This window comes from Hippichthys cyanospilos, chromosome 6 (genome assembly GCF_059441005.1).
Source record: "Hippichthys cyanospilos isolate Australia breed blue-spotted pipefish chromosome 6, RoL_Hcya_1.0, whole genome shotgun sequence".
NCBI lineage: Eukaryota > Metazoa > Chordata > Actinopteri > Syngnathiformes > Syngnathidae > Hippichthys > Hippichthys cyanospilos.
This window is the reverse complement of record NC_142374.1, coordinates 15,478,704-15,718,562: the sequence shown is the minus strand read 5'-3', so window position 1 is coordinate 15,718,562 and position 239,859 is coordinate 15,478,704. Positions and strand designations below refer to the sequence as shown.

General features: G+C 39.3%; 20 protein-coding genes and 1 long non-coding RNA gene across 30 annotated transcripts; 7 read left to right on the top strand and 14 right to left on the bottom strand.

Annotated features, from left to right (window-relative positions):
• Window positions 1–2,660: 2,660 nt before the first annotated feature.
• Window positions 2,661–47,219, top strand: ano3 (anoctamin 3). Of its 2 annotated transcripts, none has more exons than XM_088417136.1 (25): window positions 2,661–2,831; window positions 20,736–20,942; window positions 22,763–22,890; window positions 23,011–23,166; window positions 23,439–23,539; window positions 23,627–23,671; window positions 26,220–26,354; window positions 27,756–27,862; window positions 29,214–29,269; window positions 29,336–29,457; window positions 31,085–31,219; window positions 31,302–31,398; window positions 32,439–32,499; window positions 34,284–34,366; window positions 34,526–34,666; window positions 35,832–35,996; window positions 36,181–36,217; window positions 36,292–36,403; window positions 37,684–37,741; window positions 37,986–38,083; window positions 38,246–38,403; window positions 40,091–40,243; window positions 41,206–41,356; window positions 41,454–41,643; window positions 43,232–47,219. In XM_088417136.1, the coding sequence occupies exons 1-25, from the start codon at window positions 2,708–2,710 to the stop codon at window positions 43,412–43,414; spliced, it is 3,003 nt and encodes a 1,000-aa protein (XP_088273262.1). In that variant the 5' UTR covers window positions 2,661–2,707; the 3' UTR covers window positions 43,415–47,219. The 2 variants fall into 2 exon arrangements, with proteins under 2 accessions (XP_088273262.1, XP_088273264.1); XM_088417138.1 differs by lacking the exon at window positions 2,661–2,831 and adding an exon at window positions 6,032–6,210.
• A 13,091-nt stretch (window positions 47,220–60,310) lies between these two features.
• Window positions 60,311–62,056, top strand: fibina (fin bud initiation factor a). Its single transcript, XM_088417402.1, has one exon. It carries the CDS (start codon window positions 60,331–60,333, stop codon window positions 60,952–60,954), a length of 624 nt encoding a protein of 207 aa, XP_088273528.1. The 5' UTR covers window positions 60,311–60,330; the 3' UTR covers window positions 60,955–62,056.
• Window positions 62,057–66,264: 4,208 nt separating this feature from the next.
• tmem276a (transmembrane protein 276a) lies at window positions 66,265–70,438 on the bottom strand. Its single transcript, XM_088416171.1, has 4 exons — window positions 69,858–70,438; window positions 69,471–69,584; window positions 69,249–69,386; window positions 66,265–67,523 (listed from the first exon to the last, which is right to left on the bottom strand). The coding sequence occupies exons 1-4, from the start codon at window positions 70,246–70,248 to the stop codon at window positions 67,276–67,278; spliced, it is 891 nt and encodes a 296-aa protein (XP_088272297.1). The 5' UTR covers window positions 70,249–70,438; the 3' UTR covers window positions 66,265–67,275.
• Window positions 70,439–71,464: 1,026 nt separating this feature from the next.
• spi1a (Spi-1 proto-oncogene a) lies at window positions 71,465–75,314 on the top strand. Its single transcript, XM_088416745.1, has 5 exons — window positions 71,465–71,966; window positions 72,346–72,439; window positions 72,500–72,669; window positions 74,442–74,607; window positions 74,909–75,314. The coding sequence occupies exons 1-5, from the start codon at window positions 71,943–71,945 to the stop codon at window positions 75,205–75,207; spliced, it is 753 nt and encodes a 250-aa protein (XP_088272871.1). The 5' UTR covers window positions 71,465–71,942; the 3' UTR covers window positions 75,208–75,314.
• Window positions 74,960–75,670, bottom strand: LOC148422377 (uncharacterized). The gene is made up of 3 exons (XR_015865857.1): window positions 75,307–75,670; window positions 75,166–75,199; window positions 74,960–75,050 (listed from the first exon to the last, which is right to left on the bottom strand). It is a non-coding gene; the product is annotated as an uncharacterized LOC148422377 (long non-coding RNA).
• Window positions 75,671–75,712: 42 nt separating this feature from the next.
• On the top strand, window positions 75,713–83,604 carry LOC148422376 (protein regulator of cytokinesis 1-like). Of its 2 annotated transcripts, XM_088416737.1 has the most exons (14): window positions 75,713–76,297; window positions 77,601–77,733; window positions 77,816–77,938; window positions 78,257–78,487; window positions 78,556–78,726; window positions 78,810–78,959; window positions 79,049–79,196; window positions 80,263–80,399; window positions 80,823–80,918; window positions 81,827–81,973; window positions 82,043–82,153; window positions 82,665–82,766; window positions 82,845–82,970; window positions 83,212–83,604. In XM_088416737.1, exons 1-14 carry the CDS (start codon window positions 76,287–76,289, stop codon window positions 83,281–83,283), a joined length of 1,758 nt encoding a protein of 585 aa, XP_088272863.1. In that variant the 5' UTR covers window positions 75,713–76,286; the 3' UTR covers window positions 83,284–83,604. The 2 variants fall into 2 exon arrangements, with proteins under 2 accessions (XP_088272863.1, XP_088272864.1); XM_088416738.1 differs by lacking the exon at window positions 82,845–82,970.
• Window positions 83,100–87,046, bottom strand: ubap1lb (ubiquitin associated protein 1-like b). 2 transcript variants are annotated; one of them, XM_088416742.1, is made up of 6 exons: window positions 86,988–87,046; window positions 86,668–86,794; window positions 85,124–85,717; window positions 84,883–85,041; window positions 84,447–84,548; window positions 83,100–84,344 (listed from the first exon to the last, which is right to left on the bottom strand). In XM_088416742.1, the coding sequence occupies exons 2-6, from the start codon at window positions 86,791–86,793 to the stop codon at window positions 84,210–84,212; spliced, it is 1,116 nt and encodes a 371-aa protein (XP_088272868.1). In that variant the 5' UTR covers window position 86,794; window positions 86,988–87,046; the 3' UTR covers window positions 83,100–84,209. The 2 variants fall into 2 exon arrangements, with proteins under 2 accessions (XP_088272868.1, XP_088272867.1); XM_088416741.1 differs by having other exon boundaries at window positions 86,668–86,808; window positions 86,988–87,040.
• Window positions 87,047–88,204: 1,158 nt separating this feature from the next.
• Window positions 88,205–95,525, bottom strand: cyp19a1b (cytochrome P450, family 19, subfamily A, polypeptide 1b). Of its 2 annotated transcripts, none has more exons than XM_088416740.1 (10): window positions 95,342–95,525; window positions 94,692–94,835; window positions 94,014–94,164; window positions 93,794–93,948; window positions 92,080–92,256; window positions 91,896–92,010; window positions 91,698–91,812; window positions 91,157–91,205; window positions 89,843–90,084; window positions 88,205–89,773 (listed from the first exon to the last, which is right to left on the bottom strand). In XM_088416740.1, the coding sequence occupies exons 2-10, from the start codon at window positions 94,825–94,827 to the stop codon at window positions 89,471–89,473; spliced, it is 1,443 nt and encodes a 480-aa protein (XP_088272866.1). In that variant the 5' UTR covers window positions 94,828–94,835; window positions 95,342–95,525; the 3' UTR covers window positions 88,205–89,470. The 2 variants fall into 2 exon arrangements, with proteins under 2 accessions (XP_088272866.1, XP_088272865.1); XM_088416739.1 differs by having other exon boundaries at window positions 91,157–91,319; window positions 95,342–95,524.
• Window positions 95,526–98,410: 2,885 nt separating this feature from the next.
• On the top strand, window positions 98,411–108,920 carry clpxb (caseinolytic mitochondrial matrix peptidase chaperone subunit Xb). 2 transcript variants are annotated; one of them, XM_088417920.1, is made up of 15 exons: window positions 98,411–98,794; window positions 99,240–99,317; window positions 101,178–101,338; window positions 101,421–101,535; window positions 102,055–102,209; window positions 102,283–102,442; window positions 102,746–102,787; window positions 104,175–104,351; window positions 104,451–104,615; window positions 105,548–105,636; window positions 105,780–105,944; window positions 106,022–106,321; window positions 106,770–106,862; window positions 107,213–107,319; window positions 107,747–108,920. In XM_088417920.1, exons 2-15 carry the CDS (start codon window positions 99,263–99,265, stop codon window positions 107,835–107,837), a joined length of 1,875 nt encoding a protein of 624 aa, XP_088274046.1. In that variant the 5' UTR covers window positions 98,411–98,794; window positions 99,240–99,262; the 3' UTR covers window positions 107,838–108,920. The 2 variants fall into 2 exon arrangements, with proteins under 2 accessions (XP_088274046.1, XP_088274047.1); XM_088417921.1 differs by lacking the exon at window positions 102,746–102,787.
• A 1,033-nt stretch (window positions 108,921–109,953) lies between these two features.
• ap4e1 (adaptor related protein complex 4 subunit epsilon 1) lies at window positions 109,954–120,524 on the bottom strand. 3 transcript variants are annotated; one of them, XR_015866003.1, is made up of 22 exons: window positions 120,235–120,524; window positions 119,444–119,515; window positions 119,233–119,356; window positions 118,319–118,392; window positions 118,129–118,250; window positions 117,857–118,016; window positions 117,574–117,740; window positions 117,429–117,502; window positions 117,221–117,343; window positions 117,036–117,145; window positions 116,824–116,963; window positions 116,137–116,249; window positions 115,947–116,065; window positions 115,566–115,868; window positions 115,362–115,473; window positions 115,147–115,285; window positions 113,972–114,215; window positions 113,392–113,898; window positions 111,356–111,546; window positions 111,134–111,294; window positions 110,770–111,056; window positions 109,954–110,514 (listed from the first exon to the last, which is right to left on the bottom strand). XR_015866003.1 is itself a non-coding variant. In XM_088418347.1 (21 exons), exons 1-21 carry the CDS (start codon window positions 120,373–120,375, stop codon window positions 110,896–110,898), a joined length of 3,357 nt encoding a protein of 1,118 aa, XP_088274473.1. In that variant the 5' UTR covers window positions 120,376–120,524; the 3' UTR covers window positions 109,954–110,895. The 3 variants fall into 3 exon arrangements, 2 of the variants coding, with proteins under 2 accessions (XP_088274473.1, XP_088274474.1); XM_088418347.1 differs by having other exon boundaries at window positions 109,954–111,056; XM_088418348.1 differs by lacking the exons at window positions 119,444–119,515; window positions 120,235–120,524 and having other exon boundaries at window positions 109,954–111,056; window positions 119,237–119,295.
• Window positions 120,525–120,737: 213 nt separating this feature from the next.
• Window positions 120,738–128,802, bottom strand: gnb5a (guanine nucleotide binding protein (G protein), beta 5a). Its single transcript, XM_088417352.1, has 11 exons — window positions 128,534–128,802; window positions 127,929–128,065; window positions 126,485–126,526; window positions 125,643–125,719; window positions 125,289–125,421; window positions 123,408–123,551; window positions 123,200–123,291; window positions 123,033–123,081; window positions 121,780–121,876; window positions 121,536–121,702; window positions 120,738–121,446 (listed from the first exon to the last, which is right to left on the bottom strand). The coding sequence occupies exons 1-11, from the start codon at window positions 128,667–128,669 to the stop codon at window positions 121,435–121,437; spliced, it is 1,086 nt and encodes a 361-aa protein (XP_088273478.1). The 5' UTR covers window positions 128,670–128,802; the 3' UTR covers window positions 120,738–121,434.
• A 785-nt stretch (window positions 128,803–129,587) lies between these two features.
• myo5c (myosin VC) lies at window positions 129,588–146,775 on the bottom strand. The gene is made up of 40 exons (XM_088416320.1): window positions 146,675–146,775; window positions 146,320–146,430; window positions 146,066–146,237; window positions 145,834–145,978; window positions 144,596–144,752; window positions 144,375–144,518; window positions 144,224–144,305; window positions 144,031–144,138; window positions 143,839–143,945; window positions 142,682–142,947; window positions 142,516–142,597; window positions 142,301–142,441; window positions 142,111–142,233; window positions 141,847–141,930; window positions 140,278–140,409; window positions 140,102–140,199; window positions 139,934–140,020; window positions 139,748–139,859; window positions 139,433–139,644; window positions 137,745–137,910; window positions 137,513–137,659; window positions 137,275–137,439; window positions 136,326–136,419; window positions 135,462–135,525; window positions 135,116–135,390; window positions 134,974–135,037; window positions 134,818–134,898; window positions 134,559–134,739; window positions 134,385–134,478; window positions 134,246–134,309; window positions 133,994–134,162; window positions 133,836–133,920; window positions 133,662–133,754; window positions 133,354–133,508; window positions 132,393–132,482; window positions 132,164–132,314; window positions 131,811–132,096; window positions 130,904–131,078; window positions 130,758–130,838; window positions 129,588–130,670 (listed from the first exon to the last, which is right to left on the bottom strand). Exons 1-40 carry the CDS (start codon window positions 146,699–146,701, stop codon window positions 130,518–130,520), a joined length of 5,223 nt encoding a protein of 1,740 aa, XP_088272446.1. The 5' UTR covers window positions 146,702–146,775; the 3' UTR covers window positions 129,588–130,517.
• Window positions 146,776–147,661: 886 nt separating this feature from the next.
• On the bottom strand, window positions 147,662–171,976 carry LOC148422369 (unconventional myosin-Va-like). The gene is made up of 40 exons (XM_088416319.1): window positions 171,950–171,976; window positions 170,274–170,384; window positions 169,126–169,297; window positions 168,413–168,557; window positions 168,179–168,335; window positions 167,953–168,096; window positions 167,113–167,194; window positions 166,634–166,741; window positions 166,398–166,504; window positions 166,048–166,313; window positions 165,882–165,963; window positions 165,662–165,802; window positions 164,330–164,455; window positions 163,859–163,942; window positions 163,447–163,575; window positions 162,710–162,807; window positions 162,554–162,640; window positions 162,324–162,432; window positions 161,535–161,746; window positions 161,302–161,458; window positions 160,773–161,012; window positions 159,281–159,529; window positions 158,265–158,358; window positions 158,049–158,191; window positions 157,839–157,952; window positions 157,596–157,730; window positions 157,443–157,499; window positions 156,225–156,452; window positions 156,069–156,136; window positions 155,914–155,988; window positions 155,070–155,268; window positions 153,768–153,861; window positions 151,835–151,972; window positions 151,595–151,749; window positions 150,346–150,435; window positions 150,120–150,270; window positions 149,767–150,049; window positions 148,268–148,442; window positions 148,115–148,195; window positions 147,662–148,027 (listed from the first exon to the last, which is right to left on the bottom strand). The coding sequence occupies exons 1-40, from the start codon at window positions 171,974–171,976 to the stop codon at window positions 147,875–147,877; spliced, it is 5,466 nt and encodes a 1,821-aa protein (XP_088272445.1). The 3' UTR covers window positions 147,662–147,874.
• Window positions 171,977–173,271: 1,295 nt separating this feature from the next.
• LOC148422368 (cAMP-regulated phosphoprotein 19-A-like) lies at window positions 173,272–174,774 on the bottom strand. Its single transcript, XM_088417102.1, has 3 exons — window positions 174,485–174,774; window positions 173,924–174,046; window positions 173,272–173,840 (listed from the first exon to the last, which is right to left on the bottom strand). Exons 1-3 carry the CDS (start codon window positions 174,524–174,526, stop codon window positions 173,670–173,672), a joined length of 336 nt encoding a protein of 111 aa, XP_088273228.1. The 5' UTR covers window positions 174,527–174,774; the 3' UTR covers window positions 173,272–173,669.
• Window positions 174,775–175,217: 443 nt separating this feature from the next.
• rsl24d1 (ribosomal L24 domain containing 1) lies at window positions 175,218–177,844 on the bottom strand. The gene is made up of 6 exons (XM_088417098.1): window positions 177,696–177,844; window positions 176,587–176,700; window positions 176,439–176,511; window positions 176,088–176,151; window positions 175,882–175,967; window positions 175,218–175,767 (listed from the first exon to the last, which is right to left on the bottom strand). The coding sequence occupies exons 1-6, from the start codon at window positions 177,774–177,776 to the stop codon at window positions 175,691–175,693; spliced, it is 495 nt and encodes a 164-aa protein (XP_088273224.1). The 5' UTR covers window positions 177,777–177,844; the 3' UTR covers window positions 175,218–175,690.
• A 903-nt stretch (window positions 177,845–178,747) lies between these two features.
• LOC148422366 (protogenin B-like) lies at window positions 178,748–194,177 on the bottom strand. The gene is made up of 19 exons (XM_088416961.1): window positions 194,041–194,177; window positions 193,059–193,358; window positions 190,498–190,642; window positions 190,240–190,373; window positions 189,855–190,151; window positions 189,597–189,756; window positions 189,264–189,511; window positions 187,993–188,157; window positions 187,486–187,791; window positions 185,814–185,999; window positions 184,053–184,148; window positions 183,790–183,976; window positions 182,760–182,887; window positions 182,491–182,661; window positions 182,125–182,307; window positions 181,763–181,886; window positions 181,110–181,236; window positions 180,931–181,038; window positions 178,748–180,778 (listed from the first exon to the last, which is right to left on the bottom strand). The coding sequence occupies exons 1-19, from the start codon at window positions 194,096–194,098 to the stop codon at window positions 180,437–180,439; spliced, it is 3,465 nt and encodes a 1,154-aa protein (XP_088273087.1). The 5' UTR covers window positions 194,099–194,177; the 3' UTR covers window positions 178,748–180,436.
• A 1,172-nt stretch (window positions 194,178–195,349) lies between these two features.
• ighmbp2 (immunoglobulin mu DNA binding protein 2) lies at window positions 195,350–202,837 on the top strand. The gene is made up of 16 exons (XM_088416962.1): window positions 195,350–195,498; window positions 195,734–195,811; window positions 195,920–196,089; window positions 196,198–196,393; window positions 196,488–196,585; window positions 196,839–197,002; window positions 197,104–197,304; window positions 198,006–198,153; window positions 198,229–198,403; window positions 198,502–198,684; window positions 198,771–198,889; window positions 198,973–199,067; window positions 199,713–199,836; window positions 199,922–200,695; window positions 200,764–200,963; window positions 201,773–202,837. The coding sequence occupies exons 2-16, from the start codon at window positions 195,735–195,737 to the stop codon at window positions 201,968–201,970; spliced, it is 2,922 nt and encodes a 973-aa protein (XP_088273088.1). The 5' UTR covers window positions 195,350–195,498; window position 195,734; the 3' UTR covers window positions 201,971–202,837.
• A 295-nt stretch (window positions 202,838–203,132) lies between these two features.
• Window positions 203,133–210,093, bottom strand: rapsn (receptor-associated protein of the synapse, 43kD). The gene is made up of 8 exons (XM_088416964.1): window positions 209,764–210,093; window positions 208,998–209,336; window positions 206,566–206,724; window positions 205,251–205,349; window positions 205,040–205,162; window positions 204,899–204,952; window positions 204,623–204,822; window positions 203,133–204,000 (listed from the first exon to the last, which is right to left on the bottom strand). Exons 1-8 carry the CDS (start codon window positions 209,986–209,988, stop codon window positions 203,928–203,930), a joined length of 1,272 nt encoding a protein of 423 aa, XP_088273090.1. The 5' UTR covers window positions 209,989–210,093; the 3' UTR covers window positions 203,133–203,927.
• A 1,484-nt stretch (window positions 210,094–211,577) lies between these two features.
• Window positions 211,578–215,919, bottom strand: kbtbd4 (kelch repeat and BTB (POZ) domain containing 4). The gene is made up of 5 exons (XM_088416221.1): window positions 215,839–215,919; window positions 215,072–215,533; window positions 214,031–214,172; window positions 213,733–213,839; window positions 211,578–213,181 (listed from the first exon to the last, which is right to left on the bottom strand). Exons 1-5 carry the CDS (start codon window positions 215,854–215,856, stop codon window positions 212,321–212,323), a joined length of 1,590 nt encoding a protein of 529 aa, XP_088272347.1. The 5' UTR covers window positions 215,857–215,919; the 3' UTR covers window positions 211,578–212,320.
• LOC148422362 (protein FAM180A) lies at window positions 215,462–218,294 on the top strand. 2 transcript variants are annotated; one of them, XM_088416222.1, is made up of 4 exons: window positions 215,462–215,589; window positions 216,968–217,117; window positions 217,288–217,349; window positions 217,900–218,294. In XM_088416222.1, the coding sequence occupies exons 1-4, from the start codon at window positions 215,550–215,552 to the stop codon at window positions 218,239–218,241; spliced, it is 594 nt and encodes a 197-aa protein (XP_088272348.1). In that variant the 5' UTR covers window positions 215,462–215,549; the 3' UTR covers window positions 218,242–218,294. The 2 variants fall into 2 exon arrangements, with proteins under 2 accessions (XP_088272348.1, XP_088272349.1); XM_088416223.1 differs by lacking the exon at window positions 215,462–215,589 and adding an exon at window positions 215,967–216,006.
• Window positions 218,295–222,357: 4,063 nt separating this feature from the next.
• On the bottom strand, window positions 222,358–238,545 carry rfx7b (regulatory factor X7b). 2 transcript variants are annotated; one of them, XM_088417439.1, is made up of 10 exons: window positions 238,149–238,545; window positions 235,456–235,489; window positions 232,437–232,522; window positions 232,017–232,121; window positions 231,804–231,926; window positions 231,069–231,185; window positions 230,559–230,643; window positions 230,271–230,481; window positions 229,509–229,804; window positions 222,358–228,963 (listed from the first exon to the last, which is right to left on the bottom strand). In XM_088417439.1, the coding sequence occupies exons 1-10, from the start codon at window positions 238,274–238,276 to the stop codon at window positions 225,703–225,705; spliced, it is 4,446 nt and encodes a 1,481-aa protein (XP_088273565.1). In that variant the 5' UTR covers window positions 238,277–238,545; the 3' UTR covers window positions 222,358–225,702. The 2 variants fall into 2 exon arrangements, with proteins under 2 accessions (XP_088273565.1, XP_088273564.1); XM_088417438.1 differs by lacking the exon at window positions 232,017–232,121.
• Between the last annotated feature and the right edge of the window lie 1,314 nt (window positions 238,546–239,859).

Genomic DNA, 239,859 nt, shown 5'->3' with positions numbered 1-239,859 from the left:
ATTGTACTGTAGTATTTGTGTGTATATTACTACCACTAAACATTGTTTTTAAACTTTTTTTTATTTGTAATACTTTCATAAATGTTTGTGTATTACAGTTATTGTTTTGTTCTGAAAAAAATTGAGGCAAGAAAGTAGGTTTCAATCTTACTGATTAAGTATAAGACTTAGAAGGATACTTTACTTGGGGAGTTTCACAAACTATCAATACCTTTAAAAACACATTTTTGCTACTTTCAGTTGACTGGACTATCACGTGCTTAGGGCTCAGGTAACACCCAATCACAGCTCACCTCTTTTGAGCGTTTGGTCATGTGACATTCACAAGCTGAGCTGTTGTTAGCTGAGCCCTCAGCCCATGTGATGTCATATTCAGCCAACAAAAAGTGGCTAAATGTGATTTCATACATACTATCCGAACACAAAAGCTAATATAGTTTGCAAATTAATTACAGACAACAAATGAACTTTTTACTGCTGAAAATGGCTAAATAAGTAAAGTATCCCTTTCAATAAACAAACATGGGAGGGGATCTGACGTCTTTTGAAGAGCACTTATATGAGCTCTACCTTTTCCTGCTGACTTGAAAATATACCTTCTGATTTGACGGAAAATGTTTCTGGCTTTTAAGCAATCACTAATGCAGGCTGTTTAAAAGCTGTTTAGGTGCACATTGGCTCTGAGGAGTCATGTTATAATGGACATGCCGCAATTAAAATGCCCTACAGGCTCCACACACACACACACACACACACACACACACACACACACACACACACACACTAACGCACACACACATACGCAAACTTTACCTAACATTTATGTACTGTATGCAGTGATAGCTGTTGATACGCTCTTTATTTTATTATCAAGTAGTTGGTAAATGAATATTTTTGTGTGTACTTTGGCTTTGTTGTGCACATTGATGTCAATAATAGCATTTGTTTTAATGGAGCAACAATCACTTCATGTATTACATTTTTTTTAACCCATTAAAAATGGGATATGGTACATGTTTTTTTTTTTTTTTTTTGCATAGTCCTTTGTTTAAATAAATTATCAGCCAGGCAGGAAGTTGATCTCGAAAGCACCTGCTCATGTATTGATTCAATCTAATGTCTCCATGCATTTTGAAAATGTTAATGACAGTTTTTCACTCAGTGAGTGCAGTCATATTAGACCGAGACACGCTCACTCCTGCCTGACCACTTTCCAAATCATCTATCTTGTCTAGTTGTACTTTGTCAATCATCGCTGGTGCAATGGTGCAATGTGCTTCATTAATGGACTAAATATGCTTATTCAGGGGGGAAAATGCTTCAGCTTCCTTTATGAAGCTTCAGGTAATGATTGCTGCTAGTGCTGTCTTGGACAAAATTCACCGTTCTGATTCTGTGTGCACCAGCCTGTCTGGCCACTGGCACTTTTCTTATGGGGCTCCATCAAGGTGACGTGATGTAGGCAACAGTCCAACATGTGCGTGAAGATTCATCACTGAGTCATGAAGTTTGGATATTAATTTAACCAATGCTAATCAACCCTGTGTTTTTTATTTTTTCCCTGTGGTCATGTTCCTTTTTTGTTTTGTTTTGTTTTTAATAGCTACATCATACAGTATATGCTCATAAACTTGTATACATTGTCAAGGCTTTCCTAAAATATGTATGTTACTGTTACCGGCTAACCTTCCAGTTTGTAGCTCTCCTTGTATGTATTCCCATGGAAAGTTTCCAACCTTGAATTTTGTAACCCTACCTTTGAGTGAACAGCTTAACAATAACACCTTCTTTTCTGACTGTCATGCTTCGAAGGAGCTCAAAAGAATTTTAAAGCCCTTTTAAAAATACACGAGTCTTGTAACATTATAGGAGGCTGCGATCATTTGATCGTTGTGCCGGGTAGGGTTCGGTTAAAAAAAATGGACTCAATGTAAATTTCCTTTCCACAGTTTCATTAGTGATTTATAAAACCATACATGATCTGTAACCCACGTAAAACGTATAGTACAGTGATCACTAAACCTGCGTATGCCCATTTAGAGATAATACATCATTCTACCACATGATGGCGCAAATCTATAAAACAGTACATGGTCAAAGAAACTGGCGAGTTTCATTGTGATAAACGATACAATTATAAAATCCAATGTGAAAATAGGTAATCTCAGTTCAAAAACTACACAACTCCATTTTGATATGCTGCATCATATTTTTTGTAACGCTAATCACGAATAGCTAATCAGCTAACACATACATTATATGTACTCAATGTGCTAATTGGATGCTAATTGTGACGCTAGTTAAGATAAAACACGCTTATTGATGTAAGTTAGATATTGATTGTATAAAATCTATTCAAATAGTCCACTGAAAGTGATTATGTTGTGTGAATGTTGTGTCTGTCCACCTAATACTTTGTCATGGTTTATACAATATTCTATTGACTTTGGTGATTATATCGTGACGTGCATGATGAAAGAGGCTTTGAGTAATCAAAGCGATCTGATTTGAAGATATATGACACAGAATTGATTGGTAGTGATTTTTTAAAAAAAGATCTTAAATTCTGATCTTTGAGTGATTCAGTGATGAGACAAAACACAGGGTACTGCGGCCAGCCATGGCATCTGTCCCTGAAGATGTTGAACTTCTTATGTATTCTCATTGTGCTTGTGTTGCAGGAGGATCATGCCACCAAGACAGCTGTATGTGGGTGCCCCTGCTGGACAACTGGGCCTGCCGCTCATCTGCGGGCCTCAGCCAGTCAACCTCCTGGAGCTCCTCACCTGCCCACACACACTCCGGAGACACCCAAAGCGAGCAAACCTCCGGTGAGTTTGCGTCATCAATATGCACAATGTTCATCTCACAGAGGCTTGCTTTTTTTCCGCAGATGTCACTATTAATTGTGTAAGAATAGGTTCAAACATTCCAACGTTCTTTCAATACAACTTTAAATGTCAATAACGTGTCGAAGATGTTTTGATATAGACAATAATGACTGATTGAACCTCTGAAGAAGAAAATCTTAAACCTTAACTCGGATTATTATTATCTCCTAGGGCGAAGGACCTTTGATTGAATGAATTCAGCACAAAAGCAACACTAGAAATGTTGAATCGTGTCTCTTTCATTCAAATACTTTATAAATGATGTGAATGAACAACATCCTTACATTTGAATAAGTAATGATAGTATGCAAAAGATCTTTATTAATAATGACTAAGTTGTCTTTTTATTTATCGCATTGGTGGCTAGCTGACTAATCACACCATATCACAACAATATGATTTCGAGTACAGTATTTCGTAAGAAAGAAAGTTGGTGTGAATTTGTTTTGTGGACTGGATTGATTTTCGAAAGCATCATTAGTAACCGCAAGCCACACTAATAGGACAGCTATTTACACAGCATGAAATTTGTGTAGAGATGCGAAATTACAATTGAACATAACCACATTTTTGCTGCTATTTTTAACTCCACTCTCAGAAGATTTTTTTATGCAATTAAGTGGTAGAGGTTGTTGGTCAAATTAATGTAGGAAAAGTTTTAAAAATATCATTTTTAATGTCGAAAAAAACTGGTGTCTGAACAGGAGTGTGTACTGTATGTAGTGTAGATTTTTTCCCCCACTATACCGAATGGTTGCAGTTACCATACTTACCACATGATGGCAATGTTTAGTCTTGCTGAACCCTCGATCCCCCTGCATTGTTGTCATCTGACCTAAATCTGGACATGCGGGGAAGGAAGGGATGCCATTTTTAAATGGGGCTGACCCTATAAGAGTCGTTCAATTATTTACTGAGCAGCCCGGCCCAAGGAATGCTGATCACTTCAAGTTTGAAATGGCGTGTTGAAATGCTTATCATCCGCCCCACCACAAGTTGCCATCCCTTCATTTTAGCAGTGGGGGAGGAGGACAGCAGATGGTATTTGCATCCACATGGCACCTGCCCGCCTTTCCTCCAAAATGTACATGTTCTTATTATGTTTCACTGAGAAAATCATGGAGGCTGCCTCTGTGGACTCAGGGTTCAGGTCTAGATTGGAGCTCTTTGTGCTTTATGTGAGATAGGACAGTGTGACCTTGAAGTCACACAGAGATTTGGAAAAGTGGTATGATTAAGGAGAAAAAGGAGGAGGATAGTTTTTCTGTAACGCACACTTCGGTCTGAAAATAAATGATAATGTTCTGCAAACTGCAACACATTGATTAGCGCAGAAATAAAGTGCACACTTGTGTCCTCCGTCTTCCCTTTAGAGAAATTAAACAAAATTGAAGCATCGGTGTTAATATCCGGTTAGCAGCTGTACAACGGGGCATAAATAGTTGTTTTGGTGACTTATGGATACCAATTAGTCTCCAAGAAAGGCTGCCCTGCAGCAGTGTGTCTATTGATTTTTGCTTTTTTTTTTTTTTTGCTCACGCTGTGCGGTGTGCCCAAATGAGCTGAAAGCTTTTGGTGTTTATTTGTAAATGCATTGTTCCTGCAGTCCAGTCAACATTCTAACATGTGGTGCAGTCATTGTGTGTTACTCTGTTTCATATATGCCAACCACTTCAACACTTTGATGGATTGATGGATTCATATTCCACAAATGCAATATTAATCAACATACTGTGTTGACCACTGGAGCGCATGGACAATATAATTGTAAAGAAACATATTTAGTTGAATTTTTCGTTAGAAAATAATAAATATTATTTTAAAAAGGCTCGATGATTCTGTAAACATTTTTAATTCTGCAAATGAAACACATTTTATTTACCGTGATTCCCCAAATATAAGGCACACTTTTTTTCCCCAAAAAATGTTGGCCAAAAGTATGCTTGGAGTCTATAAATGGCAGCTTAAACATTTGATTTTTTTTTCCGATACCATTCAAGGAAGAGTGATCCGTCAGCCACATAGGTTGATTTTTTGATGCACATTTTTAAATCAGGCGTATTCTTACTTGTAATAATTACCGTAACAGGACGAGCAAGAGGGTATAGGTCAGTTGGCTATTAGCAGCCAGTGCCTGTTGCAGCTAAGAGCAGCTCATGTTAGCTGAGGTTATTATGGCTTTATTTTCAATAAAAGAAGCGAGCAGACTGAACCAACATCTGAGTCCACAGAAATATTACTAAAATGGAGTGGATCATGTAAAGGTTATGATGTCTGCTGCTGATTCAAAAGAGAGTGCCCCGTTTAGAAAACACGGAAATGTATTCTGTTTGACTTCTTTAATAATGGTGGTGGTCTTTTGGCATATACACACAGTCATAAACTTGACGAAACACAGATGATGCGCAACTTATGGTAAAATGAATTCAAGCTGCGGTACGAGGAAAAGGAAAAAAAAATGCTTTGAGCGCATTCAACGTTACACCGGTGCAGCATTCACTGGCTGCTCACAATGTGGGAAATCTCAAACATACTTAACCGCAACAAATGTATTACTTACGGATAGGAACACAAGAAAACATAAAAAAAGTTACAAAAATAAGATTTTTTTTTCTGTTTTGGTATAGTTTTTACATTGTTGGTGTATAGGACAAACAGTTGGTGCTTCCTATACACGGTAACTATGAAGTATCCACATTGGCTTAATGTGAAAGACTTATTCACTGTTTGTTTGTTTTTTAATTAAGTGTGGCTCCAGGTAGTTTTACTTTGCCTGCACTATTAGTTCATTAGGCTTTGAGGTGCTTGTTGGGGATCAAGCCGCCTTCACTCACCGTGGCTAAAAGTTGCCGATCGATCGATGCAAGGATGATCAGATCAGTACGCGTAATTGTCACTTCGTTTGAGAACTGCCACTCCGATGACTTTCCTGCATCTTATTCGAAGTCTCTTAATCAGGGAGTGGAGGGAGCCATGTGTCAATCCCTGCCCCCTTCACTTTACCCCCCCCCCCCCTCCCCGCACGTCACCATGACAACAGCCGTGGATGGTTCACCACGAGGAGCGGAGGAGGAGGGAGGGAGTGAGCGAGGCACGCGGAGCTTAGACAGGTGTCGCTACGCTTTGCGACTCATCCGACCAAAAGGCTCTTTAGCCAGGATGGAACCCGGGAGGACTCCTACACAGCCCTGCCCTTGTTTGACACTCAAGCGGCCAGTTTGCAGTTCGACTTGAGGAATTTCATAATAGGCGGGAAAAGACGAGCTCGCCGCAATGGTGCACCACTCAGGCTCCATCCAGTCCTTCAAGCAGCAGAAAGGTGGGTTGCAAGTATGGCCAAAGCGTGTCCTCTGCTGCCGGATCGCTCAGTTTTGGAGACTTCTCTCCTTTTGCTTAGTACTTTTTAAATAAAACACATAGTGTACTGGTGCTTGAAAGACTTCTGATAACCCTTTTCAACCACATTAGTTCTATTGATAATATATTATTGCATGATATATGAGATACTATTGGACAAGCTGTTGAGAACATTTTGCATGCTGTAGCCAGAAAACGCATGACCTTTTTGCACAATCCAATCAGTGCAAACAAAAGCCTACAGTACAGCATAATCCTGAGCTCATCGCTGGAAATCAAAGAGGCACAAATGGTTTTTTTTATTGCATAAAACAAGCATATCTATTCTATGACTATAAGATTTCAACAGGATGTTGCAGAGGGTACCAAACGATGAACTCAAAAACATCCCCACATGTTAATTTTCCTCTTTATTTTTCAATCCTAACCTAATTTAGTCTCATTTCTCATGTTTGGCTATTTTGTGATTTTAAAGTTAGACTGCAACTATGACCAGTGCATGAAGGTTTTGAAGCATTAAGTCTGACAAAATTCACCTAAAACAGTCTCAACTGAAGAGCTCAGTTCTTGGTTCGGAGTGAAAGAAGATCCTGACCTTCCAAATAAAAGAAAAGTTTAAACTGAAGTGCCCCCTAAGGCATATTGTGCTGAAAGGTCAGTCACTATTTTTGTTTATGTCATATGAAAGCAGATGTGGTCTTCCAGTCTGTGACTCGTTTTGACATTTAAAAACCTTTTACAACAGGTTGTTGAAAGTCATGCGGCTCGATGGGATCTGCATTGTTTCATTGGTCAGAGTGATTACGCTGTTTATGTTTTTATGAAGGGCAGATCCTCATTAGGATCTTTTTAAATTTTGAATCATGAGAGAAACTTAATGAAATACAGGGAAAGTCTTGCAAATAATCGTAAGCATAAACTGACGGTCACATGAGAATTTAGTTTGGTACATTTACAGTCTTTCCACACAATATATTACTGTATTAGTATGTGAATATTGTTGTTTAAAATTGTTATTTTCTGTCAGTTCACATCAGAGGTTTGAATTTCTTGACATCCCAATGTGTGTGACACAATATGAATTTCGAAGGTGTCTTCAACATTTTGAAAGCCATTATATTTCTGTCACATTTGAAAGGCATCAGACGATGCGGAAAGCTGACCTGAACTTTCCCGTCCCACTCAATACTTGAGTGAGTGCTAAGTGCTCGATTAAAATCGATGACAAAATAATTTTAGCTCACATCTAAGTAGCCATCAGCCAGCATACCGTGCTCACCTTGGGACACAAACATCATCATGCAAGGGCATTAAAAGGCTTCCAGATGGAAATTATTCTGCAGAGATGCCTCCTATTAGATCTCTATCATTAGTTTGTCATTAAAATCTGAAGCTACCCATGTTTGGAAAAGCATCCAATGAGTGAGTTAAATCTCTCTGCCTTTCTGTGGAACTGTGACCAAAACAGTCATGATGTGGAACATTTAACAAGAGTATCCTAAGTTGATTACCTTCCTGTTGCAATCATTTGTGAATGACCTTCATGTGAGCATAAACATGAAGCACAGGTGTCTGCTTTTGTTCTCACATATTTGAGTGGACTTCAGTCATTTGGCAGAGGAATCACACGCTCGGATTCAGTATCAACGCCTGCATATTCGTCTGGTATCCTCTTAATTATGATGAACATTGGCTGGCCTCTGCCATTCACAAAACCTACGCAGCACCTGCGGGTTTGGACTAAATATCCATCTTCATCAGATCACTATTCTCTGATCTCTCGTTTTTCATCAATTTGTTTGGAGAGTGCTAGCGTATTTGCAGTAACCCCTGTTCTGATGATATCCATGTTTAGCATGTTTGCTTCTTGCATCCCAGTCTTGATATATTAGGATTGAATCTAGTCCTCAAGCAATTCAAGTAACTACATAAAAAAAAAAGTTAAAAAAAAACAAAACACAAACCGTAGTAATTTTTCTTCTGGCCCCGATTACGGCTTATTAGTGTACAAGTTAGAAAAAAATATGCCGAGCCAATTGTAGCAAAGCTTGTTAATGCTCTACATGTCAGTAAAACATGACGCAAATGTGGTGAGGAGGTCAAATTCAAAATAAACCCTAGTTTATCAAATAACGTTGGACACAAATGCCTTGGTATGCTTTTAGTTCGAAGTTGACCCCGACATCTTGTCATAGCGTCGCTCATCTTTCTATTGCTACTTCTGCTGTTTCTCCTGACTCCCTAAGAAACAACACAATGTTTTTTTGAAGTCATGTTCAACTGCCAATTCAGAGTGCTAACAAACTACTGAATTAACCTGACATTAATAGACAGCACCTATTGCCAATGTTTACCGATGGATGCGCCTCCGTTATTGCTGTGTCCAACATAAATTAGAGTGCTTGATATTGACTAGCATTATAGACTATGACTCTTTCATGCTTACAGCCTGACACAGTTGCTGTTCCTACTGATCACTTTATAACAAATCAAATGGCTCAAATGTAAAAAGGAAAAACAATGTTGATCATCAGTTATAAAAGTTGGTCATAATTAAGTGGAAATGTGAAATTTGTTATTCTGTGTTTATAATTGTTTTTGTTTTTTTTACTATATATATATATATATATATATATATATCCTGTGTGACGCCTGTATGTTTTCCCCATGTTACATGGGATTTTAGATTCAGTTCAATGCTAGTGTGTGTGTGAATGGGTGTCTATCTTTGGCTGGCAACCAGTTCATGGTGTAGGCGACTCTGGCTCTCATGACCATAGTGGGAATGTGTGGTATAGAAATGTATGGATGGATATCCAGTACAAGATGACAAACTGGCTGATTTCTTGTCATATGTTCCCACAGTAAATGCAAGAACCCTGTTTAGCTTTAATACGGATCAACTATTAATCCAGTTCAGATCAAAATCCCTTAGAATGCAATTTAGAATTCCAATTTTTTCAGTCGGTTTGTAGACTGTATTTATTTAATGTTTAGATACGTTCAGGCCTAAAAGGGATTAGTTCCTTTGTTAACCCATTTCATTAGTAAAAAGTCAGTATCTTGTCTATAATGAATTTGATGACTAAATTATTTTTCATATACAGTTAACACTTTAAAAAACACGTTTCACCAGTTGCTGTCAACTGAAAATGACGTGCTGAAAACCTAAATAGCAAACATTCACACCTTAGTTTGTGAATGTCATGTGACCAACTGGTCAGCTGTGATTAGTTGCTCCTCAAACTTTGAACATAAGTGATGTCATTTTCGTTTAAAATGCCATTGTATAGGTTTTAATTGTATGTTAAAAAATATTCATTTATCAAATTAATTAGAGGCAAAATATAAACTTTTTACCAATGGCTAAATAAGTGGACTTTCCCTATAAGAAATTAATTGCTTCCTAAAAGGTAAAGTTGGAGTAAAGCCACATATTTGTATACATTAATTTAATTTTATTTACAACTCACATACTTTGTGCCACACTAGTTTGGTAGAATTAAATATTAAAGTGAGATTAACCTATAAGACTAAAACATTTATGTATAATAAATACAATGTTTAATTGTAAATGAGAGTTTTGCATTGCTTGTGTTTGTTAAACAAAAATACGTTGCAAAAGGACCCTAGAAAAATAATCACAAAGGTACTCGCAATATTGAAGGGAGGGTCTTTAAATGTAAGGATGTTTATTGCTGTTGTCTTATTTACGATGTATGCAAACGCCTTGAGATTTGCTGTCAATTTATCATCCCTTTCGTAGTTCATCCAGTAAGGGAAAAAAAAAATAAAACCTAAAAATATCAGTGCATGTGCGTTTGTGTGTGAAACTTTGTTTGCACTGTCTGAAGCAGGCAACCTGTGTAGGTTACGCAAGCAACAGATGCGTTTGTATACGTTGACATAGATTTTGTATTCACTGTTAGATGAGTGAGTCCATAGACGCTTTTTCGACATTGACAATGAGCTTCCTTTGTTCAGCGTGTGAACAAAATCATCAGTTATAGCGCTTTGCTGCTTTAAATAGCCACAACTCACAAATGCTCCCAGGAACCTCAAAGTGAATCCACTTTATTTATGTTTACAAGCCATGTGACGTCATTAAAAAACACAATCTGCATTGGTTATAAAAAGATTATATGATGCTGAAGAGATTTAGAAAGGGGGGTGATTTTTAATCAGCTCAGCAAAAGGTTGTGGCAGATTGTCTAAAAGGTTGTAGACTGCTGCTAAAAAGTGACATCTGCTCTGAAGTGCACTCACGGTCACCCTGCACGTGGACCGCAGACGACATCTGCCATCAGGGAGTCGAGCAAATTGCCTCTGTTCTTTGGGGACCCTCTTGACTATTTCCGTTGTGACCCATGAGACTTCTGACCTTTGAGTAAGCTCGCCAGTCGTTGTTAACGCCTGGGCCAATGTTAAAAGGGCAATCAAGTCAAACGGCATTCTAATTAATGTTGTATTTGTGGATAATGAATTAAGCAGCAAAATCCACTTGTTTTTAATTATCATATGGGGCGGGCCTTCTGCTAAAAATGACGTCACAGTTGCTCAGGTAACAACCAATCACGACTCTCATGCTTTCTGAGTTTGACCATGTGATTTTTGTAATCTGACTGTTTGTTCTGAGTCCTGAGCAACTGATGTTATTTTCATTTGGTAGCATGTTGCAAAATCGCTGCCCCAGAAATGGATTTAAAAAAAAAAAAGCACTCACATGGATTTTTTTTGCTTTTTAATATTTCAATACATGTGATATATATAAAGAAAACCATGTTTTGTTGTTTTGTTAAGACATTTTTTGACTTGAGTTCCCATTTAAACCGAGTTCCAAGCCTTCCTGTTACATGTCCAATTCTATTCATGGGGTATCGTATTTTCCACACTATAAGGCGCACCCTCAATTAATACATATTTGAAAACTTTTTCAATCACAATATAGTAATACTCAAAGTAATAACAATAATAACTGAAATAATAACTCTAAACTCTCAATAGCATAATAACTCAATGTCAATTGTTCAACTGTAAACACACAAAAGAAACAGGTAAAGCTTACTTTATCACTTCATTCCCCATCTATGAATCCCAATCTCAATATTGATCCATATATAAGGTGCACCTGATTATAAGGCGCACCATCAGCTTTTTTTTTTAAAAAAAAAGGCTTTTAGGCGCTCCTTATAGTGCGGAAAATATGGTAATTTTGGAGGCAAATTGTTGTTAGGGCAGCTTGGTCAGTCAGCTTTGGAAAATGCTCTCTTGTTGCTATGGCAAACTTCCTCTTCAGAGTGAAACCTTTTTTGCAAGAAAGTTTGGAACATAATATTCTGTAACAGGCACTTGAAAACACCACAAATAAGATAAGACTTTTTCTGTTATAATGCCAAGGGATTTATGTGCCTGAGTTGTTGGGAGTTTGTAAACAAAGATCTATCACACTGAAATGAATACTGATGGGTTGTCATTGTGTTTGGCATAAACTCTTGGTGTGGGTGTGAGGATACGTTCAGGAACAGAAGGAAGCCATGAAAGCGATGGAAGAGCATGTGAGATTTGTTGGTTCGATGAATGGTAATTCAACTTAAAACGCCCTATTGGCACCTTTGATAAAAGTAGAGCGATATGCATTCTGTGTCAAAAGGAGCTTGCTTAACACAGAAGCAGCTCTAGTTGAGTCTACCTAATCAATGCAAAGCACCCTGTTTTTAGGTGGGATTCAAAAGAGATCAATGAATTACAGATCTTAATTTATTGATAGTTTTTAATCTCTTGACAGGACTAGTTCTAGTACACTACTGCTGTGGAGGGTGTCAAGCCTCTGAGAAAAATGATGCTTGGTATAGTCATTTGTGTCAATCCCTCTATGAAAAGTTAATTGTTCTTGTTGTAAAATGATTTGTGCTGAATGTGCAGCGCTCGTTTGTGTTTAGGTACTGATCCTCTTGATCTTGATGAATGTGCCTTTATCTGAGTTCTTTGATATCGAACCAGACAAGAGGATGAAACCGCTTAGAAAACAGTTTTACATAAGAGCCAGGTGACCCCACTCTAGCACTCCAGCATCTCTTCCAAACACACCTCTGCAATTGCTTTGGTCCACCTTCTCTGAGAGTCTGTGTGTTTTTTATCTTTTATGGCCTGCTGTTTACAGCTGGGACCAGGTTTATTCTTGTTTGATGTATTTATGATGCCAATAAGATGGTAATCATCTTGCTTGGTAGCTCGCCTTGGGATGTTTGAGCTGATGGTTTAGTAGGAGTCCGACTGCAGCTTTAGTGTTCTGCCTCGAACTTTTAGTGTTGTTTCACTGAGGTTTGCTACTTTTAGTGTTTTTCTTTTTAAAGGCACCACATACAATGAACTTAACAATTCTACATACCCCTATTTGAATTTTTGCATTGTGAAAAAATATGATCTATAACCTCAACAGCAAATTATTTTTCTGAGAAGGATAGTAAACAGAAGCAAATGAGATGGTCTCATTTGCACAAGTGTGCACACCCCCTTACAATTGATGATGTAAAGTGCCATTGATTAAACCCATATTAACTCATGCACTGCCAATGACGGCTATAGATGTGCCGTTTGACTGGGCTGGCACATCTGTTCTAGCAGGCTTTTCCTGACATTTTTTTCTAATGAAGATCATTTCCTCCATCTTGACAAAGGCTTTTGATGGTGAGTAGTGTTTTGTTCAAACCTAATATATCCTTTGACAGTATGGCCAACAAGTGAATCCTTGCTTTCAGTGACAGCTTTTCACATCCATTTGGTAGATTTCAAGTGTTTTTCTTTTTTTTTTTGCTTTGTTTTTTTGGCATCCAATAATGGTGGAGAAATCGTTTTAAAATGATGATCTTGATTTGACAGGGTGTGTAGACTTTCAGATCCACTGCAAGTAGAAACCTTGACCAAACGCTGGACTTTAAAGTCAATTTTCATCAGGGTGGGAACAAATCCATCCCATCTAAATCCTTCAGATCACAGGTGTCAAAGTCAAGGCCCGGGGGCCAGATCCGGCCCACCACCTCCCGTTTTGTGGCCCTTGAAATGCTGATTTGACTTCAGGTTTCTGACTAAAATACCAAAATCGCAAGTTGTCTTTAACTTTTAAAAATTTTGGGGAAGAAAAACAAACATTTTCTTACTCTCCAAATCTCTTTTGAACAGAAGCCGGCAAAAGGCTTTTGAGATCAAATCTTGGTAAAAGTTTGATCAACACACTTAAAATGTATTTAAATTCAGTCATTACGGCCCTCTGACAGAAACTATCGCTACGATGCGGCCCAAAATAAAAATTTGTTTGACACCACTGCTTCAGATGATCTCACTTATTTTCAAATAAATCAAAACATGCATCCAAAATGAAACATTAAAAAAACTTAGTGCCACCATGTGATGCATCCCTCTTTGACTTTTCATGCAACCCACCACTCTGAGTCAGAAAGATTTCAAGATGGCAAATTTTGTTTAATTCTGCTGAACAACAGGCATGAGTAAAGGATCCTTTCATGGGATCTGAAATGCACTCAGGCAGGTCAAGCTGTCCATCGAATGTTATATGATGCAGGCTTAGTTGAAAGCTGAGACACTAAAAGTGCTTTGAGCTCATCACAGATGAATAATTAAAGGCGTAGAAACTGAGGCATGATGGGAAGCATCCCACTGACCTGAATTCTCCGTTTCTACTTTATCTGTGCAGATAATATCTTGCTGCTTAATGCTTAAAATGAGAACTGTAGACCAATAAGACTCAGAGTTTCAAACCCCTTGGCAACTTTATTCAATGTTTACAACATTTGTGTGCTTCTGCTTGCTTTCTGGATGCTTGCAATTTGATTTTTAAAATGGTGGAATTACTCAAATAGGGATCATGATTTTTTTTTAATGGCAGAAATAATCAACATGAGCATAAAGCAGATACAAGACACCCTTAATTTGACTTAATGCCTCCTCATAAAAATTTGTAGCATATTCACAATGCTTACTCTTACGTACATTGTCATCCCCCTGCCTAAAAAGGAATCCTTTTAATCTCACATCACAAGACTGACATGCGCAGGCTGCATAGAGAAGATCCAAATCCCGGATCACAACCTTCGTCCAGCTCCCCCTCAGATGAGTGTTAGTGGATGTTTTTTTTTTTTTTTTTTTAAATCGTAGCGCGTAGTATTTAGCCACAAGCTGAATGTAAGGTGTTTCTTCCCACAGTAACCCCCCCAATCTATTTGTTTTCATTTCATTTGAATATGACGTATTCCTGTATTTTCGGGTCCTTTTCCTTCTGGTACTGAAATCGCTAAACACATGCAGTCAAAGCATACACAGGATTAATTTATCCTGCCCACGGTGAGATTAAACACTGGATTTCACCTTTCCTGAACTTTAAAAAAAATATATTTGTGTGTACCAGTAGTAAATGTAAAAAAGATACATCTACTTATGTGTGACCCAAGGTACAAATTTTTCAAGATACAAGTCGTAGTTCTGACATATTATTTTTTTCTCAGTATAGCAAAAAAAAAAAAAACCGTCAGGTTTTTATTGCTAATTCTTTTTTAAGTTTTGTTATTAAAAAAGATATTTTTTATAGTGTATTTAACCAGAGCTCATACAGAAAAGTCTGCTAGTTTAATGCTCACACACAATAGATGTTAAGGTCGTTATAACCTGATAAACAATGACTGATTTAAACACAATTGCCGCAACGCGTGTAGACAAAGAATACAACAAAACCACAACAGAGTTGGCTGCCTCAAAAGTAGATTTTGATGCAAAAAAAAATGTTTGGGCACCCAGTTGTACAGTTTGTAACTATTTCATTTTTGTTTGTTTTAGGTGTAATTCCACTGGCAACCACTAAATGGCGATACTGATTTTGTTTAACTAGAAATTTTAAGAAAAACAATAAAAACAAAGTATTTCACTTAGATTTTTCCGAGGATTACTGAATGTTAAATCCTCTTCCACCCTTCTTTTTACCCTGACAGAAGTAGGTTCTGACAGCTGTAATTCATTTTGTAATGTTCATATTTGGGCATGATTATGAGTGTGTATGGATTGGTTTGTTTGTTGATTTCTGTATTCTTTATCTTATTTGAAAATGGGCAATGTTACTGCATGTTGCTCAGTAACTTACTTGTGAATTGTCTTCATTTATTATGAGCGTTTCTATTAGACTGTGTCTTGGTTCTCAAGTTACACATAACATAATAAAAGGAGCACAATATCAGTAAGCATTATGGAAACATGATGCCAAACTTTCTTTTTTTTTTTTTTTTACATTCTATACGAGTTTGAAGTTGTTGATAAAGGTATTAATGTTCATAGATTTAGACATTTTCATAACACCAGTAGCTGAAGATTTCTTTGTCATTTTCACAAGTTTTAGGATTTCCATGGAGTCAATTTCACACAACAACAAACCTGTCCAATTTGTGGACCTCTTTGAGGATCCTTCTGGGATAACTGAGGCTCGCCTGTGCAGGGCCATTAACTGGGCTCTGCTCTGAAGTGTGTCATCTCAGACATAGAGAGCCCTGCAGAAATTCCATCACTTAAAGCACATTTCACTGCAGTCTTGTGGGAATTTGTATGTGTTTATTGTGTGGGAGTTGCATGGAAATAAAATAAACAAAAGCCTCTATTGCAGAATTGGGTCCAACAATCGCGCTCGTAATTTTCAGGACAATACTGAGTCACAAGATGGATCTTTTTAACATCTATTCATAGTTACCAGGTGGTCATAAAGCAAGCTATTGCTGCATCTTTTTCTTTTGTACCAGGCCATTCAACATGTTTAGTAATTGCCAATATTATTGGCACTCTGTGACTTCTTTATTGAATGAGAAATTAGCAGCTCGAAGCTCAGCAGTGATTTTTATTATTAGAGATATTGAAACCAATTAAAGCATTTGGAAGTGAACTGTGTGGTGATAATAAGATGCCAGCTTTTCTAAAACAGCAATTAGTGGCATTGTGTATTTATTGGAGAATTTATTCAAATTGAAGTGTTTTTTTTTTTTTGAGAAGATGCCTTTAGTTTTTGCTTGCATTCCAAATGGATTGTGTAACCTACTTTTTCTTTTTATTCTTGCTTCCTATAATGCAATTCAGTTGGGAGCGGCATTAATTCTGAAGAGGTAGTCTTTATAGCAGCGTGCTATACTGTGCTGCTTTCTTGTCTTGATGTAACTGACAAGTGACACAATTCAGCCATGTTAAAAATGTCTTTAAGAAAAATAATTAAGGCTACTGATTTGGTTGCCATTATTTCATATGTCCATTGTCCATACCAGCATTTCTCAAATGGGGCCACAAGTACCCCGAGGGTACATGAAAGCACCTGAACGGTATGTGAGATTTTAAAAGGGTTTCTGCTGGCATTTTTTTTTTTTTTTATTTCGTGACACAAGCATTACATTTTTCTTTACAAATTTTGAGAAAATTAATTGGAACATGAGGCATCACATTGCTAAATTTTGTTATGCAAAATATTGCATGCTTTTAGTTTTATATGAATGCACATTGTCATTATTGATGCAATTTTCCAGCAGGTGTGCCAGATATTTAACACGTGATAAAACCGCTAGTTTGCCTGGTGTTGAGCAGTCGAGAGCTCATCATGTATCATTTATAACTTTTGAAGTAATTATCCTCTTTTTTTTTCTTTTTTTTATGTCCATCATGAAGCTTTTGCCAGAAGCTCACGGTTTTCCTCATTCCACACCAGAGCACTGCAGAGGAAATAATCAGTCTTATCAGTGGACCCCTATGTCTTTGTGCTCACATCCTCAAGCAACTACGTTCTTGTGCAACAGCGCTGGGGAATCCCACTGAGATCAGTGCCATGAAAAAGAGTTATCATGCAGCTAGTGGCTGCGGCAACAGCCCAGGGGATGTAGAGCGTACCGATGCAGCTGTGCAAGGTCATGGAGAAAAGTCCTCGCCGGAGGTGAAAGAACGTCGCGTTCCCATTACGCAGAGAGAACTCGGTCTCATGAATATATATGTTAGGTGCCATACTGCCTTAATATAATAAATGTTTTGGTTACAGTGAGCTGCTTCCATTGATGGACCTCCATTATGGTTATTAACCTTTGCACATTCTTGCTATTCAACGCTGCCTTTCAATCTCGTTTAACTATCTTGCCATATCACACTTAGCGGACTTTTGTAGCAACACTGACCTTGAAAATTACATCCGCTATGTTATTAGATTTTTAAGCTGGTCTCACTGGTATTAACGTAATATATGTATGGAGTTCATTTTTGTGGACCTCTTTTGTCTTGACTTATCGAGCGAAGTGATTTGATGGAAGCGCTGACGCTTTCAGTGCACCTCCTCCATGAAGGATGGAATCATCATCATCATTATTACAGTAGCTCATAAATGGATGGAGGGCATGTGTCCAGCCTCCAACCTCACCTTCACTTCCTTTCATTTTTATGATGAAAGTTCGGTTTCATTATTTTTCTCTTTTGTGCGAGCTATATTTTGAACAGCTGTATCTCAGCATGAGCCTTGTATGTTCTCGGATTTGAATGCAAAAATGCGCCAAGGATGCACCAATTTTTTGTCCACCAAAGAGTATTGTCTGAAATTGGTAAAAATATAAATTGTTAACTTTTGTCTGAAAAAAAATTAAAACTGAAAAAGTTTCCCCGAAAAAGGATGTTGTGATCACGCAAAAAACTTATCACTTGGTAGGCAACTACTGTATTGCATTTTAGCATGTCGAAAATTATATTTTCACAGCTATGTTAGCAGAGTGGCGAGCTTGAGTCCTTGTGACTCCATTTTATTGACATTGCATCACAAAGCTACCAAAATCAACTCGCCAGCATTGAAAAAAATCATATTAAATATCTGATGAAAGACTCTTAAGAAACCATTAATCAGTTATGCACTGTATGATATAAGTATGATTTAAGTTTTCAGCTACTGCTACCTGCTAAGTTCATGGTGCATTTGCTGCATTGAAATGCAGTTGGACTTTTCTAATTCAAATAGAAAGCAAAGTTCATCGCTGCATTACACATTAATACCCGCAAATGTCTAAACATCGTGGGCGAGCCATCAATCTATAAAATCTAACATGCATCAAGAAGAAGGATAGGGGTGAAATTACTTTAATATTTTAGTTAATTACAATAAATAGTCTTATTTTTGCAATGCCAAATTCAAATAACTAGGCTTCTGTCCATGCATGTTTTTGAAAATGTAGGAGGAAAGCGTAGTAGTCAGAGAAAACCCATATGGGCATGGGGAGAACATGAAAACACACAGAAAGCGAACCGCGACCTAAGAACTGTTCATCTGGAGGCGAACCAGGACCTAGGAACTGTGAGGCGGATGTGCTCTTCCACCCTGCCGCCCTTTTATTGATCGACGTATTCATGTATTTTATTGTCACCTGAGTGATTGGGTGTTGGTGGCAGTAAAGTGCCTACCTCACACCACAGATGTTTTGCATCTCCATGTCAAAAACCTATTTTTTGTGCTCCACCATGTCTGTCAGTGCATAACCAATGTTATGCATTTAAACATGATGTGCTTCTTAAATTGAAATGATTGAGCACGTCCGCCTCACAGTTCAAAGCTCCCAGTTCAAATCCACCTGGCTCCGGACTTCCTGTGTGGAGTTTGCATGTTCTCCCCAAGCCCGCGTGGGTTCTCTCCGGGCACTCAGGCTTCCTCCCACTCTCCAAAAACATACACGGCAGGTGAATTGGGCATACTAAATTGTCCTTAGGTGTGATTGGGTGCATGAATGTTTGTTGGTCTCTGTGTGCCCTGCGATAGGCTGGCAACCAGTTCAGGGTGTCCCCCGCCTACTGCACGAAGCCAGCTGAGATAGGCGCCAGCAAGCCTGTGACCCCTGTGGGCATAAACGGCTCTAGAAAATGGATGGATGGATGATTGAAGTTGTTTCCATCAGATCCGCCATACTGCGAGCTAACCTCCACTACAATAACAAAAATAGATAGTTGTGAATGTGACTGTGAACATTTGTTCATATGTACTTTTGCTGGGATAGACCCCAGCTTACCCTGAATCAACAGTAAATGAAGAAAAAAAAAGCTAAAGAAGAGGTGTGGAAAGATGGATATGCACAGCTAAACTTTACTGCAAAAGCTGCAGTAATAATATCTCCTCATCAAAAATGGATCTTTTGCAGCTTGGACCCCCACCAAGGTCAAATAATCTTAAATTAGATCTAGCAAAATGTACGCCTTCATAGCCTCTGCCTTTCTGCATTATGCATACATTGGCGCAATAATATACCGGCGTTATTCACTGAGAAAAAAAGAAAAATGTTGAACTCTATCACTTCTCTATGTAGAACTTTGTCATTTAGTTTTGACATTTCACACATATTTCACAACATTGCCTGCCATAAATTACAATCAAACTGTATTGCAAACAACTGCTTTAGTGCAAAAACATTGCAGTTTTTAATGCTGATGTTACAATTACCCAGATGAGCATGTAAATGTGTTTAATTTTATGTATATTGTCAGTATGTTTTTTATGTGGTGCAAATGCCCTGTTTTTTCTAATTAAGTCTTCATTCATTCGGTCATCACATATTTCAGCCGCAGTGGCCATTAGACATACAGCCTACGCGTAAATAATGTAACATGCCATATGTCATGCTGCAATTCTCAGATCAGCCTGCAATTCTCTTTTTATGACCCTTTAATTTTCTGTGCTTTCTTCACACTAGCAGAAAGTCACAATTCTTGTTCATGTTTACTTCTTGGGTTGTTGTAGCTCTGAAACTATATCATTAAAAAAACATTTCAAATTTTCTGTCAGCCCTGTCTGAGTTGTAATGCAGTTAAACACCATTTCAACCTGAAACTAAAACTGACATTATTTTTAAAGGAAGAGTGAGTGTTGTTTCAAAAAGGAAAGAATCAAATGTCAGCTTTTATCCAAGGCAACGAAGCACTTCAGAGTCATCAAGCCACAAATGGCTCTGCTAAGTCTTCATACTGATGCTTGAGCACTCTAGTTTTTGATTTAGCAAAGATTTACAGTCCACATTTGTTCACTGAGATGGATGAGCACTCTTTAACATAATCGCCAGCAAAATTGTTTGAGCGCTCTCAAAAAGCTTAGCCTTTTTTTTCCCAAAATAAAATACTTGACCCTTTTGCTACAGTATAAGAAGCCACATCCCACACGCTAAAAATGACTACATATCATAAACCCCTTGTTCCATTTCGGTGTGTGTGTGTGTATATATATACGTATATATATATGTGTGTATATATATATATATATATATATATATATATATATATATATATATATATATATATATATATATATATATATATATATATATATATATATATATATATATATATATATATATATATATATATATATGTATGTATGTATGTATGTATGTATGTATGTATGTGTGTGTGTGTGTACTATTTTAAATCACCTCTCCACTTCTTCAGGCATGCACACCAGCATCAGCGAAATCCTGAAGGAGAAAAGCCTGAAGCCATCGCGCCGCAGTCTGCCCTGCCTGGCCCAGAGTCAGACCCATCCCATCAACCTCAACCACTTCCTGTCTGTACCTCTGAGCCCGGAGCCCAAAGCCCAAGTGGAGGTTCTGAGTCAGAGCATCAGCACCTCCTGCAGCATCCTACCACCACAGACAGGTCAGTATCATCGCAGACAGGAGCTGCATCACTAGTCTGCATCACTGTGTGTGCGCCTCAAGGGGTGTCATATTCACACTAAAAAAATATGTTTACAGGATTATAACAAGATTATATCGCAAGCTATTTAGCAGAATTTCCACCATCTATAATAATGTTCACTAATCGCATTCCACTCACGTTTTTCCCAGCTACTTCATCCGCCTCTGATGGCCTTATCGCTATCCAAACACTTCAACCTTGAAAATGGGCCCTTGTTATAAGCATCTGTGAAATGCAATTTTACAATTGTTGACTTCTGCTACCCCGCAATTAACTGCTACTCAGCCGCATCAGGTCCGTGACAAATATAATTAAAAATGAGCTATTTTTATGTCTAAAACATTGTTGTGCCATCATAGTCATCATTCCCTCCATGTGCATACTATGCAATTGGCAGGACTGCAAAGGACAGGAGAAAAAAAAAAGAAGAGACAATGTTCCAAATGTAATGTGAGTTTGAGATAGATGAAGTAGTTTGGCATAATGTTGCTCCAATTATAGTGCACCGCTGTATGAAAATGTACCTTGCTGAAGGTGTCTTTCATTGATCGCAGTGTGCTTTGAGCCAGCACAGTGTTGTGATAGTAAAGTTAAAAAAAAAAAAAAAAAAACTTATAAGAAGTGTGCTGTGTGCTAGACTCATGAACATAAAATACCTGCACTGCGCATTGTACTGTATTTTACTAATTTAGTATTTTAGTATCAGTTGAAATCTTTTTATTCAAATATCTTGACTTACAATGGTGCTGCTGAAAATAGCATACAACAAGGCCTCATAAACATACATCCAGTAAACAAGTAACAGAACTAAAAGAGTGGCCAAAGTGCAGTATAAGCCATGGCATGAGGCCAAGACCAAGATCTTTCCTCATTTTTCAACGTAAAACCAGCTTGATGTTTTTCTGTATTGCACATTCATTTGGTTATTATTTCCAATGTTGCAAAATGAGTGCACCGTGTCAAATACTTCAAAATAGTATGCAGCATAACACGGATACCAGTATTTACAGTATGTCTCTGCTGATGAAGCATATTTGTAGCCCGTTTTTGGGAGTGCACCCCTAAAATGAATTCCAGCACCTGAAGATGAGATTTGAATTTTGTATGTCCTTTGTTTAAAAGACTAGAGAACTGAGTGCAGAATTTTGCTGAAACCTAATATTTTTAAAAACAAAATGACAGCAACGCCACCTCGCCTCAAAAGTGGTTTATCCCACCTAATCCCTCCCACTTTTCCCCACACAACGTTCACAAATGAATAGAGTTCCTTCCAATTTTGACAGCACAACAAATGTTAGAATAAATAAGTAGCTTGTTAGCATATATTGTAAATACTGTTCTTATGTTGAAAATGTCTTACTTTCCACCACTCAATAACTTATTCTGTTATTACAATTCTTCATTTTGCTGAATTAAATTTTAGCCCACTTTACATGTTAGGAGTTAGTTGACATTTTTCCTTGCTTAACAAGGTTTTACCAACATTGTCTGCCCTTTGAATGGGAATGAGAAAAGCTATCTGTTAAATACTAAACTCAAGGTGCTACTGACAAAGTAACTGACTGAGTACCAGACCAAAAAATTGTAATACTTCATTCTCTTAAATGTAAAAATGAAATAAAGTCAAAATTTACAGCATGGTCAGGTTTATGTATCTTGTCTGGCTGGGAACTGTGTGCAAGTGGAGGTAAGGCTTTTCAAGGTATAACAATTTCAACCACCAAGAAATGGTTTACTTGTACAATTTAGTGCACTTTGTGTGTGCCTGTGTCCAAAAGAGGATGTCAAGGATGACTGCACGGAGGAGTCAGAGGCAACTGCATGTGAAACAAGAATTGACAGGTCCCTTCTTCCCCGAAAACCCAGCACACGGGCAAAGCTTGAGGCCCGCACAGATTCCCTCAAGGTAACTATCACTAATCCACATTCACGGTGATAAACTTTTACAAGCGTTACATCACTGTCGCATTACTTTTAGCATTCCAAGCTCGTGTTTATTGTCTCCCCCCCATCATTGCTCCTGCAGGGTAGAAATCCGTCAGATGCATCAGGGCTCTTCTTCCGCGATGGTAAAAAGCGCATTGACTACATCCTGGTTTATAAGAAGTCGAGTCCGCTCGTGGAGAAGAGGTGCACTTTTGAGAAGAACCTACGCGCTCAGGGCTTAATGCTGGAAAAGGAGGTGACAACTCTTGTACACACACTTTATGGATATATATATATATATATATATATATATATATATATATATATATATATATATATATATATATATATATATATATATATATATATATATATATATATATATATATATATATATATATATATATATATATATATACACACACACAAATACAGATATCCCACTTGTATTCCGTGTATGTGTAAATATTTATATTTACCACAAATATTTTTGCAATAAATCCAATGTGTTTTCTGTCATTCTAAAAGCCTTCCTTGACAAACAATGACATCATGTTCGTCAAAGTCCACACTCCCTGGGATACTCTTTGCAAATATGCAGAGCAGATGAACATCCGGATGCCCTTCAGGTAACACAGCAAGGGATTTAATTGCAATGCATACTTTTTTTCACTTGCTGGAAGATTCTTTAATGTGTCTCTTTTTTCCTGCGGAAGGAAAAAATCCCACTTTACAGACTGGAAAAGCAAAACCTTGGGCAGGTAAGCCTTTTTTGGATTGTTTGTCTAACTGAATGCTGGATGGTTAAATTGCAATAAAAACAAAAGCAGGCCTTGAGGGTACCTTTTCGCCATTAGGATGTTGTCATAAAAACACAAAGTAGAGAAGTAGAACTTCTTAAGAATCGGTGGTGAAATGCATTGTTCGCATTGTTATTTTGTCTCAACGATCATTGTGAATTAACCTATTCAACCATGTCAAAAATTGCAAGAATGAACATGTCAAGGACCATTTTCAGAGAACAAAGCTGTCACTCAATGCTGCAACAATGACAAGGATTTTCCATTAAAGTATGTATAATCTTTCAGTCAATACTAATGAGTGGTGCAGGCTTATTTGCATACTATTTTTAGAAGAATGCAGCCTCGCTTTGAAGTGATGTTCAAGTGATGTCCAAGCTCCGTACGGCACTCCAAATTTCCATGTCTTATCTCTGCAAGCAGACAGAAGGATTGCAGTGACAAATCAGCAATCATCAACAAAGCAGCTTTTGTTTTGTTTCATCGGGCAAAACATACCAGTCTGAAAACTTACTTGAAAGATGGCAAAGATTTTGTGAAATTTGAAGCACTAGCCCATGTTGCTGTAAAATAGTTCCATTTGTTTTTACCCTTTCGTACGGTTTCCCAAATCGCCTCAAATGCTTATGACTTTCATGATTACCGATGAGCATTCGCTTTGGCTCACATTGTTTTCCACAGGTGTTGTACTTAAATGAAAACTCAGACGTAAATATGCTTTCTGTGTTTACTAATGGCCTGTCACTTGCTGTAAACCTGAACAAATGGACCAAGTGCAGGCGATGGCAGCTTGCCACATCCGTATCAATACTTATACCTGAGCACCTGCATTCTTCGTAGCGGACATAAATTCTATGTTCACAAAGAGTCCCCATTTTTTTTCATCTAATCAATACCAGGGTGGCAGCATCGTTAAGTCATTTTATTGCGCCTCAAGTTGAACGTGAGGCGGATCACAAGATCGCGTTACCAGTCAGGACCCAAAATGAAATCAATTTGAGTTATGGACGTATGAATTTGATAGCGGCAAGAGGATGGCCAAATGTATAGATAAAGTCTGCCATAAGCAGTGTCATGAAAACAAATGGCTGTGTTAAATATTGTCTTCATATCTTCTTTTTGTCGATAGCTATAGTAGACATATACTTGCTTTCCTGCTTATGCCTCTTGTTTGTGTGAAAAAAATAGTTGTTTTAAAGGGATAATGTATAAAATTTAGACCATTTCTCATTACGGAAAGCAGGAGTTGCTGCACTTACAGTTGTACGTCGTTATAGCAGACATGGCAGCTTCCAGAGGAGTGCCACCCCCCATGTAATATCATTTAATGGTAACTAGACCTACGATTATATTTAAAACATACTTTTGGTCGTTAAGAACACACCTATGTGCACGTTTTTGAAATTTATAATGATTTAATTCATTCCTTTTTAATGAAAAACGGTCTAGTTTTTACACATTGTCCCTTTAAGGCAGATGTTCTCAAATGGGGCTACAAGTACACCTGGAGGTACTTTAAAGCACTTCAGGGTTATCTGATACTTTGACGGGGTGTTTGCATATATCAGCCAATTTAATTCAATGTCTTTTAATGCCATGCCAATATATTTCTTTTGAAATTAAGAGAAGATAAATTGTAAATGAAGCAACGTGCAGTATTGGTGTATTGGTGAATTGTTATAGTGATGTCCATGCTATACCTTTATTTCCTTCAAATCTTCTCCGAATGCACCTTGTCATTTGTGACACAATTTTCCGGGAGAAGTGGCTGAAATAAAAGCGATGATGTTATGCAATTTATTTTCTTAAAGTGCCGAAAAAAAACGCCTAAAGATACCACTGCACTTTTTATTCTAGAGTTTAATGAATCAGACACGAATGGCAAAGCACTGGATTTATGTGTGTGTGTGTGGGTGTGTGTTTGCGTGTGTGTGTGTTTTCCATCCAGAATTGCTTTGTGCTAGTTAGAGAAAAGGCAAAAGCAAAAAATAAATAAATCAATCAATTAATTTATTAGGGGGTACATGGTTGAGCATAGACTGATAACCACCGTTTTAAGGAATGTAAATTCTGCAACACTGATGCTAGTTTCAATAGCCTGTTCATGGCATTTAGCATTGTGTTAGCATTAGGATAGAAGATTTTTTTTTAATGTAGTTCTCTTTGTTTCATGTGCACATTGCTTAATAAGATATTAAAACGTGTTTGTGGGTCGTATTAACGCACCGGTGTCAAGACATGTGTTTTGAGGTGATGTTTACTAGAGAAGAACTCAAATTATCCTGCTGTTATTGACAAATAAAAAATATATATATTCCTCAATTCAGTACTTCATTTATTTATTTTTTTGCAGCAGCAGTTTTTGCAGTGTATCTGCACTGTTGATTGAGACGTCAGAGCATGTCTGTGCTGAAGTAAAAGTTAATGATCCACTTTATAATGTCATAGTAGACAATCTTCATGTTAATCTGTGCCGTTAATCCCACCCTGCTGTGCTCCATCTGTGCAGCCGCTTTCATCTGAGATGTCGTCAGATCAAGAGCTGGCTTCCCAGAAATCCCATGAAGCTGGACAAAGAAGCGCTGCCTGACCTGGAGGAGACCGACTGTTACACTGCCCCCTTCAGTCGAGCACGCATGCATCAGTAAGAAAGCGAGTCACTTCTGTGACCAACATGCAACATAAGAACTTCTGCTTGCCTCAGCTGGTAGTAACGGATTAATGTTTCGTCAACCAGTCCAAGTTTTTAATAAAGATTTATATTGCATCAAAATAAAGTGTAAATTTGCTAACGTTCTTATAACCCCTCTTGAGGAATATCATCAACAAGTGAATCATCTCAATGTTCAATGAGTCACCGTCATTGGGGCTTTTCTAGGGTCAACGGTTGAGGGGTAGTGATTTTACGTAACTTCATTTTCACATTTATGAAAGCGAAGCATAATACTTTTTGGTTGTTGGTAATTGATCAGTTAGCTTGTCACTAGCACCTTGTTTAAGATTTACCAGTTAGCTTCTCCTATTCCTATTCAAACAGAGGACAATGTCAGCTAAAACCAACCTCACAACATGAACAGTTCAACAACAGTAGTAACTATAACAGAGTGTTGAGGTTGAAAGTAGGACATATTCCACATAAGTGAGGTTTAAGATAGGTATGTACCTCATTTTTGTGAGCTAACAAGCTATATTTTCAGTTGGTAATAATTGCTGTATATAATCGTAAAGAACCATAATCATCTGGGAAAATTACCAGTAATCGGGGAAAAGAGGGAGGTATTGGTAGAACAAATAGTTTTTGCGGTGGAGAAGCATTGCTGTTATTTTGTTTTTAAAATATTCTTCCAGCAAAATATTGTCTGTTTATATACTTATTTCTCTAGCAAATATACAGATGGAAAACATTATTTTTAATTTAGTGTGTTCTGGATTCAATTCAGGTTTGCTTGAGCTTTACTTTTTAGTACTATCACTTTACATTTTAGTACCTAAAGTAATCAAATACTTTAATACTTACAGTAGTTGCATAAAGCAATGAATTGCTTTAGTACTTAATGACCTAAAGTAATTCATTACTTTGGTACTTAGTTGAGTTCTAGTCTTTTGTCGAACGTCCTTTAGTCAAACACTAGAAAAAAAAATATATATGAATAAGTACCTGGGATTGATTGTCTGGACATTAAAAAATGTAAAAAAAAAAACAATAAAAAAATATGTGTGTTTGTGATTCAATGAGCTAAGCATATGGACTAATACTAAAGCAGTCATTACTGCTTTTTTTTAAAAAGAAAATTAGCCATTTTTATGACACATCTGGGTTACCCTGGGAATTTTGAGACCCATGACAATTGGCCTGTGTTTGCTTAATACAAAATCCACCCATGCATACAATATCAGAGTTTTTTTTCTAATTGTTGTATATAAACAAAGAGGGTGAACGAACTCAACATTTTCAGCGTGAAATTAGTTGCTGATGGACTCAACTTGGCTAATTTCTTCTCAAATGAGCAATATCTAATAGATTGTGTCTTTCATTCCTACCCAGCTTCACAATCAACAACAGGGAGACTTTTTTCTCCAATTCGACCAGAAGCAGAATTGTCCACCATGTCCTGCAGCGCACCAAGTATGAGGATGGAAAATTAAAAATGGGTATGTTGCCAGCATCAATTTTATTATTCAACAGCTTAGAATCAGCGCCAAGCATGCATCTCAGTAATAAGCGCATAAGGGGCATAAATGTTTTCGGTTTTTTATTATACCTGTGAAAGTGACCAAAACCACAAGACAGCTGCAAAGTTCTGTTAACGCTTAATGAAACCCTGATTCTGGTAAATTGGGATTGTAATTTTTGTACAGTCTTATTTATGACATCATTAAAAACAAAAGTGCGAGTGTTCCCTCCTCCGACATTTAGAGAAGATATTTTCTTATAAGCATGCTGATGTCCACTGCTCTTAAGACAGTATTGTCAGTTTTATGAGCCCAGTCCAGAACAATCGACATCAAGCTCCTCCTTGCAGTTTTTCAGGGTTACTCAGCACTTATTGGATGTATACTCACTGGGCACGTTAACTATTTAATTAACAATTCAGTTCAATATTGTGAACGTACACGTGTTTTGAAAACACTTTTTAATTGTCCAATATTGGTATTGTCTTATCACAAGCTCCTCTACTGATGAGAATGCCTTTATGACAGCCGCAGGCTTTGCTAATCAAAACCTCGCCTATGAGGAGACTCCACGGATGCCACATGACTATTTTAGTAAAGAATTGGAATTTGGAAAGTATTTTTTACCTTTTCACCAAGATAAGTTCCTGCATGTCCGTTTAATCTCCTTTAAAAGGTAATAAACATTCAAGAGGTATAAATGTAAAGTACAGTTAAGAAGACAAACATTCTTAATCTGAGCTTTATCTCCAAAGTCCAATAAGTACACAGACAGAATTCTGGGCGTTTTTCTTACACAGAGTACCGACCTGCGGACATGTCGAGAGAAAAAGGCCCTTCTAGACAATCCAGCCCAAGATTATATAGTTACAGTTTATCACTAACAATTTCCCCCTTGGGGGTGGAATACAAAAAGAAACTTCATATGCCGCAGTCTTGCTTGTTTCCACTATTCAAGGTGACTCCGTCAGGACAGTATGCTTGGAGATACATCCTGCAACATCCCTCCAATGAAACATTCAGCCCTCTTGAGTTCGCTTGCTTTCTATCAAGGGAGGGACACTCACTGCATAAATGTGATTCACACAGTACTGTGCCCTGAAATGCCGTATTCGCTTCTGGATTTTACAACGTGCATAAAAGATGGCATAGGTTAAAAAAAAAACAGTGGCATGCGCGTCGTTTTTAAATGTTAGCAGCTACTTAAGATGTATATGTTTTAATGCCTTTCATGTGTTTAAGAAGTGCATATGCTGAGAAATTGTTATACGGGAGTAGTTTGGCTTAAGTAGCGTAGGCTCAATTGACTGATTCAAACTGTAATCTGCAGGTATCAACCGGTTATTGGGCAACAACACGTACGAAGCTGCCTTTCCCCCTCACGAGGTAAGAAGTTAAGAATTTTGTGCTTTGTTACAAACTCCTGCTTACGGGTTCTGTTTATCTCATAAGGGTGGATACAAGAGCAGACATCCCATTAAGACGCATGGTGCCCAGAATCACAGGCACCTGCTTTATGAGCGCTGGGCTCGCTGGGGAATCTGGTACAAGTACCAGCCTCTGGACCTCATCAGGTACTCCGTTTTTGGTTGAGATGACTTCCCTCACATGAGCTTGCGTGTCCTAATTATGAGCCACAGCCTGGCTTGAAATACGATGAAGAAGTGAGAGACAAAGACTAACCTAGTTTTCCTGTGCAGGCTTCCTTTAATCATTTGTGTGAACATATTCATTTATCAAGCACTGCAGGTTTTCAAAGCGCCGCAGTTAACTCCTGCAAAGTGGGATGGGAAATGAGGAACATTCGGCAAAAACAGAACAGTGCATCTTTATTGTACTCTTCTTTTTTTTTTTAGTCAACCGAAACAATATAACGGTCATAATTATAATGATTATTTCGCAGATTAGAGTAGGTTACTCCAAAAAAAAAGCAATACTATTGTACCTGATTTCTATAGCAGTGGTTGTCAGCATTTTTTCAATATGCCCTGTGTAATTTTTTTCTTTTTTCAACCAAGTACTCAAGCGCAAAGCAGACTGCTATGCCATCCTTGTCAGATTTATTAAATTTTGGAACTACATTTGTAGTGTTCTCTAGGACTATTTCATTCATCAACTCCAGAAGTTTGATACTCTGGCTCATCTGCCATGAAATGGCATCACTAATGACAATTAGCAGCCATATAAAACTTAACAAAAAAAAAAGCAATACTATTGTACCTGATTTCTATAGCAGTGGTTGTCAGCATTTTTTCAATATGCCCTGTGTAATTTTTTTCTTTTTTCAACCAAGTACTCAAGCGCAAAGCAGACTGCTATGCCATCCTTGTCAGATTTATTAAATTTTGGAACTACATTTGTAGTGTTCTCTAGGACTATTTCATTCATCAACTCCAGAAGTTTGATACTCTGGCTCATCTGCCATGAAATGGCATCACTAATGACAATTAGCAGCCATATAAAACTTAACAAAAAAGAAAGGCAAGCAACCTTTTACTTCAGTTTACTAATCCGTTCCCTCAGTTTAGTAAACTGAGGGAACAAATTACTAAATTGCTGTTATGGATTAGTAAACTGAGGGTACGGATTAGTGCAAATATTTTTTTTTTTTATACCCTGGCACCAGAGGGGCTCCGTACAGCTTCCAGAGGCATTAAGAGAATATATTTTTGCAGGTCAAACAAGTGTGTATGTATGTGTGTGGAGGCAGAAAAATGCAAGAAGAAATCACCAATTTTTGCAGGGTGGAGGAGGCAGGAAGGATCTGCTTTTTTTTTTTTTTTTTTGGTCAAGCACTTTGGTGCATTTTTTTTCCTTTTTTTTAAGACTAACCTGCATAAACGCTGTAAAAATTGACAATTTTTGAAGGTGTATTTATATTGCTTTTTTTCTTTTGTTATTAATAAAAATAATACAGTTTTAGGTATACAGTACTTGTTAAACTTTTATAGATCGTAATCTTATTTATATTCAGGCGGGCACGAAAGGTTTTCTCTTTCATCTTTGCAAAATATAATTGAGAAGCACTGTTATAGGCAATCAATGTAACAGGAAGCTAATTAGCATTATTTGTTCTCATCAAAGTATTATATTGCAGAGCACAGCAATGACATCTGCATCACAGCATCACGCTCAATAAACATATTTGATGAGGCACAGTAGTAATAATAAGTGCTGTCCCGTCTCATATGTCGCCGTCAGGCGCTACTTTGGAGAGAAAATTGGTCTTTACTTTGCGTGGTTGGGCTGGTACACTGGAATGTTGATCCCCGCCGCTCTGGTTGGCGTCTTTGTCTTCCTCTATGGACTCTTCACCATGGACTCCAGCCAAGTCAGGTCAGATGACACCAGCTGAGGTTATGAGTTTGAGCATGTGTACATTATGGTTCCTAACTAATCTCATTTCTTGTCTTTTCAGCAAAGAAATTTGTGAAGCAACCACAATCACTATGTGTCCAATGTGTGAGGAAACCTGTAAGCCGTGGAGGCTGAGTGATAGTTGCGTCTATGCAAAGGTGGGATATTTTTCAAAAATAAATTCAAAATTATATCGACTAAACTATAACTTGTTTGTGTTGCAACATGAAGTTTGCAGTGAGTCTGCAAAATATTCCCATTGCTCTTCCATTTTGTTTTATTACGGTCTTAGTGTGTAAGGGGATTACAATATTTTTTTGCTCTCAAAACCCTGTAATAAGGGGTCTGCATATCCAGTCATCCATTTTACGCTGCCTTTTGTCCCAGTTATATAAACACCCATTATTATTATTAAAGATTAAATTGGAAAAAAAAACCCATCCTGAACTAGTATTAGAATAAAAGTGCCGCCCCCATCTCATAGATCTTTGTCATCATGTCAAAGTGACTCAAACTAAGTCTGACATTCACGGTGGCCTGATGGCCCAGTGAGTATCTTTATATTGTATTTCAGATGTCTTTGTAATCGTAAGCAATACTATCACTAGAGGCACAACAATTCATTGATTAGTCGTCACAAATCGATCACCAAATTAATTGCCATTTTGTACCGTCATCATCCCAAAAAAAGAAGAAAGTGGTCGAAGGAAAATGTGCAAAACGTATCACGAAATAGGGGTTGGGTAGGCCACGTCGGTATCCAAGAGTTCACTTTGTCCATCGTGCCATTGTCTATCGTGGGTCACATTTAATTGCTTTTTGCTAATGTTTTGAAATTGCAATGCCCTACAAGAACTGACCCTCTTACTTACCTAAATTGAGACAAGAGAAAGGCAAAATAAATCAATATGATGCAGTGCGGTTCCACACTACTCCAAACAATTGCGATACTGTAGTTAGATCTTTGGCAGGGCATCGCTCACCTAATTAAAGAACCTAATTAAAGCTTATACATCACTTTACCTTATTATCAATGTTGATAGTAAAACTGTGCTGCAGCATTTTGGTTGTTTCTTTATGTAGCTATTGTGTTAGATCGCATTAAATAGCACAGGATGACGTTATGTCCAGTGAGTATAAAAGTGAATATTGCTTGACAAGCCCGCGTGTTTGATTGAAATCTCTGTTGTGTTTCAAGGTGACCCATCTGTTTGACAATGGTGGCACTGTTTTCTTTGCTATCTTCATGGCTATTTGGGGTAAGTCCATGCTGTTTTTTACTTTCGGAAAATACTCATTGTAACATTCTGGAATACATGCATTCACTGTATGTCTACAGTCTACTGTGTAAATACAATACAGTATACTATTCTGGTATATTGCAGCTTTCCCAGTTATATCTTCTTTGTGTTGTGCGCTGTGAATGTTACTGCTGCTTCTGGCCCTCATCCATCTTCCTGCCAATGTGAAAAATAATAACCTGTGCCCAGCGGGAACACTTGGCACATAATGTTCTATGTTTGGGCTAAATGAAGGTAGCGGAGAGCTGGAGAGCCCAGAGAGGTTCCGCCTTGCTGACTGTGGTCTGTAGCTCTGAATTCAGCATGAAGGCTTTTGGCAGAGTAGACCAAACTAGGCAGTGCTGCGCCACTGAGTGCACTTGAGGTCTGATGTATGGGTGTATGCCTGTGTGTGTGTGTCAAACATTTGTCTTGCCCAGGGGAACCAATGTAGTGTGCATTTGTGTCTCCTAAAAAAAGTGGGTCAAATTATATTAAACTTCAACATCTTTAACAGACGTCAAAGTTGTTGCCTTGGGGCTTTTGAAGACAAAATAGTAACGACCTTAGGTACTCCTGCGCAATCTAATAAATTTCATTATCAGAATGTATCAAAACATGGACAAAAACATTACAGTGCTCCTTTTTGATTGATACAAAAAGTTGGATGGATGGATGGATGGAATTAATGGACTTAGGTAGGTAGGTCGGTAGGATATTAAGTAGACTGACATTATATTAAGCAAACCTTGTCAAGTCATGTCTAGTCATGAGAGGGTGTGCACACTTTTGCAACCATATCATAAAGACTTGAATTGATTTGTATAGGGTTATGTTAGAAGAGGAAAAACGTTTCGAAATTACGCATCACATATTTTTAATAGGCAATGTACACAATTATATTTTATACCACTTTAAAATTTACTTTTTTTTTTTTCTAATTGTGGGACAGGCCCCACTGGGAGGGTGTGAGGTGGTGCCATGAGTGGGGGAATGACCCCAAGGAAAAATCTGTTTTTGCCAAATGAAATGTCATTGCAATAAAATAAGGATTGGCTTTTTTTTTTTTTTTTTTAATCTTAGGCGCTTTTGACGCGCTTGGTTATTTTTTTCTGTTTTAGACTAACCTGTTACCTGATTTAAATTGCTTTTTTTCTTGTGTTAATGCGAAAAAGGATGCAATTTTAGGTAAACAATACTAATGCAATTTTAAAATAATGATCTTTTTTATAGTTGGTGCGGCGATTGGGATGTGTAAAAGGTTTTTTCTTTCTTGGGGAGGTTTTCCAAAAAAAACTTTAGAAACATTGCATTAGAATGTGAAAGCATGCATGATACTGTGGCTTGAGTGTGTACAGTATCATGAGATGCTTAAAGGCCTAAATCACTAATCATTTCCATCGAAAACACTTTTTTTTCCCGCTTTATCCTGACTAATCCAGAATACACGACCGAAAAATAGACATCATCACTGGCGCCTTCACAATAGAGCCTTGGAACAAAAGCAACAATGCCTCCAGATGGAATTGCATTCATTGTATGCTTGAATGTAAAAATGGATTTTTTTCCGTCAAAGGAGATTTCGGAAGAAACACTGCATCTTTTCTTTTGCCAAAGACAGAATAAGTGTGATCTGAAGGTTGTAATGAGCACCACTAATGACTTCCTTGTATTTGGGACGTTCCTTTTGATTTCACTCGTAATGAGCAATCCGACTTGTTTAGCACCTCAAAGCTGATCGATAATGTGATGGATCCCCACAGCCACCGTCTTCCTGGAGTTCTGGAAGCGGAGGAGAGCCGAGCTGACTTACGACTGGGATCTCATCGACTGGGAGGAGGAGGAGGTAGGTCAGCGAGGGCCACAAATATAGATCCCCTCGCGCCTTGCGGTCGCCTTTTATGATGTCGTCTCCATTTTTGTCGAAATATGACACCGCCATTGTGTTGCGCTGAAAGCATCTGCAGTTCAATAGTTCATAACCGGAATGTGCGTCGTTTGTCAGGAGGAGCTGCGGCCTCAGTTTGAAGCCAAATATTCCAGAGTGGAGCGAGTCAATCCCATATCTGGCAAGCCCGAACCTTTCCAGCCCCTCTCAGACAAACTCAGCCGGCTCATGGTGTCGGTGTCCGGAATATTCTTCATGGTAAACCCTTTTGATCTCTCAATAATCTGCCCATAGGGATCTTTGCAGATCCCGCAGTTGAGCGTGTTATTCTGTATGCTGCCACTGGAGTGACCTGATGTGCCAGCTGTGGCATTACATCCCCCCCTGCTGGATACATTTTAATGGCACAATAGAACGATCTCATGCCGTACTGTATAAAAATCATTTCGATCGCTGTTCCTAGAGTATTTCAACAATTCTATGTACGGCCATATTTTTTTCACTAAACACAAAACATTCTTATTTGGCGTTTCCCACAAAAACAGAACCATTCGTCTGTAGCATATCTATCTATCTATCTATCTGTCTATCTGTCTATCTATCTATCTATCTATCTATCTATCTATCTATCTATCTATCTATCTATCTATCTATCTATCTATCTGTCTGTCTGTCTGTCTGTCTGTCTGTCTGTCTGTCTGTCTGTCTGTCTGTCTGTCTATCTATCTATACTTACCTACCTACCTACCTACCTACCTACCTACCATTTTGCTTATTTTTTGACATGCTGACATGGTGTTTGGATGATTCCTGGTTTGTTTAAATTTGTCAATTTTCTGCACTGTCAATTTGAAATAACGTCTTAAAGAATGGAAATTAATACTTTTTTTTGTTTTGTTTTTCATTTTTTTTCATGCATTTGGCTAAAGGAATGTCTATAATTCTTGGTACAAAGTGAATTTAACCATTAAAGCATTAATCATTGTCGAGGGGATGCGGCTGTGAATTTGTGATGTTCACTGTGATTTATCTTCATTTGTGAAGCCCTTTGAGACACTGTTGTGATTAAGGGCTATAAAAATAAATGACTTGACTTTGACATTAAAGTAATTAATTACTTTTGGCAGTGAAGTACCAAAGTAATTCATTATTGTATGTACTTAAGCTCTAAAGTAATTGATCGCTTGTCCTTTAGTACCTATAGTAATCTCTTTGGTACTTTATTATGTAGAGCAATCCATTACTTTAGTACTTGATTACATAGAGTAATGGATTACGTTTGTACTTACCAGCCATTTTTAGACACTCCTGTAGCCAAACACTTGGTAAAAAATATAAATAAGCACCCGGGATTTAAGTTCTGGACCCTAAAAAAAAAGGGTAAAAGCAACACTAAAAGTCGATTAAAATGTGCTGTGTTTAGATTTCGCTGGTCCTGACAGCCGTGTTTGCTGTGGTAGTTTTCCGTCTGATCGCCATGGAGAAGTTTGCGTCTTTCAACTGGCATTTTGTGAAGAAGAACTGGCAGTTTGCCACCTCTGGCACTGGCGTCTGCATCAACTTCATGATCATTATGTCACTCAACGTGGTGGGTGTCCGGAAAGGCTCATCATCTGCCGTGTTTACATATCGGAGGCCAGCGAATGTTCCGTGAAATGTTTATTTTACGAGTTTATTCCAGGAAATATCACATACATGGCAAGAGAATTTCATTTTTCTCCTGTTTCTGAACATTTGTCACTGGTTCTCTCCTTGCTGATGTCTGTGCTCAGGTGTATGAAAAGGTGGCCTACCTGCTGACAAATTTAGGTAAGAACAGTACACTTGCTAAAGTTTTAGGACAAGTCTTCATCATCAATGACCTCATTCCCTCCCCCGTGCAGAGCATCCAAGGACAGAGTCCGAATGGGAGAACAGTTTCGCCCTCAAGATGTTCCTCTTCCAGTTTGTCAACTTGAACAGTTCCACGTTCTACATTGCATTCTTCCTGGGAAGGTAGGCCAGTTGCCATAAATTATATTTCCTGTTTTTACAGTAGAAAAATGTTGAATCATGCAAGAGTGTTTACTTTCCGAATCCCCGTGTCAGTATATCTGCCAGAACGCCTTTCCTTTCCCTTCCCAATGTATAGTTATACCAACACAAATATTCAATAACTCACGCTAGGTCTGCATGTAGCGGCATATTTCCAGTGGAAAATCCCAAAATGCTTCCATTAGATGGACAGTTGTGTAAATCTTCTGCATTTCACATGATTCGTAGGAATGTATGCTAATATATGGATTTCTACAAACCTTATATTATGTTATGTATGAAGCGGAGCTTTGATGGGTGGTTGGCACAATTGCAAGAGTTAGTTTTTATTCAATTTTGGCGTTTCACTCTTAAAGCCCATTATTTTTTTTATAGGTTTTTAAAGCAGGTTTATTAAGTTTTTTTTGTTTCAATATTTATTTTTGTTTTTAATTGATGGATTTAATTGATGATTGATGAATTGATTTTGTTGTAATCATAGTAAGCTTTGTTTAGTCATACTAGCCTATCATGTAGTTTTAGTTACATTTTTAAAGCATCTATTTTATTATTTTATTTCATAAAGTTTTTTTCTATTTTAGTTTTAAAAATTTTGAAAATATAGAAACGTTTTCTATAACTATAATAACATAATTTATGTGCCAGGCCACCTGTTGATTGCCTTTTACCCGGAGTATATCACCTTTATAGATAAATGAACATATTCAATTCCAAAGACATATTTTTACATTAATTTAAGAGTCCAGACATGCATTACCAGGTACTCATTTATATTTTTTTTCAATGTTTGGTGAAAGGATGTTGTAAAAATAGCTGGTACTAAATGAATTAAGTACTCAAGTAAACAATTAATTTAGTACTTAATTAACTAAAGTAGTTGATATATGTAAGTCCTTGATTTACTGAGTACCAGCCATTTTTATACTGTCCTTTAGCCAAACACTTGAAATAATCGGAAAAAAATGTTTAAATAGGTACCCGGCACATTATCAGGATTACATGCTGACTAGCGTCATACTCCACCATTCATTTCATACTATAAAATTAACATTTATACCATTCACATTATACGGAAAATGTTTTTTTTATTATAATGTCACACCTATTTACAAATGACTAGAAATGTTTAAATAACATTTTTATATTTGAGCTAATTGAGTGTTTGTCTCGCTCACTCTGAGTTCATTAGTTTCCCTCTAATTGAATTTCTCAGCTCATGTTGCCGGTCTCAATCTGTTTAGGTTTGCTGGCAGACCTGGAAAATACAATAAACTCTTTAATCGGTGGCGACTGGAGGAGGTGAGTGCAATAATGCATCAGCTTAAGTGGGTGATTATTTGAGCTGTGATTCAGCCCCCGTGACTTCTGTTTTTTAAAGATATCCTTGCAATGCCTGTCTCCTTTGCTTTGGTTAAACAAATCATCCACCCGTTAAATAAGCACCTCATTAAGCACATCATGAAAAAAAAATCCTGTGATTTTGCTTACAGGAAGGCATGTAATACAATAATATTTCTTTTAATGTTTCTTTTTTTTTTTAAAGTGTCACCCGAGTGGCTGCTTGATCGATCTGTGCCTGCAAATGGGCGTCATCATGTTTTTCAAACAAATCTGGAATAACTTCATGGAGCTTGGTTTTCCGTGAGTAATATATTATTGCAATGTTTTATTTTTTTATTCTTCCTTTTTTGATTGCGTTGATTGTATTTTTTTCTCCTTCCAAGAAACACACGCTGAGACTTTCTGCTACTGGCTTGTCAGCCCTTCTTGCTGTTGGTTTTGAGTCACTTGTCGTTATCTCAGTTTGCTGCAGAACTGGTGGTCTCGTAGGAAGATGAAAAAAGGCGGTGGCGCCGCAGGGCAGAACGTGGAGAATAAAAGCCAGCTACCTCAGTGGGACAGAGATTGGAACCTGCAGCCCATGAATGCGCACGGCCTCGTAGACGAGTACCTAGAAATGGGTGAATCATTGTACTTGTTCGCTAGTGTTGTTTTCCATATTGATCATGAAGAGCAAGGCCATCCTGGCTCAATGTGTTACACAGTCAAAAGATATAAATGTGAGATCCTCATCTTTCTTATGCTTTCGTAGAAACGCCATCTTTTTGGCACCTACTAATAAAAAACAAGAACTTCCATAATTATGTCATTCAAAGTTTGCTAAGATTTATAGCAATATCTTCATAGGAAGAAATGCCCATGGTGTTAATTTAACACCATGTCACAATTATTGACGACATCGTTATTATGTAAAAAGTAGGGCCGGACGGATTAATCGTCTGCCCAAATAAAATGACCGATGATGTCCCATGAAGCATTGGTCAGAATGACGGATATTTGAGATTATTTAGCTTTTCTTACCCATATGCACATTACCCATTTGCAGCAGTTGTATACAAGTAAGGTTGGTGTTATTTATCACACATAAATCCATACCACAAACTTTAATTCTTAGATGTACATTGTAAGATTTAAAGAAATGTAACAATTTTTAACAAGCAATGACTAAGTTAGGAATGCAAGGAAGTTGCATGAGCTTGATGTCACTACTTTATACAACCTAAAGTCATTGTATGTCTGAAAACATTGAAAAAGTAATAAAATGTATAGCACAACATGTTTTAAGCATAAATGTGTTAAATATAACACCCATTCAACTACTAGTAACACAAACACAGAGGACCGAGAAGTCCTCATTACTTCATTTTTGGCACCATGCAATGCATGAACTGAATGAACCAGTTTTTTTTTTTGGTTTTTTTTTGCTATTTTCCCTGCTATTGGCATAAGTACTAGGCCGGCCTGTGACCAATGAAACTGCATGTAATTGACTCCTGTTAATATGGATTGTGAGGAAACAAATGCGATTGTATTCATTATACATTTTTAAATTAAATCAGTAATCAGTCTTTTTTTTTTTTCCGCCAAAAAATCGGGCGCACAACAGCAACTGTTGTGTGCCACGTTTATTTTTGGGAGCAATTCAGAATCAAAATTTAGCTAATAACAAGGCACTAAACATTTTTAAAATGAAATAAATGTATCCTAATTGCTAGTCTGCCCATCACTATACTGACGTTTTCCTCGTCAAACTTAAATGGAGTAATTATGCTCTGACCAAGCAATCAAACGATGTTATTGTTGCCCAACCAGCAGGCATTCCGTGGTCATTTTGAAATCTAAATGGTTAAAGAAACAAATTATTGTGCCAGAATGATTTAAGTTACCATGGCCAACACTCCTGATGCTCAAGGATTTGAGCAGGTTAGAATGACAAGACAGCTTGACATAGGCTTTAAAATCTGAAAAAGTCTTTAAAATGTGAAAAAAACATGGGAAAAAAGTCATATATTATATCAACATATGCATACAGTGCAGCCAAGAGAAATACAACAAAACGGAAAACAGAATATACAATTTCATGGGACTTGTAAATGTGGGTCACTGCTTTTGAAAGGCTAGTAAGCCTTGACACTAACACATCATCTATTCATGCAGACAGAAGACAAATATTCATAAAAGCAGTTCATTTTCCAAGAGAATTGCTGCTCTATTAAGCGAAACACACGCAAAATCATGAACACGGCTAATGTCCTACCTGTCGGAAAACATAAAGGCATTAAAGAGAGAACTCTCATTTCCTCTCAGTCCTCCAGTTTGGCTTCACCACCATCTTTGTTGCTGCGTTCCCGCTGGCTCCGCTCCTGGCGCTGCTCAACAACATCATCGAGATCCGTCTCGACGCCTACAAGTTCGTCACCCAGTGGAGGAGACCCATGCCCGCCCGGGCCACAGACATCGGTGAGCTTGATCTTCTTCTATTTGACATTTACAACACTTTTCTAAATATAGCTCAATATGCAGCCGGCTGCACTTGGTTGGAAGAGCAATCACAAAGAACAAATATCCCAAAAACTTTGCGAAGTTCCTCGGGTGTACTGACCAAAGTTTGTAGTGCTTCTGAAATTCAAAAGTGATCATCTTGAACTGAATTTCCTGATATTGACCCTGTTCACGCTTAGTCCAGTATGTTTATATAAAAGGAAGACAAAGGCATGGATATCATTTCGAAATGTATGTGCACACATCTAAAGTGCATTTTGAACTATGTTATACACTTCAAACGCAATTTTGTCAATGTTTGCCTTATATTGTAATGCATTGTTAAAAATGATAATAATTTGGTTTAAAGTGTGAGTTAAAAAAAAACACTGTAATTGCCGCAAATATCAAAACGTGTTGAAATCAGTGACGTTATAAATTATCGACCCACCAATTGCTTTAATGTACCAGTAATCAACTAAATTATTACACTTTACAAACATTTTGGGGGAAAATAATGAATATTTTGTGTTTATGTCTTGGAAAAAGATACTATGGGTTTTTTGTTTTGGTTTTGTTTTTCCAAAAATAGCAGCTTAAAAGTATACATTTAAAAAAAAAGATCTATAGTTAGACTGCAAACAATTGAAAGTATCTGATGTGTTGGAAGTGATTTTTAAAAATTGTTGTATTTATTTGTTTCAAAACTTTCATAACACTGACTATTTATGGTCATTAAGGGTTTCCCTGAATGTTAAGGTGCCTCACTGGTTTCGCCCCAAATCACCCATAACAGGACATCAGGAATTAATGAATAAGGAACGCATGCATAACCAATATCAAAGTGACAAATTTATACTTATGGTTCATAAACCATCATGCATGGTAGCTGTTTTCCTGTTTTGTCTGGAAATTTAAAACAATTATGGGATACTTCTCAGGCATCTGGCACGGGATCCTAGAAGGTATCGGTGTGCTCGCTGTCATCACCAACGCCTTTGTCATCGCCATCACCTCAGACTACATCCCTCGCTTTGTATATGCCTTCAAATATGGCCCCTGCATGGACAGGGCGTACCGCCACGACGATGAGTAAGATTTAAAAAAAAAAAAAAAAAAGATTTGAATTATACTGTACCACCACAGTTGCTCGCTTGATGTGTGCCAAACATCTCATTTGGCTCTGCAGGTGTTTGCGAGGTTACATGAACAGCAGCTTGTCTGTGTTCGACATGAGCGTGCTGAACAACAGCAGCGAGACAGAATATTGCAGGTACAGAGACTACAGAGCCCCGCCCTGGAGCAAAGTGCCCTACGAGTTCACTCTGCAGTTCTGGCACGTCCTGGCTGCCAGACTGGCCTTCATCATTGTCTTTGAGGTATGTCGACCTTTCATTCCCCAGTATTTGTAAAGTCAAACTGAATATGTCTCATAAATTTGGAATTACGCAGAGAAAAGTAGTGCTAACACACCTCACAATGTTTTCGCTACATGTTTTAAGAGCAAGCTCTTCTCAGCTGCTCTTTTTGTCCACTGAGTGCACCGAACCCCCTCGGCCCTGCTCCACTGTTAAATGTCAAACAAATCAATATAATGAAATGGATACTTCATTGAGCATAATTGTTATGCTTACACATTCAATACCTACATGTTTGAGCAGCAAAAATACAGTATATCCACTCAAAATTCTCAGTACCTGGAATACATCCCACCAGGTTGTTGCGGGACTTTCCACGCTGTGACAATGAGGCAATCAGTCTAAAGCAGTCACACCAGAGTGAAAGCATTGTCTACTGAAAACAAAATGATCTCAATCGTCCATTTTGTTTCCATAAGTTGTGCACACTGACAGCCAACAACGAGGCGCTTTAAAGCAAGCACACCAGCCATTCCACACACTTATTGCAGAGTCTGACTTTTTTTTCTTTTAAATTCTAAAACCCTCTTCAATCTCCTGCCTATTTCTGCGTGCTCTCATAGCCAACAATCTTATCTTCGCATGGGTCACAGTGCGCTGGAGCCTATCACAGTCGAGTGAATGAAAGAGCCAAAAACAGGCGTTTTACCGACATCAAAATGAACTGGAAAACCAACAAAGCAAAAAAATGTCAAGCGACGGCAAACAGAGACACCCGATCCTCCTATCAATTCGGTCCCCTAGGGAAACCACTACCGGGGGTATCCGGCAGTAAGAGGGTCTCCCTTCTACCTGTGACGTGCAGAAGTCCTTTAATATCACCTCGGGCGGAAGCGCAGGATAAGCAATAGCTTTTTAGAAATGCATTGATGACGGAAAATTAGACTTTGGGGGTGTTACGGCTGATACATGAACTCTTTCTGTGCCAAGCAAAATTTAAAAAGACCTTGAATGCCAGCCGAATTCAAGATTTTTGTCGCATCTTCCAAGGCCGACGGAATATTTTATTGTATGACTATGTAGACATTGGCGGTAGCATATGAATGATTGGATTCCATTCCTTACTTTGAAAAAGAAAGTAAGATCCTACCTTATTCTGATCTTTAGTAATCGCAGTTTGAAAATAAGTGACTTCAAGCTATTTTGGACCACAGGAGAAAAATCCTCACACATATACATTTACTTTGACACAAATATTGTCCTTCCCTTCGATGACAAACATGACAAAAACTGGTGAAAATGTGTTTTTGATGGCAAAATAACAGTTTGCGTATGTATATACAGTAAGTACATTTCAACAGTGCTCGATTGGCATATAATTCGGTGGAGCGCTATCCATTCATTAAAAATAAAAGTATTTTACATCACACAATTCTTCTTCATGGCACCGAAAGAGTTAATATTGTAACATGGCTAAAAGCTCTAAAAAGTTTAATTTTCTTGATTTGGGCCCTTTAATAATTTAGGCCAACTTGTAGTTTTGACTGCATTTTCATTAAAAGTGGCAGCGGAATAAACGTAACCCCGTATCGGTGACTGCTTTCCTCAGCACCTGGTGTTTGGCATCAAATCCTTCATCGCGTACCTCATTCCGGACATGCCCAAGGACCTTTGTGACCGAATGCGCAGGGAGAAGTACCTCATGCAGGAGATGATGTACGAGGCGGAGCTGGAGCACCTGCAGAAGGAGCGCAAAAAGAACGGACTGCGTTATCACCACGAGTGGCCTTAACTTTTCCACCCCTCCCGTGTCCGCGCAGCCCGCCGCTCCTGCCTGTTTTAACCTCCGGCAGATTCACCAAAGACTTGACATACGATCCGCCCCTCCGTCACTCCAAAGCTGCTTCACCGTGAACACGCCCTCCCTTCGCCATCTGCTGCCGAGTTGGCGCCACCCTCGTGTTCCGACACCTTCCTGGATCCGTGGCTTCCTGGCTTTCGTCCTTCTGCCGCGCGTCATGGCCTCACTTCCACCGTAATGTTTACTATGCAGATGAAGGGCTGCAGCGGTTCACTCGGTCAGCCCTCTTGCACTCTCTTTCTGTGTGGCAGCTAGCACCTCGTCTCGCTTGGACTCGCCGCATGTTTTTCTGTTTTCTCGCCGCGGTCATTTCCAAATAGAACGGGCCGCGTTCCTACTAAGCATGCCGAAAACGTTTCGTGGCGAGATGTAAAGCGGCGTCGGAGAGGATCGTCTACAGCAGCCCGGAAAGTGCATGGTCGTGTTGTTGTCGTGTCCCTTCTTGGTGCCTGGTTTGTGTGAGCCGCGTGCGTTTGTTTGTTGCGCTACTGCTGAGCTTGACTGCCTTGAGTTCGCAGGACGTGAACTTTTCGCGATTTGATTGTGCCTACAGTTGTGCGCCCACATCACGTGTGCCTGTTTGTGCTGCACGTGCGCTTTCAAGAGCAACAAAGTCCTCTCTTCTCTTAGCTCCTTCTGTTGGAGAACCTTCTAGATGCGCCCGAGCAGCGTTTGTTTTGGACGGGAGTCACACACACTTAGGTAGCCCGCCGTGGTCTAATGGCTCTAAAACAACAACGTCTGTCGGAACGTAACTCCCATTACGAGCGACGTATGCGCGCGGGAGCCGCAAATCTGCTTTTTCCCCTTTCTGCGCTCACAGCCTGTTTTTCATTTGTTATTGGAAGAGCAGGGGCATGGTTGAAACTTGGATCGTTTGGACATACCTGTGGCTTGGATGTTCAATGCACAAAGAACATCCATCCACTGTTGCTCACTCACACACACACAAAAAAAAGCACTTACACATTTGTTCTTGAGCAAAGAATCCCAGCCAAGTGCGGTTTTTAGCTCCACAGTGTTGCTAATTGTTCTGAAATTTGCCTGCCTCAAAGGAAGGCCGCCTGTAATACGTCTTTGCCTAGCCAGCATGACTTGGAAAACAGCAGTGACACATTTTCAGGCGAAACCACAAGGACTCAAAATTACAAAGAAAAATATACTCCCTAATTTCCGGTCTGAATATGTCAATGTATTTGTACGAGTATTTATACTAGAAAATTGACCCAAAAAAATACACGGTCACTATGTTGATTGCTTTGCTGGTTCAATGTTCCCAAAAAGTTGATTTCTGAATTCAAACAAATGTCTTACGATTTGCACAAATCTCATTCGCACTGTTTTCTTCATGAACTGTGATGAAATCATGAAAATGACATGACAGACACGAGCTAAACCTGTTGAACACACTAAAGCTTAACCGGCATTTATTTATACAGTACCAGTCAAAAGTTTGGAAACAACCTCTAATTCAGTCCAAGATAAAAGGTCTTCTTGAGGTCGTTGATGATTTTTGACTGAATAAAAAGGTATATTACCAATTTATCGGCAGACCAATGAAAAACACTATAATGTAGAGAGTAAAATAAAACGTGTTTCTTACCAACGCTTTTCAATGGGCATTGGTTATATCCTGAATTTACCTGGCCTGGTTCCTATTCCCCGCAAAAAGCAGGAGTCAACTGTAAAAATATTGGTCAAGGTAAAAAAGAAAAAAAAAAAAGAACATTTCTCTTCCCACGATGCATTGTGTGGTTCAATTCCTTTAGTTAATGAAATTTAAAGTGTTACCAGTCTGAATGTGTGTCATATTTAACATTTGTATGCTCAACACGTTGATTTATTAATTTATTTATCTATTTGTTTATTTTAAACCGTGTCGTTAGATTGTGTGACAAGTAGTGACATCTTGCACACTACCTTTCATTGCTTGTTAAAGTCAACATTTTCTTTGTTTTGAATGTCAGGTCCATAGAATGACCCTACCCTTCTGTATATTTCAGCATACAAGGTTATGGTTTAGATTTATGTGTAACAAATAATTTCAGCATTATTACTTGTACTGTATACAATTGCTGGAATTGGATAGGTTACATAAAGGTAAAAGTTTAAAACAACCAGCGAATATCAGCAATTTGGCCAATTATACTTGGCTGATGTTTGAAAATCTATAATCGTCAGATTCTTGATAAACACCTTTTGCCCTGATAACAGCTTTGTACACCTTAGTATTTTCTAAGTCAGGTTTGTCATATGGATGTTTATTTTTAATGTGGAATGACTTTCATTTCTCAGCTGTGCATTTGTCAACGCTTATTAACTTAAATTTCTTGACCTCATACGATGTGTTTGAGTGTTTCCAAATATTTGACTGCTATGTGAATTACTGGTACTGAATGTCCAATGCAAGTCATGAAGCTCCAGGTTTTGTGACTTTTTTTGTTTTAATCTACCATAAAAATAAAAAATAAAAGATTTAATGTTATCACAGATGCAAGAACTAACACCAAGCCGATCAAACAATATTATTGTTGCTTTAAAGCCTTTTCTATCCTCTTGTTATTTCTTGTATTAAGGATAATCATTGTTCATTTTGACTGGAAATACATGTATACATGTTAAGGGTTTTGACTTTACCTCAAAGTGTGTCATGACAGCTGCATTTGGAACACTTAAAAACAGATGGCAACCACAATTCGTGTGGAAAAAAAAATAACCATCTACACAAAACAAAGAAAATACTTATGAATAATTTATACTCACCCTCAGATGTCCTGTCTGCATTTCTCAGGTGTCCTCTGATTGTTTGATGATCAACTTTTCAATCATATTTTCTACAATACAATCAAATGGTGCAAATGCAATGAAGCACCCACCCAAAGCATGTTTTTGTTTTCAGTAATCACAATCCTATTCTACATGACATTCAATGTCTACTATAAACAATGTCAACAAAAAAGATTGCTTTCATAATGTTCTATTGCTTTTTTTCACTATAGCGTGACTAATTGTTAGCAAGCTAGTCCAGGTTCCCTGCTATGTGAAGATTGAAAATCTATGCATGTTGTAATCCTTGTACAGTCCAGTTTGCATGATTTGGTGCCTCCTGGGCCACGCGAACATCAGTAAGCTTATCTTAAAACATATCACAAACACACATCCGGTATTTTTCTAATACTGAAGATTTTAGAAAGCCCTGACAAGATGCCTGTTTGGTGAGGGGGGGAGTGAATTTTATACAGCGCCGCTATTTTCTAGATTTAAATCAAAACAAAGAAACACATGAGTAATCGTCGTATGGTTTCAAAGTCTTGCAAATCTCGACCCAGCTTGAAATAGTTGTTAAAATTGAAGTTCTGGCACCCCCAAACTGTCATGGATGAGCTCCTTCACACAAGTATGAAGCCTGCACAGTGTAAAGTGGTGTTCCTAATGCCTCCTACTGCTGTTGGCAATAGCACAATGTCGGTATTGTAATGATTCGTAATAACAGCTTGAAATTGCACTCTGAAAAGTTTGAGTAGAATTTATTTGAGAAGTGGATGCAGAAGAGTTAGGCCATACATTTTGATGAGGGGCAGGATGTGACATGAGTGTATTAGTAACATGGTTTACTTGGTTCTTGTTTACATGTAAAAAAATATATATATTGAAATGTATAAAAACAATGTAACATAAGATCATTTGGATATCACTTTTCTGTAATAAACCATGGATTGTATCTTTTAAATCTAAATCTGCTGTGTTCATTGCTGAAACACTTTGAGTGCTGTGTGTAATCGGGAAAAAAAGTGCAGTGTGTGATAGCATTTCAGGAGTGTGTGAGGGTGTTTCACTAGTGTGTGTTATGTTTAGTTGTGGATATGAGTGAAAACTTTCATTAGTGTGTGTTTTGGTAATACATTAAATGTGAGTGTAAACTAGAAAGTGTTTCAGTTGTGCATACAACTAAAACCAAAGTAAAAAAATGTGTGAGAGCATTTCAGATTTGCATATGATTAAGTGTAAGCAACAAAAACAGTCAGTAAAGTATGTGAGAGCAATTCAACAGTGTGAACGTTTTTCTCTAGTGTGCATGAGAGTTTTTGAGTGCTGTATGAAACCATGTCCATCACGTAAATGTGAGCATTTTAGTTGTGTGTAAAAGTTTTGGGACTGTGAATAAGTTTTGTGTAAAAAACATTTGATTAGTGTGTGCAAGAGAGTTTTCAGTAGGGCATATGAGTACTCATAGAATTCAGGACAGTGTGTGATGGCATTTGAGTGATTCCATACAATAGTTGATAAAGTGTGCGAGGGCCTTTCAGTAGTGTGTATGAAAGTTTTTCACAAGTGCATGAGAGTCCTTCAGTACTGTATAAAGGAATTTCTGTCTTGTGTATGAGAGTATTTATTAGTGTGTGAGAGTGGGTGTGAGAAAAAAGTCAGTAAGGATTGAGTGATTCAGGAAAAACATGCAACCCAATGCATGAAAGCTTTTCAGTAATGTGTATGAAAATGTTTCACTCATGTGAATGAATTGTCTTGGTCTGCATGAGTAGTTTGTGAGTTTTGAGCCTGTTAAGGTCTTGGTTACTGTGAGAGGGGTTTTTGTAACAGCATTTCTTTAGTGTGTGAGAGTGTGTTTCAATAGTTCGAGTTTGTCCACCCCTCTCCCCCATAAAAAAATCAATGAAGTATGTGAGAGCATTTCAGTAAGAGTTAGTGATTCAGTCAAAAACAGGCAATACAGTGTGAAAAACCTTTCATCAGTGGGTATGAACGGGTTTCACTAGTGTGTATGAAAGTTTCTCCAATGCCCTGAGAGCGTTTTAGTTGTGTGCGAGTTTTTTAGTAATATATCTCATTGGAAAAAAATGCATTAGTATGCTTGTGAGAGCATTTCATTATTATTTGAGTGGGGAAAAAACAATCAATAAAATGAGTGAGAGAGTTTTACTAGTGTGTCTTAAAGGTTATGATATTGACAAGTCCTTGGCTGCCTCTCACACATTATTTTCCAAGGCATCAATACAACAATATCGATGTTTGGTATAAATATTGGTATATTGGTAAATATTGGTATATTGGTATAAATTGCCTGATGTCCCAGCGCATGCCTTGCAAAATCTTTCAATGTGCTGTTACTGTCTTCGATTTTCTGAGGATGCACAAGAATGAAATCATTTAATAAAAAAACTGAAGCCTATCCATGCAAAAAGCGTGCATCTATGTAGATGTAAGTGTCGATCAGAACGATTGTTGCTCGGCCTCGGCTGCGGTCGATTTTCTAGCGAGGGACGTTCTACTCAGTCTATTTATTAAGTGCTGCGTCTGCAAAAAGGTTTTGTGGATTTTGTTTATGGAGCAAAGTGATTTATTTCTTTGCTCCCTCTGCAATTACAAACCAAGATTCCACTTTCCCCCATATGTACGACCCTGTTGAAATAATGTTTGTTTTATGGCAAAACTACTGCTTGGGAAGAAATAACAGCTTTTCAGCAACGCGGGTCCGCTGACTTTAATTTCGGCTCGGAACAAGACGTATTTACTTGCAATGTTACCGCCCGCTCGAGCAGGAGCAAAGCCAGTTTACCTGCTGGCCTAAAAAGACGCATCAGAGTCCTTAATGAAATCTTATCCTCCCACTCATGCAGAGCAGCAAAAGTTGTGTGCCACGGGGAAACTTTAATACCTTAAAGCCTTTTCCATTTGGAAAATGACAGCTTGGACTAAAACAAGCAGCAAAATGAAAACCGATAATAAGAAGTTAAGTCCACAGTGATACCGTAAAATCCAAAGTAATCTCCGACATGGCCATTAGACTGTTAACAAGATTGGAAGTTGACTACTCGGCTGGAAAATAATGTATGATGTGTCTGCAAGTGTGACTGATGCCTCTTTTTGTGTAAAGCAGCAATTTTCAATGGCTAATGTGAATTTCTGTGCAAAAATAAAAAACGAAACATCTGCATATGCTTAGGGTCACCTTTTACAGTGCAGACTCTACTTTATTCATATAGCATTTTATAGTGCATTCACAGTGTGGCGTGGCAGCAGTTTTTAATTGCTTTTTTGAATTTCTGAACAATAATAAAAACAAAACCTCTGCATATGCTTGGGGTTACCTTTTACAGTGTAGACTCAACTTTGTTCATATAGCACTTTTTAACTGTAATTCACAGAGTGTGGATTAGCACAAAACATTTTCACCTTAACTTTGTGTATATTCTCATACATCTTAATAAAATATTATAACATGGTGTCAAAAGACATTTGGATGTAGGTGTGTCCCAGCTTTGACTTTGAAACATTCTTTATGGGCAATTTACAAATCTGGTTTAGTTCAGCACTTTAACAAAAGAAAAATGACAGAAACTGTGAAATATAGCATTCGTATTATGCAATATTATAATGACCTGGGCAATTAAGTCAAACATTTTCTTGATAATATGTTCTGCATGCCCCCAAATCATCTGTATTGTGACGAATTTTCCATTTGTGAAATATGACTTAAGCCGCAGAATCCACCTCCATCCAAGGAGGCGGCCATTTTGCCACTGCTGTTTAACTGAAAATGACACCCCAGTGCCTGAGGGCTCAGGTGACGACCAATCACAGCTCACCTGTTTTCTGGGTTTGGTCATGTGACTCCAAGCTGAGCTGTGATTGATTGTAAGCGAAGCAACTGTGATGTCATTTCAATACTAATCTTATTTAGTCATTTTTTGCTCTAAAAAGTTGATATTCTCCAAAAATGATTTGACATCTAATATATTTTTTTGTACAAAAAATATCTTTAAAAAACAATTTTCCTACTACCTATCAGCTGAAAATAACACAGTGTGTGCTCAAGGCTCAGATAACGTTCAATCACAGCTCCCGTTTTCTATGTTTGATCATGTGACATTCACAAGCTGAGCCATGATTGGTTGTTAGCTGAGCAACTGTAATGCTATTTTAAAGAGACGCTAAAAGTTGACGTTGTGTCTAAAATTAATTTGACACATAAGTGATTTTTCGTGTACAATTATTAACTTTTAAAGCACATTTTCCCTCTGTTGAATGAAAACATCACATGCTTAATATGTTTAGTATGCTCAACTCAAACTATAAACAAAACATCCACTTTTGAATGCTAAAATGGCTACATAAGTTTAGTGTCCCTTTAAACATTTTTTGAGCCTTTTTTTTTTTTTTTGCCTGTGAAAACAGTGTTTTTCTCTATTGGATTTTATTAGTGATGTGCACTTTCTTTTCCACCATTTACTGCAGTTTAATTTACTGCAGTGCTACAAATGTACTTCATCTGCGGACTATGTTTAACCCACCAATGCTATTGTAAATTGTCTGAATTTTTCTCACTTTTCATAGCTGTAACCTCACTGTCACACACCACTTTCCCTTTCATGCACCGACAAGTTATTAGGTCACGGTCGCTGTAAGCGAGGCTATATGATTGATGCTACTGTACGCACATGGCACACATAAAGAGAGCAGCTTAGGAAGGGAATCACGGCGCCCGAAATGGTCACGGTTATAAATCCAGCTGAATACACATGTGAACAGGCCAGGATGGTAGGAATGACCGCTATGGGAAATGCAAGAGGCTCAAGTCTAAAAATCATCAAAGGGCGATGTTCCACCGAGCGCTTTTATTTCTCTTCAATGCTGAGATATGTTTCACATTAACACACCCAATGTTGCTCACCCACAAGCGAAACTCAACGAAATGTAATTAAAAGTTTCAAATAGCATCACTCCTGGAACGCCTTCTCGAATTAGACATGGCGATTTTGTGAACACAGCACATTGACTACTTCCAAAGTTGCTCGCATGATTTTTAAAGTTACAAACTTGAGTGTTTCTGAGAAGGGAAAATTAAACCAACGAAAAAAACATGCTTGTAAATGTTGACAAAAATTTATGGAGAACTATAACTCAGGTTAATAAATGATTTTTAGCTGCATTTATTCCCAAAAGATGGACAAGCTTCCAAAATGGAAACAGAAGACTTTGCACTGGAGGCAAACTCACATTCACGGCAATGAATGTTCTAGTATTTTTCCCGTTTTATTACAACTGGATATTGGTGAGTGTTCAGTGCATACAAGGCTTTCTATGCTAGCCTCAGCACTATCAGAAGCACTGACCTACATTTACAAGGAAGTCTAATATTTGTTCTATGAAATTGTTTTCAGGGCTAGCACAATACAGACAGACAAATATTTTCTCTCAAGTATTGGAAGTGATTTTAGTAATCTGCAATAGTAGTATTTGTTTTCTTTGGAAGAGTACGCCTGAGTGTATTGGTTTTTTTTTTTGTCTCTCTACCTTTTGCTGCACCAGTTGTGTTCAAATACTCACGACTAAAGTGTTTTAACACCACCATGTAGATGCTAGTCGTTAGCTCCTCTAGATTTTTGCAATAGTATTAGTAATTTTGTTGTGGAGGATAAAGACGAAATGCACCTAAAGTATATACATTTTTTTGTTTTTGTTTTTTTCGCTTTTCAAATATTCATTGGAAGTGATTAGCACCATTTCGATGCTGGTCTGCTGGTTACAGTAGTATAAGTCATTCGTCCTCAAGCAGAAAAACTATATGGCTGTGAGTATTGTTTTTTTGTCTGTCTAAATTTTACTGCACCATTTGTTTTCAATTATTAGTTTGAAGAGTTTTATCACCACTGTTTGGATGCTGGTCATCAGCTTATAATGCTTTTTGGCCATTATCTTAGCATTAAGAACGATATTTAAAGGAAAAGTTATGTGGTTTACACAATGAGTAAATCTCTTTCTCATATGTCGTTTGATAGTAACTTGGGAGTAGAATTATATTTTTGATTATCTGATTTAACCAAACAGCTTCTTGCGTTGGAAGTCCTATTTGGATTTTGAACTCCTTTGTTGTTGTACAATGTTTTGTATACTATTGATGGCAGTCTTTGATGGTGATCTGAGTGGTGGTATAAAAAGGTGGTTTAAGGTCCAGGTGCAGTGGTCACCACTGGAACTTGGCAGTGTTTCTTCATTAGAATCCAAGCAAAGTGAGGCACTGCAGGCTTTCCGTTTTGATAGAGAGCATGCACCAAGCACTTATTAGGTCATGGTCTCGGTGAGCACCTAGGCAGGATTGATGTTGCTCACACGGCACTGAAATAAAGCGCAGCTTAGCGAGGTAATCATGGAGCCCACTCTGGTCATAGCTATAAATCTAGCTGAACTACAGAGGACGAACAAGTCACAATTCAAGTCCACAAATCATCGCAGGATTCAGCTTGTGGGGGGATGTTCCATTGTATTTGGACCAAAACTGCTTTATTTGGTCCTAAAGAACGCATGTCTGCGATTGTACTTTAAGGATGTAGAGTCTAGCCCTAGGAGCTAATTTTGATAAAAACTCAGCTTGGAAATCGTCAGTAGATGAGTGTGGATTTAAAGAAATGCAACGGCACTTTCTGTGTCTCATGTCTGGCTTCTGCGTACTTTATTTTAAAGTGCTTGACCTTTCCCCAAATAGTTTGTATTTGCCCTTTCCAGAGACATTTCTGAAGCAAGCCATCTGGCGGCTTCAGGTAAGAAAAATACTAAACACTTGGGGAAATTTGTCACACCAATGACACATAACGGCGCCAACGATAAACTACTGTACATTTTCACATCATTATTTTCGCAGAGCAACTCTGTGGTTTAGGCTTGATGGGAAAAATGCTGAGCAGAGTAAGAAAAGTAAGTTCACTTACTGGATGTTGTCAGGACCCAAGGATGAAAAAAGGTCAATTGCTGTGTGTGTGTGGTTCATTATATACTGCAAAGATAAATCATTTAGAATTCAAGTGTTTAAATGATGTGCTTTTGTAAAACTGCAATGCAGCCACATTTAAAAAAAACACACAATACATTTGTGCACTTTTTTTAAAACAGTGTAGGTAAGTAGAAAAAGGAAGGGTCTCATCATTCAGCTAAAATAATGACAGAGTGAGAAAGGTACAAAAAGATGAATGTTAAATTATGACAAGAGAGACAAGGCTTTGAGAAATGTGCATTTCCTTCACTGGCCTCCTCAGTGATTGATGGAGGCACAATAGTAAAACTGTTGTCATCAAATTTATTGCTAAAATTCAACTTAACATTTTGGATTAATCTGCACCTCTCTCCCCCCAAAATACTTCTCACTGTGAAATCTTAACATTTTAACTGGATTCAGTTGCCATAGTGTCTCACCTCATAGCTGCTAATTCTATTGCAATTTTGCTGAATTTGATTTGGGGCAATGTAGATAGATTTTTTTTAGCAGGCGTGTTGCGAATCGGCAGCACATGTTTATAGACAGTTGACAATGATCTGTCATTGAGCGTCTTCCCTCATTAAAATATAAAAAAATGAGTCGGGTTTATCCAAAAACTACACATTTAGCAAATCAAAACCATAATAAAAAATTTCGACCATAGTTACCACTAAATCTAGCAGTGGTCATCTATTTCTGTACTGGTTTTAACCTGTGATCTGCACGTAGATTTTTTTCAGATGTGCAGTTATCACAACTATAATAGTATTAAATGTGTCCAACTGAAAGCCAATAATTAGTTTCTGATATAAATTAGAATTGGCACTGAAATGTAAATCCAGCCTACTCTGTGTAAATGCAGCTTGGACAGAAAGCAGACTTTGTGTTAAAATATTGTGGATTTAGTCCAAATCAAATCTTTGTTGACATGTAACAAGCATGAGGTCATCACTGTGAGTCAGCGGCATGACTCCCACGCAGCCTGCAGCATTCTCAGCCCTTCACCTCCCACAGATCGACACGTCGAGGAAAACCCTCCGCCGCTGGCTAAAAGATATTTTTCCTGTTAAAAAAATAATAATAATAACTTACGCACAATATGAGACAATAGATGGTCAACAAAAACATCCCCCACAAGTTCACCTTTGATACATCTGTTGCTAGCTAGTGCGGAACGGCACTATATACAGTATTCAGATGACACTAATAACAGCTGAAGTCGGTGGCAGTATTTATTCATCCATACATTTGCTTTAGCGCTTAATCTAATTAGGGTGAACTGGACAAAAGCCCAGTTGTCTTTAGTAAGAGGCAGGATAAAGCCCTGGACTGGTTGCACCTACTAATTAACCTCACGTGCATATTTTGGGAGTACGAACTGAAATCAGAGTACCCTAGCCGGAGGTGAAGAAGTACTTCCACAATGTAGTGCACTTAAGTAAAGATAAGTGTTTTGTTTTCAAGCCTAGAAGTAGTGATTCAACTTCTTTACAATAGGTAAAAATAAAAAGAATAGACAGTAATGAAGTTCATTGTTGTTAGGTTCAGGCAACCCAGAACATTTAATAAACAACAAACAGGAGGAAGACAACAACTTTTCTTTCTCGCGAGGAGAGCAGACAGGAACCTGACCTTCTAACAAAACCATGCTTCCCTAAAATGTTAGACAAACAATATGACAAAGGTAACAATCAGGGAGGGAGACATGGGTGGATGTCCATCAGTCCATGCAATCACTGCTATCTTCTTTCCCCAGAACATGGTGGCAGACCCCATACTCTTCCATCCTGCGATTAGTTCATCGTGCCTGTAATTAGGTCATTAGGTCATCATGACTGTGATTCCTTACAGCTGCAAGGGACATGACAACTCCAACAGAAAATATCCAAGTCTACCAATATACATGTTCCAGAAACAAATATGGGATAACCTATATATAGAATTATTCTAACAACTGTATTGAACACTTCGCGCATAATAGTTTTCTTCTATTGAAGGGATGCTTAACTTATTTAGCCTTTTTCTTCAGTAATATGGTAATATTTTGTCTATAAGTAATTTGACATTTATTTTTCATATATGGTTAAAACCTTTAAAAACACATGTTGCCCTTGCCAACTGAAAATCACATCATGTGTTCAAGGCTCAGGTGGCAACCAATCACAGCTCCCCTGTTTTCTAGGTTTGGTCATGCTAACTGACTGAAACAATGCTAACTTGGCAATTTATGAAACTGAAAATAAAATACACCTTGAATTTGATTTTCTGCTTATTTCATGTTTATTCTTAAAGTTTGAAGAACCACTTCCAGGCGGCCATTTTCTGGGCGGTATAGCTCAGTGGTAGAGTGGTCATCTCTGTAGGTTCGATTACCCCAACCAATGTGACCAAAGTGTCCTTGAGCATGACACTGAACCCTGAGTTTCTCCTGATGCATCATGATTGGGTAAATGAGTTGTTGGTGTAAAGCGCTTTAAGAACCTACGGTAGATAAGCGTTAAGTGCCATTTACCAGATCCAAGTCCGTTTTGTGCCTCAGTTTCAACACATCTCATTACTAGCCTCATTCAATACATCTCATTACTAGCCTCATTGTTTTCACCTGTTCTGTTCTAAAATTAACCAGCTTTTGCCAGTTGCTACTTGCTGGTGTTGTAGTGTACAGATTCTGGACCTGGACTATGACCTGGATGTTGAATTTGGACCCACTTGACCCTGCCTCTTCCTCTGTACAATGAGTAAGTCCCTTTCCTGTCTTGTTTATTGACGATGGAAAGTGTTGAGGTTGGATTTTTGGCATTTGGACTACTAGATTTGGATGCTGCATGGCTTTGGAATGCCGAGTACTAGTATTCCCACCTGTTAATTCACAAAGCACTACAGACAATACACCAGACTTCCCTGTCACAATGCTATCCTCAGGGTGTTTGATCTTTTTTTCTTTTTTTTTTCCAAAATCTGAACTGGAAAAAAGGATAAAAAGGCAATAACAGTCGTGAGGTTAGCGGTTTACAAAGTTTTATCGTTAGAATACTTTAAACGCTGAATACATTACATGTAGCCAGCTGAACATTTCATACAGTCCATACAGTTTCAAAGTTATATTTCAATGCTTTGACAAGCTCAAGACCTTTTAGGCCAAAAAACTCCTCCCTGCTCGACTAAACTTTATTTTCGAGCTTATTGCTTTTGAAATTCAGCCGACAACATTGCTGTTTTTGCTGCTCACTTGGGCGCCTTCTCTGGCGGCTGTTTTCAGACCCAAAGAAAACAAGCCCCGCAGACAAAACTATCCAGTTGAAGTCTACAGTTAACGGAAGATTGTTGTCACTCTCTTGCTTTTACAACCTGAGTCTTTACACACGGTGAGTAAAGGGCAAAAAAACATGGCCATATTCCATGACGTAATTGAACACATGTGGACCGATGACTTGGCCTACTGACACGCTGACATGAAACACTCTCACTCTCCGCTTCCTCCCTTGACAAGTTCAAATGTTGTTCATAGCAACTATCTACAAGTTCATCAGCTGCGCTATGTCAAATAATTGCCTCTTTAGCCTTTGTTTCCTGGCCCCGCTCTTTCATCTCCTCCACTTCCTGTTTGAGTCTTTAATCCAGGCTTTTTTCCGCCCGCTTGACTGTTCTCATGGGTGTTTTCATGTCTTCCTTTGTAATTCAGTCATCCTCCTGTATTTTGACCTATTTATTTGTTATTGTCACGCACGGAAATAACAAGAGGAGCTGAGGTTTTATCCCTCTCTGGCTCCTCAGTTATGGGGGAGAACATTTCAAAGTTGAGACTTGGAATTTGTCCGTGAGAAATATGTTTGACATTATAGAGGCCCGGGAGGAAGTCAATGGAAGAAATTAAGTGAATTTCAGTGGGATTTTATTCTCAGGAGTAAGCAGTCTTTGAGCTCTGGAGGTCATGTCTTGAATGCTCATTTTCCTGTGGGTGGTCACCATTAATTTTTCCTTTCTTTTTTTTTGTTGTTTCTGATTTCTGTGTCTTTTCTGCTCTCATTCTTTTGCTCCTGTCAGCAGTGCCTGTGTGTGATATGAGACCAGCAAAAGGTCACAATAACTTGTACTGTAGCCATCTATTTTCATTGGGAAGTTGCTGGAGCCGGAACATTTGTCATGCATGCGCTTAGCATATAGTGTGAGACTTCAATACTGTGCGTATCAAAGAATAACCCTTCGCATGTTGTTTTTTCTTTGGTTTCTCGTTCCGCTGACAGAACTCAGTTCAATTAGCTAAAGTCCTTTTCATCTGACACCCTTCCGTCACTTCAGGTGTTCCTCAGGGCTCCATCATTGGGCCCTCCTCCCCTTTGGAATCCTTTTCTCTATAGTCAGCAAGCACAATCTTTTTTTTTTCTTTTTTTTTTTCATGTGATGTTAGGAAAAGAATGTTAGTGGAGAGGATGTCCACCTCACAGTTCTGGGATTTGTGGTTTGTATCTGCGCTTCAATGAAAGCAAAATCGCGAGACTTCAATTCAAAAGATTAACCCCGTGCATGATTTGTTTTTCTTTGGCTTCTTGTGCCACCGATGGCACTCAGTTTGTTTACCTTAAGTCTTTTTTCATCCAACGCCGCTATGATCTGTCCAGTTGTGCCCCAGGGCACCATGGGGCCCCTGCTCTTCCTCCTCCACTTCCTCACATTTGTTGTCATTTTTTTTATTCTAATTTTGGGGTTTGACTCTGTGCTTCCACCTTCCTGTGTGTTGTTATCCGACTGCCAGGGTAACTAGTTGTTCATCTACATTCACTGTGACTGGCAATTGACTGGTGCATTGGCTAAAGTTTGCTGAATTTAAAGCAATAGTATGAGTAAGAAAAAACTAAAATTGCTAACCCCCCCTCAAAAAAAAAACAAAACTATCCAACAAAACTAATCTTGGTATTTGAGTAAGAAGAAACTAAAATTGCTAAACTAAAAAGAAAAAAAACATTCCAACAAAAATAATCTTTGCATTGCTTTGTTATAAATACATATTAAAGTGAGTCAAATGTTTTTTTCACTGGTCTAGACTGACTGACCGACTTTCTTCCTTACATATTTATCTCCAAGTACGTACAATTCAGATTCACTTTAAAAGTGCCTACTTACTATTCCTATTTCTATGATTGGAATTGTTTCCTATAGGGAACCCGGTTGGAAATAGCAACCATGACCTTTTCAGGTTCGCAAATCTAATGGCGCACGCAAGACTGATAGCAGCATAAAGCCAACAACAGGGACGATTATTTCCAGCCTTGTGTTTACAGCTGACCATATGGTTCCAGTTTGCTGCTGACATGTATAGAGACCACCCTGTGATGATGTAATTATCCAGGCCAGCAGATTGGATCGTCACCCCGGGGTGTGTCTATGATATGATCACGTGACGCAGTCACTCGGGTGCTACTCTTGCTTTTGTGGCAAGCCCGTGGCGGTGAGCCGCTATAATTAAAGCCATCCTCAACACCATTCAAAAACTGCTCCTGTGTGAACGTAACCCGACTGTGAGTTTCGTATGAATGTGTTGACTCTGAATGAATGTCTGGAGAGTGAAACTAATACCTTTCAAACCCTTCTTTTCTCCACCGCATTTTAGACATTAAGTCATAAAGTTACGCGACACTGAAGAGAGGATTTTAAAAATGATTCTGCTTCATGGTTTTTTTTTAGGCCTGTGTGCTAGTCCAGAGGTTGTCAAACCTTGTGGAGTGAGCAAATTTTCCAAGGTCCTTCTTTCCAAATGTTTCCGGAAACAAAACAGAAAAAAAATCAATTTAGCCAAACATAAGTTCCTTTTTATTTACCAGTATATTCAATTTGAAAACAAGTAGATTTGTTACTTTTCAGCCACTTTTCACACACGCACACACAAGCTAATTGGTAATTTTAGAAGTTGGCTATAAAAATACATTAACTGGGTTCTGCATTGTGGACCACAACAACTTCCAGTTTCGCCTAATTGAGCCAAACATTACTTCATTATTTGGGATGAGATTAGAAAACCACTATCTTCATGATCTTTTTGGCTGTTTTTTGGCAATGGACTACACAGGAGAGTACTGTTTGTTACTGCTCTGCTTGACATGAAAACACACTGCAGGACATGGTGAGAAAGCCAGTCAACATCATAATAAACCTTACCATAGCAAATCAAACATGGACGCGAACACCTTGGTATGCTTTCATGTTGATGTTGTTACAAGGGCTGATTTGACTCTGTCCACCCCACAACTGATGCTCTCGGAGTGAGTCATGACTCCTGATATCAACAACACATCGTTGTTCAAAAATCATGTTCAATCAGTGCTCATGTGGTCCATATAGGCTGGCGAGGGCAAGACAAAGACACTTTGTAAACATTACACCACACTCTGCTGCTAACACGGGCTGTCTACTTTTTGTTTAACAATTAATCAGAAGAAAGATCTTAGCTGCAGCAAATGTAAACATAAAAAAAGAGCCTGGCTCTCTTTTTATGTTTACATTTGCAGCTGGCTCTTTCAATTTCTTGCTATCTGCTCAGTAAAAATAAAATATCTTGAAAACTAAAACATTTACATCAGACATTATTTTGATTACAAATTTTGCAAAAACCTTGTCTTGTTCTTGTGGACGAAATCTTGTGCGACATCTTGTCTTGTGGGATTTGTGTCTCCCCCTCATCCCTATTTATTATTTTGCTTGTGACATGTAATGGCCGCTGAGTAGTCTTCCTTGTCAGTTTGTGATAGTTTGTGACAGCATAAAGCCACACAAAAGCTGTGAACTAACAATTTCTGAACATTATTACCTTTTGGAAATGTACCTTATTTTGATTACATATTACGTTTTACATAAAGCAAGCGGACATAATATCGCGCCTGTGTGAGTGAGTAGCAGCTTTGTGTGGTCAGCATGATGACCAGGGTCCATGCATGAGGGGCCCCATCTCAGTTCTACCACGCTGTGCCTTTAGGGGGGAGCATGGGGGAAGCAGGGGGAGGCAGTGTAACATGACCCCGGATGAAAACCGTGCGCCTGATCCCACTCCCAGCGCACATGCTGGGTTGTGGAGAGGAGGCGCACTATGAATCCTCTCTTGCTCATCGTGCTCGCATGTCTGCCCCTCGCCTCGGCAGTCTACAGCGGGCCCCTGCAAGCCGAGATCTCCAATGGCACTTTCCATCACTTCTACGTCCCGGACGGGGACTACGAGGACACGGAAGACCCCGAAAAGTGCCAGATGGTCTTCAGGTTCTCAGACGGCTCCCCGTGTTCCGTGGCCGAAGAGGAGAGTGACGCGCTGGTGCGAGAGGATCTGATCCTCGCCCGGCTTCAGGCGGAGGACTCTGCGCGGCTCCTGGAGAGCATCGGGCGGGCCGTGGCCAACGACCTGGATGGAGAGGACACCTACGGCCGCTTCCTCCTAAGGGAGCTGTCCCAGATCTCCGAGGCTTTCTCCGGCGTGGACAAGTCTCTGGAGGAGCTGGAAGTGAAGTTCAAGCAGAGCCAAGAGAGCGAGCTGAGAGAGGAGCAGCAACTGAGCAGCTTTGTGCTCAAGCAAGTGGGGGACGTCAGAGACAGTCTTAGGGACACCAAGGACGTCTCGGTGGGGCTGAGGGACAAACAGGAGCTGCTGTCTCTAATCGTTCGCAGCCACGGGAGTAGACTGAGTCGACTTAAAACTCAATATCTCAATCCGGGATCGTAGTCTATTCGTATTATTGGGACGTGAACTTTTGGAAGATGTGTCATTAAATGAGGACCAACACATGTCAGCACATTCCTCTGAGTCAAGAGGCGGGCAAAGGAAACGTAAAGGAAATCATTTCCACAATGTTGTGAAGGCCCAGAGGGTCTTAAAATTAGGCAAAGTGCCAAGTTTTCCTATTGAAAAAGCTTCAAGTTCAAATCTAAATTGTATACCACTTTTTAATATTTATATCTGTTACATCTCAATTTTATTGTCATTGCATGTTTCTCACATGTCAACAACCGCGCATAAATTTCTTGAACGTACTTTGTTTTCGACACACCAAAAGACTTCACTGACGGGAGATCTTGCGCTGGTGGTGATGATCTCAGCCATCTATAGGATAATATAATGTATGCTTAACCCTTTCAAATTGCTTTTGCAAGCCCTGTATAGTAATTTACTTTACAAAAGCAAAAGTAATGTTAATCTAACTAAATGTAATATAAATATTGTTTTTTGCATGAACCCACAAAGCTATAAATCTTTATTTTGTGCTTTTTTTTTTGTTTTTTTTAATGCAGTGGCAGCCTTGTCCCTTTCAATGGCCTTTCCTAAGTGGCGCCTGGTTCCTGTCACTGCCTTTCGCCTCCATCTGGAAACGTTCCACTTGGACTATAAAATTCGTTTATCCAACGCTCTTTGGTGTCCATTTGTAACAATTTGGGTTTTGTTTAGTGTGTATAGTGTTGATTTTTGTTCATGTATTTTGCTAAGCCATGACGTAATATGGGAAAAAAGCTCAAATGTGTTCTATACTGTTGTGCATTAAGTCACAAAATAGGGAGATAGGAAAGTAATGTACACCTAGACTATATTTTGTGTATTAAATGCTGTATACTTGTAGACACAGATGTAGTACCTTTATTCATATGTGTGTTAATATTAAAAATATAGGTTCAAAGTAACGTTACCTTGTATTTTCTGGTAAAAATTTCCAATATATCCCTGCGCTTAAACACATCACATGCTTGCTAATTACTGTAATCGGCTGTATATTTTCTGCCCATATGTTCCTGCCCGGAACAAGCACATAGCAATAAATGTGTCATCGAGATGATGCCTGTGCATGTTTTTGGGGCCATATTTGCTGCCCGCCAATGGGCTCAACTGGGTGTGATTTCCTCTGTCTGGTTTCCCTCACAGTCCAGCTTCCCCTCTGGGACCCCTTTTTCAAAACAGCTCTGTTTAAGACAGCAGCGCACCAATGTAGGCGAGGAGTGCTGTCCGAAGAAAGCAGGAGCTCGGTGTGCGCACAAGAAACCTTATATGTCCACAAGGCTTTGGAAATTTCAGGGGGAGCAGTCGGTGGCTCTGCTTTGACTAGATTGCAGGAAAAAAATCCGCTGTGTATGGTAAACCTATAGAGTCTCACAAAAGCACTCAGCGAGACTTTGTAGGTATGTGGGGGGAGGGGAGGGGGGGTGTCATTAATTCTTCCGACAGAAGCATACCTTTTTTCATTGGGAACAACGGAGGCCTGCTGCTGGCAGAAGGCTTTCTCCTTGCAGCCATATTGAAAACACAATGGAAGGCAGGTCAAGAATGTGCTTCAGAGTTGACCTGAAACACTGAGCCCGCTCACAATGCTGACTTTTTAGATAGGTGACGCTATAATATGAAAATTGTGAAAACGCCAAAAACAGATGGATCAGAAAGACATCCAAAGTAGGTAAAAAAAAAAGGACGGAGCCAACATTTTGAGGGACTTATGCAACCCCCAAAATTTGGGTCAAATGAATAAACCACAAAACAATTAGGCTAGCAGCTACGCTCTCATAACAGTTGAGTTCAAAATAAACTGATTATGGGTCCAAAAAAGGACCAATCCAATATTTGGGTCAATTCTGACCCTACTCTGGACTGTTTTGTCTTTGACAAAACATATTTGGGATTGTTTGGTAAAAATAACCCAGAAATTTGAGTCAAATTGACCCATATATTGGGTTGTTGTTGTTTTGTTTTGTATTTTTTTAAACCCTTAATTTTTAACAACTGTCATCAGAGTGCAGTGGGACTAATTTAAAGGAAATGAAAGGAGCCACTTTGTTTGGCCACAAAAAAAAAATGTTGAGTCAAAAATAACCCAAAATGGGTAAAACAAAAACAAAAAAAGACTTTGAGTTATTCTTTAAACCCCAAAACGTTGTCTCAGATAAATAACCAGAATATTAATAAGAATGAACCACAAAATAACCTTGTTTTTTTTTTTTTTTTTTTTTTTGGGGGGGGGGGTGTAAATTCAGGAGTTTTGTAAGGGCAGAGCAAAATCTGCCAGGTTTTTTTTTTTTGTAACCATCTCAGGAGGCGGCCATTTTGTCACTGGCTGGCTGTCACCTGAAAACGACATCATAGTCTTTAAAGTAACAACCCATCAGCTCACCTCTTATTTGTGTTAGATCATGTGACATTCTCAAGTCACAATTGATTGTTACTTGAACTATGAGCAACTGTTGCTACAGCAAAAAACATTTTGTAAAAACAACGGTTTTCCATTTACTTCCCCTTTAATGGGCATCATAATAGTAGTGTGGTGGTTTGCTTAGCTGACTCCCATGCTGCTGATGTGTATGTCTGCCTTTTTCTTTTAGTCAGCAAGGATAGGTTATGGCACTTGAACAAATTCCGCATAAGGTGTGGGTAGATTAGATGAATCTGATGACTGATTAAATGTAAACATATAAAAGTGCTTCGATTTTACTATTTTTAAAGCTATTTGAATACCACCACGGTTATCTGCCAGCTGCAGTTAGTAAGCACTTTTCACTTTTATACTATAAGCAGGGAGCCAATAAAATGTTGCTCAATTTGGTGAGGTGTAAATGTGGCAATAAGATGGCAAACACAACATACAATGTGTTAAGAATCTGTCTGACAAGGATTAGCGTCTCAGATTTCTGTTTAATGTTGCAACAACTAAACACTGTAAATGGAAGTGACTCATGTGCTTAAAAGGCTTTACAAAGGTGATAAGAATAATTTGTCCATATAGAAATATAGGTGTCCTGATACAGTGATGATATCAGTCCAGTTTCAGCCAGAAAAACAGAATTGGCATACATCTGTCTATATCCAAAATCTTAAATACTCACTCTCAATCATATACAAGTAGTCCATTCCAGGCTCCGCTCCTTCTTTTTTGTCCAGCCGTGTCTTGATCCAGCATTCAGGAACCCAACGTTTGAGGTTCAATTCATGCAAACCAAATTTTTGGAATGAATGGGTCATATCTTGTCATACCTCCTGTTGCTGATTATTGTTCTTTGTTTTAGGAGTGTCACTCCAAGAAGTCTCTAGCATTTCATACTAGGAAATAAAAGCATGAATCATTCCTGCTGTCATCAAATCGATATATCATCAGACTACCCTACATTACACTGTCATTATTGTATCAGAAGATTAAAAAAAAAAAGGTGTCGGGAAAGACTTATTTCGAATGTTTTCAAATTGTGCTATATTTATCATGCAGAAGATAGTGTTGTTTAAACCCATTCTAAACAGCGGTGCCTCAATAAATCTTCTTTAGATCTGATACAGCATTGATATTGCTGCCAAGAGTACTGCCTCATACCAAGTATTAAATGTTTGAAGAATGTATCATGTGGTACTATTTAAACAAATAACAAGAGTCTGAAACAGTAACTATGACAAAATATGATGCATTTATTCCAAACATTTGGTGTGTATAATTTTGATCATATGAGTTCTGCATACGGGATCCAAACAAAATGTTTTTAATGAGTTTGGATAAATCATGCCAGCTTCCATCCACCCATTTACTCATCCACTTGTTTAATATCCTTATTAGGGTCACAGGTGAACCGGAAACAAAATGTTATATAATAAAACTGCATTGTAACAGCTAGCTAAAATTGGTGTTGCTTCATTTTCTTAGAAAATATTGGTGATTATAAAATTTGTTGTTGTTGTTGTTTTTTTAACGAGGGTTGTCTGATTAACTCATTATTTGTGATCAATTTATAGTCAGTGTTTTTTTTAAATAGTGTTAATCACCTTTTTTAATCTCTAACTTTATGTTGTGCTACTTTAATCTATTTTTAATACTCCAGGCTTCTTCTGCTTCAATTGTCAGGGGTTAGAAAATAAAGGTCAATCCCAGCCTGAAGTAGACACAGATTGGCTGTCAGTGGTGGCAAGTTGATAAGCAGAAGGAAGCACATTTGAACGTTATTGATCAGATGAATGGTAAATTAAATTTAGAAAAAACACAGTGATGGCAGATTTGATATGCATTCTTTGTAAGTGGGAGCTTCCATAGCACAAGCAGATCGAGTTTAGTCTACAACATAAATGCAAAGCACCCAGCCGCAACTGATTTCACTGATAACGATAGCAACAAAGATGCTAATGTAGCTTGCAATCTTTGTTCTGTGACGGACAGTGTAGACGATGTTTAAGTTTAATGTTATTGACTAATTATTTGGCACCATTTCTCCTGATGGCAGGAACTAAAGATTGCAGTCAGCTCTTGGGACTAGTCTCAAATACAATAGAACGTAATTAACTACAAATGCACCCGTTGAAGAAAATAAAGGGCTAACACCATTTTTGTTATTGTGTATCTCTTTTGATCTGTCACAATAACACAATGTATCTAAAAAAAAAACTGAAGGTTTTTCTCAATTTTTTATGGGGGTGGGGGGTAAGATTAAAATCATGTAAATTAGATGAATTCATTATAAATCCAAATGAATGAATCTCTCAATTTTTTAATTGCTTGGCAGCTCCAAACACGCTGGGTCAAATCATCATCTCAATGCGCTGGGTATAGATAAAGCAGCATTGGCTTTTGGGCCCAGCGCTGGGCTGGCAATTTCCTCCAATTTGTTATGATTGACTCAGCAGTTTTCAGTGTGTATAATTACTTCAAACCATGATATTGTGCAGTCGTGCACCACCAACATCCCTGAGGCCGTTTGAGGCCCCATGTGATTTGGCCCTTTGATATGCCTTGTTCTTGCACTGCCTTGGATTTATTGCTTCAAACATGAACAATTTTCTGCCAAGAGTTGTACCCTAATCTCAGAACAACACACAGCAGATAAAGTATATCATTGTAAAATATAATTTATACCAGCATCTTATTACAGCATGCCTGCGCTATTAATGCAAATATGGTTTCAATGTACACGGGGAGTCTGTTCCATGGTTGCAGCTGCAAATAATCACTTTAAGATTTGAAATCTGCTTTAAGCAACATGCTAGTTGTAAAGGGGAGCAGTTTGGGGGTAAAGAAACCTCAGCAAATGAGCAAAGTCAGCATTTGGATTTAATGTCACTTAGTTTGAACCTCTGGTAAACATTGTGGGCAAGTTGTTACAGCTTTGTACCCATTGTGCACCTTGTCAAGTATTTACATACAATTTGTGTAAATGTGTCTGGTACGTGTTGTTTTGAACTAGCCTGCCAATCGTGACTAAAAACAACAGAAGAAAAGCTGAAGTACTTTGCTTCACTTTGCTACCTCTCCACCCTGTGAGGTTATTTACATTAACATTTGTTGTTTTAGGTGAACAGAGAAAAAGTCATTGCTTTAGGGGAAAAAATGTCATCAAACATTGTAATTTCTTAAAAACTACTATCCCTTTTGTCACACAAGGCACAGACATCATTCTTTCAAACCCAATGGATTAGGGACATTTATGCAGTCACTATGGAATTCACTCACTGGACAGTCACAATAATAAACATGTTGTTCAAGGAATACATATTAAACACTACAGTATTTCAATAGATTGTGCCAGTATGTGCTAGACACAGAATGTTTTGCATGGCTGTTTTATTTTTCAAAAATATTCCCATAGGGTAGACGACCTCCAGAACAACAAAAACACTTCAGTCAAACACAGTTTGGACTTCTTGTGCCATTTTTTCCCCCCTTTGAATAAACACAAATGCATCTGCATACATACGGTTCAAAAGGTACATGTACATAACTTGTGTTGAATGATACATAATGATACACAGTTGCCCTTTCAAATGTGACAGTACACATCCATATAGTTTTATATTTAATACAGTTTCAAGGTTGTGCTATTCGCGTTCTTTAGTCAGATGGTAAGGGGTGAGTGTTTACAAATGTGCTGAACTACAGTACTCTCCTTTTGCAAGCAATAACACCGATCGGTTCAATCATGAGAGGGGTCGTCAAAAGTCAGAGATCCCATCCCTTCGTGTTCTTGTGCTTTCTGTGTCACTCCGCACTCTGCGGAATTCCCGTGAACTGTCCTCGATGGATGCAGGTCGCCGCGTTGTCTGTCACACGCAGCCGTTCTCTTGCCGCGGCTTGTGGGCCACGGGGGTCTGCGGCGGGTAGAGGGAAGGGGCAAGCGTGCACAGGAACCCGGCCAGCAGAGTCAGTCCCAGTCCACCCCACGCGCAGAACATGGACCAGCCGTAGCCGTGACTGATGTCCTCCGGTATTCCGAACATGTAGCGAGGATAACGCGACAGTTCGAAGTTGATTCCCGCCACACACGTGCAGAGAGAGATGATGCAGCACGTGCCTGTTTGGAGGAAGTGAAACATAGGATAGACTTTAAGTCAGGTTGTAAAATGTTCTATGCCCCAAACGTCATATTCTGATTACAATTGCCTTTGTGTAATATGACTTAAGCAACAAAACCATCTCAGGGGGCAGCTATGTTGGCACATGCTGTTAACTGAAAATGACACCACAGGTAACGACCAATCAAGGCTCAGCTTGCCCTATATCTACTCCACAGGTGTTTTAACTAAGGTCTGGGCGCCCTATGCGGCCTGCCACCCACATTTTGTGCAGCCGCAGAATATCCTAAAAATACATTTTCACATGGGTCTCAATGCTATTCAAAAAAGAATGAAAAGGTTTCATAGACAGCGTTATGCTACGTTCACACCGAACGCAAAAAATCGTGTCGCTACGCTCATTTAGTAGGCTTTTGGTTGCCGAGTGTTAACTACCGCCATTTAGCTTGTTCACATAGTCACGCATACGGTGGGGGTGAGGTGCACATTGCACTAGATCCTTAAAGGAGAATACTGCTGAGAACTTCTTTCCTGGGATTTACTTTCTTGTTTAATTTGAATCCTTCTTTTAGTGTCCTAATTGAAGCTTTTTTTATTTTTACTTTTGACAATTGTTGGGGTGTTGTTTTAACATGTAAAAAGGCATGTAGAAAACATTAACTCTCTGTTAAATTCCAAGAACGAAGTTGTGCCTTGATTGAACTCAAATGAGTAGCATCACTGGTTTGTCGTGTTAACATGTAATTTTAGGTCAATAGTTGTTATTTTTTTGCATGTTTTTTATGGTAACATTTACCATGTGTCGAGGGGACAGAGAAGAAAAATTGCCTTTTGGCAAAATCTGGCATAGTTGTTGAAATGTTAATTAATATGTACTGTCTTTGATAGAAATAAACAAGGAAATAAAAGAGCACGATCAAACTCTAAAAACAGGGAAGCTGTGATTAGTTGTTACCCGAGCCCTGGGCAACTGTCACATGGGAACTTCTCAGTTAAATGCCCATTATTGTACAGTATTTTATCGTGCAAAATCAAATGACATGTGCAGTTATTATTAACTGGGAGTTGTCAATGGGTATGAGAATAATGCGTGTATGTAGAAAGGCTTGAAAAATCTCTGAAAATTGGCTACAGAGTGACAAAGAGTTGCCATGGCGACTCCTGGCCACAATGTAGCTCGGACCCTGCAGGGTGTCCAATTGCTATGGTGTAAAATATAAATTAAAATATAATTGGCATTGATTGCAAGAGTCAGGAGTTTAAATCTTTTTTTTAATGACTCCTGACGACCACATAACTCTGCCATTGGTGTTGATTTGTTCAGTTTGCTGTCTATATTGTTAAATGTATCACTGGGATGCCCTGTCAAAATTGTGGAAATTGTGCTGGTGCCTTGGCGAAAAATGGAGGAAAATAACGGTAATTATAAAATAGCACCGCTCAAGCCCCAAAAGACATCAGGCCGCCGAGCATTTGCCCTAAATGCTATATGGAGAGCCATTCCATTAAAGGAATCTATGATCTGCAAAAATACATATTCAGAGAGTAAAACTTTTTTTTTTTTTTTTAACTAATAAATTGATTCCCTTTTAGGAGTAAGAACGTGACGGAGTTTTCCACCTAATTCCAGCAGTATTGGGGTGGGGGTGGTGGGGGGAGCGCATGGATCCATTTAAAGAATTATTTTACCGCCCTCATGCGGCAATTTGGCGTACTACGCTTACCTCCCATGAGGAAAAGCAGTCCAGCAACATACTGCATGAGGTCATGTGCCTTCCAACAGCCCAGCACGCCAATGGTCCAGCCGAACAGGATGATGGATATGGCCATACCGATAAAACTGACCGTCATCCTCTGGAGATCTGCGAAGAAGAAGATGGACGGGCGCAAATTATTGTCGTTTGTTGTTTACAGCGCCCAGGGTAGCAAAACAAAACAAGACTCACGCAGCGCGTGCCACTCATCCTGCCTGATCGTCTTCGTCAAGTTGATGGGCACGTTCCGGGGCAATGCCGATGAAGAGTAGTAGTATTTTATTGGCGTGCAGCGTGCAACCAATCCTGTGGAAGCGAACGTTTAGAAAGAGAGAGGGGGTGTCACGTAAATCCTGACAGGATAAGAGGATGCTCTCCCCTCCCCCGTCTCGCCGTCCCAAAAAAGCCCCATCACCCACCCAATGCATCCATCCACACACACCAAGATGGAGAAATATACAGTTAAACGTGCCAAATCCATGGATTTTTTTTATGTGCACCTGCAAATTGTATTGCATTGCGCAAGATGTTTACACGCATTTCACGCGCACGCGCAAAAATAAGACTACAGCAGCTCACCTTTAAAGATCAAATCTTCCGTCTCCAAGTCAAATCCCATTCGGTGACACTTCCTCCATAGCCCGGTGACGGTGGAGTTGAAATGCCGATTACACAGCGACTCCATGGCGGAGGATGGAGCCGCAAGGTGCCGCCGAGCCCGCAGCCTCGGCAGCATCCTCGCCTGCGACCCCCCGCTCCCCTTGGGCAGCATGCGCAACGGGAGATTGTTGTTGGAGATGTAGATGTAGCCAGGGTCGGTCCTCTTGTTGGAGTAATTCTTGCAGCGCTCTCGGTGCCTCCTGGCGTCCGTCTCGTACCAGTTGTCGGTGCCGATGGCCACCGCGATCAGGCCGAGGGCGCACAAGGCTAGGACGAGACCCGCCGCGGTTAAAGTCCTCATCGCCGCCATGTTCCTTCCATGCGAGTGCCGTGTTGAGAAATCCCCTCCGCGAGAAAGAGGGACCCCCTCAGGGAGTCGTGGTCGGGCTCGCGGCGAGCATCGGCGCACTGAGGATGGAGACACTGAGGCCTGGATGCGATGTTTTGGTTGTCTGCTTCTGCCAGGCAGCTCTCTGTCTTGCCCGGATGCTGGATCGCTCCAGCCAATAACACACAACTCCGCTAGATGACGACAAAAACAAGACGTTGAGGCTGTCACTTGCAGAACCACGGTACTGTGCAGTAAACGAGGGACCAAATTAGCCCGAATAAAAGATAACGAAATAAATGAAAGTGAAATTATAAATGAATTTTAAAAAAAAAGAAAAATTTAATACAAAACATTGCTACGTCCAAGTGGTCGTCCTAAAAAAAAGAATTAGGGAAAGTTCATTAATTTCAATCGTTTTATGTTTCAGAAATATATTGTTTCACTTTTGATGATTTTGAAATATAGACGCAAAATTTTAAAAGGATACTGACATTTTGTAAAATGATGGTGTTCGAATTTGTTATCGTTTTTCTATAGATCATGTGACATTCGCAAGCTGAGCCCTAATTTGCTGTTACCTGAGCAACCGTGATGTCATTTGCATTGAATACTAAACTATTTGAGCCATTTTAGGAAGTAAAAAGTTGATATGATATTCTGTTTGAAATCATTTGATCTCAATTATTTTAATACAAAATCAATATCGTTAAATACATGTTTTCTACTATGCCACTTAAAATTGATATCCCACATTCTCAAACCCCAGTTAACAACAACCAATCATAACCTGTCTGCATTTGTTTGGTCACTTTGGTAACTTCCGCAGGCTGAATGGTGATAGTTTGTCGCCTGAGCAATTCTTCGGTTATTTTAAAGAGATACTAATCTTATTTAGTCATTGACAGAATAGTAAAGAGTTGATATTTTGTCCATAATTAATTTGTTAACTGAATTATTTATCATGTACAATCAATAATTTCAAAGCACATTCTGCCACTTGAAATCTTTTATCCTTCTAGGACAAAAATCATTACTCGCCATCAATCAGTGTCAGTTTCTATATTTTGGCGTGTAGTAGGTTTATGACCAACATACTCATCCCCATTCCAAGTTTTTATTGATCCAGGTTGTTGACTGAGCATATGTCTCCAAGAGAGAATGGATGTCAATATGGCCACAGCTTCAAACTCAAAAGTAAAAGTGAAGATTTAATGTGTTTAATGTGTTGATACAATGGAAACTACAACCAAAGCAACCTTAACAGAGAGTTTCATTCTCATGTTCAAAACTTCCTCAACTCAAACCATTCCAAACTAAAAGAGGAACAAATCTAATTCCAAACATCGCTTTTAGTTTCAGTCTTTGCCAGTACTCAAATAATACATCACTTCGTATGCACCTTGTTAATATCGATAGAAGATGTGATATGTACAGTACTTGAACATGAAGTGGAATACAAATCACATATGAATTGGACATACATGTAAAGATGTGAGATTGTTTGTTAAATGAGTTTTCGGGGAAGTAGCGGTGGACATTTGAAGACAATTGGCTGTTGGGACAGTGAGCATGTGAGGTCACTCTCAGTTCCTGTTTGTCTGCACGCTTGTCACTAAGGCAGTTGAAGACAAAGTTATCATTTATGATCTGCTTCAATATTCTCATTTTACACAATGGAAGGCTTTGTCATACCACCTGTAAGTGTTTTTTGTCATTTTTTTTTGTCCCTATGCATACAGAGAATAGCAATTTTGGCTTTTATTTGCATTTGTAGCACACAAGGACTTTATCTTAATGTTTTGCGTGTAAGATTTGAAAATGTTCCATTATACATAATATTAAGTAAAGGTTTTAAAGTGCTTTGTGCAATGTTTTGTTTATATTTTTAATGTCAAAATGAATGTAAATTTCACATTTATTATATAGTACAAACAGAACTACTGTTTGTACAGTACACACAATGTAACATATTTAGTTTAAATGGATTTCAACACTTATGTTTGGCCATTATTGTTCTGATAAAGCTAGTAATCTAATGAAGATTTTTACACTATTGGATACTTCCTCTCACCAAAGGCCTCTGAGGAACTTATTCAAAGTGAGCCAGAGAGTTATCGAGCTTCAGCAGAGCTGTATCCATACCTTACAAACGTGGGGGAAGTTTATGAAGGTAAGATGACAATTTGATAAGATCACAGCATGACTCAGTCTAATGCGTGTCGACTCTAAGACTACAGATGGAGCTACCACTCGGAGCACGTCCAGCCTACAGACTTTGACCATTTTCCGGCGAGTCATTTAACAGAGCTTCAGTGCGTGGCTCCTCAACAAATTCAACCTTACCGTTACAGTGCTGATGGTCATCTCCACCTGGAGCCACCTCTATCGGTATTGCCACAGGTGAGGCTTTTAAATGGTGTTAAATTTGCCATTGTTCCTATTTTTCTGATATAAATATGCTGGTCCAGGATCCGTATGAACATGAGTGGGAGATTTTACTTTTTCATGGTGAAAACTTTAAATAATATTCACTTTGAAACCATTTTTAAATGGTGTTGGCCAAAACGCTTGGCAATTTAGCACCATATCATCCATATCTTGACAGCACAACCCAACTTCGATTCAGCCGCTTCATCCAAAATCTCACGGGACACTTTCAAACACAGAACACGAATACTGAAATGATTACGTCGTCTCAATTCAGTTCATTCACAAATGGACTTGATCATTGAATGAACAGCAACCGGTGAACACAACGGTTTATTGTACCAGCTGCCAGCAGAAGAGCACTAATTGTTCTGCTTGCCACCCTATATGTCATTAGCATGTCACTATATATTGTATGTATGAGGTTCACAATTAATTTAGGAATATTGTTACTTGCATGAGTGCAGGGACACTGTACACAGCAAAACCGTTTTGTAGAAAAGTCAAAATGAGGTGTGTCTATCACCTCAATACCATTGCCCCCCTAATCATTTTCAAGTGAAACAAATATTGAATGCGTTACATCCAATGAGTCTCTCACAATATCCCTAACTTATTGTGAACAGTGTACATCACTGGCATAGCAGATGGAACAGATACAATCATTTAGAAATAGGCCTACAGGGAAAAAACAAGTGAAGGTACTCCCCTTGTACTTCAACATACCCATTAGCCGCTGGCTGTCAGGCAGCTGGCTGTGTCGTATCTCAAATAATGTTTTGTTTTTTTTTTTGGTGGGGGGGGGGGGGGGGGGGGGGGGCACTCAAACTTCTGAAGGAGTCGGGTAAAATGATGGATGGATGGATGGATGGATGGATGGATGGATGGATAGATAGATAGATAGATAGATAGATAGATAGATAGATAGATAGATAGATAGATAGATAGATGCCACAGGTGTCAAACCTAAGGCTCAGGGGCTAGATATGGCCCACCACGTCATTTTATGTGGCCCGCAAATTGTTGATTTGACTTCAAGTTTCTAGCTAAAATAGCAAACTTGCAAGTTGTCTTCAACTTTTAAAAAAATTCTCAGTTCAAAAAACATTCTCAATTTTGAACAATTTTTACTGACCTCTGATTCTAAAACTTGAACATTTATGTGACTTTACAGTTATTCTGGCCCTCTATCTGAAACTACAACTACAATGTGGCCTACGATAAAAAAAAAAAAAAAAAGTTTGCCACCTTTGGATTAGCCTGTGGTTCATGTCTAAAAAGAGTTTAAACAATTAAAATTTAAACCTAAAATTTTACATTGTTTAAAGATTCATGCAATGTGGGTGAGTATAGCTGACTACAGAAGACTATCAAGATGATATTTCTGCTATATTTACTCTCTGATGCATTACCTCTATGAAATGTTTGCAAGATGAATACACTCATTCAGGGTTTTGTCTTAACAATAAAAAAAAAGACTAAAGGAAAAAGAGCAAAGTCTCCCAATTTGCTGATTGAATGAAATGTTTTCCGACGATGTTGAGGTAGTTGAGCTAGTTGAGCTCTGATGAACCCGAGAAAAACAATGTCGATCTTGGTAAAGTGACATTTGTCAAAGGTCTGAATTAGATGTCACCTTACTTACATCCTCTTTTTGCATGACTAAACAAACCATTCAATGAACACACAAACAGCCTACTGCTGGGTTATATGAACCCACAACATGTATACGTTTTGTCTTGAAGATCCCGAACTACGCCCCGTCTCTGTGCTATCAGTACCAAAGCCCAGTCTCGTCTGTCCAGTACTATTCAAAAGAGGAACAAAGAGGTGTCAGCCCTCCACTTGAGGTGTCAGAAGGCGAGGAGGCATCGGAATACCATCACCTGTCTTCCATTAAGAAAGATACAAGTGAGTCAGCATATCATACTCTTCAGTGTTTGAGCAGACTTAAAGCGGAAAATAAAACATCACACGTGATGCCTGTGTTTGGTTACTTGATGTCCGCTTTGATGGTCCATGGACACTGCTATTGACGTCAATTTTAATCGCCAGCAGTGGGCAGAGCTGCATACAATGATGAAAGCAGTTGGATTATTTTGATTCATTCTTACTCACAAAATGCAATATTGATTAGAATACTCAGTTTAGAATACACGTAGAAGATATTGTTGAGATGTTTTTTCAATGAGTGTCATTTTTTGCGATTTAGGCACCAAAAGGAAAATCCGTTTGTACCAGTTTCTCTTGGACTTGCTGAGAAGAGGCGACATGAGTGATTCCATTTGGTGGGTGGACCAGGAAAAGGGCATCTTCCAATTCTCCACTAAACATAAAGAAGCCCTAGCCAGTCACTGGGGAGTCCAAAAAGGAAATCGCAAAAAAATGACCTACCAGAAAATGGCTCGTGCACTGAGGAACTATGGTAAAACTGGTGAAATTCAAAAGGTGAAAAAGAAGCTGACCTACCAGTTCAGTGATGAGGTTCTGAGGAACTTCTATTCTAAATGAAGACAATGCATAGCATAGCATTCTTATTTATTTGCTATATCATTTCATTTTATTATGTTTTTTAAGCATTGACCATTGTAAATAGTTTTTGTTTCTTACTCAATAAAGTTTTTGGCATTCATACATCCAGGAGTCATCTGTATTGCAGGTGAAGTTATAACTTCAAAATGGATTCCAATTATTATTATCAATGCATCAGTCTCTTTTCTACAGCCTCGGTCCTCATCGCTGCAGCCAACATAACAGTCCTAAGGCACAATCTGGATTGGTTGCCACAGATCAGCAAACGAAGCAAAAGCAAACTCTTCAATGTGCACTGTAATTTAATACCAATTAAAAATGTTAATACACAATCAACACTATTTAGATGTGTACTTTTACCACTTAGATTAGGGTCACAGGCGTGTTGGAGCCTATCCTAGCTGTCTCAAAATTCATTTTGAACTTTTGCTCTAAAAATGTAGTACATCCACATTTCTATAAATCTGACACGCGACATTTTTTTTTTACAGAGTACAGTATATATAACATCACATTAAAACAACAAAAAGATCATAAATAATCTGACTTCAGGTTTCAAGCAAAATGAGTAGTAATTGATTTACATTTCTTATTTGTAGTTAACTGACCGGACTTGAAACAAATATCAATCTCAAAGTTGACTAAAATAACGACGTCACAGGGTTTAAAATTGAAACACTGACAATAGTCTACACAATAGCTTAAAAAAACAGGGACAAATATTATCCGATCCAACATAATTTTGTATTTTGCTTTATACAGTACGAATATGGTTTTGAAGATCATGGCAAAAAAACGCACTAACCCGACATTCAAAAACAAACGTCACATTCACATCTGACACGTGACGTTAAAGCGGAAGTGTCGCATCGTGACGCAATTCTCTTAGCCAATCAGGGTGCAGGCGCTCCTTCGTTGCAAATTTTAAAAGTCAGCTGGCGTCCACAAACGAACTGGTAACCGAAGGAAGTAGTTTGTGTGTCACGCTTTCCAAAAGTGCTGCTATTTGACACGAATTTGGAGGGTGGATGTTTTTTTAATAGTCTGTGTTTGGAAACATGAGATTGAGGTAGGTGTTTGAATCGATCTGCAAAAGTATTTGTTTAAAGAGTAAATACGGGTTCGTTGACTTAGCGTAGCAAAGCCTGCTGGATCCCGTTTGGGCTTTTTTGACGAACGCCTATTTTTTTTTTCTGATTTTCCGAAATTATTATTATTTCGTTAATCCTGTGCCAATGTCGAGCATTCCCCAGTGAATCCCGTAACTGCTCGTATTAATCGTTAATTTAAATCAAAATTCTTATTCCCGCTACTGTAGTCCACTGCGTCTTTAGTATGGCGTCAAAAACTAAGCGATATCAGCTTTGTTAAATATTAGCTCGTATTCGACATTCGAAACCTAAAGGCACACATAACCAGATAGAAGTGTCACTGAAAATATTGTGTACGGAGTCCATGATGACCTCGTTTGAAATGACTCACAAGTATACTGAACAGTACTGTAGTGCCGAGTTTGGGCTAGTTTATTTGAACGCAAAGACAAGTGACACGAGAGTTGTACCTTCTATCAGCTAGTGGAAGAGCATTTACACTGTACAAAAGAAGTTGGGAGTATTGTGAGAAACTCAGTGGATGTCAAATATACGGCATTTGCGCCATCACGTGGTCCAAAAGCCTAAGAAGTCAACAGTGTTGAGATTCATATGGCGTTTTTTAAACAAAATGACATGGATGTGTTTGGTACTCTGAGCAAACTATAGCAACTGCTGTAAGGATAACTTATCATTAATTTTTATTTTGAACTAATCGTTTTCCACTTTCTTTGTTTTTGCCTTAAAGGCAATCAAATCAAAATGTTCACAAATTGAAAATATTTTCACTCTGGTTTCATTGCAACAACAGACAATGCTTAAAAAGTGATTGCGGTTGCACACACGGGTGTAAGAGCAGTCCGAAATGCATAAAATGTTAGATGACAGCTGATTATCATTGCGTTTTGCATCTATTTTATATTTGCTTCCTGAAGCTGTCGCGTGGTCTAGCCAGCCAGCGAGGCTTCACACATCATTTCTGGGTTTTGCCCATATAAATGCTCTGTGGACACCCCCATTACTCAACACAAGCCTCGGGCCGGCACATTTTGTCCCATCACTAACACTGCCTTCACTCATACTAATAACAAATATCCTTAAGAAATTGTGAACCCACAGATAAAAGATAATCTAGTTAAGATTCAAGAGTTTTATTGTCTATGCATAGTAATACCACATAATGAAATTCTTATTGAAGATTAAATTCCCCTAATTGGTGAAAAAAAATAAATTGCCACTTTACTGTTATAACACTTGATGCTTTGTCTGTTTGTCTTGCAGTGAAGTCCATGCTGCAGAGTCGGTTGCCTACCTCAACAGATCTCTGGTCAAGTTGAGGGATATATGGGATGAAATGGGAGTTTTGGAGGATCAACGCCTCCTCAGAACTAATGAGGTTCACAAACACGTCAAAGTAAGGCTTCCCGCTAAACTTGCACTTTTGCTCACACTGAATCATTGTGCTGGTATGTATTGGATTGTCATGTGTTCTGCAGGGTTTGCTGGACATGATGATATTGGAGGAAGAGGAGCACAAAAGGCGACTCTTGGAAAACATTGAATCCCATCGCAAAGAACTTCAGCAACTGTGTAGTGAACTTCAGATGCCACCTTTTGAGGTATATTCAGGGAAATTAGTGCCTGCAGGCTACAAATAACTTGGCCCACATAGATAAACATAATAATTGTTTTCATGCTTCCAACGCTTGGCAGAAAAGAATTCTAATATCTCATTAACTGCTTGTTAATTTTATTGGTCACTCCAATTATCACATAAAGGAGCCAGGGCACTATCTAGTGGGAAAATGGCAACGAGGCCTCATTCTGAGTTACTCCGCATAGCGTTTACTGTTTAATGACAGTGGGAACTCAGGTATTCGGGCTGTCTGTCTGACTAAATGCTCTGTGTTTGCGTGCGTGTATTTGTGTGTGTGAAGGAGGCCGGCTGCTCCATGGTGCAGATTGAAAAGAACAGTCGCACTCATCTGGAGTTGATGAGGGAGCAGAAGAGGCAGAGAATGGATGACCTGAAGAGCCTTGTCGTCAAAGACGGAGAACTCTGTGACATCATGTGCTGTGCCCCCTTTAGAATCAACCAAGATTCAGTCCCATCCCTTCAGCAACTAGATGACTACCGTGCCCATATTGAAGTCCTCACGAAGGAAAAGGTGTCTATTATTATTATTTAACTTAAGTCAAGGTTTTTTTTTTTTTTAAACAGATGTATGTTTGTTAGGAGTGTCGTCAAGAAGTATTTGTGAGCGTGAAGAGGGAAATAATTGCATGCATGGATGATCTGGAGCGTCATGCCGAGACCGATTTTGAAAAAGATGTGATTCACGAGCATGAGGAGTCCTTCTGCCTTTCCACTGAGAACATCAAAGCGCTAAAATGCCTCCTCCGCCAGGTGACTTAACCGTGTCTTATTTGACCTCTATATCGTTCTGAAATGTTTGATGGCTTAACAACGGTGATTGTGACCCGTCCCAGTTGGAAGAATGCAAAAAGCAGAATGAGTTGCTGTGTGCTGCGCTCCGCAAAAAGATCCAGGAGCTATGGGAAAGGCTGAAGATCCCCCTAGACGAGAGGGAGAACTTGTCCGAGCACATGATCAAGTCCAAGAAGAAAAACATTGAGGCTGTAAGAAATATTAATTGCTGGGGGAAAAAAGTCACACAATGCAGCAGTGTGTTATGTGTTAATGTAATGTTCATATTCATTGGCTCTAGCTCCAGGCTGAGGTCAAGCGCCTCGAACTGCTGAAACACCAGAGTATTAAACAGGTCGTAGAGGACATCAGAGCTGAGATCTCACTTTACTGGGAAACGTGCTTCTACAGCCAAGAGCAGCGCAAGGCTTTTCTTCATTATTATGATGGTGACTAGATTTGTCTTGCTAGTGCTAACAGTGCAGTATAATGTGCTTGTCTGTTTAGGTGCGATGTATAAATTCATATGGTCCACCATATTAGGTTTTTGCTTTGCAAATTTCGCCTATAGTCAATCCACCACTGTTCAAAGGGGAATATAGACCATGCCCCACCGTGAATAATGGAAGAAAAAATGCCTCTCACTGACCCCCCCCACACACACACACACACACACACACACACACACACACAAAAGGTTGCCCATTTTTACAGTTTGAACTGTACAGAAACCGTAAAAATCTTTAATATTCTTTCAGAACCCTCTTTATGTTTTTTTTTTTTTTTTAACATAACTTCCTAAAAATAGCATCCCGAGTGACATGTACAGGCTACATGTAACTTCTTCCACCTCCTTGATTCAAGTTGATTCAAAAAGTGTTTTCAATATGTTAAAGGTATACTCGCTAGTCTAAACCCTGGTTTAGTGAAGTCGTGAATTAAGCAAAAATTCACTTGTTTTTATCTATCGCAGGATGTGGCCATTTTACTACTTGCTGTAGATCGAAAAGAGCATCACAGTTGCTTAGGGATCAGGTAAAGAGCAATCACGGTTCTGCTCAGAACACAGGTGAGCCGTGATGTTCTTTCCAAGAACCTGCAAGGGGCAAGTGGCCGTCTCTTGAGATGGGTAAAAACTGGTGGATTTTTCTGCTTAATACCACAAACATAATATTAATCAGAATGCAGTGTTTACACTAGTGGGGCCCCACATACAACATTACTGAAAGGACAAAAAAAAAAAATTGGATTGACTTCCCCTTTAACTTAGCAGCTTCTATTCTACAGCACATATCGAGGAATCGTTGGTAAAATAATTAGCCTTTTATTCTGGCTGTAGAGTTATTGTTTGAGATTTCTCTATTTTGAAACTGTTATTGAACTTAGTGTTGGCAACAAACACCAATATGACTCAACCCAATTCAAACTGCAACCACAATAACAAAATAAATGTATAGTGACAGTGTTGCTTAAAAGAGAGAGAAAGTCTCATTCCCTGTATTTTTGTTAATGCAGACAACTTCACTGAGGAGCTTCTTGACCTGCATGAGGTGGAACTCAAAACTCTGAAGGGCTACTTTGAGGACCATCAAGAGCTGTTTGAAGGCATTACAAAATGGCATAAGAACTGGGCCTTGTTTTTGGAATTAGATGTGAGTACATCAAACAGAAGTACAATGTTCCCTCGCCACTTCGTGCTTCACTTTTTGAGGTGTCAGCTTCACGTGTTATTTCAAAAGTCCGTCACTTTACAGCAGCGCCTACTCGATGTACTACTATGACGCTGTCATGCTTAAGCTTGGTTTGATGCTGCATGCGGGAACGCTCTGTGCTGAAATGAGACGCGCAGAATCTCGCTAGCACATGTCTTGCAGCACTTTATACTCTGTGAGGTTTTTCCCCACAGTCGGCCGATATTCTCTCATACAATAGGTGGCAGTAAATGGAGTCTACACAAGCTAAGTCCTACTTTGTGGAATTCTTTTACTATGGAGGTTTTCTTGTCCCCATTAAGTGCAAAAAAGGGAATATTGTACTGTAAAATGTTTTTTGTATGATGTCGTTTATCATCTCAGAGGAAAGCAAATGATCCCTCTCGGTTTCACAACCGAGGTGGGAACCTTCTGAAGGAGGAGAAGCAGCGAAGTGACCTCCAGAAAAGTTTGCCCAAGGTACTGTGGAACCTAAAGATGGCAAGAGTACTGGCACTCTGAAGTACACATACATACACATACATGGGGGAAAGTAGCAATGTTGATTCCAATCTTGCAAAGTTAAAAATTACTGTATAATAAGAAAAAAATTAACTGAACATGAAATTTCAAGCTCTCATCTGCGGTTGACTTTCTAATAATTTAGAGGTTGGAAAAAAAAATGATGCACTTGTTTTGAAAATGTAAGTAAGCATTGTTCCCCAGCAGTTGCAGTTCATTCGTAGCAGTTTCACCACACAGCTGTTTTCTTTTTCTTTAATCATCAGACTCTGACCAAAGTGCTACTATGAAAGTGTTGCTTTAGTTTCACCTTGTGGCGTCTTGGTCCCAAGCTGATTTCAAATGTAATCAACTGGTGTTAAAAGTGCTGATACCTCTATAACCTATTCAAGACCGTGGCAAAATAACTTGCCTCTTTTTGTAATTTAGTATTATTTCATGTGTTTTAACAGGAAAGGATTTTTTTAGACTGGTTATGATATTTTGCAGGTTAAAATTCAGATAACTGATTAATTTCAAAGCTACATAATAACTGCAATATGCCTTTCTGTGTTGTTGGGGACGAATGCGCTACAACCAACAGAACACTACACAAACTCAAAACAAATGCAATAAATAAAGTTACACAAAGCAGCTGCAATGACAAAATACGTGTGTTGGAAGTTGACACCACACAGTAGACCAGTGAAACCACTAAGGGATGGGAATGAAAGGCATTGACCAGTCAGTCACACCAGAGGGTCGCTAAATTTCTATTTGTAGTCATTAAAAAGGGAGCGAATTTGTATTTGGTCTCTCCTCATCTTTTTTCTGCAAACTAGTCATTTGAAGGATGGTGTCAAGTATTTCTGACTTTCTGCCACCAGCTCGAAAAGATTCTGAAGGCCCAAATAGATACATGGGAGCACGAGCACGGCAAAGAGTTCTTCGTCAATGGGCAGAAGTTTCTGGATTATGTACAGCAGCAATGGGAGCAGCACCACATTGACAAGGAGAAGGAAAAAATGGAGCGGGTATGTGAAAGTGAAACGTTTTCTCAAATCAGCACTGGCCTTGCATTAATTTTATTTCTTTCAAATTAGCAACTGAAGAAGAGCAAACAGACTCAGGAAGACATGCTGTACGGCACGACTGTGAGGACACCGCTCAAAAGGCACGTCGTTGGAACCCCCACACCAAGCAAACAAAGAAAGGTCATTCTGATTTAGGATGCTCACTAATGGCTCCTTAAAAATCGATTATTGCATTAAATATTGGAGTGCTTAAGATAATCTAAGGTCGAATTGTCAAACGTGTTGAGTAGATATTACTGGGCACGTTTTGTGCTTGAATGCTCTCTACTGGTTAAAATTTGGACACCTAAGACCGAGCCACTATAGACTGTTTGTACTGACAAGTCATATTGTTGGATAATAGAGCCCTGGTGCTTTTGTTTTTTTGTTTTTCCTTTATTTTGGAACGCTCCAGTGCAAATACTGACCGCTTACTGAGAAATCAACAAGTGCTTCAACACACAAATGGCATTAGCCCTTCAGCCAACAGCTAGTATCACTCTGGTTTGAATTGGAAATGATCTCAAACGTGTGATATCACCTGTTTGTTGGCAGGTATTTTTAATTGGCCTCCTTTGATTGAAGTCATTCTGTGGTGAGTGTTTCTGGCGGAGTGGGGGACACGATTGTCACGCTCTTGTGGTCTCTGCAGATGGGCACGACAACCTTCTCCATGCCAAACAACCTCACTTCCGGCTTCGGGGGAACCCTGTGCCACTCTTCCATCCAGCGGCCGCCTCCCTCTGCCAGTAAGGTACGACTGATTCGCTGACACTGGGTCACATGTTCTGTACTGTTTTTCTGCCCAATAGTCATTCCACCTAACTTGCAGGGTGCGCGAACCCCCGGGCGTGCACTTGAGCGCAACAAAGAAAACCACAACAGTAACGCTCAGATTGGCGCACTCAGGTCTCAGGATACCCTTAACGCTATTGCTGGCTCCTATTCGGAATTTGCGGTAAATGCAGTTTAACACTTTTAAAACGTGTTTTTCCATAGTAACAAAGGCCTGTTATATAGTGGCAATGCTGTGACCCTGCATGAAAGACACCAGCTTTGATTCCAAACGTTCGAAAAACACACGGACTCATGTCCACCAATTTATTCTGAATAGGATGTCACGGTGTTGTAACACAACATTTCAGGCATGATGCAATCCCCCTGACAGCAAACTGAACAAACTTTGCTCTTTGTCTCAGAGGGACCTGTCCGAGGCATCTAAATCGGCTGTGAAGTCTGGACTGCTCAACTCCACTGTCACTCAGCATTGACAATGTTTCCAAGCTCTACTCTTGTGCATAGCTTTTATAAACTTTTCCAAAAAATGTAAATCACTTACAAATCTATCACATTTTTTCATCCATATTTACTCAGGATCATTTCATTGGCACTCCTGAAGTGGTCGTCTTTGTATTTTTGTGGGTAGGGGAGCCTGTGTGTACATGTTGGCTTTTTATTTTCCTTTTTACGCCCCAGCATTCTTTGGAGGTTTGCCATTTCTGTCTTTTCTCCACTTTTTCTGAGTGCTTCATCAGTTAGTGTCATTTGTTTTATCGCAATGAATCAATCTGTAAATAAATGTTCTAAACTTTCCAATGTCATTTTTTATAGCAGAAGATAAGGCTAAAACTTGATCTCAAATTTGGTAATCTCTACATCAGGTAGCAACATTTTATTCTATCAGAAGAAGCCACATCATAGTTATGACAAACCATTCACGGGAGACTAAAACTATCAAAAGTTTGGAATTACCCTTTAGCTAAATACTTAAGTCCTGGACATCAAGAAATAATTACAAGATTATTTAGTCAATGGAACTAATAAATAGTATTTTCAAATGTTAATAGCTGGAATGTCTTAACATGCTTAATGTATTTCAGAGTATTTAAATTTGATGGTGTTTTCCAAACTTTGACCTAATGAACATTACTAAAAATGTATAATCACATCTTGCATACAGGTATATGCACTGCAAATGTCTGAATTGTTTTGAAAGTTGATTATGTGTTCATTTTTAGCTGTCATTTTACTTTTAAAATAACTTTGGTTACAAAAAGAAATCTTAGCTACAAGTTTTACCTCGGGGGGGGAAGGGATTCTAAATTTAAAGACAAAAAAAATGTAGTCTCAGACTATGAATTGCTGTAATGGGCCACAGAAAATGATATGGATGCCTTGCGTTTGACACATTGTCCGTTTAAGTCATGCGGGTCATCAGTTCTTCAAGAGCCCTTTCCCGATGATTTTCATGAACAAGAAGTACTTCTTTGATTGCGCTTTGCTGGAAGCCCATCTCGTTGAACTGATTCAGGAGACGTAGAAACTCAGCAGCCTGAAACAGGAATTGCCATTGTGTCAAAAGTTGGTGAGTGCTGCCTTATTCTAGTTTTATGTTCACTCGGGGGGAAAAAAAAACAAGATTGAGGTACTGTACCTTGCTCTCACAGTTCTGAAACATTTCCAAGGCCTCCTCCACTTGAGCTTCATCATAGCCCAACTCGCACAGATGATTGCAGGCTGCCAGGTACTTTAAGAGCTGTCAAAATAAATTGTTCATATTTTATTCTGGGCCACACACCAATATGGATATTTTCATCCCAAACACAATTATGACATTTGCCAGGAAAAAAAATAACATTAAATATTCTAGCTTGTGTTACTTTTCGTAGTAGTTTCTGATTGTTAAATTTATGAAGTATTTGTCAAGTGCCAAATTTGAATTAAATCACGAAGACTTGAGCAATTTTTGTAGCTAATATTCTCAAAGGACTGTTTGACCTTTATTCTACTGAAATAAATACATTTAAAATCTAAAATGAACCCCCAAAGCTCAAGTAAAACACTGACCAGCCACCGTTAACAGACATTACCTTGTCTGGACTGTTGTATCCAGTCTTTTGCAGGGCCACTATAGCAGTACGTAAAGGGTATCCTTTGTCAGTGACGGCCTCCAGCAACTCCCTCTCTTCTTGGCTGAGAGCGGATAGCAGCTCTGTGGCTGAGTCGAAAAAGCCCCCAGTCCTGAAGGCCTGGTAAGCACCCACGTGAACATCGAAAATTACTCAAACGAGCATGCACGTGCTCACATAGACATCAGGTGGGAATGCGTGCCTTTTGCCTGCGGTTTTTGATGGCGGGGCCTGCAGAGGAGGGTCGCTGCTGATGCAGGCTCCCAGAAGGGGGACCTGCTGAGGAATTGTTTTGGGGATGCAATCTGCCCACCGCACTCTGTGCACGCTGCCTCTTTTTGGTGCCTTTCTGTCCCGGAGGGAAAATGCCGCACTCGGGAGATGTTAAGCCACCTCTGTGGCTTTTCTGTGACAACTCGGTCCTATGAGAGAGAGCGGGATGACCGAGGTGCATGTCTTTGACCCTGGAGAGGGCGGCGCTGCGGGGACGACCCTGGATGGGCTCATGAAGACTGTCTTCGGTGGACGAGCCTTCGTTGTCCTCGCAATAGCCGTCTTCTTCGTCCGAGTCGGATCTGTGGAAGCCGAGAGTGCGATGGTGCAGCCGGTGGACGTCCGCGGAGTTCAAGCTGTGACTACGGCGCCGGGGTCTCGAGGCCCAAGAGTCGCCGGGCCTGTGAGGAGCCCTGCAGCACTCGTGAGGGCTGCCAAACATCAGCCAATAGGGAGGACAGGATGGAGCCTGGTAGGCAGCTTGCTGGCTTGTTAATATTAGCTTCTCCAGATTGAAGCAGTACTGTACAGGGAAAATGTTGAACCAACAATTTCACCACAATGCGGCTGCAGAGGGAAGTATAAAGTTTTAAGGTTATGATAAATCTGTCTTTTATGTTCTGTCTGAATCCCCAATCCTTTTGTTCCCCCCCTAATTAATTTTCTATGATAATTTAAAGGGAGTGTAAGTCATTCATATGTTTTTGCTGTTACTTTTTGCCCCAATAAATAATCGATAAAGTCACAGTCAACGCATATGGCAAAAACACAATGTAATACAATAATATAATACACAGAGGTGCTCAATGCAATAGAATAAAAACACCGTGTAGCGACTCTCTGGGAGCAAAAGATTATCAAGTACGTGGACTCACCACGACCATGCTTTAAAATCAGTGTGCCAAGGCCATTTGTGTCGTACATTACTTGTTATAGTACAGTTTGTTTTAAAGACTTGACTGGCCTTCTCACAACATTTGTCTGTTTTACTGTAATGGAGTAGAATGACAGACAGTCAATAGCGAATGCCTTTGATAAAATGTTCCGAAGATAAACATCAGAAATCCTGATGCAGGATTTCTACCTAAGCTTTGTCAGTCCCAATTCACAATGCATCGTGGATGCAAACAAAAGTGAGAAGTTCTCCATACTCAATGCGGCGATTCTGAAGTAAAAAAAAAAAATGCTCTGCTTTTAAGGCATTGTCACCCCAAAAAGTAACCCACCAGTTTATTTGGCATTTTCATAGTTGCGTTAACCTCTTATTTATTAAAGGTTAAGTGTTTTATGTTAAAATAAAGTTACCTAAATTCTGCCTTTTTGTCCAACTTCTTAATTTCAATAGTTAAGAAAAACAAAACATCATTATACATTAGATATTGACCATATTTGAAACACTTAAATAATTTGGAGGAGGTTAATACGGATGTACCCAAAGAAATGGCTCTAGTGTGTATGAGAGCGAGACTTGACCTGAGTTTCCTGCATTATCTGAGAGCAGTCGGGCAGCGAGATGTCAGGAGGCGTCATCAAGTACACGTCCTGCCCCAGTGAGCCCAGTGGCGTTCCAAAAGGGATGTCTTCCAGAGTGTTCATCATACTCAAAAAAAGAAACTATATTGGTTGAAAAACACAGTTTTATGTATTCAAGTTTGGGGTTTTAAACAAGGGTTAGGGCTCTAAAGCGCTGTTTTAAATTACAACTAAGTTAGCTTTTCAAAGTAGCACTAGTTTTAGGGTTCAAAGGAGGATTTAAAAGTAGGTTTAAGGTTGTTGGTTTTCTCGGCACTTACCTCTGTCAAGTGTTTGGCCTCAGGTAGTACGAAGATGAATGGGCGCGTGTGTGTGTGTGTTTGGAATGAATGGTGAACAGAACACAGGCGTGGTCACGTGGTTTAAACCTCACTAAGCCGCATTATGTCAAAGCTTGTTTCCCAATTATATCACAGAACATATGTAACCTTGATTACAAATGTTAATTAAAAACATCCAGAACAATTATGGTTCAGTAGTTCATTAATCATTCTGAGTGTAGGTAGTAAAATAAAAAAATCATAACACTCAATGTGTTCTTGGTCACAGAAAAAGATTTGTATATTTACTTTATAATTTTAACTTTTTTTCATCATGTGTACCTGTATTATTCATATTCAAAGGCATTCTCAAGTGGAATTTTTATTGCCAACGTGAGGGCGGATTAAGGTCATTTAGCCTGCGGAAGAAAAGACAAGGACATCACTTTCCACAGATTAGCAGATTACATAAAGTTGCCAACACACACACAAGAAGAACACAATCTTATGTCTGACACACTCATGTGGTAAACTGCCACAGCGTGGACAATTATAAATATAAGTACTGAAACACGGCACAGAGTGTTAACTCATACCAAAAAATGAATGAATTTAAAAAGAAAAAGATCACCCTAAATTTTCTTAACAAAATATGGAAAAGGTTTGGCTAAATGTTTGCCAGGATTCTCACCTTTATCTCATCATTTTGAGCACAAAGTCAAAATGACTTTAGTCAGTCATTCCTCATTATTGAGATTCTGACTTGAAATCAGGTGCCAAAATTCTCAATTTAGTCAGAAGTATGACTATTCTCAGAATTCTCATTTTAGTTTCCACGATTCCAAGTGTTGTGTTTGTAAACTGGGAAATTGGAGCACTATATGAGAAATTTGCCACAAGCCCTCAACGGTGTTCCATAATAAAACAACACTGAATTTAGTTTGTTATAATGTAGTAATTTATAGTGCTCCAAAAAATATGTTCCTCCTAATCTTTAAAGATTGTTCTTTAGGTGCGTATAATATTTTGATTGTTTAAACTACCTTTACATTATGCATACTTGTGAAGAAAAAACAAAACGATGTGGATAAATATAAAATTAAAAACCATTGATAGTGTTTAACTGTAGTTTTCTCAAGCATGGTGCATTAACCCAATTGTACATGTTTGATTTTACTACCTTTAACATAAAAAGGAGAAATATTTGAAGAGTCAAATATGTTTACAAGTATTTTGTTCTGTATTCATATATAGTTTTATAAAATGAGGGCAACTCTGCATCATGAATAGTTTTTGCATCTGTTCTAAAATGCACAAAAAGTCAAAGCCACAGTATCATCTTCAAAATAAGATTTGTTCATTTTGACCAATCTTTGCTTGCATTTTCGTCCTACGGTCTTTAGTCATTGTTTGCGTGTTTATGTTTATGTTCAGGACTGGGCAACGTGAGTGTGTCTTTTCTGACCCTCCTCCTTCTTCTGTGCTAACTTGAAAGTGTCTCCATTAACTTGAATGACTGAACTTTGATATGAAGGGATCAAAAATTGGCTCCTTTTCCTGAAACCAGGCAGCCATCTTTTTTGCCACTGTTGCTAGCTGCAACTTATGCTGTTTTTTTTACTGAAAACGGTTATCAATGCATGTTTCATGAGAGGATACCTGCCCCGGAATTTTTCTCAGTATCGTGAATTATGATTCATAGGAATTAGACTGTCTTGTCACTTTTTTTTTTTCCAGAATGGGTTTGTTTTCAGTTCATGTTGATGGTTCTGACAACTTGCAGCACAGTGAGGTTGTATGTTCACCTCAAGCATTCCTGTGTGGCGTTTGCATGTTCTCCCTGTGCCTATGTAGTTTTTCCTCGGGTACTCTGGTTTACTCCCACATTCCCAAATTATTATGCATGGTAGGTATACACATTAAATTGTTCCTAAGTGTGTTTGTGCGTGTGAATGTTTGTTTGTATTTGTGTGGCCTGCAATTGGCTGGCAACAGCTCAGGGTATACCCCACCTACTGGCAGGCTGCAACCCTTATGGGGGTAAGCGGTTAAGATGATAATAGCATGATGCAGACGAATCTTTGAATGGCACTCCCACTTTTACCTTATCGAGAAAACAATTTTCTTCGTGATGAAATGTACAAATAAATTAATGGTACTTTCACACTGTTTTTTTTTTTTTTTTTTTTTTTTTTACTACAGTAAATAAAGTGAATCCAGATATTTAACTTAGGTGAGCTTCGTGAGTGGCAACGAAAGATGGCTGCCTTTAGAGGGGATGAACAGATTGGAGTTCTATCTAGAGCACTGCCATTTAGTGGTGAACAGTGTTATTACAAGATGTGGTAGGTAGAGCATTTTAATATTGTTGCCCATCCTCAATCTCGACGGTTTGCAGGTAAAAGCACAAGATTCCGAATTGTGAGGGTCCCAATACGTATCTTTGTCCCCTTCGGGGTAACAAGCCCCTGGAGGGTTTAAATTTAGCATCTTTTTTCAGACAGTCCAAGTGAGTATTCTGAGGCGACGGTATCGACATGAAGGGCATGCGCGCATTGCGGCATTCTGGGAATGAAGCGCATGGCCAGGCTGTGCTCGTCTTCCACTGGTTGCTGGGACAGATCGTTTGTCTGCCTGATGCTGTTGACGGTGCAACCTTGACGTGGACACACGCTGAAACGCGTCAGGAGCGTAACCAGGATGGCCTTCATCATCACCATGGCGATGTGCTTGCCCACGCAGGAGCGAGGCCCACATCCGAACGGCTGGAAGAAACGTTTGGGGACCTGGCAAGAGAGAGATCAGGTTTAGGTTCAGCCGCAAAGTCTTTTAGAATAACGTCCTGTCGGGCTAACCGTTTTGTCAAAATTGTTGAGGTTGAACTCTTTGGGCTTGGCGAAAAATTCCGTCTTGTGCATGAGACCGATATTGAGAATGATATTTGTTCCCTTTTTGACACTGACGCCTTCAATGATGTCATCCTCCAGAGCTCGGCGCATAGTGAAGTCGACCACCGGATGATATCTCAATGACTCGTTGATGAAAATCTCCAGCACTTTCAGACGTGCATAATCCACATTTTCTGTTCCACTTTCACCTGCAACGACAATGGTAAGAAAGGATTTCACATTTACTTCTTATCCAACAATGTTTATATTTTTTATAAATACCTGTACAAATTATTAAATTATTTATAGTATTTATATATATATATGTATATATATATATATATATATATATATATATATATATATATATATATATATATATATATATATATATATATATATATATATATATATATATGTATATATATATATATGTGTTTACTTTGTAAAAGTAATTTCAATATTACAATTGTAATATTTGGTCCATAACATTTTAGTATCTGAATAAATCAGTCAGCATTGTATTAATTGAATAAATCAAGAAGATGCCAAACATGCCATGCAATACCATGCATCTATCCATGCACATTAATACATGCCCACATTGAGGGATTTCCCAATCACATTTCTTTGCATTCAGTCTCAAGACCATACCACAGCAATGCATTAATAATGATCTCAATTAAAATGTAAGTAAGTAAAATGTATTAAAATTAAAATGTAGGTAAGCGCTCTGCTCTAGCTGCTTTGCATTGATATGGTAGGCTAAACCCGAGCTGCTTATGTTGTAAGCAAGCTTCTCTTATTGAACACATGTAACTCTACCATTATCAAAGGTGCTGTCAGGATGTATTTTAAAGGTGAATTTACCATTCATGGGACTGACAACACTCATATGCGCTCCCATTTTAATGCCCTTCTTCACCTCCTGAGCTTGCCCTCCTACCCACAACAGTAGCCAATCGGGCCACGCCGAACACAATGACAGCCAATCAGTGTCCACTTCAGGGTGTGATTGTCATTTTTTTTCTAAAAAACAGATCTAATCAAATTAGAAGAACCATAAAGTTGGAGCCTAAACGTTAGGTTAACACGTTTTAACAAAGCTTGAAGCCTGTTTTTTGGAAGGCTATTCAATAGGATAAAGAAGAAATACAATATTGTCATGGAGAACTGTTCTAGAGAAGGCGAACATAGTGAGGTCTCTTTAGCACTCTTTCTGAATGAAGTCAGGTAAATCTCGAATGAAGACTGATAAATACAAAGCTCATTTCAACATACTGATAACGGCGTCCATCTCCTCCACCAGGTTCTGCTCCGTGTCTGGGTTCTGTTTGAGAAGCATCAGCATGAAAAAGAGACTGATAGAGAGAGTGTCAGGAGCAGCTATCACCATCTCCAGCACACACTGTCTCACGTCGTCGCCAGAGAGCTCTCCTTGGTTCTGTTTGGCAGTCAGGTCAGGATAGCTGTTAAAATGGCACTGCGCCAATCTTTCTTCGCTACCTTTACCGATTTTGTGCAAGATGAATTATGAAAAATGTTGTGTTTTGATGAACATCTTGGATATCTACATAATTCCATACGCATTAATATACATCCACCGTTTTCCCAAACCGCTTGTTCTCACAAGGGTTGCTGGTGCCTATCTCAGCTGTTTTTTTGGACCAGGCGGAGTACACCCTCTCCTGGTTTCTAGCCATTCACAAGGCACACAAAGAGCCAATCACACTCACAAACACACCTTAGGGTAGTTCAAGCTTTCCATATCAGGTGGACGTACTAATACTGAATCAGAGGGCTTTTCTAAGCTTTTGATCACCTGGGCGAAAATAAGCTCCGTTGCAAAGTCAAGCTCGTCATCCAACTTCTCGGATTCTTTAATTTTTTTTCTTTTTAAATCGAGAAGGATCTCCATTGCGTCTTGTAGCTCCTGGCTGGTGATAGAACAAAGCAAGATGATAAATGGGATTCACGTTTGAGTTCACAAATATGGTTTTAATATATGATGGCATCTTACGCTGCCTTTTTATGTTTATCATAGAGCCATCCAATTTTGAAGAATATATTGGGCTTAATCAGAACAGTTTGCCAAGTCTTGAAATAGTTTTGGATTTTCATCAGCAAGTCCCTCTCTGAAATGTAGGAAAGAACATTTAGCAATCAGGTGTACAAAGACAAAGCACTGTATATTCCCATCTGACCATTGAGATGCACCCGGAGAAATAATTTATTGGAAATGTCCACCACGATGGCTCTCAGCAGATTGAGAGCGTCCACATGTCCAGACGGGTCCGTCATGTCCTGAAGGTGATCCAAATGTTCTGCTGTGGAACTCACACAGATGGACGCTGTCCTCTTAAGACCGGCTCCTGTCAGGGCTGCCGATTCATAAAATGTGAAAGGCAGAAGCTTAAACAGGTTCAACTGGACTTTTTTTTATATGCTTTCATTTCATTTATAACAGTGTGAAGATATGTAGTCTTCATCAAAAATAGAAAATAAAACAAAACAATATATTCTTCATAAATAGAATTCCAGGTTTAGAATTTTTATGTAAAACAACTGCACAACTTTTTATCCTGCTAGCTTAAGGCTAATAACCATTACTGAGTTTGTACCCTATTAACTAATTGCAGTGTTTTTACCCTTTAAAGCAATGGATAGTTGAACACCTCTGGTGCAGCGACACATGTAGCCAGTTAATATAACAAAACTCACATGCATAAATTCTTTATCCTTAGAGAGAAAAAAAATACTGTAATTTACAGAGTCACAGTGTTTTGAAAGTTTTCATTTGTGTCGTTGTGACTTCATTTTATTGCCTCCTGGTGCCCAACTGCTGGTGCCCACCAGGTGGAGATGGAATAAATTAGTCATGACGCACAAACTATTTAAATTTTTCCATTTGGAGCATTTATTTTATTGTCATATGATTTATTACGAAAGAGGATTTGGCCCCTGGAAAAAAACATGTTGTCAGGATTTTTACTTTTTCTGACTTCAAAGTCAGAAATCTGATAATGTCCTCAGAATTCCCGGTTTAGAATTTCAACAGTATTCTCAGATTTCTTACTATTTAATTCTAACTGTATTCTCAAGGATTTTATCCAGAATGTTAGACAGGAGAATTCTGAGAATATTCTGAGAATATTCCTAATTCTCATTTTATCCTCAGAATTCTCAATTTAAAATCTGAATTCAGACAATTCTCAGAATTTTCATTTTAGTCTGAATTTTTGGCCTTTTGTTTACATGACACAGCAGAATAGAAAAAAATATGTACTATTTAAATGAGGATGTTTTTTTATTAGGGTTTAAGAGAACATCACATTCTTGCTATTCTCTGAATTCTGACTGTATTCTCAGAATTCTTATTTTAAAATCAGAATTCTTATTCTCTCTTTGAAATTCCAACTATTCTCAAAATTCGGAGTATTTTCAGCATTCCCTTTTTTAAAATCAGACTTCTGACTTCCGAATTGTGGTTTTAAAATGACCTTTCCGACTATACTTCCAAAATCATCCATTTATTCTCAGAATCCTCACTTTAAAGTCAGAATTTTGACTTTTTTTTTCTCAGAATTTTGAGAATAAGGTATTAAACACCAACATGAGAGTTCAGAGAATGAAGTCAGAATTCAGGCTAAGTGAGGATTTGATTTTAAAGTGTGGATTTTGAGAATAAAGTCAAAATGATTAAATGGACTCATTTTGATGTTACTGTCATAATACTGAAAATGAAGTTGAAAAACAGCGATAAAAGTGAAGATACATACATTTTTTTCCCATCGGCTCTAATCCTCTCCTGTAATTTATGTTGAGTAAATATAGAGGATTTATGAGGAATTTTAACAATGTACCTTGTTTTAGTAAAAGGCTATCACCTCACAATAATTTAAAAAATAGAATCCTCACCTTTCAAAAAATAAGTTCTGACTTTTTTCCAGAGTTCCACATCACTGTTAAAAATGATTCCCCTTCCTTCCATTCCGATACATTCCAAGCCTTTTTTACTCCCAAACCGGGCCACATAGTGGGCGCTCCTCAGAACATGATAGACAGCAGAGGATCTGCAAGAGAAGCTTGACTCATGACACCATTGTGCAAAAATCTGTTGCACTTCAAAAGGACCTGCCTGCTGATGATGAGGGTCTCCTCGCTGTTGATCCACACCCGAGCAATGCTGCCATATTTCTTGTTGTAGTAGTTGCTCGCTGTTCCAATGCCGGTCCAGATAAACCGAGCATAGGAAAGAACCGGACCAAGTCCTGCTAGAAAGGAAGGACCTGAAAGAAGAGGTAAAAGTGGATGAATGATCCATTTTCATTTTCATCATGGTCACAATGATCCCCCTTTATCATGTGTTCAGGGTTCTTTTATTTTTGGAACGATTTATCAGAATATACAGTTCTAACTTCTGTTTAATTTCTGTCATTCCACTGTTGACCACGAGATGGCAGCATACTTGTATTTGATACTGTGTAAACGTAAAAGAAGAAGAATGAAAAAGTATTTTGGCTCAGCCTAATTTTTGCTGAAGATTATTGAATCTCAAAAAGTCTTCAATTCTGCTTTTTACACCTACAAAAAGTGACAGTAAGTTAATTTCGTAATGTACATATTTGGGCATGTTGTTGATGTACATTGTGAGATGATAAGTTTGTTATTTCAGAAAACTTGCAACCCATGTGACATACGGCTATAGAACATGGATGGATGGAAAAAACATTGATTGTAAACACATCAAGGAATCGTTATGGAGTATTAGAGTATTTAAATGTTGTAGAGTTTGGGGATACTGTAATTCCATTACCTGGTATGTTTGACCAATGTGTCCATTCCCAGGCAGTGAGGAGCAGCAACAGGAGTAGAAGAAGCAGAATAGCAATGGCGTTTGACATTGAATGATCCACCATGTGGTTGATGGTGAGCCCGTCCAGCAGCGACATGATCGTACCTAAATGAATCAACAATTCATGTTTCAACTTCTAGATTCATTTTTGAAATACGGTTCAGTTGTATTTTACTTTGAAGTTCATTTTAAGTTTGTAAACATTTTGAATGAAATTGAAATTATTTGTATGCTATTATAATATGTCAGTGAATCATTTCATTCATTTATTTACGTAAATATTTGAAAGTCACTGATAGATCACACTAAATATAAAATGAGTAAGTACATAAAGTAGTAATCATACTGGGAGAAGCCTGATATTTAAATTGCGTAACCAAAATAATACCTGATTTTATTTTAGAATGCTTTATTCTTCCCTTTTAGTTCACCCATGAAATGACATTTTATGAGTTACAAACTTTTTGTTTATAATTAATATTTTTTTAAAAATGAGTTTCATATTCTTTTAACAGTTAAAAAAAAAGAGTTGGAAAAACAAGCCAATCTACTGTTTTTCTTCAACATAATGGAGTTCATAAACCAATTCCTCTTTAAATTGCCTTGCTCACCTTTGTGCTCCACTGATGCTGCTGTCAGGTTGGAGTGCCGTCTGAGGAGATGCAGAGCTTCCTCTAGTTTTATAAGATGAGCTGCTCTCTCCACCAAGAGTTTTTAAATCCTTTATTTTAAATTTTAAAGGCTTCCACTTTCTTCCTCGTTGCCTAGAAACACGAGCACTTTGGCATCCCGAGTACCACGGCGTGTTCAGAGCAGTGAGCAGAACACATTTGAGCTACAAAGCAACCTCAAAAAGACCCACCCCGCCCGCCAAAGAAATGTTTTTTATTAATAAGGATGAGAAAACAAAGTTCTTCAATTGGCCTCGCTGCACATTCAGTTTTGTTTGAAAGGAAGGAAGAAAGAAAGAAAGCCCGCTTCCCAAGTCTTTGGAGTGAGGAGGCTTTTCAAGGGGAACTTAATTAGCTGGGTCAGACCGACCCGTGTCAAAGGGAGCAAGAATTTAACTGTTCCAAAAAGAGAATAAAGGAGAATAATGAGTAATAATTTAGACCAGGCTGCTGTCACTGTGAAGGGAGGACAGAAAATAATAGTTGAAATTCTCAAGTGGAAAAACATGAGAAGAGAATTGATGTGGATCTTAGAGACATCATTCAAGCTCAGTGGCCCTGAACGCATCTTCTGTCTTGATCAACAAATTGCAATGTTTTCAACATTGCCAAGTTGGCCCAGAATCTTCCTTCACTTGTTGTGACTGACTGGATTGGAACACTTTGGAACACTGTTTTGTATGAATCAACTTAATACAAAGCTTATGAAATACTGGTGAACAAATATATCTCATTCATGAAAAGTTTGATATATTTCATCTTGCTTCTGGTGGAAATCTACTTCTAGACAGTGGAAAGGGACTACAGAATAGTGGCTATTCAGTAGCCCATCTATGGTGTTTTGCTTTGTTTTTTTAATTAATTCTGTGGTGTTTCTCAAGACACGGTTGTTGTAAAACCCATGTATGGAATCTTTATTTTGAGAAATTATGAGATGAAATCAAATGAAAAATGACATACACAATAAAACGTGTGTCTTTGTTTTATTTGACAGTAACGTTCAACTGCTAGTGAATTTTAAACAGCTTGATGTCTAGTTTTGAAGAGTTGTACCATAACATGCAGGAACACTACATCCTGGACTGATTAACATGAAAAAACAGAAAAGTTCTGTTCTGAATGTTCTGAATACAAGTTTTACAACAACTTTGCTCTCAAACAGTCACATACTCGGGTAGACAAAAACCACATGGTGTCTCTCTAAGAGCGGTGTTTGACAATGCTGGAAAATTCTTATTCACAAAAACGTTATTCCTTTACATTCTTCTGACTGAAATTTTTGCTGTCAAAATCAAGGAAATTTGACAAAATACTACTTCATTTAACAGTCAAGACGGATACGGCACATAAATCAAGTCCCAAATGGACCCATGACATTCATGTCAACAACATTTTGTACTTATAGCAATTATAAAAATGAAGTACAAGGAAAAACTCTGAACATTACGTCATTAAGATTCAATTAGGAAAATGCAACTGATAGATGTAATTATTAATGCTTAAGAGACCATCTGTGTATAGCATCTGTTGGATCTTTCACATCTAATTTAAACTTTGTTTACGGGCCCAGTTGAATAATTCTGTTTAAGTACCTTGGTGAAAGATTCCTGTGCCTTCACATATGATGAACACACACACGCACACGTTCTTCGTGTCAGCAAAGATTTATTATTACCAAATTGTTAAATGCACTATACAAGCCAAATGTTCAAAACAGAAATCTCTGGGTCATTCTGATCGTTGTGGGGAATGACGACCATCTGTGGTCTCCTCCAGTCTTTTCTAGAGGCCCGCCACACAATAAGGGTGGTCACATGTTCGATTCCTCTGCTGTCCTCTTTGGAGTGAAGCTTTGATGTCCGGCGCCACCAGATGTGTGAAAACAGTCTTGGAAAGACTCAAATTGCTCATCTAATATCAAGCACTGCTCTTTTTGGTTACATTCATATTGTTATGAGTTGTTGTTGTACGGTTGTATTGCTCTGTGAATTAGATGTCCCAACAGCCCTAGCCATTAAGGTGCCATAGCCTGCAATTTTTATTGCAGAAAGCCGGTGAAGGCCAGGGGCTCATTGTTTTTACTATTCTTTGAAGCTTCAGCCACAGGTCCTCTTTGGCTGACCAGATCACAACGCCCAACTGATCTTATCACTTATTCCCATTAAGGTCAAATGAGAACAGTTTTAAAGGGGATAGTGACTTAGCCCGTTTTGGACAGCAGGAAGTGCTGCAGGTGCTGCCACCCCCCATGTAATATCATTTAATGATAACGAAAACTATTATAACTATTATATTTAAAACATACTGTTGGTCATTAAGAACACATTCATTTGCAAGTTTTTGAAATTTACAACCATTTATTTATTTTTAATTAAAAAAACGTTCTAAATCTTACACACCGTCCCTTTAAGAGCTCAGTTATTGAAAAAAACTTTGTAATCTGCCTATGAAATAAAAACACAAATAATCATATTAAGATTCCAAATTTTGTAAATTATATAATATTGTATATACCATCCTATCAATTAGAAAACTATAAATCATCGCACACTAAAATTTCAATTGTTTAAATGACTTCCGGTTGATCACTAAACTATAAACTATGTTCTCGATTTACTGTGCCTGTCTGCTCTAAATATGAATCTCTTTGGACCCTCGAGACTTGCCATAGTTTTCGTTATTTGGTAACACAAAAGTATCGGCTTGAAAGAAGTTTTCACATCGTGTATATATTGACACCGATGGCCGTTCTATATTTACAGTGTCACAAACAGAGGTAATTCATAAACATATGTCCGAGAAGAAACAGATGACCGTGGTCTTAAATTCGAATAGAGGTCATTATTATTTTGACAATTGCAGAGACCGGTGACGTAAGAAGGCGGGGATAGGTCGCCCATTTAATGACAGGAGTTGGAGCCAATGACGGCGCTTCTTGCTGTTTCGTCAACTGACACACTGTCTCCCTCTAGCGTCCAAGTAACAAACCACCACATAAACAACATCTTGTCAAATTTCGCTTCTCTCGAAGAAGAGCGCCTCCTCCTCCTCCTCCACTGTTGAGCAACCACTGTAGATCTCAAACGTGTGGTAACGCAATCCCCCATATTACTTGGCGACGAAATCACTCCGACGCGCAAGCAAGAAGGCGAGCTTGCTCGTTAGCCATAGCCAGTCGCAGTCGGGGCACCCGACCTACTTCATCACACTTACATCACACCTGGAGCAGTGACCCCAAGCCGACGCGTTCCATTCCACGCGACCCGGCCGTCAGTGCGATAAATTAGAATGTCAACTTAGGTGGACCTGTCACACTCAACAATTGACAAGTGAAGCACTTTGTTTTGAAGCAAGGGAGCTGTCAAAAGACGGCAGCTGGTTTCGTCATTCCTCGTGAGTACAAGAAATAACTTTTTAAGTCCTGCTGCATTTTTACTCTTGTTGTTTCCCAAATGGCGTATTTTTTTTCTTTGCAAAGCTATGGCGCCACTATATTTCGTTTTCAAGCTAGTTGTTTGTAGATAGACAAATATGTGACGTCGGACAGGGCCTAGCTTATGCTAGTTACCTGCACACATAACTTAGCCTAGCCACCTTGTTCAGCCCTTTATATTTTTTATTTTTATTTTCTTGATTCACCAATAGGGCCAAATATAAAACTCTTTCTTTTTTCCCGTCAATTGAAGTGTTCCACACCGAACAACGGAGTCTTTATTAGCCGATGACCTGGCGTGCTAATGCTAACCGTGACGCTGTAGTTATGAAATGGTTTAGCTTTGCACGCCATCGTCTCCGATGACTGCTCATCTAATTTTGTGACATTTAAATGTGCTTTCAGGATTTTGACACAAGAGAGCAGTTATGTCGTGTCCATGTTCCTCGGCTGCAAGGTTGTTTTTAAATACAGCTAATCGAGGTAAGGAATGCTGAAGCTGCATGACATTGTTGTTTTGCTAAGTTGAAGCCCGAAAGTAGGTCTCAAGCTAATAACCTACTTGGCACTTTGTTTTGACATGTCAAACAGCCAAAACGCATTGCATTGTTTTTATAAGCAGAGCGTTTGACATGCGAACCGATTGTATTGACATGTCACAAGGTAATTTGATGTCATTCGTGTGTTGTGTTTTTTTATGCACATTATGACTTTGTCGACGTGTACCCCACAAACGCATAACGCGATTGCGAGACATTCGTTGCTGCACCGTCATCGTTTAATTCCGTTCACCACCCCTTCCCCCAACTTATATTTGAGCCAAGGCCGGAGATTACTTGAGTAGTCCAAAATTGTACTCAAGTGAGAGTATTTTTAACTTTGGGAATAACAATAATTCACTAAAAGTCAAAAGTAGTCCCCCAGATATTAAGTTGTTCAGTACAAAAAAACAACACTAAGAATGTGCGATGTCAGATATTAGCCAACAACTCAAACTCAATGGTGTTGGGTAAAAGCCTTGTATTTCCAAAACTACCACTTAAAATTAAACAAAACTTGTGTTTTTGGAGCCATTAATCTTGCGACTTCAACATAAGCAAGGCATTTTCTACACTTGATTAGCTATTTGTCAAAATAATTAGAAATCCCACCTGGGAATGACCATTAGTAAGGATTTGTGAAAACAATAATAAATGGACCAAAAGTAGGCAATAAAGGTTATATAAACAATCCAAAAATAACATTTAGGTCAATTCACACTCAAGCACTCTTAAGTTTAATAGGTATGGACTTGTCTGTCTTCATTTGGTTTGTGAAATAGCGTAAAAAATTGAGCCAAACATGACCAGTGGTTGCATTGTTTTTGTATAAAGCAACTAAAGGAGAATACCACCACCACCACTTAAGAGAAAGCATTTTTGTGACATCCTCCCAATATCTTTAAAAAATGTATACCTAAAATTGCATCCTGTAACATTAACAAAAGAAAATAGCAATATAAATCAACTTTCAATAAATGTATACTTTTTAGGGTTTATACAGGCTACAGGTCTGTCTAAAAAATAGAAAAACTAAGTGCATCAGAGTGCCTGAAAAAAAACAATAATTAAGAATAAATGTAGATTAATCTGGAATATTAACACAGGAGCATCAGTATCATAAAATTTTAACCTGAAGAAAACGATATGAAACATTGTGCAGATTAATCATTGTGATTTCGAAAAAAATGTTGCTGAACCACTTGTTGCTATGGATGGACAATATTCCTCACACAGCAAAGCAAAGCCTGTTTTGTTTCCTGGGGTCATCGCATGTTTCAGGAACAGATTATGGCTCATTCTAACAGAGTTGAAGTAGCTTTTTTTCAGCTATTTTTTCAATCAAGTAGCTTTTTTCACATAATTTGTCTGGTCCTTTGACTTATTCATATATGTGACGTGTATGCAATACGTTAAAATTAGAGCTTGGACTCTACCAGGAATTTACCTTTAACCACAACGTGATACAAGATTGTAGTTACGGTTGTAAGATAAGGTGAAAAATAATTCACGACATATACGGAAATAATGATCATGTTGCAGTTTAGTCACAAATAACTTCAGTGTGCAAATTGGGTCTGTTTAGTACAACGCAGCACTATTATTCTGTTAAAAGACTGGTAACAAGCAGATGAATTGTACCTTCTTGTGGATCAGCATCTGATTGTTCTGCCTGTTAATCAGGAGCATGCAGAACGCGGGGGCCTAAGGGGGCAGGAATTCACTTGCGAGAACACCACATTGCCAAATCATATTCACTTTATGTCGAAGAAACATCAAGCATCTATCGCTGTCTCCACTCCAGGATTGTCCTGCTCCCGGCTGCAGTTTTATTCTCTGAGTCGTCATGGTTGCAGGGATACTCATCTACCGCTCCGCGTGCGGGTGAGATCGTTTTCCGAGACCGCAGTCTGCTTTGCCTCCAAGGATGGCACCACAAAGGACACGGGGAGCGATGGCGGAAAGGTAAGCTTCTGAAAACCTTTCTCGTTGATGCGGCTTTGTAAATGGTTTGAGATGGTGGTTCTGTAACATCGTGTTTGTACAGAAAAGCATCAGTGATGCCAAGAGGACCTCGGGTTCCGGAGGATCCGGCAAGGGAGGGAGTCAGCTCCGTTGCCCCAAATGTGGAGATCCCTGCACACATGTGGAAACCTTTGTTTGTGAGTGAACATGACAATAGCATAAGTTGGCAAGTTTTGAGAAAGCACTCAGTAAAAGATAATCACGTAATCCATACCTGAAAACATTGACCCTTGTTTCAGTGTTTTGGAGTATTGGATTGTGTGCTTGCAGTATTTCTGCTCTGCTGTGATTGCATAACTTTTAATGCAAATGACTCACACTGCGATATGTGGCAATGACCTGTTGCTGCATTCTCAACTTCTTGGAAGTAGGATAAATATACCATGTGAATTTCCATAGCCTGACCTCAAAGCATTCCAGCCGAGAGCAAATAAAAACATGGCTTTACAACCGAGCTGACTCAAGTATGCTTTTTAGCATTCGACTTACATCATAATTCCTGTGCTCAAAAGGAACACACCATACAAACTAATAACTTTTTTTTCAATAATAAGCTCATATATTGGATCTTATTAAACTGTGCCACTGCTATAACGTGTTCCAGCATCATTTTTATTCCTAATGTGTTCAAATTTCTGTCTGGTTGCCTCTTTAAGCGTCAACACGATTCGTCAAGTGTGAAAAATGCCACCACTTTTTTGTGGTTTTGTCCGAGACCGACTCTAAGAAGGGACTAAACAAAGAGCCCGAGTCTGCTGCGGAGGCTGTAAAACTGGCTTTTGCGCAGAAGCCTCCCCCTCCCCCAAAGAAGGTGAGAAACAAACCCGATGAATGAATGAATGAGATCATACATTCATACTCATTCATTATCCCCTGCTTCTCAGATATATGCCTATCTTGACAAGTACGTCGTGGGCCAGTCCTATGCGAAGAAGGTGTTGGCCGTGGCTGTGTACAATCACTACAAACGCATCTACAACAACATCCCTGCCGGCAGCCGCCAGCAGGTGGAGGTGGAAAAACAACCCTCTCTGACACCTCGGGGTCAGTACTGTGTTTTTATTAGCTAAATACTAAGAGAACTCCAAGCCGTATCAGAAATGTAACAGGTACATTTACAGTGAACTAGTTGCCTGGCAGAACGAGTGGCGCCGAGTGCAGCCCACTTGAAAAGTGAGAAATGATAATGGAAGTTGCATAAATGGGCACCACTTGCTGGCTGTATAATTTGGCATTTGTTCAATGATGAATGTCACACAGTCTGAACTGCATTGAAAGTGCTGTGTTGCCAACGTTTGTAGTGCTAATGATATAATTGATGTGAGCCCTTTGATCCTCTCCCTGTAGAGCTAGAGATGAGAAGACGAGAGGATGAATACAGATTCACAAGTAAGTCATCGGTCCGCCATCGTTATTTTTGTACAGCACGTAGTTTTTATTGCTGTATATTGTGCAAATGCCAAAACTTTACAGACCTGATTCTTTTTCAGCATAAAACAGTGATACTGAAATATCAATAATGATTGCAACACAATTGTTCATCTGATTTTTAAAAAATAAACAAAGCCCTATATAATGCAAATAGCATTACGAATTAATAACACCATTTATTCATCATATATATTGTAATGCTATAGAAGTAGTGACCGAAAAATGTTAAGTTTCACTGATTTATTAATGGTGAGGGGTTTATCTGAGGGGATATATATATATATATATATATATATGTGTGTGTGTGTATATGTGTGTGTGTATGATGTGTGTATGATATATATATATGATATATATATATATGATATATATATATATATATATATATATATATATATATATATAGACACACACACACACATAGAGGTCACTCAAAACGTTACAGCAATTTGAATGTTTGAACATTGCCAAGTTGAAATTCCTAGCTTTGAGCAAAACAGGTTTAATTACCGGTAAAGTTTTACCACATTCATCTTTAAATGGCTTCACATCATCTACAAATCCCTTATTTTCACTCACTGTGATTAAGATTTGAACCTTTAGGCTGCTGGTAAATGAAAAACGAGACCTATGGAAGGTTGTTTTTGCAAACATCCCAAAATGGACATCTCTCTCATGAATTCTCTCATGTATTGTTTTCAATAACTCAACTACACACACACACACACACACACATACATACATACATACATGCATACATACATACATAAATAAATACACATATTTCACACATAAATCAATATATATATATATATATATATATATATATATATATATATATATATATATATATATATATATATATATATATATATAGGGCATGAAGAGTGATGCCACTGTATGACAAAACCTTCAGTTTCAGTGGTTCAGTTTCAAAATGAAATGTGCAGTCAACTTGTAACCGTCTGAAATTATAGGAGAGCTGGTATGCACTTTGTGGCTTGACCTCTCTTGGGATAAGTTGTCAAAACTGTGCCAGTTCCATGCAGACAATAAGATAAAGTATCCCACTGACCTACATTCATATCCGTACTTTGCTATTTACAATCCGGCCCTGCTCAGTTTACACATCCTCTCTGGCACCGACTATTCCCTGTTTATTTTTAGTCTTCATCTGGGTTATATGAAAGCTCACATTGAATGATCGTATTATGGACCCGATTCAGCTTTTCTAGGTTTAACTGGAAATCTTAGCGCTCGTTAATGTCGTTTGTGGAATCTCTTCTCAGACTTGGAGTAAATGGGCCATTAAATGTAAGCGGCGCGTTTTGTCTTGCCGTCGCAGAGCTGCTGCAAATTGCGGGGATCAGCCCCCATGGCAACGCTTTGGGAGCCTCCATGCAGCAGCAGAGCAGCCAGCAGGCGCCCCAAGAGAGAAGGGGCGGCGAAGTCCTGGACTCCACACATGCCGACATTAAACTGGAGAAGAGCAACATCATCCTTCTTGGTCCAACTGGCTCAGGTAGCGCAATGTTCCACTTGTGGCGTCTCGCAGATGGCAAACAAGCCTTATTAATAGAAACCAAAACCTTCCACGTGTGCCGCTCGATGTTTTTCGCAGGCAAAACGTTGCTGGCGCAGACGCTGGCCCGCTGCCTGGATGTTCCCTTTGCCATATGCGACTGCACAACCCTCACTCAAGCCGGTTACGTGGGCGAAGACATCGAGTCGGTCATTGCCAAGCTGCTGCAGGACGCCAACTACTCTGTGGAGAAAGCGCAGCAAGGTGCTCGCATTCACACACGCACACCAACTACCCTCAACGTGATGTCCTTCCAGTAACAGGGAAGCTGTAGGACTTAAAACATTTGTACTGTAAATTCATAGGTTTGTTTTGAAATGCGTCATACAATTTTAAAGAGAATTTCTGAAATTGCAAAGATGGAGAACATTTTTGCTGAATAGTAGAAGTGCACAAGTGAAATTTGGCACTTTCCTGTGTTGTAAAATTTAACAGACTTTTTTTTTTTTTTGATTAATGGGGATTTGAACAATGATGTGTAATTGCACTGAATCATCTGCTCTAGAAATATAATGTGGGTCTCATTTTCTACAAGCCATAGACAGTTATGTGTTTTGTTTTTTTGTTTTTTTTTTTCCTTTTCAGTGCCAATACCGATTATTAGCAGTCAAAGAGGCCAGTAACTATTTGGAAACATTTCGGGAAAGGAAAGGAAAATATGATTAAAAAATAATTATAATTTTGTTCAAACGTCTTCATGCAAATGCTTATTGAACAACTTTTCATATTTGCATAATGTCGTTTTATTTAATTACATTTTAAACAACACTTCAAGTTCAGGGCGTGCCCATGGAAAGCAACATATCTTAAGAAGTCAAATGAAGACTCAAGTATTCAACAATAAAGTTTTCCAAAATTTCAAAAATAACAGAATTTTTTTTTTTTTTTTACTTATCTTTGTTTTGATTTTAATAAAAAAAAAAAAAGGTGTCAGAGTTCCCAAGGTCACCAGAATCTCAAGAAAACATAACTGAAATTTTAAATAGTTTCCTGAAGTTAGCACAGTTTTAAAGTGGTCAATTGTATCAACTCAAATGCTAATTTTGGGTTGGTACATAACACGCAATGCGCACGAATGGAGGCTTGACGTGTGAGAGTCACTGGTTGACCAAAACTTGGATGTCCTGATGTTGCAGGTATTGTCTTTCTTGATGAGGTGGACAAGATTGGCAGCGTACCTGGCATCCATCAACTGAGGGACGTGGGAGGAGAGGGAGTCCAGCAGGTCAGAATTTGGAACTGGAATATAGATCAAATTTGTTTCTTCAGTAATGTGATCGTGATTTCATGTCTTTAATTCAAGTTACCTTAGTCAAACGTTGTCCTGCGCGGGTTTTTATCTGACTTGTGTTTTCGTCTCGCTGTCAGGGGTTGCTTAAACTCTTAGAGGGGACGATTGTTAACGTCCCTGAGAAAAACTCCAGGAAGCTGAGAGGAGAGACGGTTCAGGTGGACACGACAAACATCCTGTTTGTCGCCTCTGGTGCCTTCAATGGACTTGACAGGATCATAAGCAGAAGGAAGAATGAGAAGGTAGTCTCTACATGCCCGTCCACAGATGTGCGTTCTTGTTTTTGTGTGCCTTTTTTAAAAAAAAAGATGGCACCCAGTATTTAGGCTTCGGAACCCCATCCAATCTGGGAAAAGGACGGCGTGCGGCGGCCGCGGCCGACCTGGCCAACACCAGCGGCGAGACGGACACGGTGGCCGAGATCGAGGAGAAGGACAGGCTGCTGAAGCACGTGGAGGCCAGGGACCTGATTGAATTTGGAATGATCCCGGAGTTCGTGGGCCGTCTTCCCGTGGTGGTGCCGCTCCACAGCCTGGATGAAGAAACGCTGGTCCGTATTTTGACGGAGCCGCGCAATGCTGTGGTGCCTCAGTATCAAGCGCTCTTCAGCATGGATAAGGTAAGTTTGCTTCCCTGCTGATTTAACTCCGTATTATAATCTTTTATTCCTCGTGCAATTTTTTGGGACCTATTGTCCCAAAACTGGAACTTAGTCCATAAATATACACTAGGTATTTTCTCATTACAAAAATTCACAATTTTCTCCAGATTAAAAAAAAAAAAAAAAATCGCCCAAAAATTCTCCATCCATTCCCCAAAGGACCAAATTCCTCTAATTATTTACTATACAGTTCAACACCACATTCAACAGATGTGTATTGTGCCAATTTGAATTCACTTTGGAACTTCCAAATTTCAACTTCACCATATTAATTCCATCATTTCAAATTCTTTGTTTTTATTTAGCCTTCAAATGCAATTTTTCTAGAAAGTGCCCTTCCCTTGCTTTAATTTGCAAAAAAAAAAAAACACCATTACTATAGTTAATTTTTGTTTTGTTTTTTCAGTGTGACCTCAATGTGACCCAAGATGCCTTGAAGGCCATCGCTCGCATGGCTCTGGAGAGAAAAACTGGAGCTCGTGGGCTCAGATCAATCATGGTGTGTAATTTTGCATTTTGTGTTTCCTGACTTATTTTTGCTAGTCATCAGTTGATTTTTGTTTATTCGTTTTTGATGGTGTTTTGTGTCGCTTACGGTAACCACGAATAACAGCTCAATAAAAGCTATTGGAAGATGGCGACCTCAAGTGGACAAAAGGATACCTGCACCTTACTTGCACATTTTCTTGTTAAATAATGCAAAATCAGTTTTTACCCCAGTAGTCGATTAAATAACCATTAGAATGATGACTTGTTAAACTAAAACAAAAGGTAATCCTTCGCTGCAGCTCATTTAAAGATCCAAATGAATTGCAGAATTGCCCACCTCATCAAAATGTCCCACTACAGGAAAAGCTTCTCTTGGAGCCAATGTTTGAGGTGCCGCACTCGGACATCATGACTGTCGAGCTGAACAAAGACGTCGTCCAAGGGAAGACGCAGCCCAGATACATCAGGTCAGTCCACACTGCGGGGCTTAGTGTGCTCAATAAGGTTTTTTTTGTGATTTTTGGTGAGACCTGTATGTGACCTGTGTTTGAACGCCATGTTAAATTTAAGGAGGAAATTAAGGGGGGGGGGGGGGGGTGAATTGTCATGCCATTTTATGCATTGCCAGCAACGTCTCTCGCTTGCTTTGAGAGAGCTGCTCATTTGTATTTATTATTTATTATGCCTATTTTTATTGTCTACTGAGCCATCTTGGTCGACCCCCCCCCCCCCAGCCTTAGAAAAATCGCAATGGAACTCCCAATTAGCGGTGGTGGTTACACAAGCAGCTGCCTGGGCACCTTTTGTTTTTACAAAGTCGTAGTTTTATTCTTTGAAACTTAAAAAAGTCCAACTGATTTGACGCATGGCAAACAGGCTCTCCACTTGTTGCAGGACTCCAGCCAAGGAACAAGCAGAAGAGGACTACGATTCCGGCATGGAGGAGGAGAACTGGCCCCGACAGGCAGACGCCGCCAACAACTGAACCGCGTCATCCATTTCACATTCAGACAGTTTGCTACCGCCCTTTGTAATAGCGACTCCGCGTTCTCTCGGAGGCCCCTCAAACATAATATGGACGTTTTATTAAAGATAATGATGGCGGTTGTGACCAAGGACGTCGTCATCTTGAACAAGTAGTGTAACAACCTCGGGGTCCTGTTTGTCTATTTGTGTTTTGTGTGTGCGCGCGTGTGCCTAGCAGCGCACTCGCAGGTTGGACCTTTATACAATTATTTCAATCTCTGGTGATTGTTAACATTTTATCTATATCAAGATAATACATTTTTTTATTCGTGAGGAAGGATTTGTAGCAAGATGATTTCATTCTTCTCTTGTGGCGGCTGCCAATCCATGAAGAAGGGAAGCTAAACAAAAAAAAGTGACAAGCATGAAGGGGGTGGGGGGTGGGGGGGGGCACGTCAAGTAATGCCTTCTGTCAGAAGGGCACGTTATTCCGTGAGCGCATCAATATTTTGATGCTAATGGCGTCCACGCTTTTAGTACATTCGGGCCGTCAATTTGCTGGTAATGTGGAAATCCGTTTTGATGGCATGAAAAAAAATTAGTGAAGCAAAGGTGCACGTAAAAAGTGACGGGGAGCCACGATGGTTATTAGTTCAGCCCACTTTTTAGAAATATACTGTATATACATACAAGTGTTTGTCTTGGATTTTGAGGGATGTTGAGGGCTTAAGTCGATAAGATTCAAATTTTGTGCTGATTTCTCTTTGTCAACAGGATTTTCCATCAAACAAATCACCTCAAGTAAAAGTTGGAAACATCCTGAAAGGACTTTTTAGTTATTTTTATGTCTCACCTTTTCATGACGTCATATTCTGTTACTGTTTGAGCGGTCTTTCATGAAGTCGCTTTTCAACTGAACCACACTGCTTGTACTCCTAAATTATGCTATCACATTAAATTACACCTGATTTCCCTGCTTCAAGCTTTTATTTTGAAATCTTCTCTCAGTTGTCTGTTACAGAACACCTTTGTGACCCCCACCCCACATACAATTGTAATTTGTTCAAAATTTAAATAAAATGTATATCTGTATAGACTTTGACCGGTAATGTCTGATGTGTGCAGTTGGTACCTGACTAGGGCTTTTGTGAGGTCTTAATTTAGCCTGAGTTTGAAATCCTACCCCTAGTTTGAAACCCAAACATCACAGTAAGAGTCCAAACAGAAGTTTTAAGCCAAGGTTCTGATCTTAAAATAAGGTTTTAAACTATGGTCAGGTTTTGAGGTAAGGTTGGGATTTCAAAGCACCGTATTTTCCGCACTACAAGGCGCACCTAAAAGACTTAAGTTTTTTGAACAGCTGATGGCGCCCCTTATAATCAGGTGCGCCTTATATATGGATCAATATTGAGATTGGGATCAGTAGATGGGGAACGAAGTGATAAAGTAAGCTTTACCTGTTTCTTTTGTGTGTTTACAGTTGAAAAAGGTTGCTCATATTGACATTGTGTTATTATGCTATTGAGAGTTTAGAGTTATTTGAGTTATTTTTGTTATTAATTTGAGTGTTACTAATGTAGTACTATTACTAGAGTATTACTATATTGTGATTGAAAAAGTTTTAAAACGTCATTAATTGAGGGTGCGCCTGATAATCCGGTGCGCCTTATATGTGGAAAAAGTTTTAAAATAATAATTGAGGGTGCGCCTTATAATCCAGTGCGCCTTATAGTGCGTAAAATACGGTACTGTTTTAAAGTAGGGTTTGACTTTCCAACTAGGATTAGGGTTCAAGCTAGGGTTAGGGAGTCTTTTAAAAATTTACCAGTATGTAAAGAAAATCTCATGCTATAAAAGTCTTTTTATAAACACCTTTATGCATGGTCATTTTTAAAGAAAGAAAGAAAGTTGTTTTGAAAATTAGTTAACCCTAACCCTTGTCATGTCCTAACGAACTTTTTTAAATGGTATACGGTCATTTTTTTTTCTCTAAAATGTTTTTTTTTTGCCCCATTCCCTTAGTGTGTAATTACAATCTAACAGAAATACCATTTTTGTGATGACATTAAAAATCAACACATGACATGAATATGTGCATTCCTTCATGAAGAACATAAAATGATGACGGAGTCATGTTGAATTTGATAAATTTATTGAAGTTAGTGTGTTTGCGTAGGCACTCTGCATCTGAACTACAACTTTCCTTCTGTACCACAGGCACAAAACAAACACGTCAGCTTGGCTTTAAAACATAAGGCTTAGGGTGGAAGTTTTGCTTTTGACGCACAATAAGGCTTCACAAGAAACACCAAAATAAAAATCAAATTTTACCTCAGTATGCACTCAATTAAAAAGGCTGACTGAATCTTGCACAGCGCAAAATAACAGCACACTAGGTTTTCTTTTCATCCAAATTAAAACAATGTAACAAAAAATGTGAATACAAAACCAATAAATATGTCTTCAATGCTGCTTGAATACAAAAATATAAGAATTGCTATCACCAATGATAACCATCAAAGTGAGTGCATAGATCAAAACAAGACATGTATGGAAAATAATCAAGTCACAGAAAGTCTTCATCTTCATGACATTGAAGACAAAACATTTCAGCTTGGTTTCAATCCGTTCGCTTTACAAGCTCAGTAGTGATGTCCTCAATAGAATGAACTGAACAAAGTATTTTCTTCCAAATGCTGCAACACATTTCCAGAGGGGGTCCTTTTAATTACTGCTAGCAAACTACAGCAGAATTTCCCCGAACCAGCGCAAGAAATGTTATCTTTCAAGTGTTCAGCATTGTTGGGATTTATTACCGGTGTTTTAAGACATGTTTGTAAATCTTTGGATCCAGATCTCCTACGAGTGATCCATTTCACAAATGGAAAGATTTTAATTTCAAAACGAATGGACAAAAACTAAAAATAACTCGGACAATTGCGTAAACGTACCTAACATGATGTTCGGTGAATTTATGGTGGCTGTTGTAATCAGTAATGGACACAGCAGGCATTGGCGCCTCCCTTTGTGTTCTACGCCGCTTCCCTGTGGTGCAGAGCTGATGCAGCTCAAGCGCTTCAAAGTTCCTGCAAGGCTCTCTGACAGTGATAGAGCAGGCAGTCGGGCAAATCTGGCAACGGAGAGCGCAACCACACGGCCAGCGTGTCGCCGTGCACGCGGCAGTGCATCAAACACGGCTGATCCCGCAGGACCTGGCAAGCCACTATTCCTTCCATTCCTGTAAGGAAGGGTTGGCAAAAAAAAAAAAAAAAAATGTTGAAAGAAAGTACACAGGCTGAAGAAAAATGTTTTTACCTATGATGGCCACCACATGAAGGTGAAGTTTCCTTTCCAGCACATCCAGCGTCGCTCTCAGAGGATCCTCGACGTCGGTCACGAGCGCCAGGTTCTGCTTCGTATCGTGCGAGAATGCCAGCCACATTGTGCCGTATTCCTCCGTGCACAGCGCCAAAGGCCTGAGAGCAAAAACCGTGACTCAAATATGAGCACCGTTGTGCACGGCAGCAAGCACCTCACCTGATGAAGGAAGGAAGCGGCAATTTATACGAGAAGTGGCTTGTGTGAGAAGTCCTATCGGGCATGTTGAAAGACACCAGGCCGGACACTTGAAAATGGACTGAAGGCCTCTTGGCAGTCAGGGAGTACCGACACACTTCTACCTGCCGGCACTTCAACTCTTCCGCTGGACTTTCGGAAATACAGGACACCTGGAGGGACAAAAATGGTCAGACTAGGATACATATTAAGAGTGATTGATTTAAATGTGATGAAATAAATGAGAGGTAAATTCAGTTTCACTTTATGATAAAGTGCTAGCTGCTACAAACGTTTCCCTCAACTACTGTAGGTGACTGAATAATTTGCATGAGTCGTTTTTTGCTGAAGATAAAGAAGATATACAGTATCTATGAGCATTGCCACAGATACCGTATATATTAGTTTGTCTACCTATGTAGTTAAACTAATTGTGTACCAATTTCCCTTAAAACACATTAACACTGCCAACATAGATGCTAACTGTTAGCACATCTTTTGCTGTTCAAATTGTGTTAGCAAAAACTAGTGGTTTTGAGTAATATGGTAAGTTTTTATTTTTTAGTTTTTTAACACCTTACCAACGCTTAAAAAAATGCCTTAATATATACGATACATGGTTTAGGATTTTCTTTTCCCTAGGAAAAGAATTCCTTACGATACATGGTCTTTTGTATTCAAATGCCTTTTTTGTAATTAATGCCTCACTGTAAATGGCTGTTTTGTTTTGATCTTTTTTAAAGACCATGGTCAAGTTCCTACTGTACATGTTTATTTGCAAAAAACAAAATTCCCTTACCATATACACACTCATATACATATATATGATATATATGGTATATATATATATATATGGTATATATATATATGTATATACATATATATATATATATACATATATATATATATATATATATATATATATATATATATATGTGTGTGTGTGTGTGTGTGTGTGTGTGTGTGTATATAGTAAGGGAATTTTATATTCAAGCTCTAAGATGGCTATTTCATCCTTTCCAGAAGTATTGCATATACAGTCGGCCCCCGGTTTACAAACACCCTGTTTTACAAACAATTCGATTTACGAGCGTGGACTACGGAGATTTTTGTCCCCCACTTACGAGCAAACCTTTCGTCTTACGAACAATCCGACATGCCGGCCATTGTGTATGCAAATATATTTTCGTTTGGCTGCGTCAACAAAATCAGCAGTTGACGCTTGTGACAGTATCGTGAACGCTATTGCTCTTACAACGTCACACTGTCTCAGTCATGGTGTCAGTCACGGAGTCAGTCACGGAGATGCCATATGCTATTGGTCGATTAAGGTCACCCGGTCTCACTCACGGAGATGCTATTGGCCAGCGTCACGTCAATCACAGAAATGCCGATATGCTATTGGCCGAACGCCTTTATCTAGCTTGATGGCACAGCTGGTCGGGATGGAAGGAAGGAGAGAAAATGAGTGAAAAACGGAAGGAAGGAATGTTGTGAAGACTTTGCAAACTTTATCTGTTAGACATAGCTTCTAAAATTGCTAGTAGCGGTAAAGGAAGAAGTAAGAGGATGATATGTTTTAGCATCTCCGTGACTGACACCGTGACTGAAACAGTGACTGTGACATTGTAAGAGCAATAGCATATCAACGTAACTGTGTTAACTTTGCGGGTTGGTCTCTGCCCCCCTCCGCCTCCACCCAGCTCAAGTCACGTCGCTCCAAAGGTAAATATCATTTTTCCTTTGTATATGTTATTTAACTTAACTGTACAGTAGATTATGTTACTCATATTTAATATGTGTATAAAGTCGTGATGTTTTTACCTAAGGTTTTTGCACGCGTTGCACGCATTCACGAATTAACATAGGTTTGGATTGCCCGTCATACGAGCAGTTCGAGTTCGAGTTACGAGGGTAGCCGCTGAACGGATTAAGTTCGTAACCCGGGGGCCCACTGTACAGTAATAGTTCAAATATAAATGTTGTAATGTATTAAGAAGCGCAAGCTTCAAGTTTACCTCAACATCTTCCGAGAGCAACTGCACAAGTATCTGGCGCGCAACAAAGTCTGACGAGTTGGCGACGAAAACAAGCAGCAGCAAACTGTCGTCTTTGTGCACATGGCAGGCGGACAGCTCCACACTGTGCTTGGAACACAGAGGAGCGATTTGGGAGTGGGTGGCTCCGACGCAGTCGGCGGGGAGGTAAGAGGTAAGACACAAGTCTTTCATTGCTGCTGGTTCTTGCATCTCCACAGATCCAGTAGCGCGTAAATCTTCCCCGATGAGGCTTGACTCGGGTCCCTGCGTGGTTAACTCGTCCTCTCTTTCAATCATCTGCTCAGTTGGGGATACTGGCCGCTCAAGGTCCATGTTGGAGTCTAGCGGGATGCTACACAGAAGGTTATCCACGCTGCTGGCCGGAGGGATGATAGAGTTGAATGTGTCTTTGCTCAGCTCTGAGGACGGGACCTCATCTTTTGCTTTTCTCCTCCATCTCTGGCTTTTCCATTCAGATTTCCCCACCTGCATATGACAAGGTAATATGGAGATGAAAAAATAAGTAAATGAATGAAAATCAAACAACTTCTCAGCTCACCGAGGACAAAGATGTTTGTGAGCTCAGGCCGTCAAAAAGCGATGATGCCAGCTGCAGTTTTTCTTGATCGGAGGCCGGTTGCAAGGTGGCCTTCTGTGAGATGTCCATTTCACTAGTGTGGCTGGTCGAATGGACAGGACTGGGCAATTCAACCTTGGCGGCTTCTTCTGCAGACTCCTTCTGGGCCAGGTAGCCCTCCCGCCCCCACACCCGCTTCACTTTATCCAGCTTTAGGGTTGTTGTACTGAAATAGGAAGTACAGATTACATTGTTAGTTTATATCAGAGATAGATAGATCGATAGATAGATAGATACTTTATTCATCCCCGTAGGGAAATTCACATTACCAGCAGTATCCTCAAGTCGAGATATAAAATATGAGAAATAAAGTACACAAGATACACATAAGTCCAGTACAGAAGTATACTTAAGGTGCTTGTTAACAGTGTAAACAGAATAGTGTGAATAGTGTGAATAGTGTGTTTCTCAACTATATTTTGCCAGGCCGCCCCTAGAAAAGAGAAAACTTTTTGCCCCACCCCCAGTTGATGCACTGACTATAAATAAGATTATTATTGATGAAAATTGTTTAAGCATGGATTGAGCACTTCAAATGCCTCTATTAAAAAACAAATTAAAAAAAAGATTGCATAAGTATTTTTTTGGTTGCCCACACAACTTGTCTCAACAACAATCTTCCATTAACATTTAGGTCAAGTTTTTTGCGCAAGGGAACGAATTTGAAACTTGACACTAAATTGGACATTCTTCAGAATTTTGATCTGCCCCAAAATATTTTTAAAAAATTGAAACTTCCAAATAAAAGATGAGGCGGAAGAAGTGTGGAGAACGTTAAAGAATAATGTTTACTCTAACATTCTTTTTTTTTTTCAAACAGATTTTCAGTAGGCAATATAATACAAAAGCGTAACCCAAAAAGAGGCTTATTTTTTCCAGAATACTTCTGTTATACTCAGGTTGGTGGCCATTTCAAACACTCTTTGCAATTTGACAGCTTTTTACTTTTTAAAAATCTTTTATAACTCTTGTCACATCCCACTTACGACTGTTCATATGAAAGTGCCATAGAAATATATAAACATGAACTGGAAAAGGAAAGTAAATCCCTGGAGGAAGCTTAAAAAAAGGAGAATTTACAAACAAAGTTTACAAACCCTGCTTTGTGCGAGGGGTCGGCGCTGTCCCCTGAGAGACCAGAGCTCACCGAGGGAAAGGTGGGAGACTGTCTGTTGTCTAAAGTCCCCAAAGACACGCTGATAGGTAGCGACAGGCTGTACGGCTCCATGCTTAAAGCTAAGAAAGGAATAAAAAAAACAGAAAAAAAACCTCAGACGACGTGACATCATCAATATTATTTTCACATTCTAACCTTTTGCCTGAGCGAGCTCTTCTTGACGTTGATGTGGAGACTTGTAAGGAGCGGCGCCGGCGGCCAGCGCATCCGACACATATTCATCCAAAAACGACAAAGAGGAATCGACCTGGGAAGTCAGAAAACGGGGGCTTTAGTATGCAACATAACATTCAATATTGCGGGACTGGTTGCTGCTTTGATAAGCAATTCCAAAGTTACCTCCAGCGGCTCTACGACGGCATCTGGACGTAGAACCCTGGCCCACAACTCGGGATTCAAGTGGAGATTCTGCAGTTCCTGGGCCCTTTGTCTCAGCACCGTGTCCATGGAGCTACTGTATGCTTCACAAACACCCTGAAGCACAGACACATCGGCCTCGCCCTCACGAAGCTTCGTCATGGCCAAGAGGACCCAGCTCTTGGTTTCACTGCTGGCCCGCTTTAAATCCAAAATTTTGGCCATAAGTCCCACTACAGTGGCAGGCTCCAGATCTTCTCTCATGTGAGAATACTCGCCAAGAACCTGAAACGCACACACAAGATTATTAGGATTTTCCCTATTTTAACAAGAGCGACATTTCAGCATGGAATTGGCACTCACCCAACTAATGACCTGGAGGAATCGCTGAGGCAGTTTGCCTGGCTCTCCTTGCAGCAGAGACACATAGGAATCCACAGCTAAAATCCGCAACATCCTGTCTTGTTCACCGCCATCAAACCCTGGACCAGTTGAAGAAACACACATACGAAATAAGAAGAAATACCTCAAAGATCCAACAATGTGGACTCACCTTCTGAAATTAGTTTGAGAAAGTTGTTGGGTATGTCAGGCTGCATCAAGTCACCGCCCAGTGAGAAGACGCTGTTCATTGTGTCAATGAACCACTTGTTGTCAGGTGCATATGTAGAATATTTCATAGGAAAAGCAATGATATCAATTCAAGGTACGTTTTCAACCAAAGCCAGTATTCCTGCCTGTCTAGACTTGAGATTTTTGGCCTAAAATTTCAATTGGCATAAATCATTTGTAGACCCAAAGAACAAAACAAAGTCAACAAACAAGTCCTCTCTTGAATTAACCTTTGAACCGAGATTATACACATTCTATTAAAAAATAAAAATAAATAATAAAAGCACACAAATAGTGAAACACTTAAAGGGGAAGTCAACCCAAAAATTATCTTTCCAATACTATGTCCTAAAAAGCCTTTTTTTAGTCAAAACGCAATATTCTGGCTGATATTTGGCCCGTGGAATATGAATTAAACAGTAAATTGTTTATAACCAACACAGGAGTCGCTCAAGGCTCGGGTAAAGACTAATGACTGCTCAGCTTGTGAAGTTCACGTGCTCAAACTTGGTGATGTCATTTTAAGTCGACAACAAGTAGCAAAATGATCGGGTGTGCTTCAGATTCAGATGAGTGGTAATCACGAACAATAACATCTTTTGCTTTCATCCACAAGAATAAAGGATATTTTTCAGCCACTTCTGCCACCTTCCCCACCAGGTCAATGGTGGTGTAGTCATCTTTACTGGTGCGCAGAAACTCCAGCATTTTCTCCACAATGACAGTAACATTCTTAGCATTTGTGATCCTGAAGAGCAACTCCAGCGTCTAAGAGCAGACAAGAGATCATTCAGAGTGGTTAACCTGGAAAATCCACAGTCAAAGCTGTATCTGTCTCACCTCCCGCTTGATGATGAGGTCAGGATGATTGAGGCATTCTATGATGGTCATCTGATGCTGCAGTGCCAGTTTAGGATCCTGCTGGACCACGTAGGTGAGCGCTTTCAAGCCTGGATCACCACCAAAACATTTACTTTGAGCAAAAAAAAAACATAAACAAAAAAAAAACTCTGCAGGATACCTACCGATATATTTCAGATTAATCTTTGGCGACAGAATAAAGTTGCCAATGCATTTTGCAGCTTTTTCCAAGAGTTCACTTTTTGGATGAATTGTGTAAATACATTTCACGCACTCGTACAATATTGCTGGGGAAAGATAGACGAAGAGGTAAAAGTATCATTAGAAGCACGTCTAAACCAAATTGAGCATATTTCGGATGTGTTGCGCTACCATAAGTGATGTTGTGGTTCATCTCTGCTCTTCGCAAGGACTCATCAAGGACTTCATACATAATCTCACTTGTACTGCGTTGCACAAAATAACAGTCAAAGCAGAGAATTTGATCCTCAAAGCTAATATGACTGTGATTATTTACCTCTGGTCACCTTTCCCAAGTAAGGACAGAATCCTAAGGAGCTGGATTTGAAGCCAAGGAGCCGGAACGCTGTGATAGTTATAATCCATTGGCAATTTCCCACCCACTACTTGTTTTAATATGGTGACAAAACTGCCTGTCAAGTCCTTGTAACCTTCAGGGTTCTCCTACAGGAAGAAAAAATAAACAGACATTGAAGTCAATCAAATGAAAATGTATTTGGGTTTATCATGTCAAAGCTCACAGTAAAGTTGTAATGTGATGAAATACAGAAACAGGCTACCTCGATCATCTGTAAATAGATGTGCAGTGAGGCCGCCATAACACCCGGATCCTTGTCACACAAAGCTTTGCGAAACTTGCTATGGATGTGTTGAACTTGATTGGGGGCTATCAGGTAAAATTTATACAGTGCCAAAACTGCTTTACGGCGAATGATTTCTCTGTGAAAAGATCACCGGAAAGCACAAAAACCTTTACGTTTTGTCTTTGATGACAAACTGTCACACAAATGGGTTAGCAATGACATGTACATTTAAAAATAGCCTTTCTTACTTGGAGTGAGTGAGCTTTTCTTCCACTAGAGGCAGGATTGCTGGTATCATATCTTTGGGGAATAATTGACTGACGATAGTTAGAGCCATGCACACTTCAATCAGGTTTGTGCTCTGGAGATCCTAAATGCCCAAAATGGAGAGACGTTATGAATTCCATATTAAAACAATGTTATACACACACAACCCACCTTTAAGACGGTATTCACGAGGAGGAGGAGGAGCTCATGACTTTCATTCAGAAACAAGGCTACAGCAAGGTAACCTGCAAATTACAGAGAAAATGTTTTCGAAGCTAAACGAGCACAAGATGCAGTAAAAACTCTACCTTGAGTTCAGACGATTTGGAATCCAACCAATAGAGCATCAAAAGGATTACCTCCCAAGTGGGAAATTGGGACATCTCTGGAAGTAAATTTGGTGCAAAACTAACTTGTACTAGTGCAATGTAAATGTAATGCATTAGTAGTTGTAAAACATAATTTACAGCTGTAGAAAATATTGTTGTATATGTGAATAAGAAATGTATACTTGTATTAAAAATAATTTTTTAAAAATCTATGTAAAAATCTGTGGAAATAGTATCTGAGTCAACGTCATGCACCTCTGCACGCAGACGAAGATGTCATCAGTTGATGGGCATGCAAATGAACCAATGAGTGTGAACTGCAGCCTGCCCATTTCCTCACTTGATTGGTCCAAATGAATTTGTATTGGAGTGGGACAACTCCAGTGGGCATTGATTTCTTTCCCTTCTTAGGAACTCGTGATGTCGAGAGAAAACAAATAATCACCGACCAAGAAGTGGAAATGGATAATGGGAATATTTTTATACAATTTGGCTAAATCAAAACTACAACAAGAATTATTAGATTAGATTCATGTAAAACGAGTTCATGAAATACTTCAAGTGAATCAATGTGACAACATTGATGAGTGAGGAATGACTTTTTCTTTTATCCCTGTGTTGGCCCATGGGGTGTTTGGGTACCCCTTTTTTTTTTTTTTTAGATGCTCTTAATTTCTATATTAAATTGTTATTCTATGTAATTCCTTGGAAAATCCCACATGACCAATGCAAGGTTAGATAACAACACACACATACCTACTCTCTTCTCCAACGCGGTGCCTTGTTGTGCCAATTTAATGGCATGAATGTAGCAGAAGGAGGCCTCATAGCCCAACATTTCACAGTAGATAGCTCGCACCATGAGCTCCTTCATCTGCCTCTGATGATTGACACAGGACAAGAATCAACATTGCACTCCACCGGTTCTCGTGTATGAGCAAGAACAAATGTATTTAATGGAGCAAACCATGGATGTATTCGGGGATGATGCTTGATCTTTAATTGCAGTCAGTTCTTGTTGAATCAGTTTCTCTTCCTCCTGAAAAGGATTAAAATATGAAAAAAAACTCACACAATTAGTGCATACTTGGCAATTCATAAGAGTGACTTTACCTAGTGTGCTAATGAGTTCTGCTAGATAGTAGATGATAGTGTTAGACTGTTAGTTTGAGAAGTATATAAAGTCGGTTCATCTAAACTTTGTTGGCACAATAGAAGTACTCAAAGTGTGCGTGTTTTTTAAACACAGTTTTGTTTCCTCTTTTGAACTCCATCATCCATCCACCTACCTACCATGCATCCCTCTCTCCCTCTTAGTCTATTGCAGCCATCTTCAGGCAATAAGCCGGGTACACCCTGAACTGGTTGCCAGTCGCAGGACACACAAATATAAATAATTATTCAACCCTCGTGTTTTGGTTTGTTTTCTTATCTGATATCTCTATGAACTGCTCCTGTTGGGCATCCCGACTGGCCTTATCGTCTCTGTATTTTTCTTAGATGGGTCGAGCCAGTTATGCCAATCTCCTTGCCTTGTACTAATCTGCTTGCCTTACACAGTACTCTCTTATTAGATTTTCTCGGAAACAGGCAACTTTTTATCTCTTGTGGCATTTAATTGGAGTCCGGATTTTTTTTACTCAATTGAGCCTAATGATATATATAGAGAGAGATTATGCAGTTTTACAGAGAAGTACAGAACAGTAAGATGAGCATGTTTTCGTCTTGAATTTCACTTATTTAAAAAAAAAAACTCACATGCTTGGACGTTAGCTCCGTGATTCCTCTGATGAGGCTCCCCAGTTTGGAGGTGGAAGACAGTTTTGCAGCCCCCGGTTGAGAGTCGAAAGACAGAAGGCTCGGTAGAGCTGTCAGGGTTTTCTCCACTACGTCACTCATTTTGTTCCACTCGGGAGCAGACTTGCTTCCTAAAAAAGTCTCGGACTGAGTCGTCTATCCATCTCCACCACTTCCTGACACTCGGGTGGACAGTAATACGTGTTAAACGCTTTTTAAAAGCACAGACAGATAAATGCTAAGTCTGCAAGCGGCCATTGTTGTGATTCATACGTCATTTCCGCTTTATTTGACAACTTTATTAGCACCATGCAGATAACACTTGAGAGTCTTGTTCCAGCTTGATATTCAAACGCTGTTTATTACGTTGATAATATCTGATCAACAATCTGCATAGCTGTACACTAAACTATAGTAATATAATTATAGTTAATACGCAATTACAGCCATTAGACAACTGCATGGAAATGTGTACGTTCCATTTATTAGCATTTCGATATCTAGTTTGGACCACACACATGTGATTGATATGCACACTGAGTCTCAGTAGGTAACGTCTGAAAAAAATGGCAAAAACTATTGGTCATGAAAAAAAAATAAACTCCTTATCTCAATGTGCTTTTTTCCCCCAACAATATTGGCAGCTGAGATTCCTTCATGAATGAAAGATGAGTTTGTGGGAACAGGTATGGACATAAGTTTGCTTCCTTGCACATCTCTGATGCTGTACTCTATATTCATCAGAATTAGGTCTACCAATAAAATCTTTATTTTTGTGCAAAACAATAATAAATGAACAATGCCCTTATGTGGCACATACAACACAGCACTTTTATTGTGTGACTTCTATCCTAGAATGCTAATCACTACAAGTGTTATTTTTTTCTTCCACCAAATACATTTCACATCTATGTCATCTTAGGTCCTTCTGTGCAGTTTTTATCCAATCATACTGTAATAGGAACATGTCATTTGGCTTAATTGTTCTGAGTGATATGTTAATCTAACCTGGCTGTGAGACTAAAGTACAAACAATGCTTTTGATATGTACAACCACAAAGCGAGTGTCCATTTCTGTGATTGTACGTTAGCAAACAGAAAGGTCTTTGTGTCCGCGGTGCTTCTGTTCTGTCTGACTTCACTTCATCCATGCCTGAGTCCTCAAGCCCAGACCTGTAAACAAGAAAGCCACCCATAAAAAAAAAAAAAGACATTTGTGGAAACAACAACACAAACGGACACGACAAAAAACGTCATTTTACCCGAAGAGTGTGGTCCCAGGAGCCTGTGCAGAAGGCCGTCCCATCCGGGGACACCCGCAACGTACTGACACGGTTCTCATGCCCAAACAGAATAGACACCCGCGTGCCTTTGAGAACATCCCAGACGTTAATGGTGTAGTCGTTGTAGCCACCAAAAAGAAGTCGGCCTAGGGGAAGCACACACAAATTGTTTCATCTTCAACAGGTATTCGATTTATGTAACCAAAATATAATAAAGTCTTACCACTAAGGGAGAAATCCACGCTGGACACGCCAAAGATGATGCTCTCTTTGGAATAGATAGCTACTTCTCTGTCTGCTCTTAAATCATAGAGGCGGCACTGTAAAAAAAGTGTCAACGTTTAAACAAAGCAACATGGGTAATAGCAATAATCGTGCAGATAGATACGCCTCAATAAAATCAAGTGGTAGAGTGGTTAGCACATCTGCCTCACAGTACAGAGTATCAAGTTCAATCCCAGCTTGCTCTGTGTGGAGTTTGCATGCTCTCCCCGAGCCCACACGGGTTCTCTCAAGGCACTCCAGCTTCCTCCACACTCCAAATACATGCATTGTAGGTGTATTGGACTCTATAAATTGTCCTTGGGCGTGATTGTGTGGAATCTATTTCAGAGCGACCCCCCCCCTTACAGCCTGAAGACTTCTGGGATAGGCACCAGCAAGCCAGCGACCCTTTTGAGGATAAGCTGCGGTAGAAAATGGATGGATGGACTTTTTTTACACACCACAAGAGGGCGCGCAGTACCACACTTTGAGAAGGATTTAGACAGCTGGGCGATGCTAAATTGAGAAGCGTCTCTCTTTTTCTGATCAATATTGACAGAGTACTGTATGTCAACTTGGATGCGTTAAAATCCCCCTTGACAAAGAAGAGAATTCCCATCATTTCTTGCTGCTCTAACCATGATCATTTCCTGCCTTTGAATTTATATAGACCATAAATCCATCCATTCATTTTCTACAGCCACTTATCCTCATTTCTGCAAATTGTAAATTTACAGTCTTTATGTACAGTACCCTTCAAAACGGCAGAGACACCTTTACATTTAAATTGTCTCAACCACATTAAAAGGTAAAAAAAAAAAATCAAGATATAAACTTTTGAAAGGCATATCCTCCAGGCCATAAAGATGCATCTATTTCATAAAAGCTGACTGAGAAAATAGCAAGATGTCCAAAGATATTTTCAACATAGGCAAAAGGTATCTACTTTGAAGAATCCAAATTATAAAATATATGAGGTTTTGATGAACACCGTTTTGTTTACAGTTCAAATCCACCTTGCTCAGGCCTTGCTATGTGGAGTTTGCATGTACTCCTCAAGCCTGCATGGGTTCTCTCCAGTCACTCCAATATTGTAATTCAGGATGTTTTTTTTTTTTTTTTTTTTTCATAATTGAAAAACACTGAGTACCTTTGGTTGGTACTATAAATGGGATAGAGATCAAAATATCTCAGATATGTAATAATACTTACTGTGGCATCATCTGAGCCAGACGCAAATGCATCACCGCTGGGATAATAACTGTTTAGAGAGCCATTGAGATAGAGGAGCGGTATTAATAAATATGATATACAGTAGATTTAATCTAATCTAATATAACAATATAACATCATCCTCTGATAACCATCTTGTGACTTACCGCACACTATTAATGTCAGACTCATGAGTTTCAAAAGACTGGATGCACTGTCCTGAGCGCATGTCCCACACATTGGCCTTTTTATCGCAGCCCTACAAAAAAAAAAAAAAAAATGGTGTGAAGATCATGTACAAAATACTTCTCTAATTGAAAATATCCGTAACTCGTTGATTCAAAACTCTGATAAATTATAACGAGGTTCCCTCACCCCTGAAACAAAAGTGTTGCCAGTCTCGGAGGGCGCCAGATCCAGACACAGCACGTCTGCCGCGTGGCCATGGAAACTCTGCAACAACTGGCCACTCTCCACATCCCATAATGCGCATGTCCCATCCCCGCTGGAAGTCAGGATCTTCAAGACAAAAATATGATGGATGGCAACGAGAGGGGTGAAATGCTGATGTGCTATAAATGGACGGCCTGGGAAACACCAAATGACCTGGACATGAACCTCTATTGGCTGTAGTGAATTATTAAACAAGTGAGAAAGCTTGAATGCCCGGAGCATAAAAGGCATTAACAACGACACACAGATGAGTTGAATACTGCTGGCCTAATCACTATCAGAAACACAGATCTTGCTTGAAATGCTAATAATTTCTTTCCAACCGCGCTTTGTTTTCACTTCGTAGCATCTGTGTTAGCCGCGCAGCTATCACCCATTTGAGGCTCAAGTTTTATTTTTGGAGGTGGGGTCAGATTTCAGCTTTTATGTATTGTAATGTAAACGTAATCTGCACAAGGCCTTAAGAATGTCAAGTAGCTACACACTGTTGAAATGGCTTTTATTTTAAACAATTCGATTTAAGAGTCTCTGATTTTCTGAGTTTTCATGATATTAAAGTAATACAAAATGTACTTAGCTAGATTTAGCAGTAAAAATGAATCATTTTCCACCTGCTGTCGACTAAAAATGACATCACACAATGATATCAGGCTCAGGTAAAGACCAATCACAGCTCAGCATGCAAATATCACATGACCGAACCCAGAAAACAAGTGAACCGTGATTGGTCGGTACCTGAGCCCTGAGCAAGTGCGGGCATTTTCGGTCGACAGCAAGTGGAAAAGTACATTATTGTGCATCAAAAACAATTGATCAACTTCATTAAATACTAAAAAAGAATATTATACTGCTGAAAATGTCTAAATAAAATTGGTATCCTTTTAAAAATGTACTGGTAATTTAATATGGCCGTTACACTTGGCTGTTTAATGAAATGCTCAGGGCTCAGGTAACAACCAATCACAGCTCAGCAGGCAAAGATCACATGAAATCCAGACAACATGTGAATCATGATTGGTCATCACCCGAGGCCCTTAAAAACTACAATGTTAATCTCAGTCAACAGGCAAATGGGAATTGCACATGAAAACGATTGACTTCATCACTTACAAAATAATTACTTCTTACTACTAAAAATGGAGAAATATTTTTAGTTTCCCTTTAAATTTGATAAATAACTGTGAAGGGAATCATATATTAGGTTGTTATCATTATGTTCTTAGTTCATTGTTACCCATTTATGCAATCCTAGTTCATCTTGACCCTGTCCTTAGATAGAACTGTTGACGCACGAAAGTGTGAGCCGGGACCTTGGCCCAGCTGCCGGTGGCGCCCGGCTGGCTCTTTTGTTGTGTCTTGTAATCTGCTATGCTTCTATTCAATAAAAGCCGGGGGGAACGGCTGGGCAAGTGGAAAAACTGGCGTTGGAAGACCCACGAGTTACATTTGCCCAAGCTTTTTTTTCCCTACGCCGGCGTAGAAAAGTCAATCTTGGCTGGTCTGAGTTACTCTTTTTGCTGTTTAAGCAGCTAGGCTTGTCCTAGTCTTCTTTTCTGAGATTTCTCTGACAATAACATACCACAACATCAATGCTAATTCCCGTTGGCATTAGGCTAGCGGATCTTGCTAAATAAAGTTTCATAAATACAAAGCCTTCAAATCAATAATGGATGATATAAATATACATTGTAATTCTCTTGTGTTTTATATGCTGGTTTCACAGTAAACTTCAACTGGGTGACAAAATGCACTTTGCCACTTAGCTGGAGAACTACGCAAGCGAGCCATATACTCTAATCCCACCTGCATGTCCGAGTTGGTGAAGCTACAAGCAGACAAGTAGTTTGTGTGCATGGCCACCGACTTCTTCTTGGCAGCCAGGTTCTCGTTCTTGTCCAGGGACAGAGGATACACGGAACATTTGTTGTCCAGGCCACTGGAACAAAAATGAAATAAAATTAAATAAAACTCTGAATTTCACGGTTAGCATTTCCCATTCAAAATCTGATGGCACAGGTTTACTATGATTCTCTATTAGAGTTTGAATCCAGATTTATCCCAAATTTTAACAGGGTGTTGTTGTGCCAAATGCAACACAAGAATGTGTGCCTGCTCTCTAAAAACAACAACAACAAAATATAGTGGCGCAGCACTCACCCACAAGCTACAGCGCAGCCGGACGGGGCATAGGCGCAGGCCATAACCCAGGTGCAAGGCATCGTCACAGCATGCTCCTAATCCACATCGAAACAAAGAGAGACGCTTCAAAGGACCAGCTTTTGAGTGCAGCACTCAAACAAAACAAACAACATGAAAGGCTGCTTGAATCATTTTTATCAATTTTCAGAGTTGTTAGACTGTGAAACACATTTGTACTTCCATTTAAGATAATTGAGCCAATTGAGCATTAAATTATCATTCTAGTTTGATGTTTCTGCTATTAGACTAGTGGCATAACTTACCAAGATATTTTCAATTTACATTTTTTCTCTTTTTTTCTGTTCTTTTTTTGAGGTCATGGAGGACTTGTTTGTCCAAATTGCTAGTCAAATGTGCTTGTTGATTTTGTTGTGCTTTCCAAAAATAATATGGGTAGTCATGCTATTAGGCTAGTGATCCAATGCATCAATTTTACCGTTTTAGCACAAAATTGGCGACTTTAAAAGCATTCATATATTACATCTTAATTAACTAAATAATTGTGTTTAATTTCATTGTTTGCTTTATGTATGATGTATTTTCACACACACACATTACACAACATACACAGGTGTCGTATACTGTAGCACTACTCTTCAGTTAATTGCATCATCGTTCTTTAGATGAAGCAATCAATATTAATTTATGTAGCACTTTTCATACAAACATTGCATCATTGAAAAAATGTATTTTGAAGGTCCTGAGAGCCAAAGCGCCGTTAAGACCATCCATAATGTTGAGCACAGCAAAAATAGGACTTCATGTTTAATTTAGTGCGCTAAGTTAAAAAGATTAGTTACCTTGTTGGTAGTGAAGGCATCCCACACGATCACTTTTCCATCCTGCACGTTTACAAAGGCAGAGAAAAAAAACAACAACAACAAGGTTTATTTATGTCAGTTCTTATTTATATCCATTTTTTCTGCCATCTAGTGGTAGAGGATTTAATTGTTCTGGTACAGTAGTGCAGTACTGTATATTCATTTGTGTATATACAGTATAGGGATATATTTATCGCTAGCAAAAATCGATTACAATAAAAACAAAAAATTATATTTATTTTTGTTGGAAATAACGTAAGAAGTTAAAAACATAGAAATACTTTGTGACTGTTCTTAACTTAATCCAAAAGATGTATTTTTATGTATTTTAAGTAGCCAGATTTTCAATCCCAGATACATATTTACTTCTATCAGTTTTTTTCTCAAGTCTTTAGCAAAAGGTAAGGTGAGTACTCACAAAAACAAACGGAACTGCCTCACTCCAGCCACTTTGGATTTTTTTGTTGTTGTTATTAAAACCATTTTTTTTTACAACACAAGTACATTCCTAATTTATACACTTTTCACTGCAATCCTTATTCTTGTTTTGAGAGGGAAATGAAATTCTAGCCATTTTAGTGAACTCTTGGTGGAGTAAATGGATCCTAATGGACTGTTGGTACATATGCCGACCCAGCCTTTATCGTGTTGCTGGTTCATGGAGCTTCATCTCACCATCACTTGTGTCAGTGACAGCGATGCAGAAGTTTGACTTTTATTGTTAATAGTGGCTAAAATTTTTAGCAAAGTGTACCTTGGCTCAAAGAAGTTAAAAAACTGACCTGAGCAACTGGGATGTCATTTTTTTTAGCAAGTTTTGCTGTTTAATAAATAATCCACTAATGCAAGCTGGATCTGTCATTAGACTAACAGGGCCTGAAAGAATGTATTATTGTCAAGATAACGTATTTATTTGACTGAGCATACTGCTTCCATTCCAGAAAGAAAAATGTTCACCTTGTGACGTTAAAACATCAAGTTATTGTACATGTCATGCTCCAATGTGGAACTTATCACATTAAAATGTCAATACTGTACATCAGTTTTTAATGTGATAACCTATGACATCGTAACATTAAATTTATCAAGTTTCAATGTTAAAGGTTAGCACATAATATAATATTGAATTTATATTTTCCACGATTGCAGGACTACATTTTCAGAATGTTTGTGAAATAAATCTTAACTTTTGTGCTTTAGTACACAATAGACAGTGTTTTTGTACTTTTTTAGCCAAGTGTGTTTCTACTTAAGTGCAGTATTTAGTATTTTTTCCTCTAAGTGTAATCTTGAATCCATTAAGTGAACCTGGAACATAATTTGCAGCAAGTCTAATAATCTTCAAAAATGGTTGGCTATCACTGATCCGTTGTTAAAAAAAAAAGAGCAGCAGCAGTGTGTGTGTTTTGTGAGTGTGAATGACCTGCGAGGAACTGACGATCCTTCTCTTGTCCTTACACCAGTCCATGCAGAGAACTTTGTTGCCATGTCCCTTCAGAGTTCTTCGGGTTTTCATGACAAACTGGCCCAGGCCCTCCACCTTCTCCGCCACTTGATGCACTGAACACACACGGACACACATTTGTGCATTACATTAAATCTCCATCTGATTAACATCCAATGTAGGATTAAAACTCCAGAAGGCCTGCATCTCATGGGTGAATAAATTGCTTAATCTTTTATTTTTTACCAACTGCATCACACACGCAACGTGATTTAATCCAAATACATGTTTTGACAGCTTCCTCTCTAACGTTGAGCTCGTTGCTACGCTGCAGAGGGGATGTTTGGATGCTACAAGAAGTGCCATGCAGATGGAGCTCGACGAATGGGGAGGCAGCGAAAAAAAAACAAAAAAACAAACGGAGCCTGTTCAATGTCAGCACACGTTGAGGCCAAGTGAGGAGAAACGATAACGCTACCGTTTTGGGAAATGCCGCGACGTAGAAAAACAAACATTCGATGTGATTTGTCTGCACTCGGCTGAATGGCGGGCGGGCGAGCGGCCTCTCCATTTTCCGTACTCACGCTCGACGTCGTGCAGCTTGGCTCTTTCCTCCTCCAGCTTCGACTTGAGCGACTCCGACTCGGTTTTCAGATGCGCCAGAGTCTCGTTGAGCTGAACCTCCTGTGTCGCCATTTCAGGGAGCAGAGGGGATCTCATATATTTGTCCTTTATGAGGGGCCGCGATGGGCAGCGAAAAGGCTTAAAGCAGTGGCACACACGCACACACACAGCTAACAGCTGATGCTGCTCCCGTGACGTCACGGACCCAAGACGCTACACTACAGGGTTCTGTGGTCCACTCTCCGGGAGGAGGAGGAGGAGGAGGATGCTGTAGTTCAGGCAACAGGCGGTCCGCGTTCCTCGTGCGGCCCGCTTCAACACACTGAGGGTCACCTTGCTTGATTTTTACTTCTTTTTTTTTCAACAAACTCATAACGTTGAATAAAAACTCCGCTAAAACTCCAATATCCGTTTTCTACGAAATATGGGACATAAATGGCGGGGAAAGAAATCCTCTTTTTTTTTTTTTAAGAACGCTTTCAATGCTAAACATTTTTACGAGAACCTGCCAGCCAATTTGAAGCATTCTGTCTGACCGTGGTGAAGTTTTTGTCTTTTTTAGATTTTTAATGACCAAAACCCAGCCGGCCAAACCTTTTTGCCCATTCCCATCAACAAATAAACATGGGTGCTCCTCAGAAGGGTTTCCATTGACACGGTACTCAAAGTTTTAAATGTTTAATCTCAAAACGTATATATATAAACTTGTACTGAGGGGGAAACTATCACACCGTGTTGTTTTATACAAACCCTTTGTTGCTGGGTCAGGATAATGGATCTTTTATACATGCATTCAGAAATTTACCATAAAAAAAGCATGTATTTTGCGCATGCACATATTGTGCTCATATCAAAAACCACTTTTCTGTCATATGTTCGTTTCGGAAGTGCATGGTCCTTAAATTGCCCGAAATGACTGTCTACTGAACAGGGGGAGGAGAACAAAAAAGTGGGAAGGGGGAGGATGAGGCTCCTGCAGGCATGCATCCTGGACGGGCTGAACAAAATCCAGGATGAGTTCAATCTGCTCTTTATTACTTGTTAATGTTGAATGACACTTAGTGAGGTACACTGGTAGACTGGAATTGCAGCACAAGGCCCAACAGTTGGTCGTTTACATTATCAACAGGACAGTCCTGTAATATTTCTTGCATTCATTTCAACTATTTTAAATTGTAATTTGATTATATCATGACCTGGTTTATTTACTTCTTGTAAAGTACACGGGTGACTTAACATACAAGTTGTATTTGTTCTAATAAAAATTAAAAAAGAAAGTTTAACAACAACAAAAAAACACAACAATGATATACTTTATAAAACATACAGTACTAATTACATACTGTAAGTAAATGGAACGCAACGAATTAAATAGTTTTGGCACATGTTTTGCTTCAATTCAATGAACTTTGGGTGTTTGCACATCACTTGGCCACCTGGAGGTAGTATAAAACAGGCATGGACGCAAAGATGAGGTTCAGAACCTACAAATCACTTTTAGTAAAGCATAAATAAAATATAACTGTGGGTATTGTTATATTACGTGCCAACATGTGCTGCACCACCGTTTGTGTTCAAATATCTGATGCTGAGAGGATTAACATTGTTGTGATTCATAATCAATTTTGATACAACTTATTCTGATTCTGTGCACACGCTTTATGTTGCCGTCAGCGAACCATGCGCACAGCCTTATTACAAACAGAAACCACATTTTAAAAAAGAACCCCCTCAAACACCTACTGTAAACTTTGCTGTTCAATTTAAAAGATTTAAAAAAGGTCAGTAAAGGTCACCTATAAAATGAGATGCATATTTTAGGTCGATCCTTCCATTACACCATAAGCCCAATACTGCATCTCATTTTTGCATAAAGTTTCTTCAATAACAGCTTGATAATAACAGATGACAGCCTAAGAAGAGAAAGTTCAAAGTCTCCCTGGGTCAGATCATGTTTAGGAATTCCAGCTGAAGGCTATTAGGAATCTGCAGTAGCTCCAAAGCTTGCGAGGACGAGCAGAAAGGAAACGTAACCGGGAAACGATAATGTGCGTCCATCATCAGCTGCGCGGTGCCATCGTGATCTTGTCGAAGGGACTGCAACAAGGAGGACATTTTGACTTTTTCGTACCGGCGTCCGTGATGTGGCATCAGTTCTCCGGAAGTAATCGGATGTGAGCTCACCTGAACTTTGCGGACAAACGACGATGCCACCCTCTTCTCAAATGCGTCAATGGGAGTGTATGAATTGAGAATCTTGACGATCTGTGGGAAGATACCCGGTCAATCATTTAAAGTTTAAGAAAATTGTACGCGATTGGATGGTGTACCTGTACTGTGTTGAGCTCGGTGCACTTCTCGGTGATGGCCTTGGCGTCTTCATCCGTGGACTTGCTGACCTGCAGCAGCCAGGCGGCCTCACTCAACGGCTTCAGAGTGTCGATAAGATGACAAGTCTGGAGCTCTTTCTCCTGAAGCCACTCTTCCAAGTAGCTGATGTTACATCTGGAAAAGCACAATCCCCAAGAGAAGTTTTAAAACCTGCCTTCTAGCACATTTTTATTACGTAGCCTTCAATGTAGATTGGAACTCTAGCTTTACTGTCTCATTTATTTGTTACCATTGTTACTGTTTCTCAATATTTGATCTTGTTTAATTGTATGTTCATTTTGTTTTAACATACAGCACTTTGTTTCAGCAGTTTTTTTATGAGGTCAATAAATAAAATTGAGTTAGTATTAGAGATAAAGGATTCTAAATCTTTTATTTACGATTTTTATCATTGTAATGGCGATTTAATATGTAATTAGGGTATTTTTTAAGGTAATCTTTCCTTTTTTTAACAAAGCTAAGCAATAAAATAAACTACAACACAATAAACAGTATTGTATTTAATTGTGCTGCAAACAAAAAGTTTAAAATTCTTTTGTATAGAAAACAGCTCTGCAGGTCTTGGCATTTTCTCAGTTTGCAGCCCTATGATGTGGATGATGCTTTATGACCAGAAATGTCTTTCCGTTCACAGCTGTGTAAAATAACAAGCGTTTAAATTTCCTGATCTCTAGATGGTGCTGTTTCTAAAATAAATAAATACATAAAAAATAAAAACGCTTACCAACCAAACTAAACCAATTTGAAAACCGCATTCTATCAATATTACGAATGTACATTTGAATTTGATTATTTGTGCAGAATGTAAACTTACGCTTATAACTTGACACCATTTACTACACAAACCTGATCTGCATTCCTTTCCTGCAGGAACACATGTCTTTGCGCAGTAGGAGATTGTTGAGGGTGGTTGCTCCAATGTGGAAGAGAAGTTGCTTGACCACCTGTTTGATGAGGTGTGGCTCCGTGCCGTGTTGTGTCATATTGCTGTGGAAGTGAGAGAGCCGCTGAATGATGAAGGAGATGGTGTAGGTCTCCGTGTCTTGATTGTTGTTGCTTGAACGTTTAATAAAGCCCCTTGGTTTCATGCTGGAGATGCCCTGTAAGCTCTCGTGCTCCAACATACCAGGCACTATAAAAAAAAAAAACACCATTAGTAGTACTATTTAATATTTTTGATGTTTAACTTAGTTTTATACCAATAGCAGGGGTGAGCGCTCTTTCCATTGCCGCGATGAACTGGTGATAGATGCAGATGGCCAAGTCGCTGACAACCTGCTGGTGGTCTGACAAATCAAAGTTCTGCAAGCAGTTGCTCAACTGACGAGAGGTACTTTGCTTGCTGAACTCCTTTTTCAACAACAGAATACAAGACGGGTTAGCAAATCTGCTGTAATGGGCATTACAGTTAACAAAAATGTTCCCTACCTCCTCTCCGCTGTACTGCTTTAGACAGTTGAGCAGCTGGTACATGTTGGACAGCCAGAAGCAAAGTAAGGCCAAGTCATTTGGGTGATTCTGAAACGCAAATATTCTGTTAATCCTTTTAGTTAAAAACACACACACACACACACATATAGACCTTCAAATTCAAAGAAAGAAAGAAAAAAAATACAAAAAAACATCTACATATGAGACAAATTTTAAATAATGTCAAATACAGGAAAATACGAGAAAAAAAATGTACATTTAAAGGTATTAATTCTTAATGATGCACAGCTCTGAATTGAACGTTATTTCCAGTCATGAAGCTTCATCCAAATCATAATGCTAACTGAGAAAATACCAAGACGTAAAAAAAACATGTAGTATTCTGTTTCGATGATGTTGCCCACTATTATGATCAGGGATAATATCCAAAGCTTATGAGATGTGATAACGTCTTCAGGTAAACCATGTTTTAACATTAGTCACCTGAAAAGACAAATGAATCAAATATAAATGTACAGCAATGACCATTTCTATTTACTGCGGTTAATTTATAATTCAGTATCTCAAAAGTAGGTTACAAATTAACACAATTTTTTATATGAGTCTTTAATATGAGTCTTTCCACATACATCTTTCCACCTCCATATCTTGGAGGTTTTAGAAATGTCGATAGGATCATTTGGTAAACAAAAAAAAAGTGAACAAAAACTAATGTTTTGTCATTTAGAGTCTCCAAAGTAGCCTCCTTTTGTTCAGATAACACATTTGAAAAACTTGGTATGTTTTTCAGTCAGCTATCTGATGTGGATGATGCTTTATGACGCAGAATAACGTTCAGTTCAAAGCTGTGAATTTCCAAGAGTTATCTTCAATTTCTTGTCCTAAAAAAGCATCTGAGACCACGTGAAAGTTTCTTTCCAAACTTTTGACTGAATTTGAAAGGGAAGTTAATACTTACCGTGGTGACCTTTTTGACAGCAGAAATAGTCACATTCATAAAGCAGCGGAGTTTATCCTCATCGTTCATGTAGTCAGCATGGCGTATGCACATGAAGAGAATATAAGCTGGCAGAACAGGGATCATGTTGACTGCCACACCTTTGGGCTTAAGGTCTGGCAAAAAAGAATATTATATTGTGCACAAATGTTTACATGCATTGATTGGGAATAATAAAAAAAAAAAAAACATTAGTCATGAAATGAAAATGAATGAAATGAAAAATCTAACTCTTATGTCTTTAGGCATAAATACAAAAAGCAAAATACCTAAAATAAGGGTCTTAATGAGTCGAGATTCATCTTCTTTGTTGTACTCCAACATTCCAAGATAATGTTTGGGACCAGGTGATTTTTTCCGGGCTGTTTGACCGCAAAACATGAAGCCAGAAGTCACATGATTTTATTTCTTCCATATTAAACTTGCAAAAGGTACAAGGTTACCTCTTTGTGCTGTTTCAAGACTAATAATTTGAGTCTCTAATTGTTTAGTGATTCTATCCTTCTGGTCAAGTTGCTCCTCATAGTCCTATGAGAAAAGCAGCGTTTGAAATACACGGGCCGCTATTGTGAGCCTGCACACGTGACAAAACTGAAAGTACCAAATTTTTAGACGATAATTCAGCGACTTCTAATCTCAGTCGAATTTTGGCATCTCTCTCCATCTGAAGTTGCCTGCTCTGGTGATCATTCTCCTCTTGAAGATCTTTTAGTTGACCTTGAAGAGCCATCTTTACCTCCTCCAGCACCTCAGTTTGCTCTTCAAATTGCCTTGGAGTAAAAAAAAAAAAAAGAATGAAAGTCAGGATTGTGACAGGATGATCAAACATTCGATTTCAATCTGAATATTTCACCTGCACTTTGAACTCGCTTCTTCAACCTTCTTTTGAAGAGTATTTTTCATCTCGGTGGCTTTTTCTTGTAAAGAAAAAAAAGGAGGCAAAATACGTAAAAACAGAACAGCAAACAACCCCTAGGTAGAATTAAACTTACCCTCTAACTCTTTTCTCTGCTCTTCTACAAGAACCTCATACTCATTTTTCTGTCTTTGCAGCTCTGAAATCTGAACTTTCAACTCAGGTATAACCTGAAGACAAATAAGTAAAATTAAAGATGAATAATTTTACATTCAGTATATAATAATCCCTAAAGAATGCTCAAACCTACAGAGTTCTCGCTGCTAAGTCTGCAAACCTCCTGGCGAATGTTTTCATTGATGTTATCTTTCTCCGTAAAAAGAGTTTGCAAGCTGCTGTTTTCATTTTGAAGGTAATCCAATTTCAGCTTCAAACCTTCTAGTTGAGTCTCATAGCTTTCCTTCTGTTCTTTACGGTGGTTCTCCAATGTTCTGCAAACAATGATGCCAAACGTTTATCTCACAGTTAGCGACGTGGGAGGTTGACTATGATGGTTAGTAAATAAAAACCTGGTAATTTTTTCAAAACCACTAAAGGCTGCCAGAAGGTCTTCAGCTTCATATGTTTTCTCGGCATTATCTGCAGATAGTCTCCAGAAACACAAGAACAGACACCTCAATGCGTGAACAAAACAATGAGAGAAAAAGAGCAAAATGAGTAAGTACTCCAAAAGCACGTCTTCTTCAACAACGCTTCCTGCGAGTAGTTTCGAAATCTTCTGCAGGACAGCTGCAAAGGAATCACAACAAGCCTTCGGTTTAATATTGTTTTGGCGTGAATTTCAAGATTTTCAAATCTCAGGGCTACCTCTTGCTTCTTCGGACTGTTGCTTCATCTTTCGGTCTATGGCGTGCTTTTGATTCTGCAGGTTACTGAGGTCTCTGCGCAGCTCAGGGATGACCTTGACGTGCTTAGTGAGCTGGGCCACCTGCTCCTGCAGGTCGGCAGTCATCTGGTCTCTATCCTCCACCTTCACCTGCAGACCCACTCTCTCGTCCTTCAGCCTCCTCAGCTCCTCTTTAAGGATTCCCAGCTCCTTTTCGTGTTCCTGTCTCAGGACCTCCAGGTTGTTCTCTGCAATTCTGATGAGAGGAAATCCTATTGCTTCTGAATAATTGCTCCAATATGTTGATGACGATTTTCATAAACTTACTTTCGAAGCCTTGCTTGAGTTTCTTTCTCTTCCAGCAGTGTCATCTTTATTTGATCAAACTTTTCTGTCAGACAATGTCAAAAGCAAGATACATGAAGAGACAACTTTTCTAGAAGAGTTTTTCCCATTTTTTTTTTCAAAGTACCCCGTAACCTGCGCAAAGCGTTTTTGGAAGTCTTCTGGACCATCCACGCCTGAATTATTAAACTTTGAAACTACAGTACCACTCCATATTTCCTGGAGTGGTATCTCTAGGAAAACCTTATTCAGCGACTTCAGAAAATAGTAATAATGAGACAGTCTGTTTTATTTCTGGCCTGCCCGCTGGAAAATTGTGTCACAAATAACAATGCACATAAAACCTAACCAAGAAAAAGTATATAATGTTTTGCAAAGAAGTCTCTACTGCACAATGTAGTGCAAAGTTGATTCTTTTTTTTTTAAATTGATTTGCTCTTAATTTGAAAATGTATCATCCTTATGGCATTAAAAACATTCAATTAAATTTGCCTATACCTGCAGAAATCCTGTAAAAATCTCACGTATCCCTTTCCCCACTCCAGGGGTACTCGTAACCAACATTTGAGTGCCACTGGTCTGGAACAGACATGGGCAAATTACAGCCCAAATGGCTGCCTAAATAAAATGACCATTGGTGGAAATTTGTGGGAGCTCAGTGTATTATTCTGGTAAGCCACACCCAATGTTGTTCCGCTTGACAGAAATGGTATTGTTAACCTACACTCAACTGCGGCTCGGCCTGATTCAAAACGAACCGTGTAAACATATTTGTTTATGTGATGTATTCAATGTGGGCAAACAGACTAAGGAACTAAGAATTATAGACTCCAGAAGTCTTCATACCTTGTTGTTCTTTGGTGGAAGATTCAAACATATTCTCGATGGTCTGTTTCTTAACGATCAAGCCTTCAATTTCACTTTGAAGCGCAGTCATTTTCTAAAGTGCAAAAAAAAAAGATGAACGTTTTAAATGGTGGAACAGAAAATCGTTGCAGACATCATTATGTTACACACATTTTTAGCCCAGGTAGAAAGCTTCAATTAATTTGTCTGACTTTTCTTCAGTGTTTTGTGTACAATGTAGTGCTTCTAGGAGGGCTGTATGAAGTCTTAAAACATGAGCCATCTGAAATATTGTATATGGAAGGATTCAAAGACACAAAAGCTACCCCTAAAATCCGTCGATCATCTCTGACCTGAATTTGTAACACTCTTAAAAATGGACTTCTGTACACCCATAATCAGGAACTTCACAGCATGGTACTGTCACATCTTCTGGCATTTCCATTCGATTCCAAAAGTAGCAGATTTCCCGCTTTTCTGAGTGCATGAAAAACTGACGTCATGTTGCCAGCAAGCACAAGTAGGTTACTGACTGGCTGGGGTGGAAGTGCGTCGGTGTATTTATGACTGATAGACACAGAGGTGTGCTGATCAAGCTTCTGATGAAATTTGCTTGTCAGGGCTCCAGGGACAACCCCGTTCCATCAGTCCTTGCAGGCGCGATGCTAATGCATTCACATTCTGGCAGGTAGCCCTCTCAGTTTGTCCAGCACAGACCTCAAAAGGATGCTCAGATAGCAGCCTTGATTGGATCCAGTGAATCTTGATTGGACTAGTAATTCTTCATTGAAGAACCTCTTTCAAATGTAATACAATAAGTGGCAGCTGTTACTTGTCTCTTTGAAGAACGTTGAGGAATGAAGCTCTAAAAGTGTAAGGGACCTTGGACTAAGACTAATCCTAAAATCGTTGAGTCTTATTGCAGAGACCTCAATAAAAACTGACTGACCAGAGAAGCATCTTCTTTGACTTTCTTCTCTCTTGCTTCCAAAGATGCCTTCTGGTTGGCTGATTTCTCCAACTGTGCCTCCAGAGTCTGTAGCCTGTCCATGGCTTGAGAATGAGAGTTGGCCAAACTGGTGAGTCTTTCCACCAAACCTCGGTTCTCTTTACTCTGGGATTAAGGATCAGGGATTAGTTTACGTCTTCTCCGAGGACTGGACGACGGGCCGTGAGACGACATTTACCTGCTCCTCATTCTTCTTTCGGAGCTGCTGCACCCTGAAGGATAGCTGAACCTGCTGCACCAGTCGACGCATGGCATTAAAACGCCGCCGAGCTAGCCATGCTCTGGCATACTTCTGCAGCACCAATGCCTTGCGTGTTTCCACCAGCTGAGTAATGACCACGAAGCCATATGAAGCCTATGGTTGATTCCGTGGCTTCACAAATATTGCAACGTAAGCTACGGTTACAGACCTGGGAAAAGGATTTACGAGCCAGCCAACCTCGTGTGAAAGCTTGTATGGTGATGATGGCCAAGCGTACCGTTTGGTAGCTCTTCTGTATGCGGAAGCCTCTCCAGTACCTCTGAATGACCACTGCTGACCAGCCTTGCTTCAGATTTTCTGCCGTCACTGCTTTACTGCAGTTTCACAAGGCAAACGAGAACACAAATGCGTGGATTAGATTTTACATGATCAGGATTTTTGGGGGAGATCATCGTCGCCGATCAATGAGTTTAAAAATAATACATAATCAATCACTGATCCGATCACAAGATAAGGAAACATGTTTATTTAAGTAACTACTGTAGGTTATTTAATGCATTTATTGTTTGTAGGATATCAACAAAAACTTTTAATATTTATAAAATAAATGTATTTTGCCAAGGTTTAACAATCAAAACTGACATTTGATGTGCAGGTAAAAACATCAATAACCTCTAAATGGCATTGAAAGAACTGGTCAAACATAAAGTGAAAGTTCAGTCAGGTAAGACAAAAAAACTGAGACAAAAATAATGGATGCAACAATTTTCTGTAATGAAAAGACTGCAGTGCAAAATAACTACTTTACACCACGAATTAACTACTTCAAGTATGAGGTGATCAATGCGTCAATCGCAATCGACCAGTCGATTGCAAACGTAGTATTGGTAGATTGCATGACATTGCCCTAATGGCAAAAAAATAGGCACAAGCATCAGCACTACAAGCTAGCAAGTACAGTAGATGCACTTATTTGACAGTCGCAATGCCGGACAATTAAAAACACTTCTATGATTATTTTCATGATGCAAGCAAGTACGGTCACTATTTTGAGTAGTTTGAATCAGCTAAAAAACAAAAATATCATGATATCCTGATATTTTAAACTTTCCACAGGTAAATATATGCATATATATATATATATATATATTACAATTGGCATATTGATGCTTGAATTTCTTATTACATTTTTCATTTTACTGTACTGATATTTCTAACCAGAGAGAGAAATGTCTTGTTTACTGAAGCTGCACGTTTAGATTGTCTAGCTGTGTACCCCCAAAACACATTTTGGCCACTTCTGCATTTTCTACAGTAAAATTTTGTAATGAATACATGAAACATTGCTGTTTACTTGCTCGACTTAGTGCAAAATCACTCCCCAAGTAAGGAACTCAAATGAAACTAAAAGACGTTGATAATGTCAGATAATGTGTATTTACTCTTGCACGAGTGATACAAGGGCTTGCTGTCGTCATCAAGCCTCTCGCAAGTCATTTTTATCTGCTCGAGCTTGGCCAGTGCTGAGAATGTAGAATAAGCAAGGAATGCTTAGAAATGCATCAATGAAGGGAAATAACCCTTTGGGGGTGTTTAGGGTGAGAAATCAACATTGTTACATGGTAAAATCTCCAAAAACGTTATCTACTATTATACGGCCGTTTATACAGAGCAGTGCTCTCTATTCCGTTGAATACCTGTATACAATGAAAATGAAGGCATCCTCTTCTATTCCATTCACTTCTCAGCAAATTATGACATTACAGCCAATGACTAATTTGACATAAATGGCAAATATCGGCCAATCACAATAAGGCAAAGCAGATCAGATTAAAATCTAGTTTGGATGTTTGACCACTGAATGTAAAGATTTTTAATCTGGTGAATGACACTTACCGTACAATCTTCTTGCCACGAACGTAGTGTTGTATCAGGATGACTGCCTGCCTCAAGCGTTGGTACCACTTTCTTTGGATCCACCCACGGACGTGTTTCTGGATGGCAATGCAAGCCCCTCTAAGCCGGTCCAGACGAAGCTTTTCTAAATATGCTACCTGACCAGCTCGGAGGAAGATTTTTGTACGACCAAATTTGTACTGGTTAGGGTCCTGGAGAAAGAGCCATGGAGGAAACGCAGCAAAATGTGTGAGCAGTCATAATTGTAGAAGCAGGAAGCGGTACACTGAATCACAGCCGTCATGCACATGTCACCTGAATCAACCTCTCAAGCACATATTTGCATGTCTGCGTCTTGTCATTGATGCCCGCCTCCTCGTTGGTCATTAGGACACTGTAGCGGCTGTAAAACTCAAAGTAGGTCCACCTGCAAACAAAGGACAACTTCTTTTGACTTAAATGTGCAAAACATTTATATACTGATATGTAGTTAAAGATCACCTTGACGGGTAACTTTGGGCACTAATGCGAATAGTTTCAAGTACTCCACAGGCTCGCAGCTGTTGCACCACTCTTCCAGAATCATATCTAAAAACAAACAGTGGCTTGCTGAAAAAATGTCTATATACAATACTTAATATCGGTTAAAAAAACTTGAATAATATTTACTCAAATGGCAGCTTTTCATCATTTGGCTTAATGCAACGCACATAGTGAGGGGTCGTAGCATTCAGTGTCTCCATCAACAAAGAAAGAGAGCTGCGGAACTACATTTAGAATGTGTCAGTAGTACAAAAACACGACGAAAACTGCTAAACACGCAGCAAGAGAGTAAACATGTCCACCTTATCTCCAACTGAGGCCCTCAGCTGTTTATTGGCTGATTTCACACCAGGCCTGGCTGGCTTCACCTTGATACTTTTTATGTTCTGAACACTCTTCCCTTCCTCTTGGAAAAAATTGGCCAGAAAGGCAAACTGATAAGTGACAAAGGGAGAAATACGTTACTCTGGGAAAAAAAAATTGACTTTCAATTTGAAAAACAAGGCAGCACTTTAAAGGGGGAGTCAAGAGATACATTTTATTCAAGGTAAAATGTTCTAACACTGATCACAACATTCTGTTTCATGTTATACTTGTGGATTATGACTTAAGTAGCAACAGCCTGTTTGTAACTGATCTCAGGAGACGGCCATTTTGCCACATTCTGTCAACAAAAAATGACATCACAGTCGCTGAGGCCTCAAGTAATGGTCATTCTCGACAAAACTCTGACAATAGGTGAGTGTGCCTTAGGGCTGAAACGGGTTTTTGAGTGATTTGAGTAGTTTTGTTTAAAAAAATGCTAAAGGCAGAAAAAATATGTTAAGCAGATCACAGCAACAATAGTGAATGCTCTGTAAAACACGCCGGCAGCGACCCCTAGCCAAATTAACCTAGTTTAACAAATAATGTAGGGACACAAATTCTTTGGTCTGCTTTTATTTTGAAGTTGTTCCCTGCAGTGTGTCTTGAGGTGACAGCTTCACCAGTATTTCTAAAGCAACTTACTCGAATCGTTATACAAACACTGTGTTGTTCTAAAATTACACTCAAACTCTAATTCAGGGTGCTAAAACTTAATTAACATACTGCACCTCTTGGCAGTGTTTACCGGTGGCTTGAGCGTCATTATAGGTGTGCCCAGGATAAACGAGCTGCTAGATTGCAGGGCTTGGGTGCTCCATGTAGGCTGGCATGAGAGACGTAAATGACTGCACAATTTGATACTGAGAACCTGACACAGTTGCCGTTCCTACTGATCACATTTTAACAAACTATGCTGACTCAAATAAGCTTTTTCAGCAGGCCAATTTATCTCATATATTAAGAGAGATTTGGTAGAGGAGAAAAGTAGTGTGCTGCTAAGCGCAGTTTAAATTTCAGTTAAAAAAAAAAGTTTTATATATATATATATATATATATATATATATATATATATATATATATATATATATATATATATATATATATATATATATATATATATATATATATATATATATATTGAGTCAGCCATTCATAATTAAGTGGAAACATGTTATTTGTTTTTCTGTGTTAATGTTTTTTTTCTCACCAAGCAAGCAAATTGTTTTCGATTTTAATTTCTGTAGGATATCCAAACATCAATAATATTTGTTATGTGGAGCCCTAGTATTGCTTAGTCATTATCTGAGCCCTGAGCAGCTGTGATGTCATTTTCAGTTGACAGCAAGTGGCAGTACAAGGTAAAATGGATGCCCCTGAGATGATCAAGTCATTAGTACATTAGTTTGTTTTGTTGGGACTTAGCGGGGATCAAGTACATGACTTGACATCACCTTTGAGTTTTCTATTTATTTATGTTCATGAGGAATTTTTTTTGTTTTGCTTACCTGACTGACTTTCAACACCTCAACCAGCTCTTCATAAAGAGCATCTCGGTTCTTCTCAAGAAAACCTTTGCACTGATACTCCACCTGGTGAGCAGCAAGACAAAAGAAAATCAATCAGTAAAAATACATAATATCAAGACAATTGCTTTTCTTAACACAATTGTGTGGCCGTTCACAAAGCAAAGACCACAAATAAATTCTTGTTTGAATTTGGTCGTCCTAATTGAGATTGTGTGGTATAAAGGTTGTGAATGTGTTAAGCACCTTGTCTGCAAAGTGTTGAATGACAAAGGTCTCATTTGACAGCTTGGGTCTCTCAAACAAGGGATTGCTGTCTAAGTAGTTGTACAGTTTTTGGAGCCAGCTTTGATCAGTGCCTTGAGGAAACTGTAAAGCAAATAGCATTAGTTGTGTTTGAAAGCGAATAAGCCCCCCCAAATTCAAATGAAAGTACCAAACATTCTTCATCTAGCAAGACCAGGATTCCCATTTTGGCTTCAATTAAGTCAATGACTGGCTGATTGTCATAGAAATCAATTAACGTCCATGGGATGTCTTCTTTCATGTACTCCTCCTGTTCCAGTTTGAAGACATGCTGGATAGAAAAGGACAACATGAATAGGTATTCAATGAAGAGGAATGTGCAGACATACTTTGTGTGATACGTACCAAGTTAAACTGCTGCTGAAGCATTTCATTAGCATAGTTGATACAAAACTGCTCAAAGCTGTTGATGTCAAACGTCTCAAAGCTGAGGATCAAATAAAGAAAGTTAAGCCAAAGGAATAAAAAAAAAAAAAAAAAGATAAAAATCAAGTAAAGACTATTTCCTTACCCATAAATGTCCAGTACCCCAATGAAAGCATGTTGCTTCCCCGGGACCTGCAGTGCTTTGTTGATTCTGTTAATGACGCAGTCGAACAAATGAGCATAGATCCGCTTGGCGAGAGCATCTCTGGAATTGACTGCGCGGTCTTTGTGCAACGGTTTCACCACCGTCTCGGCCACCAGAACAAGCTTCCGGTTGCAAAGCCAGCGAACTAAGTCGTCCGCACGCACTCCCAACAACTCACAGGCGATGTTCAGATGTGAATCGCTGTGCTGAAAGTTACAAAAATAAATTGTTAAACAGTTCATATCAGGTAGGTACATCTGCAAAATCTAATTAGAAGATCCAATATTTTTCCCTAAGATAAGAATGATCAATTCTTCAGACTGATTATCAGAAGGTAATTGTTTTATTTGTTTAATTTTGCTCATTGGTGTCGATTAATAACTACTGAATTAATTAGTAGTGGACAATTTTAAGTTAATACTTCATAAAGCCCCTCACTGAGAGATGAACATTGGCGAGTTTAATCCCTTGAAATGGTATTTGTAGATATAATATAATATATATATATAATTAGACATGTAGCACTGAGCAGATTTTTAGATTTTAATTATCCATCCATTTTCTAGAGCCGCTTATCCTCACAAAGTTAGGAAGTGAGTGTTTAGGGAGTGTGGGAGGAAGCCAGATTGTCCGGAAACAATCCACACAGGCAAGGGGAGAACATGCAAACTCCACACAGGAAGCCCAGAGTGAGATGGATTTGCACTCGGGTCCCTGAACTGCAAGGCGGACGTGCTATTCACTGCTCCACCCAGCCGCCTAGATTTAATTTAGAGCATGTTAAATGATTTCTTAAATCAGAATAATCATACCTTATTATTTTATTGATTATGATTAATCAGTTAATTAAAAAGGCTGTGAAAATGTGGATCTATAAGAAACGTCAAAAAATAACGGTATAAAGAAGTACAATGAAGTATAGTTAGTTGTTTTATGTTCTAGTTAATTTAGTCTTAAATTGAAAAGAAAACTATACAGCCACAACATTAAAATATGTTTCCTGATAAATGCACATACACTTGAAGTGCCTTCACGTACTCCCTGGAGTACATGTACGCCATTTGAGAATCAACCGCCAAGAAAACAATAAGACTCACCGAAATGGTTGACCTATCGTCGCCAGAGCTCTTAATTTCCACATTTCCTAGATGGAGAATGGCTGCAAGAACTTTAAAGACATCAGACTGAAAGTCCTCCTTCAGTCCTAAACAAGCAGCAAAATTTCGAATGAATATTATTCGGAACTGTTGTGCAAGAATAAATTTGGCTCAATCTGAATCCTCCTTTACCCAACAATGAGAAGGTCTGCTGTGTCTCCTCCATGCCTTTCCTGTCATCCACACCTTCAATATGGATATCGCCACCCATGCCCGTGTAGCGGAACTCATCGGCACTCGCTGCAATGGGCAAAACACAACGCCTGCAAACTAAATACATGCACATACATCTGTGAGATTCTGTCTGAAACCTTCACTCACTTACTTAGTTTGAGGGACTTGAACTGTGGCAGATGAGCACAGGCACACATTTGGTAAAATATGTGATAGTTCCGCTCACAGTCGGCCTAAAAGAAACAATGTGACACGTGTGACACAGTTGAAGGATACTAAAGCTGAACGTCCCTCGGTCATACCTGGAAAACAACTCGAGATTTCTCCAACAGGTAGGTCCTCATGTTCGCGCCGATTATTCGATACCTGTTGTCGAAACTGATCTCGGTGAATTTCCCAAAACGGCTGCTGTTGTCGTTCCTGATAGTCTTCGCGTTCCCGATGGCCTGAGAGGAAGTCAAGCAAGTTTGACACTGGAGTCTTCACTCCGAAGTTGACTGAACGCAACAGAAGCATTGGTCACCTCTGTTATGGGATTGGACGCTAGGACTTTGTCTTCAACTTGGGTCTTGCTACCAGATTTGCTGACAACAGCAAAGTATCTCATAGCGTATCGAGCTGAGACCGTCTTACCAGCTCCAGACTCTCCACTGATGATGATAGATTGGTTCTTGTGGTCTCTAGTTAACGCAGCAAAGAATCGTTATTCAAGAGTCCAAAATCATTTTGGATTTGCTGTTATAAAAATGTAAAAGTGCATCGTAACTGAGTGGAGCAGTGATTCTTCAAAGTGTGGTATGGGTTTAGTAAAACTAGTGGTTGAAAAAAAATACTGACTGAAATACAACTAAAATGTACAATATGTAAAACACAATACAAGCAAATATATTAGAAAAGGTTTGTTGTTGTACATTCAGCTTGCTGAAACATTTTTTTAATCCAGTATAGTATATTTTTAATACAACAAAAAAACTATAAAGGTATTTAAAGGATTTTTCTTTAAAAATACGTGAGTTAATTTCAATTTAACTTTCATGTGTAATACATATTTAATTAAATCAATATCAGTAGTTTTTAGTGCAGTAATATTGTTTTGCTTCCTGGTTCCAGGATTTAGTTTTGGGATCGATTTTTGCTTTGCTTTTTATTATTAGTATTACTTTTTTTATGTAATTCTGCTTATTGCAGACAGCTTACAGTAGTAGGCTGTTTTTTTAATGACTGCGATGAAAAAAAAACATTAGAAAAATATTTGTGAGCAACGATTAAAATTGCTCCTTGAAATTCCATTCATTTATTTACAACTGTCATCTCTTTTATTTCAGAGCTTGTCAATCTGCTCAAGGCCTTCAGAATTGGTCAAAAATAACTATCTTAGCAAGAATATTATTTATATAACCAATCAGAATTCAAATAACATCACAATTTTTCTGTCCTCTGATTGGCTGATCTGGGCAAGCCAAACTTGACAAACAACACACATTTATCGAAGTATGTGTGCATTCGTTCAAGTAATTAGCTTATCAAGCTTGATGTATCTCATTTAAATGCCTTGTTTTTGTCACGTAATTAGATATTTTGCAATGCTATTAGATAATACATCCTGTTTCTGAATGTAGCACAGCTGTGTGCTTTTTAATGTATTCTGTATGGTATAGATGGTTTCTATAAGTGTGACATGATAATGGCGATATAAAGAGATGTCAGAATCCAAAGTGTCTCCATTGTTAAGTATCGGCAATCGTCTGTGCTCATCCTTACCTGGCCATCTGTTTGTAAGCCTCCTCTGCCACTGCAAATATATGAGGGTCCATATCGCCCATGTTCTGACCCGAGTACGCATGAATGATTGCATCTCCGTAAATATGAAGCTGTTTGTAGGGATTTAAAGCAACTAGAATGATGCCTGCAGAGAGAAGAATCCAAGCGGAGCTGAGCACAACACTTCAGCGATTCCAAGAGTGAGAGGACGAAAATTTCCCTGTTGGCTTACCACAATAGGTGTATATGATTTTAGACTCCAGAAATCTCACTTTGAGGTTGTGCAAGACTGCAGGTTCATGGAGGTAGCTGAGTGCAGTCAGGTCATTCTCCCCAACCAAGATGTCAGGGTTGCGGAGAGGAGGAAGTTCTGGTGGCAACGAGTCAATGGGGTACTTGAATTCCTTTGAGGAAGAAATGGTTATGTGACTTGTCTAGTTATGTTATTCAATTAGAGTTTTTTAGAATTTAGTCAATTTCACTTACTGTGCCATTTTCTAGAAGCAGTTGTAAACTATTATCTCCATAATGGAAATCTCGCAAAATCTCAGCTGATTTCCACACGTGTTCAGCGTCTGGTATCCACACTCTGTTGTACTACAGTGCAGGTTGCAAAATTACACTCCAAGACAACACTACTTACACGTTGATAATTCCAATTCATTTAAATTACAGGTAAACAAGCCTGAGAACAACATATTCAAAGTTCTAAATAGTTCTAAATAGTTAATGCTCCGGGGCATTCAAAATCATTTACAGTTACCATATGTCTCTCGAGTCGTATTATAAATACTGTACATAGTTTGAAGAAGTGGCAAAAAAAAAGTAGCTTGGTTCTTACCCGCGTGTATAGCTGAATCAACGCCATGTTTTGGTGTTTTGGTTGCAAACCTTAATTTCAAAATAGTTGTTCATCATATGCACTGTACTTCCTAAATTACCAACATTTTTTTCCGCCTCTGGGTTAACAATGACCAAACTCATCATTTAGGATAAGAATAAAATGGCAGATCCGGTTGGCTTTTCAAAATTATTTAACAGGTAATTTGATTTAAATCAATATTGATTTTATGGGATAAATTTACTCATTTTTGTTCATATTTATTACATTATAAATGTGTTTAAGTATCAAATTGCATGCGCAACTGTTCAGAAGAAAATTGTGGTCAGAAGTCTATCTTCTTACTTTGAAAAAGCAGTGCGCTACAAGACCAGTTTGTGCAGTCTTCTCCTTGCTAACTTGATTTTGCCGGCGAGAGCCGCTCACCTGTTGCGTTTGACAGGAGGCTCCGCCCACCTGTCTTGTGACGCGGTACTCGTTTGTACAAGGATCCAAAGCGGAAGAATCCGGATACAAAAACCATAAAGCTCTTCGGAGAGATTTAGTGAGTAACAGGAAGTATTTACATAATTCTTCTAACTCAATTCACACGTGGGGTGGTCAATATACTACGGTCAATATACTAAAGTCCCAAGTGTTCTAGTTCATTTTATGGTGTACCTCGGTTTTGTGTTTTTTTTTTTTAAATGTTACAAATAAAAGTTTTGAGAGTTTTGTTTGCAGATTCTAAGCCTTTTTGATGATTTGCAACTGACAAGCAGATGTGTTTTGGAGTGTACGAACCTGTCTGATAACATTTGTCATGTTCATTTCATGGATGAATATGAGTTGATTTGTGAATTAATGCGAGTTGCACTACTTGGAATTAAAAATAAAAACGATAGCATGAAAACCAGAATGCCAGACTGTCTTCTTAAAAAGGTATTTTTTTTATATACACAATCAGAAACCAAATATTAATCAACATTCAACACCTCAATTATTTTACAATCATCTCTTTAAAAAAATCATGTACTACAATATAATTTCAATTGCTTTTACACTAAATACTGCATGTACTGTTAACAACCCTGCACTTACTTCCTTAAATAGACTTTCTTTATTTACTTGGCATATGAATTAAAAAAAATGTAAGAAACAAACAATGAGGAAAACCAAACATGAAAAATTGTCAAGCACATTTAGACTTAAAGGTTGTTTTTAGATGCGGTTGAGGAATTCCAGCTTGAGGCTGGAAGGGATCTGGATGGTCTCCAGCGCCACAGAAGAGGGGGAAAAGGAAAGGGTTACTGAAAAGATTTTCTTGGCATCCATCAAGAGTGTGGATGATTCCTCTCTGTCTTTCAAGATGTTCTAAAGGGTCCAAAATTGAACAGGTTAATAATTTGTGGACCGTAAAAGAGCAGTGCACTCTTGCACTTTTGCGTCATAGTCACTCACTTGAATGGTTGCGATGAATGTGGTTGTCACGCGCTCTTCAAACTCAATCACTGGCGTGTAGAGCGTCAATACTTTAACAATCTGTGATGAAGAACACGTGACGATCAAAACAAAAGTGAGGCATGGCATGTAGACTACGGGCTGATGTTGAACCTGTGCTGTGGTGAGACCCGTGCACATGTTGCAAATAGCTTGAGCGTCGGCCTCAGTCTTCTTCTTGACCTGCAGCAGCTGTGCGGCCTGTATGAGAGGTTCCAACATTTCTTTGGCGCCGCAGTCGGCCAGCTCCCTCTCAACCAGCCACTCCTCCAACTGCCACACATTGTACCTGGCCACAGAGGCAGCGAGCAAATCAGATCAGCGTGTGAGCACATAAAAGGTCAGACAGGAATTGCAAACTGTTGTCTACTTGTATAATGTAACCAGAGGTAAAAATGCTACTCAAGTTAAGAGTATTTACTTATTACTAAGTTAGTCCAACAAAATAATTGCTTGAATCGGAGCATAAATGTCAAGAAAAAAATAACAAAATAAAAAGTGAATTTGCACATTCAGATTTTGCTGTATATCACTCAAAAACAATAAAAGACTCATTGAACAAATGATTACAAATCTTTGAAAAATATAAAACTTCATATTAATGCAAATTAATCCCCATTAAATGGTCTTAATACAGTTTTTTGTTCTTCCTTGTTAAACAGCGCAATGGGTTCACCAAGACAATGACATAGTGGATCTAAAAAGTCTACACACCAGTATTCAAATGCCAGATTCTTCTAATTAAAGAAAAGCTTAAAACAAGAAAAAGGCAGTGAGAGAGAGATAGAGAGACAGAGCAAGAGAGAGAGAAGGCTGAAATGTCATTTTCTCATGAAAGGTCAGCTTTTTAGAGCTTTAATCTCTGCTACAATGTTGGTTCTCACTATAAACTCTCCCAAAGTGTTATTTTCCTTACTTATTTTGTGCTTTCATACCGGCCTTGCCCAAGCAGGTAAACATGACTTGAGAAAAATTCATGGCGACAGAAGAAATTTGTACCGCCCCCGTACTGGCCGCACAAGAGTAAATACACGCCAGCCTTATCCACTTTTTAGTTTCGTTTTAGTTCCAAAGTTGAGATAGAGGTGTTTTGCACCAAGTCAGCGAAGTAAAATTTTTATTTATTAGTTACATTTATTGGAGAGAATGCCGAAGTGGCAAAAATATTTGTTTGTGGAAAACATGCAGTCAAGTCAATATCAGTCAACCACGGGCGGAACATTTGTTATGAACATGGAGCTCCCACGGGGACAGATAGGAAGTGAGTACGATCTTTAGACACTATTTTGCGATTAAATGTCACTAAAACACCTTTTTTCTGCTCCTTCATTCACTCCACAACCCTTGTGAGGATAAGTGGACAATAGGATGGCTGGATGGATATTTCCTGGCCGCAACAACATCATAAAAGGGGGCACAGTGAGAAGCACGGCCCGCCAATGAGAGGTTTTACTTCCTGATTAGAAATGTAACATAGAACCCATATTTAAGAAGGAATTAAATCGCCAATATGCCAAATGTAATTAATACACCTATATTTAACTGTGGGAAGAATAAAAATAACACGATCTTGCCTTTCAAAATGTAAGCAAAGAGAAGCAAGTGACCACTACCTGATTTGCAACCCTTTGCTCCAAGAGCACATGTCCTTCCGGAGTAGCAAGTGGTTCAGGGTGACAGCACATATGATGTAGAACTGCTGCCGGACCACCTGTTTAACCAGCCCGGTGTCCATACCATGACGAATCATGGTGGTGTGCCAGAGCCCAAGTTGCTGCAGGAGGACTTCCACAGAAACCGCGTCCTCCTGTGGGGAACTCCAACTCTTTTTTCTCAGACCTGTCGGTTTGGAGCCGAGAACCCCCTGGATCCCCTCGTGCTCCAACATGCTCGAAACTGCACACGACAAACACGGTCAGACCGTTTTGGAATGATGTATACACGCGAGGGGGATTGTTGACGCCACCTATGAGGGGCTGCAGGGTATCCTCCATGCATTTGATGAGCTGGCGGTAAATTTGCACGGCGAGGTCAGCAAAAACATTCTGGTACTCCGACAGTTCAAAGTTGGTCAAACAATGCTCGTTCTGCTTTGCGGTGTTGTGTGTCTTGAACATCTGCGGGAGTCGTTATGCAGAAATCATCAAATGCCTCTTTAGGTGAAAGGCATCGCATAATTGACTCATACTTACTTCATCTCCACTGTACTGCTTTAGACAGTATAGTAGTCGACATGTGTTGGATAACCAGAAAGACGACACGTCAAAATCTTTTCCTTTTCTCTATGGAAACGACACACACATAAGATGCAAAGATAAAGTACAATCACATAAATAGGTTGAACAGTACGCTACTCACGACAAAATTTTGACCTTCTCTAAACTTTTGAAAAGAAACTCGAAGAGTATTTACAATCCATTTCTAACTTTAGTGAAATGTATTGACTGTTTTGCTGAAACAAAAATAGTTGCCCTTTAGCTCCATATTACAGAGCAGAAAATGGCACATACTGTGCAATAGTGAGAGTTAGACATGCATTGAAAAGTGTAGTCAAGTCAATTTAAGCCATACTGAAATTTCACCCAAAAGACAAATCGTAACTTTTTCTATAAATATTACTGCAAATAAATTGTGTTTATTCTAGTCTTCAGCTGTCCTCGGCCCCAACATTTGGTAAAACTGCGCAATATTTAGAGCTTAGATTAATAACTGCATGAAAAATTCCACCTGAATGCTCAATTTTGACTGAAAAAGTAACTAATGAAACTAAATAAACAACATCTTAATTATAACGCAGAATTGAACTGAACTTCTACTTGTGTAGAATTGAACTGCATCATCTGAAGGGAAAACTCATCCACAAAATATTTTGTCTCGAGGAGACTTTCTTTGTAAAACATACATTTTTATTAGGATCCGACTGATTAATTGGCTGACCAATTTAACTGGTGAATATTAGCTATGTATTTTTCTTATAACATGTCATAAGAAAAATATAACTAACCACCCTCCCCCACGACAAAAAAGTGTGGTTAAAAAGGCTTGATTTTTGCAGCTTTTCGTCTGTCATAAATTTAAAACAAATAATAGTAGTAAAAGGAAAGAACAAAGTTTTTTCCCAATGTAATGCATTTTATCATTTTTGTAAGCATTAAGGGACCCCAGAAAAAAAGTATTTCATTTATCAGATATTTTTCAATGAATCGTCTGATTAATCTGTTATGGGAAATGTATTCTACTAAATATCAAGGTCAGAATAAGCCTACAAAATATATATATATATATATATATATATATATATATATATATATATATATATATATATATATATATATACACACACGAAGGATGAGAGCTAATTTTTAACGTGATTGCTGTGTTTGGGACTGAATGAGTAAATAAAGTGGGGATTGAGTGGCACTTGTTAACTGCAGCCCAAACCTTAATGACTCCTTTGATGCTGCTGAGCACAGAATTGAGCAGTGTGCTAGCGCGCTGATCGTCGTTAAGCCTGTCAGCATATCGAAGGCACATGAAGATGATGTAGGCAGGAAGGCCTGGAAGGAAGCTAACGGCGACACCGCGAGCCTTCAGATCTGAAACGAAGAGTTCCATGCAACGCAATCAGGCACGCTATTCTCCCATTCCGCCATTTCTACAGGTAAGCTAGATTAGTCATACCTAAAATCAGACTTTTAATGAGTCGGTTTTCTTCACCCTCTTTGTACTCCAACATTCCCTGGTACTCTCTCTCCTTGCGAGGTATATTCACTGCTTTGGCATTAGAATTTGTCACGATGGATGTTTTCCTTTGTGGAGCTTGACGGGAACATTAAGAATCAAGGTTATGTGGTAAATGCTGACAAATAAAATAGAGTAGTGAAGCACCTGACGGCTTTAACTTCATCTCACCATGTTTACAATAACTGTAAGCAAGATTACCCAAAACCCCTATGCAGATCTTCTATAGAAGGTGTCTCCAGAAAGGGGTACAAATTCGGCAAGCAATTATTGATATGACTATGTGCCATTATAAATTAAAGAAGAATCTTGCAAAGCAATGCTATCCTGGGAGGCCGCACATAGTGCACATGCCCAAAAAAAGTGTGACTCGTATAACTGAACTGAAAGCTTTCTGCAATCATATGTGCTAAATTAAACAATGAGATTTCACACTGTGTAAATTGAAATGAGATCGTTTCTATTTTGGTATTCATAGTGTCATTTGTTTCATTCGTGACATTTTTGTTTGGTGGTGGTGGTGGTGTGCAATGCAAAATGGGTGTTTTGGCCCAAAAACGTATCGGAAATACTAGTATAAAACACAGAGGTATGTAATCATGCCTGAGCCACTCCATGGTGCCTTATACACAGTGAGTTTCAATGTGTGAGTAATGGTTATCTTCTGTATAGTATATCACACAAATATATATACAGTATAATAGAACTGTTGCCCCCCCCCCCCCCCCCCCAAAAAAAAAAAAAAAAAAGTGTAAACGAACACCACACAACCCTCAAAATAAAAAGCACAAAAGAATGCACGGATGTCAATACAATAGCAGTAGAATGCTTTTATTTTCAAATTGGCCTTCGCAGCGGCGGTTGCTAGCAGGTAGCTTTACTCCTTGCAACACAACACACCACCATTTAAAAAAAAAAAAAAATCATATTTAATATTTAATCACTGATTAAGGACGCTAAGAAACCGCTGGTCAATAATGTTGTCATTGTATGATGCAACAAGTCTCCAGCACTTGTGCTAGCCGCTAACTACGCGGTGCTTTCAATGCAGTCGAATATTTCAAACTGAGTTCCATCTATGCATGCAAAATTAATAGCTAAAAATATCTAAACCATGTGGGCCCTCAATCAATCTAAAAAAGGTGACAAAAGTAGAATCATGGATGTGAAATTTTACTTAATTGCAATACCTGGTCCAGCAAGTCATTTGTGTTTTTGTTCCCAAATAAAATAACATAGTTTCAGTATTTCTAGTCGTTGCTATATGTTGCGGTCTACATGCAGTTTTGTGTGGAAAAAGGCAATTTCCTTACATTTCGAGACCTACTAAATGTAAAAAAAATATTTTTTAAAATGGCAATGTCTCAATTTGTCATTCTGTTGTGCAAAGATGACTGGAATAGATGACAATTTGCATATCTACAGATTAACGTTGAAATCATTGTCAATCAAATGACTCTAAATCGCAGATAGTTTTGAAGTGAAAATCAATTCTGGATCGGACCGTAGACCCCAAAAATCAGAATAGACTCGAAGTGTATCTCGGAACAATCAAAGATTCCCGTCCTTAACGTACAGTCACTAAATTAGAAACGCAATAGCTGTATATGGCATGATGCAAGGTGCTGATTAGTGCAAAAATATCTTTAATGTAATTGGAGCAACATCACAACATGGTCTGACAAAGTATTTAGTTTGAATTAACTTAAATAAAATACATTTTCAATATTTAGTATGGAAGGTCCAAAAGTACATTGCCATAATGTGACGGCAATAAAATGATTAAACGCACGTCTTAGTAATATTCCAAAACTGATGAGTGAACAATGTCGTCCATTATAACGGCCTGTGGGTTGCAGTTTGATGGGATTACCTTGAAACGCTTCGACTTTTTTCATATACAGCTGAAGGTCTTTTTTCAAATTGACGATAATCTTGTCCTGTTTGTCCTGTTGTTCCATGAGCTCCTGCAAATATGTCGACATACTGGATTAGAGACAGGGGAAACACCACTTCCATACACACCCTAGACAATTGTCAAACAAAAGGTGAGAAACACAAATATGTAAATAAGGTTTACTTTTTACATCTTTCTTATTTTTGGATCGCTGTTTACTCTAACTGGCCACAATATTAGGCAATCTGTCTTTCAGAAATAATGCTGTATCTTGCAATAGGCAGATTAACACAGATTTTAATTGTACTTTCTTAATATGCATGAGGAAACCCATGGTATTGCTACAATCACTTATATTTCCAGTACTGTATTTCTGAATACTATTTTGGAGCACAACTTAGTGATTTTTCCATATTTTTGTTTCCAGTTTCAGGTTTGAGTGTAGTCTTGTGCAGAGGTCCCCAAATGCCTCTCCGCAGCCGTGTACAGGTCCGTGGCTCAACTGATACCAGGCTGCACCCACAATAATGAATGTATTATCCCAGTCTGAAAGCAATTTTATTTTTGAAAAAAAAACTTATTTTGAAAGGTTATCTTGGAATTCTTTTGGTTACTTGAGCGCCCACATGTCACTCACATTAAATAAGTAAAAAAACTGATGTTTTTGGGAAGGGGGAAAAGCCCAGTCAAGTGACAGGTGACGAGCCTACAACTTCGAAGAAAAAGAAAGCTTTTAACAGGCAATAGTCCTACTTGAAATAATGACTTATCCTTTGAGCTCTACTTTGTCAGAAAAGGAGCCACAAAATGACAAGGAATGTACTCCCTACATTTGTGTTTCAAAGTATTTATTTTTTCATTCAATTTATTTGTGTATGCCATCCAAAAAAACTGTTGTATGAAGAAATATAAAAATGATAACAGAAACGTGATGTTCATTTCTCTCAATTAAAAAAAAATTAAATACCATATTGGGATATATATGTTCCTGAAAAGGAAGTCATTTTCAAAATAATTTATTTAAAGTTGACCTTTGAAATTCACAGGGAATAGTTACAAGGCTGGCCTGCAAATAGTAAAAATGTGCAGATAAGTGAGGAGCAATGGGTGACTTATTTCATGCATTTGATTTTTTTGGTTATTGTTTTTGTTAATTTATCAGCAGATTGTTTTTCTCCCTGCCAAAAATCAGCATCAGCCTAAAAAAAAAAAATCCATATTGGTTGATCCCCACTTTAAAGACATTGTAACAGTTCCAGAGTCAAAGACCAAACCCACCAGATTTTCGAGAGTGAGTCGAGTAATTTCGAGCTCCAGGCCCGCTTCAATGCGAGCATCTTCGGGAAGGAGCAAAGTCTGAGCCAACAGCTTCTGCTGCTGCTCCTTTTCTTTCTTGAGCGTGTTCACCTCCTCCTGCAGCTTTTCATACTTTTCACTGTGCTGCTTCACCAGCTTTTGCATCTGGCACTCCAGCAGCCTGGGATTGCAAGACGCAGTAAAGTTACATGCCTGGATTTAAAGAGTGTATCTCAAATGATCGTTCGGATCTTTAATTTTTTGTGAGATCACAGTTCCACCAAAATCCACTTTCATCCATCTCAGGGTTGACCATTTTACCTTTTGCGTTCTACTGAAAATGACATCATATTTGCTAAGAGCCTGGGTAACCGCCAATCACAACTCACTTGTTTTCAGGTTTTCGTCGTGCAAAGTTTTATATATTTTATATTTATATAATGAGACATGATTGGTTCCCAAAATGCATTTTTAGAGTTATTACCTCATTCACTACCAGCCAAGTTAAAATGGATCTTAGTCCTCTACATCGGTCATTTGCAGTAAAAGAGCTCATTGTACATAAAATATAATTAAGGAATATTATTGCCAGCTAAATATGCTAAATTGTTTGCATATTTTATGTGTTTAAATATGCTAAATATGAATTGAGTCATTCTTTGAATTAGCAAAATTGATAAAATGTTAAACAGTGAAGTACTGAGAACATTATTCTTCTCTTAACTTATGATGATGGTGGTGCTATGTTTTAATATCTATATTAGATCTAAATGGGACATGCAGTGTAAATCCAACCATGATTGCAAAAACAATAATAAATAAGTACCTGTTGGTCTCCTTCAAGCCCTCGTAGGCCAGCCACAGCTCTCCATCTTCATTTAATGTATGGATGGCAGTGGACCTGCCAAGTAAAGATCATACAAAACACTTGTTTGCTAACATTTAAATGAAGATTAAGATGTCTAAGATGTAGAAATTTACCTGTCAATATCTTGAAATGAGGGAACCTCACTAAGGTCTAAATTCACACCCTCTCCCAGAGCAGAGTCCTGGAGGTGACAGTTGGAAAATATTACCCCAATATGAAAACCAATAACAAAAATAACAAACATAATAATTGAAGCATTTCATTGTGACCTTGTATTTGATAGCCTCTTGGCGGACAATGTGCGACTGGAGAAGAAGCACTTCCTCTTTTCGCATTTCCAACTCCTCGTTAGAAGAGGTGAGTTGCTCCAACAGCACGTTGTACGTGGAGGAGCCCACAGCAGGCGGCATCATCTCGCTGTTCTCACTGGTTAAGGACTTGCGCAGTTCACTCAAGTCCTGCTTCAGCCTCTTGTTCTCAGACTCCAGCTCCTGACGCTAAATGAAATGATTGCAGTGACATTGAGCAACTTTTTCCGTTATACAGAAGCGGGCAGGTATGCAACAGCTGCTATGAAGGGAGAAAGTAAAGTATCTTTCATGTATTGCGTGGAGCAACAATTTCTTGTCACTGAGATTGGCAAGCATGACTGGGAGTTTAATGTTTGCGCTGCATTTCAGAGGCACAGATTCATGAAATGAAATCCATATTGTACACAATCTTGCTCAACACATTAATTGTACAGGTCTAAAGTAAAAGCAATGTTTAGAAGTGAAAATTAGGATTTTTTATTTTGCTTCTAAATTTGATTTGAAATAAGAAATAATTGAGGAGAGTGATGATCTCACTCTGATTGGCTCTTAGCCAGGAAATGCAAAATAGAAGCTTTTAAATTCCCCAATAAAAGGGATTATTATTAATGTTCTTTTATGTAACAGTCACGGTAAATGGCCTTTCAAAAAATAACGACGATGTGTTCAACAACACATAGATGCTCCCGAGTGTCCGTGATAACTTATTGCATTCTAGTCCCAGTGGAACACATTAAACCAAGATACAGCGTGCATGTTGTTGCATGCATGCAAAGCATTGGTGTGTGGGTTTAGTGTGTATAGTCATATGTCTTCCTACTTTATAAGGTTGAATGAGTCATTGAAAGATTTAGCTTAAGCTCGTTTGAGGATGACTGGAGTTTTTTTTTTTTAAGGTTGGGGGGGGGGGGGGGGGGGTGATTGAGGGGAGAAGATAGACTGGTGTTGGGTGCTGTTAACAGATGGATGACGCACCGCCGAATACAGTTTAGGTAAACTTAAAACGATGACGGACCAACGACGACAGAAGGGGTCCACGTACCAAAGGGACTATAAATGACAGACCAGCAAAAAAAATGTAAAATGCGCACCTTTACTTTTATATTAAACTGTGATATAAACATTTGTGTCTAACATTCTTTATTTCAGAATAGTATTATTCATTCAAAATAGTACCTTAAGTGTTTCCAAATCCAGTTCTGCTCTGCCAACAGTTAACTCCTCCTCCACATCCTTTGGTCAGAAATTCACCAACAATGAAAACACCAACCATGCAATTGAAAATATCAACACATGTATCAGTTAATAGTTTAAGTGTTGAAGACATACCTTGACTTCTTCCTCTTGGGCCTCCTTCTCATCCAACTGTCGCTGTAGCGATTGTTTGTCCCTCTCTAGTTCTCTCACTCTCCTCTGGAGTTTGAGAATAAGTGGCAGGTCTACAGTAGTAGGTGGGGTCTCAATCTATGAAAACACAGAAATGCGTGGCTTAAGTCCAGTTTAAAGAATTTTCATTCCGTTTATTGCCCACAATGACCATAATAGGCAACATAATGTACTGCGTGTGATTACCATTTTGTCCTCTGAGCTGTCCTGTCCATTAGTCGAGCCAATCGCTGGACTACATTCACTCAAGTCAGTGGTGTTGTTGGATTGTGACCTCTTGACAAATGACTTGCTTGGACCCTGTTAATGAAATAAAAGAAACCCAAGTTGATTGAATGTGGTTCATTGTGAGAAATAAAACACCCACAGAACATGAAGAAGAAAAAAAAGCCTCACCAGCCTAAGTTCAAACTCCTCCTTTAGGTCTTTATGCACCTCCAGTAGTTGCAGATGTTCACTCAGCAGGTTTTGGTACCGAGAGCGCTCTTCAATTAACTCTTTCTCTAGTTTTTCAACGTTAGCCACCTGTCCTTTAATCTCTGACAACATCAGATTTTTCAAAATTGTTATTGGTCATTTATAACCACACTGAAACTTGAATTAGCATTTTACCTGTTAACTGTTGTTTTTGTTCCAGGATGAGTTTGTTAAGATTCTCCTTTTCATCGTTCAGCAAGCTATTCTTCATATTTAGCTCCTCCACCACCTGGTAGCAAATTGAGTATTATTTTTAATTCATCCCGCCAACCCAGTAAAAAAAAAACGAATCTTTTACATCTATAGTCATCAATAGCGGTGAATGAGTTCAACATTATTTGCAAAAATGACAAATGGACATTGGCAATATTTTTTTTTTTTTTATTGCACATAATGCATTTTTATTCTTCAATACATGTCGGAGACGTATAATGACAGGTAGTATAATTCATTCATTCACTGCCAGCCCAGTCAATACTGATCTTTGACATTTGTAGCCGTCAATGGTAGTGAATGATTTAATATCAACTAAGAAAATCTTGAATAACGTATTAAGTGTTTGGAGACCTGGTTTAATTTTGTAGTGTCCAAATTAATTAGTTTCACCATAATAGTAAATATATTAGTTTCTGGAGTCCATCACATACAAAAATAAACTTTTTATCTTTGTGTTGAATCAAACTAAAATTTTACAAACATTTACTTAGTAATAAAATGATCCACATGTTTGCCCTATTTTTGGAAATTACGGCCCAAAAGAGGAAACAAATCTTACTTAATTGATCATTTGGATTTTGTGCACTGTCAATTTGAAATGATGTCTTATTTTTGAATAATCAAATGAGACTCAAAACTTGGTTTTCTTAATCGCATTCAGGAATTAATCAACTGGTCAAGAGAAAAAAAGTTATTTGTTTTATTTATTTGTTGTTATTTGTTATATGTTATTTATGATCTACTATTAGTGTGTTGCTGTTGTTATAGCGAGAACGCCTGGTTAAACATTAAGAAATGAATAAATGCAAATTTTCTCAAACAAAATGGCATGCAGCCCGAGCAGAAGCCCACAGCACACTCAACATTGACACAAACAACAACGTCCATGAAGACATAAAAAATATATCAAACCCTAAAAGAAATAGGAGGCTCACCTGTTGTGTCTGCTCTTTGTAAATATTGTTCTGATCTTCCAGGACTTCCTTTTCACTACGAGTGTTCTCCAGCTCTCGCTGGAGAAAGGAGAGCTGTTCCATTAGAGAGGGGAGTTTCTCCGCCTCGTTTCTAGCCTTCTGCTCAGCTCTCTGGAGGTTTTCTATCTCTTTGCGGTGTCGCTCTCTCTCCATATCTTGGGACTTGGCCTCCGCATTCAATCTCTCACTGAGCTCTCTGACGTCTTTGTGCTGTGGGGGCATGCAAACACATGGTGTGCATGTGATGCGATGACAACGCCCAGCTACGATGTCTTCTGAGGAAAGTTGTTTCTATTTTTCTCATGGATGACCGCCGTAACGCGCAAAAAAATTCAACAACGTTCAGGGTGGTAACAGGGACATAAAGAAATGTTAGGGGAAACTACCACATTACAAGCACATTCCTAAAATGATCATGCTCTTAATTATATTAGTATTGGTAATTTTTGCAAATTTCAACATTCTTGAGATGAATTAGTCTCAGAAAAAGGACATGACAGATTGAGATTACAGCTCCCTCCTAATAATTGCTAAAGCATGTGTGAGCAAAATCTGAAAACCATGATTATAAACTATATAATACATGGAAGTACCTCACAAGTTGATGAGGTTACAGCAGTTTAAATGTTGCTTAAAATTTAAAGTTTTGGCACATACATCGTTCAATGTTCAATAGCTACTTAGGAAAAAGATATTGACCTCAAACTTACAGGAGTAAGGAAATCATTAGAGATTTTAAGATGAGGAAGTGTGACCTCTCATCAAATGAAATAGGGCAAAAATGGTGATTTGGCCTCAATGTCAAAACAACTTTGAGGATCCCGAACTTACATTTCATCTTTTGAGGCATCATCTACAAAGGTTTGCTTGTGCTACGTGTCATACTCAAAGCCCAGGTGTTAGATTATTTTATACGGCCTGCAAAAGTAAATCATGTCAACTTCCAAGATCCCTCTTAAAATATTTCCCAATATTTAAAATCATGTTTAGCTAATAGCTTTGTCATGATTTTACAGTTTTTTTTAAATACTTTTTGCAGTTACTTAAACATAATTAAAAAAAAAACACATTTGCCTTGGCTTCTGATTTCATAACTCGTAAACCAACCGTTTAATGTATATGCACATAAATAATATGATGCAACAATCAACATTTATTGTAGCCTATGATAAAAATGAGTTTCACACCAGAGTTTTAAATAGATGCCCTTTGTTATTAGTGATCAATTTTCAGCAGACGAGCCAGAAATAAAACAAATGACATTATACAATATAGCTCCTGGACTTGTTGAATAAAATAAGCCAAACGTAATTGATGGCACAATGCTTTGCGCTGGTTCCATGATAATTGGCGGAAAAAATATTTCATGGGGGTCATCGCAAAAATAAATAAATAAATAAATAAAAAGGTTGCAAACCTCTGTCCCATGTATAGTAATACACAATTCTCTCACCTGCTCATCTATCTTGTGTTGCAACTGCATAATTTTGTTCTCCATGCCAACATTGAGATTCTTGAAATGCGCCACAGAGCGTGCTTCAACTTTGAGCTTCTTCAGTTCCTTTTTGGCCAATATGCGACGCACACAGCACTGCAGCAGGATGACGTTGGTCCGAGCGCGTTGATATCGCCTCCTGGCCAGCCAGCCTCTCGCCCACTTCTGGATGACCAAAGCCTTTTGCTCATATAAAATCTGTCCAGAAATGAACACAGAATTGGAATATAAAAGGAGAAATGCAAGAGATTTTTTGACAAATGAATGAGAGATTTAGTTGCCCTCCCCCTTTGCATTTAAGACAGCTTTCACTCTTTTGGGAAGGCTCAAAATATTTTGGACTATCTTTGGCAACTCTTCAGATCAGAATTGTTGGATGTGAGTTTTTGACATTATACTAACATGATCCTCAACTGCCAGCTCATATCATATTTTGAGAAAGCTGCGACAATACAACCCGGTTTAACATAATTCTTCATGACTTTACCTTATAGTACAGCTTTCTGGCGGCATACGCCCTAAAGAAGCACTGAATGACAACAGCTGCAGAGCGCAACTTTTGGTAACGTCTTCTGGTGGCCCACTTTCGGACATTACGTTGAATGACAACAGCCGCTTTTGTTCTCCGCAGAAAACGAACATAACTGAAAGAAAGAAAAGGATTCGTAATGTTTCAACTCAAATGTATTTTTTTTATAGTTTGTGAATCATTCTGCTCACCAGCGTGCCTGGTGACCGCGCACGTGTCTTTGAATTGTGATGGCAGATTGCTTCATCCTCAGGTATTTTTTACGTGCCAGCCAACAGCGGATGGTCTTCTGGATGCTAACACAAGCCCTTCGCAGCTGCTCGGAACGCAGCTTTTCTAAATAGGCCACCTGGCCAGCTCTGAAGAAGATCTTGTTTTTACCAAATTGATACAGGTTCTGGTCCTAAGAAAAAAAGTTAAGAACATTACGATTCAATTCACTTATGAATTGTGGGTCGAGGATTTAAGTCAGAATTGATTTTCGGTTTAATATTTAATATTTTCTGCTTCAATCTATGGATGTTCAAAGAATTGTCGGTCCAGTCTGCTTTTTTTCCCATTTTTTTAAGTTAAGAATTGTAAGGAAGGTGTCTTTTTTCATAAAAGCAACATTTGGACCAAACATAACAACTACAAAGTAAGACAGAAGTCTCGTTATTTAATTAGGTATTGTAATAAGTGGCTTGATGGACCATTTATTGTAATTCAGTAACTAAGGTAATTCCCCCTATCAGTTGTCTTAATATATGCTATCTTTTATAGATCAGTTGTGTGTTGATGATGAGAGCTATGTGATGTAATGGCAATAAAGTCATGAGGACAAGTCTAGCTAAGCACTCCGCCGTTGAAGCAGAGTAAAACTAACTTCTACGCAACCACCGCTGTAAAAGCCAACTTCAAAATAATTTTTTAGGGGGGCTGATGGAAGACGTCCGTGTATTATTGGGTGGCAGGCTTTTAGTCCTGGCTATAATTTATACCTGGATTAGTTTTTTCAGGAGATTTTGGCAGATCTCTTTTATATCAGGAAGCACATCCTTTTGTTTCATAAGGACCCGGTAACGACAGAAGAATTCCTGATAGGTCCATCTGCAACATTCATAAACATACTATACAGTAGGTCTATTCATTATGAAGATACTGTAATGCTGTGTGTGTGTGTATGTGTATATATATATATATATATATATATAAAATGAGATGCTGCTACCTTGATGGGAATCCAGCTGCGGAGATTCGGATGGTTTCCAAGATGCCACATGCTCGCAGCTGCTGCACTGCCCTCAACGGGTCCAAGCTTTATCAAATAGAATATGTCAATAAAACCAGGTAGTGATGTGAGAAACATCATCCCCTTCTCCTTTACCTGAATGGCACTTTATGATCATTGGGTTTAATGCACCGTACATAATGAGGAGCCGTAGCGTTTAATGTGTCCATCAGCAAATGAAGAGACTGACGAAACTGTGTAGCAGAAGTGATGAACATTAAATAAAACAATAAACATTGTAAAAACACAAGGTTTGTCTCATTGTGTAACAGAGGTGAAAGACAGTAAAAGCAGGACTGTAATTATGCTTTATCATTACTAATAAATAGGGACGGGACAAGCTCTCATCCGATGAGATCTCGCGAGATTAGAAAACCACAAGATATATCGTCCCTGCAGCTAGATAACAGCACTTGAGTGCTCCAGAGAGCAGTTGAATTATTTTCAAACGCTCTTCAAGAGATGCAAATGACTGTGCACGTGTTGACGCTAACAGTTGTTACTGATCACTTTTTACAAAGAAGGCTAACTCAAATGTGTGTTCTGTGGTTCTGACATCTCTTGGTCTCATTGACCAAAGTTTATGGAGAGTTGTCTGAAATTTTACAGTTTATATTTACATAAAAAACATATTGATTATCAAAAAAATATAAAGGTTGGTCATTCAAAATCAAGTGAAAATGGAAAATTTATATGAGGCATTATTTTAAAGTACTGATTTTGTGAAAAGCTGTTCTTATGGAGTCAATCTCGAGATGACTTGTTGCGCGATATGTGTGTCTCGCCCCTTCCCTAAAGTTACAATTGTTGCGATAACCTGTTTCTGACCTCACCTGCAGTCCCACAGTCTTCTTATTACCTCTCTGTGATCGGCCAGATCTTCCCGTAATGCTGGAAGTGGGTCTGTTGGTGGAGCTTGTCGCATTTTCCTTTCCCACAAACAGCTTCAGCAAGAAATCAAACTGAGAACAAAATTGAGAAGTCGTTTCTGCCGGTGGCCGCCAGGTGACGTTGTTGTGACTTTACAATGAACTGTGAACTTGTGGGGTATTTCCTTCAATAGTACTGACTGCAACGATTCCAGGGTGTGTGTGCTTAATGGCATGGAGTTTGAATGTCCAAATGGATTCAAAATTGAATGGGAACTAACAATGGCTTCCGTTAAAAGACCGTTGGACATCCGTTATAACTATAAAAGGAAATTCTTCTAGAATATATCAGAGCATTGTTCACAAATGATTTCACCTTGCTCTTTTGTAACACGAGTATTTGCTCCTCATTGACCGTGTCCTTGTTTTTCTCCAGGAAACCGTCACACTGGTACTCCACCTGGGCATAAAGTAATGAAGGGAAAATGAGCAAAGGTCATTATCGTCATGGTGCATGTTAGCTGACTAAACTGTTTTTGCTAATACAGTACAGCCCAATGTTTGGGTGAAAGAAGTAAATGTTGGCATTGGCATTAAAACGGAATGTAGTCATGCTTTCACACACTATTCATGAGAACATTTGAGTCATCCATGCTTCCATTTCAGCCGCATGCTCTGAAAGGGAAATGATGCAGCACATGGAACATACTTTTAATGAAGTGAGCTGCTGTTTTTCTGTTTGGGCGCCAAGCGTATGCATGGAGGAGGAAAGGCCATGAATTAAAGTGCTTTTCAAAAAAAAACTGAAATTCCCGTTTTCTTCAGATAGCAAGCAATCATTATCTACCTTGTCTGCAAAGTGGTGGATGATGAAAGCTCTGTTTGATAACCTCGGCTTATCAAAATGAGCGTTCCGCTCAAGCAGGTTGTTGTACATTTTCTGACACCATGTGCCATCTGAGCCTTGTGGCATCTACGGAAAATGGAAGAAGTGAGCCCTGAGAAACTGCCTTAAACTCAAAACAACATGAAGGCTCAGCCTGTGGAAAGAGGTGGAAAAGATTTGCCGCACTGCGATCTTAATTCGTTGAATCCCAAAGACATATTTTTACATTTTATTTTTTAGAAGTACAAACACCACCCTGGTACTTATTTAGATTTTTTTTTGCTTCAAGTGTTTGGCTAAAGGAGGTTCAAAAGATGGATGGTACTAAATTAAAACTACTAAATTAGAACTCACGTAATCAATTACTTTAATACCCAAAGCAATCATCAATAACATAAAGTATTCCTTTATTTCTTTAGTACCTAAAGTACTCAAATAATCGGTTACATAAAATAGTTCATTATACAAATTATGTAATCACATTTATACCTAAATTAATTGATTTTATAAAGTAATTGATTACTTGAAATAATCAATGTTAAATCCCTAAAGTAATATTTGTACTAAAGTAAGAAATTGATATATTATAAATTATTTTATTTTAGGTCCTAAAGAAATTAATTACTTCAGTACTTAATTACCAAAAGTAATTTTGTTTTCTTAATACTTCATTCATTTAGTATCAACCATTTTCACAACCTCCTTTAGCCAAATGCTTGAGAAAAAAAATCTAATTAAAAGCACCAAATGTTTAATGTATGTACTCATAAAACAAAATAAAATAAAAAAGATGTCTCTGGGATTGAATTTGTGAATAACTTGAATGAGGTAAAGGTTAATTCAGATCTTGTCCACAAAAAAAAATAAGAATTTAATTTGCAGAACCTAGCAACATTAGCTACTAAAGATGCTAAATTAAGATTTTAGGTTATTCACTGCCAGTCCTGTTAAAATTGATTTTGACATCTATAGCCATCAATGGCACTGAACGGATTAGTTGAAACTGATGCCAAATGTGCAAATCATATAAGCTGTAGATGAAATTTAATTTGGCATTATTAATTCAGATTTTAGATAGAGAAATTCTGACCAATTCGGAAACCAAATCTCCCATCACAAACAATGTTATTTTGTATGACAATCCACAAATGACAATTTGTGGATTCTCATCAAAGTAGTACTACCAACCAACCCCCTCCCCCCAAAAAAATAAAAAAAAACGGAACAATATTGTATCTTACATAATGTGCAAGACACCAAACTATGAAATAACCCAAAAAGGCTCATTTTTACTTTGCACTCCTCATCTAGAAGGTCCAGGATGCCCAACTTTGCCTCGATGAGATTGATGCACGGCTGGTTGTCATAGAAGTCAATCAGGGTCCATGGAATCTCCTCTTTCATGTATTCTTCTTGCTCCAGTTTGAAGACATGCTGAAGACAGAAATGTTGACAACTGCTACACAGGCGATGTTATGACAAGAAAATATGAAATGTATAGCACCAAACACACCAGGTTGAACTGCTGTTGGAGCTTCTCGTTGGCATAGTTGATGCAAAACTGTTCGAAGCTGTTGGTATCAAATGTTTCAAACCTAGAAAAAGAATACATGACATTTGTTGAGAAGTCAAAATAAAAGAAGTATTAAAGCCAACAAAAAACAAGGATGATAACACACCCATAAATGTCCAAAACTCCAATAAACGAATGTTGTTTTACTGTGGATTTGAGCACATTATTGATACGTCCAACAATCCAGCTGAAGACTTGAGCATAAATGTGCTTGGCGAGTGCGTCTCGACCATTCAGCGCATTAGTCTTGGAGACACCCTTGACGTATGTCTCTCTGGCCGTCTTGAGTTTTCTGTGGCAGAGCCAGTGGGCCATTTCTTCACAGGGAACACCCATCAACTCACAGAACGCCACCAAGTGGAAATCATCTGGCTGAGAGCGAAAAAGATAAAAACAGAAGCAAACTGAAAAACAAACCTCCATACAGCCTTTTGTGTATGTCTTCTTTTTTTTTACCGAAATGCTGCTTCTGTCCCCTGAATGATCGTTGATCTCGACATTGCTCAGATGAAGAATAGCTGCTAGAATTTGGTAAATTTCCATTTGACTGCTTTCACTGATTCCTAAAAATGGCAAATTTGCAACCATTGGATTAAATCCATGGGAACATTTTACCACAGGAGAAATTGATTTTGAAAGGATTCAAACAATTCTGTTGGGGCGAATTTTACATGCAAATGACACAGACTCACCTAATAGTAAAAAAGCTCTTTTTGTGTTGCACATATCTTTGACATCATCCACTCCATCAATAATTGGATTGTGACCCTGGTTAGTATAGTGGAAATCATCTGCATCACCTTGACACAGTCCACAAATCAGGCATGAAAATTGATATGATTGCATGCTCTTCAACTCTTTCAACTTAAAGAAATATACAGTAGTTAGTTTTTTTTTTCAAGTAAATCATTACTAAAGCAAAGGATTACTTTAGTACTTAATTACTTGCATTATAAGTTAAATACCTAAAATAATTTATCACCTCTTTTAATAAAAATTTTTGACTCTCCTTTTGGCAAACAATTGAAAATAAAAGACAAAAAATGAGTACCTGGGATTCATTGACTGGACTCTTAAAAATGTAAAGAATTTGTCATTGGGATTGAATGAGTTAAGTACCCATTATACAGTAAATTTTCATCAAGGTAAACTGTTACTGAAAACCACTTACCCAATTTGAAGGTTTTAAACTCAGGTAAATGTGAGGAGGCACACAGCTGATAAAATATATGATAGTTCCTTTCTCCATGGGCCTAAAAGCAAAACAAACTTGCATTACATTAGGGATAGTCCCATTTTTGGCGCCTACTATATTCAGCATTTTGACAAATATCGAGATCAGCCTTATTTACAAATCTGATGATGAATCTATTTAAACTGGTCTTAACTTAAGGGAGCTATTTGAATTTTTAGTTAACTTTATAAGAGATCCTGCTGAACCAGGGAAGGCTCCGCGTCTCTCTTGCATTTTTGCTTTATTTTAATGCCAATACTTTCTTTTTCACTGAAAATTAATATCAGTTTCAAATATTGGTTATTGGCTTCCTCGACTACTAATAGGCATCATTCGGTATTGGCCCTGAGGGAAAAAAAAAATCATTTTGTATTTTTGTTTTATTTTGCCGCCAACATTTTCCCTTTCACTGAAAATGAATAACAGCTTGAAATACCGATTATTGGCTAGACTGACTACTTATAAATGGTATTGCCCCAGAAAGAACAAAAGAGCAGTTTCTATTTTTGAAAGGATTTTCACAATAATATTTTCTATTAATGAAAATGAACATACATAAGCTCCAAATAATGGTAGTCAATCAGCTTGATTGACTACTTAAAATGGGTGTCAGTATCGGCCCTGAAAAATTAAAAACCTAGGTAGGAGTTTAAATGTCTTTTGTCGTCAATATTTTCCCTTTTATCAAAAAAGAATATCAGGTCCAAACAATGGTTATCAGCTTCCTTAACTACATAATTCAGACAATGCTTAAGTTATTATAACCATGGAACAAACCTGGAAAACAACTCTTGATTTTTCCAGCAAATATGTCCTCATGTGAGCCCCAATGATACGATGCTTCTTATCAAACCCGATCTCAATGTATTTCCCAAAGCGGCTGCTATTATCATTCCTCGTTGTTTTGGCGTTCCCAAGAGCCTAAAAGTAATACAATGAAGCCGTGAAGACACTCCAACACATATATATGAAAATGGGCGTATTCTGCAGAATTTAACATCACCTCCATGATGGGATTGGAGGCCAGTACCCTTTCTTCAATATCAGTCTCACCGGAGGAGCCGCTGACCGTAGCAAAGTAACGCATGGCATACTTAGCAGAGACAGTTTTGCCGGCACCAGACTCACCACTCACTATTATGGACTGGTTCTGCTGATCGCTGCATAAAGATGCATAACAAGCGATAAGAAAATTTCCCAGCTGCTCCTAAGTCCAACGGTGCTACTTGAAGAACACCTGGCCATCTGCTTATACGCTTCCTCGGCCACCGCGAATATGTGGGGGTCCATGTCGGCCATGTTCTGCCCACGATATGCATGGATGATGTCAGCTTCGTAGATGGGCAGAGTCTCATATGGGTTGACGGCAACGAGAACAATGCCTGTCGATTGCGGAAATGACAATACGGTCTTACGCGTTTGAATTAGCAGCCTCATCGTCGGGTGTTCTGATTGGTGGGCCCAATCCAATTGACATTACCGTAAACTGTGTCCATATATAAGGTGCACCGGAGTATAAGGCGCACCCTCAATTAATGACATATTTTAAAACTTTTTCAATCACAATATCGTAATACTCAAAGTAATAACAATAATAACTCAAATAATAACTCTAAACCCTCAATAGCATAATAACTCAACATCAATATGACCACCCTTGTTCAACTGCAAACACAAAAGAAACAGGTAAACCTCATTTTATCAGTTCATTCTCCATCTACAAATCCCAATCTCAATATTGATCCATATAGAAGGCGCACCTGATAAGGTGCACCATCAGCTTTTTAAAAAAATTAAGGCTTTCAGGTGCGCCTTATAGTGCGGAAAACACGGTACTTTGAAACGTGTGTGTGTTCCTTTAAGAGCAACTTGCCCCACAGTAATCGTGCTCATACAGCTAGACTCCAAAGTCTACAGATAGCGTGAGTCAAAGGAGATGACGCTCATTACCGCAGTACGTGTAAATCAGCCTGGAGTCGATGAAGCGCACTTTGATGTTGTGTAATACGGCCGGTTCGTTGAGGTAGCTGAGAGCCGTGAGGTCATTTTCCCCCACGAGGATGTTGGGGTTCCTTAGAGGTGGAAGGGTATTTGTTCGAGGGTCGACTTTGTATTCCACTTCCTATATAAAATAAAAAAAAAGACAAGAGCAAATCAAAACTGAAAACCAAATGAATATTAAACTCAACATAAGCAAGGGTGATTTAAGACTGCCTAGCAACTGTCTAAAGAAAAATAACTTTCCCTTAAGTCACTCCACCTGCATGCCCCAACTCGGTCCAAATTCCTTCAATCACCATGTTGATCCATGTCTGCACCTTTTTTTGTGAAGCTACCAAAGTGCATGAATCATTTTTGCATTTTGTTCATTAATCTCATATTTAAGTGGATATAGAAATAAACACATCAATGGCATCAAACAATTAAAAGTTTTTAAGACAGTCAGTAACATTTAGTGATTAACAAAAAACGTTTTGAATTTAAAAAATTCACTATAAATTGCATTAACTCTTTCAGTGCCACGGACAAGAATTTTCAGCATTTAAAATACTTAAGATTGTTGCCAGTTTTTTTTTTTTTTTTTTTTTTTTTAATGAATGGATAGCTCCTTTTGTCAAAAATAGTTTTGTGTCACTCAAATGACCTAGTTTCAAACAGTGATTACTAAAGATCGGAATGAGATAGAATCTTATTTTCTTTTTCTAGGACTGAAATCCAATCTTTCATAAGGTACCACGTCAAAATGTTCAGAATGCTCAAAATCGGCTGCCACCCGACTGTTTTCTGGCTTTATTTTTTCACATAACACTTTGCACTGAAAGGGTTAACAGTAAAATTAATGTGTTCAATCACATCAGCGATTTTCTGATATAATCATAAGTCCAATAATTGCTACTTATATTACGTGAGGGGCCCCACTCAGACAGGAGGTCACCATGTTTCACCACCATTTTTTAGCTACTCAAAGCCGAAGCAATAAAACTTCATGAAGAGTATGCCCTTTATTTTATCCTTGCTGTGTTAGGCAAAAGAAGTGTCCGTGCATTGATTTGAAAAGCCATATTGTTATGTACTCCATTGTATTAGCTGTGACTTACTGTGCCATCATCCAGCAGAAGAATCAACGTTTGGTCGCCAGGAGCATAATTTTTGATGATCTTTGCTGACTTCCATACTTCCGCGACATCTGGGAGCCATACACGGGCATGCTGAGTGACAATTAGAAATCAATTCAAAATACATATAAAACAGATAATATCAGCAGGATGAACCTTTTAAAGAATTTACGACAATACCGTTCCTATGGCAAATTTGTAAGTAAATCAAACCACATGCAGTCTTTCAAAACCGAGCGGTAGCAAAAGGATTCACTCTGGATGGTCTTTATCTTCTTTTTCCTGGAGTACACCAGTATACCAGGGGATGCTCCATTTATACCCTATCATGACATTCACTTGTTTCCAATTACCCTGTTTGCCAATGGAATATTCTAAAGAGGTGTTCTTTGAGCATTCATCAACTTTCCTTGTCCCAGTCGCTTTAAACATTTTTTGCTTGCACGAAAAAAACAACATTTATCATTTTAAACATTAAATGTCTTGCTATTTAAGTCCATTCAATTGAATATAGATTGGCAATACTTCGCAAATCATTGTACTTTGTTTTATTTCCAGTTTACACAAGGTCGCAACTTCATTGGAAATGGGGTTGTATGTAAAATCAGTGAAAGGCTGCAATGTTAAAATTCGCTGGTGGAGCATTAATGGAAACTGCTAATTAAATTATTAAATCAAAAACAATCTTGTTCACAATAGGGATATTCTGTGATGCCATTGTTAATAAGCCAAGGTTTGAGAGCAATGCAGTATGACTTTTTCCTCCAAATATTTTTCAATATTATTAGTAACTTTGTTTTGGAGGTTGTGGGGGTCATTTTGTCTTTCCGGGTCCTATTTTCCGGGTACTGAAATTTTATCAGCGTTTTTAAGGTAGGACTTTTGTTTTCCTAATGCCCTTCAATGGGCGTCAACTATACGCGATTTTTTTTTAATTTTTTTTTTGCTATTAGTGGGGCAGCCTGGTACAAATCTTCCGCGAAGAAGAGAGGTGAACAAGTCAACGAAAACATGATTTTTAAAAAGATAGGTGTTAATTGTCGGTTTAATTTTTTAACCAGATTATCAATCCAAAATCCTGATCGTGTAAAAAAAAAAAAATATCGAGTAAAACCTAAGATAGGATAAAAGCAGGACACTGATATAGCTCGCCAAGTCCGAAGTATAGTGAAGCACGTGTAAAACGATTTTTTACTGCAATAAACGTTTTTCCTAACAGCACAATGGGCATAAATTTTGCACAAAGTATTCATCATGTCTACGTTTGTTGCATTTGCACAAGCAGGTGAAATTGATTCACAATCGGTGGTTCCAACTGCACAGGCTGATCACTAAAGTGTGACAGCCTCTTTATTTAATTGCGTTAAGCGTAATCTTTATTAATATTTTTGGCTGTTTTAAGTTGTCGCGCGCCATTCGTTAACTTCGAAACATAAAACATAAATTATGTCAGCAACGTCTTAACCACAGGTCTTCAGTCCTTAAAATGAGAACGATCACCCGGGGTGTAACGTTGCAGAAGAGTTATTTTAAGTATCCGGCAGACAAAAATAAAAGGAAGAATAATTTAATGTCACCATATGCAAGGCGCGGAGGGGAAGTCAAGCAAAGCAGATAAGAAGTCAGATGACCGATTATTCTTATGAAAGTAATCTTACCTTGGTGTAAAGCTCAGAACTTGCCATGATACTGAGTAAAGATAAAAAGCAAACCAAGCAGGAAAGCAAGCTCCAAGGCTGACGACGGCAGCCTCCATCCACTACCTTTGCTTGAAAGTAAATGGTAGCGTTTGGGGCGGGCTAAAACCAAGATTCTGGAAGTAACAGCACTGTAGTAGAAATGCATTCATTCAAAATGAACTACAGAAAAAGTTTTTGATGAATTTGAAAATTCCGACGTTTAGCTCGAATTAGTGCCAAACAAACGGTGGCGTGAGGTCGCAGGTCAAACTAGCCTTACAAATCTTGAAATTTGAATTCCGCGTACAGTAGCTGGAAATACATAAATCCCACTATCGGAAAGGTTAAAGCTCGAAGTTGGTGAATTCTATTTGATTGCCTTCTGAACTTGACGCTAAAACGCATGTGTTGCATGTTTTAACGCGCACTTAAAAAAAAAAAAAAAAAAAAAACACTACAGGAGCGCCCCTCAGCGGTCAAAGAAGAACTCAAACACCAAAACAGACAAGATTTGCGAGTAAACTGAAACTTCGTGGGTTATGAGTTTTAGTTTTTCCAAAACGTTACCGCATAAACTATACTGTGATAAGAACTACAATTTGACAACAGTATGACTCGTTAAAATACCTCACAATTTCATGAACGTGGCTGCTAATCATGGTTGCATTGTCCTTGATTTGCCTGAAAATTATTGTTAAAAAAAAACACGTTAGAAGTTCAGTTTTTAAGTACAAAAAAAAATACCAAGTCTTCCACAATACATATTCGTTAAAATATGGAATATGCTGCCTACCGATTCCAAGAGTCTCAAGAGTATAAAATCCTTTCATATGTACAAATAAGAGTGGCAAGGTGGAAGAGTGGTTGGCACATCCTCCTCAACCGCCAGCCTTCCTGTGTGGCGTTTGCATGTTCTCCCCTTGCCTGTTTGAGTTCTCTCCAGGCACTCCAGCTTCCTTCCACACTCAAAAAGCATGGATGACAGGTGTATTGGACACTCTAAATTGTCCTTGGATGTGATTGGATGGTTGTTCGTATCTGTATGCCCAGCAATTTGCTGGGAACCAGTTCAGGGCGTTGGTCTAAATATTATATTTAAAACTGCATCCCAACACATAAACATTTGAACAAAGGCCTATTCCACGTTAGCTGGCTGCCTAAGGGGATAAATCAACATAACATAAAATAGTATTGATATTTAAACAAGTATATGGCAGTTAAACACTCAAATTGTAGTACTTGAATTGTGCGATTACTTCACAGGTATTAACTACATTACTTAACAAACCAGCCAAAGTAAATATTATGCAAAACAATTATTTTATTTACAAAACATATGGCACAGCTTGACTACACATGCATACCCCGCACACATACAGTAAATACTTTCCTTTCATAAAATCCTAAACAATTCAAGTCAAACAGCGATGTGACTCTTCTGGCAGTAGATATTGCTCACAAAAAACAGTTGACTTCAAATAAGGCCATTTTAGACGTCGGAGGTCCATGTCAAGTCAAAGGCAAGCTTCTTTAAGGGCATTTTGAACTCCAACGTGCTGAATCTACTTTCTGAATTCCCTGTTAATTTTTCTCAAGTGTTTGAACTTAAAAAAGAACAAATATTCAAAAAAAAAAGACAGCAGAAGGTAGGTGAGTTTGACTCAGTAGTGGAATGGCAAAGGCATTAATGGCAGGGCTATCAGCCAGCTAGTTTGCTTGCCGCAATGGAAGTCTTTCTTTGAGGCAAGTCCTGAGGTGTCGGGATGTGACCTCCAGTGATCTCGGACTTCTCAAACAGGGCCGATGGCGACTGCTTATTCTTCATTTTGGCTTTGGCCATGTTGTAGTCACCGGAATCAAAATACTTTGTCTGGAGGAACAAACACATGAGTTAAACTCTTTGAAACTTGAAATTAGATTAGATGAGAAAGAGACTGTAATCATGATACCCACTCCTTTCTGAAGTCTTTTTCTCAGAAAATCTGAAACTGCAGGCCTCGGTCCATGACTGCCGATAGTGGTTTTTAATTTGGCTTCTTCTGCTTTCTCAGGACTAACAACAGTGTCATCCATTTCCTGTGGTAAAACAACGAACTAAATTGTATTCTGTTACACCGTCCATTTACAATTTGGACACACGTTCAGTCTACACCAAATACAAAAGTTGGAAACAGATACTACAAGCACTGCGATTGTATCGTTATCAAAATTAAACCCATTTTACCAGTCAAACACTTTCAGAGTGCCGCGTTTACCACCACGTTAGTAACTATAACGTAAATTACTACTCATTCTAAAAAGAACTGTGTTGGATCCCAGTGGCTCAGTTCCCACTTTAACTTTAAAAAAGTTGCCATGAAAGTGAAAACACCTACATCGGCGGTCGCATCTTTGGTTGCACTAAGCGAAGAGAAGCTAAATGCTAGCTATCCTCGTGCTAAACACCAGCCCCTACTCCTAGATTTATGATGCAGAGTTAAGATTTTCCTCTTCAAAAAAAAAGGGACAATTTACCTTTTCTTCCAACGTCCACGTTCTTTTAGCCTCGTCGGACATTTTGCTTGTATTCAAAACGTGGCTCGCAGTTAAAAAAAAACTCTAAATCCAATCCGCAAGAGGATGAAAAATGCTGCTTCCTTGGCAGCAGTGTTGAATATAAAGGCTTGATGTTCTCTGAAGCATGCTGGGCTGCAAGGCTACTCAATCGATCCCAGAGACTCCAATAGCCCGAGCGGACCCTCATCGATCCCTTTTATCCCGTTTGGCGAGTTGACTGCATGATAAAAACTAGTACAATATCTCTCTAAAAAAAAAAAAAAAAAGGCAGCTTCTGCTTTTCAAAAATAGTCGTACAGCTAATATTGCAATGGCAAACGACAATAATATATAGAAAAATATTGACTGTCACAATTGTTCAATAATGTCTGAGTACTTTTGGGCTGCTGAGTCCAATGACATAACTATACTTGGATAATCATCTGATAGTTACTAAAAGTATTTGTATTGTTTTGACATCACCATTACACAAATTTCCAAAAACATCCACTTCTACCCCTTTCAGCATCTCTTCCATTTTTTTCTGTATCCCTGTCGCAAACCCTTTGACACTAAAAACCAGTTACCACTTCTCTGTTGATTTGACTCAATTTTTAGGTGTTGGCTTGGGTTCATAACTGTCAGATAAGTGAATATTATGATGAAGATGACTGCTAAATATGAATTCAAATATAAAATAAACCAGTATGTATTTAATGGTGAAAAGTGTTTATTCAATCGGTTCTTTTCTGCAAGAATGTAATACATTAAATTATGTAAAATGATAGAATGATCACACACAAGAAGCCTCCACAAAGGTCTAAGGTGAAGTGAATCCTAAAGTTTTTTTTGTTTTACCCCAAATAGTCTAAAAGCAGATTAATATTGTGTTTCTGGAATATTAACTAAGCAAAAAAATCCAACTGATTTTCCAACTCAAAAGGCATCCATTTAGTTTCTAGCAGTCGCCTGAAAATGACATCACCATATGACAACCATATTATTGAAAAGAAAACTATGGTTGGCTTACCCTTTAGATGGCTCAATCGAACCAAAAGGTGTGAAGCACTTCAAACTATATACACTGAAAAGTTAGTCATGAATCATGTGTTTTACAGAAATGCGGCTTCACAAACCAAAGAACAGTCTACGGAAGTCGGTCGAAAATAACCGTCATACAAATATTTAAATGTCCTCGTCTCCCATGTCTGCATCCTCTTGTAATTTCTGCAACATTTTTTCTTCCATTTGTTTGGGTTTTTCTGTGAAAATAAATAACAATTTGTCTCCATGTTACTATAGTAACAGTACACTAGTGAATTTAGGCTTTATCACATAAGATCAAATAGCCTTTAGAACTATATATTAAAATGTACCTGCGTGTGGAGCTTTGATGAGGTGAATATTCTTCTTCACTTCATTGATGGCTTCTTCCTTATCCAACTCTTTGCCCTTCTTTAATCTGCAGTGAGAAAAAAAAAGACCACAATGCTATCCAAATCTACCATATTTGCTCAACATAAATCTGAACTGGATAGGAAAAGTAAAAATAAGACAGCTCGATATTGAAAGAAGTGCCCACCTGTTCATGATAAATCTTGCCTGCCGTTTCAGTTTGATTTCTTCCACCTTCTTCATTGCTTCCACTACAAAAGTGACACACACTGGTTAATTTCAGCAAATTCAACATTGCGGGCAAATGAAATTATCTTGAAGACAAACATTTTAAATGCATTTTAGTTTTTCTTAATAGATGTCTGTGTGTGAAACAGCCACAACAACCATTTGAGTGATCAAACAAAAAAGCTGTCAAACTTCCAAAAATATTCCCTAAACAAAAGTAATAATAATTAATAAAGCATGGTAGAGATAAAAGGGGTCAGTTATTTATTTTTTCTCCACATATTTGTGACTGGTGCTTTAGGTGCCATACCTGTCTTATCCCACATCTCCCGGTTATATTTAACTGGTATATTTCTGCGCTTCTCAAATTCCAAAGAGTTATCCTGAAAGACACATAATGAACGATGAAACCATCATGGTACATTTGCAAGGTCTATTTTTCAATAATTTTAATTTACCACTGTCAGTTCCTTTCCAGCTGCCTTTCGGAATGCTTTGGTCCATCTGGTCTTTCTGGGGTTACGCTTCTTCTTGAAATTCTTATGGCATTTTGATCTGCAGAATCTGAATGTCTACAATTGTGCATGGGAAAAAAAGTCAGTTAAACATGATGTTGACATAACATGGTATTTCTATACTTTCCACAGTGTAATATGTGCAGTTTTATGGTATGTTGATTGTCCAACTGGTTGCTCCCAAACATACATTTTGGCCACTTGAGCATTTTCTATAGTAAAACGCTGTAGCTGATAAATGAAACTTTGCTGTTTACTTGGCTGACTCGGTGCAGAATATATACTCCTCTGCTCCAGAATCAGAAACTAAAAGACGTGGATAAGGGTGGCCAGTATTTTCCCTTGCACAGGGGGAGGTGTTGAGGAGGTACAATATGCTCCTGCCATCATTAAAACACCTCAAGTCGTTTTCAATTGCCCTGGCTGAGCTGGTGTGAGAGTGCAGAATAAGCAAAGAATGCTTAGAAATGCATAAATGAAGGAAAATAATACTTTGGGAGTGTTTAGGGTGAAAAATCAAAATTGGAACAGGGCTAAAAGATCAAAATAGTATACTTTTCATGTTACGGCCCCTTTAAATATCAATCACAGCAGAAAAAAATGCATTGCATTATATGCTTCTAATTTTTCCTTCATTAGACTTTTTTTTATTTTAATTCCTTCTGAATGATGCTCTTATGATTGTTTTTCCAAAATGTCAGTTGTTCCCATATTAACACGGATGAAATTTTATCAAAACGCAATAGCCGCCAATGTGAATTCCAAGAGTTAACCTTTAGGGGGCGCGCTACCTCTGTGAGATAAAACGACCCCGTGTCATAACTAACTGTTCATAAATAAAAACGACAAAAACACATCCATTGCACACATGTCCGAATCCATCTGCTCAGCGTAAGTCTACAATTTTTTTTAAACTCAGAACAATTTAGCGAATCTACTGCCACGCCAAACCCACGTGAACACGTAAATTCGCGTTAGCATTAGCCGACCACACAACCAGAATATTTGAACGCCAAATGACATAACAATTGAAAAATACAAATACAGCATACCTTGCAGTCGTTTCTTACAAACATAACCCCATGCCCAGGGTACACAGGCCCCGAGCAGAAATAACACTTTTCGATGCGCATCTTCACAGCACTAAGTGCTGCGTGCTACGCGTAGCAACAACAAGACCGAGCATCTCGTCTACTTCCGTTTTGATGATGACGAAAAGTGTTGAGTTCAAAACTAACTGCCCCCTGCTGGAATAAAGAATAGAATAGAATAGAATAGAATAGAATAGAATAGAATAGAATAGAATAGAATAGAATAGAATAGAATAGAATAGAATAGAATAGAACGCCTTTAATGCTATTGTGTAGCAGGTGTATAACGCTTGGTACATTTTAAATAAACAATAAATAAAATTAACAGAATACAACTCAATGGTTTCAAAGGAGTGCAATCGCAGTTTTTTGTGTGCTCTCGTTTTGTTGCTATTCAGTGCGTTAATTGCTCTGGTGAAAGCACTGGATTAACTAACAGACAAGCAAAAACTCATACAAACAAAATAAGTCGATATAAATAGCCTACTGTAAATTAGATTAGACATTTTCTTGTTTCCTGGGTGTAGATTTTTAAAAATAAATTTGCAATACACAGTATATAATATTGTATACAAATTTGGATATTAACCCTTGCTGTTTCTGTTGTATACCATGTATTATGTTTTCATGTTAAAAAAAAACAAAAACGAAACATGCGACTGTTGCATAGTAACCTTTTTGCCCAATTTTGCTATGTATAGGCTTACGTGAGTAAAATGATCATTTTTGTTTTATTAAACAAACTGACAACATAATTTTCAAATTGTGCAATGCATTTTCTTCCAAAAATTATAAATGGTCAAAATACCCAAAAGGGAGAGTGTGGAGTCTATTCCAGACGACCATGTTTAAAAGGAACGGCATACCACATGAGTTAATGTTTCCTTGCTTGCCCTTCTGAGTTGTTTAAAGTCTACAGTAACTTTGCTCTCAATTACAAACTCATTCAATCAGTGAAACCACAAGATGTATTTCCAAGAACAATTTTATTTATCATTTGTGATCATCTTGAGAGTATCAAAAAGTTGGTTGCAACATTCCAACCCATAATATACTTTGCTTTGTTGCACTCTTTGGGTTAAAAGGAGTATTTTGGTCTTCAAAAAGCATGAAAATCAGAGAAAACAATTTAAATTAACAGTCAATACTACTTTCTAAATCTACATTTGGCACCTGAGTCAAGTCAGCAAATTTATCTGTGACATCCACACCAAAATGTATAAGTATAATAATGAGCACAGAAAAAAATCTGAGAATGACATCAGCAGTATTAACTTGGGGAAATCCCAAACTTGAAACTGGGACATGTAATTACAATATACCTAAAAGATCATCTAAATGAAACATTTAGATCTAATTCATTAAAGCAGTTTTGAGACCTCAATTTAAAAATAACAACTTCGACAAATGCCTTTCTACGAATCAAAACCGAACAGAAATTATTGTACATTTAAATTTAAATTGTGTAAATGAACCCAAAGAAAATCAAAAAATTAGAATTAAAGCTTCTTTGGTTAAGATAATTTGTATTACAAAGATATAAAAATTGATTATGTTGCTCTTCACACACACACTGGGCTTCCATTTTGATAGTCAGAATCCTTCATCGTCACACCTAGACAGCAAATATCATTGGGGCATTGATACCAATTCCCCTAAGATCACATGGGGCGTGTTTAAAGTAGGCCAGTGTTAAATGACGTGTGTCCAAAAAATAAATACAATAATCTGTCACTGAGAAGACACACTGGATCAATCAATAGTGTCCATCTTGCTAAGGATCAACTGAATGAAAAGCCAAACCCAGGTGAGGAAGCAGACAACTCTTTGGATAATAGCATCGGCGTCACCGCTGCACTTAGCAATGGTCTCAAAGGCAAACGGAACACAAGCCACGGGACTTGCGCTAAAGCTTTCACCAGACTAAAGTTTACATCGAGAAAAGCATTCAAACCACCATTAGGAGAGAAATTTACATCAATGGCACATAACTATTTTTGGCAGACACCCTTCATGTACTTCGAGCATTTTTTTGGTTGCTTTTCATGATAAACTCTTTGGGTACAAATGTTCCGGTCTTTGGATCGAGTATGCAAGGCCTTTTCTGTATTAAGGCCGTGTTAAAGCTTTGAGCTCAGTGCACTGAATATGTCCCACATCTCATACAATCCAAATAGTTTGACAATATCTAATGCACTTGTTTTTTTTTTTCTATTCCACAACACAAAAGGTTGGAAAAAAAGACATGCAATGGGAAAAAAAAGCTCTTGTAACCGCAAAAATATAAATGACTCCAACAGAAGTAACAAGATGACTTCTCACACACGGTATGAGAGGGAAAAGCCATGGAGAGACACAAACTGAGGTAGACAATCAAGCTCCAGTGGAAAATCAAATTAAATATGACCAAATGTTTCACAGCACATTCTTTAAAACATTCTTCATGGGTGAGCTTTGGTTTAGGACAGACGATGCCACAAAGACCAACAGGTAGAACGTTGAAAAAAAAAAAAAGAAACAAAATGTTGCAAAACAACATTCAATCAAAAATCCTGAGGTAGATCAGAAGAAAATGCTCATTTCCTCCTTCGCAGCAGCTGACTTCCTGATCCTTCGTGCCACTGGAAATTACCACAGGGCTCTTACCAGGAAGCAAACGAGGTAGAAATGGTCATTCTTGGGGCCGGGTGATAAGTGGAGTGCTAGCTGGCGTCCGAGGCGCAGTATTGCCGAGCGGCGTCCGTCGTCGTGAGATGGTAGCAGACGCATTTCTCGTTTTGCATTTGGAAAGATAGCTTGGGCTCGGATACAGATTCGGCTCTTTGGCTGGTAGACGGCTTGCACATCTCTTCATTGCTTTCCTCGTTTGAGTAGTGTCCGGAATCTCCCGTCTCTTGGCTGCTCTCACTGCTTTGCGAGCTCTCCGTGTGAAAGGGTCCAAAGATGATCTCCCGGGATGATGGAGGTAGAGGCGCGGCGCCAAATTGCTCGTCGTACCGCAGAACGGTTTTGCCAGCCTCATACAAAGAGACCCTTCCCTCAACCTTCGGACAAGAACAAATAGACCTTGAATCAATTTTTTTGATGACAAAAACGATTAACTCATTAACTGCCATTGATGATTATCAACATCAAAGATCCATTTTAACTGGGCTGGCAGTGAATGAGTTCACGAGTGGGATGTCACATGACTTACATCAAGCTCAGTTGGTGTGCTGGCATCTCTGTTGAAAAGAAGCCACCTCTTACTTTGATTTTTGCTCATGACAGGACCTGCACTATTTATAACCATATTGGATCCACCCTGAAACACACAAAAGTAGAATTAGAATTCAGCTTTTGAAACGTCATGCTTTTTATTTTTTTTCATCTCACTTTGGTGTCTATGAAGTTGGTATTCATCATGGGTATGAGCGCCTCATTGTTCTCTACGTGGCGCTCATGTGGCAACGGCAATCCGTCCCCGGGCGGCACGGCAACAACTTTGTGGCTGGAAGATTTTCTAGAAAAATAATAAAAAAATTAGCCTGTCAGATTAAAAGATTTTTTTGTGATCAATTATTTACAGTTATGGCTAAAGCATATTATTTTTTAAAGAAGTAAATCCAATTTTTAATATCTAAATTTATGCTTTCTATATGCTCATTAGGTCCGTTGTCATGCATTGGACTTTTTCTGCTTGAGTTGTCGCAGGTTGGAAACATAAATCAATCACACTCTGAAGTGAACACGATTAGCTGTTATTGTTTGGCATTAACTGGCAAGTTCAGAGGCAGATTGAAGACGTGAAATTGCAAGCGCATGAGCGAGTCCAAAGTACCTTGACGGTACCTTTGAATGGTTGAAGGTTTTTCAAGTTTTGTTTTAGATGAGATTAAAAGGATGAATTAGATCAGTTCATAACGGATCTTAAATTCCTTAATCTATTTTTTAATCTCCTGAAAACACAATTTAAATATGATAAATATGATATGATAAAATATGATAAAGTAACCATTTTGTAAATTGATAGCAACAATGATGAATACCTTGGTCGTCCTTTACTGATGAGGATCAAGGCACACATTACAATACAGGCCAAGGCGATGCTCACTCCAACAATGATTCCGGTCATGGATCGCTGGTCTATGTGGTAGAGACCATCAGAGAAGACTGAAAAAAACCAACAAGAAAATAATTTACACATGAAGATAAAATATCGAGGCAAGTGTTAGGAATACAGTAAAATACTGCATGATACAATGTCAGGCATATTTGTAGCTATCGTCGTGCTTTATGGAGTTTTACCAGACACCCCTGCTTTAAGTGATCTACTAACATAATTTATATGGAACTTACTTGGAGATCATCTTGTTTTATGATGTACGATCACAAATCCTCCGATACTCACCTGCAGTGTGCTGAAAATGATCCGAGTGCCAGGCGTTTTTGTTGCGTTGGATATTTCCACGTTTCATAGTCAGCTCGACGACATCTGAGAAAGGCCCATCTCCCACCTGGTTGGAGGCAGAGATCTTCACCAGGTAGACATTCCCCGGTTCGAGCTTTTCCAAAAGAGCCATTGTATGGCTTCCTGTTTACGGCAAAAGAAGAGGACATTAGGGATCATAATGCAAAAAGGAAGCGCTATGGGAGGATGTTTGGGGAAATCAACAATCATAGGGACTTAAGGCAAACAAATACATGTAGAAGAGCACCCCCCACACACACACATTTTTTTTTGTATAAATAAAATGTTTTGTGGCGCACTGCTCACCCTCTCTTTGAATTATTTGCCAGTGTCCAGCCATCCATGATGTTTGGGAAGCGTAGAGTATAGTGTAGTGCGTAACCACCACGTTGGGCTCCGTGGGCTCCTTCCAGGATACCAATGCCGTGTCGTCCTCGATCAGAGTCAGTCTCACCCCTGTAGGTGGTCGTCTAGGGGCTGCGGACAAAGCCACAGTGAAAAATGACATACATGTGAAGATATGTAACAATTGAGGTAATCTATAGGTAATGCATGTCAATTGGCTGGCAAAGTACCTGCTGGTTGAGTGCGATGGTAAACCACATGGCTCCAGGGGCTTGACATCTGATCCACATGAAGGCGTACCACAAACTCATAGCGAGTATTTGGATCTAAATTTTGCACTGGCACATTCTCTTTGGTGCTGCGAAAAAGAAATAATAATCATTAAGTTTTCTGCATGGACCTTTCTTACAGACACACAAACACGGTGTAAATGGCAGCCATGGAGAATCTGCCCCCACTCCCCAAAAAAAAAAAGTTGGGAAAAAGAGTGACAAAAAAGTAAGTAATTAAGTAATACTGTATTAATTATTTTGGAAGTGGAACTGTAATTCGACAAAGTCGCAGTGCCACAAAAAAAAAAAAAGGCCACCTAGTGGCCAAATGGCTGATGTCAAATGTGTGTAAAAAAAAAAGTGATTTAGTAGGTAGTGGGCTTTTATCAAAAATAATATGAGCACAAGGAGCTTCCCAAAAGAAAGGAAAGTTGTGAATTTCCCAAACGCACGAGGGCTTTATTGTCTGAGAATAAAACTCGTTACAAACAATTTACAATTTGGTGGCTCTGTTTTAGGTGCTCAAATTTTAACCAATAGGGGGCAGTCAAGCATGAAACACACCAGGTCTACTTGTTAAGTAGACCACGAATAGGAAGTTACTGACACCTTAGCAGCTAACAGGCAGCCCCACGTGCATGTTTACTCATGAAATATTGAGGAATAGTCTGTATGTGACATTAAGGACACTTTTACAAGCCTAACATGCATATAACAATATACAGGTGTGATCTAAATGCTATTTAGTGTTTGTTAACCTTAAATGTTGATTCATTGCACGCTAATGTTAATTGCTTGCTAACCAGTTAGCATAGGCACATTTTGATGACTCTCCTCAACTCATATACATCCTTGTTGTAAAATAATAAAATCAATTGCCGTATTTTTTGGCGGGGTAGTCGATAACTCGATTAAATAATAGCTAGGATAATCGATTTGAAAAATATTCGCTATTGAGAGCCCTAAAAACATTGGAAGGCTATCTTACGTTTGGAGGTAGCGTACGGCAGAGGCATTGTGCGATCCCACAATCGAGTAGCGCACGGTGTAGCTGACAGCCTTCCCAGAAGGGAAAGTAGGACGGCTCCAACGTAAATACACTTCAGAGGAATTGCTGGCCGAGACGGTCACGTGATCTGGAGATGGAGGGGTGGCTGCCATTTGGTCCCTAGCAGCTGTATATGGCCAAAGAAATAACCTGAGTGAGTACAAATGTCAACAAGCGAGATCTCAAAGCGGATATGTACTCACAGACACATCCGGGGGTACTGATGGCTTGGTCTGTCTCATAGCCATCTCCGGATTGACTAAGAGCCAGGATCTTGATACGATATCTGCGCCTGGGATCTGGAAGACATACGATGCATCATACTGTAGTTGTTGGCATCACATATTTTAAAGAAGGCTTTCAAGAATATATAAAGAATAACACGAGGGAGCGCAGTGTGGGGGTCAAAATCGGCCATCCCCCCATACTTGGACAATGCATGGTCTCCTGTGTCCCCACAACCTCTAATTATCGTTTTTGGACATGTAACAACAGCATGAGAAAAATCAAACAGACCCTTAAGATGTTTGTATGAGCAATAATCAAACATGCCTACGATACGGATCAAAATCTGAAATTGAAAAACTAAGAATCCGTGACTCAGAATGACATAAACAAATTGGTGAAGGATGCTTTGAAATTAAAAGTGCAAACTAAAAAGTCAAAAGACCAATTTGTGTTTTAACCAAAATAGCTACCGTTGCCTAGGCTCCTAAATCAGGACATTTTAGGGAGGGTTAAGATTAGTTTTATGCCTTCCAGGGTGAAAGGTCGGCTTATGGGTATTGACCATGGAAGGCGGGTGTCCAGGTCTGTTGTGGGGGCTGGGCCGCAGGGCAGCCTTCAGCTGCTGGGAGCCGAGGCCCATGGGACCGGGGGGGTTTGACTTGGGTCAGCGGGTCAGGCCAAGATAGAACAGACGGGATCTGGGCGCAGGACTCGAGGAGAGGGGCCTCTTTTGTTACCCCTCTCACATTCTTTTTCCATCCTTTCCTTGATTATAGCTTTCAACATAGAGCCAGCATGACTCACAAGCAAAAGTTCTCAACAAAAGTTAGATTTTGTTGCCTTCTAATGGTCTCAAACACATTAAGCATTTAAGAAATTCAAACTATTAACTCTTCATCATGATTAGTTGTGATCTGAAAGTCATTCAAGGTCAGAAAGCATAATCCACATGATAAAACTGACAGAAAATTGCAAGATGTGTAAAGCTGTTAGCTGGGCAAAAGATGGTGGGTTTGTAGAAGCTAAATCATGAAATGTATTCTATTTTGATTAATATATTTTTACTACCAAATAATTCCATTATTTTTTTCATGCATTTTATGTCTTAGTTATTACTTATTTTAATAATGAAAAAACAGGGAATTAGAGGGTGTTTTAAAACTTTTGTCTGGTATTGTATAAAGTATAAAAAAAGCATTCAACTTTGCTTGGTGATTCAAAGAAAGCCGGATTATATTTTACTCATTCTGATGCCGTTCTGTTTCATATTGATTATTGGAGGGGTTTTTTTTTTTTTTCACATGGACAACTCAGACAGGCAGTGGGGGCAGGGTACTAATCCAAGACCGCTGTCTCATGGCTAAAGGTCAGTGGTCCTGTCCGGTTCTGACCAATCCCGAGGGTCTGTTGCATGTGTGTCACGGTCCAGCTAAAAGGGGGATGCGGCCAAAATCTGCAGAGGCAGGTCTGGCCCTGAACACAACACAATGGCAAGGGGGTAATTATGCAAGTCACTAGATGGGAAACGGTGGCGGGAGGGACATCTGGACACTGACCTCTAACCTGGGTGCCTGATCCGACTCAATACTACAAGCAAACTAGAGAGGTCAACTCACATTGATCTACGGTATGTCCAGGGCGCAAATGCAAATGCGGCACCCAACAGCCCACTAAGGTTGAAAAAAGCGCACAAGACATATGCTAATGTTATCATAGGCATCGCCTGCCACTCCTACCAAGACCGCTGATAGTGTAGGTGTAGATCTGAGCCTGCAGCTGGATGACGGGCTGTTCCGGTTGGCTTTCCTCGTGGTAACGCAGACGATAGCCAAGGACGGCCTCCATCTCCGGGGCGGCTTGCCAACGCGCCACAATGGAAGTGCAGTTGAGCGGTTCAAGTTGAAGAATAGGGGCTGAGGGCACTGGAAGGACACAGACGGGAGCCATGCAGCTTTAAAACTATCTCCTTTAGAAATGACTGTGGTGCTTCTCAATTAACATGAAAGGAAAATTGTTTCAAGAAGCTGATTGTTTTCATATACTTTTGCACTTTTGTCTGTTGGGCAGCTCATCAACAAACGCATGTAGGCCACAGTTGAGAAAAAAAACAAGCTCGGCAGAGGACACCAGGATGTGAAAAGAGGCTTCCCCCCTTACAGACGCCTGAGGGCCTCTCTTTATGACCCGTGACTGAGGCTGCGCTTACATCACTGACAGAAGAGGGCAAAGGTTCCTGGGTAACCAACACAAAAACTACAGGACAATGCTGCAAGAACAAACTTGAGACGAGTGGTTCTCAATCTTTTTTTTCAATGATGTAGCCCCGGTGAAATAGTTCTTTCAGCCAAGTCAGTGCGAATCGTGTTTGATTAATTAATGTTTGTCACCAACCACAATGCACATCAGTATGAAACTTAACAAAATAAAGGCATACAAAGGAGATTTGCAAAGGAGTCCCTGTAACACAATTTTGCAGAATGATGTCTCATGTTTCAAATAATTTGCTCTTAATTTGAAAATAATCTTTTTTTTTTTTTTTAATGGAAAAAAGGTTAAAACAAAGTGCTGTGCCATCTGTGTATAATTTTTTTTGTTTGGAACTCATTTTTTAGTTGTTTCTCTAGTCTTATTTTAATCAACAACTCCAAGGTAGATCAGGTAACATCCATCGATTTAATTTCTGGCTCGTTTGATGGAAAATGGTGTCACACAACAATGTAGAATTTACTTTAATTGAAGAACCTTGACAACTTCTGAATAAAAACTCATTTTAAACCTATTTAATCAAAGTGTTTGTGACTTGGGTGGGATGAGTCCCTTAAGATGTTTTTTTTGCCATGTGTGCATCTGTATAATACATCAAAATGAGGAGCTACTATAACACAATTTTACAAAATGTTGCTCCGTGTTCGAATTAATTTACTCTTAATTTGAAAAGAAAAAATGCAATGCTCCTCTAAAAAGCTTAACGTTAGATTTGATGATACCTACAGAAATCCTTATGAAAATCTCATGTACACTCTGAGGTCCCTTCATGTACCCCCAGGCCATACTCCAATCCTATCCCCATTGGAGAGCCACTGCTCTAGACATGATAGCCATGAAGGACCTCCAACAACCAGGCATGATTTGTTTGTTTTTTCTCATTCAGTGCGGCATTACAAGAAAACCTTTACGAGATGAAAAAAATCTCATATTGACATAGAACTTTTGACTGAATTTATAATACAATCAGGAAGTCTCGAAGACCTTATGGATTAACTGGAAATTAAATAGTGAGTTTCTCTAAAATAGGTAACCTCCAGCTTCAGAAATGCTCATCTGACTGAAAGTGCCAGCTGTTTCCAACAGATACAAAACTAAAACATGCTTTCTAAGCATTTCTCTCTCCATCTCCTGCATATTTACCTTTGCGACTGGATGTCTTCGGTGTGCGGTGGGACGTCCACGCTGAGGGCTCACACCAACCCATGCGGGTGGCTGCAGCCATGCGAAGCAAGTAAATGGTGTCAGGCTGCAGACCCTCCAAGACATACTCGGTGCTGTTCTGAGGCAGCTCCACAGAGATGACGGTGTTGTCGGCAGCGGTGCGGTAGGACAGCCTGTACGCTGACACCCGTCCGCGGCTCACTTTCGAGGGAAGCTGCTGCCAGCTCACCTGGATGTCTGTTGAGTTGTGGCTGATCAAACGGAGTTCTGGTGTACGCAGAGGCACTGAAAAACAGCAAGTGAAAGTATGAACACCCCGGCCTAACTCGTTTACTTAAGAAGAGTAAAACTAGCAATAATAAATGACAAAATCCCTTCCCCCAAATCCTCCTATGAAGGTACTGTGTACGCACAGGATTTACATTCACTTTAACTAAAGTGTCAGAGTGATTTATTGCTAGGAATGCTGGGAGTCTCAAAGCTTACCATCCTCCAGGGTGTGTTGACTGACTTGATCAGACATACGACTGGCTCCCATTGGCATGTAAGCCACAATGTAGAAGCTGTAATTCCTTGCCGGCTCCAGGTCATCGATAATGTAACTGGTTGTGTCGTTGCCGATCACAACTTGGTATTCCTCGTTGTTCAGACCTGACATGTCGTGGATTATAGAGCGGGTTAGGTTTGGCAATTACAAGAAATGCAAGGACTTCACATTTAATGTTTTTTTTACAAATAATTATCAAAATACATAATTAAATATAAATTAATTATCATACTTTATTGCAGGCGCCTCAAATAACAATTAGTTGTTTGATTCAATTAATCGATTAATGTGTCGATTAAACAATTAAACAGATTAAAAAATTGTCATTTTAATGCGCTAATTCAAAAACAGGACATTTCAAACTGACATAAACTTTTGTTTGTAACATGTCATAAATAGGAGATTTTGACAAGTTTAAGATAAACCAAGTCAAATGATTAATAGATTCTCAAAAATGATTATTGATCAATTTGATAGTTGATTAGTTGCCAATTAATCGATGGTTGTAGCCCTTGTTTGTAACATTCATATTAATATCGTAATATTTTTATTTATCATGCTATGACAACAGTAACTTGTTCTGCTATACTGACACGGTAGAGACATGTCGTGTGGTCACTTTGTGCTACCTTAACATGGTAGCAAAACGTTTTAGTCATTACCTGATATAGTGATGTGGAAGCTTTGTGAATTTTTGTCAAAATATGGTATGCGTTCTGTATCATTGTTAATGTTTTTATCTTTTATGCAGAAAAAAACACTTTGTTTTTGGTGTAGTTGTTGTGAAAGCACAGTATAAATATGTACTTTATGAACATAATAATTTTACATCATGTTTATTATTTTCTGATTCAGTTTGATGTAATCACATATGATAACTGCTATATTAGTCAATTACGATTATTGAGTTGCTCTTGTATTATAACTAATCATTGTGCCAGCATATCCAATAGATTGACGTGTCAGGGACTGTTTACTGCATAAAAAAAAGTGTAACTAGCGTGCAGTTATATAAGATTTTAAAAGATTACTTTACACTTCGTTTCAATGCTTGTTATGTAAAGGTGCCATTTCAATAGAATGTTCTCATGGCGTCTTTTCTGAACAAGAACACACTGACTTGCCAAGGACAGCGGCTCACATAAAACATTAATTAACTTGAAACACTTTCCTCACTCGGGAAAATACATCTTCACAATCTTAGTCTCACCTTCCGCTTTCATATAATGAATAGAGTAGGCTATGACTCTGTCTGCATTGTAGAGCGGTCTCTCCCACGCCAACAAAATGGCCGAACTGGAAATAGTCTCAGCATGAATGTTCCTGGGAGCGCTGGGCCTGTCTTCTGACATGACGACAATGAGGCGAGCCAAAGACAGCACAGAACCCTGTTCACTCTCTGCAACGCACTGATAGATGGCATCGTCCTCTGGGATGATCTGGGTAATCACCAATTTACTGTGGAAAAAAAACAACAAAAAAAACCCGCACATCAATACAAATCCCCTTCAGCCAATTTGTGTAATAAATCTGTCTTTACTACCTGTTGTACATCTTAATTCGTCCATTTAAATGAACATCTTCACCGTTCTTTAGCCAGCTAATGCGGGGCGGGGGGACTCCTTCGGCTTGGCAAATAAACCGGGCGGTTCCGGCTCTTGGACGGGTCTGGCTCTCAGGCCTCTCGACAATAGATGGTGGCACTGAAATAGTGATTTACAAATAAAGAAATAAAAGGCTTACGTTTCACAACACAGCAATTAAAATCACAAGACTGTAATATACAGTCATTGAGGGGTACCTTGGACAGTGAGGTTGGCAGCAGCTATGGTGTAATTGCGGGTTCCAGGGGTGGTGGCTCTGCAGAGGTAGACTCCACTGTGCTTTGAATTGACATCCGTAATAACCAAGTTCCCATTGCCCAACACTTTGGCTTTGTAAACATCAATGGGTTTGCTATCAGCACGACTCCATGAAATGATGGGCCAGGGGTTCCCAGTGGCTAAGCACTCGAGCACCACAGTTTGGTGGAGAGAAACTGTCATGTTCTGAGGTCCGGCGATGATTTTGGGTCTTTGACGGGCTTTAGGGGCCATCCCTTAAGTGAAAGAAGGAACATGTTTAAACACATCCCCATCAAAGTTCATCAGTGAATGATCAAACCGAGTCCGTGTATATCGATTCACCTTGACTGACTGTCAGCTTTGCCTCTCGACTCTTCTGTCGACTTCCGATGTTCGTTGCAACACATCGATACTGCCCGGCATCCTTCAGTTGTACATTGTGGATCTGAAGAACTCCATTGGGCAAAACTGTGATTCTGCACGCAAACAAAGTAACACTTGAGTCGAATTGGGGAGACAGAACTGTTATGCATGGCGAATAGTCAAGTGCTTGAATACTTTGCTATGAAGCATGACTGCGAGTGAAATGACTCAAGGTACCTGTCTGTCTGTAGCGGTAGTGTGCTTTGGTTAAACTCCCAGGTGATAGCGGCAGGAGGTTTGGATGTAACTGCACATGAGAATCGGGCCACCGAGCCCACACTCACCTCCGTAGGCAATGGGTGGAACAAAAATTCTGAAATGCCTGCGTCGAAACAGAAAACACAAGTCAATGCAAGAAATCCACAATATGCAAAGTGCTGACTTTGATCGATATGTGCTTCTTGTAAGTCAAGAATCTACCCAAAAAATACTTGGAGAGGACTAATTTTTTTTTTTTTTTTACAACTATATGTTCTATGTGGTACCAGTAGTCTGATGATTGATATTGCATCACAGGAAGCAGCCCTTTTCCCACTTCCGCCAATCTACCAAATTGGAGCCCCAAGTATTTCAGGTAACAACCAGTAATAGCTCATCTTGTGAATGTCAAATGACCAAAACCAGAAAACAGGGGAGCTGTTGGTCATTACCTAAGCCTTGAGGATTTTCCTGCTTGATTCATATTCCACAAATGTGAATACCTGTATTGTGTTTAGACTAGTGATGCCGTATAGAACATACAATATGATTGAAACAAACTATTTGTCAGGAATTCCCTTGAAACACAGACATTTTGTACAAATATAGTTGCTTGAGTGAGGCCTATTCATAATCTCTGACAAACACAAAACTCCTAATCTGCATTTATGTGAAGGGCCCTCTTTAAAAAATTACCAATGACCTTCACTCATTAACCCCCCCCCCCCCCCCCCCACACACACACACACACACACACAAGAAACAAGTCAATACCATGTTAAACAAAATCAATACCCTATTCTTTCCACTGCAAATGCCACATTTAAATCCCGAATTTAGGGAACACCAAATTAAAGAGTAACCTTAATTTACAACCTAATCGCATCTATGATATGCAAAGGACCTCAGGCCTGTTATAAGACATAAATATGGCAGACATAAATATGGCACCTCAACTGGGCCTGAGATGATGTATCTTTACAGTGTGTGATTATTACTTATTCTTAAGAACTACTAGATTACACCACTTTGGAATTAAAACAACTACCAGCAGTACTTCGATCCAGATGAAAAGTTGTGTTACCAAAAATCTATATGCAAAAAGTAGAAACTGGGTGGGGCCTATCCATGGTGATCTGCTAATATGGTCTAATGTAAGGAGCTAATCAATGTCTAGGTCAAACAGCACAAAGGTTTCTCTCAAGAGGTCAAAGCTAAATTCAATCTCATGTCTGATGAATTTTATCCAAGCCTAAAGCCAGGACTCTAGCCTATTATGTATCAAAGGGGTTCATTTGTATTTTTTTTATGTTGCCAGCATCTTATATGCAGCATGCACTTTATTTTCAGTGGACATTTTAACAATCTGACAGCTTGTGTTCTATCAGGAATTATGATGAAAGTGCGCTCAAAAGACCAGGAGCAAAAAGCCTCCCTCGATGGTTTAAGAAGGCCATAATCACTCACTGTGGAGTACTGGGCATATTCATTCACAAGAGAAAGTGTCCCACATTCAACAAAAGGCCTCTGCCTGACACGGCAACACAGGGGTCGCTCCAGTGAAAGGGATCGTGTCCTGGGAGCCAACACAGCAGGCCGCCCCAGTCACAGCAGCCCCGTGACGTCACAAAGCCCTTCTCTGCTGACCCCTGAACCCCGGGACCTCTGGACAGAAGGCAAGCTGCGAAAGGGGCCCATCCTCCAACTCCACGCCCACCGATGACCAAAACCTTTCACCCCTTCTCTCACAAAAGACTGGACACTAGACTCAACTTGGACATTTGGGGGGTTTCGTGTGGTGTTTTCTTAATAGTAATATGATACTAATTATCTTAAACTGACACTAACCATAAACAGATCTGCACAGCAAACACCATAGGGGAATTTTCCTTTAAAATTGAACTTGTAACTTGTGTTGGTAAACATGACAAAATATTGAAATAGAAGGTTACCCTAAACTTCCTCTCCTCAATGTCAACATCAATATATTTCTGAAATCTAAGCAGTTTTCCATGACACTCGTTAGGGATATACCCACTCAGATCAATGAACAACATGCACGCTAGATCAGGCCCATTGAACAGACACAGCTGTCCTGTCCACTGATATGTGGGCAAACAAATGTGCTCAAAACCTAGTCTTTTCTTCTGGGGTGGTCAGGGGTACTCCAAACAAAGCCTAAAAGGCAAACGGCCTTTCAGGGATTCCTCTGTGTAGCGGACCATTCAGTGATTACACAGAGCCAAAGGCTGTAGGGACAATGCTATGACACTGACCAAACGAAAACTAAGTGTATTTTTTCATTTGTTTTTGCTTTTGCTCAAACGGGAATATTTAGACTTTGGACTGCGTTTAAAACAGTATTTAAAAAAAGCTGGCACCTATAACCTGAATAAAGCTTATTCTTATTCTTCAGGTTAGTAACTCATGAACTTGCCAATGTGTGCCATAAACACCATAAACTGAATATTAGCTACAATAAAGCAAACTTTGACTTTGACTTTTAAACTTGGTACAAATTTTAAGAGGCCGTTACTTACTTGCGATAGTCAGGTGTGATCTTTGGCTAAGTATGGCTCCAAATTTGTTCTTAGAGAGGCACTGGTAGAATCCTTCATCCGACTCCTCCTTGGTATGCTTTATCTTTGGTATGTACAAGGAGCCATTTGGTAAAAGCTGGATGTGCTCACTTTCGGCCAAGTGAACACCATTTTTCAGCCACTTGATGGTGACTGGAGGCTGCCCATGAGCCTGGCAGTCCAAGACTGCTGAGTCCTTTGGTAGAACAGTCACATCACTGGGCTCTGTGATGAACGACAACTCACTGAAACATAAAACACCTGGAGGAGGAGAGTGCAGGGATAAATCAACATTGCCTCAGGGTTACACGCTTTATCGAGCTTTTTGGGGTCCATTTATTGTGAAAATCCCAAAATATATTGCATGAATAAAAGATGTATTGATGTTTGTATATTCATCAATTTAACTACGCTGCAATGAAGTGCAATAGGTCTACAAACAGTACAATAAAAGTAATCAGTGTACCTTTTGTTTCTCACATAAAAGATAATACAAAACATAGACTTCTCCGGTGTGAGAACATTAGTCATCACCTAGCAGCAAGATATCAAACAACGAACCAAATCCAAGTGGCTTTCATGTAACATGGCCAAAAAGGCTAAAACAGGATCAAATTACATTAAATAAATGCAGATAACATCACGAGTACCAATTTTACTTCAAAGAAATTCCCAATAATACAACTAATTACCATGTGAAAAGATTGCTCTCAATATGAATGCCTTGGTATATAATTAACAAATGCACTTTTGCATTAGAACTGCAGTGGATGAAAATCTTAGGACCTTTTATTACACCAGAAAATCAAGTCAAAATATAGTCATAACCAACAGCAAGTTCTTCCAGCTAGCTCGCATACAAAAGCACATGTCGTCAACTCCAGTCAACAAGGATGGACACAACATTGTCTTTGCATGTGCACAGTAGCCACAAAACACTTACTTGGTGAATGTAGAAAGATCACCCAAAACAGGAAAACTTTCTTCTTAAATTTCGCCATTTATCCGGTGAGCAGTCGCATTTTCCCTCGAAAGCGAACCTCCGCGCTACAGCGTGCAGCTTGGAGGTCCCCAAATCGCGAATGCTGGCTGCAGAGCAATTCTTGCAGCACAGGGGTGCAGAGGGGCGCCCCCTCCCTCTCGCTTCTTGTCACGCATGCGCAGACGAGCTGGGTTAGAAAAACTCATACAAATCGCGATTTTAGCATTGAATGAATGCATTAAATTAGTAACAGCTAACCGTAGACCGTTATTTTATATAAGACAAGGATAATGGGAGTTTTCGATCATCGTTATTTGTGGGCTATGTTGAAAATCAAGAATGGGAGACCGGTTTGTTCATTTTTGTGTGTTTTTCTGTGTTGCTGATCATTTTAATATAATTTGTGTTAAAAATGTTCGAATATTATGGTGAGCTAAATACAGGGAACCTGTAGAGAAACTTTGACTACAGTGGCAAAAGCAATATGTCAACAAAGACGACCCCACAAAATTTAAGTTACTGATCAACTGAATGTTAAACCAAGAAAAAATAAAAATAATATTTCATTTGACCCGGAATAGTTGATAGTGTGACTTACTTAATTCTCGTGAGGTATTTTGTCTAGTCCGTTGATATTTACATCAATGGCCTTTTCACATCAAAGGGAAAGCAAAAAAAAGAAAACTAGGGAGCTGAAATTTCACCCACATGGTGACATGTTCAATATGGCACAACCACCTCGTTAACACATTACCAGGAGTGTGCCATCCCATGGCTAAAATACTTCGAGAATGATGTGAAAGCATAAGCATTTGCACTGTGTGTTCTCTAAAGTTGCTAAGCAATAATTTGATGCCAGTAAACACGAGACTTCACCCCTCGAGTTTTTAATGTTGCAACAAACTTAGATCAGAAATTCACACTTTGCCTATGAAATTTACCTATTCAAATGATAAGAAATGAAACAAAATAATTTGTCAACCTTCAACATGATTCCAATGAGCATAGCTTTTAATCTCAATTAGGTTGTGGAAAATCACACAAACAACACGCACCTAATATTGTTTAAGGCTGTTTCAGGATGAAAGTCCCTCAAATCCATACCACATCATCAAATTAGAGTGAAGGCGCTGACATATTTGCTATAAGACATGATTATAATACTACTCGATTTAATGTATAATAAGTGGTAGTTTTTGGACGTTCTCGCTCAAATGGTCAAAATTTGATTGGTCTGTGCAGCGACAGGAAGCTACATAAGCCTAGGAACGGAAGTTTGACAGGTGCTAGCATGACACAAGTTAATAGCCGGCTGCATTATCAACAAGCAAATGTAGTTTTATAACTCAAGTCGAGAGTATACTATATTTCATCGAATGTTTAACTTTAGTCACTGATATTAATATTGAACTGTATCGGGTGAGTGTTTATTATAATCGCGTACGAAAAGTTGCGAACGTGGTGTTAGCACCGTGGCTAGGCTAACTTGTCAACATTGCACACTGATTCAAATGAATACACCGCTAAGCTATATAGCTGATTATTATGAACGGAATTTACCAGAATCACCAGCACAATCATGTTTAGTTCATAGCTCATTCGAAGTCCGATTCATTACGTTGTTGACACTTGTCTTCTTTTTATATTAACCAAGGATGGCAGTCGAAAATTTTGTTTCGAAGACATTGGAACTTCTCCAAGAAGAGAGAGAAGCTGAAATAGAGGAAACCAGGTTTGTGAAGAATATTTAATGGAACCTACGTTTTACCCTACGTTTTCTTCCTCTCACATCCCCAAAAGTATTAAAGAGTGTGAACGTTGTTGTTTTTTCTACCCCAAGGGCGTTGAAAGAGAATGTTTCTCTCAAAGAGCTTCAAAACAAAGGAGTATGCCTGCTAAAACTTCACGTTGCAAGTCATTCCACAGGCCTGTATGGTCGAACAGTTGCTGTCCTCGAGCCAAGAAAGCATCTTGGTTTCTCATCCCTTCCGAGCAATAGCTTTGGACCTGGTAAGGTGAAAGGAAATAAATTCCTTCACTTGCATGTTTATTCTTCACATGTCTACAATGGCTTTCCAATTTTCAACTCTGGTTGGCTTCATGTACCGTTTGCCACAGGTGATATAGTTGGTTTATATGACTCTGGTGATTGCACTGCAACAACGCTGATCAGTACAGGCATTGTGACGCGGGTCAGCCAGACCTCAATAAGTGTGGCTTTTGACGATTCAAATGATGGGGTCAATTTTGATACAGATGCTCTCTACAGTCTCTTAAAGTTAGCAAATGATGTAACCTATAAAAGAATGAAAAGGTAAGTAGTGCGACTTTAATGTATATTTAAATTGACAACAGTGTAGTTGTCAGATATGAACATTTTCTTTGTTTTTATGTGTTTATGTTGGCAGGGCTTTAAATGTGTTAAATGGATACAATAATGGACCGTCTGCAAATCTGATCAATGTTCTTTTTGGAGAAGCCAAACCTTCTTCTCATTCTCAGCCCCGTAAGCGACTTCAGACTTACTTTAATATCCAATGCAAGAGTTGTATCAAATAATGGTAGTTTATACTGCTGTGCCTAATGTTTAGATCCACTACAGTAGCTATTTCAAATTATTTTCCGGTTAATTATTTGAAACGTAAAGGCAAAATTTGTGATACACATGTTATATTGTCTGTCTCAACAATGTATCTTTTTTTTTTTTTTGCGTGTTCTTTAAAGAAAGCGTTTAAGTTTTGTTTTGTTGTTTCCTTTAGATGATATCAAATTTTTGAACCCCAACCTGGATGATTCCCAGAAAGAGGCAGTGACTTTTGCTTTGTCTCAGAGGGAACTAGCAGTGATTCATGGACCTCCAGGCACTGGGAAAACCACCACAGTAGTGGAGATTGTTCTACAAGCTATCAAACAAGGCCAAAAGGTGCAACAAAATGCTTTTTAAGATGCATCCAACTGTATTGACAGTAGTGTCATTAGGCTGCCGATGGTAGAGTATTGAGTCGGTATATATTCTTTGTGCAGGTCTTATGCTGTGCACCTTCAAATGTGGCAGTAGATAATTTAGTGGAGCGATTAGCCCGGTCCAAGGCCAAAGTTCTGAGACTGGGTCACCCTGCCAGACTGTTGGAGTCTATACAAAAGCATTCGCTGGATGCCATCCTGGCCAAGAGTGACAATGCCAACATCATCGCTGACATCCGCAGAGACATTGACAAAGCTTTTGTAAGTATGTCTGCGACCAGGTAATGACCGTCACAGCTGACCCGTTTTCTGGGTTTGGGCATGTGACGTTTGCAGGCTTTGGAGTCTTTTCGCACTGTGATGTCATTTTTAGTTTATAGCAGTAGTTCTACTTTTTTCAATGTACTCTTGTGAAATATTTTTTTTCAGCCAAGTACCACCAAATAAGCACAAAGGGTTTGGCCCCACCCTGACTACGTCTGCACCCCGCCAATCGATAGACCTGCACCGGCGCACCAAAATAGACCCCTTAATGTCTTATTTATATAATGCTGGATCCGCATTTGTAGTGGTATCTCTAGGCATATTTTATCAGCAACTAACGTCACAAGATGGACCGTGTAACAACATCTGTTGTTATCTCTCTTATCCCTCAGAAAATTTTGTCAAGTGACACTTTCCATCCGTATAAACGTTTTTTGATACTTTAATAATACTGTAATATCTCACGTACTAACCTGAAATGAATTTTTGACTTCCCTTTAAGGGTGCACATATAACACTGAAATGACTTTACGCTTATCTCAATATATCGTAATTACAATTTACGAAACCAGTTCATCCCTTTATATTCTCTTTAGTTATTTATTCAAATTACAATGCTATTTTTATTTATTACAAACCTATGACCAAAAAAGCATAACTGTTAATTCAAGGTACTTTTCTTTGTGTCATCATCTCAGCTGGGAATGAAGAAGAAAAATGAGAAAGGAGATCGGGGGAACTACAGGAGGGAAATAGGCGAGCTGAGAAAAGAGCTGAAAACTAGGGAAGCGACAGCCATCGGCCAGATACTTAAAAATGCTGACGTTGTGTTATCAACTAACACAGGTTAGTAAAGGTGGTACATACCAGAGGTCACCCGGGTGCAATAATAGACAATAACCAAAGGTCACTCATCCGCAGGTGCTTGTGACGATGGGCCTCTGAAGTTCCTGCCAGCCGAACATTTTGATTGGGTGGTGATTGATGAGTGCGCCCAGTCGCTGGAGAGCAGCTGCTGGATCGGTCTGCTCCGAGCACGCAAGTGCATTCTGTCAGGAGACTACAAGCAGTTACCACCCACCATCAAATCACATGTGTAACAAAGTTCTTTCAGTATTGCACATTTGGTCTATCATTTGCTTTGATTTTTTTTATTTTATTTTTTTCAATTCCGATCTTGTGTGGTTCCTTCAGGGCAGCTTCAAAAGGCTTGTCGCTCAGTCTGATGGAGAGACTCATCCAGATGTATGGAGACACAGTTGTGCGCATGCTAACAGTCCAGTACCGAATGAACAGTGCCATTATGGAATGGGCCTCCAAAGAGATGTACCAAGGAAAATTGACGGCGCACAGCTCTGTGGAGGCACACTTGTTAAAGTTAAATTCGGCTCAGTAATCAAATAATAATGAAAAAACAAAAACAATTGAACAAACAACTGTTCTTCAATAAATGTCACACGCAGAGATCTGCCTGGGGTCAGCAGTGTCGAAGAAACCAATACGCCTCTTTTTCTCATCGACACAGCCGGCTGTGGCCTGACTGAAATGGAGGTGGCAGATGAGCAATCCAAAGGCAACCAAGGTTAGGCTTTTTTTTCTACATTTTACTTTAAAAAACACAATTAGGTCATTATCTTCATCTTAACATTATCTTCTGTTTCTCAGGTGAGGTTGATATTGTTGCGCTACACATCAAAACTTTGACTGAAGCTGGGGTGAATGCCAAAGACATAGCCGTTATTGCGCCATACAATTTGCAAGTAAGTAACATTACAAAGATACTGATGTTTTTTTTACTTACTTTTAAAAATGAGCATCAGTCTTGTTCAAGGCCATTGATGGCAGTAGACATCAAAGATCCAGTTTGGCCTGGTAGTGAATGAGTTTAAAATTCGTTTTTCCCACTTGGTAGACTGATAATGGTATCACATGTGACCAATCATGACTCACCTGTTTCCCGGGTTTGGTCATGTGAGCCCTGTTCAGCTGAGCCCTGATTGGTTGTTACCTGAGCTCATGGTCTGTGATTGTCAGTCGACTTCTAGTGGCAAAATATGTTTTTAAATGTATTAATTGTACATGATAAAATAGTTATCAAATTATCAGTGCAAAATATACACTTTTTAGAGCTGAAAATGACTAAGTAAAATTAATACCCCTTTAACGATGATGATGCTTTCAGTTTACAGCTGTGCATTTTCAGTTGAATTTCGCAACCTTCTGATTTGTGTGCGACAGTTTTAATCTGAAGGCGTTTCCAAACTTTTGACTGGTACTGTAATGTCCGAATATTACAACTCTTATATCGGCTCACATTTAGAAGATTGTAAAGATTTATGGATGTTTTGTGAAGTGGATTGACTACTTAAAACCTGATATTGATTTTAATGTGTACATCTGTGAAGGTGGACCTCCTGCGGCAGAAACTTTCTGCAAAGCACCCAGATCTAGAAATCAAGTCAGTGGATGGCTTTCAAGGCAGAGAAAAAGAAGCTGTAGTGTTGTCTTTAGTGCGGTCCAATCGTAAAGGTGTGTTTTTTGAATGTCAGCATATCTGCTACACAAAACCGCAACGGAATTAGATTTTGACAATGTTTCTACTTCCCAAATGCAGGTGAAGTCGGATTTCTAGCAGAAGACAGAAGGATAAACGTGGCCGTCACACGTGCGAGACGTCACGTCGCCATCGTGTGTGACACGCAGACTGTCCAAAATCACGCTTTCCTCAAAACACTGATCCAGCATGTCACAGAGTACGGGGAGGTCCGAACAGCATTTGAGTACCTACAGGACATTGTCCCGCAGAATTACATCCGTGACCACAAAGACACAAAGCCTGACAGATCAACAACACACAAAGCTGAGGGACAGAAAACCAAAGCGGTTCAGAAAAAATCCAGCGCAATAAGCACGAATGCTAATATACACAACAATCCCAAAAAGCCGCATGTCTCCACGCTCGCTGATGAAGAACAGAAGATGAACCGACAAAGTGAAATCAGAGAAATGTTGGAGAACTTTCTGAAGAACCCCAATCAGAGCGAACTGGAGTTCCCGTCGTCGTTCAACTCCCGCGACCGGCTGCTGGTGCACCAGACGGCAGAAGAGCTGGGCCTCACACACCAGAGTAAAGGCGAGGGCAAAGACAGGTGTATCACCGTCTCGCGGCCAACAGCACAAAACGAGGAGAAACGACAAGAAAGTGTGGCAACAGCAGCTTCCCAGAAGATGAACACTTCCCAATGTCCTCCAAAAGAATCACCAAGTGAACCTCAGTTAGATTTAAAAAGTTTACATTTGGAGCGGATGAAGAGGGAGCAGCAGAAAAGGGAAGAAAACGCTCAACAAAAGAAGCAGCAAAAAATGTCCAAGTCCACTACCATGAAAGGTGAGCATTGAAAACATCTGCATTTGTACCTCACCCAACTTGCGTCGGCTGTGTTTTTCCCCTTCCAGGAAAGAAGGTAACCAAAGCAGGCGCCCGGGAAATTGCGGCAGCCGCTTCGCCGGACGACGACTTTGACGCCTTGATCAGCGCCGTGGTGAAGGCAGACAGCGTGTGCGCTTTTGTCAAGTGTAAAGCCTCCGTGCTAACTCTTGGGCAGCTTTGTCTTTTCTGCAACAGGCAATATTGTCTCAGTCACCACATACCAGAGGTAGGACTCAAACATTGATGAGCAGACTTTGCATGGTTTTAAATGTGAAGGTGTCTGAAAAGCAAGTGTGACACATCATTCCTATTTCATCAGTCTGATTCATTTTTGGGGCCACCACATCGTTTTTGATTAGGTAGATTCTGATAATTCAGCCGAAAAAAGTTCAGATAACCATTAAAAAAAAAGTTTGATTAACCCATGCCCTGCAACATTAAATCACTTTTCTTCTTTATTTATTGTACATAAGCATTATTAAAACATATGTACTTGCAGCCATTGCATATTAATGGTATCTATGTAGGACAAGACTGATGTTATTCACACAGGGTAACGTCCCGCCAGCCCATTCCATTTACTTCCTGCCAAAACACGCAAAACAGTATTCCTTCTTATGAGAAAGTATTGATCATAAGTTACATACACTTGACGGCACGGTGGCTGAGCAAGTTCAGAGGTTGCTGGTTTGATTCTGGCTCTGGCTATTCTGTGTGGAGTTTGCATGTTCTCCCTGTGGATTTCTTTGGGTACTCCAATTTCCCCAAAACATGCATGGTGGATATATTGTAAACTCCAAATTGCCGTTAGGTGTGTTTGCGAGTTTGAATGGTTGTTCATCTGTGTGCCCTGTGATTGGCCGACAACCACTTCAGTGTGTGCCCAGAGATAAAAACATCTGTGCACCAATATTTGGACCATTCAATTGAAATTGGATTATCCCCCAGTACACCTCATTGCACATTAACCAGTTAAGATGGGTGTCTCAATACTTTTGGTTATACCTTTACGCATGTATGTTTGTATCGTTTTAGGTGCACGGCTGCGGAGAAAAAGCCAAGACTCACGCTCGAATAAGGATAAGCAAGGAGGGGATTTTGTATGCCGGCAGCGGGACTAAAGACAAATCCATGGACCCCAACAAGAAAGCTTATCTACACAGGAAACTGGACTCGAAACTCAAAGATATGGCAACACAAAGGAAAACAAAAAACAAAGAGAAGGATGGTTAACAAACTGGAATAAAGTGACGTCAACCCTGACAAAAAAATTTTTTCCACCTTTTTATTTTGTAAACAAGATACAATACATTGAACTAGTGGGTACATTCATTCACATTAAAACACAAAATATAAGAAACATTGTGTTGCAAAGACAAAGCTACGCCGGCGGATCACGAGGAAAGCTGCAGACGCGCAACTACAATGAAGGTGTTACCTTCATGCTCCCAATTTCCACCTCAAAGCCTCAAGTTTGGCACCATTTTACGTAACAAAAAAGTCAGCTCTGACCGCTAACTCATCTTGCAAGTTACAGGACACCTGAATCCATTATATTTGATTCTGGATGTGTGAACCTTGTTTTACAGAAGTCAGAGTTGAGAGGTAGTTTATCCTTCCACCAATGTTTGTGCTGAGGAGAACTCATCTGTTTTGGTTTTGTCTTTCCCGACTCAGGCTGCACTTTGAAATGTCACACGGATCTGAGCCAATAATAAATACTGGTCCCAAAATTAGGGAGACCAGTGCACTCAAATAAGAGCCAATGAAACAGCTGTATCAAATACTCTTACAAAGATAATATAGCTTATTTTTTACACTGCAAGATGTATTAATAATATATAGGTGTATTTTATGTAATGTTTAGCGATAAATTAACACGATTTCAGCAAAATATTACAGGTATTTACTGTATAAGCTAAAAAAAAAATGACTGAGTATTCTGTGCTTTTGCTTGGCATTTTATTGCCAAGGAGCATGCAACGTCTGACATACGCAGATGTGAAAGGTACAGAAGCGCATCATTCTTCCCATCGTTTTTTTTCTAACAAAGAATTCCTATTTACAAAAAAAAAAAATTAAATCCACCTTTTGATTCCTTGTTGAGCAATATGTGTCCTTCCATAATGATGTCAGATGTGGACAGAAAAATTAATTTCTATGAAGAACACCATGGGCGTTGAACCTGCTCCTTAATTTGAATGAATAAGGAGAGAACAAAATTGTAAAGATGTGTGAAGTGTTTTAACTGTTAACGTTAGTGACATCGAGAATAACCAATTAAAGATCCTGGAGCTTGGCGGCAATTTGTTTAAATATTTTCATGACAGTCATCGACATCCAAATAGAAAACGCTACAATGAAACTGTATTCTTGACAAATAATTCCAAGTAGATCGCATTGGATGGTGTTTCCATGCCACTAAGTGTGCACCATCATTTTTATTGGCAAAAGCGGGCAAACTGGAACAACGTAATCAAAAAACGGAATCTATTTAAGGATAAATACTTTTTCAATAGTAAAATAGTTAATTATCCATCCAAACAACTATTAATCACCTTTGATCATATAGAAAACATAACCTTATTATTTAAAATTATGAACATATTTATGTAGACACAGCCATAAAAGCAACACGAGTATCGTTAAGTTACTGCAAAACATCTCAAAATGTTTACATAATGGTATGTACAAGATTTTAATATGATGAGAAGAAATCAGAATTGACTGAATAAAACAATAATATGCATAAAGAGGTAAATAACGGCAAGAAATCCTCTTATCCTTTGTTGTACATGACTAAGTTCATTTTACAGTATGTGTGTGTGTGTATATATATATATATATATATATATATATATATATATATATATATATTTGCAACTTCCTGTCACTGCAACCAAAGGTCAAATACTCCAGCCTCTATTCAAAAGTGGCAAATGGCAATTTTACCTACATTGTCCTGTTCAGTCACTTCCAAACTGATGTCAGTAAAGAAGATGAGTTCGAGTCCTCAGTGGGAAGGCCCGCTTGCGTTCGGCATCCCTCAGCACAGGGCCACCGATTCGACCCCCCGTCAAAGATCAACTCTTCCCCGACGCTGCCTGCTTCTGTCAAGACCGGTGGGCAGCATGTGAGGCATCAATGCGCCGTGGTTTTTAGAACCATAGGTCAAATGTGGTGGCCAAAATCACACGAATCCGGGCTTCATCGAGTTCTTGAAACACTTGGGACAGCCTTTTGTACCGTTAGTCTGTAGACACCTGAAAGAAAATAAAACATTATACCGAAATTGTTCCAAAGGAAAAATGGGAAAAGTTAGGCACAAGGTTATTATGAAAGAAAATAAATAACTAAAAACTATGAAAAAGAGAACAAATTATATCGTAAAAGGCTCCATATGAAAAAAGCCATAATACCAAAAGTAATCAAACCAAAACTAAAAGAGCATTTTCCAAACTTGAGAAAAACAGCCCAATACAAAAACTAAAAGTAACTTTAAAAACATAAAAGCTGCTCTTAAAACTGATTAACACCCACTTGAGCAAGAAAACGCCTGAACAACGGCTTAATACATATAAAAAAATGAAACCAACAACAAAAACAGGTAAAGACAAAACTAAAACAAAGCTTTTTTTTTCTACCTTGTACGGTATTTCGTCCAATCCTTTGATGTTTACATCAAAGGCGTTTCACATCAAGGGGAAAACATTGAAAGAAGACACTATAGGGAGCTGAAATTTCCCCCAGTTGTTGACAACATGTCAAAGTTCAATTTGGCATGACCACTTAGTTATCACAGGAGTGTGCCATCCCTTGGCTAAAATGCTGTGAGAATGATGTGGAAGAAAATGATCCAAAATTACAACTGGGATCAATACTCACTTGAGGTGGAAAATGTGGGAACAGGGTAAGGCCTGCAACTTTTGGTCCCTGTCCCCGATGGACTCGCCGCACATGCCGCAGTAGAGCTCCAGCTCCTCCACGCACTGCAGGAACTTGACCACCTGTTCGCGTAGTTCCTCCTGTTTGCCCTGACTCCTGTAGATGCCCTCCCTTAGGCAATGGGCCTTCAGCGTGCACAGCTTGATGCGCAAGCACAGTCAGGTCAGCGGTGAAAATGTGGACTGCCAACAATTGTGCATAAGGAACACCACAAACCTTGTTTCCCATGCCATCTGCCAGGGCTTGCGCTCGCTCTAAAGAATCCAGAGCCTGGAGAATAAATAACACATAAATTATGCACATACAGTCACTATATAATATATCATAATATATTACTACATGTTCTATTTTGGGCACCTGAACATATTCCTTTTGCAGAAGCCAACACTTAGCTACTGCCAGGTGCACGTGGGCTTGTCCAAGTCGATTCCCGATCTCAGTCATGATACCCAATGCCGACTCGTAACGAGGGAATGCTTTCTGAAAGGTTCAAAAAGACGCGACCGACTTGAAATGTTTCAATCAAGGCTTACTTGGTCGAAGAAAGTCAAGAAAAAGAAATACTTACATCACAGTCACGCCTGTAGCGGTGTATGTCAGCAAAGTTCTGCAAGCACAGAGCCTGCAGAGGTCGGTCACCGTGCTGAAGAGCAATTTTCATTGATTCCTGTGACAGCAGAATGACATCAAAGGCTGAGCCTGGCCCTTTAAGAAAACATGCATTGTGGGTATTGTCGATTGGTGGATGGGGGGTAGCACGTGACGGATGGAAGGACGGACGGAATAGAGAGAGAGGGAGAGAGAGAGAGAGAGAGATAGATAGCTAGATAGATAGATAGATAGATAGATAGATAGATAGATAGATAGATAGATAGATAGATAGATAGATAGATAGATAGATAGATAGATAGATAGATAGATAGATAGATAGATCAGACATCAATGTGTTTGACAAATGCAATAAATCTGAAAAGCAGTCTCCTCTTTTGTCACGAGACATTTGCACACCAAGTCAATGACAAGTTATTCAATGCCTCCTTCCACAGCACATAATTAGAACAGAGAGTGGAGAAAAGGCCCTCTCTTCATTAACACGTTAAACCAGAGCCTCTGTGGACATATTTTGGTGGAGGTCTAAGGTCTAGTATAAGACAACAACTGGTGCTCGCACCTGTCAGCCACCAAGAGTCTACTGTATCTGCAGCTTTGACATCAGGAAGGCCAAAGCCCTCACTTGTGACACATTCTCAATAACTAGAAGAGGGAAGTAAAAAGTACAAAGACTTCTTGTTTGGACTTAACCTTTGTCCAGTATTTTGTCCTTTTTTTGACCAATTCTTCCACATTCTACATGCAATGTTTTAGTCAAGGTAGCATGATAACAAAGTGGGTGTGCCATGTTGAACTTTGACATGCTTTCACCATTTGAGTGAAATTTCAGCTCCCTAGTGTCTTCTTTCATTGCTTTCCCTTTTATTTGAATTGTCTTTGATGTAAAGATCATAGGACTCGACAAAAACTGCGCAAGGGTTGATGATTGTCCATCCATCCATTTCCTATAGCTGCTTATCCTCATTAGGGTCGCTGGCTTGCTGGTGCCTATCCCAGCCATCTTCAGGCAGCAGGCGTGGGATGCCCTGGACTGGTTGCTTGCCAATCACAGGGCAGGTGAAAATAAATGGCTTGAAGGTTTGACATGCCAAAGAGACGTGTTGAAGATCTGTCCCCATGCTTCTTCTAACCCCACGTCTCTTCTGTCTTTCTACACACATACTGTGAATCTGACAATGAGGCACTCTAATGCAGCTCCAGCAGCTTATATATTATTATACTAGGGCCGACCCATTTCCCATCCCCGCGCGAACGGCTGGGGTGCACTGTACCTCGCAGCATTCCATGGCGTCCGGGAGGCGCTCCAGCTTCCTGTAGGCCACCGACATGTGGTACTGACTCATGGCTCGATACTTGAGGCTCCAACCTTTGCCGTAGTCGTTGACCAGCTCGGCCGCTTTGCAGGGGAAGAACAAAGCTTTCTCGTAGTCCTGCGGACGCAGGTTTCAAATGTGCGGGACAAGTCAAATATGGCAGCGTCCAAATAAAGAAGCCCGAACTGTGCACTTTTTTTGGATGTGTGCATAAAATAACACGCGAGTGCATTCTCCACATGCCGCATGGTCACAATGCCATTGAAACCAATCCTCCACGGGAAGCTGGGGGATTACTCTTACAAATCTCTGATGTCAAGGGTACGCCATCACGCCCCCTCCCACACCCCAGAGCAGGTCCTCATGACTAACAATGCCCACTACTGCATGAGCTAACAGTTGGTCGCGTTTGTTTGGATGCTCCACGGTGTTATCATGCTCTGCAAATACACATCCGTGGAGCTAGCGATTGCACAATCAACTCACACGTGCCACCCAATCTCAATGGGGAGTGACTGCTATTTAGCCTGACTGTAATAGAACCATTGCGCCAAGTCAAATAGAGGCCAGCGTGCTTTCTCATATTATTCCGTTTTTCGGTAAGGGTTACAAGTGTGTTGTAAATAAAAAAACAAGTTGAGTAAAGTTAGCAAGGCACAGAAAGAGTTTAGCAGTGTCCAAATACTTTTGTTTTGAGTAATGCTGCACAAATTCATTATTGTTTTATTGTGACTACTTTTATTAATGTCTTAACTTTTTTTGAGAATTGTGCGATTGCTTGCCAAGAATGTTAAGAAATAGATTAGGACTAATGATTATTTTAATCGACCAAATTATGAGTTTATTAAAACTGGCAGCACATAAAATTGTTTTGTCCATTAATCTGGGAATTGGATTTGGAAAAAAACAGCCACCTTTTTATTCAAAATTATGATTTTATTAAAACTGGCAGCACATAAAATGCTTTTTTTTTTATTATTATGATATGGTTACTGCTCATACTCCTATCCCACTGAGAGGCGAATGAACGTTGGTGAGCCTGCAATGGTAGCAGCACTCTATCTCATCGGGGTTAGTCCACTGTCGCAAATGCTCGCCAGACGGTTTCCTGACGTTCGCCTGTACTACTCTTGTGGCAAGGAAATTACAAGGAAATTTCAAATAAAATTTCCCCGCAACACCGGCATTACAGGCCATTGTCTGTTTTCTTGATGGCCAAATAGAAAAAAACATTTATAATCCAACCTAACAGCAAATATAATAATGATAATAATAATAACGAAAACCTAAGAATAAATCTATTTGATTTGTTCTGTTCTTTATTTTATTTGCTCTCTATTTATTGATACCAGACTTATTCGCCGTCGCCATGAAGCTCTTTTCTGAGGCTCAGCAAACCTGGCCAAACAGACAATTGAAGGAACCAATCAGCAAAGAGTGGTTGTGATGTCAAAAGAGCAATGTGTGGAAGCCATGTAGTAAACAATAATAATGGAGGCGGAGTTTTTTCCACATGGCTCGTCGAAGCGAGAGAATAGTAAATGACTTTTGTCAGTCAACACTGTTTCAAACTGGATAAAACGCGCGTTGCTTTTGAATGTTATGGAGAGGAAAACATCATTTCAGCGCAGAAGAGTGACGTTATTCCCGAAGAAACGACATAGCAAATAAACTAAGTTGATTCAACGGTTTGTTTTGAACCAGGAAGATTGCTGGAAGCTTTCCATACCCACTTTCATGAGAGAAAGTAGGTGTGGCTTGCCAGGCTACTATTTATCATGAATCTAAAAGTGCTACATGAACAAAATTGACAGCTATAGGATATTTTATAGTACTGTAATGGATTATTTAAGTACCTCATTTCCGTACCATAAGGCACAAATAAAAACCTTTCGTTAAGAAAATGAAAAAAAAATCAACGGCACACCCTCCAACCTGGCTCAGAATGCACTAATCCAAAAATCCAAGAAAATGTTTTCGGTAAATGCTCCGCTGGACTGACAACATTTCCCGCTGACACAGGGACAGAATGCAAACAGTAGGTATGCTAGCAGCCATAAACCAATTAGAGAACATAATGTAATACATACAGTACATATGCTGGCAGCGATAAACCAGAGAAAAGAATGCATGCAAGTACAGAGGCTGGCAGCGATATCATAGAGTATTACATGTTATATACAGTATATGCTGAGAAGCATCAGCCAATCAGAGAACATTACGTTTTTGCCGACCATGTGATTGATATGTGCCTTTTAATCCGGTGCACCGGATGTCTTGGTTAAATTCAGAAAGAGACCCCATAATTGAGGCCGCGCCTAATTCTGCAGTGCGCGTACGGTGTGGAGAATACGGTATTCAAATGAGAGCGATTCGTCATTTGCATTTACCTTCAGATGGACGTAAATATTTCCCAGACTGCAGCAGACTCTGCACTCCAGCATCTTGTCGTCATTGTTGTGCGCGTAGCGCAGGGCCTTCTCGTAGCTCTCCAGAGCCTGCTGGAAGTGGCTGAGGCCCAGGAAAGCGTTGCCCATGCTGAGACACACCTGCCCGTTGAGTTGCAGGCTGACCGTGGTGCCTTGCATATTCAAGCAGGTCTTACAATACGAGACCGTTTTGTGGAAGTCGCACAGCTTCTCGTTGCTGCGCGCCAAGTTCAGGTAGCCTTCGGTCAGGTAGTCGGGGTCCTCCATTTCTCTGGCCGTGTCGATTTGATCCAAAGCGTACTGCGGAGAACGTGCGTATTCATAAACGTGAACATGGGCCTAAATTGATTCCTCAGTTCGGTGGGAAGTGAGTGGCGTTTGAGTAAGGTTGATTATGTCAACAAGACACCCCACACCGACTATCGGATTGCGGGACACTTATTTACTCTGCATTGAGCGCAAGCCACACATGGAAGCAGCGCTAAGAAGATATAACCTTTGATCTGGTACCATTGAAAAACATTTTACGCATCGTGGAAACGCACGATCAGTACACGGAGTAGTCCCGATGACACAATGATGATTTTCACAGGCACGCGCTCTTGGAATTATGTCATATGAGCAGATTGCCGGTTGCGTAACACAGATTACGAATGAATATCAGTTTGATTTAGCATGAACGTCTTAAGCACGACTTGTGTTCGAAGTTGATGTTAGGTGGTCTTACCTTGAGCATATCTTTATATTTTCCCATTTCCGAGTGAGCCGTGATCAAGCATCCCAAAACCCGAAACTTGCCTCCCGGGTCTGAGGTTTTCTCCAGCACTTTTGTCCACACTTGCAGAGCTTTGTCAGTCTGATTGGACTGGTACAGCCTCAGTCCTTTCTCTATCTGTTGCTTAGTTTGGTCCTGGCCCATCTCTGTATTGAGGTGCCTCATAAAAATATTCATTTGTTTAGGCCACGGGACTTCGGCGGGGCAGCGAGAAAGCAGATGTCCGCCATGCTAAACACTGAAGATCCCCTGAAGATGATCCCCCGAGAGCTGGGTGCCAGCAGGCCTAACACTTCCAGGTCTCTCAACTCCGGCTGCGCTGGGACGGAAAGGAAACCGGATCCGTCCAAGTCGAGACCATTATCACCAGCGGCTTCGTGGTAAACCCGAGAGCCGGGCAAATATCTTCCCCATTTAACTCTGCAATAATCCCCCCTCAGCATGAAGTTCTTCCTCGGATTTCCGTCTGAAAAACTCCAAAGAAACACGTTTCCTAGCCAAGGGCTAGCGGCGGTATCCCAGAATATCTACTCCCTCCACGCCCGAGCAAAAGGAATTCTCAGCACCCCTCTGTCCAACCCCCTCCACCTTCCTCGTAGTGCTGGCGCTACAGCAGATGGCCTTGTCACTCCAAACCATGTGTCCCTTCAGGAATTCTGCTCTGTCCTCAGCAAGCAGCCCCAAGGTCACTGGAGCTCCTAGCGATCCACCTTCACACTAAATACCGAATTCAGACAGTCATTTCACATCACTCGCCTAGGGAACCACAAAAAAAGTATACCCGACTCACGCGCGGGACAATGGAGCAGGGTTCACCCCAAGGTATCCCAAGGTTCACAGAGCCCGCACGTGAGACTGCGATCTCAGAAGTCTAGAACCGGGAGTTCTTATGAAGCCGCGTATGCGCTCCCAGAAACCCCCACCACTCATCTCAGCGTCAGCAACTGATGCTTAGAATAGTTCACAAAGTCTGACATGTAACTGAGCTTGGGTTTCAGCTGCACAGTCTCCTGCAGCACATCAATGGGATCAAAGTTGTGGCCTCAATGTAGTAGCTTTCTCTCCTTTGACTACCTTTTTGTCCACCAAGGACACAAACGCCGCCGCTTCTCGTTAACGTCTACAGCTGGTAATGTTCGTGTCACTGGTGTAGTCCGTGAGTTCGATCGTAGTCTCAAAATTGGTCTCAGGACCACTTTGAAGGCATTTTTACTCTGTCTTGTCTCACTCTGGGATAGGGCAGACTTGGCCTGTGAGACCAAAAGTCTTGGTTTTACGTCTGTCTCAATACACTTGGTCTCGATAATGTCCTGGTCTTAGTAGGTGTGGTGTTGACTACAACACTAGATAGTAGTACATAAAGAAAATGGTTTGTGGCGGGTCGCCTCTAATGAGTATGATTTTTCAGAAACCTCCACACAAAAGCAAAACAAGTAGAGATAGAAGGCGTGACTGATAAACACTAATACCCATAAACCCGTTCTCAATTTGTGTTCTTGCCCGGTTCTTTCGATCTTGTAAAATGATACCAGGCTTAATTAAAAAGAGACCCACGTTCTTTGTGTCACCGTTCTCTGCGGTTACAAAACAGTAGCCTGCTTTCTCAATCGGCTGACAAACACAGCCTCACGCGGACCGATTAGCTTGAGCTTCAGAAGCCATTTTGAAGCTATAGTATTATTGCAATATCCAACTCAGGGGGGAAAAAATGCTCATAATTGTTTACTAACAACTACGTATAAAAGATTAGCAAAAAGAAGCACATATGCACCTAATAAGCAACATTTCCTCTAGTTGCTACAATATATTTGACCAGAAACACTCCACATAAAAAAAAATACATTTTAAGACAAACACATTTGAAAAGTTAAAAAAAAAAAGCTCCTGTTATATGTATGCACGACAATATTTGACACTTAAAGAGACTAAGAAACATGTCTTTACAATATACTTTACAGACAATATACTTTACAGAAGTAAAACGTTTATACTTGATGTTAATTGCATGCGTGTGTCTGTGTGAATAAACATATAGGTGCGCTCATCACTGCTTACGCCATGGCAACATATTGACTGAATCCTTGGCAAGCACACCCACAACGAGACAAGCGCTAATAAAAAATAGCCGAACTTGATGAAGAGAGAATGTGGCTGGATGAGTAAAAACACTAGACGGTGCTTAAAGACCATTTCAACAGGGGCAATCTCCAAAAATCAACCCTAATATGTTTCAGGTGACCTTGAACAAAGAGGGCAAACAGTCTGTAGATGTGTTCACTGACTATTTGAATTATTAGTTCATGACTACCTTTGTGGACGCTGTTTGTGAACTGGGGCATGCTGGGGGGGGAGGACCAGCCAAACCGTTGCCAGAAATTTGGAAACAGTCAATTGTCCAAAATGTCCAAAGCCATGATACCGTCTGATTAATGAACTTATTTAAAAAAGCGTCCCAACAGTTTGGTCTGCACAGTAAAGCATATCAACACTCAGAGCGAGAGACAACACGCTAGGCTAAGACAAATTGCCAGTTTGTCAAAAGGATTTTGAGTCCTCTGATAACGGAGACGACGGACGTTGCCGGGTTGAACTTTAACGTGTTGGCGTCGCCTTTCTTACATTTGTCCCGAAAAACGTAGATGCAGCCGTTACAGCTGGCCACTTTCCAAAGTGAGGGCACGCAGCTCCACGCTTCGGGGAAACGCAGGCGAGTGAAGCTCTCCAGCAAAGGATTGTAGCAAACCAGCGAGTCTCCTTCCGCCACGATGAAGATGACGTCCATGTGGACGGCGGCGTGCATGCATCCGGCGAACGGCAGCATGTAGGGTTTAATCTGACAGTTCTGGGACGTCGTATCGAAACACTGAATGAGGCGGGACGGCTTGGTGAAAAAGTCCATGTCGTTCTCCTCGCCGCCGAGCAAATAGATGGTACCTCCCAAGTTGACCCCGGCGGCTCCCGACACCGCCGTGTCCAGCTGGCTGGTCTCTGTCCACATGTTGTCCTTCACCGTGTAGAAGATGACGGCGTTGGACAGTGTGTCCTGTAGTGTCTTCCCACCAAGAGAGTAGATGGCGTCCTCGCTGGAAACTGACACCATGGTGTGGTGGAGGCGGTCCCTGGGCAGCGGCGCGCAGCGTTCCCAGTCCATGGTGTGCATGTTGCACTTCCACATGCGCCGTGGGATGGAGCCGCCCACTACGTAGAGGTCACCTCCGTGCTTACAAGCGGCGGTGATTTGGTGGCAGAGGCTGTTCTGGCCGCTGACGCTGATGGCGTCGTCTTCGTCGCAGTGAAGCGAAACGGCCAGGGAGTGAGTTCTTGTGTCCTCTTTTCCGATCAGGTAAATGTGAACGTTCTCGCCGATTTCCTGGAGCCGGAGGAGGAAAAAAAGCTCCAGAAGCAGAAATTGACAACGTGGGCCTGACCAACTCATCGGTCGATCTTGGGCCTTTCAAAGTCATAATAATAAATTGTTAAACGTTATTTTACTTTCTCATGAAACAGTAAATACTGTTCAGCAAGTTTGGGCATGAAGTAAAGGACGTGCAAAGCTGACAGAACGTTATTCTGTGTGAATTACATCTTTCTCCATCTTATGTTCATTACGATGAAATATATCTAAATATCTGTTGTAAAATTTATATTCATGCTTACTAAGCATTATCGTACTGCGTAAACGTCCTCAGTTATCCTACACCAACTCTCTTTTATTGTATTCCTGGCCCGTTTTTTGAAGTGCTACTCCTTCCACATTTTTCAGTCCATTCTTACCATTCCAACTTCAGCATTTTCCACATTATCCAACCAGGTGTGCGTTTACTGCGCGTTTACTTCAGCATAACACATAAACACCGTTCCAATTTTAAATTCAAAACATTCAATTAATTCTTATCACCTTGAGAACAATTTCAAACATACCTTAAGATTTTCTTGGAGAATACAAGCAAACTCCTCCCGTTCTACCTTGTTGTGATTTATCCATGACTCGATGGCCACAGTTGGATTCTGGGAGCTTGGAACTCCATCTTGGGGGAGAAAACATAAACCACTTTGATAGTACAAGATTCCTTTGAAGAGGTTGTCTTTAATGTAGTACAAATGTAATAAGATACTGTCTCACACATTTCTAACTTGTAATAAGAGTGCTTCAATATATTTAACAAAAAACAAACAAACAAAAAAACCCACATTGATTCAAAGAATGAAACAGCACTACCTTTGATAATGTCCAAGAGCAGACAGAGTGGCAGATTGAGGAATTCCTCAGTCAGATGAAGTTGGGCTAAGTGGATTTTAGCGCAGTGTTTGGCAGACGTGTACAACTCTTGGTCACTATGCCTGTCTGCAAGCCACATCACCTGGATAAAGGACAACCAACATTAAACTTTCTATTCATATCTCAACTTTTAAAACTGCCAGTTTTAAAAGCATGTGACAACAAATAAGCTTCAACATTTTATTAACATTACACAAAATGAAGAAGGTGAAAAAGTTTTAGTTTTATTCAACAATGCAACAAATGTAGAACAGATAAACTGAACTATTAGCAAACGAACACCTCACGAATAATGAGTCATAAAATGTAAACGTTCCAATTCTAAAATTATGATCCTACATACTGCATAAGCTACGTTGTTACTTGTGATTGAAAGATGACACTGATTGCTGCCTCGATTGGCTAGTTAGGCAAGTTAGCGCCTAAGCTGCTAATGTTTATGTTAGCAAGCTATGTAAACTCTACTCGCATTTACATGCTTCCAAAATGGATCACTCGGGAGGTACTTGTTCAAATGTTTAAACAGGGTCGTAGTCTTGACTGTTTTTGAGAACATACAGAATCAGTCAAAAGTTTGGAAACACTTTCACAATCATACGCTCTCAAACACCTGATGAGGGCAAGAAACTCAAGATATAAACGCTTGAAAATGCACAGCAGTCAAGAGTGTCATCTCAGTTCATAAAGCATTATCCAGAGATACCAAGATAAGCAAAGCTATTATCTGCACAAGAGCTACTTACTTGACAAAATACATATACAACATTTTCCTTTTTGATTAACTTTTTGTTTAATAGATAATTCCATCAATATGTCTTCATAATGTAAATAACATAATCCCCTCCATAGCTTTTTGAAGAAAAAAAACCCTACTGAATTAAAGGGTGCTCTCAAACTTGTGAACTGGTACTATACCATGCAAAATAACCAGCTTCATTGACTTGCTTTGGCCCTAACGAAATATGCAGAACGTCAACTCACCTGCAGACAATTCTTGACCTCTACTGTCCGGGAGAGAAAGCGAGAGCATTCCTCAAAGAGAGCCGTTAACTGGTACATATCTGCCATTTCGTAGGTGTCCTGCAGCTCCTCCACCCTCAGTTTGATGGTGCCGTGGTAGATGTAGTCAACCAGCAGCTGGAAAACAGCAGCGCTTACATCCTTCAGTTCGATACAGCGATTGTGGGACTCTTTCAGGTTGGAGGTGAACATGGAGCGGAAGAAACTGCTCTGTGCTGACAGCACAAGTCTGTGCAGATGGAACTCCTTGCCGTCTACCGTGATGGTGACGTCAGCAAACAGGCCATCTTCCAGACACAAGTCCATGATGCTTTTCACCACCCGGCTGGAGTGGGAGCGGTCAGTGAAGGTGTAGCCCTGGAAATAGTTCTCCTCTCCTCCGACATTGAGGCCCCCCTCCTCACTGGACTCCATATCGCCTGGCTGCGTAAGAAATGAAATGAAGGGCGATTCATTGACTTGCGTGTTTAATAGAAAAGGTATTACGTAACCACTACCAAATACGTTTTAAGTCAAGACACACCTTCAAGTACAAACAACAATAGTTAGAGTATGTGAAACCACACTGATGCTAACGTTAGCGGTTCTGTATAGACGTTCGCGTTAGCGCATGTTAGCACAGCTCCTTGTCTGGCGCAGGACAAAACACTCATCGCGAGTTGATGTTTATTGAATAAAAGGCATCAACATAGAGAGTTAGAATAATAATATTTAAACAGGACAATCACCTTTAACCACTTCAGCATTAAGAAGCAGCGAAACTGTTCAACGGAAGTAAATAAACTTTACCAACAGTCAGCTGATCAACTTCTTTTTCTTTTATGTTTCTGGCTGACGTTTACCCGCTACTGCCTGCTATAGGCCACAAGTATATTGCATGAAAATACTCCAGTCAGGTAACGAACTTGTTGCTGAAAAAAAATGTATCAAGTACTTTTGACGCATTGCATGTGTATATAACATTTTGTAATTATTTTTAGGCATTTTCTTTGAAGGTATTTTAAATACTTGGAACAAGAATGGCGTAACAAGTAATTAACAAGTAATCTTTATGTCCTCGGAGGCCTGGGGTAACTAACCAGTGTTGACATATTTGCCCAAGTTGTGTAGGTTCCGCGGTATTATGCACTGAAATCAATGGAAAATTGTATTTTTATTCTCTCACTCCCTAGCTCGCTGGGCAAGTGCTTTCAAAGTATGGTCTCTCTGTGACGGCGTAGTGTGTGTGCTTCACTCGCATAACACCAGTAAACAGCAACTAAATACTGTATTCCACTGTACGTCTTTTGCATGCTCTCCCCGTGCCTTTGTGTTTTCTTCGGGTACTTCGGTACCATCCCAGACTACCCAAAATATGCATGGTAGGTCTAATAGACACTCCAAAGTGCCCATAGGTGAGTTTATGAGTGAGAGGTTGTGCCCTGCGGTTGAGGCTTCCTTCCAATTCAGGGTGTCGTGAAATCCTGAAACATCTCCAAAAATCAAACTATTCAAGTTGATTAGCAACAACAAAACAACTTATAACATATTTCATGTCTCATAAAAGATATGCATCAGTATACGTGGGGTGAGAAATTGTTCAAGGATGAATCACAACTGTGATTCATTTTGGTTAAATCCAAATCCACCTTCCAATCAGATTTTTTGTTTTATTTCCTTATCGTATTTCAAGAGTGAAAAGTCACAGAGGTTACTTATCTTTACCACTATTAATTTTTTGACCTCGATTACTTCTGCAGGAGTTGAAAACTTTGGATCAGAAAAAGAAAGATCCAAAATATTGCCGTTCCACATCACGGCCATCTGGCTTTGGATTCCTTTTTCCAGGGAGGAAAAAAATGTGTGGTATTCTGACAGAGTTGCCGCTGCCTGAACTCACTAATGGACAAGCGAGAAAGGAGAAGGATGCAGTAGTGTCATGTTGGATACGAAGAATGAAGATGGAACTCCAATTAAGAATTTGGCAACTGCTCATCATGTGCATGTTTTTCCAACAAGCACTGCAAGGTAAGTTGGAGCACATTGGAGCTGTGACATCGACTGAATTTTGTTGCATACTAAGACTGAGTTGAAAAACATGTGATTTAACCTTTTTTCTATTTTGAAGAAAACATAAAAAAACAAAACTTATTTGCTTGAAATCACTCTAGCAAAGCATTCAATGTTTTCTGCTTCAGATCCATCTGAAGGTAGAAGTCCAACTGGCTCGTCCGTTATTGATGCAAACCTGATGTTTGAGGTACCGTAGCCATTTACAGCACTCTGGTTCCTTTTAACCCTTCTTTCATGTTATGGGTCAAACTGACCCAAATAAAAGTTAAACTAAAGGTTAAACGTAATTTTGGTTTTTGGTAGAAGAGTTCTGTCTTGCTTGTATACAATCAACATATCAATTAAAATGGCATTTGCACAAACTTTAGTTTTGTGAATGCATTTTTCTTACAAATGGGAGGGGGGCGGGGTCACAAGATGTGTTAGTTGGCAGGAATATGCACAAAAACGTTTTGAAACTTTTGGATAGTTACACTTCACCCTGGGTCTAATTGACTCAGAATGTTCTTACTATTGCACAGAGGTAAAATTTAAGATTGCCTTTGTTACTTTGTGAATGGCTTTCCACACAAATAACTTGAATTTTTTTTACATTTACGGATAATTAAACACACCTCCAGGGCATATTGACCCAGAGACATAATTGCTATTCCTTAAACACTGGTTAAAATGACACATTGGATTTGGAAACTTGACAGGAGGGTAAAGACAAGTTGTTTCCTAATCACTTCTTGCAGTTTTTGCTGGGTGGTGTGGAACTCAATCAGGACAACAACGTTGTCCTCCTTGATGAAGAGATGGCATCAATGAGACCTGGGCGGGCTTTTCTCTCCCAGATCAACGACAACATTCCCAGAAGTCTGAGTTCTATGGATCAGATGCTGGACATTCTGAAAAGTCAAAGGAAGCTGACTCAGGATCAGTTTGAGAGTTTGGTCTTGAGCACGGTGCTCTCGGCACACCGGGCCGGAAACCCACGCCGACCCGAGGACCAGGAGGACTGGGGCGAAGTGCTTCTGCAGCTTGCAAATGTTACAGTGCATGAGTTACGTGGAAGTTATCTTTTCAATTATATGTAACCACCCTAATGATATGCACATGTGCAACAATAAACAATTCATTATGATGCAAACGACTAGAGCTTCAATACTTTTACAAAATTGATTATCGACTTATCATTAATGATAAACAAGTATTCCAATATATGCACACAAAGAGGAAGCTTCCAAGATCAACTTGCTAAACACTGAGACTTGGAGTTTTTTGAAGGGATACTAAACTTATTTAGCCATTTTCCGCAGTAAATAGCTCATCATTTCGCTACAATCAATTTTCTCGATAAATTATTTTTCATGTACAACTAATACATTTAAAAGCATATTTTTCAACTTCCTGTGGACTGCAAATGACATCACAGTTGCTCGGGGCTCAGCGAAAAAACAATCAGGACTCACCTGTATTTGGAATTGGTCATGTGACAAGCTGATTTGTGATTGTTTGATGATGAGCCCCGAATATATGTGATGTCATTCTCGGCTCGGTGGATAGTGGTTAGTATGTCCGCCTCACAAAAACATGCATGGCAGGTGTATTGGTTAATCTGAATTGTCCTTAATTGTGAATGGTTGTTTGTCCCTCTGTGACCTGCGATTGGCTGGAAACCAGTTCAGGGTGTCCCCGCCTTCTGCCCGAAGGAAGCTGGGAATGGCACCAGCAAGCCTGCGACCCTAGTGATGATAAGCAGATCTAGAAAATGGATGGATGGCATTCTGTAAGATAAACTGGCTGATTTATTAGTGCAACAGCTTTGCTTTATGTATTTTAATTGCTACTTTTCCGGCTGATTCATTAGTACAACAGCTTTGCTTCATGTACTCTAACTGTTACTTTTTCAGACACCACAGCGCCTCTTTATCTCATATGTGTGTGTGTGTTATAAACAATGTCAAGGTCAAGGCCTGAATCGCAAGTTATCTGCAAGTTCTGCCACGGTGCACAATGCTCATGTTGTGTGATGGTTGGAATGTGAGACCCCCACACCTCACTAACAGTTTTTTAATAAAAAGACTGCAGTCCGAAAGCTCGGAGAGAGAGAGGGAAGAGAGACTTTGCAACGAGGCTGACATGGTCACGCTCTCTTTCGAGCTCTCCCCACTGCAGTGGTAAAACTTAATCTCTGACTCCTGTGTTGTTATTTACACCTCTCCTCGGGTCATTTGTGGGGTATCGAGCCCAGTTCAAACCCAACACATTCTCAGTCAACAACTAGTGCCAAAAGGATTTTTGAAGGTATTAATTATATGTAAGAAGTAATTCAGTATGGACGCAATATGAATGTTTTATTTCTGAAATGCTAAATAAGTTTAGTCTCCTTTCAGGCGTTGACTTTGATGCAAACACATTTGTAGCCATATCACGTTAATTATTTGTTATTTGTTATTTGTTACTTACAAAATAGCTTATCAAGAAACTATATAAATACAAAGGCTTTGATTTCAAATTCTAATAATTGTTCATCTGAAATAGCTATGTTTTGTTACATAGATCCTGAAGGGGGAAAAAATTGGATAAAACAAATGGCTGTTCTTTACATTCAACCTTTCAGATGCTGCAGCTAACATCCATGATGCCATGCCTGCTATAATTGCAGATGAAAATTTCAGCATCACAGAGGCGTCATACCTGCCAATGGAGAATTTATTTATGTTTACTTGTGTTGTTATTATTAATATTATGATATGTCATGGATTTTTTTTCATGTACAGGACTATATTAGTCGTGGTGTTTCAGTGATCTACAAATAAAATGGAGTTGCCATTAATAATTATATGTATCTTTTAAAATTATATTTACTAAGAACAGACCAATTTGATGAGAAGTTTTGGCCCGGTGGTAATGAGGTCACACTGCACGACATCTGCTCCAACCATCGAAAAGCTGCTAATTATGAGGCAATATCGATGGCAAGTCAGCTGCCTAATTATTCTGATATTGATCCAGTGACCATGCCTTTTGACAATAACCCCCCTTCCTCCCTTGACGTCTTGGGCCTCATTCACTGGCACCACAATGGGCTCCAGCTGTGAAATCAGTCACTTCACAGGCACATACACATTATGCTAAATACACTGAAAAAGGACCTCCCCAAATACGAATATCATATATAAAATGTCACATATAGCAACATCCATGGATAAAATAGGCAAAGATTTCTGCTGCATATGGCACTGCACACTTGTATACCCAAACCAAAGATGAGAGCCTTGTGTAATTATCTATTGATTATAGCTAACAATTGATTGAATTATCTAAAGCCTCACACATTAATTCTCCGGAATGGCTTGCTCAATGAAATGCTGTCATTGGCTTACTCAACAATTTATATCTCTTTCTTTTATTTAAGTTTTGGCTACGTCTTATCTCGATCACATTTGTTATTCTGCAGACAAAACATTTGGTAGGCCTACATGACTTCTACAATCGCGTCAAGGTGTCCTTATCAAAAGCAATTCCTTATCATAAAATATATATATATATATATATATATATATATATATATATATATACAGTATATATACTGTATGTGTGTGTGTGTGTGTGTGTGTGTGTATGATGTACAGTATTTCTTATAATTATTTAAAATGATTGTACTTGGTTATAATTTGAGAGGATCAAACCAATCCTACTGAAAATGTGCAATGATTGCCTGGCTTTTCATACATTTGGTTTATTGATTACATATTGACCACTACAAAAAGAGATGCTAGCATTCCAGGGAAATCTGTCGACTCATGCTGCCAAATGTTGTGTCGCATGGGTGGAGGTCACCGCTCTGCTCCACACGATTAAGGCCGAGCTGCTCGGCCGGCTGTGATCAATGGGGTTAAGATCATTAACATGTTATGAATATCGCCGGGGCCTGGGAAAGCAGCTGAGAGGAGGAGCCCGCTGAGCTCTGATTGGCCAGACCCTGTGACTAGGAGGGGCTAGCACCCGGTGACCTACAAGGTCAGTTTAAGCGCTGATGAACTCTGATCTTATGCTAAGAAGAGGATGGCGATGTTTACTGGTTGGCTACAATATGATGACCATTTGCATCGTGTTTTGTGAGCAAGTACAAGAGATATATCAAATACGCTACCAAGTATGCTTCAATTTCCCAGAGGGTTAAATTGGACATGTTTTTTGGACTAATAAATTGGACACATTTTTATGTTGGTGCCAATCTCTGAGCAAAGTAAATTCTGTCCAATCATCATGACATATTTTACTTCTTGAATCTATGTCACTCTATAAACGTCATCTAAAAAATATAGCGGAATAAAAAAAAAAAGAGGTCCTATTTAGAACCAAATCTAAATATTTGCATAAATAACTATATAATGGCAAAGATGCTTTTAATATACTGTGTGACAAATTCTTATTATTGTTTGTCCAAAAAAAAAATGGAATCTTTATGATTGTTGCATAACTTAAATCTCTAAATTTATGATTTCTGTATGCTGATTTTTACACATTGGGCTTCTTGTGCTTGAGATGTTTGGGGTTGGAATACAAAGATGAAGTACACCCTAAAGCTGGGGTGGGCAACTCCGGCCCTCAAGGGATGGTGTCCTGCATGTTTTCAAGTATTCTCTCCCTAACACACCTGATTTAAACCATTAGCTCATCAACAAGCTCTGCTGGAGCTTGAAAAAAAATCCTAATCCTTTGAATCAGGTGTGTTTGAGAGAAAACGGGAAAACATGCAGGACACCAGCCCCCGAGAACTGGAATTGCCCACCCCTGCGGCCTGAAGTGAACACTGATTGGCCATCATTGTGTTTGGCTCTTTATGTGAGTGGGAGGGCAAATTCAGGTGCAGAAGGAAGACGTGAAAATGTAAGAGCATGTGAGAGTTGTAGGTCCAATGACAATTAAATTTACTTAAAAAAATGCCCTGAGTGTACCTTTGATAAAATTAGAGTGAAAATCATTCATTTAAAAAGAAGCTTGCTTACCACAGAATCAGCTCGTTTAGCCTACCACATAAATGCAAAGCATCTCACTTTGAATCTGTGAATATTTAGCTATTAATCTCAACTTTTTTAAATTTCTTGGCATCACTATCTTTAATATTGTGGTCAGTCGTACTAAGATCCATTCATAAAATTTAGTTTTAATGTACAGCAAAATCAAATAGCACCCAAACCACATTTTTTAAAAAAAGTTTATTGGCTTTTAAAACCACTTTAAAAATCTCACCAGTGAGTACTTTCCATTGAAAAAAAAAACAAAACAAAGAAACAATGCGTTTGCAATATTAACAAGCTACTGTACATTAAGCAGTACACGAGACAACATCACAGAGGAGGGTATTTTTTTTCTTCTACTGGTAGAAATTAATTCAAGAGTCAAACAAGAGTTAGAGCCGGGTCAGTCAAAGGTGAAATTACTGCTTGATGGAGCTCAGAAGTGGTGCATTTCCTTCAATTAAGAATTCAAATATCAGTGCCTTTAAGACCAAAAAAAAAAAAAAAAAAAAAAAGAAAAATACAGGAACATATCTTCACAACTGAACTCTTGAAACATATGTAAAAATGAAGAGCAAAACAGTCATCAAATTAAGACAAAAGGACAATGTTAACTTAGTAAACAACAAACGACAGAAGTAGCTGACAAAACTGGCACTGCCTGTCTGTTTAACCAAACCCGCCCACATCACAGCAGACAGTGGTCACCGAGAATATATAAAGTACAACAGAAGACATCACACATGCGTGCGTACAATCATTTATCAACACAATGAGCACGTAGGTTTTTAAAGGTTACTTCTAACATTTTTTTCCCCCTCAATGCTTCATTTTCTCATGTATGAGAATGCATAAGAAATGTGTATCTCATTGAGATCAATGCACATTTTGCTACACGACAATTAGTCATTTGACAGTAAATTTCCTTACTCACCTTGTCATAAAAAATATTTTTTTTTTATGTAGCGGGCGTCCATCGTTACATTTGTCCATTAAGATGTGGCAAAGGCTTGTGTCATAAAACTTTAGTGCAATAAATGACAACCTCCGAAGTTTGTTGAAACATGAGCGAATGTTTTTTTTTTTTTTTTTATCCAGTGTCTGTGAAAGGCTTTGTCGCAAAAAATGTTTGCAACCGGCTAACAGTTATCACAACTTTTTTTCCCTCCTTATTCAAAGCACAAACCTTTCAATTTCTCCTCCTCAAAAAGTCAAATAAAATCAGCAAGCGAAGACCAGACAGCATTACTTTTACGACACTCTAAGCCAGAAATGTAACACATAACATACAGTATCTTGCCGACTATACATCTGTTCAGCTTTTTTTGTGTTTTCTTTTAAATGACACATACTTAGCTATAATTATGGCCATAATATAGTGTCCGGATACATCAAATCTCTATGTATCTATCCTATTTACAAATGGAGCTTAAACATGACTTGTACAACATTGACAATTGCCAAAAACTCAAGTAAGCCTCCTACTTTATCACATAGTAGTGACGGTTTCAACATGCTTTTGCAGGTCCATGGTTACTTGTTGGGTTGTGACCACTTTCCTAATATACATACTGTACATAAAATGTATGTAACTTATTCATTTTCCTTAGATGCAGTAATAGCTTACCATATAATCAATCCTGTTGATTTTAAAGTGTATTTGTGTTGCAGAGGAGGAAAAACAATGGTTTATCAAGAAGAATTGCATTTAAATGCGTTTTTGTTTCACCGGTTGTATTAAAGCGAGCTTATAATAGCTTGGGGAACCTATTTGTCGACCATACTTGCTAGCATGGGGCAAAGACGTAAAGCGGTGGCGTTAACAGCAGGGCTTTCCTTCCGTTGCCTCCCATTCAATGCACAGCATTTTCTTGCGCAGTCAGTCTTTGTTTTTTTAGAATCAATACAAATGAAAGGTACTCAAACCCATCAGTACAGGCTGAGACTGACTCTGAATCGTCAGAATCTGACCAAGAAAATACTGTGCATGGAATTGGAGACAATGGAAGAAGGATGGATTGGATGTCAACTTCCCCTTCCCCGGGCAAGTATGCCTGCACGCACACATCTATGTACTGACAAAAGGTCTTTCAATCCATCAGAATTGAATCTAGAAATTCTGCACATTGAACAGGAGGCAATGGAAAGTAGGATCGGCTGTCAACCAGGTCGCGTCAGGTCTCTGCCCCCTGCATGTTGTTGTGACAAATAAGTTTACCGAGCTATTATAAGCATGCTTCAACAACCTGTGCTAAGATGCTGTTTTTCTCGAAGAACCATATATACTGTCTCTTCTGAGCACCCACAGCTACACTTTAACTAGAAGTGACCATATGTAATAATCTCTTTTCCAAATCTTTGGTATGGAAATAAGGCTGGATCGCACATTTCATTCCTGATGACATCACTGCTCAATTTCTCCTTCTTGACTTGTCGCTTAGCCTTCTCCAAACCATTGACTATTCTATTTCTATTCAAACATGCAAAAAAACTAACAGAATGAAAACCAAATGACGTCAAGCGTGCCTGCCATTGGTTTTGCGACGATATATTAAATTCCTCTAAATGCAGTAAGGTCACGCACAGTGTAATCGCTAGCCTGTACAAAAAAAAAAAAACCAACTCATCTGCGCTGGTAACACTGCGAAACAAAGGGATGAAGGAATAGTGTTGAAAATATCAAGAGTAACAGCTGCCTTGATATGACGAAGACGCTCTGGATGGTTCTATCTTAACGTTTATCTATGTACAGTCTCTTTGAAGATGGCATAAGGCCTTGGACAATAAGGAATAAGGCAGCCAGTTGTTGATTCCTTTCAAAGTTTAGTCCGACAAGTGGCCTGGAATCCCATCGTGTCCCTACCGTTTCATCTACTCCCTTTGGAAGTTAGTCAACAGTACGAGAGTTTAGGCTTTAAAAAAAGAAAAATGTCAACAATGCTTAATCAGTTCTCCACTGATTTGGTAAATGATAAAGTAGAAAGATTTTGTCAAAAATTCAGCACCTGGCAGCCTGAGTGGCTACCCATTTTAAGATTTCGATATGGCAGGCAAACATCCAACAACCACCACTACCACCCTATTGTTATCTACATTTGGTTGAAATGCACACACGGAAAATATTTTACAACGTTTTTGGTGATGTATTGTGCCGAATCTCCGATCGATTTCACTTCCAGGTGTTTGTTCAATATTGCATTATTGAAATTTGTTCTAACATGGAAGATGTATTTTGCTCCAAATGCTGAGCCACTTAAATCTCTCCTTTATTCCCAACACTTCCATTTGTGATTGTAGACACTGGAGTAAGAGGGTGTCGGGGAAATGGGAAAGAAGGAGAAGAAGGTTTAACGGAACATCAGCAGAACGAGAGAGAAAAGGGCAAGCCTGGCACTTTTTGAACAGAACCAACGGCAAAAGTCCAGACGGATCCCAAGGAACTGTAGCTTTAAAAACAGATTATACAAGTTACGCACCAAAACGAACGAGCGACACAGAACAGAAGTGGTAGAGAATCAAAGGGTAAGATCAGCCCAGCATCTCGACTGTAGTGGGCTGGTCTTTGCTCTCCAGCCAGTCGAAGCCGGAGTTCACAGTATCACTGCATATCTGCTGAAATAGCGGGTCGTTCTTCAGTTCTTCCAGTGTGGAGTCTTCATATTGTTCCTGCTGCTGATTGGGGTCAAACAGCAGGTTGGTGTCCAAGGTGTTAAGGTCAGTGATGCTACTGGACAGATCTGTGGTCAGTCGGATGTCGTTTGAAAAGTCGGACGCCACCGCGTTCAGTTCCGAGGCCACCTGGCCCACCAGCTGGGAGCTGGGGTTGAGGGTATCGTCCCCCAGCAAGTCCTTGACGGTGTTGTTGAAATCCAGCTGCTGCTGCTCGTCCTCCGCCTCCTGCTGCGTCTGCACGGGGATCTCCTGGAGCTGCTGCTGCTGCTCTGGCTCACTGGCGCCCTCTTGTGCTTGGCCATCCGCATTGGAGAAGGTGACCTGCTCCCCGCCGGCATTGGCGAGGTAGCTGTGCTGCTGGAGCTCAAAAGCGGCCGGGCTGGAGTTAACAGGCTGGTGCGACGTCGCCACAGCGAAGGCTGGAGTCGTTTCTAAGATTTGCGTGAGGTTCATCCGTGCCGTGTAGTTAGATGGGAGGTTGTTCACCCCGAGCCCGCGGACGGACTCGTCCCCGTCCGCCTCCATCTTGCTGAGAAGGACATTGGTGATTTTGGCGGTGTTACTCGAGCCCTGCACGGGCAACAGCTCGCTCTGCATCATGATGTTCAGGGGTACCGACTGGCTGCGTTGGACCATGCTGTGGACAGAACTGGCGGATTGAGTGTTCGAAAGGATGCTGAGCACTTCGGAGGTGATGGCCGAGTTAAAGGGCGAGACTACGGCGAGGGTGGCGCTGGACACATTGGCGGCGGTGGCGGTGGTCTGAGGCCCGGTGTTGCCGCTGGAGTTCCTCTGGCGCACGGCGGGGCTGACGCTCCGGCAGCGGAAAGTACTGGTCCCCGAGGAGGTCGGCGCCTTGTTGTCCAATGGGGCGGGCACAGCGAAGCTCTCCTGTTTGGTGGGCGTGGTCACAGCAGTTGACGGCACGGGGGAGATCGGCGTCAAAGCGCCGAAATGAGCGGAATCTGGTCTGGGCTGAGCTTGAAATGACTGGCCGGGAATTGCAAAAGCGTGCGGTTTACGGAACTGGTCGTCAACCAGGTCCTGGTAGCTGGGCAGGATCCCGATGCTGTGGTTGGACAAGGGGCCGGCCGAATTGCTGTTGTAGCGGTTGTTGATCCACTCCAGTTTGGCCTTGTCGGGGTGCGTAGCCATGGGCCTCTGCATGGGCTTGACGGGGCTGCTGGAGACGATACTGGCGTCGTGGTATCCGGTGATGCTGGAGTTGATGGGCGTGAAGGCAAAAGGGTTTCTGCACTCCACCGGGCTGGGCGGCACACTGCTGCTGCAGTTTGATAGCGGTGTGCTTATGGGGGTGTGGCGACCAAGCGCGCTGTCGACGGGGGTGATGGGAGCCATGCGCGAGCAGGGACTCTCTCTTGTCAGGCTGTGGCTGAGGGTCATCTCAGAGGTAGGGGTGGGCGTCGGGGTTGGCGTGGGAGTCGGCGTGGGGGTTTGGACCGGAGTGGTGCTGCTGTGGGCAGAGTGGTAGAAAGCTGTGCCGGCCTGGTGAGCGTTGAGGGCGGAACTTTGGTTGCCGGCCGGCTGGCCTTGGAGGGGAACATCCACGCAGCTGCCGAAAAGCCCCTTCAGCTTCATCTGCTCCTCCATCTGGACCAGTTCCTCCACGATGCTGTCCTGCGTCATGTCATCGTCGTTAAACGGGAAGTAGTCCATGTTGGGCTGAGATCCGGCAAAGTCGACCATCTCCTGGGCCAGGACGAGTTGGCCCGGGGCGTCGGAGGGCTGGGCTATAATAGATAGCTGGTCTGCAGGCGCTTGCTTGTGTTCTGCTGGTATCTGCGAGTGTTTCCGGAGCTCATCCAACTGACCCTCTTCCCAAATTGTGCTCTTTAGTTCGCTCATCACAGAGGCATTGTGTGCTCCTGAGTTGTTTGGGATTACACGCGCGTCCGTGGTGATCTGCTGCAGCAGGGCCTGGTCGGACGTCCCCGCCGCTTCGCCGGCGACGTCGGTGCTAAGGGAACGCTCTTTCGCCATCAAGGCCTGCGGTTTGACAACGGTCGGGGAGCCCTGAATGTGTGTGACGGGCGAGTCCGTAAGCGCCAGGATCTGCGTGGGGACGACTGAGGTGGGTTTCACCGTCACTTTGCACGGGGCGCTTTCCGGTCGGGCTGGAGTTCCCGGGCGCGGGATCCTCTTGACTGCAGCACTGATTCCAGGTTTGGGATTGTCAGCTGCAGCAAGCGGCTGCTGAGATATAAAAACTCTCTTGACAGGAATAACATGAGATTCTCCGCTAGGGCCTGTGCGTTTTCTGGGACTTTTGGCATCTGTGCATGGGTCTTTCGAAGCCGGAACACTGATAGAGGAACCACTGGCTGACATGTTGCCAACGGAGTTGTGATTATCAACAGTCAAGTACAAGGTGCTGTCATGGCAGTTACCGTTATTGCTGTCCTGAATCCCAGCTACAGCTACCGAAGTGGAAAGAGACATGGAGTCACTCCTTATCCTCAAGACCTTGTCTGGTCCTGGAGAGCACTTGACAGAGAAGCTCGGCTCGCTAGCAGCCCTGAACTTTGCTGCGCTCTCCTCATTGGCGCCAATGCCCGTTTTCTCCACACCAGAGGTGGCGCTGGTGTAGCAAGGTGTTGCAGCTTCAGACACCTTGACGTCAGTGGAGGGAGTCACATTGGAGGCAACCGCTCTGACCGCAGCAGTCAGGCCGGCACCTTGTGACTCCTCTAAGGCAGGAGTCACGCCCATCCCGGCTGAGGCGGGGCGGACGACGGTGCTGCTGCTGGTAGTGCTGCTGCTGCTGCTGGGAGCTAACGCAATGGCCGTCATCTTGACCACGTTGACCGAGCTGACGTGAGGAGTGGGCATCACAGTTTTGATGGGGCTGTTGGTAATGAGCAAGGTGGGAGGAGACCGAAGCGTGATGGCGCTGGTGGCGGAGGGCTTGGGTAGGATTTGAGCGTACCGGGTGCCGTGCCGGGCCAACCGGTCCCCCACGGGACTCGCCGGGATGTTTTGCGGCGTTTTGGGGGACTGCTTAAGTGACTGAGTAACCACTAAGTTCACAGGCAGCACTTTTCCCTCGGTTGTTCCGACAGGACTCGGAGAAGTCATTAGCTGCCTGCTTCTCTGTACCTGGGAGAGTAACAAAACGCAGTGGTATAGTGACTGACTTCATTTTACTATGAAATTAATACAACGTGTTGAAATGAATTGAAATTATATGAACTCTTTCACTGCCATTGAAGGCTGTAGAGGTCAGAGACCATTTTTAAATAAGTTCATAATTGTGGTTTTGGTTCATAGTATAGTGAGAGCTGTTTAGTGTTTGCGCCAAATTTTTTAAACCCCGCTCCTGCTTACCTAAACAACAATTATTTTGATCTTTGAATGGCCTCTAAGTCAAAGCTTCTTAGAGTTGTTAGCTTAATTAGATAGGTGCATTGAATCTAATATTCAACATTTGTATATTCTTTTATTTTATTTTTTTTCCATCATAATAAAGAAGATACAATGCTATGCCAGAGAGCAGGGTCATCTTCTGTGCCCCTGAGCTGCGTGCCTTTAAGAGGTGTGGCCTAAGGCCCGTTTGTCTCTGTGTGATCATGTAGATATAAATTTAGCCTCTGTTGGAAATTACAGTAAAGTATTATTAGGCCATTAGCCGTAGGGTTACGTACCGTGACTGGGCTAGGCACAGCTGCTACTACGATGCCAATGGTGGGCTGCGGGGACAGCAAAGCGGGGCTGCCACAGGGAATGGTCGGGCCTGGGGTACTGGCCTCCGTTCGTTTGACCGGCGCGTCACTAGGTAAAGGAGAGTGGAGCTTCTGCTCTTGCTGCTTCTTCTGGATCTTTCGCTGCAGTTGCTGCTTTGCATCGACAGAGGGCGAGGGCAGGGTCTTGACTTGGGGCTGGAAGGAGTTGGCTTCGGCTGTGGGTACAAATGCAGAGGCGGGTGTTGGCGTCTTCATGCCTGAGGGGAAAATAGTCAATATTGAAAAAAACTTAAGAACACATAATCAAGTCATCTTCACAGTCTCATAAAGATTTGACATAGTTTAAAGAGTATTGAGTTATGTGTTAACATAATGCTTGAAATACATATGAATTAACAAAACTATGTAAATGTTGCCAGTTGGTCACAACAGAGCACACACACTGTCATAATACAAAACTACTGTTAATAATAATCTGTGACAATTGTCTATTAATACACTGCCATATTCTTTTTTTAGAGATAATAAACAATTTGCATGTGGTAAAAGGGTCAATATAGGTAGAAAACTACAACTGTATACCTTTCATGTAGTGCTGAAAAATTCCAATTCAAATCACAGCAAGTATGCAAATTCAAAGTAAGTAAGTGTTTCTATTTACTCTAATTAACTTTATTTTAAAATCTATGATTATTACTCATTAGAAGCTCTGATGATCCGTACCTGTTGTTGGTGTTCCCGTCATAACAGTGAGCGCAGCCATGGACTTGGTACCAATATAGTGGCTATTTAGCAGGAAACGCGCCAGATCCTCCACGTTGTCAAATTGACGACTCAAGACCTTTTGGGCCCACTCGCATACCAGACCACAGGCCGCTGACCTCATTTCATCCTCAGCACTTGGGGACTGCCCGGCCGGCTCCATCAGTTCACACTAAAATGGAAACAGAGCAGAAAACAGGTGAATGAAAGAACGCGTCACACTATTTGTGTTGCTATGGAAAAACGTACCCCATCGCCTGATTTCTGCAGATCCAAGTTGGGTAATGATGGCATGTGAACAAAAGCTTTCTTTCTTAACCCGCTATAACAATATGTTGGAAGGAGTTAAGGTTTGCAAAACGTATTAAAATTGATCTGATTTTTGTTACAAAATTATACAGTACTTGCGAGTACCCCATTTTATCTCATTCATTGTATCTCTTTAACTCAGGCAAGCTGCAAACTAGAAATCAGCTACAAATAGAAATTCTCATTTATAAATCCTTCCTTTTTTTAGTGTTTCTCACGTGATCTGCAGCCAGAAAGACGCTTTAAAATAAATAAGTTGTCAGCGCCCTCAGGAGGTCAAACTAAAAAATTGCAGGTTTTTTACTTTATTACAAAAAACTACTAATTCGCCAGAATTACATTTGATTAATAGGCTGAAGTAATTCATTCGCAAATGCAACTAAATTTATCGGAATTAGTGCTAAAATTATTTTATTGCCTTCGGACGTAGCAAATAGGTTCAAAGGATATTTGGATTTTCCTCGCATCCCGAGTCGACGTGCCTTCATGTTGGGAAAAACATTCTTCATGATCTTCCCAAAGTCTGCTGCACTCAATGGATTGTAGCCGAGATTGTCACAATAGCTCCTGCAAAAAAAAAAAAAAAAAAAGAGGCACCTTCATGGAAAAAGTAATTTTTTTGACAAAGAGCCCTCCAAAAATTGGAGGTTAGTTCATTTGTAACTAATCCTGATTTGACTGGTAGTAATTAGTAAATGCATATTTTAAGAACAACGATGGGCGGAATAGGTCCTGATAAAGCATGGATTAGGAAAAAAAAACACTCAAATAGACTTACTTGCTCAAAAAATGCAAAATAAAACAATATTACTGTAATAATACAGAAATCAATTTATCATAGTGCAATGTAAGGAAAATAATGGCCTGTGAACAGTTTGTGCTATTAGCTGGCTCGCGGTAGGATGAGTACTTCCAAAACGCATTTTATTTCTTCCTAAAACCAATTTATTGATAGAGGTGGGCATCTTACATTTTTTGACGGTCTGACAGGTGTCTGTCGGCATTTACTTATATTTTGTGTGCTTGACTCTAAGGAAGTATGAAACGCTTCTTGGTTTAAACTCTGTTGTGTAAATACAACTCTTGCCTTTGCTGGCAAAATCAAAAGGAACTCATTACCACCGTTAATCAAACACCTGTCTTCAAAAGCGAATGATGTGGTGAGTGCCTCAAAAGCACACTCACTTGTATTCATCGTACACTTCCTGTTTGGGGAGGGACGTCTCCGGGTGCTCTTCTAGGTGATTCCGTATCCAGTTGAACGCGTACATCTGCTGAGTGCGACTCGATGACATGGAACTCTGGTCGCTGCCGTGGTGCGAGAGGAAAAAGCAAAGTGGTGAGGCGGTGTTCTGCACTGTGACGCATCATTTCTTGTTAAAACAGAAACTTGAATACCATAATCCAGGAGTGGACGACCCCCTCTCATTCTCAGTCCAATTGGGCACAATTTGGGGGTTGGGGTGATGAATAGATATGGGGAAACAAATGAAACACAGACAGCTAGGTATAGCAAAAGTCTACATATATCAATGTTTTGGTTAATAACACAGCTGGCATGAACGTGTGATCATCCCCAACAATATCACAAAAGTAGATCAGAAAAAAAGACTTGAAATGTCTCTTTCCGATTTCTTTCTCTCTCTTTTTTTTTTGAAGCGTCTGTGATGTAGCAGAGGATCGTTTTAGACAAGGAATGAAAGAACAGTGCCGAAAATGCCATCATGAGCCAAGCAGACAAGGAAGCATCAGTGAGAAAAATGGAAACCTTGATTCGAGTGTGCTTGTTTGTGACTGAGTGTGAAATGGAAGGAGTACCTTTTATCATTGCCGCTGCTGGGACCAGAAGGCAACTTAAGGTAGAGGTAGAGCTTTTCGATGTCTGTAAACTTCTCAACATCTTGCTGTTAAAACAAACAAACAAACAAACAAATAAAGGAGTCTTTGAAATGCCACTTGGGAAAAAAATGCTGGACATATGGGCTCACTGTTAATTTAAAGCAATTTAGTGACACATCCTGATGATTTAGTGCAGCAGTTCTCAAATGGGGCTACGAGTACATCTGGAGGTACGTGATGGCATTTCATAGTGTACGTGAGATCTTAATAGGATTCCTGCAATACTAGGAAATCTAATTTCAAGCTTGTTAACACTGTCTTTTTAAAATGCAACTTAAAACCTATTTAACGTCCACGTCTGACTGCATATACTAATTGCTGAGCACTGATGACAGGAAGAATAAAGATTTGTTTTCAAATAGAGAGAAAAATAAATGAAACATTAAGCTACTTGTGTTCTCCATTCCATTTTGCTCGTATTTTAAAATACTTATCATTTATTCACGTTGTCATATTTTTCTTAACTTTTGTGTATGTTTCATGACGTAAGGCAATTAAATTTATGTTCTTGTTTTCTTACCACATGGATCATTTTCTTTGAAGTTTGAAAGCCTGTGTGGGTGTACAGGAACCTGCCCAGCTTCTTCGAGTTTCAACAACAGATTCTATAGCAATGAGTTTTGCGTGACAATTTTTGATCACCGAAACGTCAACTTGAGTGTGTCTTCCTTTGATAGTCCCCAATATTTTACATTTGAACAAACTTTGAAATGTGTCTCTAGCTGCGCATTCTCCTGTGGGGTCAGACATCCAGCCACTTTTGCAGGCTTTAAAATTTCCAACAAAATAATTGATCTCATAAAAAACAAAACATAAAAGTAATTCCCATACATCATACTCATACAAAACAATAGAAATATTACAACATAAATAACTAAGTATTCTTAAAACAAGGATAGGTACTTTTCAATCACCCTATATAAACTGTAAATGTATCATATTTATTATTACTAAATTGAGTTACAGTATAATGACAACTTCTTCAGAAGTAGCTCTCCAGTACCCAGGGAGTAGCTATTTTTTAGTGGAACCATGTAATTTTTTCACAGCAAATCAGCAAAGAAAGATAATAATCAAACATGTACTTTATGTTTTGTAATACTTATTTACTAGTTTTGGAAAGCACCTCTTATTAGGTGTACATCTGTGTTGCCTATGTCCTGGATTTCCATTTTGATGTTTTGACTCTAATTCTATCAACTTTTAAAAAAATAGCAAATGTGCGTTAAACTACTTTGATACTTAGCAGTCAAGAAATATTTGAGGTCATATATTTATTTTGTTAATTGATGTGTATTTAAATGAGCAACTGCAGTTTAAATTTAGAGTGCCTTCATGTTTGCCTAAGAAGCTAAGCAAAATGAAAATGTTTGCATTTGTGCAATGCCATTTTTTAATGTACTGTGTCATCACTAATTGAGCCAATATTTGTCAAGCTTAAGGCTCAGGACTGCTTTTTTTAAACTTCCAAAGGCGGCATAAAGTGAAATAAACCCTCTCGAGCACAATTTGTGCTGCCTGTGTGCTTAACGAGGACTCATCCTGCCAACCTGAATCTGTCAAACACCAGACACCCTCGTCGAGTTCAACAATAGCCTCCTTAAATAAAATGTAAAAAAAAAAAAAAAAACACCTTCTTAAGTACCTTTGATATGATAACATGAACGTGTATGTGGCACCCTACTAAATTTGCAATATATACAGTACTGCTCATTTAACTTTCACATCTTTTAAATATTCGAAGATGAGGTATTTGACGGGTAGTTTGTTATCATAACACTTTCTATTTTTACAGCATTGTCAAGACTCCTTTGATATCTGAATGGTTAAGATCAAATTTAAGCTGCATGATTTAAAAGAAAATCATTCGTTAAAACAAACGGTTTAAACGGTAGGCTTACACAAAAAATAAAACCTATGAATTCTTAGAACAGAAAGTCTATCTAAAGTAGAAATGCTAACTTACTTAATGTTCAATGTGACAATCACAAAATTCTACCTAACAGTTCTGATGGACACTTAAATACATGAATCCTGAATCAAATGACAACAATACAAATTCAATGGATTTATCTGTTCAGGTGTTATTGCTGAATAAAAACAATAATAAGTCAAACAAGCAGACTGCTCTTCTTAAGCAGTGAAACTATCGAGGCACCATATACTGTAGCTAGCTAGCAAGCTGGATAAAATATACACACAAAGTCTATCACTCGAATGAAATTTAATGTAGTTTTTTGAGATTTTTTTTTAGATTATTTTTCCAAATTGCAGTGTTTGTGATTTGAAAATTGCCTTCTACCACAATGTGTTATCAGTTTAAATTCAATTAATTTCTTAGCTCTAGTTGGCTTGCCTTTTGTCAGCAATATGTGTTTCAAAAGTCAAACGTGCCTCATGTCATACAAACTGAACTGTACCCTTCTGACCATGCTGTGCTCTTTTTTTTTAACAACACTCTAAGGAGTAGCCTCATTAAGTTTAAAGCTTTAAAGCCTGAATGTTGTCAATACAATGGGACTTATTACGTAAAATTGACTTTTTAATGGATTGTAAACTAATAGTTGGGTCTCTGGAGTGCCCGACCACCCATCAAGCGTGAAATTAAACAACCGAGTAAATCTTTTGTTATCTGCCTCTTTCTGAAAGCGTGTCTGTGAGAGAGACTCTCATCACTTTTGCGTTATCAGTACCTATCGGGAGGTTTAGGGGCTAATTTACAAAATTATAGTATTTCTTGTGTAACACAGAACTTTTTTAATAATGAAGTACTACTGTATGACAATAAAGCAAATGGTACTTATAAATTGTCTTAAAAAATGTTTCGTCAAGGTAAACAACTGACTTGGGAAAAGACTAATTTAAGGACACAAAGATACACGCACACACACATCTGAAATGTCCTAGCATCTTGGTATGGAATATGTTTGATACTCACCAATATGCTGTCCACTTTTGATTGTACAGATTTGCTGCAAAGAAAAAGACATCAGCATAAATATTGGATCGTAACAACTCCGTCTTTAGACATTAAACATTTTCTTTTTTTAGTAACTTTGATTGATGCTGTCATTTGACTTTGTGTTACATACATTAAAGACAATCAACGTCTGTAGCAGCTGTGCCCCCCCTTCCCCCCCGCCGCCGTGGTGACTATCAACATCTATGAAAATTATATAAGTATACCTAAAATTGTGTCTGTTTTTACAATAAAAAAAACAAGAAGCCATTTAAATCAACTTTCAGCAAATGTTAACTACTTTTTACAGGGGTTTATACAGATTACAGCTTATTCTGAATCTGAAAAAATAGGATAAAGTGCATCAAAGCGCTTGAAATAAAAAAAGTAAATCCTTATTTAAACAAACATTTTCAAACAGCACAGTTTAATGCAAACATTTTTTTTTATGAATAAATAAATGTAAACTGACCTGGAACATTAACACCAATATCTTAAATATTTTAACCTGATGAAAAAAAAGGTATAAAACATTGTGCAAATTCTTTCTCAAACACCTTCATCATTAATGTAATTCATAAAAAAATGCTGACAGCAATGTAAATAGTTTCTAACCCCTGCCCACTTTGACAAGCACCACACTATAAAAGTGATAACCAATGTTGACTGGCTTTGTCCACTTCAAAACGTGATAAAACAAAAGAATACACTGTTAAAAACAACATCGGCAGTCTACCTATAACCAATTTTATGTGAAAAAGCACAGTACCAAAATGAGGTCACTCCTTACAAGGAGACCACAATGGACCATCATTCAAGTGTGCTATTTGTAAGTACATAACTCCAAAACCCGCGATGCTGATTCTTCTTCTAATATCTACTTACAAACAACGGTTATGAGCCATACAAGTTTTGAATCCCAGAGGGTGTTAACAGCTAGTGCTGCCTCAGATAACTCTCCCGGTTAGATAAAAGCAGTTGAAATAGGTTGTCACTCTATAACTTTAAAACAGATATGTCGCGTCATGGTAAACTGGAAAAATGAATACATAAATAACATTAGACGATAAATGACATGAATTGGCACGACAAACAACGGAATGAGGGTTACACGGTGGTGAATTTACTGCCCTTTGTTCTGCGTCAGTATTCACACAAGCAACAACACTCAGAAAGCGTGTCGGCATCATACACCGGAGGCGACTGTTCACCTAAACTTGTTTCCATCGCGTCATGCACGGTTTTATATTTGTGATTCATCTCAAACTGCACTGCAGTACTGCATATTGAGAGCTGTTTTCGATGTTCTTAACATTTGGACTCCCAATATGATGATAAAGACATGCTGTCAGACATGTAAAGTCTTGGCTTTCCCTGATTAGCTGGTCAGCAATCAACACTGAAATATATTTGGAAAAAAATAATAACAATTAAACCTTACAAACAGTCTAAAAAATGATGCAAAATATTCAAAACATGGAAAATGGGGCGAAAAGGCCTTACATCTCGCCCACAAAACCAAAACCACAAAATTTATTTAATTGTTTAATACTATTTGTGCATACACACACAATATATGTATGTATGTATGTATATATGTGTGTGTGTGTGTGTGTGTGTGTGTGTTTGTGTGTGTGTAAACCTTGAAATTTTAAAGGTTGTGCAGAACATCCCTGCTGAAGAAAAAGAGATTGTGTTTACTGTGAAGTTTAATTCCGTGTAGCCGATCAATGACATTGCAGCCAATAACCAATCTTACACAAAATGCTATATATCTGCAGATCTGATCTGTATAAAGTCCAGTTATAACACTGCAAAAACTAACCAATTTTACTCATCAAAAAAGATGCATGAAAAACTGAAGATGATTTTTGTCTTGCCTGGCAACACTAATATTAGGGTATTTCACTTGCTTCAAGCGTTTCCCCACATTAAAAAACATTAATAACTTATTAAAACATGTCGGTGAGATTTGATTACTGGTAATAATTTCATCTTAAATGATAGAAATTCCATGTTTAGTAAAGTGTAGTAACATAAATAGACAGTTTTAAGACAGCAATGTGTTTATTGGCTTCATTTGATATATTTATTTGAAGAAATACAGCAACGTTTCTGTTCCTGTTCTACTTGAAGACGATTTGGCTTAAAACTGTGCCATAAATAGATATAATATTCCTCATTTCATCTTTTTTGGGCTTGCATGCTCTATTGCACTGTAGTAAACGTGAAAACCGTCCACACACAATGACTGAACACGCTTGTATTACTATGTACTATACCACTGCACTCGGCGGTAATTACAATGCATATGGCATGCAAATCTCCCTAAGTGATGTTTTATTCCAGATGTTGCACTTGGCTGTGACACCTGTCATCAGCCCTACGGGTGGACTGTCATCGGTAACATGGCCTCCCGTGGCCCCATGCTAATGATGCGAGCTACTACGATCGACGACGGCGACGCTGAGCTATTTTTTTCCCCATGCAAACATCCAGCAGTCAGTGCAGCTCCACTCTGCGGTCTCGTTTCCGTGCAAATTGTGCCAACACGCGTTGTTTATTCGCAGCGCTTTGTGCAGCTAATGACGGAGCTAGCGTGGAGAGAAAAAAAGAAAAAAAAAAACAAGCCAGGACACCGCAGCTTCGTCGGGCTTCATTTCCATCCTTACCAAATCGAATTCTTGATTTTAAACTGTAACGCGTTCGCTTCGGGTCCCTGGAGTCCCGGTACCAGCGCTGGAAGAGAGCCGAGTCCCGAAGCAGGCTTCTGGTCAGCTTGTTGTTGATCATCAGCCATCACGGTCGGAGGGGTGGTGAGGGAGCTTTAACAAGCAGGCCGCATCCCCGGCAGAGCACAGCGCCGCACCGGACCCACCGCACCGCTGGCTGGGGCGGCCTCAGGCAGCTAGGGAAGCCCGCCGCGGAGCATGGTGCCTACAAAGACTGGGCGGCGGGAGTGGGGAGGAAAAAAGCCAAAGGAAAAGAAGGAGAAAATGCGGAGGACGGCCATGCACCAGGCATTTCGCAGAGGTCCCTCCGCCACCTCCAATAGCACGGCTGCAGCAGCCAGCGGCAGCCGAGGACGAGCTGTCTGCGTCAGGTTGCACGCTAGCAGCCGACGCGACCGGAAACGGTCCTGATTCGTGCCTTCAAAATAAACTCTATGTAAAGGAAGTATTTCGATCCAATGCCATACTTAAGACTAAGCGTTTCCTAAATTTAGATATGAGCACAAATTTAAAAATTACTCTGGCAGAAGTCAAGGTCACTTTGTGGAATACTACCAGAGCATGACTGGGCAATTTATTCTGCAACGAGTCTCACCAAAAATTGTAGTGCTTCCTGAGAGTGTGGCTGATGTCTTTTTCATTGCACCTCCCCCCCGCCCCCCCATTCTCAAATTTAACAGCACCACATTCTTCATGCTACCATCTCGATCGATATAAACTGTAGATGCCCCCCCACCTTCCTGTTCCACTGCCATTCTCGTCACCTCCCAAATCAAAGGTTGTCACTCCTTTCTTTTTGGTTTCCCTCACAAATCCCACATGAACCCCAATTTGATAAAAAATGCAGCTGCTCAAATAATGACACAAATGTTCACCGGCAAGCCAGAAACCCTAGAGAGGATAAGCGGCTAAGATAATTGATAGATGGATGGATAGATGAATGGATGGATGAATGCTCAATAAGACCATATCAGCTCAGGCTTACGACAACCCAACGTGGCTAGAAATTTTAAATACATTGCAAAATCAATGCAATTTACTGCTAAGCATTTTAACAAGAGTTTTAACAAGATAAAAAAAAACGTCACAAAATAACAAATACTTTTATTGCGGAAATCCAAACCGGATCTAGGTACTTCTAAGTATAAAGCCTGACGTTGTTTGTTTATTGTAATGTCGCTATCAACCAATAGTGGTGCTGTTGTAGGTAGCAGTTTGATCAGATAATAACAATGACGGGCAAATAAACAGACAGGACGAATTATGAAATCACCTCCACATACATGTAGTTTGAGTTGGTTTGCATTTAATCCTGTAAATTTGTGGCCACGTAGTCTGGAGGTAAAACGCCCTTAAAAATGGTCAGTCCACATTTGCCTTCACAATTTTCTTTTGTCATAACTCTATACTGATTTCCTCTACTTGTGTAATTTTAGGCAAAAAGAAAACTAAAAAAAAAAGAACCAAGTAAAATAAACTGGAACGAAAAACATGGGTTGCAACTGTTGATGTGCTTTTGTTTGCACTTTTTAAAACATGCGTATGTGGAGTCTGTATATCAGTAAGTAATTAATTAAACATACAGTTTTAAGCGCTATTGGGGACCTGCAAACCTTAAAACAAAGTCAGTAGGTCAAGAAAAAAAAGCATT

What these genes read in the sequence shown, in the direction of transcription:
- ano3 (XM_088417136.1), top strand. Translation starts at nt 2,708, where the DNA reads ATGTGGGTGCCCCTGCTGGACAACTGGGCCTGCCGCTCATCTGCGGGC. An exon ending in CTACCTGCTGACAAATTTAG is followed by an intron (nt 36,218 to 36,291) that starts GTAAGAACAGTA and finishes TCCCCCGTGCAG; the next exon opens with AGCATCCAAGGACAGAGTCC. An exon ending in CGCCCGGGCCACAGACATCG is followed by an intron (nt 40,244 to 41,205) that starts GTGAGCTTGATC and finishes GATACTTCTCAG; the next exon opens with GCATCTGGCACGGGATCCTA.
- rsl24d1 (XM_088417098.1), bottom strand. Translation starts at nt 177,776, where the DNA reads ATGCGCATCGAAAAGTGTTATTTCTGCTCGGGGCCTGTGTACCCTGGG. An exon ending in CTGGAAAGGAACTGACAGTG is followed by an intron (nt 176,512 to 176,586) that starts GTAAATTAAAAT and finishes TGTGTCTTTCAG; the next exon opens with GATAACTCTTTGGAATTTGA. An exon ending in CATCAAAGCTCCACACGCAG is followed by an intron (nt 175,768 to 175,881) that starts GTACATTTTAAT and finishes TTATTTTCACAG; the next exon opens with AAAAACCCAAACAAATGGAA.
- LOC148422368 (XM_088417102.1), bottom strand. Translation starts at nt 174,526, where the DNA reads ATGTCCGACGAGGCTAAAAGAACGTGGACGTTGGAAGAAAAG. An exon ending in CGTGGACGTTGGAAGAAAAG is followed by an intron (nt 174,047 to 174,484) that starts GTAAATTGTCCC and finishes GTTTTACCACAG; the next exon opens with GAAATGGATGACACTGTTGT. An exon ending in GAAAAAGACTTCAGAAAGGA is followed by an intron (nt 173,841 to 173,923) that starts GTGGGTATCATG and finishes TTGTTCCTCCAG; the next exon opens with ACAAAGTATTTTGATTCCGG.
- kbtbd4 (XM_088416221.1), bottom strand. An exon ending in GCTCTTGGACATTATCAAAG is followed by an intron (nt 213,840 to 214,030) that starts GTAGTGCTGTTT and finishes TTCTCCCCCAAG; the next exon opens with ATGGAGTTCCAAGCTCCCAG. An exon ending in TTCTCCAAGAAAATCTTAAG is followed by an intron (nt 213,182 to 213,732) that starts GTATGTTTGAAA and finishes CTCCGGCTCCAG; the next exon opens with GAAATCGGCGAGAACGTTCA.
- ubap1lb (XM_088416742.1), bottom strand. Translation starts at nt 86,793, where the DNA reads ATGATGAACACTCTGGAAGACATCCCTTTTGGAACGCCACTGGGCTCA. An exon ending in TCAAAAACCGCAGGCAAAAG is followed by an intron (nt 85,042 to 85,123) that starts GCACGCATTCCC and finishes GGTGCTTACCAG; the next exon opens with GCCTTCAGGACTGGGGGCTT. An exon ending in TTCAGAACTGTGAGAGCAAG is followed by an intron (nt 84,345 to 84,446) that starts GTACAGTACCTC and finishes TTCCTGTTTCAG; the next exon opens with GCTGCTGAGTTTCTACGTCT.
- LOC148422369 (XM_088416319.1), bottom strand. Translation starts at nt 171,976, where the DNA reads ATGGCAAGTTCTGAGCTTTACACCAAG. An exon ending in GCAGCTGGATTCCCATCAAG is followed by an intron (nt 162,433 to 162,553) that starts GTAGCAGCATCT and finishes TGAATGTTGCAG; the next exon opens with ATGGACCTATCAGGAATTCT. An exon ending in AGCAGTACAGTGGAGATGAA is followed by an intron (nt 150,271 to 150,345) that starts GTAAGTATGAGT and finishes CGACTCCCGCAG; the next exon opens with ATGTTCAAGACACACAACAC.
- LOC148422376 (XM_088416737.1), top strand. An exon ending in TCCAGAAAAGTTTGCCCAAG is followed by an intron (nt 80,919 to 81,826) that starts GTACTGTGGAAC and finishes TTCTGCCACCAG; the next exon opens with CTCGAAAAGATTCTGAAGGC. An exon ending in AGAAGGAAAAAATGGAGCGG is followed by an intron (nt 81,974 to 82,042) that starts GTATGTGAAAGT and finishes CTTTCAAATTAG; the next exon opens with CAACTGAAGAAGAGCAAACA.
- tmem276a (XM_088416171.1), bottom strand. Translation starts at nt 70,248, where the DNA reads ATGGCGGCGATGAGGACTTTAACCGCGGCGGGTCTCGTCCTAGCCTTG. An exon ending in GGAAGATTTGATCTTTAAAG is followed by an intron (nt 69,585 to 69,857) that starts GTGAGCTGCTGT and finishes TCGCTTCCACAG; the next exon opens with GATTGGTTGCACGCTGCACG. An exon ending in ACTGCTTTTCCTCATGGGAG is followed by an intron (nt 67,524 to 69,248) that starts GTAAGCGTAGTA and finishes TCCTCCAAACAG; the next exon opens with GCACGTGCTGCATCATCTCT.
- ap4e1 (XM_088418347.1), bottom strand. Translation starts at nt 120,375, where the DNA reads ATGAGTGACGTAGTGGAGAAAACCCTGACAGCTCTACCGAGCCTTCTG. An exon ending in CGGAGCTAACGTCCAAGCAT is followed by an intron (nt 119,516 to 120,234) that starts GTGAGTTTTTTT and finishes AATCCTTTTCAG; the next exon opens with GAGGAAGAGAAACTGATTCA. An exon ending in GATTAATCTGAAATATATCG is followed by an intron (nt 117,146 to 117,220) that starts GTAGGTATCCTG and finishes GTGGTGATCCAG; the next exon opens with GCTTGAAAGCGCTCACCTAC.
- LOC148422362 (XM_088416222.1), top strand. Translation starts at nt 215,550, where the DNA reads ATGAAGGGCGATTCATTGACTTGCGTGTTTAATAGAAAAG. An exon ending in TTTCCAACAAGCACTGCAAG is followed by an intron (nt 217,118 to 217,287) that starts GTAAGTTGGAGC and finishes TTTCTGCTTCAG; the next exon opens with ATCCATCTGAAGGTAGAAGT. An exon ending in ATGCAAACCTGATGTTTGAG is followed by an intron (nt 217,350 to 217,899) that starts GTACCGTAGCCA and finishes CACTTCTTGCAG; the next exon opens with TTTTTGCTGGGTGGTGTGGA.
- LOC148422366 (XM_088416961.1), bottom strand. Translation starts at nt 194,098, where the DNA reads ATGGCGAAATTTAAGAAGAAAGTTTTCCTGTTTTGGGTGATCTTTCTA. An exon ending in CAGTACCCCCGGATGTGTCT is followed by an intron (nt 183,977 to 184,052) that starts GTGAGTACATAT and finishes GGCCATATACAG; the next exon opens with CTGCTAGGGACCAAATGGCA. An exon ending in GCAAATAATTCAAAGAGAGG is followed by an intron (nt 182,308 to 182,490) that starts GTGAGCAGTGCG and finishes TGCCGTAAACAG; the next exon opens with GAAGCCATACAATGGCTCTT.
- spi1a (XM_088416745.1), top strand. Translation starts at nt 71,943, where the DNA reads ATGGAAGGCTTTGTCATACCACCT. An exon ending in CTCTATCGGTATTGCCACAG is followed by an intron (nt 72,670 to 74,441) that starts GTGAGGCTTTTA and finishes TTTGTCTTGAAG; the next exon opens with ATCCCGAACTACGCCCCGTC. An exon ending in TTCCATTAAGAAAGATACAA is followed by an intron (nt 74,608 to 74,908) that starts GTGAGTCAGCAT and finishes TTTGCGATTTAG; the next exon opens with GCACCAAAAGGAAAATCCGT.
- rapsn (XM_088416964.1), bottom strand. Translation starts at nt 209,988, where the DNA reads ATGAATATTTTTATGAGGCACCTCAATACAGAGATGGGCCAGGACCAA. An exon ending in ATATTTACGTCCATCTGAAG is followed by an intron (nt 206,725 to 208,997) that starts GTAAATGCAAAT and finishes CTGCGTCCGCAG; the next exon opens with GACTACGAGAAAGCTTTGTT. An exon ending in TCCCACATTTTCCACCTCAA is followed by an intron (nt 204,001 to 204,622) that starts GTGAGTATTGAT and finishes ATTTTCTTTCAG; the next exon opens with GTGTCTACAGACTAACGGTA.
- cyp19a1b (XM_088416739.1), bottom strand. Translation starts at nt 94,827, where the DNA reads ATGTCGCTGCTGGACGGGCTCACCATCAACCACATGGTGGATCATTCA. An exon ending in GAGACCCTCATCATCAGCAG is followed by an intron (nt 93,949 to 94,013) that starts GCAGGTCCTTTT and finishes CTTCTCTTGCAG; the next exon opens with ATCCTCTGCTGTCTATCATG. An exon ending in GGAGATGGACGCCGTTATCA is followed by an intron (nt 90,085 to 91,156) that starts GTATGTTGAAAT and finishes TTGTCGTTGCAG; the next exon opens with GTGAAAGTGGAACAGAAAAT.
- clpxb (XM_088417920.1), top strand. Translation starts at nt 99,263, where the DNA reads ATGTCGTGTCCATGTTCCTCGGCTGCAAGGTTGTTTTTAAATACAGCT. An exon ending in GGATGAATACAGATTCACAA is followed by an intron (nt 102,788 to 104,174) that starts GTAAGTCATCGG and finishes TTGCCGTCGCAG; the next exon opens with AGCTGCTGCAAATTGCGGGG. An exon ending in ACGCAGCCCAGATACATCAG is followed by an intron (nt 107,320 to 107,746) that starts GTCAGTCCACAC and finishes CACTTGTTGCAG; the next exon opens with GACTCCAGCCAAGGAACAAG.
- rfx7b (XM_088417439.1), bottom strand. Translation starts at nt 238,276, where the DNA reads ATGGCTGATGATCAACAACAAGCTGACCAGAAGCCTGCTTCGGGACTC. An exon ending in TGCAGAAATCAGGCGATGGG is followed by an intron (nt 230,482 to 230,558) that starts GTACGTTTTTCC and finishes TTTCCATTTTAG; the next exon opens with TGTGAACTGATGGAGCCGGC. An exon ending in GACGGGAACACCAACAACAG is followed by an intron (nt 229,805 to 230,270) that starts GTACGGATCATC and finishes TTTTCCCCTCAG; the next exon opens with GCATGAAGACGCCAACACCC.
- fibina (XM_088417402.1), top strand. Translation starts at nt 60,331, where the DNA reads ATGAATCCTCTCTTGCTCATCGTGCTCGCATGTCTGCCCCTCGCCTCG.
- gnb5a (XM_088417352.1), bottom strand. Translation starts at nt 128,669, where the DNA reads ATGAGATCCCCTCTGCTCCCTGAAATGGCGACACAGGAGGTTCAGCTC. An exon ending in TCACCAACTCGGACATGCAG is followed by an intron (nt 123,552 to 125,288) that starts GTGGGATTAGAG and finishes TTTGTCTTGAAG; the next exon opens with ATCCTGACTTCCAGCGGGGA. An exon ending in GCAACACTTTTGTTTCAGGG is followed by an intron (nt 123,292 to 123,407) that starts GTGAGGGAACCT and finishes TTTTTTTTGTAG; the next exon opens with GGCTGCGATAAAAAGGCCAA.
- ighmbp2 (XM_088416962.1), top strand. Translation starts at nt 195,735, where the DNA reads ATGGCAGTCGAAAATTTTGTTTCGAAGACATTGGAACTTCTCCAAGAA. An exon ending in TTCTTCTCATTCTCAGCCCC is followed by an intron (nt 196,586 to 196,838) that starts GTAAGCGACTTC and finishes TGTTTCCTTTAG; the next exon opens with ATGATATCAAATTTTTGAAC. An exon ending in AGTGCGGTCCAATCGTAAAG is followed by an intron (nt 199,837 to 199,921) that starts GTGTGTTTTTTG and finishes TCCCAAATGCAG; the next exon opens with GTGAAGTCGGATTTCTAGCA.
- myo5c (XM_088416320.1), bottom strand. Translation starts at nt 146,701, where the DNA reads ATGGCGTTGATTCAGCTATACACGCGG. An exon ending in GCAGACCTTCTCATTGTTGG is followed by an intron (nt 143,946 to 144,030) that starts GTAAAGGAGGAT and finishes CTGCTTGTTTAG; the next exon opens with GACTGAAGGAGGACTTTCAG. An exon ending in CATTAAGACCCTTATTTTAG is followed by an intron (nt 133,509 to 133,661) that starts GTATTTTGCTTT and finishes CTTTTTTGCCAG; the next exon opens with ACCTTAAGCCCAAAGGTGTG.